This window comes from Chiloscyllium punctatum, chromosome 3 (assembly GCF_047496795.1).
Source record: "Chiloscyllium punctatum isolate Juve2018m chromosome 3, sChiPun1.3, whole genome shotgun sequence".
Classification (NCBI taxonomy): Eukaryota; Metazoa; Chordata; class Chondrichthyes; order Orectolobiformes; family Hemiscylliidae; genus Chiloscyllium; species Chiloscyllium punctatum.
In genome coordinates, this window is record NC_092741.1 from 148011751 (window position 1) to 148300108 (window position 288358).

Consider the following 288358-nt stretch of genomic DNA (forward strand, 5'->3'; position numbering starts at 1 on the left):
TAATTTGGCTACAATAAATATAGGAGAAAGTGAGGACTGCAGATGCTGGAGATCAGAGCTGATAAAGTGTTGCTGGAAAAGCGCAGCAGGTCAGGCAGCATCCAAGGAGCAGGAGAATCGATGTTTCGGGCATGAGCCCTTCTTCAGGAATGAGGAAAATGTGCCAAGCAGGCTAAGATAAAAGGTAGGGAGGAGGGACTTGGGGGAGGGGCGTTGGAAATGCGATAGTTGGAAGGAGGTTAAGGTGAGGGTGATAGGCCGGAGTGGGGGTGGGGGCAGAGAGGTCAGGAAGAAGTTTGCAGGTTAGGTAGGTGGTGCATTATTATTCTTTAAACATCTTGTTACAATGTTGAGTTACTGCTGTTTTAAAAATGGATTCTAACATTTTCACAGAAACATTTATTATACCAACTAGCCTATAATTTCCTACTTTGTGTCTCCCTCATTTGTTAAATAAATTTGACTGCAGTTTTCCAGTCGACTCTAGTTCAGCTTTACATTGAGGAGGCCAAATGGAGAATGAGACATCATTTTACTAAACACTTCACTAAACTTTGCCCCAAGCTTCTGATATCCTGTCATTTCAATTCTCCACCTTGCCCACATACAGACCTCTCTGACCACAATCCCCTACAGTTCCCACAAAAGCCAACAATTGAGGAACACCAGCTCATCCTCTCATGGGACTCTTCATAGCCCTCCAGACTCAATGAGGAATTCAGCAAATTCAGATCATGATATGTGTTCCCTATTTTGTTTTATTTTAGTTTGCAGGCTTCAACTATATTTCCATTTTACTCTTTTTGCTTTCATTTAGCAGGGACTCATTGCTATGCCAAACACACTTCTACCAGACAGTGCTTTTGTTTCTTGTCCCATTACGACCTCCTCTTAGTCAGTAGCCAGCACCATCATCTCTCATTACTTCATGTCTCCCTACCTCAGAGCTTCATTCTGGTTTCTTTGCACCCCCAAACCCATTTGACTTGCCTATTACCTATTGGATATCCAACTTTTACCTGTTTTAATCAAAGGTCATTGATTTGAAATGTTAAATATCTTTCTTGCTTCACAGATGCTGTCTGACCAGCTGAAGATTTCCTCCATAACAAACAATATTGTCAAAGGCAATAAGCGAACAATGAAGTTGGCTGCAGGGGAGAAATAAATTTGATTCAATGAATTCAGTCTTAAAATATTAGTGAAGCAAATCTTATAGGAATAACTTACTGAGGTGAAAAGTACTTCATTAATATATAATAAATTGAACAGCACATAGGATCTGGGTTAAAAACACGAAGTGGTTTTCTCTAGAGGTTTGATCACCCATGCAAGTGGGTAATTCAGAACATAAAAAACACAAACTCATCCCTCCACCTCTTCAGTATTACAGATACCAAAACCTTTGAATTAATTTCAAAACAGAATTATTTATTTCAATTATATTGAAAATTTACAATTAAGCAAGAACTGAACATTTCACCACTAATATTAACTACATATGTACAGCGTGGCATAAGTGAAGCAAAATGCAACTGTTCACATTAACTGTTGGTTAATGAACTGTTGGTTGCAACTCTTTAAAAAAAAAGCATGAGCAATATAGTCTAAAGACAAGAACATGAATTCCACTATTGATAAATTTCTGTTACAAGTCAAAGTGAACATGAAACACAGATGAAAACACTGGTAAAATTCTAGTTCACATAGTCAGGACATTTAAATTCCAATCAGGCCTTCCAAGTACATATTTCTTAAATTATATTTTATATAAATATATTTACATCTGTAATTTGAATAATTTTGTTAGTTTATGGCAGAAATGAAATCCAGTTGATGGGTATGCTGATCTTTGTGGTCAGCAGCAAAGAAATAGCGATAATCATTCATTATGATTAAACTTATCTTTATACACTGTGGGCTTTTGCACTGACTTAGGATAATGAGGTACTAAAAAATCACACATTCTTCTAAAGGGGGTTTGGTATCTGTTTGAACAAGGCAAGCAAAAGTGCCTCTTTTTATTAATCAACAAATCGAAAAGTCAGTATTGAAATATTAATCCAGGAAATGTAAATTTAAAAATGTAATTCAACACAAAATTATGTACAGAAAGTGAAATAAAGAAAAGGAAGAAAAAAATGGAATTACACAAAAGATAAAGTAGACAGAAAGAAAAATGTATTTTTTTAAAATTCAAAAATGATTAAAATAGTTGTTTGCTAATGAAATGAGTATTGCTGAATGATTTTGGCAAAGCATACCATCTTATACTCATCAGGGCAATTGGAAATAATTACCACAATAAAGAGAAAACAATATTTATATTATGTAATAGAAGAGTGCTGATTGCTCAGTAAGAAGTCTCAGATTGGTAAAGGCATTGGCATGGAGAATACACCAACCACCATCCTCTTCTCATATATTATAAATGTTGTTTTCCCTTTACTTTAGTACTTTTTGCAAATTGTCCTGATAAATGCATGACAAAATTTTTGACTATAAGTTTTCAATAATGCTCAATAACACATATAAAAGTAAACTTTCAGTATCAGAAATGATGCTTGGTGGTAATTAAACTACGAAAACGCATTTAGACTTGAATGGAAAACCTTAACTGTTTCTGGCATGTTAACTGCATATCAATCACATCATTTTTCAAATTCATAACATTCTATGAATTTGAATTCCAAATTCTAGATGAGATACCAGTATAAGGAGGTTTCTGAAGGAAATGGGCATCTCCAGCAACAATTTCCTAATTTCCATATTTAACTGCGCATGTGCAGATGTCAGAGGTTGCAATCTGATGTATTCCTTAATAATGGTGAGGTTAATACAATGAGTACTGATAGCCTCAGCACTGCAATGTCTGGGCCAATGTCTATTTTTAACCAAGCCAGTAGGAACTATGTTGTATACAGCACAAAATTTGTCACTGCTGCAACCCAACTTTAATTTATTTTTTCTACAGACGATGGTGAATATTTTAATAACTGCAAATCAGTCAAACAACACTATAAAATAAATACAAAATAGCTAAAGGATACATGCTGAGAAACCAATTGTGAAGAAATGTTACATGTTTTTATTTCGAACATTCTTCCCTCATCATCTAGAGAAGCTGATCTTTGCTTTCTCCACCTGGGAGAATCTAGATTAGATGGGCCCCAGACTTCTCCATGAACATCAAAACTGACATGCTGTTGGTTGAAATGAACTGTGATTCAGCCAACCTGGAAAAATTCTCACAGTCAAGAGTGGTCAGATGGACTGATCTAAGAATCAACATCAGGAATTTTATCAGCTGTACTGGGAAGCAAATATTCTGCTGGCCTTAATAACCATATTAATGTCAAGATACAATTAGGAAAGGCAATCAGTCAAATAAATGAGTAATACGAACTTATAAATTATTGGATAATACTAACAAAACAACACTTATTTGTAATACTCAGTGTCCAACATTCTAAACAACATTCAATTCATCTTAAATATGGATGTAGATGTTTCGTTTTGATCCTTTTAGACAAACCAATCCTTATGGGACGAGAACATGTTTTAAGAGGTTCTATTCTCAGTAATCCATTTGACAAATATGATCCTGAACATGAAACAAAAGGAATATAATCATAATTGTTTCAGAAAACAAAACAAGATGTAAAATCCTGTATAATGTACGCTGTATATCTCTATGTAAATGAACAATCAACGGTCAGATTATATTCAGCAACCAATCATAAGATAGGAAAGCTTTGGGCGAATTTGGACAAAAGTACGACATCACTGTGCTAGTCAGAAACTTGACTGCCCTGGAGCATAAATATACTGAGGCAGCCTTAGTTGAATCAGATTTGGACTTGTGCCTTCCACTTGAAGGAAGATCTACTTCAGAGAAATGATAGTCAATATGTAGGTCGAGCAGTGCCAAAATTGAGCAATGGCTATGAAGAGGAAGGGCAATTGATCTCAAATCCCAGGTAAGTCAGGGATTTCGCAGATGGGATAAAGGTGAAAAATGATAAAGGGGAGTATAATTATGGAGACTGTGCCCTGTTGGCCTCAGGAACAGCCTAAAGAAGATACACACTCTTTCTAGCTGACAGTTGCTCATGCAGTGAAAGTTGGTGGGCTGCTTATCTTGCCTCTGCCTTCTGCAGTCACAGACACAGTTAAAGCAAAGGTAGAACGAGGTCCTTAACTTACCCTCAATACACCCAAGGATGGATTAGTTGCCTGATGTATTGATTGCCCACACAACATGGAAGACAGGAGTTGGTGAATGGGAAGGTGGTGGGAGGCCACATTTTATTTCATGAACTCTCCACCTTCAAATAAGTCAATTTGGAGACCATATACATCATCCCAAGAAGCCAAGTAATGTAGCAAAATATCAAACGTTAGTCAGACAAGTGGTACAATAGGAGAGAAATTTCAAATAACTTTGCTCAGTCTTTTGGATGCAAATAGGCTGCGTTCTCTCACATCTGATCTTCCCTGGATATTTTTCAACTGGCAAGTTTAAGGCTGGTGAATTTTGGTATCAAGGTGCTTATCTGAAATGAATTAAGTCAGATAACACTTCTATACTATGAAATTAAATATCAACCTTTATTATTGTACAAGAACATGCATTGCAGTGTTAATAATGTGAATTGTTACCTGTTTGACTGTGCATACTATCAGTTACAGACTTTTCATAGATTGTTTTGAAATTAAATGCTGATGACCAGGTATTAGTTTCTCTGGATTCATTGCTTCTGCATTCTGTGAAAATTATAAAGTATGTTTCTCATGAAAATAACAATGAAGAGAAATAAAATAGTAGCTTTAATTGTCTCTGTCGAAATTAAATGTAAATATTGTTAGATGATGCACTATTAAGCTTCCCTTCAAGTAGTCATTATAGAGGACTCTTTATATTAGTCTCATTATAGAGGACATCTTGAAGGAAAGATTTGAAAAAGTCAAAAGAAAAGTTGTCGGATTAATATCAATTCGGATTGGGAGTCAGCAACACCAAACAAAAGTCCACTTTACATGTGCAACAATTTGAACTCTATCGCAATAGTCCATAGATATTGCCAGTGATTGAAACTATAAACATATTCCAAGTTTTAGATTAAAGCTGCCCAAGAACCTTTCTGGTTAAACAGAGCAGGAATAATTATAAATGAGTTTGAAGAATACAGCTATGTGGCTCTTAGCAGTACAAACAGTGGAAATACATCCAGAAATGATGTATAGTGAAGGTATTTTAATCTTGATGAATGGGTGGTTAAGGAGTGGGAGATTTAGTTTTTGTTTTTCATAAGTAGAGCACAACTCTGTTCAACAAGACTGTCTACATTTAAGATTTAATGAGAGCGCGTTTGAATGCAGGCAAGAAATCTGTATGCTGAAGACAGGGAGGAGAAAGTGAGGACTTCAGATGCTGGAGATCAGAGTCGAGAGTGTGGTGCTGGAAAAGCACAGCAGGTCAGGCAGTATCTGAGCAGCAGGAGAGTCAGTGTTGCGGGCATTAGCCTTTCATCAGGAATTTGCTGTCACAAACAAAATGGAAGCAAAGGCAGAATGAGGGACTTAATTATTGCATGTATGTGGGCACTTAGTACCACAATTAAAGTCCTTAAAACAGGTTAGTGAAGTGTTTTCAAATAGTTTTTAACTTGTTTCCAAATTTATATTTGTGAAGCATGGATTTTCCAGTGCTTGGAAAACTGACCAAGGAAACAGAGGCAACAGTTCAAGTGAATATTTAAAACTTGTTATTGTCTGATCTGAATAAAGCTCAGTAAGGTGCCTCATTTTCCTCTGGTAAACATGTAGCAGAGTTCTTGTATATATTCACCCTGCAGTTATTTAAAATTACATCAGGATGAGAGACAACCAGACATGGTTGACAGCAAATCAGAAAAGGAAGTCCATCATTATACAACCACGATGTCGCAAAATCAAAGAGAAGTGCCTAAAAACAAAGTCCATATATGGAATGTGTACAAGGAGAGGTGAATAAGATAGTGGTCCACTGGGGGAAAGGGATATCAGGGAGAGGTGATGGGAGAATTGGCAGACATCACAGCAGATCTTCAAAATGTTCTCTCCAGCAAGCACTGAAGCTTTCAGGTCCTTGATGAGCTCACCTCCATGCTTAGTTCTCAACAAGGTGGGCCCTTGAATGCTTGAGGCATAGAAAGTCTTGACAGCCTAAAGAAACTGTGCATATTCTTGGTGTCTACAAATGTATGTATCTCTTATTCTCATTCCACCTACCTTTTGCTCTTTGTTATAGATTTAATGCTGTGCCACTGTCATCAGCCTGTAAGACGTTTGCCTTTCTCTAGAGCTATGGGTAAGTTTGCAGTCACTTAAAGCTTTTCATTTATGATGAGTTAGGAACTGTACATTTAATCTTTTTGACCAAATCAATCACATTGTTTACTGGAGATATCAAAGACCTCTTCACACGTGCTTGAACTTTAGGCTTGACCAAGCACCACGAGCGCATTGTGGTTCCTGGTGAAACCTGAAACACTGGACTGTGACCACTTTCCAAAGATTCGGATCCAAGTTGATTGCAATCAGAACTGAACATCTTCCATCAGTCCACAGCTATTGGCAACTTGATTTTGTTCACAAGAAACCCAGTGGACCATGAGAAATCAATACATTTGAGTTCAGACCCTTGATCCACATGGGAGTTCATATATAAAAAAACAAGTCTGCAGATATTTTTTTTGTAAGTGTGACAGTGTGTCGGTGTTTTGGATTAAGGGGATATAAGTTTAATTCTGAATTTCAGTTAGATGTTAACCAATGTTTGCTATTTATTTAGACTAAAATTCACATTACAGTAAATTGATTATATGAGTTCATTACAGAAGCCTGTTGAAGATTTCTATCATTCTGCATAGCTGCACAAAAAAGAAGTCATGGAATTTTTTTTTAGATTTAGATTTTAAGATTTAGGTTTTATTGACACGTGTTCTTAAGTACGGGGTGCAAGAGTGCAGTGAAAAGTGTAGAATGTTGCCACACAACACACATTTTAGGTGCGAAATACCTAAGTACAGGTACAAGATCCTTTATCCGAACATCCAAAAACTGAAGAACTTTGAAATCCAAAGGGTTTTTTGTGAAGTTTTTTTCTCATTAACAAGGTTGTTTGGCAAGCAAACAGTTAACCCAAGTCAACACCCACTCGATGTGTGTCACTAAGATGCAACTTGGGGGGCACGGCCAAGCATTGACAGGCCTGAGGTTTCTTAGTGAACGCCCTCCAGTCGACACCCACTCGATGTGCATCACTCAGATGTGACATGGGGGGCGTGGCCAAGCACCGACAGGCCTGGAATTTCTCTGTGAATGCCCCCAAGTCAACATCCACTCCATGTGTGTCACTCTGATGCAATGTGGGTGGGGGGGGGGGGGGGCGCATGTCCAACCACATTCATAGTTTGAAGTCTGCTTCTCTGGTAAGATTTTTTCAAAATTCACCAAAATTCACATCCTCAAATCCAAAAAATTCCGAATTCCAAAAAACAGCTGGTCCCAAGTATTTCAGATAATGGATCTTGTATCTGTACAAAATTTTAGTTATAGAAATAGAGAAATAAAGATATAAGTTAAAAAGTTCAGCAAACGTTGAATATTTTGGTGATAGAATCAATACATTCATATTAATGGTGAAACTGTTGGAATAGTGGTGCTCCCATCACAGTCATAGCATATAAAAATGCTCTTCCGAAATCAGTTGGGTCCAGTAATTTACAAGGAGTAGTTCCTCGTTGAGATCTGGTTGAATGATGTCAGTGGCAAGTTGATTGTGTTTTTGACTTTGAACATGGGTCTTTCTGTTATAATGCAACAGTTATGTTCTTCTGCAACTTCGCACTTTAGAAAATCGTGTTATGGAAAACTGTCATTGAAAATTGCACAGCAGAAGATCACTAATAGAAAATCACTATACCCATTCAGCAGAAAGTTTATGTTATTCAAACAATGTGCACAATTCGTCAATCACATTATTGCCAATTCGTCTGCAGAAACATTGTTCTTTCAGCCTGAGATGTTTCAGGCATGACTGGGGGTAATTTATGAGATCAGCAGCAGAGGGGGTAATGCAGGAAACATTTGAATGAACTTCTTAGATCTGGCAAGGTGAATCCCAAAGACAAACCCAGATGTCATGCCTCTTGGTCAGCGGTCCTAACAATGCAAAAGAGAAGGGCAACCTAATGACAAACATACATAGCTGAGATATGAGACCAGCACATTTAATTACCATAAATGTAGTTCATATCCTTGGCACCACATTACAGTAGAATTGTGAATACTATATCTTATATGAATGAAAAACAGAGAGTGGTGAGACAGAGGCACTATGTTAAATTCCTTCACCATCTAAGTCCACCAGGAGAACAACACCAAGTAAGAGAGCATGTTGGAAGCAAGCTACAGGGTGTTTGAAGACAAAAAACAAGATTCTAACATACACAGAGTGAAAAGATCTCCAGATTTTAGGGTATGCATGGCAATTCTCACTGAACAATGACTATCAAAGCAAGTTCTCATGATCATCTCTTATGTCTCCTGAAGGGTCAGCTTCAAACAAGGAGGAATTGATGCACCAATATATTATAAAGGAATCAGAAAAAGAAGAATAATTACAGGCTGCACCATTACGTCTTTCTTGCTCACTCCACCCACCACCTTGGATACTCATCGCTCAGTACATCCTCGCATGCTCTTAAGAATGGTGGACCAGAATATAGTACACGTCACTTCAGAGCAGAAAGAGGCAAAAAAGTCTGAGGGTAGTCCCCTCAGTGGGGGTCAGTTTAGCCCAGTTGGCTGGACAGTTGATTTGTTAAGCAGTTTGATGCCAATGCTGTGGTTTCAATTCCTATCACCAGCTGAGGTTACCGTGAAGGGTTATCCTTCTCAACCTTTCCCTCACCAGAGGTATAGTGGCCCTCAGGTTAAATCACCACCATCATCTCTCTCTAATGAGAGAGCACCCCTATGGTCTGTTAAGACTATGGCAACACAACACTAAGTCCCCGCAGATGATGGAGGACAGGAGCCATTCCAAACAGCAGTGTATATATGAACCCAGGGAGTCACAAAACAAGTAGCTCCACTTGGGAGCCCATCTGTGGGATTCACCTTACCAGATGTAAGAAGTTGTTTCCTATAAAATGAGCTCCCCAGACATCAGAGTTATCTGAGGCACTGAAAGGTGACAAGATGAGACTAGAGTGCCCCACAACAACTCAATTCTTTAAGCATGTAAGCTTCTCTATTTAGAGATCAGCCAGCTTCATGGACAGCTAAATGCAGCATGACTGAAAATGGATGCAACGAATTGTGCACCAAAATGCACACAACATATGCCACAGTCTGTGGTTCTGACCAGTTACTTTAGCAAATAGTACAAACAATATGAAGTGGATGTTAGCTGTCCTTCAGTTAACGATCCCCTCGAGTGATTTAGCAATAGATGTTAATAAGGCCACTCTTCACAGGGCTTCATCATCATTATCTACTTTCATGATCCCTTGAAGGAGGAAGCATCTGCTTTTGGAGGTGTCTACTAAACCTTCTGCTTAAGGGAATTACCTTCATTACTTTCCTTCCCCTTATTCCTCAGCCATGCACCATTTTGCCCAGGATTTGCCTCTGCATCTGGCCTTCATCGTTAGGTGATTCTACCTTGGAACTGCTTCACTCCATTTCCTGTTATGTCCCTCCTTCCAAGTGGAATTGGAGTCTTGCTGAAACCCCACTGTGAGGCCTCAATATGTAAAAGGACCCACACACAAAATAGCCTTGTTGAGAGTGAAGAGACATTACAGATAATTATCCTGATACTGTGTAACATCTCTGAGCCTTCCCTGTTCAATTGTACCTTGTGCTGCTGTTCTGCCACCTCATTTGCTACAGACATACCTTTCTTCCTCCTAGTTGTCGTTGGGACTCTGCATGGACTCCATGTCATAAAAATACAATTTTATTAGGCTCATAATGAGCTGATAACAATTTTAAGGTGAGCCTTGACTCACAATTTATTCACTTTTTAAAGTCATAATATTTAGGTCAGGAAATGGGTACACTAAGCCAAGGAGTGGGCTTAAGCAACTGCTCATCTTCAATCTACCCTTGTATTTAAGTAGGAAACCCACCCCCTATTTGAGCATCAGTTTCCAATCTCTTTATTGCTTGCTTTATTGCAAAATATTTTAAACATTCAATGTTTTAAAAATCAGAGTGGAACAATAAAAGTTTTAAATCCTAAATGTTAACTTTCTACACCAAATGTAGGATTTCTTCACAGGTCATACTGAATATAGTCATACAAACTTGCTAACCTGAGATTCTTTGTGGAGTATACATCGATTCCTCTCTTTCTGTTTCTGATTCATCAACTTCCATTGGTACTTCTTGTTCTCCTTTATTGAATGATACCCTCTTGGCAAACACAGGAGATGCATAATGTGAAACATCTTCGCCTATCAAATAGTCATGATCTTTATGACTTAAAGCCGTTTTCTCATGTGGAAAAACAACATGTTGTAAGTTGTTATGCATTGGACACATGCTTATATTATTAATTTGATCAAGTCCATCTGGCAACTCATCCAAACGTTTTGTGTCATTGGTTATTTCAATTTTATTTTCTCCAGTCACTCCATCAGGTACGTCTGATTCTCTACTGATTTCATGAAACAGACAAAGCTCCTCCAGCACAGCATTAAACTGCTCCTTCATTTCAAAATTTGAAATATCATTCTTTAAATGTATAAACTGTTTCTTCGGTTGTCTCACTTCAATGTTAAGCATTACTGATCCAGTATTAGAATTAATTTGTTCAAAGTAATCATTTGTTCCAAGAGGAATTGTTTTGCCACAATTCTGCTTTTTGTGATCTAAAGAGACTGATGAGATTAAGCAAGTAGAAATCTCATTATCATTAGATTCCTTCATATAAGAATTCATTGATTTTATCGGACAAGGTAAATGACCTTGAGTTACTGTTATGGAATTATCTTGCTCAAATTGTTGCTCGGAATGAGTAATTTTCAGCACAAGAGGTTTCTTATCTTCTTTTTTCTTATGTTTATATACAGCAAGGAAACCATTTGTAAGGAGTGGATCTACACTCAGCCTAGCCAATGTATTAGCTTTTTCACTGCCTTTCTGCTTTTGTCCTTTATGATCCATTTCAAGCAATCCTGGATTTGCACAAAAAAACGTATCTAAAGGTAACATTGACTCCTCCTTATGAGTATCATACAATGATGCCATATCATTTTGAATAGCATTACCTATGTCACAGGACAATTGCTTATTTTCTCCCATTATTTCCCACACAGTGGATTCTGTATCGACTTGCTTCAATTGATCTGCTGTTGGAGCCATTTTACAATCCACGAGTGGCTGAGAAGTTTGAACATAGCATAAACTGTTTTCTTCCTTATTTTGCAATATATCAGGTAATCTTAAATAAGAATATTCTTTTTCATATTTTTCAATGGCAATTACACTCTTCGACTCGTCAGAATTATTCATGTCACTTTGATGATCTTTGACCAGACTGGATGTGAAGCTTGACAGTTGAGGTAACAAGATCTTGTTTAATTTGTTGTTATCATTATAATAAATTAACTGTTTTGTTAAGTTCCCATTTTTATTATACATTTCCTTGTCACTGCAATTAAAATCTGTCAGTGTAATAGTTTCTACTTCTTCAATATCAGTATCGAGGGTAATCTTTTCAAAATTGTCAAAAGCAGATCCATCTGATGAAGTGGTTTCACAAAAGGTTTTAATTGTTATCTCTGGCTGTTTACTTTTTCCTTCTTTTCCTGCTGTAACTGCTTCTTTACTGCTTTCAATTTTTAATACAACCTTTTCTTTCACAGTAGTGTCAGTATTAAATGTAACAGCAGCTGGTTTATTGCTACTGCATCCTGCCTGTACTTCTTTCAGTTCACAGTGTGTTGAGCTATTAATGGTGCTATTCAAGCCTGAACAGTCTTTCAGCGAATTACAAATATTGGAATAATGTACTGTTTTATCAGTACACTTAATCTGAGCCATATGCCTATTGCTTGCCTCAGACTGATGAGTTTCATGAAATACATTGACTAAATGTATAGGCACATCATTTCTGCCATTTATAAAACAACTAGGATCATTCACAGGTTCATCACAATTTTCTGACAAGTCACTTATAGTACCATCCTCAATCATTTCAGATTTGATGAATTTTTGAATATTTGCATATGTTGAAGCACGAGTTCTGTTTTCTTCAACATTACCCTCAGCATTTAATACAGGCCTACCCTCACGTTCTTTCAGTATTTCATTATCATGACTAAACAGTGAAGTGTTTACAGGGCTATGAAATGTCACAGCATCTTTGTTTGAATTGTTGAAAGAAGATTGTGCTAGTCTGTATGAATAATCAGAATGAAATATATGTGTATGTTCAGTATCATAATGTGGAAATACATGTAACATATTTATTTTTACATAAGGATCATTATCTGAGTTTCTAATATAATCACAGCCACTTGTGTATTTCTGCAGATGCCCCATTTCTCTTTTGGAAATGTGACTTCTTCCAGTTTTTGTATAACTAAGCAAAGTTGTTTTTTGTCTGTCTAAATTTCCTGTAAAAACAATTTCAGTCTCTTCTGAACTATTCTTAGCACTAAACATAACAGTTGGGGAGATGTTATGTTCATCCAGTAGCTTATTTTGATGATATATTAATATATTTGCAGTGCACATCAATGAGGTGTTATCTTTTATCAAATTACAAACACTAGAAAATTGTATTGTTTCAGTCATGTGCCTAATTGCAGATTCTTTCTCACCATCATCCTCTAACGAAGGGACTGGGTGTAACATAGTGACTGGTACAGTACCCACAATTTTGCGAGTGCTTTTAAGCCACTCAGAGTTGATCAGACATTTAAAGTGGTATTTTGCTTTATTTTCTGAAGAAGTATTTACTTCAGCATCCTGACTCACATCACAAGCACCTGATGTTTGAACACTTCCATTTTCTGAAATGCCAGTTGTGTTCTCATTGTCAATGCTATTCTCTTTTCTAACTGAAACATTGAATATTTTATTGCAGTTATGCTCATTCAATGCTTCTTTTCTTTGACTGAAATGTGCAGCAGTTTGAGGCAAACTCAATACTGAATGCTTTTCTGCACCAAAAATGGAAAATTGGGTTAATTGGTCTGACCATTCTGACTGTGAGTCATGAGCATTGTCAGTATCAAAGTGAGAAATTCCATATATACTTAGTTCTTTGTGATCATTACTACTTGTGTATTTCACACAACTTGATCTACTCGCATATTTTTGCTGACATGGTCCTTCTCTTCTAGAAATGTTCACTTCAGTCTTTTTCACACTTTCCAAGGATGTCTTTTTGTTTATATTCTCTGAAGAAACAATGGTTTCTTCTGTTTCATTCTCACTTTTAAGTACAGTATTTGTACTAGATTGTTGTTCACACATTGCTATACTGGCAGTGCAACTCAACAAGTTATCGTCTGTAAAACTGCAAACTTTACTCCCACATGCAGTTTTGGAACTCTGTCCTTTGTCACTCTGCAAACACAATGTTGTTTGTAATACATTGGCTGTTGCACTGTGAATTTCACTGTCAGCACCTTTGAGGTAATTAGGACCAGCTACATAGTTAAGCTGGTATTTTGCTTCTTGTAATGAAAAGTTATTCACTTCAGAGTTTTTAATCAAATTATATGCAACTGGCCTTTGAACACTTGCATTTTCTGGAACTAAAAGTTTGATCTCATCTTTTGTCTTATTCTCTGTATTGCATTTCCCTCTGCTAGAATGATGTTCTCCGAATATGTCAGGCTTCTGACCAAGGAGCAATGCACTTGTATTGGTTTTCCACTGTAAACTTTCATTCACTGAACCACTAGAAGTAGAAAATTGCCCTAATTTATTTGTACAATCACTCCACATCCTATTGTCAGTACCCCAGCAATGATCTGCCCTTTCCGTATGAAAGTCAGCATCTTCATCTTTCACAAAATGAGGGTTACTCAGATATTTCAGCTGGTTATCAGCTTCTCTTTCAATCCTGATGTCATTTTCTGGAGGCTGTGCTACATTAGAGTCTGATTGTTGTCTGTCTGTGATCTCTGAAATTACTTTGGTTACTCCAGAACCATCCATGGCACTATTTTTACCACTGAATGTAGAAGCAGGAATATCTGTAACATTACTGTCTTCATTATGTGAGATGCCATTCTTATCACTGTCTACACAATAGACCGTCAAATTTTCAGACCTTTCATTTGCAGAAATTATCTCTAACTTTTTATCAAATGCTTCAATAGAATTAATCGGAAGACATCTAGATCGACATTCGTGACTACTTGAATGTATTGCATCCTGAGAAATGAAATTTACTATTGGGCCTGCTGAGAAGTTATCAGTTTCAACATAACTATGACTGCACAAATCTTGTATTGTGTCACCAACTAACCCAGAATTTTTTTCTAAGTATTTTTCTTTAGTCAATGACATAGCTTCCAACATTTCTGACTTCCTCTCTTTTAGAGAATGACCAAGATCTTCATTTTGACTTGAACTATTAGTTTCATAGGAATATCTGTGTTTACTGTTCGAAATTTCTGGTAGCCTTTGCATTAACTCTGCTTGTTTTTTGTCAGATAATTGCAACTGAACTATCAAAGCTACTTCTTCAGCTGACTTTTTATTCAAAAATTGATCATTTCTATCAGGATTTTTAGAAATATCTTCACACTTTGATTCAGTCAATTCTTTGAAGACATCTACATTGCCACATTTGACATTTATAATCCTATTTGTTTCAATAAATTTGTTGATATGCACAGGGATGTCTGTCTCCTGTAACTCATCAGCAGTTACACAAGTAACTTCATTATTATGAAATTGAATTCTAGTGGATTCCACATTAATAGCACCATCTCTATCTCCATGGTAATGCATGTTGACTGGTGCAGTTTTATCATTCTTGTTTATTTCTGAAATCATTTCAATGAAAAGTCTGGAGCTATTTTCAGGACAGGCACATTTTAAAGGTACAATTACTATTTTCTGAGCAGCTGTTTCATTTACAGTTGTATTTGAAGTAGAACAATTAACTGGACATGAACTTTGTACAATATCAACTGGTTGTGTACCACTACCCGAATCACGAACAGGTATATGTGCCTGATTAAATATCCCTGTGCCTTTCTGAATCTCACTGTTCTTTCTTTCAAGTGAAGCTCCCAAAACTGACACTATATGACCCACAGATGGATTTTTGGTACATGCAATTGATACAGAATTAAAACCTGGTTCTTGTTTGCTTTCTATTCCTTCATGTTTTTTGTAGATTATTCTGCCTCTTTCACCCTGTGTTCCATCTAAATTTACAGATTTGATGCACATCTCATCTGCCTCATTTTCTTCTGATTTAACTGATTCACAAGCCATCACTATTTTATGCAAAACCTGTTCATGCTTCATTTTTGTACTGTTTAATGTTTCATCATCACTGATATCGACTTTATAGCCAAGCAACAGCATGTCCGTTTTAGGACCCTCATTGTCAGCAACATCTGGAATTAGTACATCGTCAGAACTGGTATGTTTCCGTTTTTCAATGTTGGTTTTCATTTGCAAAGGGGCAATAAAGTCTGTTATCCCTAAACTGTGATCACCACACTTTGTAGGATAATTTCCAAATCCATTTTTGTTATCTGTTTGTCTTTCCAGTTCAATACTACTATTAATAACATTGTTTTTCTCATCTACAGCTTTTATTTCTGTATCTGACTCAATGTGACACCTTTCTTTTTGTGCAAATTCATTTGTATGCTTTAATAAATCTGTACTAATTGCACTGGACAGATTTTTATCAATCCGTTCTTCAACTGTCTCACAGGGTCCACAGAAAAGTTTTGGTCGCTTTGAAGCTGGACGTTCAATATCATTGTCAGAAACCTTGTTTATGGAAAATATGTTTTGTACATTAATATCCTCCATTTGAAGAACTTTCAATAGAAAACTCAGTTATGGAATAAGCTAAACTGAAAAGCAGAAGACAAGGTTTAGCATTGTAAATGAAATGTTACAGTCATAAAGAAGTTATATTATTCTTTACATTCCATAATCATCAACAAAATATAGTATGTAGTATGTTAAATGTACAGTTCCTGTAATTCACACCAGTCCCATTTATCCTGCGCAACCACTTAAATAGAGCAATAGTGTAACTCCTGATTCTGAACGGCCAGCACATTCATCTGTGGCTTATATAATGTTCATTTATGCATAAATTCTTTCTCCAACCATTAACACTAATGTGTGCCCATTAGCCAGTACCAGTCCAGATTTACACCTGCACGACTGGTGACATCAATTGCTCGTTGTGTCCTGACTGCAGCAGGTTCACTCCCTCCGCCACCTCAAGCCCTCATTGTGCTGTAGTCTGTAGCCACGGAGTTACAGTTTATTGTGCTCTGTCTTGTCCCCACAGTTATTGCCATTTATGCACCATCTTACTTAGTTACAAGTCCATCTGGAAATAATATTCATTATGTCTCCTGTCCCTAGATTCAGGTTTATGGTCTCCCTGGGAGTCTGATGACCAGTTATTTCAGGGTACCATAGATTATTTCAATTCTGAAACATTCACAAATTCAGTGTCTTTCACATCACCAAGGTAGCAGAGCATTCTTCCAGCTCACAATCAGCTTTGGAAAAAGGGACTAATATACTGGCAGAGAGATTTGCTAGAGCAGCTTGGGAGGATTTAAACTAGTAAGGTGGGGGGCTGGGACTCAGGGAGATAATGAGGAAGGAGATCAATCTGAGGCTGGTACAGTTGAGAAAAGAAGTGAGTTAAACAGTCAGGGCAGGTAGGGACAAAGCAGAGAACAAGGTAGGACTGATAAATTAAACTGCATTTATTTCAGTGCAAGAGGCCTAACTGAGAAGGCAGATGAACTCAGGGCGTGATTAGGAACATGGAACTGGGATATCATAGCAATTACTGAAACGTGGCTCAGGGATGGACAGGACTGGCAGTTAATGTTCCAGGATACAAATGCTACAGGAAGGACAGAAAGAGAGGCAAAAGAGGAGGAAGAAGGGCATTTTTGATAAGGGATGGCATTACAGATGTTCTGACGTAGAATATCCCAGAAATACATCCAGGGAAGTTATTTGGGTGGAACTGAGCAATAAGAAAGGGATAATCACCTTATTGGGATTGTATATTGGACCCCCAAAGTATCAGTGGGAAATTGAGAAATCAGTTATGGTAAGGGATTTTAACTTTCCAAACATAGATTAGGACTGCCATAGTGTTAAGGGTTTAGATGGAGAGGAATTTGTTAAATGTGTACAGGAAAATTTTCTGATTCAATATGCAGATGTACCTACTAGAGAAGGTGCAAAACTTGACCTACTCTTGGGAAATAAGGCAAGGCAGGTGACTGAGGTGTCAGTGGGGGAGCACTTTGGGGCCAGCGACCAGAATTCTATTAGTTTTAAAATAGTGATGGAAAAGGATAGCCAGATCTAAAAGTTGAAGTTCTAAATTGGAGGAAGGCTAATTTTGATGGTATCAGGCAAGAACTCTCAAAAGCTGACTGGAAGCAAATGTTTGCAGTAAAGGGACGGCTGGAAAATGGGAAGCCTTCAGAAATGAGATAACGAGAGTGCAGAGACAGTATATTCCAGTGAGGGTAAAAGGCTGGTAGGTGTAAGGAATGCTGGATGACTAGAGAAATTGAGTGTTTGGTTAAGAAAAAGAAGGAAGCATATGTCAGGTGTAGACAGGCGAGATTAAGTGAATCCTTAGAAAAGTATAAAGGCAGTATGAGTATATTTAAGAGGGAATATACTCATAGCTTTGGCAAATAGGGTTAAGGAGACTCCAAACGGTTTTTACAAATATATTAAGGACAAAAGGGTAACTAGGGAAAGAATAAGGCCCCTCAAAGATCAGCAAGGTAGCCTATGTGTGATGCCGCTTGAGATGGGATAGATACAAAACGGGTATTTTGCATCATGGACGATATAGAATGTAGGGAAACATCTTGAAAAGTACTGGATGTCTTGAAATGCATAAAAGTGGATAAATCCTCAGGACCTGATCAGGTGCTCTAGGACTCTGTGGGAAGCTAGGGAAGTGATGCTGGGCCTCTTGCTGAGATATTTGTATCATAGATAGTCACAGGTGAGGTGGTAGAAGACTGGAGGTTGGCTAATGTGCTGCCACTATTTAAAAAAGGTGGTAAGGACTGGCCTGGGAACTATAGACTAGTGAGCCTTACTTCGATGGTGGGCAGGTTGTTGGAGGGAATCTTGAGGGACAGGATGTACATGTATTTGGAAAGGCAAGGATTGATTAGAGACAGTCAGCATGGCTTTGTGTGTGGGAAATCATGTCTCACAAACTTGATTGAGTTTTCTGAAGAAGTAACAAAGAGGATTGATAAGGGCAAAGTGTTGGATGTGATCTTTATGGACTTCAGTAAGGCTTTTGACAAGGTTCCCCATGGGAGACTGGTTAGCAAGGTTAGATATCATGGATTACAGGGAGATCTAGCCATTTGGATACAGAACTGGCTGAAAGGTAGAAGACAGAGGGTGGTGGGGAAGGGATGTTTTTCAGATAGGAGGCCTGTGACCAGTGGAGTGCCACAAGGATTAGTGCTGGGTCCACTACTTTTTGTCATTTATATAAATGATTTGGATATGGACCTAGGAGGTATAGTTAGTAAGTTTGCAGATGACACCAAAATTGGAGGTGTAGTGGACAGTGAAGAAGGTTACATCAGATTACAACAGGATCTTGATCAGATGGGCCAATGGGCTGAGTATCAGATGGAGTTTAATGAAGATAAATGCAAGGTGCTGCATTTTGGGAAAGCAAATCTTAGCAGGACCTATACACCTAATGGCAGTAATGTTGCTGAATAAAGAGACCTTGGAGTCCAGGTTCATAGAGTTGCAGATAGATAGGATAATGAAGAAGGCATTTAATATGCTTTCCTTTATTTGTAAGAGTATTGAGTACAGGAGTTGGAGGTCATGTTGCACTTCTAACAGGACATTGGTTAGGCCACTTTTGGAATATTGCATGCAATTCTGGTCTCCTTCCTATCAGAAAGATGTTGTGAAACTTGAAAGGGCTCAGAAAAGATTTACAAGGATGTTGCCAGCATTGAAGGATTTGAGCTAGAGGAAGAGGTTGAATAGGCTGGGGCTGTTTTTCCTGGAGCGTCAGAGGTATATAAATCATGAGGGACATGGATAGGGTAAATAGATAAGATCTTTTTCCTGGGGTGGGGGAGTCCAGAACTGGAGGGCATAGGTTTAGGGTGAGAGGGCCAACTTTTTCACACAGCGGGTGGGTGCATGTGTGGAATGGGCTGCCAGAGGAAGTGGTGGAGGCCGGTACAATTGCACCATTTAAAAGACATCTGGATGGGTATATGAATAGAAAGAGTTTGGAGGGATATGTGCCGGGTGCTGGCAGGTGGAACTGGATTGTGGTGGGATGTCTGGTCGGCATGGACGAATTGGACCAAAGGGTCAATTTCTGTGCTGTACTTCTCTATGACTCTAATTAAACAGCTAAATGCAGAAGAAGTTCCTTAAATATTTGCATCCTCGATTATTGGCAGCAAAAGACAAGGCTGAAGCACTTATAACCCATCCTATCTATATCAGCCTCCTCTTGATGCCTCCACCATCATAACTGTCAGTTCCAGTCAATTTAATTCCATCCTCATGATATCAAGTGACATGTGAAAGTGCTGAACACTGTGAAAGCCATGGAGGCCTCTAACAGTCTGGCAATAGCACTGAATATATATGCTCCAGAACTAGCCATGCCCGTAGCCAAGCTGTTCTAGTATAGCTATAAGATCTGCATTTACCTGATAATGCATTTAACAGATGTGGCCTGTCTACAAAAAGTAGAACAAACCCAAAACAGCTATCTATGGCCCCATCAATTAGTCTTGATCTTCTGCAAAGTGATAGAAGGTGTTGTCGAATGCTATCAAGTGGCTTTTATGCAGTAGTAACTTACCCACTGATGACCAGGTTGATTTCTGCCAGTTCCTAATCTCATTAAAGCCTTGGTCCAAATACAGACAAAAGATCAAATTCAAGAAATCATGTGAGACTGATGGTCTTTGACATAAAATCAACATTTGGCTGTGCATGATATTAAGTAGCAAAATGAAGTCTACGTGAATCAGGTAAACCTCCCTACTGGTTAGAGGTTCGACTTGTCCTCCAATTAGTACAGTTCCAGGTCAACTCTGTGAGAGTTCCACAGGGTCATGACCAAAGACAACGATTACAACAGTTTCACCAATGCCTTCTTCTGTCATAGGACCAGATGTTGAATGATTGTTGAAGATTGTACAAGATTCAATACCATTCACAACTCATCAGATACTGCTGCAGTCCTTGGCCACATGCACCAAGGGGTGGATATCATTCAGGTTTGGGCTGAGAAGTGATAAATAAAACATCTGTGGCATATAAGTGTCAGGCAGTTATCATCTCCAACAAAAGAAAATCTCACTATCTCCCTTGATTTCAATGTCATTATCATCACTGAATCATAGAATCCCTATTATGTGGAAAGAGGCGATTCTGCCCATCAAGTCTGCATCATATCTCAAAACAGTATCCCACTCATTCCCAGCACTCACCCCCACATTTTACCATGGCTGACCTACCTAGCCTGTACATCCCTGGCCGCTGCCGGGCAATTTTACCATGACCAATCCACCTAACCTGCACACCTTTGGACTGTGGGGGAAACAGGTGTACCCAGAGGAAACCCACACAGATATGGGGAGAATGTGCAAACTCCACACAAACAGTTACCCAAGGCTGAAATCAAACTCAGGTTCCAGGCACCATGAGACAGCAGTGCTAACCACTGACCTAATGGGCAGCCCAGCTAAATGGTAAGTAAATTCCTCACTATCAACATCCTGGAGGGTTACAATTAACCAGAAGCTGAAATGGACCAGCCATAAATTGTGGCAACAAGAGAAAGTGAGTGGCTGGGAATTTTGTGATGGGTAACTTACTTCCTGACTCCCTAAAGTCTCCCTCCATCTACAGGAATACGTCAAGATTGTGACGGAACACTCTCAGAAAGAAATCTCACCACCATCTTTTGTCAGCATAACTTAGAACTTATAATAATCTGTAACCTTGTAAGCACAGCGTATTGACTGCCATTCAGTATGATGTTCCGTGCAATGCATCCTGAGTTGACAAATGTGATATCCATGTTACATATTACAACAATAGCAAAGTCCTGAATTTTAGATTACAGGCTTAAATCAAAGTGCATGAAGTTTGTGACTTTTCAAAGGTTATGGCTATATGTGCTCAATAAATCTGTAAGTTAGTTCGCTGAGCTTGAAGGTCAAATGCTCTTTGTGGAGTTGCCCCTGACCCACTCGAGTCATCATTGAGAAAGTATATGATGTGTAGGTTGTCCTAATTATTATAAAAGGTGAGTGAGCTGGTGGTGTCTGAGCTGCTGGATGTTCGACGTCCCCTGTTGCCTGAAGTGTGAACCATGACAGATGTGTGACGTGCAATATGGGTAGGTGCAGTGGTATCAGAAACACTCACTGGGCATGAGGCATGTAATGGAAATGTCTGTCACCCAAGTGTGTGTGTCCATGGCAGGTTTACTATGGTAAGACAAAGTCATAAGATCAGGAAGGATTTAGTCGATGGTAGCACAAACGTTAGCAGACAACAACAGATCATTTATCCTCTTGTGGTATTGCATCTTATCACACTTCTGGTCGTTTCCATGCAAACCAGTTCAGCTAACTCCACCTGGATTGCCTTCAGCAGGTAGGATGGCCTCACATTGCCATTCATGGGGAACACGTATACCTTGGAAAAGCAAGTCAGAAGAGTTGTGTCTCATTTTGGGTGTAGTCTTTTGCTTCTGCTCTACCATCTCTATGATTGGCTGGTGGCCAAGGCAAAATCCTCAAAGACTCTTAGCTTCGAGAGGGTGAAGTGCTCTCCAGATGTTTTTTTAACAGACAATAGATGCAGGATTAGACCATGCAGCACCACCATTCATTATGATCATGGCTGATCATCCACAATCAGTATCCTGTTCCTGCCTTATCCCCATACCCCTTGATTCCACTATTTCTCAGTGCTTTATCCATCTCTTTCTTCAAAGTATCCAGAGACTTGGCCTCCACTGCCTTCTGGGGCAAATCATTCCATATATCCACTACGCTCTGGGTGAAGAAGTTTCTCCTCAACTCTGCTCTAAATAGCTGACCCCCTATTTTTAAACTGTGTCCTCTGCTTCTGGACTCAATCTTCAATGGAAACATGCTTCCTGCCTCCAGAGTGTCCAATCCTTTAATAATTTTATACATCTCAATCAGATCCTCTCTCATCCTTCTAAACCCAAGAGTATATAAGCCCAGTCGCTCCAAGCTTTCAACATATGATACTCCCGTCATTCCGGGAATTGGCCTTGTGAACCTACGCTGCACTCCCTCAATAGCCAGAATGTCCTTCCTCAAATTTGGAGACCCAAACTGCACACATTAGTCCAGGTGTGGTCTCACCGGGGCCCTGAAAAGCTGCAGAAGGACCTCTTTGCTCCTATACTCAATTCCTCTTGTTATGAAGGCCAGCATGCCATTAGCTTTCTTCACTGCCTGCTGTACCTGCATGCTTGCTTTCATTGACTGATGCTGAAAAATGTGTTGCTGGAAAAGCGCAGCAGGTCAGGCAGCATCCAAGGAGCAGGAGAATCGATGTTTCAGGCATAAGCCCTTGAAAGGCTTATGCCCCAAACATCGATTCTCCTGCTCCTTGGATGCTGCCTGACCTGCTGCGCTTTTCCAGCAACACATTTTTCAGCTCTGATCTCCAGCATCTGCAGTCCTCACTTTCTCCTCCTTCATTGACTGACGTACAAGAACACCTAGATCTCACTGTACTTCCCTTTTACTGAACTTGACTCCATTTAAATAGCAATCTGCCTTCCTATTCTTGCCACCAAAGTGGATAACCACACATTTATCCACATTAAACTGCATGTGCCATGCATCCGTCCACTCACCTAGCCTGTCCAAGTTACCCTGTATTCTCATAACATCCTCCTCGCATTTCACCCTGCCACCCAGCTTTGTATCATCAGCAAATTTGCTAATATTACTTTTAATGCCTTCATCTATATCATTGATGTATATTGTAAACAGCTGCGGTCCCAGCACCGAACCTTGTGGTACCCCACTGGTCACTGCTATTACGAAAAGGACCCGTTTATCACTACTTTTTGCTTCCTGTCAGTCAGCCAATTTTCAATCGAAGTCAGTACCTTGCCCCCAATACCATGTGCCCTAATGTTGCTCACTAATCTCCTATGTGGGATCTTATCAAAGGCTTTCTGAAAGTCTAGGTACACTACATCCAATGGCTCTCCTTTTCCCATTTTCATAGTTACATCCTCAAAAAATTCCAGAAGATTAGTCAAGCATCTTCCCTTCGCATATCCATGCTGACTCTGACCTATCCTGTTACTGCTATCCAAATGAGTAGTAATTTCATCTTTTATAATTGACTCCAGCATCTTTCCCACCTCTTAATAATGGCACTTGGAAGTTGGAGTGCAACAGGTCACAATGGAGGCCAGAACAATCTGTCTGCTGACCTACAGATTTGGTACTTTACTTACATATGCATATGTTACGAGTTTTAAAGAATGTAATTATATGAGAAAACTCAACGCGTCTGAACAGAAGTCCCTCCACTTTTCAGGCCCACCATGATAGCTAACCTCAGACATTCTTATTTGTTTGGTCACAACAAGATCAGCTGCCTTCTTCCTTGTATCTAGATGTTCAAGTATTGCTGGGGCAAAATCCTGGAACTCCCTTCCTAACAGCATTTAAGTGTACCCATACCAAATGGACTGCAACAGTTCAAGAAGGGAGCTCACCACCACAACCTTTTCGAAGATAACTAGGAATATGCAATAATTACTGGCCCAGCCCCCGAATGCTACATCCCATGAATGAATAAAAGTAAAACTTGCACCTTACTTTCAAAATATTTTGACATGGAGCTTCTGTCTCCATGATAACCACGTCACATACGATTGTTTCCAGTGATTTTGTAAGAGATTATACCTGTTTCACACACAGCCATCTTATACAGTCCAGCAATCATAATATAGCCTGCCTGAATAGACAAGTGGATACCTTGAGGGTCTCACTGAACAGTTTCAACATCGTCCCTAATACATAGGAGAACATTGCACAGGATCATCTGCATGGTGCAGTTTCTTCAGCAAAGGCATCCCCTCCCAGGTACACATCATAGTGAAATGACCAGCAGAAAACATGAGTATTGCAAGTCCAACACTGCAAACATCACGTGTGTTTAAAAAGGATTGATTAGTCATCTTCGACCACATTGCACTTGAAAATTTAACTCAATACGTTCCGATTGATGTCAGGGTAATTTTTAAGTACAAAATACATTACAACAACTTACAATCCCCTGAACACCACACTAGCAGTTACCAGATCCCGGAGAAAGTAGGAAATGAAGCTAAAACTGATGAACCGTATGATTCAAAATTTAACAAGTGAGGAGGAATATGTGGAGATGACATGAAAGGAACAGGAAAGAGTTTGTCAAGTTTAGTGCCTACAAGGAAAATCCATCCCACAGGCATGGGTTTGATATCTTATTGAGTCTGTCTTCAGAAAAGAGTTAATACAGAAAAGAATTGCAATCTTCAAGATCCAACAATTCTGCTCTAAGTAATTTTCAGCAGCTAATAGAGAATGTGAAACAATTTATCTCTGATATCACTACATCCCTATCTATACAAGGGATTCTGGATATGTAGTGCTATGTATTGAGTAACAGTTTCACAACTATTTGCACAGCCCCGAGTATAAGGAAATCATGTTTAGAATAAGTCAATCAAAAATGGTTTGAGAACAGTAATTGCAACTTTTATTGAGATGGGAAACATCATAATGACTTGTATTATGGACAGCATTGGTCACCCAGAACTGAAAACGAGGCAGGTAAAGGGTCCAATGAAGCAACTTTTTTTCACGTTTGTCACTTACTCTTGCATTGCAGCCACATCTCTCATAGGGTTAATTAAGTAGCAAATAGTGGCAACCACTGTGTCATTGGACGTTGTTTCAGCTGTTACAGGGGTACTATATATCAAAGTGATTCATGGCCAAAATCATTGCAACAGGAGTGCACCTCCCAAGTACAAAACTACTCTCTCGTAAGTTTTTTTTTAAAAAGCCATGGTTGCTACAGTTCCAATTTTACTTTCGGTTGGAATAAAACTAAGTCACCTCTTCCACACAGAATGGAGTTTATTACAATTAGTCATTTTAGTTTAATTATATGATGGCAACTACTAATGTGTCTCTTAATGTTCAAGGCCTGGAATGACCTGATTTGCTTTATGCAGCAAGGCACCCTGGTAAAATGTGTGAAGACAATTTCAGAGCTTAATAGAACTTTCTATTTATGGCTCTTGATCAATTTGGATAGTAGCAATGATGATTTGTAAGAAGTTATTATTGTAAGTTAAGGAGAAACTTATATACCTTGCTCAAATCTTTATCAAACATTGACTTAATACCTGTTATTCTGAGGTTTTGTATTTTGGTCCATTGATTATGTCCCACTCAGTACTGAAACTGATAAATTCAAATGAGATCTAAGTAGTTTAGTAGTCAATCTTTCTTTCAGTTCAGCTCTTTTTTTGATATATGACATTGCAGTTGTAATAATGTTTTGTGGTGTAAATATAAGGTGTCATTCAGATTACGTGTTCCTTTCTACTCTCACAAATCTTATTTTGGAATTGTTTCCCCATTCATGAAAATATTGAATTCTTCCCTAGGCCCTGCTTTCATTGTTCTTTTTCTGGTCTTCCAACAAGTTCAAGCAGATTTTCTCTCCTGGCAAATCCCCACTTTATCTCAGGACCCCTTTTTAGGTTTTGTGGGGCACAACAATACTTTGGGCATTCTGCCTTCCTTCTTGTGGGAAACTGTATGCCACAACGACCTAGGTCCTCATGACCCAGCATTTCCAACAGTTTATGATTATGATAAAGCCAGAAGGCCAAATGTGGTTTGATGACAAGTGCAGAAGAACATGCTATGAAGAACATTCTTCCATGAGATGTAGCATTGCTCGTAAGGCCAGCATTTGTTCCTAATTGCAATCTGCCTTTGACAGCAGATAAGAATCAAACATTTTGCTGTGAGTCTGAAGTCACATGCAGGTCAGGTCAGTACCGCAGATTACTCAGTCATTAATCAATCAGAACGATTTTTACAACAAGCAATAATACTTTCAGAGTTACTCCAAACTGAGACCAGTTCTCATTCCAGATTTATTGATTTAATATAAATTCCACCTGCTGCCATGCCAAGATGTGAACCTACGTCGCCAGAGCATAGCCTGTATTACTAACCCAACAATACTACCTCTATGCTATAAACTCTTGCTGCATTGAACATACCAAAAAAAAAGCCCAGCCTGGTGAAACTACAACACAGGACTACATACAAGCTAGGCAGCAGAACTGGCGTGGTAAAGAAAGTGCGACACAATCCCATAACCAACAATTAGATCAAAACTCTGTACTCCTGCCCAATGCTGTCATGGATAGTGATGATAACTGAATGATAGGAGAAAGCATGATGCAATAACACACAGTTTTGTGAGACCTCCAACTGGAGACAAAAATAAATGTGGTTTCTAATCCATCATAAGGGATGAATTCTGATTCTGTAAGGCGGTACCAAATTGTGCTGGACATCCAAGTCTCTGGAGGACTTTCTAAAGGGCTTTAGAGTTGATGGAATCAAAGGACTTTGACAGATCAATACAGATCATTGAGGTTATCTTTGCACTATTCTATACAGTTTTCTTGGATTTGTCAAACAACAAAGATCACGTCTGTGATCCTCCTGGATCGCTGGAAATCACAGTGTCACTGGAAAGATATTTCCACAATTAGGCAGAGGAGGCAATGCAGAGAGATTCATGTGAGAATTTTCCCCACAGTGGCCAGAAAAAAGATGCCTCAAGGTTGCTACAGTGTGACTGGGCCAACTATGCTTACTATCTAGGTCATCTTACTCATGGAACAGATTTAGAATCAATCTCCACAAGTGGTCATGATTGGCTTGATGGGAAGCTTGAGTAAAGACCAAGGCTGACTTATAATATGCTAATGACTATACAATTGTGGCCCACACTGCACTTAACATTAGGATGATCTTTATCCTTTTCAACTCTGCATAAAGGCTGATCTCTCACTCAATATCACAAAAACTAAAATCCTCCACCAGTCCTTTCCAGAAGAAGAATCTACTCTTTCGAGCTAATGCTGTTATGGAGTCATAGAGGTTTATAGCATGGAAACAGGCCTTTTGGCCCAAAATGTCCGTGCTGTCTAGTTTTCACAATTAATCGAGTATCTTTTGCCTGCATTTGGTCCATATCCCTCCATATCTGTCCAAGCTATGTATCTGTCAAAATGTTTCTCAAATGACAAAATTGTACTCACCTCTATCACTACCTCTGGTGGCCTGTTCCAGACACTCACCATCCTCTGTGTGAAAAAATTGCTCCTTTGGGCGCTTTTGTTTTTATCTCCTCTCACTTTAAACCTATGCCCTCTAGTTTTAGACTCCCCTACCATTGGAAAAAGATTTTGGCCATCTACCTTTTCCATGCCTCTCATGATTTTATAGATCTCCATAAGGTCACCCCTCAGTCTCCTACACTGCAGGGAAAAAAGTTCCAGCCTATCCAGCCTCTCCTTATAATTCAAACCTTCCAGTCCTGGTAGCATCCTAGTAAATCTTTTCTGCACTCCTTCTAGTTTAGTAACATCCTTTCTATATTAGGGTGACCAGAACTGCACACAGTACTCCAAATGTGGCCTTATTAATGTCTTGCACAGCTGCAAGAAGACATCCCAATTCCTGTACTCATTGCTCTGACTGATGAAAGCAAGCATGCTGAACCTTCTTCACCACCCTGTCCACCTGTGACTCCACTTTCAAGGAGCTATGAACCCGTACCCCTAGATCTCTTTGTTCTATAACTTTGCATTTATCTAAATTAAACTACATCTGCCATTCCTCAGCGCAATGGCCCAGTTGATCAAGATCTTGTTGGATTTCCAGATAACCTTCTTCACTGTCCACTATATCACTAATCTTGGTGTCTGTAAACTTACTAACCATACCTCCTAAATCTCATTCAAATCAATTATGTAAATGATAAATAACAGCAGGCCCAGCACTGATCTCTATGGCACACCCCGGTCACTGGCCTCCAGTTTGCAAAATCCTCTAACACCACCCTATCTCCTACCTTTAAGTCAATTTTGTATCCAACTGACTACCTCTCCTTGGATCCGAATTCTCAACAACACACTATGCAGTACCTTGGCAAAGGCCTTACTAAAGTCCATGTAGACAACGTCTACCACACTGCCCTTATCTACTTTCTTGGTCACCCCTTAAAAAAACTCAAACAATTCATGATACATGAATTCTCACACACAAAGCCATACTGACTGTCCCAAATGAGTCCTTACGTCTCCAAATGCCTGTAGACCCTGTCTCTCAGGATCCCCTCCAACACCTTACCCACCACAGACATTAGGCTCACTGGTCTGTAGTTCCCAGGCATTTCTCTGCAGCCTTTCTTAAATAATGGCATGACATTAGCCACCCTCCAATCTTCAGGCAAGTCACCTATGTCTATGATACAGATATCTCCGCCAACGTCCTCCATCGCCTCCCACAAAGTCCTGGGACATATTTCATGGGGTAATTTCAAAAATTATTGAACGTTTCCAATATCTCAGGCCTACCTTTTTCAAAACCTCACCGTCAAAGAAGAAATCCAGCATAGGATCAGTTACGCCAGCACAAACATCCAAAAATCCACATCTGTGTCTTGTAAAACAGAATTTCTACAACAGAAAGGCTTTAGTCTACAATGCCATTGTTGTCACCAGTCTTCTATATGGCAGTGATACTTGGGTCATTTACAAAGGCACCCTATGTGCTAGAAAATTTCTGCTAGTTACAGGTGAACAAATTCCAACATCCGCACTGAAGCCAATTCCTCCGGTATCAAAACCACAATCACATAATATCAACTTCACTGGTCTGGCCACTACATCTGAATTTCAAGTAAAAGTCTTCTAAAGAAGATCGTCTTCACAAGAAACAGATGACATCCAAGAAATGAAGGCACAGGAAATGTTTAAGAACTTTCTGAACACCTCACAGAAAAGAAGACAAACTGATATCAGTGCATGGGAGGCACCATACCTTTTAGCAAGCCATAAATCAATTAGAAATTGACTACATAAGCCCTGATGCAGAGAAAGGATGAAAGTGAAAGGAGAGCAGAATCATGGTTTCAGAATCACCACTACTTGGGTAATTTTGTCCTCTCTGCCCAAAGGCCTATGGCTCCAGGATTGGCCTGCTAAGTCATGGAGCCTGTAAAACATTATCCTCATTTCGAGCAGTTAACAATGACAATGGCCACATGGGCTTCAATGACTTGAGAAGATGGCGGACTACCACATTTTCAAAGGAAGTTAGCTGGGCAATAAATGTTAGTTCTTCCACTGAATAAAGCTGCCAAAGCTCTATCGTATTGCAATGTTATTTCTACATCTCCAATAATACCGACAAATGAAAGATTAAGATTTATATATGAGGTGGGTGATATGCCACAGACTTTCAGAAGAGTAATTATCAATTTATTTGTTTTTGTTTTCTGATGGCATTTTAAATCCACGGTTGTACCTAAGACTATTCACAGTAGCAATCAGAGTGTCAATTTTATTTCCCCTTAGTGTATCTGGAGGAAGAATAACTAACAGAAAATGTTCAAAAATTGCCTCAGGGCAACTGAAATTTGCCCATTTTTAAAACATTGCACGATATTGATGGTTCTGGTTCAATTTCTGACATTTCTGAATATATCCATCTCTTCAAAACAAACAGCAAATAACCCCGAGGAGGTAAGTAATGAGTCAAGCACTGTGTGTCCATTTCCCTTCTTTACATTCACGCAGTTCTTTAATCAAAATGCCTGCTGTCTTTCTGATCATATTTGTCCCAAATTGATGCAGCCTTGATACATAGATTTTATCTGTTAGCTTTCAATGTTATAAAACCAGATTATCTTTGAATGCCACGGGTTCTTTGTAAGACATCACCTCATCCACTTCCAAAACATCATCTGTCTTTTGAGTCAAGAGCTTTTCTAGCCTTATGAGGAGTGCTCTAGCTTTCCCACGATGAACGCTTTAATAAATCATCAGTTTTGTTCTTCACTGTAGCAATGCGACTGCATTACTCTCTTTCGCGATATGTTCAAGGGACTCAACAGACGAGGTTGGAGTGTTGGCTGTTCTGCATTTGGACATATGTAAGAGGTACAGACCCCTTTATGTCAGCTAGCTATTCTGCTTTGACTTTTGTTTGGTAAGAAAAATGCTTCCATATGTTCGACAGGCTGAATCAGAAAGAAAATACCTGTTCCATTTACATGAAATAACATGCAAATCACCATTTCCTACCCATTTCCCTCACCATCACCTGTTCCTGTCCAAGACAGCTATGTGTGCCTACCCCTTCCTTGGCAGACAGGGCCTAGCAGGTTCCTCAGCAAGGGATGGACTGACCTATCCACTCAGGAAAGAAGAGACAGATCTACTCTTTCTACAATGCTATTGTTGTCACCTGCCTTCTATATGACAGTGATACTTCGCTCATCTACAATGGTTACAAGAACTGATTGCCTGGAACGTATGGTGCCTAGGGATAGGTAGGGACTGACCACATGGCTAAGTGGGAAGTTACCACAGTGGGAAACAGTGACTGACTGCACAGACTATAGACAGAGGTCGAGGCTGACTGCAGAGGGAGGCAGGGACTGACCGCAAGGATGGGTAGGGATTAACCGCAGGGGGAGATAAGAACTGACCACAGGGGGAGGCAGGGACTGACCACAGGGGAAGTGGGAACTGACTGTAGGGGGAGGCAGGGACTGACCACAGGGAAAGGTGGAAACTGACCTCAGGGAGAGACAGGGACTGACCACAGGGGAAGTGGGAACTGACCGTAGGGGTAGGCAAGGACAGACCTCAGGGAGAGGCAGAGACTGACCACAGGGAAAGGTGGAAACTGACCTCAGGGAGAGACAGGGACTGACCACAGGGGAAGTGGGAACTGACCGTAGGGGTAGGCAAGGACAGACCTCAGGGAGAGGCAGGGACTGACCACAGGGGAAGGTGGAAACTGACCTCAGGGAGAGGCGGGGATTGATTGTGGGGGGAGGTGGGGATTGATTGTGGGGGGAGGTGGGGACTGAACCGTAGGGAGACAAGCGCTGAATCCCCACCCCACGGAGACAGAGACCAATCCCTGGGCAGACAAGGGATCGATCTCTGGGGTGAGTCAAGGGCTGACACCCTGAACCCCTCCTGGAGACAAGGACTGAAACCCACCCCTGGAAGACAGAAACCACCCCCCAGTACACCTCCCTGAAACTGGGGCTGTGAACCCTACACCCACCCAGGGAGCGTGTTTACTCAGACAGGGACACACCTCTTCCAGAGGCAGGGACCAACCTCCACACATCTTGTCCCCGCCCCCCTCCTCCTCCTCCTCCATTCCCCACCCTGCCAGACAGATAGTGACCAACCATCTCCACCCCCCGGGGGAGGCTGTTCCAACCGCCCCCCCCACCCCCATTTTCCCGGCGGAGACAGGCTCCCACTCACCGCTGCTCCCGTCTCCTCGCGCCGTGTGGTCGGGGCGGCGGTTGGAGACTTTGGCGCCGGCGTCCCCCGCTCGTGCTGCACTTTCCCGCCGTTTCCTAACGGCTCGCGGGGCCTGGGCTGGGGTGGATTGCTCGCGCGCGGGGCTGGAGCTGGGAGTTGAGGGGGTGCGGTGGATTGCTCGCGCGGGTGGGTGGGTGGGTGTGTGTGGTGGGGGAGGCTGCTCGCGCGCGGGGCTGGAGCTGGATCACCCTGTCCATTGAGCAGCCCAAAATTGTCACTGCTCACAGTCCCACCTTCACAGAGGTACCTAGGTAAGGGAAAGCGTGTTTGAACTGCCATACTGTACATGTGCGATACTATCAGATAAAATCCAGTTCTAGGATTTAAAGCTGCAGGCCTTTTCCTAAACTGTCACCTCTTGACCAAGTGCCAAGAAGCTTGCCAAAGGAAGGGAAGCCAGAACACTCACATGGTTCCTCCAAATCTTGGACTGGAGCTTAGGTCAACTTAGATTTATATTATTTGCTTCCAATAAATTATTGCTTTTTTCCCCTTGATCTTCATGATAATTCTCACTTTTCTATGGATTAGTGTACTTATCCCAACCTGCCCTTCTTGTGTTCAGAGGTGTCTCAAAGACACAAGGAAGATGAATTCCAAAATCATACATTAACCTCAAGGATGTTGCCAATGACAGGGGAGTCCTGAAACAGGGGTCACAATCTCAGGATCCAGGATTGGCCATTTAGGGCCCAACTAAATTAAAATGGCTTTTCCCTAATAGTGTTCAATCTGTGGTATTTGCTGCCACAGAAAACAGCTGAAGTCAAGTCATTGAATACCTTCGAGAAGGAATTAGATATAGTTCTTAGGGCTAATGGGTTCAAGGGATTTGGGGAAGAAATTGGGAACATGATGCCGAGTTAGGTGATCAGTTCGGCCATGATCATATCGAATTCCAGAGCAGGTTGTAACGGCCAATTGACTTACTCCTCCCATTTCCTATGTTTCAAACCATGGTTTTACTAACACTTGTTAGTGTTATCCACATGAGAGATCATCAGCTAATTGGTCCAATGGCCTTGAACACGATGGATTCACTGTTGGGAGAAGACACCCTTGAGTACACATTATCATTCCTTCAGGAACGGCTAATATTTGGCTCGGGGCGGAGTTGGGGGGAGGTTGGATATCAACTGACAGATTTTGCTGCTTCAAATTGAAAATATTTTTCAAATGATATACCTGCATCAGCTATCACCTCTCATTTCCCGAGATCTGAACCAAGTAAACTTGCAGCTTTAAATATCCATAACACACTCTTATTTTGTAGCTGATACCGAGAGTCATCAATGAAGCAAATGTTATTGCAGTCTTCTGTCAAATTGTTCTTCAGGACTTCTTTGACAAAGAACGTCTCTTTTTTATTTTATGTGATTGCTCACATTGGGAGGAAGAACCATCAACAAAGTTGGGTCTCTGGGTTCAAAATAGCTTCAAAGTGATACAACTTACAATGAACTTCAGAACATAATTAACTTTCTTCAAGAGAATTTAATTTTAATCCGATATATCAGCCTCATGGCTGCTAAACCACAAGTAAATTGTTAACTTGGCCAAACAGCAAGGGATGCTGGGTATGGAACATGTCGGTTAAGTCAAGCTCTGCAAATTGCAAACTCAGAAACTAGATAGTGCAGGCACAGCAGCCAGGTGCTAATGACATTAGCTTGGTATGAAAGGACACATCACATTAACAGTTCAACCAAAGAAAGAATGCATATTTTCAACTAAAAACCAGATAGAAAGGCAATCAGGCCCTGCTACACAAGAAACAAACATTAAGAAGCCATTGAAATGATTGACAATGTTTCTAACCATGAAGTGAGTCTCCCTGATTGGCCAGAACCACAGAAAGTTCCAGAAAACCATCTAAAAAGGTATAAAAAAAACAAGGCTTAAATGCAGATCGATCTCTTGGACAAAGAGATGACTGGCATGGCAAAGGCAAAGACCATCCAGCATGAGAAGGAAAGAGGAAAATGATTTTAAAATCCCAACTAAAGTTACAAGAGACACTGGGAAATATTATAATGACTATGTGTTTTGGGCAGGACTTGGAATAGTATTGTTAGGATGAAAGTCTTACTGTTATTTATTCCTTAATAAAGTTGTGACAGTTGGCATCCATTTCAATTTGTATTTGTAGTGATTTAATCATTATGTTATTGTGGTACACCTGGATAAATGCATTTATAAAATATTGGACAAAGTGTTTTGACAGGTCCTAAAGGGCTTGGACAATACTGATATCTGAATCAATTAGCTCTTCAAGAACCCCTGGGCACTGTTTTTAAATGATCAGCCAGTTCTTACCAATAACCTACTCGTTATATAGCCTTATTTACTGTAATATTTAGATCTTCACATATTTTTCTGCAAAAATATTAATGCATTTCCTTCAATTGACAGATCATTTCTCTTTTATCCTCATCATAAAACTTTACATTTTTACCTTAAAGAGGGATTACAATTCCTGGATTATCAGCTGATTTACAAATCAGAATTAGTGCATAATAATCATTATATGAATATTCTTAAGATTTTAGCATCTCATAATGGTCATTCTGAATCATGTTTTCCAGCAGTTGTTTGTTTCATATAGCTAGCCCAATTTAACCAGTATCAAAGCTATGCCTATCCAAGTAAATGTTCAATGCATAATGCACTAATTTCTCTTTTCAGGTAGAAAAATAAATGAAATGGAAGAGATTGTTTATTGTAATATAAAATTTGCTAATTATATGAAACTATGGGGATGAATAACATGAGGGAGATGGACAGCATTCAAAGAGTTTTAAACGAATAATGCAGATGATCTAATGAATAGCAGGTGTTTATTAATGCAAATAATTTGAAGGATATTGAATACTCGATGAAGCAACATGAAAAGTGCACATAATGAAAGGGTGCTCATTCACAATGAAGAAGATTTTGAATGTGAATACTAATTGAGTAGCATATCTAAACATTGAAGACATATTAGCAAAGGATTGAGTAATACATATATTACTAAGTGACTGTAAATCAAAATGGGTCATTTGAACATGTATAAATCACTGGTAAAGTCACCTTTGAAACATTGAATTTTTAGTCACTTTATACTGCATAGGCCAGAAACAAGATACTAAAACTGTAGGCAAGCAAAATAGCAAATTCATCAGCAAGGAAATAGACTCGGAGGGAAATAAATGCATGTTCTTTAAATATTGCTTATTGTATATTTAGCTTTGGCATATTTTGATGAAGTAAGCATTATCTGTTATAATGAAATAAAACATCAGTAAAATAGATCATGTCGTGATCTTGGAAAGAGAAATATTCAAATAACAAGAGCATAAGAAATAAGAGCAGTAATGGACCATATGACCGGTTGAGCCGACTCCATTATTTAGTAAGACCATGGCAGAACCTACACATGAATATCACTTTGCGCCCTTTCTATCCCCCTTTAGATTCCCTCAGTGCCCAGAAATCAACTGATCTTAACCTTAAATATTCTCATCTATTAAGCATCCACAGCCTTGGGGTTATTAACTCTAAAGATTCACCCCTACGTGAAGAAATTTGAACTCATTTTAGCCTCAGATGACTCATTTCTCAGAATGAAAACGTAATCCTTAGTTCTAGACCCTCTATGCTGGGCAACATTTGATCAGCATCCACCCTGTCAGGCTCTCTGAGAATTTAATAGGTTTCAAAACTCCAGTGAATTATTTGTTCACGAGGCGTGGGTATCATTGGCTAGGTCATAAATATTGGCCATTCCTAATTGCGCTCAGAAATATCCTAGTGAGCTGCCTTTTTGAATTGCTATAGTCCTAGGTTCATCACGATGCTGTCATGGAGGAAGTTCCAGGATTTTGACCCAGCAACATTGAAGGAATGGCGATATGTTTCCAAGTCAGGATGATGTGTGGTTTGGAGGGAACTTGCAGGTAGTGGTATTCCCACGCAGCCCTTGTCCTTTTTGATGGCTGAGCTTGTGGGTTTGGAAGGTGCCATCAAAGGAGCCTTTGAGAATTGCAGCAGGGCAATTTGTAGGTGATGCACACCATTATCAACATGCATTGGCCAAAGAAAGAGTGAATATTGAAGGTGATGGATAGGGCACCAATAAAGTGTGCTTCTTAATCCTAAATGGTGTCAGACTTCTTGAGTATTGTTGGCATTGCAGTCATCCATTAAAGTGAAGAGTATTCTATCACAATCCTCACTTCTGTATTGTAGATTATGGAGCAACATTAAAGAGACAGGAGGTGAAGTATTCATCACAGAATGCCCAGCTCTGACCTGATTTCGTAGCCACAATATTTATATGTTTGGTCCAATTTAGTTTTTAATCAATGATTGCCCAAGAATGTTAATAATAAGGAATTCAGCAATGCTAATGCCATCACGCAGGGGGTGGTATGTGTATGGAATGAGCTGCCAGAGGATGTGGTGGAGGCTGGTACAATTGCAACATTTAAGAGGCATTTGGATGAGCATATGAATAGGAAGGGTTTGGAGGGATATGGACCGGGTTCTGGCAGGTGGGACTAGATTGGGTTGGGATATCTGGTCGGCATGGACGGGTTGGACCGAAGGGTCTGTTTCCATGCTATACATCTCTATGACTCTAAAGGAACAATGGCTACATTTTATTTTGTTGGAGATGGTCATGACCTGGCACTTGCCATTTTTCAGCCAAAGCTTGAAGATTGTCCAAGTCTTGCTGTATATAGACATGGACTGCTTCAGTATAAGAGAAACATCTGATCAGCACTCACCCTGCCAAGCCTGCTAAGAATTACTTGCACTACTAGTATACTGAGAGAGATTACATTAGAGAACTCATGCAGTGAGGCAATCTGGATAGAATTTAGGAATAGGAAAGGTGAAATCACAATGCTGGGGGTAAACTAGAGACCTCCCAACAGCCAACAAGAGATAGAGGTGAGAATATGGAGCAAATTTTGGAAGGATGTGAAACCAGCAGGGTTGTTATGGTGGGTGATTTTAACTTCCCCTATATTGACCAGGACACTTTTTGTGCTAGGGGCTTGAATAGGGCAGAATTTGTAAGGACTATTCAGGAGCGTTTCTTGACACAGAACATAAACATTCCAACCAGGGAAGGTGAGTGAAGTTTCAGTGGGGCAACATTTTGGGAATAGTGACCATAATGCCATGAGTTTTAAAATACTTATGACTAGGGCTAACAGCAGTCCTCAGACGAAGGTGTTAAATTGGGGGAAGGTGAACTACAACAATATTAGGCAGGAACTGGAAAATGTTGATTGGAGGCAGCTGTTTTAGGGTAAATCCATATTGGATATGTGGAAGTATTTCAAACGGCAATTGATAAGAGTTCAGAAGCAGCACATTCCTGCGAGAATAAAGGATAAGTATGGCAAATTACATGAACCTTGGATGACCAGGATGTTATGACCTTGGTCAAAAAGAAAAAGGAAGCATACATAAAGTCTCGGAGGATGGGAACTGATGAAGCCTTTGAAGTATATAGAGGAAGTGGAAAAATATCTTCAACAAGGAATTAGAAGGGCTAAAAAGGGTCATGATAGCTTGTTAGCAAACAGGATTAAGGATAATCCTAAGGCTCTTTATACATATATAAAAAGCAAGATGGTAACAGAGAAAGGGTTGGCACAGTCAAGGACAAAGGAGCGAATCTATGTGTGGAGCTGAAAGAGATAGGTGAGGTCCTAAACAAATACTTTGTGTCGGTATTCACCAAAGAGAAGGAATTAGTGGAGAATGATCTCAGGAAGGGAGTGTCAAATTTCTAAGCCAAGTTGCTGTTAAAAAGGAAGAGGTGTTGTGCATCTTAAAAAGTATTAAGGTAACTAAGTCCCTGGGTCCTGATAGTCCTGAGCCCAGAATATTGAGGAAGGCAAGAGAATAAATTGTTGGACATTGACAGACAAACTTGTATCCTCTTTGAGCACAGGTGACGCCCCAGAGGATTGGAGAATAGCCAATGTTGTTCCATTGTTTAAGAAAGGTACCAGAGATACTCCTAGAAATTACAGGCCTGTGAGTCTCAAGTTGGTGGTAGGAAAATTATTGATGAAGGATCTCAGGAGCAAGATCTGTAGAGTTACCAGGTATAGACATCACAGTTTTATGCCTCATTAACTTGATTGAGATTTGAGAAGATGACGAAGATGATAGATGAGGGGAAAGTTGTCTACATGGACTTCAGTAAAGCCTTTTACAAGGTCCCTCAGGCCAGACAAAAGGTTTCAGGAGTGAGCTGGCAAAATGAATGCAGAACTGGCTTAGTCATAGAAAACAGAGGGCAGCAGTGGAAGGATGCTTTTCAAAATGGAGGATTGTGACTAGTGGTGTTCCACACGGATCAGTGTGGGACCTCTGCTGTTCATGATCTACATAAATGATTTGGAGAAAAATAGAGCTGGTCTAATTAGTAAGTTTGCAGATGATACAAAGACTAGTGGAGTTGCAGACAGTGAGGAGGATTGTCAAGAGGATCCAGCAGGATATAGATCAGTTGGAGGCAAGGGCAGAAAAACGGCCAATGGAGTTTAATCTGGACAAATGTGAGATGATGCATTTTGGAAGATCAAGTACAGATGGAAATTATACAGTAAATGGCAGAACCCTTAGCCTTATTGATATGCAGAGAAATCTGGGTGTGCAGTCCACTGAAGGTGAAGTGCAGGTAGATAAGGTAGTAAAGAAGGCCAATGGCATGCTTGCCTTTTTTGGAAGGGGCATTGAGTATAAGGATAGGCAAGTTACGCTGCAACTTTATAAAACTTTTGTTAGGCCACAGTTGGAATATTGCAAACAATTCTGGTATCCACACGACCAGAAGGATTTGAATGCTTTGGAGAAGGTATATAAAAGGTTTACCAGGATGTTGTTTTAATGGGAGATTTTAGCTATGAAGAAAGGTTGGAATAGATTGGTGTGGATAGAGTGAAAAGAATTAGGCTTTTTCCCAGGTGGAGGGATCAATTACTAGGGGACACAGGTTCAAGGTGTGAGGGAGAAACTTTAAAAAAACATGTGCAAGGCAAGTTTTTCACACCAAAGGTGGTGAGTGCCTGGAACACACTGCCAGAGGAGGTGGTGAAAACAGACACAACAGCAGCATTTAAGAAATACCAGGACCAATACATGAATAGAAGGGAATAGTGAGATATGGATCCTGTGAGTGAAGACAGTTTTAGTATGGAAGGGCAAAATGTATCAGAGCAGACTTGGAGGGCCGAAGGGCCTGCCCTGTGCTGTATTTTTCTTTCTTCTTTGAGTTCATCAGCCAGCATCCCAGTCCTCCCACATGATGGCGGGAACATCATTGAAGCATCAGAGGGCAGTTTAGTGTCAACCACATTGCTGTGGTTCTGAAATCATATGAAGGTCAGACTATATTAGGACAGCAGTTTTATTCTCTAAAAGACATTAGTGAACCAGATGTCTTTTTCCTGACAATTGACAATTGTTTCATGATTGTCATTAAACGACTAATTCCAGATATTTATTGAATTTAAATTCCACCATCTGCCATTCAAACCCAGGTCACAAGAACATTACCCAGATCTCTGGTTTAATAGTCTAGTGATAAAACTACCATGCCATCATTTCCCCTTTTCTGGAGCTGAGATGGTTGACTTCCAACAACCACAACCATCTTCCTTTTACTAAGTAGGACTCCAACCAGTACAGAGTTCCCCGATTTCCATTGTCTCCAGTTTTGTCAGGGCTCCTTGATGCCATACTCAGTCAAATGCTGCCTTGATGTCAAGGGCAGCCACTTTCACTTCACCTCTGAGGTTCAGTTCCTTTGTCCATGTTTGGATGAAAGCTATAATGAGATGAAGAGCCAAGTGGCCCTGGTATAATCCAAGCTGAGTGTCAGTGAACGTACAAGTCTATTCTATTCAATGTCTCCTTATAAGGTAGCCCTCTCAGCCCAAGAATTAATCTGGTTTCCCTTTGTTACACACCTTCTCCGAGGCAAATACATCCTTTCTAGGTAATGTTTTACTACTTTAACACCTAAGTATGCTAATAAGCCAATAAATTAATGACATTCACAAAAAAACCATATACATCAGGAAGATTAATGTAAAATGTCCTTACATAAATTGGAAGGCCATAGATGTCCTATTAGAATTTAGGATTGTTAAACAAAGAATGCAACTATGCAGTTAAGACTAAGCTGTTGCAGAAATTGATAAGTATATAGTGAAAATAAAAAAGGTCATTTTTATTGTAGAAAAAAACAACACAGAGTCAACATTTCAGGCTTATCTGACAAGGACTGGAGAGTATGTAAAAATGAACTTTAGAATTCAGTCGAACTGGTTTCTTACAGGCGACAACCACAAGGATCAATGGATTAATTTGTCAGTACATCCCGTGACAAAGGCAAGAACTGTGATTTCTCAGAGGCTGAGTTATCTGAGTAGATAATACAGTTGATCTAATACCCAATGAAGCTTTCCAAAACGACCTCCTGGAGAAAAACAATGAAATTATGTTATAATATTGACACACTACAAAAATATGATAGAAAATTTGAAGCCATTACAGCAGCTACAATATCTGCAAGCAGCATGTGCAGTTACCGTATTGGTTTTGTAGCCAGGATGCAGAAAGCAAGCTGTCTAGGAAGTGTAGCCTGTTGCACCTATTGTGAAGCTATCTTGATTTACAAGATCTTTGCAAGTCATGTGATACAAAAAGATTCTGGGTCACAAATGCAAGAAATCCGGATCCAGAGAAGCAATCACAGGCTTCGTTGTATTAATGTATCAGTACATCAGGATGTAACCAAGCTTAAAGATGTGCAGCAGACTATGGGAAACACTCTTTAATCAGAAAGCCCCTGAACAGTAAATTAAGCGAACCAACCACGATCAGACCAGGAGCTTGAACTTGGTCCATCAACTACTTGGAAAAGAAAGGTCAAGAGGTCTGTCTCACTACAGTCCGAGGAGTGGGTTATAGTCAGTTCTGCAGGTCCAATGCAACCAGTCCAGGAAGTGTGAGTAAGTCAGTTGGGCATTTCGGAGAGATCAGTCAGGAATCTGGTCACACTAGTTGGAGCTAACCATTCATGTTAGGGTTTAGGGGTAATGGGTCATAGTCAGTCCTGAAAGTCAACTCAATGAAAGTCAATGGCTTTTGTCAGGGACCAGTGCTGTGGTAGGGAGGTTTCAGAATACAATGGAGGGGATTCAAGGTAGCATGCTGGGATGTAGATGGTCAATAATTGTGAAAGGGAGAGAAGTAGTGCATAGGAGGACATGAGTTACTGCAGGATTGGTGGGGGTGGGTGCTATCCTCAAAGGGGGAATAACGCAGCACCATGGTTGGCATAACTATGCTAAAGGGACAAGGCAATGTTGATAGATGAATTGGAGATGCCGGTGTTGGACTGGGGTGTACAAAGTTAAAAATCACACAACACCAGGTTATAGTCCAACAGGTTTAATTGGAAGCATACTAGCTTTCGGAGCGACACTCTTTCATCAGGTGCTTCCAATTAAACCTGTTGGACTATTACTTGGTTTGTGTGATTTTTAACTTTGATAGATGAAGGCTTACATAAAAATGGTGTGTGGGAATGTGTGGAAGTTCAATAGTGGTGGACTTGACAGGGAGTGTCAGAAAGAACATGGAGGTTTGGGAGGTAAGGGGGCTTAATTAATAGGCTGAACTTGCAACCCACTGTGCTGAGCATGATCTGCATTGCCTTTCACACTCATATGAATCATAAATGTGTTTTGGAAAAGGTAAATGGCTGCAACCATACTGGAGTTGGTGGTATATGTCTTTTTCTGTCTGAGCATGCAGACACTACTTGTGAGTGATTGGGGTCCTTCAAGGGCCAATTGCATTAACCAGTCAATTTCACAGTACAGGTTGAAGTCATTTGCAATCATAGCATATGAAATGCATGCATTGTACAACAGTGGGGATACAAAATCATGATCACAAGCAATCTTGATCATGCCATTGGTCATTACAGATTGAAACTATGCATGACTGTGAAACAGAAAAAATGATAAGCGACATTAATGTGACACCTGTGGGCCACATTTCACAAAAAGAATCCAAAATCTTATCGACTAAACAAGAGCATGGGACTGATTTCCTCTCACTTTGAATTGTAAGTATTTGCCAATGTCCACTTATATGGTCTTGATACCTTTCTTGATTGATGTAGCAGGAAAAGGACAAGTATCAGTAATTATACAGCATTTACAATTACCTATTATATTTATATGGCATGATTTGTGTTCCAGACATTGGTATGATTTACTGATGTCAGAGTTATATGTCGAGATATTCCATAAGCCTTCTTGTCAGAGTTTCAATGTCTGACTGAATGGAGGAATATGCTAAACCATCATTTGTGAGTGATGCAAATGCTCACTGCTCACTTTACTAAGGACATGTTATTTTTCAATATTCCCCATGCATGTTCATTGAAAGCATGACCAGTAGCTCCTTCCACAGAAGAGGCTATTGACACTGTTGTTGCAGTGCAACAAAGGTGACAAGAAAGTAAAGATCAACAGATGCACCAGCAAGCCCAAGACGAGCGTCAATTTCCAGCAGCCGTCGAACAGCATCCATATGAAGAAATGAGAGGTGAAGATCTCCTCAGGATATATAAGAGATACAAGAGGTCCACAGTTTCATTCTTGATGCCATTTCCTTCAGATGATCAAGGTGCAGTACCACAACAGGCCTGGGACGCCATCACAGAACAATGCCAACTGCTGGAGAGAAACCATAAAGAGGAACCACAAAAAAATCATCCTATCCTGATAGCTGCCAAGGTGACAGCTGCACTAAACTTTAATGCAGCTGGCTACTGGGATCTTAAATGTATTAAAATTGTTACCTATTTGTGCCAAATCACACTGCTTCATCTTATTTCCCTGTGACGGATTCAGTGCTGCAGCCCGGGCAGTACTGTTTGCCAACATAGCTGGTTTCCTTAAGGTGCAGGATATGCTAGACTGTGCACGCATCGCATTGACACTGCCATAAGGCAATGCAGAAAGCTTCATCAATAGAAAATAATTCCATTCCATAAATGAGCAAGTCATCTGTGATCTTCAGAACTACATTTGTCTGTGACAAATACTGGGAGCTGCCATGGTGCCTATTACCTTGAGAACTCTCATGTTTCTGCTCCAATTCAAGGGGTAGATGGCTTAAAAGGATAAGTTCATCATAGGCAAAGGCTACAATCTGACTATAGCTGATAATCCCTAACTGAGGTTGAGTATAAACTACAATGCAGCCCATTCTTCCACCACGGCCATTGTGAAGCATACAATAGATCTCCTGAAGGTAAAGTACTGATAATTAGATTACTCTGGGTTGGAGTGGGGTGAGGTGAGGGGAAGTGCTTACAGTACTGGCAGAGTGTGCTATCTAGTGCTAGCATCCTGTGCTCGGCACAATAAGAGCAGGAAAAGTGTGAATTTTATGGAATTTGAAGAGTTAAGAGAGCAAAAACATGTTCCGAAGGATGAAGAGGATATTGAACAAGATGATCATTGCCAACTGCACGATAGAGCACTGTTGTATCAAGCACAACAATCCAGATAGGACTAATTGACATCAGGTTCCAGTGGACGAGAGCTGGATTCAGTAGTTACTCATCGACTAACTGTAAACTTGCAGCTGTTTGAAAAGCAAGCAGTTCCTGTCTGTTCCCAGAGGCAAATGCAGCATTTGATGCTTTGTTTATTTATTATTCACTTTTGCTGCTGCTGAATAAAAGTGATTTTTGTTAACTATTTGATGGCTTTCCAGTGTGTGATGATTCTACTTCTAACAATAAAATGATTTTGAGTTACACCACTGGGTATTGTGGAAAGAGTAGCACTCCCTTAAATGAGAATAACAAAGGGTAATCTGTGCAGCTTGGTTTTAAATAGCAATTGATTTACAAAAGTGCACTTGTATTTCCAATAAAGTGTCAGCAGTGCCACCTATGTGCCCTTTGATGTGTTTGTTTTTGTTCCCCTCCTACAACATGCACATTGAAGGACAACTGTATTGATGGCAAAGATCAACCACGTATACAGATGGGCTATAAAGATAGTACTGAAACATTTGCATGGGTATTTGGTATCAAAGATTCCACACATACCTGTGGAACAACTTATTGTGAAAATGACCGCACACTATTGGAAATGATTTGGCTCAAAGTGCTGATAAGTGCATCACCTAAACCATAATGAACTCTAGTCAAAGTGCGAGGTTATGACTTTCACATCTGCTACAAGCTTCGTTCCAAATTTGTTACCTCGGAGACACTGAGCAGATTACCAAATCTGAATAAGATTCGAGAAATTTCACTAGGCTTACAGACATTGAGGAGCAAAATATGCTTAAGGTTGGTTTAAACAATTTAGTCAGCACAACTGCAACCAAATTCAGCAAGAAACAGTTAATGATCAATGACTGAAGACATTGAAGAAAGATATAGAAGGATGACTTGACACAATATAACATACTCTGAGATGCAATTAGCCATACAGAAATGCTCTAGTCATTTCTAGAGGCATAGTTTTAAAGGAGAAAAGTGGTGGTACCCATTAGCTCTTCATCAGGATAATTTGTCATAGCTATATCAAGGATATATAGGCATAGAGCAAAAACACACCTGGCACTAAATACTGTATATTGGTCAAGGATCCATAATAGAATGGAAAAGACAATAGGATGTGTGAGGTGTGCCAGAGTCATCAAGCAGAGCAACACAAAGAACCTCTCTGCCTTTACAAGATTCCAGTAGTCTCTTAGACCAAAATTGCAAAATATTTATTTACCATCTATTGTAACAAATTTCTCAGCTACTTTTCCAAATTTCCAATTGTTGGCCAGTCAAAGGACATTTTAGTTGTGCCCATGGCAAACATGAGTTCAATATTTAGTCTATTCAGTACATCTGAAGATTTCAAATATGACAATAGGCCACCCTATTCAGGCAGACCTTTTAAGCTGATGTTTGCAAAATGGGGCATAAAGCATGTTACAGTCTCATCACATTATTCTAGATTGAATAACTTTACCAAGCAAATAGTTTGCACTATTAAAGCACTTATCATGAAGTGCAGGGTGACAGAACAAGATCTTTGTATTGCAGTAACCTCTGGATACCTCTGGATCATGTTTCAAAGGAAAGTTATAACAACCCTGCCAAGCTATCGCCTGTCCAAGTTCTCAGAAATGCAGGACAAACCTCTCAACAGAGAGTGAGAATGAAGTTGGTGCATGAGTTGCCTATTCCATGTATGATAGAAAGTTGGAGTAATATATTCTACCTAAGATACCCACAGTGGCATGTGATATGTGTAGAGACCCTAGTTCCTCCAATGTCACAATATCTAATTAAGCAACAATGAGGAGAAACACAAATCAACTCAGGGAACTGTATAGTATTGCAACTCTGTACAGGTAGTTCTCGTATAAGGAGTATTTCAGCAAAGCGATTTGACGATAATGTCGCTGAAGAATGAGGGAACGGTATTTTCCAGAACGCTTACTTTTATTTACAATTGCACAATTCCAGTGGCGATCACTCTGCATGCTTCATTCTGCACATGTGCTGATGTCAGCTGCTATCAGAGCATGTGAGAGGTACAGCACTATACATTGAGCAGTTTCATCTCAAAAATTAAATTAATGAATATTCATTGCTTTCCCTCTGAGATAAGAGTATTCTTGTACAAATCCTGCGTTAGCCTTTTTTAATCACTGCAGGAGTACATTACTCTTATACATACTATTTGATTTCTAATTTATTCTTGTACCTGCATATCATACAATCTGAACCAACCCCTAAGAAACAGTCAGAAGACAATCAACCACTGCCATCCATTTCTGAAACCACAACTGCACCTGAAAGTAGTGATGATGATGACCCTCTAATGTGATTGTCAAATTGGAGATACTGTTTCTACAACGCAAATTTTTAAAACGTGTTGACTGTAATGCAATTACAATGCCGATATTTTAAGAGCTGTTACTCAAGCGTGATTTTTCCATAATGCGGGGTTGCACAAGAACTCAACCATCACGTTATAGAAGAACTGACTGTATTTGCATTTTCTATTTGCCACTATCTTTCCACCTTTACCAACTGCTACAATTGCCAAAAACAAAATGTTTTCTAAAACCGCCTACATCAACATAGCAAATAAATGTTTTCTTCATCATGATGATTTCAAAATTATCTTCATTTTTACCCACTGCATCTGTCTTCTATCTCAGTTCTTGTTTTATTTCACGTAACATCTGCCATTCATTTCTTGCTTTAATCTTAACATAGGTTCTCTGTAACTTAGCCATTAATTTAAAATGACAGTATAATTATACAGTCCTCTCCCGCCTCTCAACAATTAATTACTGTTCATTTCCTTTTCAATGTTGACCTCTTCAAAATGATGGCTTGCTCCTCTTTCAAAGCTTATAAATTCAAAGGGTGTCAAATTAAAAGAAAAATTACCATATAATCTGTTGCACAGGTACCAACGTTAAGTATTTTTGTGTCATGCAAATTTAGAAATCCAATTTATAATACTAAAGTTCATGTTTTGCCATATATAATTAATGTTTTCCCTGGACAATAACCATTTTAATGGAAGTACTAACTTGGATCAATTCAGATATTGCTACACATAAGAACTTCTGGAAAGCAAACTGATATGCAATCATAAATAATTAAGCAGTAGGCTAACAACTTCCACCCACCCTCCACCTATTCTGAGTAGAACTGGAAGCTGTATTGCCAACTCTGTTTGGAAGTAATCCTATAGCATTCATTACTTCTTCGCTCTAACAACCTTGCCCAGTTAAATAACACTCTCTTTACTTCTTCCACAAATATTACTCCAACTAATAAGTTAAATTCTTTAAATAAAATTTTAAAATACTCTTAATATTTTGAAGATACGATGATAAGTTCATGGAAACTCTCAGTAAATCCTGGAAAGTTGGTTGTGGAAAATTGGAAAGGAACCTTACTTTCCACTGCTACTTTCCTGATTTCTCATGAGTGTTATATCATATCAGAACAAACACTTCTATTCGTGATAACAACTGTTTATACAGAAACTGCCTAGATCTCCCCTGCTAATGAATAGCAAAGCCAATACATGAGAAATATAATTTCTCGTGTTTAATCATGTCCATTAAGAACCACCTAATGCTCAGTTAATAATGTGCATGCAGCAGGCTTTTAAGGTAAAGTTGGTATTGCCCCAATGGCTGGATCTAGAGGCCTGCATTCAAGTCCTATCTGCTCTAGAGGTGTGTCATAACATCCCTTGATAGTATGATTGGAAAATATCAACAATTTGCATGCATGAGAAGTATCACTTTCCCATCAGAATTACCAGATTAAATGAACCCGATTATCAACTAAAATGCATGTAGAAATCCAGAAAGTAAATCTCTCAGTATTACCCTTGGAGTTAAATATAGGAAAGATGGGTGACGAGCACATGGAATCAATAATGAAAACAGTAAATTCATTTCAACCCACAAGTATAAATTATCTGAACAGGATTGTCATTGTGGCAAATAATAAGTGCATTCAATGATAGCTTTCCAGTTTTAGCTACAAAATGTTAAGGTTCTCAATCCTATTCAATGACCATTCATGAGTAGTCACATCAGAATATAAAACATGAACAACACCCTAAGATGTTTTGGTTTATCTCACGTAACATGTGAAGCTACCTAAGTATCTGAAGCATTCACTGCCTTGTATGGAATACCTTAGAAACAGGTCAATATAATTGAGATTAGTGACAATTTTTCAACTCTGGTACAGGGTATTTAGGAATACCCAAATCATGGTTCACATCTATTCAATAGTCATCAAATATTTATATTGTACCAGTACCAGGTTTTACTAAAAGCACCTTACTCAACTGCTGGGTCCCTTTTCTCAAATATGTCTTCAGTCTCCTTTGCAATTTTATGCTGTTGCTATCAATTGTAAAAATGGAAACTGGATGCTGATGGCTAATCACAACACCAATTTCACACATGGGTATCCAGTTGAAAGTCTAGTACTTCAGGTTGATAAGGCAATGTGACAATTTCTGAGTAAATTGTACTGTCATGATGACCATACCCACATTGATCAAATAGACAACAATTCTGTGCTTCCTAGTTTAATCACTAATTTACTATACAAAATAAGTTGATATGCCTAACTTCCTTTCCATTCTGCTGCTTTCATACATTTTAGCACTGCAATGACACAGTTCTCATTCCTGCTCATTTCATGTTCTGTTCTGGCCATCTTTCTTGATTCAGCTTTGCTATTTTAGTCCCAGTCTCCACAGGCCATCCTCCATTCTGACTCTCCATCAGCTATCTCAGATGCACTTGAAAAGTTGATTTCTGAGTTGAAATAGGATCTTTTTCTTGAGTTTGGAGATATGAATGCTCGATTTGCCATGACTTTGAGAAGATTATTCAAAATGCATTTTCGTAGTTTCAACCAGTTTTTTGAAATATAGGGAGAGAATTCCCTGAGAGCACCTAATGTAAACTAGCTGAAAGTGCACCCTATGACCCAAATTCTACTTCCACATACGATCTATAGTTCACAAGTCATGCAGTGTGAATTTGCCAGCCAGACCTGCTACAAGCCAGATTTTTCTTCAGTACAGTACACAACAGAAAATGATGCATTCCCACATCACACCACACCCATCTGTATTTACCTGCTACCCACTAGGTTGGTTGAAACAAGAACAAAAGTAAATACAAAAGGATACTGGATTGACATTTGAGGGAAATAAATCTTTTTCAGGGCTCCTGGAATAGAATGGAGAACTGAAACTGACTAAGTTGCTCCACAGAGAGCTGACATAGGCTAGATGAACTGATGGGTAAAAACAATGACTGCAGATGCTGGAAACCAGATTCTGGATTAGTGATGCTGGAAAAGCACAGCAGTTCAGGCAGCATCCGAGAAGCAATAAAATCGACGTTTCGAGCAAAAGCCCTTCATCAGGAATACAGGCACAGTGCATGAAGGGTGGAGAGATAAACGAGAGGATGGTGGGGGTGGGGAGAAAGTAGCATAGAGTACAATAGGTGAGTTGGGGAGGGGATGAAGGTGATAGGTCAGGGAGGAGGGTGGAGTGGATAGGTGGAAAAGAAGATAGGCAGGTAGGATAAGTCATGGGGACAGTGCTGAGCTGGAAGTTTGGAACTGGGGTGAGGTGGGGGGGGAAGGGGAAATGAGGAAACTGTTGAAGTCCACATTGACGCCCTGGGGTTGAAGTGTTCCGAGACGGAAGATAAGGCATTCTTCCTCCAGGCATCGGGTGGTGAGGGAGCGGTGGTGAAGGAGGCCCAGGACCTCCATGTCCTCGGCAGAGTGGGAGGGGGAGTTAAAATGTTGGGCGACAGGGTGGTGTGGTTGATTGGTGCGGGTGTCCCAGAGATGTTCCCTAAAGCGCTCTGCTAGGAGGCGTCCAGTCTCCCCAGTATAGAGGAGACCGCATCGGGAGCAACGGATACAATAAGTGATATTGGTGGATGTGCAGGTGAAACTTTGATGGATGTGGAAGGCTCCTTTAGGGCCTTGGATAGAGGTGAGGGAGGAAGTGTGGGTGCAGGTTTTACAATTCCTGCAGTGGCAGGGGAAGGTGCCAGGACGGGAGGGTGGGTTGTTTGGGGGCATGGACCTGACCAGATAGTCACGGAGGGAACAGTCTTTGCGGAAGGAGGAAAGGGGTAGGGAGGGAAATGTATCCCTGGTGGTTGGGTCCGTTTGGAGGTGGAGGAAATGTCACTGGATGATTTGGTTTATGCGAAAGTTGGTAGGGTGGAAGGTGAGCACCAGGGGCGTTCTGTCCTTGTTATGGTTGGAGGGGTGGGGTCTGAGGGCAGAAGTGCGGGATTTGGACGAGATGCATTGGAGGGCATCTTTAACCACGTGGGAAGGGAAATTGCGGTCTTTAAAGAAGGAGGCCATCTGGTGTTCTGTGGTGGAACTGATCCTCCTGGGAGCAAATACGGTGGAGGCGGAGGAATTGGGAATACGGGATGGCATTTTTGCAGGAGGTAGGGTGGGAAAAGGTGTAATCCAGGTAGCTGTGGGAGTTGGTGGGTTTGTAAAAAATGTTGGTGTCAAGTCGGTCGTCATTAATGGAGATGGAGAAGTCCATGAAGGGGAGGGAGGTGTCAGAGATGGTCCAGGTAAATTTATGGTCAGGGTGGAATGTGTTGGTGAAGTTGATGAATTGCTCAACCTCCTCACGGGAGCACGAGGTGGCACCAATGCAGTCATCAATGTAGCGGAGGTAGAAGTGGGGAGTGGTGCTGGTGTAATTACAGAAGATGGACTGTTCTACATAGCCAACAAAGAGACAGGCATAACTGGGGCCCATAGGGGTGCCCATGGCTACCCCTTTGGTCTGCAGGAAATGGGAGGATTCAAAGGAGAAATTGTGAGGACCAGTTTGGCCAAACGAATGAGAGTGTCGGTGGAAGGGTACTGTTGGGGACGTTGGGAGAGGAAGGAACGGAGGGCTTGGAGGCCCTGGTCATGGCGGATGGAGGTGTAGAGGGACTTTATATCCATGGTGAAGATGAGGCGTTGGGGGCCAGGGAAACGGAAGTCTTGGAGGAGGTGGAGGTGGAGGTGGAGGATGAGCTGATGGCCTCTTTCTGTGCTGCAAATTAATCCATAGCTCTTAGTAGACTGGCAAGAGACAGGGACAGAATAAAACTTAAAGTACGGGAGAGGAAAGGGAAGCAAAAGGAGAAAATTAAAAGGGGTAAATTATTAGAGAACTAGAAGGCAATTGCAATCAAAATAAGAAGAAAAAAACATTAGAGAGAAAGTTTGGTGAGAAAATTAGTGTGTGCAGTTCCACAATCATTAGATTATGGAATTTTTATGTTATATAATAAGTATTTTGCTCTAGAAATTTGATGGTGATGAGACTATTGCTCATAAAGAAAAGCAGGTGCATAAATTTCCAAAGTGATAGGCTAAGATGCATATGCTCAATACTTGTCGAAAATAAGCTGTATCCTATACTGGTGATAACAGAATAAGAAATGTACAGGATTCATTCCTCAAATGGGTTTTATTATGTTCGTATATAAATATGGGCCATATACACATAATTAGTCCAACTTACATGCAGTTGAAGACAGGATAATTTTGTTTCAGAAAATCTAGTCTACACATGGCTTATCTGGAGACCCTGCAAGTTGCCACCAAAATGATTTCAAAAACAAAAAAATCCTGAATGCAGATTTGAAATGTAGGAGCACAAATTTACAATTTTATTTTCTGATTAGTTGGTTGGAGATGCCAGGCCGATGTTTGCAGTTTGCTAGTCTCATGTAGATGAGCCATGAAGGTGGTCTCATGACACAGGGTAGTGTCCCTACTTCTGTGCAAGGAGGCCTGGGCTTGAATCCCATCTGCTTCAGAAGTATGCAATAATATTTCAGAACAGGTTGATTAGGAAAATAGGTTAAATTTTAAAAAAGCACACCTGAAGGGGCCCTCTTTTGGTGCACTGGTAGTGTCCCTGCACTGGAGGACCAGGTTCAAGTCCCACCTGCTCCAGCAGTGTGTAATAATATCTCTGAACATGCTGATTAGAAAAATAGGTTAAATTTTTTTTAAAAATCAGAAGTGCTAAAAATTAAAGCAGACCCAAATATCCCTAGACCAGGGCACTTAGGTTCAAGTTCCACCTGCTCCAGTGGTGTGTAATAACACCTCTGAACAGGTTGATTAGAAAAATAGATTAAAACTTATTTTAAATTACAGGAGATCTGCCGGTTGTCTTGTGACAATGGTGGTGTCCCTACTTCTGACTAAGGAGGCCTGCGTTCAAATTTCACCTGCTCCAGAGGTGCGCAATAATATCTGTAAATAGGTTGATTAGGAAAATGTCTCGATGAACACTGAGGGTGGTCTTGTGACACAGAGATAGTGTGCCCATCTCTGAGCATAAGGCCTGGGTTTAATTCCCACTTGCTGCAGAGGTGTACCTTAATATCTCTATTGACAGGTTGATTCGGAAAATATCTAGTTAAATATCTAAATATCTCAACAAAATATCTATCTAACGCTATCATCTGAGGTTCAATGTCGGAGTGATGTGATTGGGAAAGAACACAGGGAAGTGGAGAAGGAATTCTGGAGTTTGATGTGATGCAGGGTTCAGCACAGCATAACTGTTCTGAAAGTCTCTTCTTAGAACGTAGAGCATTGCAGTGCAGTACGGGCCCTTTGGCCATCAATGTTGCACCGACCTGTAGAACCAATCTGAAGCCCATCTGACCCACACTATTCCATTCTCATCCATATGCCTATGCAATGACCATTTTAATGCCCTTAAAGTTGGGGAGTCTACTGCTGTTGTAGGCAGTGCATTCCACACCCCTACTACTCTCTGAGTAAAGAAACGACCTCTGACATCTGTCCTATATCTATCACCCTTCAATTTAAAGCTATGTCCTCTTGTGCTAGCCATCGGCATCCAAGGAAAAAGGCTCTCACTGTCCAACCTATCTTACCCTTTGATTATCTTATATGTCTCAATTAAGTCGTCTCTCAACCTTGATCTCTCTAATGAAAACAGCCTCAAGTCCCTTAGCCTTTCCTTGTAAGACCATACCTCCATACCAGGCAGAATCCTAGTAAATATCCTCTGAACCCTTTCCAAAGCTTCCACGTCCTTCTTATAATGCGGTGACCAGGAATGTACACAATACTCCTAGTGTGGCCGCACCAGTTTTTGTACAGCTGCAGCATGACCTCATGGTTCTGAAACTCAGTCCCTCTACCAATAAAAGCTAACACACCGTATGCCTTCTTAACATCCCTATGGTGGCACGGTGGCACAGTGGTTAGCACTGCTGCCTCACAGCGCCAGAGACCTGGGTTCAATTCCCGCCTCAGGCGACTGACTGTGTGGAGTTTGCACATTCTCCCCTTGTCTGTGTGGGTTTGCTCCGGTTTCCTCCCACAGTCCAAAGATGTGCAGGTCAGGTGAATTGGCCATGCTAAATTTCCCGTAGTGTTAGGTAAGGGGTAAATGTAGGGGTATGGGTGGGTTGCGCTTCAGCGGGTCGGTGTGGACTTGTTGGGCCGAAGGGCCTGTTTCCACACTAATCTAATCTAATCTATCAACCTGGGTGGCAACTTTCATGGATCTATGTACCTGGACACCAAAATCTCTCTGCTCATCTACCCTAACAAGAATCTTATCATTAGCCCTGTACTCTGCATTCATGTTATTCCTTCCAAAGTGAATCATTTCACTTTTCTGTGTTAAGCTCCATTTGCCACCTCTCAGCCCCACTCTGCAGCTTATCTATGTCTCTCTGTAACCTACAACATTCTTCGTCAGTATTCACAACTCTACCGACCTTAGTGTCATCCGTACATTTACTAACCCATCCTTCCATGCCCTCAACCAGGTCATTTATACAAATGACAAACAAAAGTGGACCCAAAACAGATCCATGCAGTACCCCATTAGTTACTGAACTCTAGGATGAATATTTCCCATCAACCACCATCCTCTGTCTTCTTTCAGCTAGCCAATTTCTGATCCAAACCACTAAATCATCCTCAATCCCATGCCTCTGTATTTTGTGCTTTAGCGTCCCATGGGGATCTTATCAAAAGCCTTACTGAAATCCATATACACCACATCAACCACTTTACCCTCATCCACCTATTTGATCACTTTCTCAAACCTCAATAAGGTTTGTGAGGCATGACCTACCCTTCCTAAAATTGGGTTTTCCCAGTCCTAATTATATCACTAAACATCATCCATTGCAGGCGTGTTCTCGTGGTTCTGTTGATATTGGCATGTTCATTCACCTCTTGTTACTGATTCTTGCTATTCATAAAAATTTCTACATATTTAAGTAACCCAGGTAAGGTCACAGGAGTACTTCAGTGCTTTAAAAAAAGTTTTTTTTAAAATGGGAATTCTGTAACTAGCAGATGAGGTTAACCTGTGCTGAAAACAAATGATTAATCATTATCCCATTGCTGTTTGTGGGAGTTTGTGGGCAAATTGGCTGCTGCAATTCCTACGCTACAACAGTGACTACACTTCAGATGTTGGAATTGGCCTGATCATTTACTGGAAACTTTACTAGGAGTCAGATCCAAGAGAAGAATTATTCTTAAAGGGACTATCACCCCAACACAAATAATAGGTTATATTTTTGAGCCAGAAACACATGGACCATCATGGCAACACTCCTTAATTTGGTTTTTAGAGTGTCGTACTTATGGCTAGATCAGCATAATCTGTACCCAATTGCCCTCAGTCTAATGTGCCAATTTTGGGATCAGCTGCTACTTCAAAATATAATTCACATTTTTCTCTTTGCTATCTTAGAATCAAATATGTCTTGAAATAAAACCAGCAAATACTCCACAAAGACTGGTGAGAATACAACTGAAGTTGGAATTCACATTGTTTTTCTTTTCCTGCTGAGAAAAGTACTATTAAAAATAAAAATTCATACTTGGGGTGTATACATTTGTTGTCCATCCTTAATTGTCCTTGAGAAGGTAGTGGTCTTGAACAGTTGAAGTGCATATGATATAAGTAGACCCAGAGTGCCATTAGAAAAGGAGTTCAAATACTTTAATAAAGAACACTGAAGGATTAATGATTTGGTTCAGTTCAGGATGGTGCATGGTTTGAAGAAGAACTTGGAGATAGTGGTGTTCTCAGGCTCCTTTGTTGCTCTTTGTGGCAGGGGTCACAGATTTGGAGGATGCTTTCAAAGGAGACTTGAATTGCTGCTAGGCACCTCATAGATGGTAAACGTTACCATTGTGCACCAACAATGGTGGGAGTGAATGTTTAAGGTGCTGGATAAGGTGCCAATAAAGTGGTTTGCTCCATCTTGAATGATGCCGAGCTTGTTGTGTTATTGGAGATGCATTCATCCAGACAATTGGAGAGTATTCCATCATATACCTGACTTCTGCCGGGTAGATGGTGGGTTGGCTTTGTGGAGTCAGAGGATAAGTTACCAACCTGAGCATTCCCAGCTTCTGGCATCTGTAGTATCCAATTACGTTTCTCAACAATGTCAATTCCTCAGGATGTTGATATGAGGACTTTAGTGGTCTTAATGAAGTTGAATGTTGAGGGAAAGTGGTTAGATTGTCTCTCTAGAAATAATAATTGCTTGACAACTATGAGCCATAGATGGTAACCTACCACTTATCAACCCAAGCATGAGTAATATTCAGGTCTTGTTGCAGGTGAACGCAGATGTTTTAGTATCTGAGGAGTTGTAAATGGTATTGAACATTCTCACTAATGATCATATGTTGGAAGGACGGTCATTGATGAAGCAGTTGAAAATGTTTGACCTGGAAAAATAACCTCAGAAACCAGAAATCATGTGGTGCAGTATTAGTGTCCCCAGATCTGAGATCCTGGGGTCCAATTCCCACACCTGCTCCTGAGATGTACAATAACATTGCTGAAAAGGGCAATTAGAAAATATCTATCTGATAAACTCTTACAGCAATGTCCTGGGTTAGGGTCCAGCTATTCTTGTTGCATTTCTAGACCTGGGCAAATAGTCATTACACTATTGCTCCAGAACTTATACCTCTAATGGGCAGACCCACCATCGACAAAGGACATGGAGCTGGATATTAAGTATTTGTCTTACAATCATGTCACACTTCTTTCTTCAACCCCATTAAAAGCCAAGACAATACCCCAAAGTCAAGTCAACCTCAGCCAATACATCTGTCAGTATACAGGGAAAATGTGTATTGAAATACTGTTACTAGATCTTTTGAACTAACAGCAGGATGTCGAAATGTGAGTCATACCTAAAATTAAGAAGGTTAGTCATCTCACTCCCAGGACATTGCTGAAAGAATTTCTCAGGACAGATATCAAATCATTGCTTTAACACAAGGCAATATTTATTTATATCTGATTCAAAATATGTCTTCCATAACAAATGTTTAAAATCTATTCATAATTCATTTTTAAACGAAGTAAGGAAAATTGTTTTCTCCTGTTTTGGATGTTAAATATTGAGAGCATTATTCCAGTAATCTGACAATCTTCAAACAAATAGCTTATGTATTGGCATAACAGCCTTCATGGCCAATCTAAAACTACAGTCTAAATTATTTCCTTGCAAGAATTTATAATCTGACTTTTCATTGACCATCCTGACACAATAATACTGAATGAAATATATGAATACTTAAGTTTGATTGTAGACGATTCATTGTTAGGAAGATTACACAAATATCTGTGAAGTTTGATGTATTTTACTTTCATCAAGAACCACCAATAGACAAAGCATTAGCTAAATCTCTTAAAAGGTAGTCCACTACCTCCATCTTTAATACCAGCCAAAGATTGGACCTCGAATATAAATCTTAAGTTTGATCAATTTTCCATTCTTTGTATGTAATAGGTATTTGTTATATTTGCCTACATTAGACTTCACATCATTAACTATAGCCTTTTGCCATGTTAGAATTTTTACCTACTCAAATTCAGTTCGTCTAATGTTTAAGATAAAAAAAACACTGCAGTTTTTCTTCAATGTTTAGCTGATACATATCTCATTGAATGGTTTTTGTCCCTATTTCTTCCAATGGAGAGTTCTCCCAATGTAGTGGCAATATTCATCCCTTACCTAATGCCAGAAGATGGAGGCTATGTGGTAATTCATTCTTTGCTGTTTTTGGGACTCTGCTGTTCATATGTTGTTTGCCATATTTGTCTACAGAGCATTGCCTACACTTTTGAAATAAGAGTTTGAAGCTTTCAAAGGGTGTAATACAACTATCTAACTGCACATTCTTTCCGGCTGACATTGTAGTGTGGACAACTACTGGCTCCTCTAAATTTTGTCCACCATTGGACAGTAAATTGACATCGAGGTAAAAACAATGACTGCAGATGTTGGAAACCAGATTCTGGATTAGTGGTGCTGGAAGAGTACAGCAGTTCAGGCAGCATCCAAGTAGCTTCGAAATCGACATTTCGGGCAAAAGCCCTTCATCAGGAATAAAGGCAGTGAGCCTGAAGAGTGGAGAGATAAGCTAGAGTAGGGTTGGGGTGGGGAGAAAGTAGCATAGAGTACAATGGGTGAGTGGGGGAGGGGATGAAGGTGATAGGTCACGGAGGAGAGGGTGGAGTGTATAGGTGGAAAAGAAGATAGGCAGGTAGGACAAGTCCGAACAAGTCATGGGGACAGTTACTGAGCTGGAAGTTTAGAACTAGGGTGAGGTGGGGGAAAGGGAAATGAGGAAACTGTTTGGAAGCTACTTGGATGCTGCCTGAACTGCTGTGCTCTTCCAGCACCACTAATCCAGAAGTAAATTGACATCTTCCAGCAACATTCCAAAATATTGTAAATCAACTTATAACATCCAGATGGGGTCTAGGGAGAGTGGCATGATTGAGTAATTTTTGTTAACATTATATCCAAAGTTCAAGTAAAATGTATAACTATAAAATTATCAAATAAAATTTTAAAAGATTTCAAGTTTCTTGCTCTACTAATTTTGTGTCTCATTTCCTCTCGTTGAAGTGAATACGCTGATTGGATAACCTTTCTGTGTGGAACAAAGAGCATTTCTCTAGATGTCATAATTTCAGATCAAATTGGAGATCAAAAGCTTCAATCCATCATATTTCTAGTTATCAGTGACTGGATTATTTTTATAAATCAAACAAGAATTATTGTTATCTCTATATTGATCTGATTGCTATGATGTGGTGAATGACAAGGTTATCCTAATAACTCCTAAAATGGATAATTTCTGCAAAAAGTCTTCAGTTGGACCTTTAAAAGGACAAATTGCAATGGAAAACTATTTGTATTGATCTCAGATCACCAGCCTTGTTATCATTGTCCACTGAAAATCAACTCTTATGACGATAAGAGTATTAGAGATAATCCAAACTTGTACATATGCTACTGGCAGTGGAAATGTCAAATTTTCATTAGTTTTTATTCTAAGTACAGATATGGAAATTTCCACTGATAATATAAGAATTGCGGAAATAATGATTATAAAATGTGAGCTGAAGTATAAATGCATGACTTGGTCTGATAACATTCATTCCACAAACATGCATCACTTTATCTTGACCTCCAGGGAGCAAACGTAACATTTGTTCCAAAAAAGTACCATGCAATGACAAGCTCCAATAAAAGAGAACCATCTCCCTTTGGCATTCGTGGGATTTGTCATTGACCAGAAACTGAACTGAACCAGCCATTTCAATACTATGGCTACAAGCACAGGCGATAGGCTAGGAATCCTGTGCCAATTAACTTGCCACCAGAATCCCCAAAGCACCATCTAGAAGGCACAAGCTAGGAGTGTGATGAAATAAACCTTTTGAAGGTATGAGTGTAGTTCCAACAAAACTCAAAGGTTTGACACCATCCAGCAGAAAGCTGCTGAATTGACAACAATTTACAAACATTTTTTTTCCACCACAGGTATGTGTACTATGTACAATTTGCACTTCAGATATTCACCAAGACTCCTTAGACATATGGGAACATGATGACCTGCTAGTGGTCACTATCCTGACATGAAAATTTATTATCATTGATTCAATGTCACTGGGTCAAAATCTTGGAACTACCCTCCTAACAGCACTGCTCAGATACCTACAACAAGTAAACTGCTGTGGTTCAAGAGGGCAGTTCCCACCACCTTTTCAAGGATAATTAAGGTTGGGAATAAATGCTGACTCATACCCTATGAATTTTTTTTGTTTTAAAATCATTTTTTAAAATATGCTACGGCAGTTCAAAGTGAAGAGGAGGGGTAACCTTACTGATTAAAGATACTATTATGCTAACTATAAGAGAGGATAAATAAGGTAAAGGAATAGCCAAGACTTGTTGCAATGGAGAATTGCAAGGATTTAAAACTGTAACAGAAGTTTGTCTACAGGTCTCCAGTCTTCTCTTCATTCAGATAATACAAAGGTTTAAAACAAAAACAACATTTTTTTAATGGGAGATTTGAATTCTCATATAAATTACGAAAAGTAGAGTAATCCCAATCCATAAAATGTAGTTAGTTTCTTGAGTGCATTCAAGGTAGTTTTTTTGAGTAAACTGTAGCCAAACCAACAAGAGGATAAGTCAAACTGTATTAGTGTGTATGACCTAGCAATAATATAATGGCAAGGAATCATTTGTCTAAAAGTAGCCAGGTGAGGTTTCCATGCTGAGATTGACATTGATATGCAAAGTTAAAAATCACACAACACCAGGTTAGAGTCCAACAGGTTTATTTGGAAGCTCTAGCTTTCGGATCGCTGCTCCTTCATCAGGTGCTTGATATAAAAATTCATAAATCTTTTAATCTTTCAGGGAAGTGAAACTGGTTCCACCAGCTGAGGGAAAGATTATGTTTGTCTGAAACAGCAGACAACTTTCCTTGAAAGTGAAGTCGCAGGATAGTGAAGAAAGTGTTTGGTACATTTGCTTTGGTGCACTTGCTATTGGTCAGTGTATTGAGTATAGGATTTGGGAGGTCATGCTGCAGTTGTATAGGACATTGGTTAGGCCATGTTTGGAATATTGTGTTTAGTTCTTACCTCCCTGCAATAGGAAAGAGGTTTGAAATTTGAAAGGGTTCAGAAAAGATTTATGAGGATGCTGCCAGGGTTTGAGCTGCATGGAGAGTCTGAATAGGCTGGGGCTATTTTCCCTGGAGTATTGGAAGCTGAGGGGTAGCCTTAAAGAGGTTTATAAAATCATGAGGGGCCTGGATAGGATGAATAGCCAAGATCTTCTTCCCAGGTTAGGCAAGTCTAAACTTAAAGAGCATTGGTTTAAGATGAGGGGAAAAATTTAAAAGGGACAACTTTTTCAAACAGAGAGTGGTGTGTGTATGGAATGAGCTGCCAGAGGAGGTGGTGGAGGTTGGTACAATTACAACGTTGAAAACACGGCATCTGATGGATACATGACCAGGATAGGTTAGAGGGATATGGGCCAAATGCTGACAAATTGGACTAAATTACTTAAGGATATCTGGCCAGCATGGATGAGTTGAACCAAAGGGTCTGTTTCTACGCTGCACATCTCTATGACACTGTGGTCATAATATGAGTGAATTTAATGTCAGATATAACAAAAAGGAACTTAACAGACTTACTGAGAATCTAGATTTGGCTAAATTCCAAACTGGGGCAGTTATTTAAATAACAACTGGAAATGGATACTTATTATAGAATCCTTGCAATGTGGAAGCAGGCCACTTGGCCTATTGAGTCCAAACCGACCCTCCGAAGAACATCCCACCCAGACTCACCCCTTTACCATATCCCTACAACTCTGCATTTCTCATGGCTCATCCACCTAGCTTGCACCTCCCTGGACATTACGGGCAATTTATAATGGCCAATCCACCTAACCTGCATCTCTTTGGACTGTGGGAGGAAACTGGAGTACCCCGAGGAAATCCACACAAACACAGGGAGAACGTGTAAACTTCACACAGACAGTTGCCCAAGGATGGAATGAAACCCAGGTCCCTGGCACTGTATGGCAGCAGTTCTAATGACTGAGCCACCGTGCCATCCTTTTTATTAACCATTTCCATCAGGAATCTGGACCCTCCCACTTCAGGATGCCCTATAGCTGCTCAATAATAAGACAGTGATAAGTACTGTATTAATTTATAGCTTACAATTTATTACAGCTTGCAACAATTAAAATAACCATTGATATGATTCAGATTTTTCTATGCAATAAATAAAATGAGGCCAGTTTAAGATATAACAGTGTAGGCTGTGTTGAGCTTACATACAGTAAGACTGTCCCAAACAAACACATCTGCGAATATCTCTAATCTCAGATACCTCTGGCTCACCATCATTAAATTTCAGTGTGAGTTTGTCACACAACGGAAGGGGAGGTTTTTCTGGTCAGACTGATACAGAAAAAAGTCACATCTCAGTGGAAGCCATAGGTACAGAAAAGTGACAGTATGACTGATAGGAATCTGAGTAGCAGAGATTCAAAAAAAAAATTTGAGAAGGCACAGAATCTTAGTTTTGTTTGAGCAACATAGGTTATGGCATGAGTTGTGGTACGTTTGGACAAGAAGATTGGTGAGGCCTATTGAGAACATCTCATGCATCTTTTATACATCTGCCAATTGGTGTGACGAGTTTCTCATTTGACTTTTTTTGCACTTTTCCCCCTCACCTGGACATACTAGACTCATATTACTTCCGGCTTGTCTTGCCATTTACCACCTATGTGATAAAAAAGCTTATCATGTTTGTCAGTAGGTCTCAGTCAAGGGAGACAGCCTTCAGGGGGGCCCAGCACAGTAAGTCAAGGACAGCCTCCAACATCAGGCTTGGACATAGTCAATCAGCTCCTTAGGGTGGCTAAGATCAGTATTCTCTGCACATAAGGGGTGATGAGCTGAATGTAGGGCATCCCATCGCCGTCTTGACTCTTTCTGCCCTGTTGTGAGCTTCTTTCCTCCTGGAATGAGAGAAACGTATTACAGGAATTGACAATGGGTGGCACAGCTGCTACCTTTGGTATGGCTGGGGAGGTGTCCTGAGTGAGTGTGTAGGAGCACAGAAGACATGCAGGGTTTATGCTGTTGTGGTTGGGGGGAGGGGGTGAGCATGAGTGGGACAGAAATTGCAGGCAATAATTATAGTGGTACAGTAAGATCCTTGATGGCAAGTGGATACATTGGCAGTCAGATGGTGAGTGTGAGGTATCAGATAGGAGATGGTAGCACTTAGGCTGGCAGGGTGGAAAGGGTCACTGACTTCCTTCCCACGCTATTTAGATTTTCTCCATGCTGTGGAGATAGCACTGATGTGCATATCTGTCTCAGATCAGGCTGACATGGCCTAGTGTTGTGGCTTCCACTGCAGGTCTTGAGGGAAGAGGACACCTGGGAAAGCACCACCAGTCCAGTAAAGCTTCCAGATCCTTGCTCATAAAGTGAACACTGAATTACCCCTGCCTGTAATGTCTCGGCAAATGTCAGGAGTGTTGCAGAGCAGCTGCAGACACGGTGCTTGTCTAGTGCACAGCAGCCCCCTTTCACAGGTGTCACTGGTGCAAGGAATTCCAGTGTTTTGACAGGTTGTTCCAGGAACAGCAGATGGTAAGTTGGTAAAATCAAGCAAGACAGATCCTAGGGGGTGTGGTTGATTATGGAATTTTGGTAAAATACCCAATGTAACTCATACTAGGATCTAGCCCAGGATCCCACAGATATCGATCCTGTCAAATGGCTACAATGTACTCAATACCTGTGAGGCGAGAGAGGAAAACTGCTCGTTGAATAATCACAATGCAGACAGACCAAGGCACAGTAGGCACACTACTTAGTTAATTGTGGAAGAGATGCAACTGCTGAATAGAAAAGTGTCACTAAAAGGGGGGCTCTATAATTAAAGGGATAAATAGCATTATCTGTCATCAAGAACAAGAATCCTTAAGTGTGTTGCCTAATTACTTCCAGGATGAGGAATATCTCATCAACAGGAGTCAGCAAATCCAATTGTCAAGGTACACATTCGAAGAAACAACATAAGCAGGAGGTCTTGATGAATAAATAACAAGTATTATATTTTAAGTAGAAAAACAGGATTTGGAATGTAATAATCACCAGGTTATTGCCTGTGCCACATACAAATTGGTATAAAAACAATGATCAGGCAAATAGAATCTGGTTCAAGGGCTAGTGTGAGAAAGAGGTGTTCATTTTCAGTTTTGTGACAGCAGGGAACTGCAATGATGTGCTCTGTCTCTACTTGTACAAGAAACAGTGCCTTATTCCAGCAGAAAAGGCAGATGGTAAGGACTTCAAATGATTTTTTTCAAATGAACACTTTGGGGTATGGGGGCGAAGAGTTCTACAAGAAATGTAAGCAATCATAGAGTCATAGAGATGTACAGCATGGAAACAGACCCTTCAGTGCAATTCATCCATAGTGACCAGATATCCTAAATTATTCTAGTCCTATTTGCCAACATTGGGCCCATATGCCTCTAAACCCTTCCTATTCATATACTCATCCAGATATGCCTTAAATGTTGTAATTGTAGCAGCCTCCATTACTTCCTCTGGCATTTCATTCCATACACACATCACCCTCTGTGTGAAAATGTTGCCCCTAATAAATCTTTCCCTCTCACCTTAAATCTATGTCTTCTAATTTTAGACTCCCCCCTAGTGGGGAACAGTTCTGGGCTAGTCATCTATCCATGCCCCTCATGAATTTATAAACCTCAATAAGGTCACCACTCAGCTTCCAACATTCCAGGGAAAATAGCCTCAACCTATTCAAACTCTTTCTGTAGCTCAACCTTCGCAACATTCTTGTAAATCTTTTCTGAACCCTTTAACATTTCAGTAAACCCTTCCTATAGCAGGGAGACCAGTCTGCATGCATTGTTCTAAAAATTGCCTCACCAATGTCCTATACAACTGCAACATGACCTCCCAACTCCTATAGTCAAGATTATTGTGCTGGAAATGCACAGTAGGTCAGGCAGCATCCGAGAAGCAGGAAAACCAACATTTCGGGCAAAAGCCCTTCATCAGGAATGAGGTCTATATTCAATGCTCTGACCAATGAAGGTACCTAATGCCTTCTTCACTATCCTGTCTACATGGGAATCCACTTTCAAGGAATTCTGAACCTGCACTCCAAAGTCTCTTTGTTCAGCACCATTAAGCGTATAAGTCCTGCTTTTCCAAAATGCAGCACCTCATATTTATCTAAACTAAACTTCATCTGCCACTCGTCAATCCATTGGTCCATCTGATCAACGTCCCCTTGGAATCTGAGGTAACCTTCTTTGCTGCAAACTACATCTCCAATTTTTGTGTCATCTGCAAACTTACTAATCATACTTCCTATGTTCACATCCATTTATAAAAATGATGAAAAGCAGTTGACCTAGAACTGATTCCTCTGGCCCACCACTGGTCACAGGCCTCCAGTCTGAAAAGCAACCCTCCACCATCTCTTTCTGTCTTCTACCTTGGAACCTGTTCTGTGTCCAAATAGTTAGTTGTTCCTGTGTTCCACGTGATCTAGCCTTGCAAACCAGTCTACCATGAGGAACCTTGTCAGATGCATCACTGAAGTCCACATAGATTATGTCCACCACTCTGCCCTTATCAATCTTCTTTAAAAAAACTCAGTCAAGTTAGTGAGACATGATTTCTCATGCACAAAGCCGTGTTGACTATCCCCAATCAGTCCTTGCCTTTCCCAAATACATGTACATCCTATCCCTCAAAATTCCCTCCAAGAACTTGCCCACCACCAATGTCAGCCTCACTGGTCATTAGACCTCTGACTTTTCCTTACCATCTTTCTGAAACAGTGGCACCTTGTCTTCTCTCCACGGGTGCTACCACACCTGGGTTTCTCTAGCAATTTCTGTTTTGTTTCAAATTTGCAGAATCTGCTTTTGTTTTATTATTGCTTAATAATTACTTTTCCCCATCTTTACAGTGAAGAGAGGATAATATACCTGATATTCCAAGGAAATTAATAATGCATCAAGGACTGGCACACATTATAGTCAGCACAAGCAAGAAAATAGCGATAAAAATATTATGTCACCAAAGATTGACTAATGCCAAGTACCTAAAGGCAAATTTTTAAAGGAAGTGGGTGATTAAATTGCGAACATGAAAGTTACAACTTTGAAATCTCTTTCAACTCAGGAATTTCCCTTTAACAGGAAAATTGTAATCGTAACTCCAATATTTAAGAAAAATGAGAGAGAATCTAGGAATTTCTGGATCTGCTAATTTAAAGTGACAAAGAACTTGTGCAAAAAAATAAGCTGAGAGCCAACATGAATCTCTCTAACAAACCTAATTGAATGTTTTAATGATGTAAATAAAGTCGTATTGCTCACAATATGGTCTTTTTATTCGAGAGACAAAATGCAGACTGGGCTTTGCAGAATACCTACATTCTGTTCTCAAAAATGAACCTGAGATTCTAGTTTCCTTCCACTTCAACACACCATCATACTCCCCGGTCAACATTTCTGACTCAGGCCTGCTGCAGTGCTCAAATGAGGCTCAATGCAAGCTGGCAGAACAGCATTTAATTTTCTACTTGGGGATCCTGCGACCTTCAGGACTCAACATCAAGTTCAATGATTTTAGGGACTGAGCACCTTCCTCCACATCCTCTATCGACCTCGCCCCACACTCTAGGCCTTGTCATCACATGTCGAGAGTGTGGTGCTGGAAAAGCACAGATGGTCAGGCAACATCTGAGGAGCTGGAGAATCGACACTTCGGGCATAAGCCCTTCATCAAGAATGAGGCTTATGGGCTGGGGTGGGGGTCTTGGGTACTGAGAGGTAAATGGGAGGGGGTGAGACTGAGGGGAAGATGGCTGAGAATGCAATAGACAGATGAAGGTGGAGGAGAAGGTGATAGGTAGGAAAGGAGGGTGGAGTGGATAGATGGGAAGGACAACGGACAGGTCAAGAGGGCATTGAAGGTTTGGACTGGGATAAGGAGGGAGGGGAAATGGGGAAACTGGTGAAATCCATCGACCTTCCCACCTATCCGTTCCACCCTCCTCTCCTACCTATCACTTTCTCTCCCATCTTCATCTACCTATCGCATTCTCAGCTACCTTCCCTCTCCCAACCCCAACCCCTTCCTATTTATCTCTCAGAACCCCCGACCCCCTGGCTCACAAACCTCATTCCTGATGAAGGGCTTATGCCTGAAATGCCTATTTTCCTGCTCATCAGATGCTGCCTGACCTGCTGTACTTTTCCTGCACCACCCTCTTGACTCTGATCTCCAGCACCTGCAGTCTTCACTTTCTTCTTGTCATCACATGGGCAGCTTTCAGCATAGTCACCTTATTTTCACATTTTAGTGGTCCCCATCATCAGCTTTTCTTCTTCCCTGGCTTATCATTATCCATACCCTTTGTTTGCCTAACTGTCTTTCTCTCTCTTTATGCTCGGTCTCCCCCTATTCTCTCACATATTTACCTCCATCCACTGTCTCACATATATACCACCTTTGCCTCGCTACTGGACCTTGGACCCAAAATGTTGACTCTGAATTCACTCCACAGATGCTGCCAGATCTGCATGGGTTTCACCACAACTTCTGGGTCTTGTTACTATGAAGTAAAGTAATAGATGATGGGGTACTTATGGATATAGATGTCCTGAAAGTTTCTGATAAAATTTCACAGAAGAGATGTTTAGATAAAATTCAGCAATAAAAGATTAAGATTAAGAATACTGGATTACACTTCATTTGGAAGGATATAATCACTGGTGTCCCAGAATGATCTGTGTTGCATGTCAACCAGTCAATGTACCCTGTATATAGTAATAGCTTAGATCCTAGTTTGACGATGACAAAATGATTGGTAGATTAAGAAATGTACATGGGATTAATATGTGTACCTATAATGGTATTAGAAATTGTAATATTGCAAAGCAATATTGATTTGTGGAAGAAGGATAGTGAGTTTTGAGAAGATTTGTAGCTCAAGTTGAGGTTCTGGATATAGGTTAGCTTGCTGAGCTGGAAGGTTCGTTTACAGACGTTTCATCATCATACTAGGTAACATCTTCAGCGAGCCTCCGGATGAAGCATTAGTGGTATAGCCCGCTTTCTATTTATATGTTTGGGTTGCCTTGCATATGTGATGTCATATCCTGTGGTGACACAATTTCTGGGGGTGATGTCATTTCCTGTTCTTTTTCTCAGGGGTGACAAATGGGATCCAAGTCAACGTGTTTATTGATAGAGTTCTGGTTGGAATGCCATGCTTCTAGGAACTATCATGTGTGTCTCTGTTTGGCTTGTCCTTGGATCAAAGTGGTGTCCTTCCTCACCCACATATCACTAACTAGCCACAAAACAACATGATCCACTTTCACCATTATTTTTACATTCAGATGAGGAAGGACACCATTTTGACTGGGACAACACATCCATCCTAGGACAAGCCAAACAGAGACACGCACGAGAATCCCTAGAAGCATGGCATTCCAACTGGAACTCTATCAACAAACATATTGACTTGGATCTCATTTACCAATCCCTGAGAAAACTGGAACTGCAAATGATACCTCCATTGGAAATGACATCATCACAGGAAATGACATCACCAACCCAAGGAAACCCAAACATATATATACACCACTAGTGCTTCATCCGACGGCTCATTGATGATGTTACCTAGTATGATGATGAAACATCTGAAAACTAACCTTCCAGCTCAGCAAGCAAACCTACATCCAGCAGAAGAAGGATTTCAATACGGGAAGTGAGATCTTCAACTTTGGACCAATAGAATGGACCTGCAAATTATTTAAAATGGTGAAAATCTAGAAGTAGCAGTCCAAAATGAGTTAATGGGCTGCATACAAAAGTCCCTAAAATGAAATATTTAAAGAAAATCTTGAACTGGTTAATGGTATATTAACCTTTGTAACTAGAGGGTTAGAATACAAAGACATCTTTCTACTATTATTCAAAGCCATGATTGTTCTATATTTGGAATACTGTGAGTAGTTCTGGCCACCACACCTTAAAAGATACATTGATTTTGAAAGAGGTATAGCTCAGATTCACTAGAACATTGCCAAATGTTAGATTATGGGGAAGAATGCATACACTAAATTTAAATTCACTGGAATATAAAGAAGAGAAGTAATTCTTATATTTATTTAGCACCTTTTTATAACTATACACATTTCAAAGTGCTTTTTAGCAAATGAAGTACTGCTGAAGCACAGCCATTGTTGTAATTTTTACACAGCATGCGCCCACATACAGCAATGCAATAGCAAGTTTTGAGAAGATTTGTAGCTCAGGTTGAGGTTCTGGATGTTAGTTTGCTCACTGAGCTGGAAGGTTCATTTCCAGACGTTTTGTCACCATACCAAGTAACGTCATCAGTGAGTCTCTGATGAATCACTGATGTTATGACCTGCTTTCTATTTATGTGTTTAGGTTTCCTTGGGTCAGTGATGTAATTTCCTGTCATTTTTCTCAGACGGTGGTAGATGGTGTCCAAGTCGATGTGTTTGTTGATAGAGTACTGGTGGGAATGCTATGCTTCTGGGAATTCTCATGCATGTCTCTGTTTGACTTGTCCAAGGATAGATGTGTTGTCTCAGTCCCTGACGATGTTACCTAGAATGGTGACAAAATGTCTGAAAACGAACCTTCCAGTTCAGCAAGCAAATCTACATCCAGCAATGTGATAATCATCAGATGTGTTGATTAAAGGGTTAATATTGTCAAAACAACAGGAATAGCTCTCCTCTTCTTCTTTGAAATAGTGCCATGTTGACATCCATTTGAGAAAGCAGACAGACTTTGGTTTAAGGTCATATCTAAAAGCAGCATCTCTAGCAGTGTAGCACTTCTTCAAAACTTCACTACGGTGTCTGTCTTGATTTTTGTGCTCAAGTCCCAGACTATAATTTGAATCCAGAATGTTCTGACTCAGAGGTGAGTGTGCTGCAACTAATAGAAGGAGGATGTAATTTGATAAAGCTTTTACTTTAAGGTAGATAAAGAGAAACTTTATTTTATTAGAATGGGAATGTAGGCATAATCTTAAAATCAGAGCCATCTCATTTCAGAAAAAGGTTAGAAAATCCTTTCAATTATCTAATTGTGGAATTTTTCAAGCTCAAAAAGTTACAGATGCTTTTTTTTTCTTAATGATTAACATGAGGGTTAAGAGTCAAATATATTGTTGTGGGTCTGGAGACACGTGTAGTCCAGACCAGATAAGGATGGCAATTTCTTTCTCAAAAGGGCATCAGTGAACCAGATGGGGTTTTCTACAATAGATTTATGGTCATAATTAGACTCTTAATTCCAGATTTTAACTGAACTTAAATTCTGCCATCTGCTGTGGCAGGATTCAAATCCAGGACCCTCGAACGTTACCAAGGTCTCTGCATTAACAGTCCAGTGATAACAACACTAGGCCATCATCTCCCCAGCTTAACATTTATGTCGGAGATTTATAATTAACTGCTAGTCAAGATTATAAAAGAGATGGAGCCAAGGTGACTGGATGGATTTGAAGCACTGATCAGTAATGATCTCATTGAAAAGTGGAACAGACTAGATGGGCTGACTATCCTAGGTGAAAGTGAGGACTGCAGATGCTGGAGTTCAGAGTCTAGATTAGACTGGTGCTGGAAAAGCACAGCAGGTCAGGCAGCTCCTGAGGAGCAGGAAAACCGAAGTTTCGGGGCAGAAGCTCTTCATCAGGAAGGACCTTTGCCCGAAACGTCGATTTTTCCTGTTCCTCGGATGCTGCCTGACCTGCTGTGCTTTTCCAGCACCACTCTAATTTAGGGATGAGTATCCTGTTCATTTGTTCTAAGGGATTGTCTTAAACACCTTTCAAATTTGGCTTTATGCCACACTGAGGTACAGTCAAACCACATATCATGAAATTGCCTAACTGTGCCAAAAAAAAGTAATCTATCATTCAAAATCAGTGGTCAGAACTCACCGATCTACAACCACTTTCACTTATGTAGCAATCTCACTCTCATTCTTGTGCTCTTTGTGTTAATGTGATGGCTCCCAAGCGAATTGGTAGTGCTAAGTGTGCCCAGTGCAAAAAGACGAAGCTCAGTAAAAGGTGACAGTATTGCAAAATGGTATGTCAGCTAGTGCTGTAGGCCATGTGTTCAGCCTCAATTAGTCTACTGGTCGGTCTATCAAGAGTGGAGAGGTCGAAATAAGAAAAGCTGTGAAGGAATCTGCTCTTCTCAAAGTGCTAAGATGACATCTGTTGTTTTGGATATTCACTATGTAATGATGGAAAAGAGGCTTAATTTGTGGATCGAGGAGATGATGATGGACAGGTATACTGTAGTGTATGGTTATGCCCTGTAGCAGCAAGTGCTGCACATCTATAAGCACCTAACGAAAGACGTGTGGGGTAACAAACCTTTCACAGCGAGTAAGAGGTGGCTAGAAAAGATTTATGAATCACCACGGTCTTCACAACATCAAGCTGAGTGGGGAGGCTGGTTCCATCGACCAGGAGGCTGCCGGTGCTCTCGTACCAATGTTCTTTAAGCTGGTTGAGCAGAAGAGATATAGGAGCAAGCGCTACTTAATGTCAACAAAACCTGCATCTTCTACCAAATGGGGTCCCACATGTACATCATTAAGCAAGTCACCGAAGCACCTGGATTCAAAGATCATGCCATGTTGTTGCTTGCCACCAACACTAAGGGAGACTTCAGGTATAAACCGCTGATGAACTGCAGAGCTGAGAACACTTGCGCCCTCAAAGGGAAGAACAAGAAGTGTATGCCTGTGCATTGAAGGTCTAACAAGAAGGCCAAGATGTCTGCTCAATCCTTCTGGGACTGGGCTAACAACTATTTCAGCCCAGAAATCAAGAAGTACCTCTAATCAAAGAACCCAGCCTTCAAAGTCCTTCTCATCCTCAGTAATGCCACCCACTCATTGTTAGGATCAGATTCAAAGTGTCACCCCAACACCTCATCATTGATTCAGCTACTCAACCAGAGGATCATCAAGGTGTTCAAGAGCCACCACACCACAACCTGTACTGAACTGCCTGCCAAGCCTCGTCTAGAGATGTAAATCTGATGATAATGGACTTCTGGAAGAGCTCAACATCTGTCACATTATCGACTTTGTCTATGCTGCTTGGGAGGCGGTCACAACTTCCAGCATCAACAACTGCTGGAACTGTTGGTCTGACTGTGTGACCAACTTTGAAGGCTTCCCCGTTGTCGATTATGTTGTCAAGATCATCCTATGTCAGGCCAAGGAGATCAGAGGGGAAGGCTTCGAAGACACAAGCAAGGACAAAGTCGAGGACATGCTGACCCAAACGGCTGAGGAACCAACAAACAGGGATTTGAGAAAGATGGCTAACAAGGGGCTCAATAATAGCAACAGTGACAATGATGTTGAATATCTCCTCAAGGTCAAGCCTCTTACTTCAGTGAAGCTGTCATCCCTGCTTAACACCATTGACACCATCTGCAAATTCAAGAGGGCAGTCAAGGCAGCAAGTCTCCCCAACGTTGAGCTCTTCCAAAGGATATCCAGCAGTAGGCACTACAAACAATGTTGAAACGGTTCCTCTGACCTGTTCCATTGGCCGGTTTTTTGCCTCAAACCTCCATGAGCAAGAGCATAGGTGCTTGGGAGAATGAACAGATTTGAAAGGAAAGTCTTGAGAACATCTGCCAGATGAAGATAGAGAAAGAGGTCACATCGTCGGGAAAGAGTAGCTGGTAGGGAGGCATGTCAGCACCATCCTCCCCCTCCCATACCCAGTAACCACCCATAACCCCCTCCCAAACCCCGACCCCCACCCCGCCCCCAAGAGCCCCAGCCTGGTACACAGAACTTTTCAACTTTATTGGTGAACCCCAGAATTGTTTTTAATATTTTATTCTATTGACATTAACTTTTATTTCAGATGTCTTATTAATTAAAAATAAACAAAATAACAGGTGAAATGTCATAATCTTGGGATCCGGGAACCTAATACTATTTTTTATCAAGTTATTAAGCTCCACGCTCATGAATTAATCAGTTACAAGGATTTTCAAGAACGGAACCCCAAATACAGAGTAATATCTATATATTCAAGTATGTAATTCACTAGCAATGTCAGACAACCTCCTTCATGTTTTGGAGATCACCCCAGTCCTTCATGTTGTGTGATAGCATTTTGCGCTGGAACCAGGATATTTTTGTAACATGGTGGAATTTGAATTCAGTAAAGAACATCTGAAATTAATAGTCTAATGATGACTATGAAACCTTTGTCGATCATCACAAAAAACTATCTGGTTCACTAATATCCTCCAGGGAATGAAATTTGCTATCCTTGCCTGGTCTAACCTACATGAGATTTCAGATCTATAGCAAGGTGGTTGACTCTTAACTTCCCTCTGAAATGGTGTAGCAAGCCGGTCAGTTGTATCAATCACTAAAACATCTTAAGAAAAGCAATTAAACTGGACAGACCACTTGGCATTGACTAAGGCACCAAAAAGGAAATTCAGCCCAGTAAATCCTGCAAAGTCCCACTCACTAACATCAAGGAGCTAGTGCCATAATCAGGAGACTTGTCTCACAGACTGGTCAAGCAACAGCCTAACATAGTCATGGTCTTGGAATTATACCTTATAAACAATAGACTAGAATAGAATCCCTACAGTGTGGAAATGGCCCATTTGGCTCAACAAGTCCACATCAACCCTCCAAAGAGTAACCTACCCAAACCCCATTCCTCTATCACTCTACTTTTATCCCTGACTAATGCTCCAAGCATCACTATTGGCAATTCAGCATGGCCAATTCACCTAACTTGCACATCTTTGGATTGTGCAAGGAAACCGGAGAACCTAGAGGAAACCCACACAGACAATTGCCCAAGATTGGAATTGAACCCGGGTACCTGGTGCTGTCAGGTAGCAGTGCTAACCACTGAGCCACCCTGCTGCTGCAATGTCCTAAACACCACCATCATCATCCTTGGTTAGGTTTTGACCCAAGAGCAGGACAGACTTAGCAGATGTGGCAGTACAATAATATAGCAATCAGGAGAGAACTGCCCTCACGGTTTTCAACATTGACTCTGAACGCCATGAAGTCTCATGGCATCAGGTCAAATATGCATAAGGAAGCCTCCTATTGGTTAACACAAACCAATCATGCTTGACTGGTGAGTTAATATTCGTTCAAGTTGAACACCATTCAGAGGAAGCACAAAGTGTGACAACCATAGAATGTAATCTTGGTGGAGGACTTCAATGTCCACCAGCAGCAGTAGCTTGACAGCAACATGACTGATCGATCTGGTCGAGTCCAAAAGGATACAGTGTTAGTTTCAGACTCCAGCAGATGGTGAGGGAACCAACAAGAGGGAATATATACTGACCTCATCTTTACTACTCTGCCTGCCACAGATGCATCTGCCCATGATGGTATCATTAAGAGTGACCACATATTCCTTGTGAAGGCAAAGTTTCATCTTCACCATGCATGGTCTATCACCACACTAAGTGGATAGACATGGAACAAATCTAGCAACTCAAGACTGGGGTATTCATGAGGCACTATAGAACATCAGCAGCAGCAGAATCATATTCCAATACAATCTGCCACCTCAGCACAAAGCATTTGCCCCACTCTACAATTACCATCAAGCCAAGGGATCCACCCTGGTTTAATGAAGAGCTTGCCAAGAGCAAATCAAACAGTACAGCTAAAACACAGACATCTATCTGATAATATGGAAAGTTTCCCAGGTATGCCCTGTCCCTCTACTCAAAAAGCAGGACTAATCCAACCCAACCAATCATTTCCCCATCAATAAAGTGATGGAAGGTGTCATCAACAGTGCTATCTTGTAGCACTTGCTCAGCAAGAATTTAACTAACTATCCTTGACATCCACTGCCGTCAAAGTTACCACTGACCAGAAACTGAAATTGACTCACCAGATCAATTTCTGTGGCAAAAATAGCAGGTCAGAGGCTAGGAGTCCTTTGGCAAGTAACTGCTTCTGATACCCCAAAGCTACAAGGTACATGGAAGGAGTGTGATGGATTACCTGGATGAGTGCCACTCCAGCAACAAGTAGGAAAATTGCTCAGGAAAACACTCCACTTGAGCCAAGAGCAGGACAGACTTAGCAGATGTGGCAGTACAATAATATAGCAATCAGGAGAGAACTGCCCTCACGGTTTTCAACATTGACTCTGAATGCCATGAAGTCTCATGGCATCAGGTCAAATATGCATAAGGAAGCCTCCTATTGGAGGCACCACATACACAAACATTCACTCTATCCACCACCAATGCTCTGTAGCAACAGTGTGCATCAACTACAAAACACACTGCTCCTGAGGTAGCATCTTCCAAAGGTCAGCAGATTCATGGGAACACCTCCAACTACAAGTTCTCTTTCAAGCCATTCACATGCTGACTTGGAAAAATATCGCCATTCCTTTGGCATCACTGGGTTAAAATCCTGGAATTCCCTCCCAAACAGCATTGTGGGTTAACCTACAGCACATTGACTACAGAAGTTGAAGAAGGTAACTCATCACCACATTCTCAAGGGCAACTAGGGATGCACAATAAATACTGACCAGCCAGGAATACCCACACTCCATGAGTGAATTAAGTAAAATGTGAGAACCTTTTCTCTGCACTTTTAATTAACTCCATTTTCCATGTCTGTCTTAACTGGATATTGGGAAGTATTTGGAAGCAGCTTCTCATTAATAGAGGGAAAAATGATTGATGTGGGAAAGGGTTAATGAGTGAAAGGAAATGTTATGTTCGCTCAGTATTTAACGTGAAAACGTTTGTTGGGATTGGTAACTGCGTGTTTTGGTAACCTTCACTGAAAAATAATCCCTGAAACCTTAGACAAATATCCTTTCTGAGTGCTTATGTTATTGCACAATACAAGCTTTATGTTGTAATAAGTAACATAATTGACTCATAAATAATAGTCAATAGAAAAACAAAAGTGAATACGTTTCGAAGTCGAGTGTGAAGTTTTGTCAGAATAAAATTTAGAAAATAAATGCATGAGAACGTCACTGAAAATACAAACAATCCTGTTTGTCCCAATAGTTGTTTGTATAAAACAGCCATTTTTTTCTGCCATTTACTGTGATAGATATGGAAAGAAAACATCATTATTCATCCTGAAAAGCAACACGTTATTACAAATGATATTTTAAACGTCTAAGGTCCCACAAACTTCTTTTTATCCTTTTACTTATTTTAAACCTCATGCCGATATGGAAAAATGATGTGGAAACCGATGTGTTAGAACCAATGATCAGCTCCTTTGCTTCATTTGTAAATGTTGTTGGGAACGTGACATTCGATTTTGCTGATGCTTAATTTTCTAGATAGCAATTTGAAAGCCGAATTATTTGGGTTTTGGAAATTAAATACCTTAATTCCACCATTATCCAACAGTAATTCTGCGACGGTAATCAGACTTGCATTAAGGATATTCTAAATGGCAATTGAATTAAGGACAGTTTCAATGTAATGTTTTGCACCATAATAAAAAAAAGTGTTCCCTTACAGCACAGGCACCGAAGAGCGGCGGGGCAGACGTGACTGGAATGTTCAGCTATTATGCAACATACCAACGGAGCGGTGACTCACACATATCCGATCGAAAAGAGTTCAAGCAACAATTATATTTTTATTTACGGAAACATGGTATGAATGTGAAAATCGCTCTCGCTGCTTCCCCAAATTGTTCGAACCGGATAAAAGAAATCAAGCCTGCTCTCATTCTGGCTTAGGCATCACCGTTCTAAGCAACTCCTCGGCGAATGTTTGATGTCGCTAACGCACAGGATCGGGGAATTCATGTAGCTCTCAAAAGTGTCAGGGTAGTTGCACATGGATGTAATGGTGGAATCCTAGACGTGATGGGGGCTCGATGTTTGTGTCTGGATGATGCCGGCGGAAACGTTTTGAAAGGGAACTTGTGCGGTGATGTTAGCATTGTAAGATGCTTCCCTCCTGCCCGCATCAGGTAGTGAACATTTGGTGTCACACCGAGAGCAGGGAAGTGAGCAGCTTTCTCGCAGCAACATATCCTGCACGGTAGGCGGACTGCTCTTAGTCGCGCAGACTCAGACCATATGACATCAACTAACCACGTTACTACTTCTCAAAGAAAGCAAATATATGGAGTGTATGATGCACGGGGGGCTGGCGCTCAGACTCCTTCCTGCCTTAGCAGCTACCCCCATCAGCCAGAGCTGACGCGAGTCTTGTTGCACATCATACACCCAGCCCGAGTGGATCTGCATCAAACACTGTGATTTACCCGCTTTGAACTCGAATGGTAGGACGCCGCTGATTACGGATCTAGTAAAGAACATTAACTGCAGATTTTGTTTTTTTTTAAACAACAGCTTCACCTTCAAAGGTAAGTGGCTGATGCATTGGATGAAAAAAAATGCACGGTGCGCATGTCGATTGAGATCGCTTGTTTCAGATCGTGCTTTTTATTTTTGTTTTAGAAAATTCTCAGCTTTTCCCCCAAATGTTGCCTAAAGCTACTCTCAGTAAACCGGCATGTGCGTGCAGTATGAAGTGACATTAATGCGGGCTGAAATAACAATTGAAATAGCAATCGTGTGAGGATGTCACTTTCATTTTAAAATCTGGCATCTTAGAGTGAGTGAATGAATGAACCAGAGTACGGTGTCGAACGCAAATATCAGCATGGGTAAATGACCAAGTGGAATGCTCAATGCATGATTGCCCTATCTGGCCATGAAGATGCACCTTGGTTTCCATTGGGAAGCGATTAGCTGGAAGGCAATTAATCGGTGCAAGATGCATGTAATTTTCTACCGTAATTAAGCCGTAGGTTATGATTCGCAGTTGCGTGCCTGCAAAAAAAAAGCATGAGGAAGAACTCTCGAGCAAATAAGCATCCTTCAAATAAACCCAGGATCAGATAATCAGAAGCGCGCCAGTAGAGGTTTAGCAACGCACCAGATGATAAAGCAACGTTTCTCTGCTTTGATAGTCGAAAGAGCAAATAGACCTTTCGTTCCTCGTGGTGAAAAGAGCAAATCCCAGGTTTGTGCATTGACAGAGGTTTAAGTAATAATCTAAAAGCGACACCTTAATGTGGATCTCGTGGCTGAAAACTCAAGACGCGTTCCAACAACCTCCCACCGCTTCCACCAGGTTTACTGCATTTTTAGTAATGTTCATAGTCTCGTCTTTCTAAAATAAAACAAATCGCGCAGCTTTATTTGGAAGTGAAAATGTTTCAAGGGAATGTTTTGTTACACTGACAATGATTATCAGCAATGCCTTAGACTCCAATTTGATATTTTCAAATATTGAATGAACGCAGAAAGTCATCATTTCTGGCGGGCCTCTTTGCTGTATGCTGCAGTGGTAAACGGGTTAAAACAAACATAGATACATGAATTAAAGCGTGAATAATTCAAGCCCCTTAATAGGACTTGGTAAATAACTATAAATTGATGCATTAGTTATTAGGGAAAATAAAGACATGGGGAATTAGGAAACGATATGTACAAAATCTTTCTTGTTAATATTGAGGAGAGATTGTGGAGTAAATTTGATAAAGACTGCATGAAGTAACTGTTAGTCTAATGTGACGATGTACATGGTTAAACAGCTTTCCGAATTATATATGTTAACAGTTCGTAAAACAATGGCTGTTATGATTGACAAGATGTATTCGCTGACAAAACGGGAAGTGTTTTTTTAGACTACATTAGTGGCCACTTACAATCGCGGAGTATTCCCTACGAATATGATCACTTGACATTGTGCATTGGTATGTGAGCAGATTGATTCCTCTGAACGCGTGCAGAATTCCTTTGATACTGTCTTAAAGTGCAACTCCCAGCACAAGGTCAGGATTATTTGTTTTGTGAATTCTGTGTGAAACACAATCCGATGAGACCATTAAAACTCAGTAGCAACAAATTATGGTCAAATGCATATTGCATATCAATGCAGTTCTCCGAATACATCAAATATCGATCGCTCTAAAACCGCACCTGTGTCAAATATAAAAGGTGTGAATACTTATCCTTCAGATGCTTAGTCTTCGGTTTCATGCGCAATTGTTTTTTATTGCGCCTGTGAATGATCCTTGATTTTAGTGTACTAATATAAATGCTACAATAAGAGTGGTAATATCGTCTATACAGTAGAGCCACTAGGCATTTTTACTTGCTGCATCAAACGCCCAAAGGAATTTTCAAAGTGAGGTACGAAAGCTCTTCACCATGAAATGTAGCATTGACAGCACTGGGCTCAAGGGGCCGATCATCCCGGTAACTGGGAGGAGTGCAATACAAGAATAAAATTAGGGGGGATTCACAAATACCAGTTTGAAGATTTAGAGAAAGTGTTAGCTGTCTCTCTAGCTTTTCTGTCTGCATAAGGTACTTGGGACAATTCAAGCATGTTTCCGGATAACCCATCTGCAGCTTATCTGTGATTGTTTGAAACTTTAAAAAAAAATTGGAATATCCAAGCTGCAGTTTTCAAGTCTAACGAGAAATGACATCCGATGCAAAAACAGTTCATAGACAGGTTACTAAGAAACCTTTGTAATTTGTGCTGGAAATGACTTTAACGATATCAGATGCCTCAGTCCATTCTGCCGTCAATAAATTTCAAAACACAAATAGAAAACAAAATATTAAACGATGCATCAAAATAAAATAGAATAACTCCAGCAGTGTTTCTAGCCGGAGAAAGCCGGCTGATTATCCAAAATTCTTTTACATTGCAGATCTCTCTCACATTTGCAAAATGAGTATGCTGTAGTAAAAGTAACGCCACAAAATCATCCATCCATAAGCAATCATGAATGCATAAATGGTGCTCAATTCTAGTGATTGGAATCAATAAGAACCAGAAAATACTATTATTTGTTTTTCAGCGGTGTAGCTGTATTTTTATGTTTTGCGTATTAAGATCACATCATAAACATTTGTCAACCCATGTAATAATCTTTGGTTAATCTTTGAGCTTCTCTTTGGTATTACGATCGTGCTTAAGTATTTGACCGGGTTCAATGTTATTACATTTTCGCTATGTCATTTTTAAAGATCTGTCTATGTGTTTACTAATCATAGACGTTAACGTATTTCCATCTGTTAACAACAGCTCCTGTTGGAATTAGTTGCGTTTAAGAACACAACAGGTGACGTGATCATTGTGACCTTTATTATTATGGCTACAGTGGCGAGTACTTTTTCAGATTTCAATAAATGCTGTGAAACCTGAAGCGAAAATAACATGTTTGTATTATCACCAGGTTTTGACCAGAGGGCGCCACTGATTTATATAGGTGATTCTTGTTGCTATTCATCGAAATAAACAGCGATGTACACACGTTGATCTGGCATCAGTATTTTTTTTGCTACATTACTAGTATTGTGAAGTGACTTTTAAATTGACTTTGTTTCTTTTTATGATAAAGACACTTTGTACGAGTATATAAATCCCCTTCCCTTAGCTAACTGCAGAAGCATCGGTTCTCACTGACTGCTTTACAAATTTCTTAATTGTGCGCCTTTTTTTCCTAATCTCAGTTAAGTTTTACTTCAGGAACTAACTTGCACCACTGTCAAAAGCATCTTCTGGCTTCCATAAATAAGTTTTTTTTAACATGCTGTCTCTTAAATTCATTGGATATGCTACTACCTTTTTGAAGTGTACCCTCAGTTGTTAAATAGACAACCATATTTCAAGATGATGAAAGCACCGATGATTCCTGGCTAATGAGCTATATAATCTGCCAGAAGTAGATTTAAATACAAAATAAATAACTGCAGAGGCTGGAAATCTGAAACAAAAAGACAGAAATTGCTGGAGAAACTCTGTGGAGTAAAAGCAGTGTTAAAGTTCAGTTCAGTCCTTCAGTTTTGAGGAAGGGTCAATGGACCTGAAACATTAACTCTGCTTTCGCTCCACAGATTCTGACAGACCTGCTGTTTCTCCAGCAATTTCTGTTTCTGGACTATTTTTCAGAGTAAACTTTGCCTTGGGGGAAGAAAAATGTAAGAAATGTTCACCAGCTGGAATTGTGAGAGAAGACAGTAGACCTCAGAAAAGAGGTTGTGTAAAATTGGACCAATACGCTGTCTCTGGATAAGGGGGTTGTCATTTTTGGAAGTATTGACCAAAAGAGAAATTCTTTCACTCAAAGAGTTTGAAATCTTTGGAATTCTATGCAGCAGGTAGCTTTGAATGCTCAGGCTTTGAGTATATTTAAGGTTGACATTGATAGACTTATTCTTTTTAAGAGAATCATAACATGGGGATCAGGCAGGAAACTGGCGTTCAAGATGAGCCATAATCATAAATGACAGAGCATGCTCACCGGGCTGTCTGATATTCTCCTCCTCTTACATTTTATATTTTTAACCAAGGTGGGGGAGAAAAGCTTTTGTGCCATCAGGATATCCCAAAGCACCTGACATTCAGCGATTGTTACTTTTGAAGTATTTTGATGTTGGAACCATGACAGCCATTATATACGCAATCTCCCACAGTTAGCAACAAAATAAAAATATAGATGGTCTGGTCTTCGAGGTATTGGTTGAAGGATAAATGTTGGCCAGAATATCAAGAGACCATCTTTTTATTCTTTGATTGGGCAGGCCTTACACAATTAATGGTAAGGCCCTGGGGAGAGTATTCAAACAGAGAGACCTACGGGTTCAGGAACATATTTCCTTGAAAGTGGCTTCATAGGTAGACAGGGTGGTGAAGAAGACATTTGTCACACTTGCTTTCCTTGGTCAGACTATTGAATATAGAAGCTGGAATGTCATGTCATGGTTGTACAGGACATTGGTAAGGCCATTTTTAGAGTACTCTGTACAGTTCTGGTCACCCTGCTATAGGAAGGCTATTGGAATTGAATTGTAAAGGTTGCAGAAAAGGTTTACAAGGATGCTACCGGTACTAGAAGGTTTGAGTTATAAGAAGAGGCTGGGATTTTTTCTCCCCAGGAGCGTAAAAGGTTGAGGAGTGACCTTATAGAGTTTTACAAAATCATGAGGGGCATAGATAAGTTGAATAGCAAAGGTCTTTTCCCTAGGGTAAGAGAATTCAAAGCTAGAGGTCATAGTTTTAAAGTGAGAGGGAAAATATTTAAAAGGAACCTGAGGGGCAATTGTTTTTCCCACAGAGGGTGGTTGGTATATGGAATATACTACAGAGGAAATGGTAGATGCAGTTGCAGTATTTAAAAGACATTTGGTCAGGTACATGGAAAGGAAATGTTTAGAGGGACATGGGCCAAATGCATGCAAATTGGGCTAGTTTAGTTTGGGACCGAAGGGATTGTTTCCGTGCTCTGTGACTCCATGAATAATGTATATTTGAAGCTGAGAATGCAGATGCTGGTGTTCTTTACTGATTGTTTACATTTTATGGGAATTTGAATTGCAAGGAAAATTAGACATTTGAGTAATAAATAGAGGAAGAGCATTCCTTCTTTGCTGTAGATCTAATCAAATTTTAAACACTTTTTTAAAAAGAAATGTGCATGAATGCTTTGGTCATAGCACACAAAGAAAACATCTATTCATAGTGTAGTTGGAAAAACACAATACAGAAATATTTAAGTACTTTTTAAATTTAGGACTATGTTATATAATAAAGCAAATATTAACTGAAGTTTCCAAACTTTAGTCCTCGGGATTATAAGATTTCCTATGTAATGGTTTCAGTCTTTTGGCTATTGTAACTCATTCTCAGTTGCTTATGTAACTTCGCCCCTTATATCAAGGCTGAGAGACGGATTAATGTTAGGTAACTGATGCCAAATTTATTTTCTCAATCTTGTCAATGACCTTGTACCCAGTTTGGAGTTGTGCCATAAGTACTTTGAAAATGGAGGCCAATTTTCCAGTCTGTTCTTAATGGGAGGTTGTAACATTTTTTGGAGGGGGTAGGAATAAAATACTTTTATCTTTTTTACTATTTATTGATTCGAAGTTTACAACTGTACACTCAAGCTTGAGTCTCCAATCGAAGGCAGGAGCCATGGATTTTATGTAGAATATTCTGCAATTGTGGGAAAAACTGTACACTCAAGCTTGAGTCTCCAATCGAAGGCAGGAGCCACGGATTTTATGTAGAATATTCTGCAATTGTGGGAAAAACTTTGTCATTTCTGTTGTAAACAAATGTAGGTACCTTTACCCTGGAATATTTTTGTTGTTCCTAAGAAATTTCTGATTCTTTTCTGTGTGAAAAATTTGGAACCTTTCTTAAGTGAATGTAAGCAACTTTGTTTTTCTCCGACACCTTAGGAAAACATCTATAATTTGATTGTTGTAGTTGGTTTCCCAAGGTCTGATTATGAATTTTACCCAAGCATATGATTGCATGCAGTTGTCTAATCATGGTTATATTTAGAACTTATAATTCTGAGAAAAGGGTTTAATATTTTCAGTGCCAGCTTTTGTAGGATTTTAACATCTACAACAGAAAAACAGGCTTTTTACTTTATCAAGAAACAGGTGGCATGGTTCAAAGATACCCATTTTCTAAAGCAATCCCAATCCTGATGATTAAAATACTGAATTAATGAGACTGGGCATCCAGTTCAAGGACATAGTGTTCAAGGACAGTGATTGATCATCAGTTAGTGTAGCATCTGAAACAAGAACTGAACACATTCTGCTGTGGATTACACAGTGTTGCAGTGGAGGAGGAGGACCATTCTTGCTTGCCAAAATGGACTAGTTTACAATGACATACAGAGAGAAAAGCACACACACTGTGGCTCCTCTTTTATTCTGTGCCATACTAGTTTTTGATAAAAGCCTCACATACAACCAAGTTGACTGTAAAACATGCAATTAATTCTGCTCTAAAAGAGGAATATCGCAAATTTAGATAGCAGACAAGGCAAAGAACTGAATTTTATTTTTGAAAACAATTGATTGTAAGTGGAACTTTCAAAGGGATAAACAATCCAATTCAACCTTTTGAATAACAGTAAACAGTTGTCAACTGTTTTAACTGTTTTTCATAGAGTGATTTACTTAGGACTACACAGTTCTTTATCTTGATGCACTTGGAGTGCAGAGTTCTGACACTGCTCTTGATATAAGTGGATATCAGAGAAAATATTGGCTGCCTAGGTGTAAATATACAGCTGAAAGAATAGAAGAATTGCAGTAAATGATCATGAAAAGAAAAACCTTTTTAAAAATCCAGCACACCATAGCTAATCCTTTTCCTGGCGTGTTGTTGGTCAGGCCAAATGTCCTGTATCATGTTACTGATGTATAACAAAGAATTTGATTCTTTAAAATGCTGAAAGAGAAGAAAATGCAAGAAATGCTTAGAACTAGAATCTACAATTATTTTTGTAGTGAAAGGGTTTCAGTGTACTTAACTATAAGTTTTTTATTTGTGTTTTTATTTGTTCAATCACAGACTTAGTACTGTGTATTGGACAATTTGTGTTTATTTTAATTAAAGCAAGATCACCATTGTGAAACAAAATCCAGGTTGTGTCATTGGTCATTTGGCCCATCATCAGACCAATTTCATGTTCCAGTAGATTTGGAAGACCAAAAGAAATAGGAGCAGCAGCAGATTATATAGTTTCTTGAGCCTGCTCTACTATTTAATATGATCATTATCGATCTTCTGCCTCAATTCCACTTTCGTGCCGACTACCCTGAGAGACCAAAAATCAACATCCACTGAGCCACTATTCTTGTTAATATTGGCAAATTCAATAACATTTATTATTTTTAATAGTGTCAAAATTTCCATACGACATAAAAATCAGTCCGAGAATCTGATTTCAAATGGAACTCATGACTCTCCTGGCATGTAGATCTGGTACGATATACTGAATAGATCCATTGTGGCATCCTAGATTACTACACAAAATGGTGATACACAGAAGAAGGAACATTATTGCTGAATACTTTGTAAACTGTCATAGGTGGTTTATTTTTTTATTATTTGTTCGTGGAGTGTGAGCTGGCTGGGCCAAGTGGTTAATTTATTGTCCATCCCTAATTTTCCTTAAGAAGGTGAGTATGAAATGCTGCATTCCATGTGGTATAAGTACAACCCCAGTGTCGTTAGGACAGGAATTCCAAGATTTGGCCAAGCAGCAGTGAAAGGATAGCGATATAGTTCCAAATCAGGATGGAGGGTAAGTTGGAGGTGAACTTGCAGGTGTCAGTGTTTCCATGCATCTCTTGCCCTTATTGTCATTGTAATGATAGTTGGTGGGTTTGGAAGGTGCTGAGTTGCTGCAGTGCATCTTGTTTGTAGTATACATTTCTGCCACTGTGCATTGGTGGTAGATAGGGGTCCCAGTCAAATAGGCTATTTTTCCCTGGATGGTGTCAAGTCTTTTGCATGTTGTTGGAGCTGCATTCACCCAAGCAAATTGAGAATACTCTTATAACAATCCTAACCTGTGCCATGTAGATAGTGCAGAGGCTTTGGGAAGTCAGGAGTTGAGTTGCTCACTGCAAAATTCCCAGTCACTGACCAGCTCCTTGTAGCTGGGGTTTATGTGATGGATGTTATGTTTAATTTATGACTTTTGCTTGGGTGTTTTGTATTCTGGTGCAAGTAGTGATTGCAAAATTTTGTTCTTAGGTTTATTTGCATTATTCTTCTGTCATTTGCCAAATGTACCTTTTTCTCATTTGTCTTTAGATTTTTCTTTTACTTTTGCCAAAGTGCTGGGTCCTTCCTAATCCTTTCTTAAATAAACAAATTGGGTGTTTGTCTATGATATAGCAACAGAATGCTTAATGTTTGGCTTATGTCTTAAAAACGAAGATAGATGTAATAAATTACCTTTCACATTTATTATAAAATATGTTTGGTCCAGGGGCTTAGTAGACACCAAACACAATGGTACGGTTAGTCTCAGTCTAGTTTTACCACTGTCAACTCACATTCATCCAAGACATTTGCTATGTTAAATCACTGCAAATGTGCACAACGAGACTGATAATATACCATCATGTCAATGGCCTACTAGTAGTAACATTTAACATTGCACCACTGTGAAAAGGAGTGCTTTTTCTCTATTAAAAGTGAACATTTTAAAAGGAATATTAAAATTTTAAAGACAACCCATTAAATCTTTGCCACCTTCCTGACTTTACCTTGTAATCTGTTTGCATTCTTGAAGTATCATGAGAAAAAAAACAGGCATCTATGCTGTTAAATACAGATTAGACTGTTTCTCCTTAGCTAAGTCCAGAATAATGTAGATGGGCATTATAATTTCCTCATGCCAGCTTGCACCACTCAAATGCAAATCTTGGTTTCAAAGCAAAATCTGCACTGTAATTGCAATTATATTGTTAATATACTGCTCTTCAGAGGGTGGATGTGGACTCAATGGACTGAATGGCCTGCTTCTAAACTGTAGGGCTTCTGTGACATATTGCAAATTAAAGCAATAAATTGAGCATTTTGTCTTCAAGCGTTTTGATACACTGTTTATTAGCCATGTCATATAATGAAATTATAAACAAGGAATATTTGACAAATTAAAGTATTTTTAATGTTTAATATTTTCATGTTTTTGAAATGTAAAATACACCCTCAATAAAGATAAGTTAAATAATTAATTTTGTTGGCAATATGATGATTTAATTGCTTTATTAAATGACGCCCAGCATAAGTTGAAAATGGGGTTTCAGCCAATTGTAGTTTTAGGGAGAGTGAAATCTATGAAGTTTTCCCACATCTGTCATTAACAGAGTTACATTTAAAGTGAGGCCCAGTTTTCTAAGGCTTGCCGCAGAACAGTGAAAATCAGAAAACTGGATCTATGGCTGTATATCACCAAGTGACAAATAGGAAACAAAAGCTGCACTGTTGCTTCTAGTATATAACCTCACAAAGGGATTACCTTTTGAAAGCTATCACACTAAATTTCCAGCATGTGAATGAGGCTGCCCTCTCGAGGATGATTTAGATGCAGAAGAAGAATTTCTGAGGGACCAACAAGTACAGATACAAGGATGCCAAAGGTATTTCAATTTAGATGCACTAATTAATGCTGCAGAACCTGGAGTTTGACCCCTTCACATATAGCTGGATTTATCCCTGGTTTAACAAGACAGAATGCCACAGAGATGCTCACCTCTAAAAGCTAAATGCACTAATATCTGGATTCCATGCAAAACACAAATAATTTAGGCCTGTCAACATTACTAACATATTCTGCCAATATTTACAAGTGTAGTTAACAACGTGATAATGACCAGATAATCTATTGGATTTTTTGGTGACATTAATTGAGGGATGGATATTGAGCAGGATACCAGTCTAACTCCCCAATCATCTGCAAAATAGTGCTGTGGATTTTTTTTTCTATCCATATGAACATGCAGACAGGACCTCTTTAATTTGTCGTCTTAAATGAAACCTCCAACAGCACAACACTCTTTCCGTACTGCACTGGGGTGTCAGCCTTGATTTTACATGCTTGAACTCTGTGGGGCTTGAACCTGGAAACTGGTAGTTCAGAATTGAGCGTGTTGCCATTTGAGTTCACAACTGATTTTTGTTACAGGTAAGTTACTTTTTCCAATTTTCCACGTTACACTTGGTACATGAAATTAGTTGGCTGTGCTCCACGAATCTCCAATTCTGTATTTTTCATCTCTGTAAATGATCTGCTACATTATTCATGGTACCTGGTATTTATATCATGCCGTACAAAGACCAAAAACATACTCACTGCTTTGAGGATTTCCATTTTGCTTATTATGTAGATGTAGAAGAGACTTTATGTTGAATCAATGATGCAGACTTTTTAGTTTAATTACATTGCGGTAGGACCTTGATTTAAACCTCTTTGCACGTAACTGGGTTTGTCAAAGGAAATTGGTCCTTGTCTTCACAAGACAAGCTGCCAGAGAGTTGTACCTCCTGCTACACCATGACCTGCAAATAATATCTAAATTATGACGAAATTATGCACTTGACTGCCAAGGCATACAGGCTGTGGGCCAAGTGCAGATAAATGCGATTTGAATAGTTCAGTGCTTGTTTTTTGATAAGTGCAAACTCAGGCCCAAGGGCCTTTTGCTATGCTGTAGACCTGTCTGACTCCGTCTTAACTGGATTTATCAAGCCAGGAAGAAGATGTTTACAGTAAAGTCATGAACATCTATCAAGCAAACGAAAATGCAATATTTTCAAGGAGCAACACTTACATTACTTTTCCTTTTGGAAGGGAAATATCAACTAGCCAGGATATGTTCTTGTGCAACCCCACATTATAGAAAAATCACGCTTTAGAAACAACACTTAAAGTGTTGGCGATATTATTCTGTTACAGCTAACACACGTTTTAAAAGTTTGTCCGATAGAAACAGTCTCCCCAGTTCGGCAATCACGTTACAGCGAATTCACGTTAACAAAACTCACATTACAGCAGAAAAACCTGTACATAGAATTCATTGGATGGTAATGTGTGTTCCACTGCAATGTATTGGGCACGGGACAGATTTGACATTAGTGGTTTTGAAATCAAAAAAGTACTTTGCACATCAATGGGGTTGTCCAGGAAACAACTGTGATATATTCATTGTTTAGTATTCCATGATATCTGCATTATTTGAGAGAGAATAACTATAACTTAATGCAGAAACTATCCCTTCTCCTAAGTGTGTGGCACACAACAGGCTTGCTCATACAGACAATTTCCTTGTTCTTATTTGTCAAAGCTACCCACTACCTCCAGTGTCATTCCTGAACTCTAATGTTGGCTTCTTTTTGTAACTATCAGCCATGTCCTTAAGACATATCATTTAGAGACATATCAGTCTCAAAAAGTGGGAGCAGCTCTTAGTCTTGATTTTATTGACATAAAAAGGGCAGAATTTTAAGACCTGGTCCAAGTGGGAAAGGTTCTATTAAGGTCTTTGCGTGGCCGTTCCAATGTCCGTTTCCCATCGCCAGACATGGCAGCAGTTTTATGGAATGGTTGATGAGGCCCATCATTACTCCAGTTGATTGTTTTACAATATGGAAACAGGCTCTTGGACCAAAATTAGTCTTTCTGCCTCTTGTGTTCACAACACAATAAAATTGAAACTTTCAAAGGCCCTCAAATGTGGCCCCAATCATTCCTAGCCAGACTGTTTGAATGACCATCAGTGAATAATCAATTCTAGACAGTGGTTTGTAGAGTTCTTCAACAATACATTAACTTTAACAGAGCAAAATTAAACAACAAAGTAATCTAATTGATGTCTAAGATTTAAATCCAATAACCTTTGTTTTCAACTCCATTCAGATAAAAGACAGTCAAACAAATAACGAAGGGAAAAATAAAAGAAAATAACAAAACTATCTGGGTTACTTAAGTGGTTTTCATGATCTGTTGTTCCACATTCAAATACAACTGTTTTTTAGTTGATTTTCTGAAACTGTTGATCAGTGTCACTTTTTCAGTTCATTGTGAGGAAGTCAGTTATACTTATAATTTATTTTCTAGTTTGTGAACTTCAACAGCTGATAATGGCAGGTTAGACTGGGAGCTTTCAAGTCGTCATGCTGTAGCATCAAAAGCCAAACACCTTCTAATAGGAAACACAGTCAAAAACCAAACGCAAAATTTTGACCTCTCCCTGTCAGACTGACAGCTAAATAGATGGCTTGTTTTTGCTTTTTTTTAAAAACACAAGCCTAGAATCCAATGGTCACTTTCACTTCTCAGATCATAGCTCTGAAACAAAATTGATGAAAGAATAAAAATAATGAAAATTTCTAACACGGGCCTCAATTGGTTAATTAGACACTGCTGGAGAGTGACGTTCTGCCTAGTTGGTAGAAGGAGCTCAGGGATAAGTGGGTCACCAGTAGGTCAACCCACTTGAGTGGGAGGGTAGCAGCAAATTTCAGGCTGTCTTGTTCATTTGGGTCAAATACCTTTCTTCCCCCATCCTTTTGAAATTTCGCCCCTATGCTTCCTGTCACCCAGTATTTCCCAATCCAAGGTCTTCCTCATGGCTCAACTGAGAAGAGACTGTTTAAGGTATCTGTAGCCTGTGCTCTCACATTGACTATATGATCTGGTGCTATTCTAGCAGTGGGTGGCATGGTGGCACAGTGGTTAGCACTGCTGCCTCACAGCGCTAGAGACCCGGGTTCAATTCCCGCCTCAGGCGACTGACTGTGTGGAGTTTGCACATTCTCCCCATGTCTGCGTGGGTTTCCTCTGGGTGCTCCGGTTTCCTCCCACAGTCCAAAGATGTGCAGGTCAGGTGAATTGGTCATGCTAAATTGCCCGTAGTATTAGGTAAGGGGTAGATGTAGGGGTATGGGTGGGTTGCGCTTCGGCGGGGCGGTGTGGACTTGTTGGGCCGAAGGGCCTGTTTCCACACTGTAAGTAATCTAATCTAGCAGTGTTTCTGTTCCCTTTGGTGTTGCTGGGATGATGAGTTGCCAACGAGTCTCCTCTTATTAACAAATCTGCTGTATGATTTGGAACTTTGTCTCCGGATAGCCTGTTAACTGTGCAGAGTGTAAAGAAATAGTGGCACAACCATCGGATTAGGGGTCTCTGCCACCTGAACATATCTGTCGTGCTATTTCTGCGACAATTCCCCTACTTACATGGAACCAGAATAACAGATACAAGTAATAACATGATTGATTATGTCACTGTGCAATGGAAATATACAGGATTAATGGTGCTGGAAGAGCACAGCAGTTCAGGCAGCATCCAACAAGCAGCGAAATCGACGTTTCGGGCAAAAGCCCTTCATCAGGATTTCACTGCTCGTTGGATGCTGCCTGAACTGCTGTGCTCTTCCAGCACCATTAATCCAGTATTTGCTTTCCAGCATCTGCAGTCATTGTTTTTACCTAATGGAAATATACAGTCTGATGTCAAGGTATTGTCAGAATTGGTAAAGCTATGTTTAATATACATTTCAGTGATTCTATCAGCAATGGAAGTGGGACTTCTCCATATTATCGTTTTGTGTGTTTCTGAAGACCTTCAGCGGAAGTCTTCCAATAATCTACCCATGCTATGTATGTTGTGGCATGTACCCATTTGGTCTTTGGATTCACTGTTCTTCAGCTTCTACAAAAAAAGTTCTTTGTTTCTTTTTGTATATTACTACTCTTAGAAAATCTTCCAATACCAGTTTTCAATATCATTGCATATATTTCCTGCCCTATCCCTCAGACTAACATTACTAAAATTCCATTTTGAATTATACTTCAACCCTATCGCACTGAAGTTTGCAAGTATATGTCAATTATTTTTCAATCCATGAACTCTTGATTTGGCCGGCCTAATCTTCCGCTTTTATTCTGAAATTTGTTCTTTAGGTGTCTGTAATATTAGTGAAGATGTGTTATTACTGATCACCAGTCACCCTGAGAAGGTGGTACTGTGTTTTTTGAAGCATTCTGATTGTGGTGATTATACTTCCCTAACACTGTTGAATTGGATTTTATTGATGAAGGTATGATGGTGCAGTTACAAAGATTCTACTCATCCAGTGGCAAATTACATTTTTCATTGGTCACATTTGTTATTGCTTTTAGTTTCTCTCAGAAATACCTGTTTTCCTCTGGCAGCAGAACTTCAACATTAGTTCAAGAAAAGGTCACTGTTTGTCTTTTTTATCCTTCGGCATTTCCTTTTGCCACAGCTTGCACAACAGTTTCAAAATTGTAAAATTTAGTTTCCTCCAAAATATTTCTGACCTACTGCTGGTGGGACAGATGTCCTTAGCATCCATGGTACCTCTGCACTAGAATAGCTTTAATTGTCATGTGAGCTCAAATGAGTGCAGTGAAATGTTTGTAATGTTGCCTCTAATATGGCAATTAACTAATGGCAAGAATTCTTGGAATTTAAGGAGACACAAAAATTGTTAAGCCTATTCTGATTTTAGTAATCACCTACTTTGGAAAAAAAAACAAAACAAATGGTCAAAATAGATTCTGAAGAAGGGTCATTGTACCTGAAACAGTAACTCTGCTTTCTGTCCACAGATGCTGTTGGACCTGCTGAAATTACACGAGCAATTTCTATTTTTGTTGGGGATAAAAATAGACCTAGAGGTAGAATAACAACACAATATGCACGGAAGTTATTCTTCCTATTTGTCACTGTTGACAAGTTCATAGTTTTGGAAAACTGACATCCAACTCGTCAGTACATTAGCGTACTTCCATGTACCAGCTTACAGAGGACATCCTTATCTCACTCCTTATCTCATGTCTGTACAATTACCAACATTTTTTAGAGAACAGTGGAATTGATGAAGTCAGCTAACAGTATGATGGTTTCACCTTTTCCTTGAGTCATAGAAATGTGTTTGCTCTGTTGGTCCTGTATGAATTATTACTGCAGCAGCACATCCTTTTATTGCACTAGGAAAGCAAGAGCTGCTGTCACAATCTGAATCAAATCAAAATATTTTCATAGATTGCCAGTGAAGCTTCATACTCTGCTACTGCTACTGATGGATATTGTGTTTTTTACCTCAACTTCTGCCTCTTGGAGAGAGAAACATAAAAGCAGAGATAATGATCATTTTCTGAACCACCTGGTGTCTCTACTAGATTCTCCTATCGAAAAATCTGTTGTCTGTCAATAGCAAACATTTTGCTGCCAGAAACTTACAACATCACTTCGTGAAAGAACTGATCTCCAGTGGCATTGCTCACAGTAAGTCAGAGGGGCTGTCACTTTCTTATGTGGTGCCTTGTAGCTCCAATACCATCTGTCTCTTTTCATCTTATTAAAGCAAAAAATGCTCCTACTCTCGGCTGTATCTCGGCTCTAATATTAAATAGTCTGATGCTGCCAATGGCTTTTCTCAAATCTATTTTCAAAAAATCATAGATCTTACAGTGACAACATTTGGAAAGAATTGCCCAATTTGGTTCCAAAATTAGCTTTTGCCTTTAACCCTGAAAGTTTGTCCTCTTCAAAGATTGTCTTTTACAAGCCCTGGGGCATCCTTCTAGCATCTTTCAGGCAGTACATTCAAAATGCTAAAGACTGTCATGTGCAAGTTTCTTCTTGAGTCCCTTCTAGTTCTTTTAAATGGATGACTTCTGGTGACCAACCTCCTCGTCAGACAAACCATTTTTTCATATTTGCTCATAATTTTGGTTACTTTTGTCCAGTATTCCTCCTCCTCTCTTCTGAGAAGAATGGAGAATGTTGACTGGGTATCTCTACATAATTGAAGCCTCACCGTGGGCGGCACGGTGGCACAGTGGTTAGCACTGCTGCCTCACAGCGCCTGAGACCCGGGTTCAATTCCCGCCTTAGGCGACTGACTGTTTGGAGTTTGCACGTTCTCCCCGTGTCTGCGTGGGTTTCCTCCGGGTGCTCCGGTTTCCTCCCACAGTCCAAAGATGTGCAGGTCAGGTGAATTGGCCATGCTACATTGCCCATAGTGTTAGGTAAGGGGTAAATGTAGATGTAGGGGTATGGGTGGGTTACGCTTCGGCGGGGCGGTGTGGACTTGTTGGGCCGAAGGGCCTGTTTCCACACTGTAAGTAATCTAATCTAATCTCTGGGAACCCCCAGTGAAACCCTTTTGTACCCACCCAAGATTTTGCCTGTCTAAACTGTGGTGACCAGAACTGTGTATCATACTCTAGATGATGCTTTATCAATTGTTCTTTTTACACTTTATTTTTTGCTTTTGCTTTAAGTGTATTCCTGAGGATTTCCCTTCAGCTCCCTACTGCCTTTATCGTGATACTTGTGTTTTTCCGTCATCCTGCAGTTAAAATGCCAGTAGGGTTGTTTTGATATCATAGGACTCCAATAATCGTTCATGCAAAAAGATTCTCCCAGTAGGCTCCTCATTCACTAAACCAAATTAAAACAAGAGATTGCTTCTCAGGTAGACCCCTAAACATGGACAGTTAATGACCTTGGCTGCATTTATTTTGCGGGGACTAAGACCACCATAAATTACCGTAGCCACTCACATGCTTCTCTAGTGATAAATACTATTAACTGGTAAAACTAGAGCAACAAAAAGCACTTCTTGTTCTCAGGGTGGAATCTTCTTGTGAAGTTGGGGGTCTTGCCTGTTGGCTGGAGACATATTATGAGGAAGGTCGACTGAAACATCAGTCAAGTAGTTGTAAGGACACTGATAGCCTTTCCCTGGAATCAACATTTGAGGTGGTGGGGGTTACTGGGGGCAGAAACAGTGCCTGCAAAGGGTTGTTAGCCAGTGAGCTCTACCACTCAGCAGTACAACTGAGGAAACTGTGGCTGCTGCCTGCAGGTCATTCTTGGAGTCATGGATTAATCCAGGCAACAGGTAAGTAGTTTGCAGACATTGTTAGGTGGATGGGTCTCATAAGGTGGTGAAGTCAAAAGCAATGGCAGAGTGGTAACTCTTAGCATGCTGTCCATTTCTCAATGTCCACTCTCAATCAGGCACCGATTGCCTTTTCTGTGATTGTATTTATTACACCACTGGAAGATCTCTTGTATGGCTCATTGTAAATCTGAAGACAGATATATTTTGCCATGCAATATTTGTTATGTTGTTCTGCATATTCTAATATTCACCTTTTCCTGAACAACAAGATCTAAGGGTTGATTCTTATCTTAAGTGAGAAAGTGCTAAACACACTTAATAGTCTAAGATCTTAGCAAAAAGACATTTAAAATTCTTTGCCTCATTTAAATATTGCTGGTGCGCTTTTATCTGGTACATGTAGGATGAGGTGCAGGGAATCTTTTGATGGAATCTCAATAGACAATAGGTGCAGGAGTAGGCCATTCTGCCCTTCGAGCCTACACCACCATTCAATATGATCATGGCTGATCATCCTTAATCAGTATCCTGTTCCTGCCTTATCTCCATAACCCTTGATTCCACTATCCTTGAGAGCTCTATCCAACTCTTTCTTAAATGAATCCAGAGACTGGGCCTCCACTGCCCTCTGGGACAGAGCATTCCACACAGCCACCACTCTCTGGGTGAAGAAGTTTCTCCTCATCTCTGTCCTAAATGGTCTACCCTGTATTTTTAAGCTGTGTCCTCTGTCTCCTTGCAGTTCACAGGTAAGTGCCAGACAGGTGGTTTGAGTGGTGATGGCGGTGGGATGTCATCTGGAAGGGGCAGAGAGCTGTCCATAGCCATGGAGACTGTGCTTCCTCCACTTTAAAAGACAATGGTTTTGCTGGGGAGGAATGTGAAGGCTATTCAATTGGGTGCCGACCTGCTTCAACCTGGTGGAAAACAGATTTAGTACGTAAAATGCCATTAGGATCCTATTTGCACAATGTGACTCTTGACTAAAAATGAGTTTCCTGTCTAAGTTCATCGGTCATCTCATTCACTCCAAAACCAGCAACAGTAAAATTGGATATTCAGTAGGAACTTGTCAAGAAATAGTTATTCTATTTTAACTGCTCACTCCTCTTACCTCACCCAAACATGTGAGAATAACTGCTTAGCACCCTAAATCCCTCCCTCTCCCCATACCCCACCCCACACACATTCTGCTGATAAGCATATAGTATTTCATAGCATTCAAGGTCTTCTTTATTATTGCTCTGTCAGGGATCATGCTCCATGATTATGCATTTTATGTGAAAACATACATCGGTGCCTTTATTATAAACATTGCCATCTTTGGTTTTAACATGAATTTAATTTCTTGCAGTTTTTCAGAATTTGTTTCTGTCTTTCCTGATTATTACTTAGCTAGAAAATTCTGTTGTGGTATCACTCACAAAAACTCAAAATGAATTAAAAATTAATTTCTTTCTTTACAACCTTGGATTCACAGTCTAGTGATGAGCAACATGAAACAACAACTGGTCTTAGAAGGAGGAGGTGATTCAGAATTGAATGATGGAATTGTTACAGTGCAGAAGGAGGCTGTTTGGCCCATCGTGTCTGCACCCACTGTCACAGCATCCTGCCTTTTCTCCATAGCTCTGCACATTGTTTTCATTTAAATAATCATGCAAATTCTTGATTGCCTCAATTTGCCATCCATGTATCACACTACCAGGTAATACATTCCAAACTTGGACTACTCACTGTGAAAATCTTTTTTCTTCCAAATTTGGTTGTGCTCTTAATGCAAAACACTTTTAAATTATGCCCTCTGATTCTTGATTCTTTTACAATTTAGCTTTTTATAGTTTTTTGGGATGTGCACATCACGGTCTGGGCCATTATTTGTTGCCCACCCCTCAATGCCCTTTGAGTAGCTGGTTGTAAACTGTATTCTTGATCCACAGCAGTGTATGTACATCTACTGTGCAAGTGAGGTGCATATTTTTAGCCCAATGTCAGTGAAAAACTGGCAATGTAATTCCAAGTCAGAATGACTTGTGGCTTGAAGGAAGTTTCAGGTGTTAGTGCAACACTTGCCAAACATTTTCCCCTGTGACTCCATTCGGGGGATTGGAAGTTGTGACAGCACCAAGTAAGAAGCAGGTTTTAGTATAATATAAAACAGAGTCAAAAAGTGTCACTCTGGAAAAGCCCAGCAGGTCAGGCAGCATCCGAAGAGCAGGAGAGTCGATGTTTCAGGCACAGCCCTTTATTGGAAAGGGCTGATGAAGGGTTAAAATCAACGAAGGGTTATGTCCGAATGAAGGACTTATGCCCGAAACATCTACTCAACTGCTTTTCAGATGCTGTCTGACCTGCTGTGCTTTTCCAGTGTCACACATTTCGACTCTGACCCTTCAGCATCTGCAGTCCTCATATTCTCCATCACTCTCTCATACTCACTCTCAATCAGTCACTCTTCATCAAAATTCTCTCTTCATCACACTCTGTCTCTCTCTGACATGCTGACTCACATTTTACCACAAATTCTCACAGTCTCTTTCACTCAATCAGCCACACATCTGCTCTCACACCCTGTCATCAGTACTGTCACACACCTCCTAACTCTTTCACACACACTTACTCTCCATTTCTGGCAAATGGCCCTTCCAGGTGGCAGAACGTGTGCATGCGCAGGAACGCAGCACCCAGCTGACATCACTGATGCTACCTGTGCATGTACCAGTGACTTTTAATGGTGACAGTGAGGGATGGGCAGCACGTGGCAGTTGGGGGGTAATATGTGGGTCAGAACAGGTGCAGATACTCACACTTTCTTTCGCAGTCACCCACTCAAAGTCTGTCACACATACTCCCTCCATCTCACTCTCTGTCATACTCACAGGGTCAAGGAACCATTTACAACCAAGCAACATGAAGGATTGGACACCAGACATCAAGGATGAGGGGAGGAAAGCAATTTAAAGGCAGACTGAATAGGGGAGCAGAGATCAGGGTTCAGAGTCAAGGTGTAGAAGAGCCATTGAATCAGCCATGATAAACTCACTGGATAGAGCAGACTCCTCCATTCCCTGACAAATGTCCAAAACACAAAGAAAGCAGACAAAAAAGAGAGAAGGAGCATCCCTGATTCTGGTATCTCTTATTGCTGTTGTTCAGACTGACAGCAATTGTTGGCTGAAGTGCCTGTCAATGCTGATGGCCTGCACCAGATTGGCTGTTCTGGGTACCGATCATCTCAACTTAGCCAATTAACCTAGCATTGATGATTAGCATTTCCAAAATCACTCTCCTGGGCCCTACTACACTCAGTAGCTGCCATTACAGGTTTGGGAGTCATAGTCACCAGATTTTATCAGCCAACCCCACTGGGAAACCACACAGTTTGGGAAAACTTGTTAGCTTTTCCAAGGAGTTGCTGCCCTTCTCCTCTGTTGTGGGTTTGGAGGGAGCTGATAAAGTAAGTTTGAGATGCTTTGTGCATCTTTTATATGCTGCCATTTTGTGCCAGTAGTGAGGGAAGCCAATGTTTATGGTGGTGGATGGACTAATGATGAAGATATTTCGTTGCCTTGTATGGTATAGAACCTCTTGATTGTTGTCGGAGCTAAACTCATCCAGGCAAGGGAAGAATATTCCATCACCACTCCTGCCTTATGCCTTGCAGATGATGATCAGACAGGAAGGTCATGAGTTGTGTGTCACCAGCTCTGCAGAATTCATAACTTGTCGCTTACTCTTGTAGCTACAATCTTATAGAGATGGCTGTTTTGCAAAGATTTGCGATTAGTGAACATTGATAACTTTATGGAGTGGATTTGGCAGATTCGAGCAGAAATAAGGGGGTCAGTAACATTGGGACGTGGAATTTTGAGTATGGCTAGCTTTTTACAGGGTCAGGAATTTATTGATGTTGTGGCAAGTAATTGGATGTAGAAGGGAAAATTGAGGTGGTACTGGACCTTGGAGTCCCCAGGAGGTGAAAGGGTAGGGGAAATACCTTAATCCAAGGCACAAGGTGCCAAGATATTATCAAAACTGCGAGAATCCCAGAATCCGAAGGAATAGGAAACAGTGCTTTTCCATTAATGTTGTTCGTTGTAAATATATCTATGATGTGCAGTAACTTAGTCTGCTCAGATGGATCCATGTTTAGGATGAGCTGCCCATTTAAGGCCACAGTTGTAATACTGTATGTCTGGAGGTGAGTTTGAGGCTAGTTGCTGTTTTTGCAGGAGATCTGATGATTATCATTAACTTCTTTACTTCTGGCTTCAAATCCAAAGAAAGCGACACTAAATCATCAGCGTTTTTTCCTTTCACATTTTGAAGTGCAAATTAGACACATAAATTTATCTTGATTCTTCCACTATTTTTACCTATTTCTTGTAGCATTTAACTCACGTGACACTTTCTCTCCCATGTTTTTCTGTTTGAGGCAGATCTTCTTTTTGTGCCTTGATGTGTTGGATTTTCTGAGCACAGTGCATAAAGGAAAACCTCGGAAGGATTGTACACTCAGAGTGGAACTCAACCAATTCTTCTCCATGTGCTGCGTCCAGGTAATCCAATATGCTCAGGCACAATAACAAGAAGCTCTTTCTCTCCTTCTTGGTGTTGTTTTTCTCCCTGTTAATTTTTCTCTCTCTTTTCCTGCTGCAGTGGTTAACTCTGCCTCGGTGTATTTTTCTCTTCTCCATTTAGCTTGTGCTGTTGCTTCAGCTTCTTCATGCTTTGATGCCACAGTGCTGAGGGACACTTGCCATTTCCTTCTGAAACTAAAATGAAATAAGCAGGCTCATGGAGTCACCTTTCCCTTCGATTCTGTCAGCAGCAAGACTCCTCTTCCAATCTGAGCATGCCCTTTCCTGCATTTGGTTCTGATCAATAAATGATCGCACGAGCAAACTTTGGGGGGAATGGGTAGCAGCTGCAAAATGTATGGGCTCCTGCACACTTGTATTTTCTTTTGTTTTATGTCATAGCTTTTGACATTGGAATGCAGAAGAGTCAACTGGCAAGATAGTAATTACGACATTAGAAGCTGGTGTACTAAGAGTCCAGGATGTCCAGATGTCTGAATGAAGTGCTGGAGCCTCAAGATTCTGACTGGAGCCTGAATGATTTTGAGATTCGACCTGTGTTTTCTATCCCAAACTTATACAGAGGGAGTCATGAGTGAATATTCTGTCCACTTTGTGTTAAGTGGATGTGTGTGGACATTTGTAGAGTTACTGTGGGCTCTTGAAACTCAAACCAACTGAGACCTAAGATCTGTAAAAGCTCTGCTTGAGAAAACTAATCAATCACACAAGGGCTAAACTGCGCTATTACTCCATCTGAGGTATAACAGTAGGGACAACATTCCTGCAGAATTTTCTATCTGTGGCAAATTGCGTGGGCATTACTTTGACAGTCAACATTGGTTTGAGTGAGCAATGTCAAAAAGTGAGGTGTTGGTGCAATGCCAATTCAAATCATCCCATCAGAGACAGTTCAGTAAATTTCTCCTGCCTGAGTCTAGGGTGTGTCAGTGTTCTGCATCATTTGGGTATGTGGAACAGATCATTCACTGTACCATGTTTCCCCCAAATTCCCCAAATCTGCCCAACCAATGCAAGTGCATGCTCACACCCAGAAGAATTTCAGGACTTGAGGGTTAACTAGCAACAGTGACACTTTTTCAGAAAGTAGAAAAAACATAAACAACATTGCACTAAGAAGATCTATTCACTGTTTTGTTAAACTGAGGAAAACATCAGGAACAAAGCATTCTACTGTATGGGCTCAGAAATAGCTGCTAATGATATCCAAATTTAAAATGATCATTCGCTTAAACAGCAGAAATAATATCCCAGCTGTGAGCTGATAAGAACAAGGCTTTTATATGAATGCATCATGTTTACATTTCAATGGTACTATTCTGCTGCCTCTGAACTCTTGTTCTTTATTCATTCAGATGATGTGGGTGTCGCTGGCTGGGCAAGCATCTTATTGCACTTCCTTTGTTGTCCTTGAGAAGGCGGTAGTGAGCTGCCACCTTGAATTGCTGCAGTACATTCTTGAACAGCCATTGTTGAAGCCATTTGGGTCACAATTTGGGAACAATCTGCATATTATATATGTGAAAAATTCTTGAAAATATTATAATTTATTTTTTAAAATCTGATTTTAAAGTTGCATTCCTTTATTTCCTAGACATAGGATAGGATATGCTGGTTGTTATTTATAATTTTGGTGATATGGTTCTCTTCTATGTGATTGTGAACTTGAATCAATAGCTGCAAACATTGAAATCCTGGAAAATAATTACTCACACCACGGTATGTTTGTTCCAGCTGGAATTTCGTCAGAGCTCTGCCACCCTAATCTGGCTGATTTTTAAAATTTATTTAAGGGACATGGATGTTGCCGGAGGGCCAGCATTTATTGCCCATCCCTGTTTGCCCTTGAGAAGGTGGTGGTGAGCTGCCTTCCTGAACTGTTGCAGTGTATGTAATATAGATAGACACACAATGCTGTTGGGGAGAGAATTCCAGGGCTTTGACCTAATAAAATTGAAGGAACAATGATATACCTCCAAGTCAAAATGGCATATGGCTTGGAGAGGAACATGATATTGTTCCCATGTATCTGCTGCCTTGGTCTTTCTAAATGGTAGTGGTCATGGGTTGGGAAGGTTTTGTCAAAGGAGCCTTTGGTTGTTTCTGCAGTGGATCTTGTAGATCGGAAAATACTCCTGCTCCTGAGCTTCGGTGATGTGGATGTGGTACCAGTCAAGTAGGTTGCTTTGTCCTGGATGGCGTCATTCCTGTTGGAGCTGCATTCATCCAGGCAAATGGATAATACTCCAAAACACTCCTGACTTGTGCCTTGTAGATAATGGATAGGCTTTGGGGACTCAGGAGATAAGTTACTTGCTGCAGGCTTTCTAGCTCTGAAAGCCACTATATGTAAAAGGCTAGTTCAGTTTATGGTCACTGGTAACACCAGGATTCTGATAATAGGGAATTCAGTGAAGGTAGTGCTGTTGATGGTTAGATTCTATTTTATTGTTGGAAATGGTCATTGCTTGCTACTTGTGTAGTGTAAATATTACTTGCCATTTGTCAGTCCAAACCTGGATATTGTACATGTCTTTCTGCTTTTGGATGTCGGCTGCTCCAGCATTGGAGATATAGGTGAAACAACAGTTTGTTGGTGATCGGGTGAAATTGTGGGTCAAATGTTTTTTCCATGTATTATTTCTGGATATTAGTTCTAATTGAGCTTCCACAAATTCTCAAGCAATGAATTATATAGACTAAATCACGTTTGATAGTAATGTTATTTGTCACTTAAATGTGAGCAATAACATTAGTCACAAATCCAATGCTAGATGTAACTTTCAATTAGATATCAGTAGAATCTTGAGTAAGCACAAGTTAAACTTTACGTGAGGATTTCCTGATGTCCCAGTAGCTTTGATGGAAATCCCGTTCCTCTATTTAAAGAAGAAATTTTATTTTATTTAGATCTCATATTGACTGGGAAATAACTTTATCAGGTGGAATTTCTTCTGTAACAGTTTTTAAGAGAAAAGAGTTAGTCTGATTTTCAGAAGAAATTTGGTGCTTAATACTGAAGCCTCTAATCATCATCATAGGAAGAATGCCATTCCCAGGAAATTAAGTGGTTACTTAATGCAAAATGCTCCAGTGTAAAATATCTGCAAGAAGCTGCAAGAGACATGAATTCTTCAAATGTTTTGCTTTCACCGACCCTATAAAAAAGACGGCTGATGTAGCTTTTAATTGATGCATTCTTATCTACACCTGCACTCAGAGAATGGGAGTTGACAAGATGAGAACTCAAAGGTAAAATGTCATGTCATATAATTTTATGATAAATTGTGGTAACATGACCAGGCTATGATGTCCCATTCTTTGATGTGGAGGTGCTGGTGTTGAATTGGGGTGGACAAAGTTAGAAATCACACAACACCAGGTTACAATCCAACAGGTTTATTTGGAAGCACTAGCTTCTAGAGCACTGCTCCTCCATCAGGTAGCTGTAGAGCAGCATCACAAGACACAGAATTTATAGCAAAAGATTACAGTGTCATGCAACTGTAAGAATATATTGAACAAACCTAGATTGCTGTTAAGTCTTTCATCTTTTAGAATGGGTTATAGGTTTTGGTTCATTAATACGTAAATCCCAGAAGTTCTTTTAAGTCACATTCTTGAGATAATTTAAGGTTTTATTTAAAAAGGTGACATCTCAGCTCAGACAATGTATTAAAGGTGTGAGGCTAGAGTCAGTCCTTATCCTATCCCAATCTTAAGTCAAACTGGTTCTGTTTCCAAAGTAGGAATTTATAAAATGTTACATGGATTGACTGCGTGCATTGGCTGCCTACAGATTGTATGGTTTTTGAGTAAAGTAGAATGTGTCTGCAAATACAGTTCTCCAAAAGTAAATTCACCCTATAGACTTATATGTATGCGTGCGGGTATGAGAGAGATTGTGTGTGTGTGCACATGAGTGTGTGCGTATGAGTGTGATTTTTGACAGTGTAGTGATGTTTACAGCTTACTGAATCTGTCTATGCAATTAATAATATTAGCAATATTTTGAAAAACGTCCTGTGCTTTGTCCTTGTCCTTGTCCTACTTCTAATGGGAAACAAACTTTTGAAATTGTGGCCTAAGGGTCCTTTTAAGCATAAGGACACATTAATTCAAATTGATACCAGTATGTGAAATTCAATGTCAATAAACAGAATCCAGTTAATTGTTATAGAAGCTTTATTTGTTCCTTTCTATAATATATATTTTGTTTTGGAACATTCACATATGAAACACTTCCCTTTGATAGTGTCTTGATGCACTATGCGCAATATTTGCCAAGAACCATCAATACAAGTTTGCATCGTCTGTCAGCTTATCATTTCTGCGATTTCAGAGATGGCAAACTTTATATTCCCCAAGCTCTTCTGAGGTCACTCCATGAGCCTGAATAGCTCTATCCTGCAAAAACTGATAGCTGAGTATTTAGCTGTCTGCATTTGACAAGGGAACTTAGTCCATGTAAAGAGAGAGGAAGAGCGAGCTGTGTGGACATTTGACTGAACTCTAACTGCATCAAAACCTTTTCCTGGCCATCTGATCTTGGACAAAATCAAAAGGATTTATGTATGTAATGGAATGACATTGATAATACTGTAGTTGTCTTTATCAGCCTAGGAAGTAGCAAGATGGCAGTTTCCATTGCTCCTTCACAATTTACTCCCTCCTGGATTAATTTTGCTTATTTGAGTTATTTGAGTTGTTTTCTTGTCTCCACTGTTGCTATCCTTGGTACCCAATTTTAAGTGCCATAATTTAGTTCAGTACTAGGCAAAACATGATACTGCCTCTTTTAATTTATTGAGCGTGATTGGACAGGTTTTGCCATCTCCTCCCCTTATCTCTGTGCACATGTGTGTGCATGTATATCCACGTTCTCCAGCACTACATTGCTACAGGTCTGGAGATCCATAGACAAGGTATCTGTGTCTTTTATTTGTTATTATTCCTTGGCTCACTCCATTGAATTTGTCCAAACTGATGAGCCCTGTCAAAACCTTTCTATCGCTGCTTTGTTGTAACTTATCAATATTGTTGCAGTTCCTCCTTTGTTAAGTTGCCTTCAACAAATCTGTGTTGGCCAATGTTAATTAACTCATGTTTTTACAAATAATTTGCAAAAAAAAATCATGTTCCCATACAGGCAATAAGCTGTCTCGTCGTTACGTATCACTGCCTCTAACCAACTCAGAGCCAAGTGACTGTATGCATAGATGTTTACATGGCTCTGGGCCATCAAAATCAACCTCAACATGCATGCCATATTCTGCCACATACCAACACAATGTGCTACCAGTTATTATTTTCCAAAGTTTACTAATTCCTTAATTTGCCATTTGGTTTAGTAATAAGGTGTGGATAAATAATTTAACGCTTTGTTATCTGCTACTTGCTTTGTTGGGATTTTTCTTTGGAACATTGAATGAATTACGAAATATCAATGCATAAAACAGTATGCTTACTAATGAAATTGTGGTAAGTTGAACAAAATAATGGTTATGCTACTAGTCTGGCAACCTGAGAAGTTCTCATTGTGGTGGATTATGGAATTTAATTGAGTTCAACATATTCCCAAAATAAGTTTTTGTGAATGTGTGGTCTAGTACAAAAAAATAAGATGTCTGTGTTCGGTTCTGCCCTACCTCTATGACCACTCCTTAGCTATGCAAATAATCACAATGTAGCACAAACATTTTATGTCATTGTGAGAAAATAAATGCATTGCTTATGCCTTGACAGAGAATTTACCAGAAACTAAGCATTTAGCTTCACAAAATAAACTTAATATAGTGTGAAACATAGTATGCAAATACTTAATTTCTGAAGTACTGAACTATGGGACATATAAGTTTGAATACTAAAATCCCTGTTTACTCCACATTTTTTCTGAATTTTGAGAATATTTATTTGAGTAATTCTATTCATTCTGAAGCCTATTAATAGTAATTTCATTAGTATCTTTCCTTAGTAGAGACTTATATTTAATAATCTTTCATTGAAAATAACCATTGGGAACAACATGAGATACCTTTAATTGCAAACACTTCAGGAAAAATATTTTGTTTTTGACTAAGGAAATGGTGATTGTACTAAATCTGACTTTTTAATGATATTAAAATATAAGATGCATAAAGTGTTTCATTGTGTTTACTGTAATTCCATCTCATCAAAATATGATCAGGCAACAGTGAATGTAGTCAGCAACCTTAGCTGTTTAATGACCATCATACTCTATTTAGTGCCTAAATCATTCCTGTTATGCATTAGTCATCATGAGTAATATTCTGATCTTTGTATTAATTATTGCCATTAATAATATCTTGAATCATTCAATGTTAGCTCATAACATCTTCTGACAATATGTAATCTATAGTCATTAGTGTACAAACTGCCAGGTAATTTACAATGATAACGATCACTAAAAGTACCAAATAATTTGATTTGAACTAAGTCAGCAACATGCTCAGCTGCAGAAAGGGATGATGCGTGTATGACTATTTTAGCCTTGAGCTCTGCACATATGGGCCTGTACTAATTTGATTGATTAAATCCACTATCCATCCAGATGTATTATATTTTCCCTCAGCCACTGAACCCAAAGAATAGCAATGATGAATTGTACCAAACTTAAAATCTTCAGTCCAGGAATATCCTGTAACAGGATTATGCTAAACTATTCCTGTTGTTGTAAATCTATCTCAAGTTCCCAAATTCCAAACTGAGGAGAGGGCAGCGATGGCTGCTGTCACTCACCTACATGGACACTCTCAAAACACTAAGCCCTTGGGTTGCCAAATGGTTGAACACATCGATTAGCTGGCTGGCTGACCAATTGTGTTGTTGGAGACCTGATAAATTTTGATGACTGAATCGTAGTGAAATGTCAGTAGAGTATGAGTACCTCATTGCTACTCAGTATAGTTGATGCTAGCACAATATTGTTCGAGCCCAGAGGAATAATCCACTTTAACCTTGGCTCACAAAATAATAGTTAACATTTAGATTTTAGGGCCTTTTCTGTTGTACTATCACCACTACTTTGCAGGTAGGAAGTTAAAGTTACATCGGAACTAAGACCAAGGACCTAGATTTGCAGAGATTAAGGAGGCTCATTCCCAATGCAGGTGGGCATCTCATTCGATCAGTAGAAGTCTCCACTCAAATCGTGTTAGAAGGCCACATTACTATCCATTTATTCCAGGTGAATGAGTTAAATTCTTCATTCGATTTAAGCTAACATAGTATGTGGGAAGTAAGAGAGAATATTAGGCAAGAATATCAGGGTTCTGAAGTATCTAGAGAGTCAGATACCACTGGCATACAAAGTAATAAGTTAGCAGGTCAAATTGGAGTAAGGGAGAATGTAATTAAGTTAAAATCAAGGTTACAGTATCCTATGCATTGTAAATAAGAATAGGAAGTTACAGGTGCAGATTGAATTGTTATTACTGCAACATATTTCCACAAGGAGCCAAATGCTAACCAGACTATGGTGACAGAGAAGGAATCCCTGTCACCATAAGGATTCAAAATAAATAAGGAGGAAGTGTTGCGTAGACCTTTGATGCTCAAAGTTGACATGGCTCCAGAACCAGGTGTGTTGCATTCAAGGTTATTGAAAGAAATGAGAGTGGAAATTGCAGGGACATTGGCCGTAATCTTTCAGTCTTCCACAGACTCTGGAGCTACCGAAGACCAGATCATTGCAAAAATGATGCCCTTGACGGAAAAAAAAAGGTCGTAAGGATAAGGCAAGCAATTGTAGATCAGTCAACATAACTTCAATCGTGAGGAAGCTTCTGTGAACAGTAATTCAGGATAGAGTTAGTCATCACAGGGAAAGGAACAGGTTGATTGGAAGAAACCAGCATGAATATCTACAAAAGAAATTGTGTTCAGCCAACTTGCTGAAGTTTTTTGAAAACACAAAGGGCCAATGAGGGTCATAATGCTTGATATGTTGTAAATGAACTTTCTGGCTAGGTGGAGGGGGTGGAGTGTGATGTATCCAAATTTGCTGCTGATAGAAAAAATAAGTGGGTGGACATATTGTGTTGGGGATATAAACAATCAGCAAGGAGAATATAGTTAGGTTGAATAAGTGGATAAAAGCTTGGCAGATGGAGTTTAAGGTAATGTAGTGTGAGGTCATGCACTTTGCTGGAAGAATCAAAAGGCAGACTAGTATTTTAAAGTTGAGAGACTCCAAAAAGTGCAACACGGAGAGAATTAGGTATTCTTTGAATGTAACACAGAAGTTATCATGTAGGTGCAGCAAGTAATTAAGAAGGCAAATTAATTTTTGTCTGTTATTGCTAGGGGGTTGAAGTTCAAAAATGGGGAAGTCTTGTAATAACTGTACAGGGTGTTGTTGAGGTTGCAGTGGAGTGTTGTGTACACTTTTAGTTCCTGTATTTAAGAAAGGATTATCTTGACATTAGAGGCAATCCAAAGAAATTTCCTGGGATGAAGAGATTGACTTATTAAGAAAGGCTGAACAGGTTCGGCCTTTATTTATTGGCTGTTAGAAGAATGAGGGGTGAACTTATTGAAACATACAAGATTCTGAGAGCGCTTGGCAGGTTAGATGTTGAGAAGATATTTCCACTAATATTAGAACCTCAAACTGTGGAGCTTGATCACAGAATAAGGGAACAGTTATTTAAAATGCAAATGCAAAATAATTTATTCTTTTGGAGCACAGTGAGTGTCTAAAATTCTCTGACCCAGCAGGTTATAGAGACTTGATCGCTGCAAGTATTTAAAGAGATAGATAGATTTCTGAAAAAATTGATTTGAGGGCTACGGAAAGCTGGACTGAAAAAGAAGCTGCAGCCTGGGAGAAATCAGCCATGATCTTATAGAATGCCAGGACAGGCTTTAGAGGCTGACGGGCCTACTCCTGCTTCTATTTCTTTACATTATTATATCCTTTAGAAGATGACTGATACAGTACACATAACATTCTGTTGAGTAAAACTTATAGCTCATGAAATAATCAGAATAGTAACAACTTGGACACAAAGTTGGCTGATTGATCGGAATGGAGAGTAATGATTAATGGATATTTTTCAGCCTGGAAGAATCTTTGTAGTGGCATTCTCCAGGGGTGAATATTGCCTTTCCCGATATCCGTAATAACGATGTAGATCTTGGTGTTCAAGAGAAAATTTTAAATTTTGTGGATGATACAAATCTTGTAAACTGTGAGAAAGGCAGTGTAGAACTTCAAATGAACATACAAAATTGGTGGGGTGAGTAGATAGGTCGCAGATGAAGTTCAATGTAGAGAAATATGAGGTGATATATTTTGGTTGGAAGACCATGGACAGATTATATAAAATAAGCAGTATAATAGTTAAGGTGGGATGCAGGAGCAGAGTGAACTGGGTATATGTGTGCACATCTCATTGAAGGTGACAAGATGGTAGAAAGAGTAGTTAATAAAGTATACAGTATCCTGGGCTTTATTAATAAGGGTGCAGGAGTTCATGAATAGCTATAATATTAAGTATTATGTTATTAGTACCATGTTATTGGAAGGATGTGAATGCTTTGGAAAATTTGCATAAGCAGTTTACAAGAATGGTTCCAGGGCTGAGAAACTTCAGTTCTGAGGAAACAGTGGATAAATTGGGACTGTTCCTCTTGGAGAGAAGAAGGCTTCAAGGTAATCCAATAGAAGTTTCAAAATTGTGAAGGGAGATTGAATAGGTGGGGAGAAAATGTTTCTGCTCATAAAAGGATCAGGAATGAAAGGACATAGGCTTAAATTGACTTGTGAAAGAAGTGAACGCGATATGAGAATAAAAATGTACATATATGGTTAGAGTCTGGAATGCACTGCCTTGAAATATAGTGGAAGCGTAATCAAATGAACCATTCAAGCAGGCAGTGGAAACATGGGGAAAAGGCAGGAGAATGGTATTAAATCATGATGCTCATTTGGAGAGCTGGTGCAGACACAATGGGCCAAATGGCCTCCTTCTGCACTGTAACATTTCTCTAATTTGATACATGCTAGAAGTCTGCAAGAGATCATTTATACTTATAAAAAGGAAATGCAGTTGGAGATTTGCTTATTGCACTGCCTTTTGACCTTTGTTCGGTATCTTAATTTCCAGGTTCTAAAAGTTTGTTCTCTTTAAAATCAGTGCTTGTAATCACAAAACGTATCCACCTGTTATAACGTTATAATGGAAAGAATATTTGAGGCCTGAAGTTTTTGATAGTCGACTCCAATAATATAAGCGTTGGGAATAAAACCCCTGTCCACCCTATTCTTGAATGGGAAATTTCATCCCAAATGCAGAGACAGTCATTTCAATAGCTGCACCAGAATGGCTCATTCTTGTCTTTTTGTATAAATTAATTCAGTTTATTTTTTTAAAAAGTCCATAATAAGAATATGCTGAAATATGGTGCACATAACTATAGCAATCACAATAAAGGAGATTGATAGGAAATTTAGAGAATTTGGAAGTTATTATATACTTGAGTTCTCTTGTTAATGTTCATGCTATTGACATGATGTTTCAATGAGATTGCTGAATTGGAACTTCTCCTGGCTTTCATTGTTCTCTGGAACCTTGAAATTACATTGTGCACTGTTAGTAAAGGAAGATGTACACATTCAAATACAATTCCTTTTCCTGCTATCTTAATATTGGTGTTAAATTATTTTCACTAGTTACTAATAATGTCCAATGCAAAGTCTTTGTAATGGAATTATTAACTGAATGTGGTATATAGGGCTTCAGAGGGATAATATAAATTCATAAAACTCCTACATTTTACATAATGAGTAACCTATAAATAAAATGGAATGTATTTAAGTATGTTTTTTCGTATGAGTACACATGTGATTTCTAAATATGAAAAGCAATATTAGACCAGATTTTTGCAATGGAAATGGGTAGCTTGCATTTGGATATCTCCTGACTTGGCTGACCCACCTCGATTTTACTCATTTATTGCTCCTGGGCAGCAGCTGAGGGATGAAGTCTGACCCACCAACCCTCAAAATAAATCCTAGAAGGCCAATGGAGCAGAATAGTGCTAAGGCTGATTGCATTGATTTTGTGGGACTTTATCCCATTTGTAATAAAAGTAGTTAAGGTCTTCAGCCTTAAAAACCTCACTCCCTTATGCCAACCCGACTCACATCGCTGCTTTCCCTCCCTTGGCCCCTCACACCAACTATGCCAACTGAATGCCAACTTATCTAGTATATGCAGTAGACAGACCTCAGGAGACGTGGAGATGAAATGAATCAAAAACATACAAACATGAGAGCATTCTGGTGTTTTTCACTTTAGCATGAAAAGTCTCCCAAACATGAAGCTCATCCAAATATTTTAAGTATCAACTAGTGCATCTCTTATTAGGAGATATAAACTCTGTTCATTCTTTACATCAAAAACAGTCCACCCCTTAAACTAGAAGGAAGTGAGGTCTGCAGATGGTGGAGATCAGAGTCGAGAGTGTGTTGCTGGAAAAGCACAGCAAGTCAGGCAGCATCCAAGTAGCAAGAGAATCAACGTCTTGGGCCAGAGCCCTTCATCGATGAGTTGAGCCCTTCATCCTGATGAAGGGCCCCAGCCCAAAACGACAATTCCCCTGCTCCTCAGATGTTGCCTGACACTGCCCCTTAAACTGTCAATCAAACTGTGACCTCAGAACCCAAGTGGAGATAAGAGTAGGTTTAGAAACACAGCCAGGTTTTCATAATATAATAAAATTTTTTAAGGGATAGGTCAACGAATGCTGCACAAGCAGATGTTATACCTACTGACCTGTCAACCAAAGCAATCTTATAAATTTTGAACAATCATTGTGGTTGTCAGCCAGTGTTTTTCTCCAGCTTTAAGAGTGGGAGTTTTTAAAAAAACTTCACAACATGACAATTAATCAGACCTTATTATTCTTTTGAGATGCATTTATGTCTGCTGCAAATATTGTTGACTCCCATGGTGAATGTTAAAAACCTTGCAACAGCCATAATGATGAAATAATTATGTTTGATTTTCAAAGAAGGCTTGGTGAAACAAATATTGAACAGCGACCAGTCCATAACTGTGTATTTAACTACAGTATTGATAAGTACTTTTCCTGAGTACCTCATTATAGAGTACCACATAATGGCACACGCTAAGCTGTTTTTAAGTTTACATTTATTGACTAAAGCATAAAGAAAATGATTTTGTGCAGCAAACTGCTTAGAGCTATTGAAATGTACTAGCTTTAAACAATTGAGTAAAATTAAGTGGTGAACAGAAGTTGAGTTGCCCAATCATCATCAGTTTCCCTTTAATATCAAAGGTGGCCAACTCTAGAATGGAGTGTGTAGAGTCATCTGTTGCACGTTTTAACAGGACTGTGGAGCCTAATTGCAGACTTGTGTGGTTTTCTAGACAAGGAAGAACTGCCAGATTTTGTTGGCATGATTTGGAGATGCCGGTGTTGGACTGGGGTGTACAAAGTTAAAAATCACACAACACCAGGTTATAGTCCAACAGGTTTAATTGGAAGCACACTAGCTTTCGGAGCGATGCTCCTTCATCAGGTGATAGTGGAGGGCTCGATCGTAACTCAGAATTTATAGCAAAAATTTGCAGTGTGATGTAACTGAAATTATACATTGAAAATTGATTGTCTGGTAAGCCTTTCATCTGTTAGAATACAGTGATAGTTTCACTTCTTTCATGTGTAAATCACAAAACCCTTTTTTTAAAAGTTGCATTCTCGGGTTAGCTGTTAACAATGGTGATAGCTAGACAATATGTTGAAGGTGTTAGCCCCCTGTGTTCTCTGTCTATGACCTGATGTTTAGATTGATTCTAATCTAAAAAGTGAGATAACAGAGTTCTACATGAATTTATGCAGTTTTTGAGCAAAGTGCAATGTAACTCTGCAAGTACAAATTCACCACACAAAATATATGTGTGCATGTGGGTCTTTGCCTGTCTGTGGATGTCTGGGGTGGTGTGTGTGTGTACACGCAATGGTGATCACCTGCAATGTGACATGAACCCTTATCTATCAGCCTCTGCTCAGCCACTTTCCTCTGCTGCCTGTCCCGAAGTCCACCTTGGAGGATGGTCACCCGAAGGTCCGAGGCTGAATGTCCTGGACCACTGAAGTGTTCCCCAACTGGGAGGGAACCCTCCTGTCCGTTGATTGTTGTGTGGTGCCCATTTATCCGTTGTCGTAGCCTTTGCTCGGTTTCCCCAATGTACCATGCCTCCGGGCATCCTTGTCTGCAACGTATAAGATAGACAACGTTGGCTGGGCCACATGAGTACCTGCCATGTACAAGGTGGGAGGTGTTCCCATACGTAATAGTGGTATCTATGTCCACAATCTGACATGTCTTGCAGCGTCCACTGTGACAGGGTTGTATGGAGTTGTCCTGAGAGTCGGGCAGTTTGCTACGAACAATGATCTGTTTGAGGTTTAGTGGTTGTTTAAAGGCAAGTAGTGGAGGTGTGGGGAAGGTCTTGGTGAGGTGCTCATCCTCATTGATAATGTGTTGCAGGTCACGAAGAACATGGCGTAATTTTTCAGCCCCTGAGAAGTACTGAACAACGAAGGGTACCCTGTCAGTTGCAGCCCATGTCTGTCTCCTGAGGAGATCATTACGGTTCCTTGCTGTGGCCCGTCGGAACTGGCAGACGAGGAGTTGAGAATCGTACCCCATTCTTGTGAGGACATCCTTGAGTACTTCCAGGTGTCCGTCACATTCCTCCTCATCTGAGCAGATCTGGTGTATGCGCAGGGCTTCTCCATAGGGAATGGCTGTTTTAATATGTTTTGGGTGGAAGCTGGAGAAGTGTAGCATTGTGAGGTTGTCTGTGGGTTTGCGGTAGATTGTGGTGCTGAGGTGTCCATCCTTGATGGAGACGCACGTGTCCAAGAATGAGACAGATAGTCGAGAGTAGTCCATGGTGAGTTTGATGGTGGGATGAAACTTGTTGATGTCACTGTATAGGTCTATCAGTGACTCCTCGCCATGGGTCCAGAGGAAGAAAATGTCATCAATGTACCTGGTGTACAATGTTGGTTGGAGATCCTGCATAGAGAAGAAATCTTGTTCAATCTAAACATCAGGTCATAGACAGAGAACACAGGGGGCTAACACCTTCAACATATTGTCTAGCTATCACCATTGTTAACGGCTAACCCAAGAATGCAACTTTTAAAAAAAGGGTTTTGTGATTTACACATGAAAGAAGTGAAACTATCACTGTATTCTAACAGATGAAAGGCTTAACAGACAATCAATTTTTCAATGTATAATTTCAGTTACATCACACTGCTAATTTTTGCTATAAATTCTGTGTTTCGATCGAGCCCTCCACAATCACCTGATGAAGGAGCATCCCTCCGAAAGCTAGTGTGCTTCCAATTAAACCTGTCGGACTATAACCTGGTGTTGTGCGATTTTTAGATTTTGTTGGAGCTGCCTAGTGCTTCTAGCTTGCCTTTCATCTTTAGTTGCTTGGGTTTCTTGCTGTTCAAAGGAAAAAAAGTGTCATTGTTTAAGTTTGTTCCATAGGTCATTCTTTCTTGTATATTTTCTCAAGTCACTAGTGGACATGTGGCATTTCTTGAGATTTATCTTCAAGGCGTCTTGTAGACAAGCATAAGAATGAAAGCAGAAGTAGCTGTTCAGTCCCTTGAGCCTGCTCCACCATTCAATTGGTTCATGGCTGACCTAATTGTAATCTCAAATCCACATTCCTGCCTACACCTAAAATCCTTTTACCCCTTGCTTCAAAATAATCTTCTTTCCTCTGCACTAAAACTATTCAACGACTAGAATTTTCTTTTTTAGTATGTAGGTGTACCAACTAGAGAAAGAGCAAAACTTGACTGTGGGAAATACGGCAGGGCAAATGATTGAATTGTGGGGGAGTACTTTGGGATGAGTGATCATAATTTTATTAGCTTTAAAACAGTTATGGAAAAGGATAGACCAGATCTAAAAGTTAACGTTCTAAATTGGAGAAGGATCCATTTTGACAGTATTAGACGAGAACTTTCAAAAGCTGATTGGGAGAGACTATTGACAGGTAAAGGGACTGTGGAAAGAGACTGTTATCTTGTCTCTGGATAACAAGATTCCAGAGACAGTATGTTTCTATTAATGCAAAGGTCAAGGCTGGTAGGTATAGGGAATGCAGGATGACTAGTGAAATTGAGACTCTGCACAAGAAAAAGACACAGATAGCTGAGATCGAGTGAGTCCCAGAGGAGTATAAGGGTAATAAGAGCATACTTAACAGGGAACTCATAAGGCCAAAAACGGGAGATGGGAGACCTTTAGTGAGTAGGGTTAAAGAGAATCCATAAAGATTCTACAAATACCTTGAGGAAAAAGAGTAACTAGGGAGAGAATGAGACCCCTTAAAGATCAACAAGGCATCTATATCTGGAATCACAGGAGATGGGTGAGATACGAAACGAGCATTTCATGTCAGTATTTACTATGGAGAAGGATATCAAAGCTAAAGAACTTGGGGAAGTTAATAGTGCTGTCTCGAACAGTGTCCATATTACAGAAGAGGAGATGCAGGATGTCTTAAAATGCACAAAGGTAGATAAATCCCTGGAACCTGATAGGGTACATTCCAGAACTTTGTGCGAAGCTGGGGTAGAAATTACTGGGCCAATTGCTGAGATATTTGTATCATTAGCAGAACCAGAAGACTGGAGATTGGCTACTGTAATGCCATTATTTAGGAAAGGTGGTAAGAAAAAGCCAGGGAACTACAGATGAGTGTGCCTGATGTCAGTGGTGGGTATCTTGTTGGAAGGGATTCTGGAGGACAGCACTTATATGTGTTTGTAAAGGCAAGGACTGATTGGGGAGAATCAGTGTGACTTTGTGTGGTCTCACTAACTTGATTGAGTTTTTGAAGAAGTGACAGGAAGACTGATGAAGGTCGAGTGGTAGACAGAGTATATGGACGTCAGCAAGGTATTCAACAAAACTCTGCATGGTGGACTGGTTAGTAATTTTAGATCACATGGAATCAAGGGGAGCTACCCAATTGGATACAAAATTGGTTTGAAAGTAAGAGACAGAAGTTGATGGTGGAGGGTGTTTTTCAGACTGGAAGCCTGTTACTCGTGGTGTGTCACAAGAGTCGGTGCTCAGTCCACTGTTTTATTATTTATATAAATGACTTGGATGTGATTGTAGGAGGTATGGTTAGTAAGTTTGCAGATGACAACAAAATTGTTAGTGGACAGTGATGAAGGTTATCTCAGTGTACAACGGAACCTTGATCAGATGGGCTAATGGGCTGAGGAATGGCAGGTGGAGTTTAATTTAGATAAATGTGAGGCGTTGCATTTTGCTAAGGCAAATTAGGGCAAAACTTCTATAGCTAATGGTAAGGCCCTGGGAGTATTGTTGAACAAAGGAATCTAGGGGTACAGATGTATAGTTTCTTGAAAATAGAGTCTTAGGTATGAGGAGAGTGGTGAAGAAAGTATTTGGCATGCTTGCCTTCATTGGTCAGTACTCTGAGTATAGGAATAGGGATGATGTGCTGTACAGGAAATTAGTTAAGCCATTCTTAGAATATTGCTATCCAGAATCAACTGTGGTCTCCCTGCTTGAGAAAGATGTTCTTAAACTTGAAAGGGTTCAGGAAAGATTTGCAGGGATTTTGCTAGGATTGAAGGATTTGCGGTATAGGGAGAAGCTGAATAGTCTAGGGTTTTTTTCCCTGCAGCGTTGAAGGCTGAGGGGTGACCTTGTAGAGACTTATAAAATCATGAAGGGTATGGACAGGGGGAATAGCCATGGTCTTTTTCCCAGGGTAGGGAGGTCCAAAACTAGGGAGCATAATTTTAAAGTGAGAGGGGAAAGATTTGAAGGGGCCCTGAGGTGCAATGTTTTCATGCAGAGGGTGGTGCATGAATGGAACAAGCTGCCAGGCAAAGTGGTGGAGGCAGGTACAATTACAATGTCTAAAAGGCATCCCAATGGTTATATGGATAGGAAGGGTTTAGAGGAATATGGGCTAGATGCTGGAATATGGGCTAAATGCTGGAAAATGGGACTTGACTAATTTAGGATATCTCATCGGCATGGTTGAGTTGGTCTGAAGGATCTGATTCCATGCTTATCACTCTTTGAAGCTATAACTCTCCTTCCACCCTTTGTCAAGAGTTTGGTGCTGGAAAAGCACAGCAGGTCAGGCAGCATCCGAGGAGCAGGAGAATCGATGTTTCAGGCATTAGCTCTTCATCAGAAAACCACACTCACAACTCTGATCTCCAACATATGCAGTCCTCACTTTCTCCTAGTTGATTTCAACCCTACTGCAAAGCCTCTTTCAAGTTCTCCTTCTCTCTCTACAAGGATCTCAGTGAGTACCTCTCTCACGGTATCCCCAGGTCGTCTCCTCTGCCCTGATTTCCTGATGAGGTGCTAATGCCTGAAACGTCATTTCTCCTGCTCCTCGGATGCTGCCTGACCTGTTGTGCTTTTCCAGCACCACACTCTTGACTCTGACCTCCAGCATCTGCAGTACCCACTTTCTCCTTGCTGTGACCCTTAGGCCTAACTTCACTCATAAGAGGCAACATCCTCTCCATAACTACCTCGTCAAAACCCTCAAGGTTTTTTTATATTTCAATCAAGTCACCTCTTACTTTTCTCAACTTATAAATCACCCATGTTTTTCAATTGACTAATTAATATGCAAAGCCCATCCAGCAGTATTATCACACATAACCATTTTTTTTTTATCCATCACAAAATGACCATGACTTTTTTTTTGTTTTTAACTACAAACCACCATTAGTAAATCACTCATGAGGTCAATTGGATATTAATGTACAAAGTCTGTAATGGGCCCAACTTAGTTTTCTCCCTTATTTTCTTTCTAATCAGCCTGTTCAGAAATGTTATTACACATCTCTGGAGCAGGTGGGACTTGAACTCGGGCCTCCCAATCCAGGATAGGGACACTACCACTGCACCACAAGAGATCAATTTAGTTTCAAATTCAGCAAATTAAATCTCTCCACCTGTATTTTATTGTCAGTCAGAAGTGGATAATATTAATCACAAACATGAAAGAAATTCTCTTGGCTAGCATTTCTGAAGGAAACGGGGGAAGATGGTGCCTGCTTATTGTTTATTTCTTTCTCTCCTCATTCTTGTATTTCTGAAAAACATGTTGGAAGCAAGACACACCCATTGATTAATGCATTAAGATGTCAAGAAGGGATGGATACATTTCAATGTTATATTTGCTTTTTTCCCTTTCATCATCTGCCTTAAGGAAATAATGGATGCATGAAAAGCTGATGGCAACTGACAAAAGATGATGGGGAGGGGAGATTAAGGGACTGGGTAGGTAGTTCAAAGCTGAATTGCTTTATTGCAATATTTATCTGGTCTAAAGTAGAAAAACTAATGTGAAGGTGGAAAGCATGCTCACGAGGGCGAAATGACAGGAAAGTAGTATTTTGCGATTCAGGGAGAAAAAAGCTGAGAAGGAACCTTGTAAAAGAGTTGGCCAGGTTTCCATAGTGGAGGCAAGTATGATGAGACAGGACTAATCCTGCAGTCGTGATTCTGCTGCTGCAGGCAGGAGCTTGAGTAGGGCAGAATCCAAAAGGGGCAAGGTTAACCACCTTACCTCCTTTCCCAAAATGCTTCAGCCTAACACCAGGCATAATACACCATTGAATCACTTGACCACTTCAGAAACATTTCTCATCCTCATCTCTTTCACGTAATATCCATTTTATGAACAAACTCGCAACCCCTATTATGTTGAAAGCCATTGAGCAGTACATAAAACCCTGGGTAAACAAACAGATTCTTCAAAGCAGCTACACAAACAATATGATGCACTTACAAAAGGATCAGACCATTGGATTTCAGCCAGGAGACCATAAAACTCCCTATGTAAACAACCACACTTCAGAATCGCTATTTCAACTGAGTGCCAAACTGAATGAATAAAAGCAATAGGAAAAGATGTAACAGTTTAATTTAAATTTGGGGCTGGATTCTCATCCTAGAAGTAGAGTCGTGAGAGTTGTGCAGATTATGATTGGACTCAATCGTGTCTCACCTAAAAAGTGCTGGGAGGCAGCCATATGGTCTGCTGGATGCCAAGAGGATGGGGGCATTGGTTAAAAGACCCACTTAGGTGTTCGAGTTGTAGTGACAGTTGAGAATGTGGTGCTGGAAAAGCCAGTCAAAAAAAAACTGCCCTCTAGCCTTTGCATCCCTTCACTACCCACACATTTTCCATTCCCCACCCATACCAACTTGTATCACTTCATGCTGCCACCTATCTCCTAAGGCCCCCATATCGTCATAGGTGCCTCAACTCAATTCACTGCACTTCCCCCTCCCCAAACCCGATTCCTTATTCCCTCCATTCCAATCTATAGAACTGACAAGCCTATTACAACTGTTTACAGAACTAACGAATGCAGTAGTTAGAATAATGTGTGTGGGAAAGCATTTTTGAAAAAGAAAATCATACACTCATCACATCTTGAAAAATCTGATTTCTCAACAGGCTCATAAAATTTTCAATCATTTAGACATTATCAGTAGCAGACTCTATTAGTTTTTTACTTCAATTTAACTTGTAGAAATAAACATTTTGCAATTGATAGAATTGATCAAAGGGAAAAAGCTGCTAAGCAACGTTCTCTAGTAGGTACAGCTGCATGAACAGACTACCGGATTTCTGACCTCTCAACCAGTCTCATTATCTATTTAAAATAAAATTTCCTTTGCATTTTTTTCCAAGTTTTAACATCCATTAGAGGGTTTCATCACACAGTCTGTGCTTCATATGTGGAAATGTTGCACAATAAATATTAAAGGATCCAGATTTATATTTTTGAATAATCAGTCCTAAATGGAACCTTCTCATTTGGCAGCCATTATATAAACAAAAACTGTTGTAGGCCTTGCAAAATAAGAATGCTAAAAATAACTAGCTTATTTTCTGAGAAAGGGCAGCATTTCATCAACTCATTTCACAACATGCTGGCTGACAGTGTACTGCAATAAGTAAACTGCAACTGACAACAATTTGATTTAGTTCCATTAAGCTTGAGCAAAGGTACTCTGCAGTGAATCTGAGGCTGTTTGTAGCCAGAGATTGTGCAACAGTAATCGAGATCAATCACAGTTATGGACATGCAGTACAGCATGATGCAGTTTGTTTGGCCGTCCTCTGTAATCATTCAAACTAAATTCTCCCGTGGCAGCCTGAATAAGTCTCGATACACATGGAATTTTCTGGGGAATTAAGTTGGTCCACGTGTATCTGTAAAATCTGGCTGTGCATTTCCCAATCTACTTTGCTGGAAATCAAAGTATATTGAGTGAATTTTGACTGTCCCCAAGCTCACTACTTTTCTTCTGTGAATAGTGACAAGATGATTCTGTTCGTGGATCAGCTGCATATCTATATTGGTATCTTAATTCAAAATTGCATCTGAATTGCACTTTTGCTTTTTGTAACCAGCTATTCCGTCTTGTGCAGGAAATCTTAACGATCAACATATCTAAAAATAATGAGAAATATTGAATTTCCCTTTAACCTTCTACAAACTCATTTATATTGAGTAAAGAGACACATTTTGAATAGGCTACGATAAAAAGTAATCTTGCATCATACTCTTGTAGCATAAAATAAAATTCTAATTTATTGGAAGAAGTAGAACTTAAATTGAACATTTAATTATTGAAATCAATTACCTTGATCGTGGCTGTATGTAAACAATTACATATATCAGTTATATAAACAACAAAAGCATGAGATTTGGCAAGCCAAGTCAGTGGAAGTCCAGGCTGATAAACAGCAGCAATACCATTTTTCCAGATTTGAACATGTTGGGTTGGGTTGGATGTTATGAATTTTTCTCAATACTTTCCTACCTGCCACATGTTAGAGCTGATATAAAGACTGACACCACTTTTCCAATCACAGCTTGCTTTCCATATTACAGTGAGCCATGAAGTTGACAGGCAGGTGACTGCCCTTAAGCCTTTTGAGACCCATAAATTAACAATTATTGACCATTGAAGAGCATCCTTAAGGGCTGCATTATGTGACAGGGTAAGCTGGAGGCAGATTTCACTGAGAGGGCTACATTTGGGCAAGAAAGACCCCTGTGCCTATCAAAGTTGATATTCTATTAGTTACAACATCCCCCCATCTTTAATTCTGCTTGTTCAAACTGAACTCTAGACTCCTCTCATCGTCTGTGGGATCTACCAACCAAATGTGCCTATTAATCTGGTCTGCAATAGCCTATTCCTCGGGGACTGCATTTAATCCCAGCAGTAACCATAGTTTAATCCTAGCATGGCTGGGCCTATAGAGCTGTCAGCCAATCAGATTACTTAGCTGATTTGTAGGGCAGGACGACTTCCAAGATAGGACTGGAAATCCCACTCTGAAACAATTAAAGCAGACACTAAAGTAGCTGGGTTTCTAGTGAGCAGGGTGAGCATTTCCATCACATGGGTGGATGGGGCCAATACAATTCAGTCCAGTGTTCAGGAAATGTCAGGGAAAAAAAAATGCATTCCTACCCATGAACAACTAGCAAAATTGCTTTTTACTGTCAAGCATTCAAGCTCTGCCATAAATGAAATGAATGGAAAATAATTACTTTTGGTGCCATTTTCACTATAGTTCCTCAAGTACTGAATATGCCATGTATTGTTATAATATTTGTACATTATTTTATCACTTTGTCTCTCCATCATATTACTGATTATCATTTATATCATAACAAATAAAACTAATCATTTGCCATTGGAAAATTGAAAACTTGCATCTAGCACTTGAGAATCCAGAATTAAAATGGCGATTAGTTACCTTTTAAAGTGCCGTACCTTGTCTTTTTCAGGGACAATGGGGAAACAGAACAGCAAACTTGCCCCTGAGGTCATGGAAGATCTGGTGAAGAACACAGAATTTAATGAACACGAACTCAAACAATGGTACAAAGGATTTCTTAAAGACTGTCCTAGTGGCAGACTGAACCTGGATGAATTCCAGCAACTGTATGTAAAGGTATGTTTATTTTTTATTATAAATCAAGTTTGTTCGCTGACATTATTCCATTGGTCAAAATAAACAAGCTGATATTACATATGTTTCCTATTGGTAAAAATGTCAGGGGAAGTTTTATACTCTGTTAAATATTGTATAGTGATTCATAATACAGTTCTTTGTGTTTTTTTTAATTCACTGGTGGGATGTGGGCATTGCTGGCTGGGTCAGCATTCATTGCCTGTCCTTAGTTGCCATTGAGAAGGTGGGAGTAGGCTGCCTTCTTGAACTGCTACAGACAGTATATTGTAGGTAGACCTATAATGCCATTAGGGATGGAATTTCAGAATTTAAATCCAGCAACACTTAAGGAATGGTGATATATAGGAAGTTGCAGGTGACAGTGGTGTTCCTGGCATTGGCGTTTGTAAATTAACTACACTTAGCTCACAGTCAATCTGATCCAATGCCATTGTTTAAATTGAGTAAAAGAAAATTGAGAGTTAAATTGTCTGACAAGAACTGGATTTTTATTCTTCAAGGTGGATGCTAAGAATCAAAATTTCTCACCTCTACCATTGATCCACCCTACAAATAAAATGTCCACAAGGCAGCATTTTCATTGTTGAGAATGAAGAGTTTTGGAGTTGGGCCCACTGCCCCAAAAAGAGTTCTGTGACAGCTTTAGGAACTGCTGGCTGCTGAAGCATGCAGTTTAAAAAGACCTGCCTCAGAGCTCTGGATCTCATCCCAGTTGTACAAAAGTAATGCGACAGAAAACAATCCTGAATTTTACCCCTTTGCATAGAATCACACCATTCTCCTTTCATGACAAACTATGCTTCCCCCCCACCCTCAATGGCCCCTAATGCTCTCCACGTCAAGATATGTACCACTATCCTCTCCCATAACCCCACATATCTTCATGCCAAGCTGTGCCTCTTCAAAGACTTCCCATAGCTTCTCATACGTTCCATGGCAACCCTTCCACGTAACCCCACAGCTCTGCATAGCCTCCATGCCAAACTGTGCTGTCTACCCATTCCTATGGCCTGTCTCACCCATCATCGCAACTATGCCTTGTAGCCATTCCACCATGGTTCTTCATATTCTCTGTGCCAAGCTTTACATTTTCTACCCACTCTTCGCAACCCATCCACAAAGCACCAAACTGATTTATGTTCGCCCCAACTTCCCCATCACCCTCTATGCAAATCTAGGCCCTTCCATGCCTATGCCCGCAGTATACATAAAATAAACATTTACTCACCTTTCCATAATAAACAACTTTTAGAGACCTAAAAGAGTGTCAATCAACCAGCCCTCCTCCCTCACCTCTATCCAAGGCCCTAAAGGAGCCTTCCACATCCATCAAAGTTTTACCTGCACATCCACTAATATCATTTATTGTATCCGTTGCTCCCGATGTGGTCTCCTCTACATTGGGGAGACTGGGCGCCTCTTAGCAGAGCGCTTTAGGGAACATCTCCGAGACACCCGCACCAATCAACCAAACCGCCCCGTGGCCCAACATTTCAACTCCCCCTCCCACTCTGCCGAGGACATGGAGGTCCTGGGCCTCCTTCATCGCCGCTCCCTCACCACCAGACGCCTGGAGGAAGAACGCCTCATCTTCCGTCTCGGAACACTTCAACCCCAGGGCATCAATGTGGACTTCAACAGCTTCCTCATTTCCCCTTCCCCCACCTCATCCTAGTTTCAAACTTCCAGCTCAGCACACTCTCCTTGACTGGTCCGGACTTGTCGAACCTGCCTATCTTCTTTTCCACCTATCCACTCCACCCTCTCCTCCTTGACCTATCACCTTTATCCCCTCCCCCACTCACCCATTGTACTCTATGCTACTCTCTCCCCACCCCCACCCTCCTCTAGCTTATCTCTCCATGCTTCAGGCTCAGTGCCTTTATTCCTGATGAAGGGCTTTTGCCTGAAACGTCAATTTCGCTGCTCGTTGGATGCTGCCTGAACTGCTGTGCTCTTCCAGCACCACTAATCCAGTATTTGCTTTCCAGCATCTGCAGTCATTGTTTTTACCTCTCAGATATTTAAAGAACCAATAGCAGAAACTGCAAGCATGTGACACCTGTTTATCTCATGTAAGTAATCATTAAGCAATTGAAAAATAGTTCTATGAGAAAAGTTAATCTGGTTCCATGAAAATAACACTGGGAAGAAGTGCCTATTTCCACAGCAAAGCCATTGATGTTGGGAATTCAGATCTTGCAATCTGCCACGCTGGTCATCCTTATCCCTTTTTGCACATAATTAAGTATGCTGAAAACAGCCTTGGGAATCCCCAAAACCCTTCTGGTTGACATTTTTCAACTCTGTGGAAATCTATCCCTTAGTATTACTGGAGCTAAAAATTGTGCTGTGTTATTATCATTTCTTTGCTGTTACTCCTCATGACCCCATTCCCATATCCCATTATTCACAGAAAGTCCAAACTTGTGCATCTCCCAGTCTGTTGTGAGACTGATGAAACTGCGACCCTAATAAATATTCAATGGCCTTTCTCAAATGCACTATATTTGATGACTGCTGAATGTAGTGATTGTGAATTACAGCTGTTGCTATAAGTGAAATTAATTTTCAATGAAGTATGTGAACGCATTGCATTTGTGATGCTCAAATGAGATTGCTCTAGAGGTGTTTTTTTTTTGTGCATATGCATTATCAAGACATTACCAAAGAAATTGCCAAAATTGCTATGAATCAGGGATAATTTTCATGTCAAAGTAGCTGTCGGTTTCAAGCTGTTACTGATTTCTACATAAGAAATTAACTGAATATTGAAACAGTAATGATTCTTTCGTATGTTGTGCTACAAAGCGTAAACTTTTAATAAGCAGAGGTATATTGGATTTTTGTAAAATCTTAGGCTGCTGTTGATGTGTTGTGTACAAGTTTCAACATGCCATTATAGAAATAATTTAAAAGCAATGGAAAGGTACAATGCACATTCAATGTTACCTTTCCGGGGTTAACACGTTGTAGTAATGAAGAAAAGCTTTCAGATTTTGGGGCTTATTTTACTCAAGATGAAAGGATTAGAAAATGTTTTGTATTGGTGTTTTATATTAGAAGGTGGCCGAATGGAAATCTTGAAGATTTACAAGAAACTAATAAGTAGGGCAAACAAATGATTGGTATGATTGTAGCAAGAATCCACATTAAAAGTCAGAGTCATCGAGATGTACAGCACGGAAACAGACCCTTTGGTCCAACTCGTCCATGCCGACCAGATATCCCAACCCAATCTAGTCCCACCTGCCAGCACCCGGCCCATATTCCTCAAAATTCATATACTTATCCAAATGCCTTTTAAATGCTGCAATTGTACCAGCCTCCACCATTTTCTCTGCCAGCTCATTCCATACATGTACCACCATCTGCGTGAAAAAGTTGCCCCTTAAGTCTCTTTTGTATCTTTCCCCCCCTCACCCTAAACCTATACCCTCTAGTTCTGGACTCCTCGACCCCAGAGAAAAGACTTTGCCTATTTACCCTATCCATGCCCCTCATAATTTTGTAAACCTCCTCAGCCTCCGATGCTCCAGGGAAAACAGCCCCAGTCTGTTCAGCCTCTCCCTATGGCTCAAATCCTCCAAACCTGGCAACATCCTTGTAAATCTTTTCTGAACCTTTTCAAGTTTCACAACATCTTTCCGATAGGAAGGAGACCAGAATTGCACGCAATATTCCAACAGTGGCCTACCACATCTTGAAAATAATCAAAGCATTACAGGAATGTTGGAAATAAAGATCACCCAGAAGGGTATTTCAAAATCTGGAATTTTCTGCCTTAAGCATTGCTGAATTAAAGTTCAAACAGTGGAAATTTCACAGTATAAGAACTCATGGAGGTTAGACTAGATGACAAACAGTTTTGATCGGGACAATGGCTTGTTTCTGTGCTGTGGTTTTCAACGATTCTATGGGTTGGAATTTCATCATGCATATGTAAACATGGCTGCAGGTGTGTTACATACATAGTAATGCTATGCCAAAATATCATTGCTGTTTTATATTAATCTGTTGATCCTTAAGTTGGAATCCACCTCAGTTTATTATTATGTCTCCACCCCTCGGCAGTGTGAGGCTCCCGCATGGATGCTGGTTCATACTGGATTAAAATGGAGCATTGACTCAGAAAACAGCAAGTGTTTCATTTATTATGCTTTGTTTGCATTTTTTTAAAGCATTAATTTATCATTTCTAGGATTTGTGTTGTGTTTCTTAGTATTTCTTTGACTGTATTTCGGTCACATTTATTTCAATTGCTGAAAAAATTGAAAAGCTTCAAGTTTGCATTCTCCTAAATATGTGAGAATAGGTTTGGACTTTGAGGGTATAATGTGGATGTTAGTAAATTTGTTATTTTGTACCTTCGTGAAATTTTATTCTGGCTAAAGGTACTGGGAGAAGCTCAATCATTGTTTAGCAGAAAGCCTGGATGGTTTTCCTGCTGCTAAATCCTGCAAAGTTGTATTGTTTGCCATTACTTCCAATTATGTGGTTTCTAAATTCTAAGAAATCTGCTCCATTTAATCAGCTGCAAATTATTAAATCAGGCAATACACAATGTTTTCACTCTCATTAGCAGTGAATATCGTGCAAGTAAAAATTCTACATTTACCAATGGAATTTACCATTCTTAAGCTGTCTCAATCACCAACCACTCACTCAAGCTCAAGAAAAAGCAATGACCTTGCAGGTTGTCAAGGTAGAAGGTACTGCCTTTTCTGGTAGTTTAAGGAAAATTAAACATATTAGCCAGGTTGTCTTGGAAAGATTTATGAATCAGGGAAGAAAGAACTGAAGATAATTATTAGAATTAATGAAATCTTTAGAATTCTACATCACCACCCCATTCCCATGGAAAATCAGGAAAGATATATCAACTGATTTATATCATTGTTGTAGTTATTTTGATCAACCTGCTCCAACATCTTATGAACAGACGGGATTTGAACCTAGACCTCAGGCCCAGAGGTAGAGACACTATCATTGCCCTGCAAAAGTCTAGTTAGATGTGATTGTGGATCACGGTGGTGTGCTTATTCATGAAATAGATTTTGATGGCATTGCAGATCAAATGTTGTTAACTGTTCACATCACTAAATTTTTTTAAATTCATTGTTGAAATGTGATTTGACTTCATCCAGGATGTGCTTGACCTATCTTGTTTTAAAGTAAAACATAACTGTAATATTGTTTTGTGACAAATCTGTGATTGTAATCCTTTCAGGTTTCTAGATGGACATCTGTTACAGAATTCAACATGAACATTTCACAGTGAAAATAAATCAATAGCTCAAAGCATAAATGTAGTAGATTGTCTGTATCCCTCAGTGTAAACGAAAAGAAATTGCCAGGCCAAATCGGGAAGCTTCCATTCTGGTGGGACCTGGGTGGGCTGTGCCTGAAACAACTTGTGAAAAACCAATGTTCCCATTGTTGGTTTTAAATCAGGCCTTAATTGAGTAAGTAGGACTCTGATGCCAGTTTAGAATTCAACAAGTCAGATTATGTGGTCCAGCAAAGGAGGGCTTTCAACGCAATAATTAGAAATTGGTTGCAATAATGCAGCACTCCCTGGACATTCAGTGCCAGCAATCCTGTTGGTCCATGTTGATGATGTTCATCCTTAAAAATGGACCATTGCAGTATCAGCGAGCCAGCTAAGATCAGAAGTATAAGTGAAATAAACTATTGTTTTCAGCAATGCTTTTATTGCATGCACTCTTAGCTTCAAAGTTGCTTTGATGGTGCCTTAGAGAGCTTGTAGTATGAAGAAATTTATATAATGATGTGAACTAGTTAAAAACTCATTGGCAAAGTTTGGTCCATTGTATGCGTATACAGTAACTGATATTCCATTTGTTGCAATGATTTCCTTCATGATGTAATCACTGCTTCAGACATGTGACCTTGCAGTTACTTGGCTGGATTCCTAGTTTACTGCAATCATTAATGTTTCCTCTGCATTTGAAGAAGCCCATCCCAATATATTTCCACGGGAAGAAAGACAGCATCGACAGGTCTAGCACAAGAGCTTGAAATAATTTCTTCTCATGGTTTTCTCAAGACCTCGTCACCAAACTGAATATCCTGCTCTGGCTGGACATGTCGTGAAACCCAGAATTCTATGATGCAATTGTTGCACGAGATAAAATCTTGGGACTCTCAGAATGACCAATCCCTCATGACAAAATTATGAATTATTTGCAAATGCTTTGATTCTGTGCATTTATGATAGTCTGATCATTCAATATCTTGAGTTGTTCCTACAGAGTTGTGGTGGTTTTCAGTATAAAGGTTTCAACACTACAGCAAAACCATGTCTATTTGTTCAGGCCTTGTCATGGGGATATGGAATAAAGCATCCACTATGCTCTGTTTTCCCAGGACATATTTGTCATTCTTGGTCTGAATCATTGTTAACATGCGGAGGTGCATTTGCAAGTTGCTCAGAAGTTAAACATGTCATCTAGGCTTCATGATCTGTCCCCATCTTGATTGGGAGATCAAGAACATAATTGGCAAGCTCTTTGCAAGACCGTATAACAGCTAATGTTTCTTTCTCTATCATCTGTATTTTTGAGTAGCCTCCATCTAAGACAGCATGCCTGGTAGACTGATCTTTCCATCTGCCTATAACTGAAAGAGTACTATTCTCAGTCCTAGAGAAGACACAATCTGCAGCATTGATAATAGGTAGCTCTGGGTTATAAATGATGAAAATATTGGGTGATATCAGCATCTCTTTGATTTTTCTCTAGCAGCCTCTGTTGTACTTTCTCCCAACATAGGGGCACGGATAGGATAAATAGACTAAGTCTTTTTCCTGGGGTCGGGGGGTCCAGAACTAGAGGGCATAGGTTTAGGGTGAGAGGGTAAAGATATAAAAGAGACCTAAGGGGCAACGTTTTCACATAGAGGGTGGTACGTGTATGGAATGAGCTGCCAGAGGAAGTGATGGAGGCTGGTACAATTGCAGCATTTAAAAGGCATTTGGATGGGTATATGATTAGGAAGAGTTTGGAGGGATATGGACTAGGTGCTGGCAGGTGGGACTAGATTGGGTTGGGATATCTGGTCAGCATGGACGGGTTGGACCGAAGGGTCTGTTTCCGTGCTGTATATCTCTATGACTCTATGGCTTGTTATAACAGCTGGCACATTGGGTTTTAAACCTTGAGAGCTTAGTCATTTTCTAAGGGGCTCTGAAATCTTATTCCTTTTTTTTTGGGATGTAGGCATCACTGGCAAGATTAGCATTTATAGGCAATCTATTTTTTTTATTTGCTCCTGGGATATGGAGGCCATTGGTCAGGCCAGTATTTATTGCTCAGCCCTAATTGACTTGGAATTGAGTGGCTTGCTGGGTCTTTTTGGAGGATGGTTAAGAGTTGATCAGATTACTGTGTGTCAGGAGTAACATGTAAGGACCAGTTAAGGATTGCTGGTTTAAATGGGGCGAGAAACACCCATAGCGCTATTAGGAAAGGAGTTCCTGAATTTTGACCCAATGACCGTGAACGAATGATGATAGATTTCCAAATCAGGCTGGTGTGTGTCTTGAAGGGGAACATGTAGGTGGTGATACTCCCATATATCTGCTGATCTTGTTCATCTAGGTAGCACAAATTACAGGTTCAGAGGTACTGTTGAAGGAGGAGTACTGGTCCAGTAGTTGAGGAGGAACATTAATTAGTGAAAAGGAAAAGGCTTCCTTGCCCATATTTGTCCTGATGTCATGAGACTTCAGTTCTCTTCTGCAATGGGGTATGACCCTTCCAGAGATGCTGATGGTGGTGTATGGGGCATTGTCTATAACATAGGATTTGGAGAGTATGATTATGTCAAGCTGCTACTTGAAATCGTTTGTGGGACAGCTCTCCCAGTTCATACACATGCCCACAGATATTAGAAGAGAGGGCTTTGCAGGTTTGAGAGGGTTTGATTTGCCTTTGCCTTTTGCAGTGCCTAGGCTGATGGTGGTAGTCTGTCAGGCTTCGTTATGAAGGAGCAGCGCTCCAAAAAGCTAATGCTTCCAAACAAATGTGTTGGTTTAACCTGGTGTTGTGTGATTTTTAACTTTATAATGGTCTGTGTAACTATGTTGCTTGCCATTACCATTTGAAAGGACATTTACAAATCAATCACTTGGCTGTCACAGTGAAGTCACATGTGGACCAGTCCAACCAAATACTGCCAGACCAAGTAAGTACAACAGATTTCCTTTCTAAAAAAACTTGAAAATACATCTTGTTTCCCACGACTAGTATACACAGCTGCTGTAGCTTCGGATTGGTTTGTTGATTTTGCAAAAGAATATTTTCTGGTTTATGGATCTTGCCATCCTGTAGGGAATCTCTTTTGACTGATTCTGTCCAGGTGTATTGCAACGACGCAAACTTCGGAAATAGCCCTTCCAATGGCAGGAATGGCATTTAGCCTCATTGGTGCAGCATATTTTGTGTGTGTGTGTGTGTGTGTGTGTGTATTTTCCCACTACACTTTTCACATTTATCCACGGCAGTTGCTGTGCATTCCTGCTGACTCCCCTGTACTAATACAACCTTTTGCTGTTAAACTTAACATATTCTCCACCCTACCTCTTGCAAAAATGCCATCCCGTATTCCCATTTCCTCCGCCTCCGCCAGATCAACTCCCAGGAGGACCAGTTCCACCACAGAACACACCAGATGGCCTCCTTCTTTAGAGACCGCAATTTCCCTTCCCACGTGGTTAAAGATGCCCTCCAACGCATCTCGTCTACATCCCGCACCTCCGCCCTCAGACCCCACCCCTCCAACTGTAACAAGGACAGAATGCCTCTGGTGCTCACCTTCCACCCTACCAACCTTCGCATAAACCAAATCATCCGCCGACATTTCCGCCACCTCCAAACAGACCCCACCACCAGGGATATATTTCCCTCCCCACCCCTTTCCGCCTTCCGCAAAGACCGTTCCCTCTGCGACTACCTGGTCAGGTCCACGCCCCCAAACAACCCACCCTCCAATCCTGGCACTTTCCCCTGCCACCGCAGGAACTGCAAAACCTGCGCCCACACCTCCTCCCTCACCTCTATCCAAGGCCCTAAAGGAGCCTTCCACATCCATCAAAGTTTTACTTGCACATCCACTAATATCATTTATTGTATCCGTTGCTCCCGATGTGGTCTCCTCTACATTGGGGAGACCGGGCGCTTCCTAGCAGAGCGCTTTAGGGAACATCTCCGGGACACCCGCACCAATCAACCACACCGCCCCGTGGCCCAACATTTCAACTCCCCCTCCCACACTGCCGAGGACATGGAGGTCCTGGGCCTCCTTCACCGCCGCTCCCTCACCACCAGTTGCCTGGAGGAAGAACGCCTCATCTTCCACCTCGGAACACTTCAACCCCAGGGCATCAATGTGGACTTCAACAGTTTCCTCATTTCCCCTTCCCCCACCTCACCCTAGTTCTAAACTTCCAGCTCAGTAACTGTCCCCATAACTTGTCTGGACTTGTCCTACCCGCCTATCTTCTTTTCCACCAATCCACTCCACCCTCTCCTCCTTGACCTATCACCTTCATCCCCTCCCCCACTCACCCATTGTACTCTATGCTACTTTCTCCCCACCCCCACCCCCACCGTCCTCTAGTGTATCTCTCCACGCTTCAGGCTCACTGCCTTTATTCCCGATGAAGGGCTTTTGCCCGAAACATCAATTTCGAAGCTACTTGGATGCTGCCTGAACTGCTGTGCTCTTCCAGCACCACTAATCCAGAATCCATATTCTACTGAATTGGTCAATATTAGGATTGGTTCTTCTGGTTACCCCGATTCAGTTACTGATTTTTGCACCCTGTTATGGGCCAGACCACTCTAAACATATCAACGAGATAACTTAGACCCTATTTTTATCTTACTTAAAGGCACGTGTAAGGCATTGCCATTCCAGATGTGATTTAATTGGTCAAAATATTAGGCTTTAAACAAAACACACTTATTCCCACATTGTATTTAAAATACAAGCAAAAAAAAATTGGTATAAATTTAACTTTACCAAAATACTTCACAAAATAATATTATTTGAGTACTCCTCATTAACTGTTCCAATATAGCAGCTTCCCATAAAGACACCCTTTGCAAAGGCAAATTCAGTAAAACAGATTTCCCTCACTTGCTATCTTCTCCAGTCCAGGAGAAGGAACATGGACAGAGGAATCTAGCAGCAGAGAGAGAGAGAGAGAGAGAGAGAGAGAGAGAGAAAGAACTCAAGCTTTTGCAGCAGAGAGAGAGAGAGAGAGAGAGAGAACTCAAGCTTTTGCAGCAGAGAGAGAGCTGTATCTGGCAACTTCAACTCCAAAACCCCAACTTCAACAACTGAAAGCAAAATTAAAACTCTGGGTCTGTTGTGAGCGTGACATCACCCACCCATGCTATTTCTGTCTGATTTTTTGAAAACCAAAACTGTTTACTTTGCTTGGCACCAGGTTTATAGAATCCCTCTAAAGACGCATTTTGTCACAACCCTGATCTCAGTTTATCTGTTCCGATATTTGTTATTGTTTAATATTAAGCAATCCCTTGACTGCAAGTGGTCAGATAATGACCAACTACAACAGAAGAGAGTCTGATCATTGCTCCTTGACATTCGATGTCATACCCTTCACTGAAACTCCACTATTGACATTTTGGGAATTACTATTAATCCAAAACTGAATTGGACTATGACTCAGGTGGAAATGTGTTGCTGGAAAAGCGCAGCAGGTCAGGCAGCATCCAAGGAACAGGAGAATCGACGTTTCGGGCATCAGCCCTTCTTCAGGAATGAGGAAAGTGTGTCCAGCAGGCTAAGATAAAAGGTAGGGAGGAGGGACTTGGGGGAGGGGCGTTGGGAATGCGATAGGTGGATGGAGGTCAAGGTGATAGGCTGGAGAGACAAGGTGGATGGAGGGGAAATGAGGAAACTGGAGAAATCTGAGTTCATCCCTTGTGGTTGGAAGGTTCCCAGGCGGAAGATGAGGCGTTCTTCCTGCAACCGTCGTGTTGCCATGGTCTGCCGATGGAGGAGTCCAAGGACCTGCATGTCCTTGGTGGAGTGGGAGGGGGAGTTGAAGTGTTGGGCTATGGGTTGGTTGGTCCGGGTGTCCGAGAGGTATTCTCTGAAACGTTCCGCAAGTAGGCGGCCTGTCTCCCCAATATAGAGGAGGCCGAGACAATGTGGGGGGAGGGAAAATGAGGAAACAGACAAGGTGGGGTAGGGGAAATGAGTCAGGTGGGTCAGAATTCTGTGGTGAATAATGTACCTTCAGACTCTCCAATGCCTGACAACAATGTACAAAGCACAAGTTAGAAATATGAGAGAAACTCACCCACACCTTCAACATAAGCTTCCTTCACCACTGACTATGTGTACCATCTATATGATGCACTGCAGTATATCACCTAAGGCTTCTCTGACAGCACTTTCCAAAGCTGTGATCTCTACCATCTCAAAGGATAAGAGTAGCAGATGGTTGGGAACAAGTCACATACATTCATCATGAATTGGAAATACATTGCCATTCCTTCACTGTCACTGGGTCAAAATCCTGGAACTCATTTCTTAATAGTCCTATGGTGTCCCTGCAAGACCAAAGACTGCAGTGGTTCAAGTTGATATCTCACCACCACCTTCTAAAAGGCAATTGGGGATAAGCAATAAAATCCGAGCTTAGACAGTGAAGCCCACGAACAAATGAAAAACAAATGCTTCAACTAAGATTCTGATTAATTTTTCATTTAAGCGGCCCTACTCAGTTCTATGCAAGTCTGTATAATTGATAAAAGTGTCACTGTTTCCCTGATCATTAAATAGGTTCATTAAATTTAGCTTGCTCGACAATGGAGTTTCGTTTGCAGACTGAAGTATCTATCAAGACTATTTTTACTTCCTTGTATGTAGCTTTTTGTTCAGTGCCCCATGCCTTACTACAATATCATCTACACAGCAATGCATTGTACACAATAATGGACTGAGATGCACGCTGTTTGGTTCCACAGTGAGGCTGGATACAGTGTGATAACTCTTATAGCTTTGGCATCAATTGAGCCATGCTTCTGCTTGTTTGGAGCCTGCAATTTTCAGCTATGGCAGATACTTTTCCATAATGTTCTTTCATTGATTGCTTCCAGATCATCATTTTGATGCTGAGGAATCTTCATGGAATCCTCCGAATAAGGAAAATGTTAACTTTATTTAAGAAGCATCTGAATGTAGCTGCAATGAACTGCAAGATCATGTGGCATTGTATTATTTCCTGTGGTGTATGTAATGGGCTAAATTTTATCAGAAATTGGTTGTCAGGTTTTATAGAGAGTTTCTCTCAGCAAGCCATAACAACTTTCTCACACTAACTTCTCAAACTCACCTCATTGTCTTTGCTTCAGGTCCCTTATTATGCTCTGCTCATTGTATTCTCCTACTTGCCAGAGGTAGAAATACTGGGCACTGCCAGGTTTTTCTAGGATTCTCTGTCTTTAAAGCCCAACTCACCTCCTGGTCAAATAATGACCATCCACAGTTGCTGTCAATTATCCACTAATGTCAGACAGAGGGAAATTCCCACCCTGATTTGCTGACCATGTCCTGGGGATTCTAGGGGACAGAGGATGTGCTGTAGTCACTGCCCGTGGAGTACGTCCTGGTTTGAAAATGAGACTCTTTCTCAATGATCTCTCACAACTTTCACTAATGACCATGTTGTTCAGTGGTTGGACAAATTCCTCCCTGTATCTCTTTAAGCATGCCACACAGTTGAACTTAACCCCAAGTGCAATACTGACCAAACACCTGCAGGCTGTTAGAACTCTTCTGTGAGTTTGTTTACAATAGACAGTAAGGAAATAAGGTCCTATAATTAAATTTAACTGGCTCTTGGACTGTGACACTTATTACATGAGGTATCAGAAGCTGCCAGAGCAAATGGAACTTCACATGTACATTTTTTTAAAAAGTTACTGGATATATTTTGAGTACTTAAGGGAGTGGATTCAATTGAATGGAAAATTATAAAATCAACGGTAAAAGAGAAGGTAGGATTGCAGCTTAGTGATGGAGTTGATTGTTACCAGAGGAAGGAAAACACAGAATGTGTCAATGTCATATTGTAGCAAGGAACGATAAAAGTGTAAAAGAAAACAAAAAGTTGATAATAAAACAAGCTTAAAGGTTTTGAATCTCAATGCATGAAGTATTCAGAATAAAGTAGATATAAAGACGGTGCAAATCGAGGTAAATGAATATGATCTCACAGCTGTTACAGAAACATGCAAGGAGATCTATTACACTGCTGCTATCCCCTTGACCTATCCACTCTACTTGTAACAGCTAGTCCTAATCTCTGAGGTTTCTGCTCATTCTCCAAGTCATGCTGTAGTCCAAGTGGAAGGCTACTAATACACTTTGTATATGTCTTATTTGTACTTTAGATCTTGTATTGCACTGCCTGGAAATGTGATGGAGACAGTTCCAGTTGAGATATCCAAGAGGGCTTTAGGTAGTTATTTTGATATAAATAGTGTGCAGGGTGAAAAGGCAAGAGATCAGCACGAGGAAATAGAACTGTTGCAGGAACAATTGACCTAATGACCTCTTTTTGCGCTGTACTAACTCTCTGGTTCTATAGTAGAAACAGATACGTTGTCAAGTGGAAATTGTACAGAATGTCCCAACATTGTGCAGAAACATTAAAAAGAATAAGCATTTCAGTATTAAAATATTTATGAAAAACTCATCATGTCTTAGAAAACCAAAGAGCTATTCAGGATGTATCATGACATAAGTCAAGCTCAAAGAACTACAAGGACTTCTTTTCCAAACAAAGGAAATTAACTCCGATGTGTTAGAATTGGAAAGCCACTGACAGACACAACCTGTATGAAGCTGTATATGATTAAAGTTTGCACTTGTATTTTGAGTATTATCAACAAGTGTCACAGTCCAAGAGCCAGTTAAATTTAATATGTGAAATTAATATACAGTGACTCCTAGAAAAAGTAAAATAGTGTTTACTGATGACTTCTGAAACCAGAGAGCTTTACCACCACTGATCTTTCATATGTGGTTTGTAAAGGCAAAGAGTGTTCAGGTGGGAAAATATAGGAAGAAAGTCATTTTTACCCAGAAGAATGCCTAAAAGAAGATTAAAGTGAAGAGTTGGAATTGTAGGATTTGAAGAAGAGAAGAAAGTGAGGGAAGGGGAAAAGGGTTTGGCAAAGCAGCTGTGATATGGTACAGTATGACTACATTAGTGTTTCAAATAGATTGCAAAATCCAGTATTTTCTGCACTGAAACCTGCATATGTTGTAATTATTAACCTCACTTAAACAGGCGTGTCCAAAAAATAAAGTTGTTAGAAGATGCTTAGCTGGAAAGGTATCATTAAAAAGTAATCATGAGCAGTTTTAAATAGCTTGAATTTGTTTTCAAAGATTAAATGATGATAAGTGAAAATTGACCGTGTATTAGAGAGCATTCCGTATCCATTCAACCTCTACTGTACAGAATGGAAAATTACTGCCACAGTTTCAGAAAGGGCATTTCATTTTAAATTGTCAGTTAGAAGCTTGTCATCTTGTAAATGCCAGCTTAGTGATCCATCCTTAACTGGAGCTAATTGAGACATTGATACTTAGTACCAGCTGGCTGATGGACTTTTGTACTTCTCATTGAATGTAAACACTGTTTGATGAGTCTCATCGTAAAACAATAGCTCCCAGACATGAATACATGAGTGAACCTTTCTCTTGGACTGCAGCATGACTGGGAGAATAAGCAGAGACTTCACCGAGCTGCTGGAAATAGAGTAGGTAGATTTTAGGGGGTAGTGGTGGTGGTGGCAGAGACAGAGGGAGTTGAAGGGCTGTCAATGGGAAGCCAGATCCACCTATGATGTTTGGAGAGCAATCCTCTCATCTGAACCTAAATGAAAAACAATGCTTGATGTCTGTGCTACAATAAAGAAGCCCTCACTGAAATCTGCTACCTGCTGGACCTATACTTCACCTGGAGATCGACAACCTTCCTGCCAGTGGCTGTGGTGTTAAATGTGTTAAAGAATCTTTTGAGTCTGGCTCCTACTACCTCACAGTTTTTCACCCATTTTTGCATGAGTGAGGTCACTGAATTTGATATTCAGAAAAGCAAGTACACTTCATTCTCCCCTGCTAGATAATAAACAGGTAGATCAATCACTAAATGTTGCAAGAACTGCTCTGAATCCCTGTGTTTAAGGCTACTGTTGATTGCAGATATTCTGTAATCATCACATGTCAACTTTGCCATGTAGTGGAACTTAAAGGACCTTCAATCCTTCAGTGTCCAGCTTAGGTGTGCACACACACACACACACACATCATGCAAAATACCTGGCAGAAGTCACAATGTCAATGTTCTGTGACAGTCCATTGTGCCAGAACCACTGCAGTAAATCGAAGAGCAGCCGCTGGTTCACAATTGATTACATTGGCTGCTAGGTCTATCACTAGGAGAAATTGAGGACTGCAGTTGCTGGAAATCAGAGTCAAGAATGTGGTTCTAGAAAAGCACAGCTGGTCAGGCAGCATCCAAGGAGCAGCAGCCCACACCCCACTCCTGGCACCTTTCCCTGCCACTGCAGGAAGTGCAAAACCTGCACCCATACCACTCCTCTCACCTCCGTCCAAAGCTCCAAGGGATGCTTCTGTTTTATACAATTTAACACAAGGAGCAACGTTAACTTTTTTTAAGGAGCGATTTTGTTAGCTCTCATATCAAGAGATGCCCCGCTTTAGGAAGCTGCCAAAGAAGAAGATTAGCTGCAGTTCTGTTACTTGAAGCAGCACCAGCTGGGAGTGGACTGTAGGCAATGCCACCAGACTGAGGACAATCTGGGGTGGGGGCTTTCAGCAAAGAATCTGCAGGGGTTGCTATCAAGAGGTTGTGGAGGAGGGTTAAGCACAGGGAAGGTCTTCAAACTGATGGTGAACCCACGAACCTGCAAAAAGGGCTTCCTAACCCTGCCCAACACCAACTCCTCCAGCTAAAACTGCCTTAATGAGTTCAAGTATCACCATGGCAACTTGAGAATTTGAATTCAGTTTAAAAGTTTGAGACACTCCTTTAGAAACCTGATTAGTGCACCAATGTCTTTTCTTAAAGAAAAGATACTTAGTTTAACTGGAAACAGGAACATTCAACCTATGATGGAAGTAGGTTTCACCACATCCAATCTGCCATTGTCCAAGATGATTTTCTGCTTTTCACTTTATTAATTACGCAACCAAGCTTATGAATGTGTTTCTTGGGCAATTGTGTTAACAAGGAGGCAGAAGTGTTCACCCCTGGTGAATAGTTCTGACTTCCACACCTCTAGCTTTAAACCCAACTACATACCACTCCAGACACTGAAAGCAATGGATTGTCTCTCAAACTGAGAGGCTGAGGCCTGACAATGTCTGAGGAAAGATAAGCTGGCTCCCACCTTCCAGGATAGGAATCTCAAAGTGCTGTTCGAGCAGGTTTGTGGACAAAATATTGACTGTCACAGGAGACCACATCGACAATCCTAAAGATCCAGAACAGAAATCAGCAGTCAGCACTGTATCTCAAATCAGCGGGGACACCCACAATGCCACAAGAAGGTCAGTGATCTTCTGCATTCCTCAATGAAAAGTGTCACCATCTTCTCTCTGCTAGCTCAGACTCACAAGGTTGAACACTCACTCGCACTTTGCTACTACACTTGCATCCCACCAAGACTCATGGACCACAACTTTCAGTATTGTGCATTCAAGGATTCACACTTACCTCATCCTCCCATATAATTAACTTTTCATACCCTTTGCACTTACACGTCATGAATACTTATGCCCATGAATGACCACTAACTGCTCTTGTATCTACTTCCATCCTACTCATCTCTCCCTTAATCTCATTGCAGGAAGAAAACTGGTCCACTCCATGGACTGATATCCCAACAATACTCTGACTAGCCTAGATGTAAACCCTGGACTGCTTGCACTTGACCATCAAAAAACCATGGCCAATCTTTGTCATGTTATTGGATGACCCCCATTGACTGTAGCCAAACACCTTGATTAAATTTAGTCCCATTTCACCCAACTAAGGACTCTTCCCTTTTGACGTTAACATATTGCCATTTGCGTGAAGCACATGCAGTGTGTTTTCCATATCAGCTGTTAGAACATGCTGCAGCTCTGACTTTGATATAGCACCATACTTTACAGTGATATGTCTGATTGTTGATTGTTTGGTGGTCCCCACCACTACAAGCTCTCTCCCTACCCTAAAAACAAGCTAAACCACAGAGGCTAGCAGTCTGTAACTCAGTATTAAAATCAGCATGTGCTAAGAAGGCAATATGAGGCAGTTACGGAATCACAAATATATATAGCATGGACACAAACCCTTCTGTCCAACTTATCCAGACAGACCAGATATCCCAAATTAATCTATTCCCATTTGTCAGCATTTGGTCCATATCCTTCTCGACTCTTCCTATTCATATATACATCCAGATGCCTTTTGAATGTAATAATTGTATACCTCTACCACTTCCCCTGGCAGCTCATTCCATATAGGCACCACCCTCTGAATGAAAACATTTCCCCTTGGGTCCTTTTTAAATCTTTCTCCTCTCACCTTAAATCTAATCTCTCTAGCTTTGGACTCCCCTATCTCTGGGAAAAGAACTTGTCTATTTACCCTATCCATGCCCCTCATGATTTTATGAACCTTGACAAGATCACGCCTCAACCTCTGACGCTCCAGGGAAAATAGCCCTAGCCTATTCAGCTTCTCCCCATAGCTCAAGTCCTCCAGCCCTAGCAACATCCTTGTAAATCTTTTCTGAACCCTTTCAAGTTTCACAACACCAGATCAGAATTGCACACAATATTCCAAATGTGGCCTAACCAATGTCTTGTACAGGGTCAACATGACCTCTCAACTCCTATACTCAGTGCACTGACCAATAAATGCAAGCATACCAAAAGCCTTCTTAATTCTCCTAGCTCCACTCTATTCAGCATCTCCCTGTAGCTCAAACCCTCCAGCCCTGGCTAACAGCTTTCAATTTAACACTAAAGTGAGTAAATGCTAAGAAAACAAGTGAAGACTGTGTTCATGTCAACACGAATTCATTCAGTGCAAATGTACGCAATGCATGGCTATCCCTGCATGCAATATAATCTGGCAGAAGCATGCGTGTCATAGATGTTCATCATCTGACTGTGTTGTAGTTGTGACTGAGTGGGTCCAGGAACAGGTATAATAATGTGATGAGACTGGAGGTTTAGTTAATGTAGAGTTGTGTGGATGAAAGTTGGAGGCGTTCATGGGCATTGCAGAGACATGTGCAGAAAAAGCAGTGCCATTATGGCTGGGGCAGGCAGTTTCTCTTCAAGTGTGGGAGAAGAACTGATGGCATTGATGGTTGCCTGTTTCACAAGAGCCAACATAAAAGTATTTATTCTAGGTTTTCTTAAAAGACTATCTCAATTGGAAATATTGAGAAAAAGTGATCTAATCAGCCTGAGATCTGCAAGGCTGAGGTTTTTAAAGAATGTTGTCCCCTTGTTCAAGAAGGGGAGTAGAGATGACCCTGGTAATTATAGACCAAAGAGCCTTACTTCGGCTGTGTGTAAAGTGTTGGAAAAGGTTATTAGAGATAGGATTTATAATCATCTAGAGAGGAATAAGTTGGTTAGGAATAGTCAACACAGTTTTGTGAAGGGTAGATCATGCCTCACAAACCTTACTGAGTTCTTTGAGATGGTGACCAAACAGGTAGTTGAGGGTAAAGCAGTTGATGTGGTGTATATGGATTTCAGTAAGGCATTTGATAAGGTTCCCCACGGTAGGCTATTGCCCAAAATATGGAAGCATGGAATTGAGGGGGATTTAGCATTTGAATCTGAAGTTAGCTAGATGAAGGAAGACAGAGGGTGGTGGTTGATGGGAACTATTCATACTAGAATTCAGTTACCAGTGGTGTACTACAAGGATCTGTTTTGGAGCCACTATTGTTTGTCATTTTTATAAATGACCTAGATGAAGGCATAGAACGATGGATTAGTAAATTTACGGATGACACTAAGGTCGGTAGAGTTGTGGACAGTGCTGAAGGATGTTGCAGGTTACAGAGGGACATAGCTAAGCTGCAGAACTGGGCTGAGAGGTGGCAAATGGAGTTTAATGTGGAAAAGTGTGAGGTGATTCACTTTGGAAGGTGCAACAGGAATAAAGAGTACAGGGCTAGTGGTAAGATTCTCGGTAGTGTAGATGAACAGAGAGATCTCGTTGTCCATGTACATAGATCCATGAAAATTGCACCCAGGCTGATAGGGTTGTTAAGAAGGCATATGATGTGTTAGCTTTTCTTGGTAGAGGAATTGAGTTTTAGAGCCATGAGGTCATGCTGCAGCTGTACGAAACACTGGTGTGACCGCACTTGGGAGTATTCCGTACAGCTCTGGTCACCGCATTAGAGGAAGGGTGTGTAAGTTTTGGAGAAGGTTCAGAGGGGATTTACTTGGATGTTGGTATGGAGGGAAGGTCATATGGGGAAAGGCTGAGGGACTTGAGGCTGTTTTCATTACAGAGAAGAAGGTTGAGAGGTGACTTAATTGAGAGCTTTAAATTGACGAGATGATAGAGAAAGGACAGATGTCAGCGGTAGTTTCTTTACTCAGAGTAGTAGGGGTATGGAACATAGCAGACTTCCAACTTTAAGGGCATTTAAATGGTCATTGGATTGACATTTGGATGAAAGTGGAATAGAGTCAGATAGATGGGCTTTTGTTGTGTCGACCTGTCGAACCAATCTTCGAGGGCTGCAGGACCTGTACTGCACTGCACTGTAATGTTCTATGTTCAAAGTAATTTGTCTGATAAATATATATCAATATATATTATATGTCTGGCAAGCTTTAATTTCCTTCGGATTCAGAGATATTTAAATGTATTTCAGTTGGATGCTGTGATGACTCATTTTCACAGGAACATAATTTTGGCAGGGAATGTAACATATAATCTGAAGTATGATGTGCAGGGATAAACATGGTAATAATGCTACAGAAAGACTTGCTATTTATTTGCCAAAAACAACATACTATTTTCTTTTGTCATGGAAGTTGGACTGGCTAATAATCCATTTGATACACAGTGGCTTGTGTGCAAGATCGGTATATCAAAAAAATTATTTATTCCACAGAGGTTAAAAGCATATGGAATTTGCAAGACACACTTAACCCCTACCCACTCATTGTGCTACAAATAAAGCTACAGTCCCAAAACATCATAAATTTTTAAAATTCATAATTGTAGCACTTGGAAACATTTTGAGACTGTTTTCAAATCAGTTCTTTTGGGACAATAAATCAGACCTTCAAAGCTTGGATGCATATTACATCCTTTCTTTTCATATGTTTCTTGAAATGGAATTGGCCTCTTTAGTATATGAGAGGTTGCTGACCTGCATGGTGAAGAGGTAAACCATCCTCAGTACTTGAATTTTAGTGACCAGTGTGGAGACCTATTTAAGGATAATGTTGGCCTGAATGTTAATGATGTGATAAGTCGGTTGATCCTATCTTAAGTTTATTACGACCTTGTTAATATCAATTTTACTTAATTCAGATGAGCTTTGTAAAGTTCCCAAGAGACCTCATGAATTGAACATACAATCCCTACAAAGCCATATCGAGTCCACACCGACCCTCCGAAGAGCATCCCATTCCCTACCTATCCCTGTAACACTGCAGAATTTAACATGACCAATCCATCTAACCTACATGTCTTTGACTGGGGGAGGAAACCGGAACACCCAGAGGAAACGTACACAGACAAAGGGAGAATGTGCAAACTCCCCACAGACACTTGTCTGAGAATGAGATCAAACCCAGATCTCTAGCACCGTGAGGCAGCAGTGCTAACCACTGAGCCACTATGCCACCCCCATTCTCTGAGATGTTCTGAGATACTGAATCGTAACCTTATTCTCCATCAGTGTGTGTTTATGAAAGAATCTCATAACTACCGTTGCCAAGGCATTAGACTGTCAACCCTCCTAATTTTATAACAATTCTTATTCGATATTATTTTACATTGACTCAAAATAATAAAATAATGCCATTTTGTTTTGATGATCAAATATTAATCCATAAAGAGTATTTATTTTTACTGTAAATTAGAGCAATACAGTGGGCGGCACGGTGGCACCGTGGTTAGCACTGTTGCTTCACAGCACCAGAGACCTGGGTTCAATTCCCACCTTGGGCGACTGTCTGTGTGGAGTTTGCTCATTCTCCCTGTGTCTGCGTGGGTTTCCTTTGGATGCTCCGGTTTCCTCCCACAGTCCAAAAGATGTGCAGGTTAGGTGAATTGGCCATGCTAAATTGCCCATAGTGTTAGGTGTAGGGGAATGGGTCTGGGTGGGTTGCTCTTTGGAGGGTCGGTGTGGACTTGTTGGGCCGAAGGGCCTGTTTCCACACTGTAATCCAATCTAATCTAAACATAACATTTTTCAGAATGCAATTCCTTTACAACACAATAATCTATCCAGAAATTGTTGAATGGATATTCTATACTTTACGACCATAATTTAGGTTGAATACGTAATTCCTGAATGATGGAGTTGCAATTGAATAATGATCTGGGTCGAAAAATGACAAAAATGTCACCATTGCATCATTCATGTAAATCTTTTGTGACTTCATTAGTTGAAGAAAATTTAAAAATCCTATCTGATCTGCAACAGCTTCTGAGGTGAAAACAAATTTTTATTTCCAGAGATCTGGAACTGCAAGCTTAGCTCCACAAAGCAGCCCCTAACTATGATTATATGGCATGACATTGTTTACTGTGTCCTCACTGATTGAAACAATATGAGATACATCTTTTTGTGAGCACCTTTTTTAACCACAGTAAACTGAATATGAACTTGCATTAGGTTCACAGTAAACTTCAATGTAACCAGTGCTGGTGTGTTGGGAAAAAAGGGAAAAACAGCTGAGACTAAACAGAAACTGCTATCTCTAGGTCAGCAGCTTCTGAGCACTGCAGTCTTCAGATTTATTCACTGACAGTGTAAACTGCTCCCCCAGTCCAGAAATCAAATCAAACCCTGCAAGACATTTAGCTAGTATAAAATACTGAAAATAGGGTCTGTTAACAAAAATACACATGAACACAAAATATTGACTTGGTCACATGGCTGTAAGGTGAGTTCCTTTGATTGCCAGATCTTTACTAGTACCAGACTGTCATTCCATCTGTGCGCTGTGAAATGACAAACAGGTGAAAATGTCTACCACATTGAGTTTAAACATAACTTGAATCGAATTTGTTAAATTAATAGAAAATGACCTGTAAGCTTCACCTTGCTAGAATGTGTTTTTGACATAATTCCAAAAATTAATATGGTGAAAGATGACATTGCTACAAATGTTTTAACAATATGCTTTTCTAATGTTTATTTCTCAGTATTGTCCTCCATACGTTGCAGTACCTTTTTAACGTAAGTTGAAAGAAGTACTTGCATATATATTTACAAAACCTGAAGAGTTCAAACATGAAATAAATATTCTCTTTTTTTCTTTAACATCGGGATGGATTCCAATCCATTTGCTAAAATGGCGGATATATACTTTGATCTGGTGTGCAATTAAGATGGGGCTAACATGAAATTATGTTTAGCGTGAGAGGCGATGCTGAACATATTTGGCTGTAGGCTGCTGCAGCTGAAAGGACAAATGGAAATCCTGCCAAATTTCCACATCACTCCTTTATAGTGGATGTTTTCGTATTGCAGTTTAATTTTAACGCAGATAGAGAGAAGTGTTCCATAATGTAAACAGTACAAAAGAAGATGCCAATGGGGAATGTAGTGTACTTTGAAAAGAGGTAAACAAGATACTTAGGAATGCAAAGAGGAAATATTAAATAAAAGAATTTTATAAATCAAAAGAAAGAGTAGGGTATTTGAGTGGCTATCTGAGCAAGAAGAGGAAAATTAAAATGTTGGTACGGCCAAAACAGGTAGCTATTCTTAGCAAAGAAGGTACAATAAATTAAGTATTCTGCAGGGTTTGTTGGTGCTGTTCTGTAGTGGGATAAAGTGATTCCTTGGCACACTATTAGCTAATGAATACTTAAGAGAAAACATTTTCTCAATTATTAAAATGGTTTCAAGCCTTTATATCTAAAAATAACAAAATGAACAGATGAGCACCTTTTATGTAAGGTTGAGATGGTTCTGCCACTTCGGTGCTCTGCCTTTGCGAAGTTGATTAGCCATGCAGTACTTTTAGTACAGCTTTTCACTGACTTTTCCACCTTTGACATATGTAGCTAATGGAGTGCTACAAGTGCTGAGGCTACAATTATTTACAATATATATTAATGACTTGGACGAGGGAAATGAATGCATTATCACCAAATTTGCAAATGACACAAAAAGAGGTGTAAAGTTAAGTGGTGAGGGCGTCTACGGACAGATATAGACTGGTTAAGTGAGTGAGCAAAAACATGACAGGTGTAATGTAATGTGGTAAAATGTGAATTTTTCAATTTCACAGAAAAAATAGAGGGGATGAAAAGTTCCTAAATGGAGAAAGACTGCAGAAAACTGCACACCAAGGCATTTTGGGGTCCTCCTGCATGAATCACCGAAAACTAACATCCAAATTCAGCAGATAGTAGGGAAAGCAGATGAAATATTGGCCTTTATTTAAAAAGGAATGGACTTAAAAAAACAGAGAAGTCTTGTTAAAACCTTACAAGGCATGAGTCAGAGCACATCTGGAAGTGTGAATAATTTTGATCCCTTTATCTAAGGAAATTTACCATTGAAGGCAGACCAGAGAAGGTTCATTAGGTTAACCACAGATATAGAGGGATTTTCTTAAAAGGAGAGGTTGAGGAGGTTGGCCCTGTACTCATGGGACTTTAGAACAATGAGACGTGACCTTTTTGGAACATATAACATTATTAGAGAACTTGGCAAGGTAAATGCTGAGGTTGCTTCCCCTGGTGGGAGAGACTTTTAGTTGTAAAACACTTTGGGGCATAATCTCAGAACAAGCAGTCACCCATTTAACATGGCAATTAGAAGGAATTACTTCTTTCAGAGGTTAGTAAATCTATGGAATTATTTACTGGAGAGAGTTGTTGAAACTGGGTTGTTAAGAATATTCAAGGCTGAGATAGACTTAATTAGTAAAGAAATCAAGGATTACAGGAAAAAAACAGGAAAAGTGAAGTTATGGATTATCAGATCAACCATGATCTCATTGATTGCCCAAGTAATGCCCATTGATGGGCTGAATGGCCTACTTCTGATCTTAAATCTTATGGCATTATGAACCGTGAATCTACTGTTTAGTTATTGGTTGTCTTTTTTTAAAAAAGGAAAAGCATATTACCTCGAGTAAAAAGTGTATATGTAAGTACTCACTGCACTGTCCGTTACTGAGGAATCGTTGTTTGTAGCAGTCTCTGGGAACACATTCCCCATGAACAGTAGGACTTTATGGTTCATCATTAGTTGTAAAACACTTTGGGGCACCCTGAAGTTTTGAAAAGTGCTCCATAGATGCAGGTTCTTTTCCTGTTCTTTTATCGGTTAAGAACAATTGTGTATAATTAGTCTTATTAAATTTCAGTGCTTCATTTTGATGTGTCGATGGGTAGAAAACATATGTAAATAAATAAACTGTTCACTTTAGCATGTAGATCTTTCGCTTTATATTAGATATATTCATCTTTCCAACAAAAGATTCATACAGCAAAATTCTGCTTTGATGTGCTGGCTGAACTTATCTCAATAATGATAATGGGTCAGGTAGGAAACTTGGGATCTATTCTCTGCTCGTTCCTATTTGTAACCGTACAAATTCCTATTTGCTAGGTGAGGAAGCAGTAGCCAGGTGCAGATGCAATATCAATCACAAGAGGAAAATTGGAAATTGAGGTGTTAAGATAGCTATGGGTTCCTTTTGCTATTATTCTACCTAATTGCAGGCAATACTTGCTCCAGAAATGATGGCAGAAATATTAGAATGGAGGAGGAGTAAAACAAACAGCCCTCCTAGAGCCAGCTTCACCAGTCACCACACTTTCATGGCTCATCTTTGGTTTCCACTTTGCTTTTCCACCCACTTTCCATATGCTCCTTATTCTCTGAGAGGAAAGTTTTTCCGTATCAACCTTAAATATATTCAATGATGGAGCAACCCATGAATCTCCGAGGTAGAGAATTTCAAAGATTCATGGTCGTATGAGGAAATAAATTGTTCCTTGTGCGTTAAAAGTGTGTTGCTTGACATTTTCCCATGGTTAGCAACCATTGTTTTACATCACTGTCTACATTTAGTTGAATGAGATCACTTTCAGTTGAAAAAGTGGTGAAATGACTCCCAGCAGATTGTCAAGCAACCCTCCAAATCCATTGCAAATCCTATGAGATTCAGCAGAACATGGAGAAGGAACGCCACCCCCACCTCCAGTAAGTTGAAGAATTAGAATTTGCTTCACCATTTCTATATACAAGAACTCATTACAATAGCATTCATTTGGCACGGATTTATGAATGTTGCTAGTTAAGTTCCATTCCTGCACTTTATACCTCAAGGCTGACTAATTTAAAATAGGAAAGCAAGGAAAGCAAGCATTTAATGTCATAATCCTGCCAATGGCCATAGACTAGCCACATGTAGATTGTGTTGAAACCCTTATTGTTCATAGTTAAAAATCACGCAACACCAGGTTATAGTCCAACAGATTTAATTGGAAGCATACTAGCTTTCGGAGCGACGCTCCTTCATCAGGTGATTATGGAGGGCTCGATCGTAACACAGAATTTATAGCAAAAATTTGCAGTGTGATGTAACTGAAATTATATATTGAAAAATTGATTGTCTGTTAAGCCTTTCATCTGTTAGGGTACAGTGATAGTTTCACTTCTTTCATGTGTAAATCACAAAACCCTTTTTTTAAAGTTGCATTCTAGGGTTAGCTGTTAACAATGGTGATAGCTAGACAATATGTTGAAGGTGTTCGCCCCCTGTGTTCTCTGTCTATGACCTGATGTTTAGATTGATTCTGATCTAAAAAGTGAGATAACAGAGTTATCACTTTTTAGATGAGAATCAATCTAAACATCAGGTCATAGACAGAGAACACAGGGGGCGAACACCTTCAACATATTGTCTAGCTATCACCATTGTTAACAGCTAACCCGAGAATGCAACTTTTTTTAAAAAAGGGTTTCGTGATTTACACATGAAAGAAGTGAAACTATCACTGTATTCTAACAGATGAAAGGCTTAACAGACAATCAATTTTTCAATGTATAATTTCAGTTACATCACACTGCAAATTTTTGTTATAAATTCTGTGTTACGATCGAGCCCTCCACAATCACCTGATGAAGGAGCGTCGCTCCGAAAGCTAGTGTGCTCCCAATTAAACCTGTTGGACTATAACCTGGTGTTGTGTGATTTTTAACTTTGTACACCCCAGTCTAACACCGGCATCTCCAAATCATGACTCTTATTGTTCATGGCATACAGCAATTTTAGGCAGGTATATATATATATAAATGTGGATGTACAGTGAAATTATATGTGATCTGGATGAAACCAAAACCATCTAAGTTCAGAGCTGTATGTATTGGTGATGGGATGATTGCTCTCATGGCTGGCTGCTGTCATAATCCAAATTGCAATTTAAGAATGGATATATTGGCCAAAGAAAGAGTCCAGTGAAGATTCGGCAGAATGTTACCAAGATTCTCAGGATTAAATTATGAGGAGACATTACGTATAGTAGAGTTGAATTCAGTTAGATGTAGAATGTTAAGACATAATGTGATTGAGCTTTTTAAGATTTACAAGAGAATTAGTAAGTTAGATTTAAAACAGTTGACCAATGGTGGGAAATTCACAATCTGGGGGGGCATAGGCTTCAAATCAGAGCCAGACCTTTCAGGAAAGAAAATATGATACCGTCCTCCATTCAAATTGTAGTAAAAGCAGGGAATCTTACCCACTGAATGTGATCTAGTTGAATCACTTTCAACCTGAGATAACCAGATGCTGCTACCCAGTGGAATTAAAGGATATATGGAGTTAAGATGGATGAATTAAGTTTGAATACGGATGTGTGTGATCTTCTCAAAAAGCACAGCAAGAAAACTGGTATTCTTCAGTTCCTAACTTTGTCACTATCTATCTGTAACTTTCATACAATTTTCATACATTTCCTTATTCCTTCCAAATACCTAATCTACCTCAAAGTTTTACTTGCTGTAAGACTGTAGAGTAACATTTCATGTCGAGATTTATTAAAAAACGTTCTGGAGATCCATTTGAGTTCTAAGGTCCACCAGGAAAATCACAATCAAAAATATTAAAAGAGGTTCATTATGTTGATCTTACACTTTCTGAAACCTTATGGCATGTTCTGTGTGCCTGCGTGATTTGATTGTGAGAGATCAAAGAAATGCTTGGATTGTTTTACTGAGAAGAAGGTGAATGGTGTTTATGCTTAGGGATAATGATAACAGTCTGAATTTACAATATGTAGACTCTGACCCTCTCAGTCCTAGAAAGCAGCTGTTGCTGTCAGGTTGTAAACCATGGTGCTATAAACTAACCATTTACTTCGAAGATGAAAGGGAGTTGGAATTAAGAATAGCATATTTTAAAGAGACACAACATTGATGTATTTGACATTCCCAAGGGGAGATGGGTAGAGAAAACTATTTTGATATCAGGTTACATACTTTCCTACGGTGAATAACAATCAGGAAACAGTTTTTATAGTTAGTAGAGAGGAGATCCCCTTGGATCAGTGAGCACCCACAGATGTGGGAAGGAGACAGCCTGTAGACAAAGAGAAATATCCTGCAACAATTTTGAGGACTCTGGGTGATTGATCCTTGCATGGCTATGGGAAGAAGAATCAGCGATCAGGTTCTACTGCTGAGGGTGGATTTAAAAAACACTCCAAAGACTAAGAACTGCTTGGGGACAGTCACTTGAAGTTACTATGAGCAAGTCAGGACACAGGAACCCAAAGGAAGCTGGGAGTAACTGTGGGCTGTTTGTTGTAAGGATTGTAATTCTATGGGGAAGTGTAAAGAGAAATGTTCTTGTCTGTATTGTAAAGTATATCTTGGCTACCAAAGGAATAGTATTTAGTCAATTGTGATTTCTTTGGTCATTTGTTACAATAACAGTTTTACAGTGTGGTATCATGTGTCTTTCTTTCAAATAGTAATGGGAAGTCGGAATCTCTTTTTATCAGTTGTAAGTCTTTATGGAAATTGTTACATTAATCATTGACTCCATCAAAGCGACTATCAACACTATTTGGATTATTTTCTCAAACTGACTTTGTAGCCTTCGCAAGGTGTCACGAGTCCACGGAGATTTTTTTTGATTTTAGACTCCTTGAAGCTAGTCAGGAGTTTACTGAAAATATAACAAGGCCAAATGTAGAACCTCTTGTGATGGATATGGTTTGCTGCATGTCAGTCAAATTACAATCTGGCAGCAGGGCCATGAAATTGTAACTCTGCTTCTCTCTCCTCAAATACAGCCAGACCTGCTGAGATTCTTCAGCACTTTGCTTTTTTTTTCAATTTAAGATTTCCAGCATCTGCAGTATTTTGTCTTTTGCACTCCAGGAAAAGTAGTGTCTTCTGAGAAAAGGCATCAGGAACTTAGGCGAACATTCTCCAGGATTTTCAATGGATGAATATTGGTCAATGAAGGTAGCAAAATAACTTTGCGTACTGCCTTCTCCAATTAATTTCTATCGGAATCAGTTTTTGTTAGGTTGACCTTTTCTTGGAGCTGAAAATATGGTGCTGGAAAAGCGCAGCAGGTCAGGCAGCATCCAAGGAACAAGAGAATCGACGTTTCGGGCATAAGCCCTTCTTCAGGAATCTGACCTTTTCTTGACCTTTTCTAGGAGGCAACTGTGCTATGGTCAGAGTGAAATAGTCACGTGGGCACAAATTGGTTTTTGCTGTCCTTGGGCTGACAAGACCTAAACAATGGAGAAAGTGAGGACTGCAGATGCTGGAGATCAGAGTCAAGAGTGTGATGCAAGAGAAGCACAGTAGATCAGGCAGCATCCAAGGAGCAGGAGAATCGATGTTTTGGGCATAAGCCCATCATCGGGAATTAAGGGGTCCTCCAACCACGTGGGATTATTGTGGATTTCACCAGTTTCCTCATTTCCCCTCCCCCCACCTTATCCCAGTTCTGACCTTCCAGCTCAGCACCATCCTCATGACCTGTTCTACCTGTCCATTTTCCTTCCCACCTATCCTCTCCACCTTCCTCTCCGACCAATCACCTTCATCCCAACCTTCATCTACCTATCGCACTCTCAGCTATCTTCCCCCAGCCCCACCCCCCTCTCATTTATCTCTCTAACCCCTTGGCTCACAAGCCTCATTCTCCTGCTCCTCGGATGCTGCCTGACCTGCTGCGTTTTTCCAGGGCCTAAACAATGGCAGCCCAAGTACAGTTAAGGGTAAGAGTAGAACTGTGATCTGAAAGTATTCTTTAAAAGATCATAGCAATTAGTCATGTTTCCCTGAATTTGCTTTCATAGAATTTGACAGCAAATCACTCAGTATTGAGCAGTGCAGCAAAATACACTTCTTGGAGTTTTACTGCAGCACAACACTGATTGCCACAAAAGTGAGACTGCTATTTAAAAGCATAATAAAGTCATCCATATCATCCCTTTCTTATCTTGTCATGACTGCCTTATCAGTTCCAAGGCCATAACTATTTACTTTATCTCTATTATCACAATAGTCAGACGAGTCGACAGCAATTAAATCCATTTGAGAAGTAAGACTTGTACTCATTTATCATTGGATTATTCACATATCTAATCCCCAACTGGGAGAATATCATAATGTACCACATTATGCACTACTTCATTTTTTTAAAATCTGCAAATCATTATCAGAAAACATCCACAAACATAAAAATTAAGATGTTGACTAACCTAGTAAGAGATAACGGAAAACAGACCTGACATTCTCAGCTTCTGGTGGACGTAAAATGTTTTCATGAGTCAGTTTTTCTTTTCAATCTATGCAACAAATATGTGGCTGTTACTGTTGCACCTTCACACTGTTTGCTCAGAGAAAGGTGTAAAGTATTCAAGTTAGCTATAACCATCAGAGTGGGAGAGTTTTTAGGGTTCCCATAATTTACACCATGAGATCTCACTCCTTCACCCATTGGACCCAAGCTTGTGTTGAATGTCAAGTCAATATTCAGAGCTGGAGCAAGATTTTCAGCCTTATGATTTGCTGGAACCATCCTGCCCCTCAAGCTTTCTTTTTCCCATTGGTGGAGTTGGCAGTGAAAAACCACAGGTAAAGGATAGTTTATTAAAGATAAATATTATCCCTTGTCTATGACTGGGTGGATTGAGGTTTGAGCCCTACAGCCACTGGTTTGGCAGTAGACCATAAGAAATAAGAGCAAACATAGGCCATTCGGCCCATTGAGTCTGTTCTACCATTCAGTGAGATCATGATTGATCTGACAAGTCACAACTCCACCTCCCTGCCATGTTCCATAACCCTTGCTTCCCTTATTGATTAAAAAGTTTGTCTATTTCAGCCTTGAGTATACTAAACTGAGCCTCAGGTGAGGAAGGGAAGAAATTCCTCCTCACCTCTGTCTTAAATGTGCAATCTTTTTACTCGGAGAGATCTTTGCATTGCATTCAGCAGCTTTGATCACCTCCAATGGAACCTTTTTCATGGTTTTATTCTTCTCCTTTTACTAGTTTACAACACTATCAACTGCAAAGGACTACTCCATATGTTGTATAATCGTTTGGAGGAAGACAATTCCTTTGTGAACGTGTGGAATAACTTAGTAAAGGTATAAGTTTTATCAACACATGGGAAAGGGTTACAGAAGTGTGCTCCAGGAGTGTCATAAAGATTAAAAGGCTGTTCACTGGGACCCTGAGATTGCAGTGCTACCAGTACTAGACGAATACTAGGGCAAGTCTACATAGCACCATCACATAGGGACTGTTTATTGCCTCAGTGATTTGTTTATCTTCCTTTCTTCACATCTGCCTGAATATTGCCACGAAAATAACCAACTACATTCAGGTCTTTATCAATTTAATTCCTGTTCCAACAACAAGAGGTGTTCAATCCCATCTCGAGAAACAATTCTTAATGAGTAGGAAGTGCAAAATATGTTATGGAGTCTGTTCCAATTACATACCATCATAACATTCTCTTGAGGTGATTAATAAAAAATGTTATAGCAGCATCAGAGATTGTTTAGGTGTTAAAGAACTTCCAAGGTAGCCAAGGCAAGGTTTTAGGATGAAACTCACTTTTACCTTCATATTAAATGCAATTTTGGAAAAGGGGTTCAAGCCCGAAGCTTGTTAAATATCTGATTGTCAGTTAAATTGCCAGCTAAAAAGGCTCCTTGGCATTTTGGTGGCTAGTACATCTGCTAATACCCTTTTCTAACAGCGAACAGCTGTTTGGAAGTAAGTATGTATTGATGTTGGTTTCAAGTGCTCTTTAAAGGGATACTCACCATATTATGCTCATTGCTGCTGAAGCTGCACACAAGAAATATAATGGTAGGTTTTCTGGAAGACTTTATCAATATTTCACCAATGTTTTTGCATCATGTTTTCTGAAATTCCTCAGAGAACTTCACCCAAAAAGTCCAAGTGCTGTACGACTTAGTCTTGCTGGACCCCTAAACTAATGTGTAAAATTAAAGCACATGGAATTGGGGGTAGTATATTGAGATGGATACAAATTAGTTAGCAGACAGAAAACAAAGAGTAGGAAATATGGGTCTTTTTCTGAATGGTAGGTAAATATCAGTAGTAGGACCCCATCTATTCACTACAAATGTTAAAGGTTTAGATGAGGGATCTAAATATCTCAAAATTAGCAGATGACACAAAGCTGGTGGGAGGATGAGCTGTGAGGAGAATGCAGAGATGTTGCAGTGTGATTTGGATAGGCCGAGTGAGTGAGCAAATGCATGGCAGATGTGTTACAGTATGGGGAGATGTGAGATTATCCACTTTGGTAGCAAAATTCAGATGGCTAATTATTATTTGAATGGCTATGAATTGAGAGAGGGCAATGTACAATGAGACTGGGGTGTTTCGTACACCAGTAGCTGAAAGTAACCATGCATGCACAGCAGGCAGTAAAGAACACAAACTGTTTTGGCATTCATAGCAAAAGGATTTGAGTACAGGAACAATTGTCTTGCTGCAATTACACAGAGCATTAATGAGGCCACCCTGGAACATTGTGTGTAGTTTTGGTCTCCTTATCTGAGGAACGATGCTCTTGTTCTCGATGAAGTGGAGTGAAGTTTCGCCAAATTGATTCTTGGGATGGCAGGACTGATGTATAAGGAGAGATTGCATCAGTTGGGATTGTATTCTCTGGAGTTTAAAAGAATGAGGGGATCTCTTATCAACTATAAAATTATACGAGGACACATAGGTTAGATGCAGGAAGTATGTTTCCGTTGGTGGGAGTGACCAGAATGGGGGAGTTACAGTTTAAGAATTGGAGGTAAACCTTTTAGGACTGAGATGAGGTGAAATTTCTTCACCTAGAGTGGTGAGCATGTGGAATGTGGAATTCACTTCCAGAGAAAGTGGCTGAGGTCAAATCATTGTGTTTCAAGAGAGGTAGCTTTAGCCCTTGTGGTTAATGGCATCAAGGGATATGAGGGAAGGATGGCACTGGGGTATTGAGCTCTATGATCAGCCATGATCAAATTGAATGGTGGACCAGGATCGAGGGGTTGAATGGTTTACTTCTGCTCCTATCTTCTATGTTTCTTCCAAAAGTCACCAAGAAAAGAGGGTGCTTGATTATGGGCAGCTTTCTGGAGAAGTCTCTTGGTTTGAATAAGAATTAGGAGGTGGAGACTTGCCTTGGCAGGGCAGCACCTGCTGGTGTTTGGAGAGAGGGCCAACAAGGTGAACTTGCATCCTTACCTACCCATGAAAACACACTCGTCCTTTCATTTTCTTGCCTATATCCTTGAATGTGCATCTGAAAACTGTGCTGGTAACATGACATACTGCAACATGCCAGGCAAAGCACTGCACACCTGCAGTGGATATTTGTGTGAGGAACACATGTATACTGTTCATGCAAATGGTGTCTAATCAGCACTTGGGTACTCAACATGAAGGTTTCTAGCTTAACACCTCCAGGAAAGTTCAAATTATGGTACTTGACAATTGAGACCAAAATTGTGATCTTAAATCTAGGCTTTTAAACAGGCTGGTCTTCTTTGTATCAGTTTAATGCATGTTTCCCGTTGGCTAAGATAATACTTGTTGTGACTCTAACACGATCTTATTGAAAATATGTGTCCAAAGACTTCAAGAAAACGTGATGTAAATATCAGCTTGTTAAATACTGACAATAACCAACTTCTCTTACATAACCCAATTTGACAAAATGTAAATGATTTTACATGAGGGATATCAAACAATTTTTACATTTCTTACCTAATTCTTAAAAAAAGATGCAAACTTTAAGTATATTGTTACAGAGTCGAAAGAGTGTATGCTCTCTTTAAGGAAGAAAGTGTTTTCTGAATTTTAAAATAAACTTAAAGTATAGCCACAGCTGCCTGAACAGAACAGCTAAGAGACAAGCTGTTCCAAAATAGATACATGTAACAATTGGCTGTTAAATGGATACCTGAGTTTTGGATGCTATTTTGACAACCATTCAAATTTAATCAATTAATTTAAATTATGTTCAGGATACTAAAACCCAACTGAGTTTGAATTTATTGGATTGACAACATCCAGATCAATAAGAGGCAACAATGTTGGAGGGCATGATACAAGGGCATTTTGAAATTTAGTCAGAGCAACTGCCCCTCAACAGCAAAGCAACTGCCAACGGTGGCACAGTGGTTAGCACTGCTGCCTCACAGCGCCAGAGACCCGGGTTCAATTCCTGCCTCAGGCAACTGACTGTGTGGAGTTTGCACATTCTCCCCGTGTCTGCGTGGGTTTCCTCCGTGTGCTCCGGTTTCCTCCCACAGTCCAAAGATGTGCAGGTCAGGTGAATTGGCCATGCTAAATTACCCGTAGTGTTAGGTAAGGGGTAAATGTAGGGGTATGGGTGGGTTTCACTTCGGCGGGTCGGTGTGGACTTGTTGGGCCGAAGGGCCTGTTTCCACACTGTAATCTAATCTAATCTAATCTAACTGTCCTTCTAATATCTCGCTCTCAAATAAATTTCAGAAGGCACTATCTATAAAAAGCAGTAAAAAGAAGGAAGGCAACCCAGGGAGAAGACATCAGAGTTGGGAAGATGAGGAAGGAAGGCTTAAGGGAGAGAAGAAGACCATCTGTATGGACTTTGAGAAATTATTGTAATGTTTCATAATTTGTGTTATTGGAAGAGCATTTTTATAGAGTTGGGGTCAGATAGTAATTAGTTGAAAGAAAATGGGGCTTGGATTTGTTCATAGTTTTGTTTATTGTTCATTATTGAATTTGAAAAATAAATTATTAATTTTCTTTAAATAGTGGAAATTAGGAGTTCTCTTTGACTCACTCACACTTTTAATAGATTACGAGGCATGGTGAGCTTTTCTGGGTGTTTTGGTTTTAATTACCAGAGGACATCAACCTCCACATCGTAGCGATGTTTTACTTAGATTGCTACTTGCAGGTGAGATATAATCTGCCTTAACTGGTTAAGAAATCCTCAGACTCAACAAACAGATGGTGCAGTGCTAAAGATCCTTTTGGCTTCCACCCAACCAAATGCTTAAAATTCTCTGTGTGTTTCCTTCCTCAGTGAACTATATTGGTAGATAACCACAGGAAATGTGTCCAGCGAGAATATGGATTTTATTCCAGTACCAACTGCCAGATTGTCATGATGAGAGAAGAGCCCACATGGGGACTGTTCATCATCTACAATATTTTACTTGACGGAGATCTGTTTTATCTTCATGGTGGTCATATTTTTGAAACTTAAAATAAACTTCTTTTCACTTTCTGTGTTCAGCAGTGTTAGTACTGATACTGCTAAAATGATCTCAAGCATACCATGTTACAGACATGTCAAAGAACCTTGTGTGAACGCATTGGGAGTTGAGCATATTGCAGTTTCTTATGATCTTTCAGTCGATACATTTAGAGAAAAGTATGAAGTCTGTCATTATTAGCTAACTTGGGCTTTCAGTTCTGTAGTGATACAATCTTCTAGAAATTCAGAAAACTGTCTTTCATAAACAAATATTTGAGATTGGGAACAGAGTCTGTCCAGATCTTCCTTCATCTACCACAAGGAATCCGGTACTGCCTTGAGCTATTAAGCTGTAGAACAGGTAACTCGCATTAATGCTTGAGAAGGATGTGATTGCACTCAAGGTTGAAGGAAACTTCTCCGGAATGTTCCCGGGGCTAGATGAATTCAGCTATGAAGAGAGAATAGAGAGGCTAGGTTGCTTTTGTTAGAACAGAAAAGACTGAGGAGGGGACCTGATTTTGGTGTAAAAAGTTTGGAAGACATAGTTAGGGAGCAAAGTTTCCCCATGCAGAAAGTGAATAACTAGGGGACACTGTTTTAAGATAAGGAGCAAGTCATTTAGTGGGGGTCTGAGGACAGTTTTCTCCTCACCCAGAGGGGGTGGTGAGGAAATGCCATAGCATGCTATGGTCCAAGTGCTGGAAAATGGCAGATAGATGTTTGATGACCAGCATGGATAGGATGGGCTGAAGAGCCTTTTTTCCTTGATATTAAAAACACATATGTCTCAATAATCTCTTTGCTGAACTTTCTGATGTTGCAGTTTTAAAAATATATTGATCGAAATGTAATGTAACTGTTATCTTAAGGAGCAGAAAAGAAATATGTTCATGATTAGAACATGAGGGTCAACTTTAAGGATAATAGCATCTAATTTGAGATCTTTGTTTTTTTTTCATAATAAACCAATAAAGAGGCTATGTGGATTTACAGTTGCAGTCGGGGATAAGACTTGAAAATAAACATTTTCATTTTATTTTTCAACTCGTAGATTAACATTGGATGAAATAGTTATCCCTTTAATTAACTTGCAGAGAAAATGCATGGTTTTATTGGGCAGGATTTTGTAGCAGAGAAGAGGACTTGCCTACTATCTTGGCCCGTGAGACTCACATTGTCTCCTCTGGGGGAAAAACTGCTGAACCACAAGGCAGTCAGATTGGGGAGAGGCCAGCAGTGGAACTTTCCCTGGCTTAGGACCCTGGGAACGGAGGTTCCCAACTACCAAAAGGTGCCAGCACTCCAATTGGCAGGAAGTGCCGTGACTGCTACAGGAAAGACATTCCCTGGAGGCCCTGGAAACAACTCTCGTGACAGGTAAGTAATGGCTAGAAGAGACAGCCTGTGACTGGAGGAGTATGTCAGACATAAAGTCTCTAAATGGAGAAGCAGCTGTCACAGATTCTGTCTCTCACACATATAGAGATGACCTTGGTCTGGTTGGATACACCTGAGGGGGTGTTGCTGGCTGAGTGTGGATCTCCACAATGGTACAGTGTTCCAGTGGTTTGCCACGCTTGCAATCCCACTTCCTTTTCCCTGCCCTACCATTCCAGGAGACCATAGGCAACACAGGCTTGCATGTTGCGCCTGCCTAAGACTGTCTTAAATTTTATTTTTCTATTTTTCGAATCAACCTATGCAGAAATGTTATTACACACCTGTGGGGCAGTTGGGATTTGAACCTGGGCCTAATGGTCCTGGGACATTATCACTGCACCACAAGCAAGTCCCTTCTGAGTCTGATGTAATACCAGCAGCAAGATAAAACCTTTGTGTAGTTATCAATTGTCCATTTGTGGGCTTGAGCCAATAACAGAGTGGAAATGGACCATGACCTTTCCCCCTCAGGACTTAATTGGAATGAAACGCTAAGCAGTCACCATCTTGACCACCAGAATAATCTCCTCACCTCTAATTATGTCACGAACAAGGGCAGAAATTTCCTTCGCCATATTAAACATAGCTACTCAAGTTTTGAAACATACACAGCTAAGTTTATTCTCTCCTGAATTCAGGTTTGCAAAACTATACACTCTCCTGAGGGAAAAAAACAAATGTCCTGCATTCAGACCTTTGCCATTCTATAATTGCAAATGTTACTTGTGAAAAAACGCACCACGTGACTTGTCATCTTAATTTCACTCCCTCTGGTGCTGTATTACTGAATGTTGTGAAAAATCACACTACACCAGGTTATAGTCTAACAGGTTGAACTATAACCTGATGCTGTGTGATTTTTAACTTTGTCCACCCCGGTCCAACACTGGCACCTCCACTGAATGTTATCTTTATGTTTGCCAAAACCTTTTCTAGATACATAAAGCAGTCTCATTGCATAAGAATTATTCCATACATTGAAAGTTAAGAATTATCTTTAGCCATGTTTTTGGATCAATACATTGTCTGCACTTCCATGCACCACCATGTACAACAATCAACTATTTACATTAGTGGCTACATGCAACATAGTTTGTTCTGAATGCGGTGCTATAATAAAGTACACTGCTGTGATTAACTTAGCACTCACAGGAACCACCTGGTACAGTAGAGCAATTGCAGCTTCCTGAACGTGTTGATTTACAATGTCTGTTTATAATAATTGCAGACAGAGAAGGGAGCAGAGACCATGAAAAAGCAACTTCTTCAAAGTAATCCCCCTCAAAAAAAGATTTTTACTTTGGTCCTTATAGGTTAAGAATCAGAACACTTATTTTCAGCTGAAATACAGTAATGCCGTTAATGATCATTTTGTTATTGCAATCATGATTTTCATTGAACCATGTAGAACTTCTTTTGTGTTGATTTCTCCATATAAATTAATCAATGCCTTCCATGTCATTTTTGTGATATAAACTTTTTGTGGTAACCACTATCAGTTCTTTATCTTTTTACCTAAATACCAGTTTGAAATATGAAATGGTGTTAATTTTGTTCTGTGTTTATTTGAGTAATCATTGGGAGGTAAGCTGAAATAATTCAAGTGCAATCAGAAATGAGCCACTTATAAATAAGTGAACTTCTAGAATTCTAGTGGTAAAGAATGGTAAATGTTACTGTGTAAACAAAACTGTACATTTTGGTACATTTTCCTTCATGGCAATTACAAGATTAAAGTAAATATTGGTTTCCAATCTTTTAGGAATGCAAAGAGTATGTTAATTGTCTGGTACAATCTGGCTTGGCAATGCATATATAAATGATAATGATACTCTTTGATGAGGAAAAGGTACAGATTGGCAGGTCATCTGAGCACTATTAGGCAACACCTCCCAGACGTTCATATATGTAGAGCTGAGTTAAAAAAATCACACAACACCAGGTTATAGTCCAACTGGTTTAATTGGAAGCAATAGCTTTCAGAGCACTGCTCCTTCATCAGGTGGATGATGAAGGAGCAGTGCTATGAAAGCTAGTGCTTCCAATTAAACCTGTTGGACTATAACCTGGCGTTGTGTGATCTTTAACTTTGTCCACCCCAGTCCAACACTGGCATCTCCAAATCATGTAGAGCTAGTTGAGAACAGATCAGGCTCTACTGAGGTTTGTACACAGTGGAATTAAATGTTGATACTATCAAAATACGAATGTAAACAACCAACACTTGAGTAATGTATCAGAGGACATGAGCCCTTTGGAACGAGGAATGTTGAAAGAGGTTCAGGTTGATGCAAATGTTATAAATAATCAAGGAAAGATAAGGCAAACACAAGCAGATTATTTCCATGGTAAGTCAAAGACAATAAGGTCATCTCAAGACGTATGTTTTAAATAAAGAATGTGAAATTGTTTACGTCAAATTGCGGTCAAAGGTAAATTAATTACAACATTCAAAAAGTTACTGAATATTAATATAAAATTATCAGGGTAAAAGTTGGAAAATGGGATCAGTTTGGAGAGGAAGTGGTATTGGGAATGGATTTCAATGTATGAAGGAAGAGCTGAATGATGTTTGTTTCTATTCAGTAATCAGTGCTTTTCGAGTTTGTATTGGAAATTTTGCACCACACTTATCTCCTGCTATTTCGTATTGTATTGTGTGTTTATTCATGGCTGTAATTGTGCAGTCAGGAAAGAAACAGGACCGTTTAAGTTCTGCCTGTCACATCTGATGTTTGATCAGTCCTTGTCATCCCAAGCCACCTTTATTTTTTTTCATAACTTCTGTAAGTTCTTTATTTGAGCTGTGAAGTATCACTTTGTCCCACTCTTAATCTAGTATTTCCTTACCATTGTCCTTACTCATCTCATTTTCATTCCCCATTTTAAATCTCAGCGATGTTATTAAATGTCATCCATTTGGTCTAATTGGTTAAATGATTAATATCAAGGTAAGATTTTATGTCTAATGAGGTGAGGTGATACTTGGTGGCAGAAGTAGGTATATTTCCTGGACACACACAGCCCCAGGGTCCTTACTTTAATATCTGCAAGGACATTAATGGCGTTGAGGTGAGATTTCCACTCCGGGACAGTGGTCACCACTGGGACTACAATCAGTCCCCAACTACAGTTTATCATTACAACCAGATGTCAGGGTGTGATTATAGCTTGGGCCAGGCTGTCAGGCCCTGCTGAGGATAGCAAGGAGGTAATCTGGGGCCAGGTTGGAGAAGGCAGAGGAGAGGGGGAAACATACAAGTTGGGGGGAGTCTCCAATTGAAACGTAGGCACCCCTGTCCCTCACCTGAGATGAGCCGGTAGGTACATGGCACCCAAAAAAGGTGTCCACATCATTTTATAGGCCCCCATCTTACTTCAATTTGCCTGCAGGGGAGCAGACTGTTCTGCCCTACTTTCATACCTGTTGCATACACAGAAAGAGCTTGATCAAACCGGTTGGTTTACTTAATGACTGTCAACCAACTGATAAGATCAAGGCTATTTTAAGTCACATAAAATTTCCAATCGATATGAAGTGACTGTTCCTGAAAAGGGCATTGACACAAAAATATGGGACAATAAATGAGCAGTAGTAAATCATTTCCTTTTTTTATGGATGTTAGTAATGCAGTTAACATTTTTTGAACTATAGCAAGTGGAAAAGCTATTGTTGGCAGTTCTGCAGTCACAATTCAACCAAACTAAACCAAAACTGATTCAAAACCAACAAGCGTTTAAAATTTACAAGGTTATAATTAGAAGTTAATCATGTTGACCTGGGCAGTTTGTTTCAGGCAAATACCATTGGCACAAGCTTAAAAAAAGTTAAAAATATAAAGAAGCATCAATCAGAACTTGCTTGTGGAAACATCAATAAACTTGATGTTTACATTGGGAAGTGCTTGAAAAGGCCACTGAAGCAAATGCTGCAAATAGATTTCGGTAGCAAAGTTACACCTTATTGAAGAGGGAAGGAGTTGAGGAATATCTTGTGGTGTGAATAAATGGTGGTTGAGTTCAAACGAAAAGTATGTGTCTGATAGGTCTATTTCCCTCCTCCTGTTCCTAAAACCTTAAATGCTGTGATCAAAAGGGATAATATTCCAATTTGGACTAAAATTTAGTGCTTATTGTTGCTACCTTGCTTGCTGCCTACCTACCTCGCTTGGAAGAATCAAGTTTAAATTCCTTCGAACCGATGTGTTGGTGACCTGAAAATGATGTCAGGTCACATACCACCTTCATATCAGTGCTGCTGTCACACCAGCTATTTTGGAGACAATCCTGAAATGTGCAGATAGAGTATCTGCCTGATTCAGATGTGAGGTTATCTAGAAAATGAAATCAGAATTCTGTGATGCACTGAGGACAATGACACAATTTTGAGGTTAAAATGGGCAGAGTGCAAACCATTCATTGCACTCCTCCTCCCCACACCTCCCAACTACACTGTTTTTTGTCTGTGATTAATAGAATCCAGTGAGTTCTTGCATTTTTATTGGGAAAAGCTTGAAAATACCTGGTCTCAAAAGTTCAGCATGTGTAAAAGCATTTCATTTTGCTCAACATTTTAATTTCACAATGAGGACTGGTGATTTCCTTGTAGCAATGACTTGTATGACTAAACAAAATCCAGTGAGAAAATTGATTCAGTGGACAAAACACAAACTATTTAATTTTGACTGTATTTGTTAATTTGTATCCTCCTCCTAACAGCATCATACTGTCAGACCCAACACTTTTTCTCTAACTAGCTCGTCTGCCTCAGTGTTCAACTTAAAATATTACAAATCTAAATAGTTAAGAAATAAACCAAAATCTTGATGATGCTCAACCTTCCATATTAATTACCCCCTTTATAAATGCATTTGCAAAGTGCAAGGTTCTAAATTAACACATTTATAAGGTGCAATGTACTCTTGTCACAGGGAGTTCTTGATGCATTTTCATCTTGTTGTTGTGTCTTGTGAATAGATTGTGGTTTCTGATGATTTAGTTATAGGACCTCCTAGATGCCTCTCCGAAGTGTCCACCACTGGGGTTGAAGTTTCATCATAATGTTTGTTAGGATTGATAAATCCATGTCAATATTCAATATATTACAAATATTTTACAATGCATTGGCAATGACCGTGCAAATTAATTTTTTTCACAGTAACACAGTACATAAAAAAATGTAATTTTTTTTTTAAAGAAACAGGCATGTTAAAAGCAAATGGGCTACAATTCATCCAGATCTCCAGAGCATTTCTAAATGGCTATGGTGTTAGTCTGCAGGCTTTGGAGGCAGATGATTCAGTTGTATACTTATCAAAATTGGGCATGGTAATGTTAATGAGCTGCCACATTAATCAAGTGGGCAAACAATTGATGATCTGTTTCATGGACAGAAACTGGTAAGTGAAGAGTAGACTAAGGAGGAGTTGAGGTGCACCTTTGAGCTGCACAGGAATACTATGGTGCATCCTCCCCTGAATTCCTCCCCATCACACCACATAACTAGAGCCAAGCATTACCTGGCCTTTGCCTACTGCCAATCACTTTGCACTTGTTGTTTGAGTGTTAATGTTCAGATTACTTTGCCTCCACCACTTCTGCTGATGTCACGCACAATCTCTGGAGTTTATGTGAATACATTACTTTGTACTGCCACTTCCTGAATAGTGTTGACTCCTTCATGAGAAAACGAATGGGATGGGCCCTTACAGCTACAATGTTGATGGTCCAGCTTTGAAGTCGTCTTGTTGGGAATCTGTTTGCAAATACAGGTGCACAATCCTTTATCTGATATGCTCGGGACCAGCTGGAATTCAGAATGTTTTGAATTTCACAACAAGTGACCGTTTAATGGCAAAATTTTTAAAAATCTTACCAAACAACAGACGCACTGTGAGTAAAATGGGTCCTGAAACAGAATTGAGGCCTGCCAGTTCTGGGCCACATCACCACACGTCGCATCTGAGTGACATATATCGAGTGGGTGTGGAGTTGGGTTAACTGTTTGCACACCAAACAACCTTGTTAATGAGAGAAACACTTCACAAGAAAACCTTCAGATTTCGGAGTTTTTCGGATTTTGGGATTTTGGATAAAAGGTTGTCTACCAGTAATAATTATTTCTGTGTGATATACTCAGCAGCCGATGGTTGCCTTTAACTATTTATGGAGATGTAAGGAATATAGGGTCGACTACTGACAACTTCTGGAAAATAAACTTAAATAACAAAGAATACATAATTCATAAGCTATTCCATTAATACCAGCCACATTGTAAGTGAATTAGGTTTTCAAATCAACACTATAAACTGTACATATCCTACCCAAGGAAAATTAATTTGTTGAAAACAGACCTTTAGATTTTAATTTAATTTTCACCATTTTTGCTCATTTCACCTCATCATTCGGTTAACATAGTTACAGAATGATTTGTTTCATGTAAGAAGCATAAGATTGCTGAAAAAGTGGAATTGAAGTACTCTCTATTTTGTAAAGTAAATTGTACCACAGTGGATGGCTTTAAAAAGTAGAATGCATGTTTTAATGAAGTGTTGTATGAATGGAATAATTCCTTGCATCTTTGGGTTGAAGCAAAGTTGAGTTTTGTAAAGGTTTAATTTATTATCACATGAGTATTGAAACTTTGTAAAACAATAACTTATTTTGTATCCTTGCAATTTTTATATATCAATATTTTGATAAGTAGCTGTAAAACTAATGCTAAACATCTATAACATTAAATATTCCAGGTAGAACTTAACAAGATATTTGGATATAAAGAATATCATGACTCTTAACATTATACAAATGAGTATCCTTTTATTAAGTAGCGACTTTCCTTCTATATCACTTTGTTGTCACTGCACTTCTTAAGTAAACTAATTCTGTGAGCTTTTGAAGAGCAGAACTCTTTGGTGCAGGTAAGGTACCATTTGGGATTGTGAAAGCGTGTTCTTGTGCATAAAAAAAAGTGTATCAACTCATTATGGAAAGAGGTGTGGAATTAAGAAAGTGTGCTAGGTATTTCAAAGTGCTTTTTCACATAAAATCAGCTTAGAATCTGCACTACTTGAATAATTTCTCAAACTATCATTTTCACAATTGGAGTGCTATGATGTGACCATTTTGATGAACAGCTCCAACTGCTGATTGAATGAAAATGTTTGCTTTCATAAGGGATTAAGTGCTTAGCTGAAATATTTATTTTCATAAGGGATTAGTTAAAGGCATATTTCAATTTATTGACTCATTTTTCTTCAATGGTGGCATCTACAACAGACCCCGTCAGCAAGCCTCCTAATGTTTGTCCTTGGTAGGTGCTAAGTGAGTTGACTGGAGAGGGAAAGTCAACAGGTGAGGGGTAAAGAAAACATAAAATGTCAAGAGGATAATGGGGGTGTGTAGGGTGAGACAAGGCTAATGAGGGGCTGTTGGAGATGGGTAAATGAACATCAGGTGGCAAAGGGATAGTAATGGGTGTTGAGCAATTTCTAAATAGGTGGAGGATGCACCGGCATATGATGTTATGGCAGTGGTATCACAAGTGTATGGGGGATGGGTGGGAGAATGAGCAAGAGGCAGCCAGTTTTGTGTTGCAACCTTTCACTTTTTAAGCTTTGACCATGAGTGCATGAGCCTCAAGACAGACTGACTTGGAACTGCCAGCCTCGTAATAGTTCCTGGGTCACCCAGCCTGACCCCCACTTCCACAGTCTGCAGATTGGTTGTGTGGACAGCCCTGTTTAAAGGTCAGGTTTGCAGAGTCAGGATTTCTCTATCTCTGCACATGCTATCCAGGAATGAAAATTGGGGCCATAATCATCCGTTCTTGCTGGTCAGGCCTGTCCACTTGGTGCATTAAATTAATTCCATCCTAAGTCACTCAATAGTTGAACACAGTCCACAAGGTAGTCATTCTGCCCATCATGCTGCTGCCAACAAGCACAGCATCGCCTGCTCAGGACTGCTATACTCTTTTCCTTATACACCTGCAAATCCAGCAGCTTTATCATTTTCTCTGTAAATCTTAATGCATTTTCTCTACTCCGCTGAGGTTTTCCTAACAGGGATATAGACTAATGAGTGCTTGTCACCAAAAAAGTAAGGTTTTAAAAAGTTATTTTTCTTTGATGTAAGCTCAGCAGGAGTATGCCTTCTAGCTGTACAGCATACCAATACTGGCTGTGGTTGCTGTGTTGCCTGCTGTTTTCTTTTTTTAATTCCCTAGAACAGTTACCCAGGGCATATACAGGATTCCTTCCTGCAGAAGGATGAGCTGTCTGTGATTAAGTGGTTTACTGATAATGTTCAGTGCACGGTATAATTTTTTGATCTGTGCTTTTGGCAGTGAGACTCACTGTTGGAATGCAAATCTGTACAATTACAACATAGAGACTCAATTGAGATCAGCTCCCAACCAACCAATGGATAATTCTTAAACAAGCTTCAAGGTCCATTATTAAGGAACTAAATCTGTTTCTAAACTAGAATCCAATATAACTACTATTGAGCCAATTTATAATCTGCAGGCTTGTAATTCAGCAATGAGTTAATTTGACAAATCAAATTTAGAGCAGCAGTCTTCATATTTCCAGATGCTACTATCTGTCAGAAGCTCTTAAGCTTTATGGAGCTTTGAAGATTCATAAGAAGATGCAAATCAAAACTAATAACTATATAAATTGCCAAGTCATAATACTATACAAATTTAGTAACGATTCACATTTGTCGATAGCATCAAGAAATGCAGTATTCTCCTTCCTGATGGTTTGATCTTCAGTGCTCTGTTAATCTCAGCTATTGCAGACTTAATGCCTTCCGGCTTAGAAATTTTTATAACTATGTTTCTGGTGCTTGTTCTTGAGCAGCCAGTTAAATAGAATTGAGAAGCCTGGAGACAAGGTATGTCTGATGTAAATCGAAACTTGGAATTTCATTTTAGCTGTGTTACAAGATTGTACACCTTGTGGGCCTCATGCCTCACATTCCCTCAATCCCTATCTCCAGCATTGCCATTCAAATCCTATGTCACCCTACATTCACTCTGGAGTTGCCTCAAGCCATTCTGGAGGTTAAATAAAAGTTTTAAAAATCTGATACAAATTTCATGATCAAGAATTGGTAAAAGGAATCTATTCATAAAAACCCATCCAATATAACATAGAACATAGAAAAATAAAGCGCAGTACAGGCCCTTCGGCCCTTGATGTTGCACCGACCGAAGCCTACCTATCCTACACTAGCCCAATAACCTCCATATGCTTGTCCAATGCCCGCTTAAATGACCATAAAGAGGGAGAATCCACCACTGCTACTGGCAGGGCATTCCATGAACTCACAACCCGCTGAGTAAAAAATCTACCCCTAACATCTGTCCTATACCTACCACCCCTTAACATAAAGCTGTGTCCCCTAGTAACAGCTGACTTCATTAGCGGAAAAAGGTTCTCACTGTCAACCCCATCTAAACCCCTAATCATCTTGTACACCTCTATCAAATCTCCCCTAAACCTTCTTTTCTCCAATGAGAAAAGCCCCAAGTGCCTCAGCCTTTCCTCATACGATATTCCTACCATGCCAGGCAACATCCTGGTAAACCTCCTCTGCACTCGTTCCAATGCCTCCACATCCTTCCTATAGTATGGCGACCAAAACTGCACACAATACTCCAGCCGCACTAGAGTCTTATACAACTGCAACATGACCTCAGGACTCCGGAACTCAATTCCTCTACCAATAAAGCCCAGTACACCATATGCCTCCTTCACAGCACTATTTACCTGGGTGGCAACTTTCAAAGATCTGTGTACATGGACACCAAGATCCCTCTGCTCATCCACACTACCAAGTAGTCTACCATTAGCCCAGTAATCCATCTTCTTGTTACTCCTACCAAAGTGAATGACTTCACACTTAGCTACATTGAATTCCATTTGCCACCTTACTGCCCAGCTCTGCAACTTATCTATATCCCGCTGTAACCTGCCACATCCTTCTTCGCTGTCCACAACTCCACCGACTTTTGTGTCATCCGCAAACTTGCTCACCCAGCCTTCAAGCCCCTCCTCCAGGTCATTTATTAAAATGACAAACAGCAATGGTCCCAAAACAGATCCTTGTGGAACACCGCTAGTAACTGCGCTCCAAGATGAACCTATACCATCAACTACTACCCTCTGTCTCCTTCCAGCCAGCCAACTCCTAATCCAAACCTCTAATGCACCCTCAATGCCATACCTCCGTAGTTTTTGCATTAGCCTGCCATGGGGTACCTTATCGAACGCCTTGCTAAAATCCATATACACCACATCTACTGCTTTACCCTCGTCCACTTCCTTGGTCACCTTCTCAAAAAATTCAATAAGGTTTGTGAGGCACGACCTGCCCTTCACAAAACCATGCTGACTATCCTTGATCACATTATTCTTAAATGCTTAATCACCCACAAAAGGAAACTTACTTAAATCCCAAATAAAGGAAGGGAAACTATTAATATCCTCTTGAAACATTAAATGGAGAACTGAGAATCCTGCTGTTGAGATAATTGTAGCTTTTGGAAATCAGCCAGGTATTCGTTAAGAGCCACTGGGGAAATATTAACAAACTGCAAGAAGAATTTTGTTTTGATACTCACTAATGTCTAGTTTTTTTTTTCTAATTTTTACAAGGCTAGGGATTTAATAGTTCTGCATCATGATAGTTATACAGCCTTTGCCACCTTTCAAAACCATTCCCATAAATTCTTGACTGACATGCTATAGACTGGCATTGAGTTTGTTTGGGTTAAGACTGGGCTTTCCCCAGGTATGAGTCAACATTTTATTTCTGGAAGAAATTGCTTGTTGGAATTGGGCATTGGCTGGTTCCTGGCTGTCATTTTGAAGCCCTGCAAAGTCTTCATAACTCTGGAAAAATCTTGAGCCTTACTTACGAGACTTAAATGTTAGAGATAGAATATTCTTTAGAAACTGTCCTAAATATCTTCATATTATTTGTAACCAAACTTTAATTCTGAATGCGAATTATTCTGCTATTTGATGGTTAGTATTTGGGAAGTCACATGACACCAGGTCATAGTCCAACAGGTTTATTTAAAGTCTCAAGCTTTTGGAGCATTGCTTCTTTGTCTCACATAACAAAGAAGCAGGGCTCTGAAAGCTTGTAATTTCATATAAACTGTTGGGCTATGACCTGGTGTCATGCAACTTATGACTTTGTCTACCCCTGTCCAACACCAGTATCTCCACATCATAGTATTCGGGACACAGAATAACAAAAATAGGAATAAGTGCAAGCAATATGGCCCTAAGAACCTGCTTTGATATTGAGTAATATCACATCTACCTCAATTCCACCTTCTCATACTATTCTCAAATTCTTAATTCCCTTTGCACGCAAAAATCTATAGAACTCTCTCCTGAATATACTTGATGTGGGGGTGCCAGTGTTGGACTGAGGTGGACAAAGTCAGAAGTCACACGACACCAGTTATAGGTCCAACAGGTTAATTTGAAATAACAAGCATTCTGAATGGTGCTCCTTCGTCAGGTGAAGTCTGACCTTCACTTCACCTGATGAAGGAGCAATGCTCCAAAAGCTTGTGATCTCAAACAAACCTGCTGGGACTATAACCTGGTGTTATGTGACTTCTGACTGAATATAGTGAAGAAGGTGGTCAATTACCTCAGTTGGCTGGACAATTGGCTTGCGATGCTGAATAACACCACCAACATGGGTTCGATTTCCCACACTAGCTGAGGCCACCATGAAGGTCACACCTTCTTGACCTCGCTCCTTGCCTGAGGCATAATGACCCTCAGGTTAAGCCACCACCAGATATCTCTCTCAAATGAAAGAACAGACCTATGGTGACTTTTACATTTTACTTATCAGCTGAACATCCATAACACTCTGAGGTAGATAATATCAAAGAATCATAACCTTTTGAATCAACAAGTTTAATTAACAAAGCCTTAATCTGTGGAACCACATGTTCTCCGTGTCCAGAGCAGGCGAAACCTTTTCTTAGTGTCAGTCCTATCAAACCCCTTAGGAAGTTTGTATATTTCAAAGAGGTCACCTCTCATTCTGCTCATCTCCTGTCTTAACATCAGGCTAAATAGGCTGGGGCTGTTTCCCCTGGAGCATCAAAGGCTGAGGGGTGACCTTATAGAGGTTTATAAAATCGTGAGGGTCTTGGATGGGGTAAATAGACAAGGTCTTTTCCCTGCGTTGAGGGAGTCCAGAACTAGAGGGCATAAATTTAGGATGAGAGGAAAGATCTAAAAGGGACCTAAGGGGCAACGTTTTCACGCAGAGGGTGGTGCGTGTATGGAATCAGCTGCTAGAAGAAGTGGTGGAGGCTGGTACAGTTACAACATTTAAAAGGTATCAGGATGGACATATGAATAGGAAGGATTTAGAGGGATATGGGCCAAGTGCTGGTAAATGGGATTAGATTAATATAGGATATTTGGTGGGCATGGATGAGTTAGGCTGATAAGAGTCATAGAGATGTATAAACCCTATCTTTTATTTCCTCAACTCAGGAAACGTTTTGTTGTACTTCCTTCAGGACAAGTATATCCTTCTTTAAGTAAAAAGGCCAAAATTGCATGCAGTACTCTAGGTCTCCTCTACAAGTACAGCGAGACATCTTTACTCTCCATTACATTTGTAATATAGGCTAACATGTTATTCAGGAGAAAGTGAGGACTGCAGATGCTGGAGATCAGAGTTGAAAAATGTGTTGCTGGAAAAGCGCAGCAGGTCGGGCAGCATCCAAGGAGCAGGAGAATCGATGTTTCCGGCATAAGCCCTTCTTCAAGAATGAGGAAGGGCTTATGCCCGAAACGTCGATTCTCTTGCTCCTTGGATGCTGCCTGACCTGCTGCGCTTTTCCAGCACCACATTTTTCAGCTCTAACATGTTATTCACCTTTCTATTGCTTGCTGTACCGTTTCCATGTTACTATTTGGTGATTCATGAACAACAGCACTCATATCCCTCTGAGTGCCCACTTTTCCCAGTTTTTAGATTATCAATATCCTGGTTTAACTTTTATTCCCCTACCAGAATGACTGGATTCACACTTTAAAGCATTGTATTTTTTCCCGTGACCTACCTTGCTGGACACACTTTATCAACCACATATGCGCGCACACACACACTCTTCTAACTCTCTCTCTCTCTGTCACTCTCACTCTCCCCCACGCACACACACACATGTAAGTCTGTAGGGTGAATTTGCATTTGTAAATATATTCTATTTTATTCAAAAAGCACACAATCTGTAGGTTAAGGACACTTCGCCTCAGATCTTCGGGTGACCGTCCTCCAAGGTGGACTTTGGGATACGTAGCAATGCAGAGTCACTGAGCAGAGGTTGATAGCCAGGTTTGGTGCCCATGAGGATGACCTCAACCTGAATCTTAAGTTCACGTCACACTACAGGTGACTCCACTAACTATACACTCTCATACACGCACTCTTACACACGATTACACTCACAAGACCCCCTCTCTCTCTCACACACACACACGCATGCATACACATGTAAGTCTATGGGGTGAATTTGTATTTGCAGATACTAGAGTGATTTTTGTTTAAAAAGCACACAATCTGTAAGCAGTCAGTGCACGTAACATTTTATAAATTCCTCTTTTGGGAATAGAAGCAGTCTGACTCAAGGTTGAGATACCAACAGACTCTAACGTCATACCTTTAATGCATTGTTTGAGCTGAGATATCACTTTTTTTTTACACTTATAAACCTTAAGTTATCTCAGGACTGTGACTTGAAAGAAATTCTAGGATTTACGTATTAATGAATTGAGGAGGAGAAAGTGAAGACTGCAGATGCTGGAGTACCAGAGTTGAAAGATGTGGTGTTGGAAAAACACAGCAGGCCAGGCAGCATCCAAGGAGCAGGAGAATCGACGTTTCGGGCATAAGCCCTTCTTCAGGAATCAATTCCTGAAGAAGGGCTTATGCCCGAAACATCGATTCTCCTGCTCCTCGGATGCTACCTGGCCTGCTGTGTTTTTCCAGCACCACATTTTTCAAAACAATATTAATGAATTGAAACTTGCATCCCCATTCCAAAGTGATTAAAGACTTAACAGCAATCTAGGTTTATTCAATATTTCGCATCAGTTGTATGACATTTTGATCTTTTACTATAAATTCTGTGTCCAATGATCCTGCCCCACTAGCTACCTGATGAAGGAGCTGCATTCTGAAAGCTTGTACTTTGAAATAAACCTGTTGGACTATAACCTGGTGTTGTGTGATCTTTAACTTTGTCCATTCCAAGTCTGACACCAGCACCTCCACATCATGGCTGGAAAGATACTAGTTCTTGTGGGTCTGTCTCTGGAAAACAGCACTACTTGGTTCATATTTTAGAACATGTCAACATCACCCATTTCCATTGACTATGCTAGCACTAAATTACTCTCCAGAACAATTTTGCATTGATTTTATTTGCTACTGGAAAGAACGCGTTTAACTAATAAGATGAAATGCTTCAAGAACTCTTGTCTGAAACTTTCACTGAATACTTATTCTGCATATTCTAGTAAGCTCTAGTAATTTTTGGTATGTTCCATTATATACATGGCTATTCATTCATCAAATAAAATTGTTTACATAATTCTATGAAGTACCTTGGCACATTTGTCTTCGTTAGGGGTGCTGTGAAATGTCTGGGCACTAAACAATGCTCTCTAATGGTAATAGTAAAGTAGGAAATCCAAAATACAAAAGTATATTAAAGATGGAATTTTCTTGCTACAGCAAACATTTATTGACATAACCATAATTGTGTAGCCAAGAGCATAGATTTCAGGTGAGAGGGGAAACATTTATAAAGGACCCGAGGAGTAACTCTTTTTCGCGTAGAGGGTGGTGCACGTATGGAGTGAGCTGCTACAGAAAGTATTGGAAGCTGGTTTAAAAAAAAAGTATTGGATAGGCATATGAATAGGGAGGGTTTGGAGTGAAATGGGCCAAATGCTGGCAAATGGGACTTGGTCAGGTTGGGATATCTGGTTGGCGCAGACTAGTTGAACTGAAGGGTATGTTTCCATGCTGTGTGACTCTTTAAATAATCAAGCTTTCCGATTCCTATTTCGATGTTTACAACGCTATTATTAGACCTGAGTTTTGTTTTCATCATGACAGTTTCCACATCTGAAACAGCAATACAGTCTTGGGCTGTTCCCTTAACAACTGCAATGTTTACACGATATTTATGAAATCTATGAGTGCTTACAGTTGACAGTTGAACAAATGTTTCTTTGTGAAAATCAAATATAGTTTACCCACATCACAGGCCCATCCATTTATGAAGAAGGTAGGCATTTTCCTTCTAAAAATCAGCTTGGAAAATGGATAATTTACCTTGACAGACTCAAGATTGTCAGGTGACCTGATTTTCCAATGTCTATACAGACAGGGATTAACTCATGTTCTGGGGATGTCTCTGGGAAGTTAATTAAAATGCAAACTACCTTGTGAGGTGCTGATAACTCTCCCTCTCCATTCCAATTAAAGTGATTCAAAATAACAATATCTGATGGGACTAAACAGTCTCAAGGAAATGGAAATGCAAATAAAGGTATTTAGAGACTATTCATAACTGTACCGTTGATGGGAATATTAAACATTCTGTAGTGTGTGACAACTGCCTAGTCCATCCGAGTATTTGTGTGGACAATGGATACACTAATCCTGTAGACACATGACAAGGATTTGTGATAGGTAATGCTTTCTTAATTCAAAAGGACAGCCCAGGATGGATAGCCTGCCATACACAGCTTAAAGAAGGAAGACTTTACACTCAACAAAAGGAAAAACCGTGGCCTGAAGTTTAAGTACAGGCAGAGATGTTGGTTCACTTTCTTCATTACAGAGGCTTGACCATATCTTCAACTAGAAATAAAACAAAAAGCCTGTTGTTGCCTGGAGTAAGGAACTGAGACTTAATCACTAGAAACTTGCATTGTCTTCATGGAACTGAGAAGGAATCCTCTGGCCCACATTGTTTCCTCCTCAAAGACTTGTAATAGAAGTGACATTTTGATACTTTAATATATATGTACATGTGCCACATCTCTTCCACTGTGGATATGTTTTGCATGAATGAGTAGATGCTGAGAAAATAAACATTTAGCATTTCTTTTAAGTTAAACCTGCAAAGAACCTTGTCAATTGTCCTTTATCTTTGAATGGGATGTGGGTGTTGCTGACAAGGGAAGCTCTTTTTGCTTACCCCTAACTGCCCTTGAACTGATTGTCTCCCTGGGCAATTTCAGAGGGCACTTAGGAGTCGATCACTTTGCAGTGAGTCCAGAATCACAATGTAGGTCAGACTAGGTAAAGAAAATGATGAACCAGATATGTTTTTCACAGCCGTAAATGGTATCCATTACTGAGAGTAGCTCCACATTTCAGATGTATGAATTTCATTTAAATTCCACCAGCTACCACTTCTTTAAGATAAAATCTCGTTGAAGTCAGTTGAAAGGTGGGAAAGGGGGGAAATTGAGTCACATCATTTCTGCATCTGTAACATAATTAAGTGCTGTATATGTTGCCAGTGGTGGACTGTGTCTTCCAATCCATTTCAACTTCTCTGCAACCTTTGCCCCTTTTGACTGCATAGTCACCTCCTCCATGTTTCTTCCATTGGTGAATTCAGTGCCACTGGCCTAACTTATTTGAACTTTCCCCTATCCAGTCATAACTACAGTGGTCCATTTCATACACAAACCACTCTCTCTGTGTAAAAACGTTGCTCCTCATGACCTTTGTAAAACTTTTAAACATTTAAAAATATGACCCCTAGTTTTGAACTCCTCGGTGGTAGGAAAAATAACTTGGCTATTCACCTTTTTCTGTGCTCCTCATAATTTTATAAATCTCTATGACACCACCCCTCAAACTCCTATGCTCCAGTGAAAGAAGTCCCAGCCTCACCTTATAACTCTATTCCTCGCGTCATCCTGGTAAATCTTTTACTATCATTCCGATAACAGGGTGACCAGAACTGCACACAGCACTCCAGAAGAGGCCTCACCAACATCCTGTAGAACCTGAACATGACGTCCCAGTTCCTATACTCAAAGGTCTAAGCAATGAAGGCAAGCATGATAAATGGCTTCTTAACCACTTTGTCTACCAGTGATAGGGGTTCAGGTGCACGATTTTTTGAAATTCTCTAAGTCTCTGTTCTACAGCACTACTCAGGATCCTACCATTAATTGTATAAGTTCTTCCCTTGTTTGTTTTACCAAAATGCAATAGCTCACATTTATCTAAATTAAACTTTATCTGCCACTCCTCAGCCCATTGAGCCAATTGATCAAGATCTCTGTAATCTTAGGTAACCTTCTGCACTATCTATGAGACTACCAATTTTGGTGTCATCCTCAAACTTACTAACCCTGCCTCCGATATTCTCATCCAAATCATTTCTATAAATGACAAACAAACGTGGACCCAGCACCAATCCCTGTGAAATACTGCTAGTCACAGGCCTCCAGTCCAAAAAACGGCCATCCACCACTATACTCTGTCCTCTACCGTCTCACCAGTTTTGTATCATATTGGCAAGCTCACCCTGAATTCCATGTGATCTAACTTTACTAACTAGTCTACTGTGCAAAACCTTGTCAAAAGCTTTTCTAAAGTCCATGTAAATATTTAACACTCATTGGCCTTCAACTTAAAATATCCAGCATCATTTTTAGGTGTATCCTGAAATCAAGGGTACTGTAGATAGACAGAAATTCCCAATGGCAATTAATTTGCCCTGAGGCAGGGTTTATTTTTCATGCAGTATTTTTATAATTAATGGAAAATGTGTTAGAAATTTGACTTGCACTGAATGGAATGGACAGTTAAAACTTAAAAAAATTTTGCAATACATGCACTGTTGCAAAAAAGGGGCATAATTGAAGCAGAGCCCCAGGTCCATGTGCTTATGCACTTCGGATGCCATCTAGTGTTCAGTTAACAACATGCAAGTACTATATATGTTTTACATCTCAGGATACAAGGTGGAGTGGTAGTGTCCCAATCTCTGGGCTAGAAGACCTGGGTTCATGCCCCACCTGCTCTAGAGGTGTGCCATAACACAGCTTAAGATGCTTTTAATCAAATATGTTCAGACATATTAATACACACCTCTACAGCAGCTGAGACTTGAACGCAGACCTTCTGGCGCAGAGGTCGGGGCATTACCACTGAACCACAACAACCTTCACATGACACATCTGAATAGGTTGTTTTAAAATATCTACATGGTAAAATTAATTATCTCTTGGAATGAGCCTGATTAACAACTGAAAAGTATCAAGGAAATTCAGCAGCTAATCTTACAATAAGGCTGTCAGAAAAGGAATTACTCTTACTCTCTACCAGTAATATATGGGCTGTTGGGTTATCCCAACACAAAAATCATAATGAAATTCCCACACTTAAGTCCATCTTCAAGTCCAAATACTTGGGAGGTATCCTTTTACATCACAACTAGTGAAATAAAACGGATAACTGGATGGTATTTTCTCAGTTCAGCTTTATTTTTTATAGTTTACAAGTAATCTCAGCATAAGTATTTCACTGGTATTTGTTTTTTTTAATAAATAATTCTTCATGAATACAAATCAAAAGCCACAACTTATGTTTATATAGAATTTTGAACATGGATGGAAGTTAGTCCAATATTTTGTTAACAAAGGTATACAATTTTCATTGTTCTTTTCTCAAATTTCATTATTTAAACAAATAATTGAAATTATGTAGTAATAACTAACTGCTTTTATTTGTGCATCTTCTGGAAGAACCTGATATTAATAGGAAAATATACGACAAATGTCATTGCTGTATACATTCTGCTAAGTTAGAGGTGTTATTTAAGTGCACATTGCTATACTTATTCATTTTTTAAGATATCTATGCCACATGGACATCCTGGTTAGACTTCTCTTGTGTCTCATCAGAGCATTTTTCAGGTACTTCTAACAATTTTCTTTGTTTTTTTTCTACTAAACACAGATCTATATCCATGAAGCAAGTTTCTTTTAAAGTTATTTTTAATTTTCAATCATGTCTATAAGTTGAAGAATATTAATATTTCTGCATCACCCTTTTTTCTTGTCCTCTGTACCTTTTCTTGATCTATTAATTTCCAACAGGATTAGGTACTTCAGTATCAGGACCAGTGGAAGCTCCAAATCCCCACTTGCCAAGAGCCAGATTGGGGAGCCATGTTCCCAGAAGTGGACACCTAATTGGCCATACCTATGCTCACCATCTGTAGTGCTCTCTATACTGCAGGCAATAATGGCAGGGCTGACAGCTCTAGAGCTTCAGCAGTCCCAGTGAGAAAAGTAAGAGCCCTTGAGGGTATCTATTTGAAACACCTCAAAATGCAGGCCCCTGGAGGGATAAAATTATTATCTGGGAGTGGATGAGGCATTAGGCTCCTCATTAAGGCAAGTATGACCTTTGTTGTTGGTGGCCCCCTTTTTGGGCAATGGCATTCCTGTTTGTCTCAGTTATTTAAATTGGTTTGTTACTTAAACCTTTATTCAGTGAGCAGCCAATCCATTTCCCAGCCAAATATAAGAAGCCCCCTTGGTATGGGAATATCTTGGGAAGTTGTCCTGATGCACTGCCCTACTATTTTGACACATCCCTAAATCCAAGCCCACCACTCTGCATTCAGCAAGATTCTACCCATTGTTCCTCAGCATTACAGATGTACAGAAAGCACTTAGAGCAACAGATATCATTCTAAACATAGTAGACTATTGGTGAGCACAAGTCTTAAAGAACCGCATTCACTTTACAAACAAAAAGAAGATTGAGAAGATTATCGTCACACCTGCCCAGTTCAGACTTAAGTTTGTTATTTCTTTTATCTTTGATGATAGAATGATCAAATACAAAATAAATGATCAAGTAAAATTAAGGTCATAAGTTTGTTTTATCCACTGAATTCTAATATATTCATAAATTCCCAGCTAATATTGACTGTTAACACCTGTATAAAGATAGACACATCACTATTTTTAAATATTAAGTAATATTGAAAGTTAGAGGAATAAATATTCTTCAGAGCACAATGGTTCCTGTGCTAATGTGACTCAAGGCTCACCATCTGGGTTAAGTTGTCAGAATTGACTAATGCAAGCTGTAAAAGTTTAATCTGGTATGCCATTTTATATGCAGTACTAACATTCACTTGATAAAATTATATTTTACAACAGCTGTTAACTCATCTCTGCTGTGGAAATATTTTAAATAAATGCAATATACATTCACATATATTAACACATTAATTTTGGAATCTCAGAACCTATGGATTTGAGACTCAGTTCTAAAATCATGCGTCATTTTCTGGAGAAATGTGGCCAAATTCCACAGCTCCGTTTACAAGTTTGCTGATGACACCATCATTGTAGGTCATATCTCAAACAGCAACAAGACAGAATACAGGAAAGACATTGAGTGCTTAGCGGCATGGTGTAAAGACAGCAATCACTCTATCAACGTCAGCAAAATAAAGGAGCTGGTCACTGATTTCAGGAAGCAGAGTGGACTACACACCCCTGTCTGCATCAATAATGCTGAGGTGGAGATGATTGAGAGCATCAAGTGGTGACCACCAACAATATGTCCTGGTCTACTCACATCAACACAATGGTCAAGAAAGCACGACAATGTCGCTGCTTCCTCAGGAGGCTAAGGAAATTTTGCATGTCCACATGGACTCCTAGCAATTTTTACAGATGCAGCATAGAAAGCATCCTACCTGGATGCATCACAGTGTTGTTTGGCAACTGCTCTTCTCAAGACCACAAGAAACTACAGAGAGTCATGAACATAGCCCAGTCCATCACGCAAATCAGCACCCCATCCATTGACTTCATCTATACTTGCCGCTGCTCCAGGAAAGCAGCCAACATAATCAAAGACCTCTCCCACGTCTCTTAGACTTTCATTCATCCTCTTCTGTTGGGCAGAAGATATAAAAGTTTGAATACACATTTGAGTAGATTCAAGAACAGCTTCTTCCCCGCTGTTATCAGACTTTTGAATGGACCTCTTCAATGTTAATTCTGTTCTCTCTCTCTCTGTCTCTCTCTCTCTGCACCTTCTCTACGGCTGTAACATTGCATTCTGCATTCTGTTCTACTACCCTGATGCACTTCGTGTGGTTTAATCTGCTTGTGTAGCATGGAAAACAACACTTTTCACTGTATTTCGGTACATGTGAAAACAATAAATCAATCAATCAAATATTAGTGCAGCAAGCACCATCAACAGTTGCCTTCTGAAAAAGTGGTAAAACTCTGATGGCATTCAAATTGTTGATGTTATGCACAGTATATTACAATCTACACCCATCAATATACACCCATCTTGACTTCTAAATAATTGGTATGATGGAAAGTGTTCAGTCTCAAGAACTTGTGTTCTTGCATAAGCCCTGTGCCAGTAGTATCCTAACTCATGTTCTTCAGAAGTTATTTTGCATGGGAGTAGTAAATTCTGTGATTAGGACCACAATGAATTCTGAGTTTTGGAAGTGAAATCAATTCTATTGTTAGGGCAATGATGAATTCTGACCTTATATTTTTCATGAATTCTGTGCTTGAGTCTATCATAAATGTTATGGTTATGATTATAATGATATCTGTGGTTAGGACTTTTATTCTTTCCTGTGATGTGATTATCACTGTCAAGGATGTAGTTGCTGCTCATCCCTCCTCGCACATGAAACAATGGTAGTGAGCCACATTTGTGAACTAATACATTCCACTGGTTACTGCATTGCATGATTAGGATTATAATGGCCTTTATAGTTGAATTCGTAAAGAGCTCTATGGTTAGATTTATAACTAATTAGATGGGTATGAAGAGGAATAATTTGTAATGGTAGTGTAATTTGGCCAAACTTTTAATTATTTTATATAACTATCATAGTTATATAAAAGTCTGAGAAGTACATTGACACAAGTTATTTTTTAGATCAAACACATACTAAACTGTTGTTAATGATTTGCCTGGTTTGAATTTAATCAGTTAACTGAGACAATTCCTGCTGCGTCTCCATGCCAACCATAGTCAAACAAATCAACACTGATGTGTGAATTATTCTTTCTTTTCTCAAGTTAGTTTTCTTGCATTACTGTCCCGATGACTGTAAGATCAAGAGCTTTCATTGCAATTTTCTTTTTAGCAACGCTTAGGTTTTGTACTATCAAGCAATAATTGGACTGTGTGTTTCCAGGTATCGAAGAAGCAATTTTAACCCCCAGTTGAGTTAGATTGAGAGGCTATGGTGTTAAAAACCTGAGCGCTGACCATATCGGCCCATTTCCAATTTTACCAGAAGCATGATGAGAAGGTGGAAAATCAACTCAATTCAATGAGGTGGATTGGCACTTTGAATAAAATAGCGAAGCTTCAAATAATGGCCCAGATTTTCTGATGACTAGATAATAATTTTCCTGTGTAGATGGGAGTTATGCATCAAGAATTTATGGAATCCCCAATGTTATCTTACACTCATCGGGACAGTATTGATCAGGATATTGAAAATTCCAATGACCAACACTTGGAACCCTCCAAAAGTATCAAGTTACATTGGAGAATTGAGAGGATTCCACTGCAGCTAGTTGCCCAAGAAAAGTTAGAAGATTAAGTACCCAGTCTAACTTCTGGATAACAATTTGACTGACGCCACAGCTCACCTTTCACCTGTCAAATACATTTTTATAGGCAATATGATTTAGCATCATAGAAAACCTTTTGTTGTGAAAGGATAACTTGTTAACAATCATAATTCTGCATAAAATAAAACTACCTTATTGAGATCCTAGGTGATGCAGAAATAGAATGTATAATATGATCCACATCTTAGTTGTCCTGGTGTTCAAAACATTATTCAGCGTTTTCAAGAGTGTTTGTGCTGAATATTTACTTCAGTTCACAAGTCCTACCACTGTACTGAAGTTTGAAAGGATGTGTGGGAGTGTAATGCTGTTATAAAACTGGACGTGCAAATAAAAGTTGCAAATTTAAGAATCCTACAATGGGGGAGAGATTCTGGAAAAAGGTAAATATTTCTGCTGTAAGTCTGATCACTTGTTGACTGCAGTTTTACAACTTGAGAATATGCATCCTAAGGAGATTCATCTTTAAATATTGTGGTTGAGTGATCAAAGACAGAATCTGTTTCACAGAATCGCAAAAATGTAATAGCACTGATGGAGGCCATTTGGCCCATCATGCTTGCACCAGCTCATTAATTGAGCGTCGTTCCGAGTGGAAATCTTCTGCTTTTTTTCCCCATATCCTTTATCCAGATAATCATCCATGCCTTCTTGACTGCCTGAATTGAAGCTGCCTCTGCTATACCTCCAGGCGGCCCATTCCATACCCTAACTAATGAGTGAAAAAAAGTTTCCTCACTTCCCCTTTGTTTCTTCTGCAGACTATTTTAATTTGGTGTTTTCTTGTTCTTATTCCTTTTACAACAAGAACAGCTTCTCCCTGTTTACTCTATCCAAACCACTCATAATTTTGAAAAGCTCTACTGGATCTTCTATTTGCCTTTTTCTGTCCAAGGAGAACAGTCCAATTTCTTCAATCTATTTGGTTAAGTTTAGGAAATACTCAAGGGGCTACCATATGACTTTGTTTTAATTTTTGTTCATACTGGGAATAGAGGAACAAATGGTGTAAACTTTACAGCCAAATTAATGAACTTCAGAAGACGGGGATGGTGTGAGGACAAAGGGAAGACAGAATTCTTGAAAGAGTGTACAAGAGGACTTTCTAGATCAGTGTGTTTCTAATAGAGTCATACAGCACAGAAACAGACCCTTTGGTCTAACCAGTCCATGCCGACCATAATCCCAAAGTAAACTAGTCCCACCTACCAGCTCTTGGCCAATATCCCTGCAAACATTCCTTATTCATGAGGGAGGAAATAGTTTTGGAGCCAGTTCAGGAGAATGATAGATGAAAGTGGAAGGTGCTTAAGTCTGGAAGTGTCTGGGAAACAATGATCGTAATGCCATCAGGTCAAGAATATCAGTGGAGAAGCACAAGGAATAATCAAAGAGGTCTAACTTCAGCAACTTGCGAAGGGTTCTGCCTAAGTATTATAGTATGTATTAATGACCTAAACCTGGATATCCATGGCATAATTTCAAAACTTGCAGTTGACACAAAATATAGAATAGAAGCAAACTGTAAAGAGAATAGTAGCAGATGCCGGGAGATAGATGTAATGATAAAAGGCAGATGAAATTTAACCCGAGGAAATGTAAAGTGATACTTTATGTTACGAAGAATGAGTAGAAGTGATATGAACAATTTCAAAATGGGCACAGGAGCATAGAAATTTGGACATGTACTTATAGGCATTGAAGGGAGCAAGGCACATTTAGCAATATATTGAAATGGCACATGCAACCCTAGCTTTATGAATACAAGTATACAAAAGTGGAAATTATGCTTAAGCCTTTTACATCAATGATTAGAGCTCACCGAGAATATTGTGGCCAGCTGGGAACCAGACTTATGGAAGTATATCAAAAACAGGGAGAGGGTGCAGAAAAACATTATCAACCCAGTTGAAAGGATAAAAGACTTTTGGTGACATGGAAGGACTAGAACAACTCAGTTTACTTTTTTCAAAGCCGAAAGGTTAAGGGAAGATTCAAAATCATGCGCCAAAACCATGAAATGTTTTGATAACAGTAAATAAGGAGAAAATGTTTCCAAGGCAGAAATGTTGGTAATGAATGGACTCAGATTTTAGCGAAGGAATTAGACGTGACAAGAGCAGGGAAGGTAATATTACACAGGAAGTTGTTGGTCTCTGGAATGTTGTTGCTGAAGCAGGTAGAAGCAGATTCAGACTTGAGTAAATACTTGAAGGGAAAATCTTAGAGACTATAAAAGAGCAAGAGAATGAGGTTAATTGAACACCTCTGATTTTACATCTGCAGTCATTTTCTGGCTGCAACAGTATTCTTTTAAAAATGTGTATTTTGGAGTTAGAAGTTAACATGGGCCACCTTCTCATTCAGTCACTATTGAGTAAAGGAGTAGAAGCTCACACTTGGGTGAACAATATGGGATGATGATCTGAAATTTCCTAAGATAATTATCATCAACTTTTATAGTGAATCAAATCTATTGTACATTAAGCATAACTGAAAATGAATCCTGTTTTGAATTCTTTATTAATGCACACATACACTTTCTCTACAGTTTTTCCCATATGGAGATGCATCCAAGTTTGCTCAACATGCCTTCAGAACCTTTGATAAAAACGGCGATGGGACGATCGACTTCAGAGAGTTTATTTGCGCCCTCTCTATCACTTCAAGAGGCAGCTTTGAACAGAAGCTAAATTGGGCTTTCAACATGTATGACTTAGATGGTGATGGTAAAATTACAAGAGTTGAAATGTTGGAGATCATAGAGGTAAGAAAATATTCCACAAAGTTCTTGAAATAACTTCATGAAGTCAGGTAGCCTGTCACTAAGTCACTATTATTCACCGTGCATTGTAAGTGACACTGATGCAGACATCTCAGAGGCAGCTTCTAGAGTGAGCAGAGACCCTGACACAACTGTTTGTTTTCTTTTTCTTTTTTTTTCTTTTTTTTAAACTCCCACACTACCACCTAAGTGCGGTAGTGCTTATTTTTTCCCCAGCACCCCTGGTGTGTGTGTGCAGGTGTGAGACACAGTGAGACACAAAAAGTGCACGAATCTTTATTCACTTTCCACCACCAGGAAGATATGAAAAACACCCAGGTGGCCAGTGACAAGTACTGCCCTTCACATCAAAGGGCAATGCTGTGTGATCAAACAGTGAAGGGGAGGGTAGGGAGACACTACTGTTTGTATCTGTCAGCCAGGGCAGCCTGATTGGACCAAGTTAACAGCCCCAATCAGGGAACTCATTCTATTTTCTCCACCTGGTTGACCTCGTACAAATCTCTACAGTTCTGTTCTTCAATATCCACTAACTTGTATTTATTTATTTATTGTATCTCACTGTTTTAGGTCAAATACAAAGCAGTTAGGCTTGCCATTTTCCCCTGAAATTTAAGTACAAACATATCTATGATAAACACCATGACCCATAGAATCATACACCTTTGGCCAACTATGTCTTTGCCAATATTAAATGAAAAGGCAAAAACCAAACACCAAACTACACTTATCTCCTGTTCCTGCACTTGGTCCATAGCCTGCTATGCCCTGGCATTTTAAATACTCATCAAGATGCTTCTTAAATCTAACAAAAGCATTTACCTCCACCATCGTCTCAGGTAGCACATTCTATATATAGGAGTGATTTTTTGTTTTCCCCTCAGATCTCTTTTAAATCATTTAACTTAAACTTGTACCCTCTGGTCTTAGACACACTGGCCATGGGGAATATGTTCTGACCCATCTAATCTGTCTATGTATGTCATAATTCTGCATATCTCAACCAGATCCCCCCTCAGCCTCCTCTACTCCAAGGAAAACAAACCCAGCCTATCCAAGACGTTTATTTGGAGACACTAGCTTTTGGAATGCCGCTTCTTCATCAGGTAGTTGTGGAGGTTAAGATCATACTCACAGAATTTACAGCTAAAGGGGTCCAGTGTCATGGAGATGTGATGCAGTAAACAATCTTAGATTATGAGATATGCTGATTCTGTTCTTTGATATGGAAATCCCAGAATTTATTTTAAATTAATTCTCAAATTAGCTCAGATTTTTAAACAATAAGTATGAAGTTTGTCTGTATCTCAATGCTATGTCAGACTGACAAATCCTCAGCTATAAATTCTGTGAGCATGACCTTAGCCTCCACAACCACCTGATAAAGGAGCAGCACTCCAAAAGCTAGTGCTTCCAAATAAACCTGTTAGACTATAACCTGGTGTTGTGTGATTTTTAACTTTGTCCAGCCCAGTCCAACACTGGCACCTCCAAACTATGCCAGTCTATCCAGTCTCCCTTCATAACTGAGACTTTACATCCCAGACAATACACTGGTGAATCTCCTGTGCACTGTCTCCAATGTAATCATGTCCTTCTGATTGTGTAGCAACCAGAAATGCACACAGCATTTCATCTGTCACTTAACCAATATTAAGACCTTACAAAGCGCATCATCTCACAATAGTCGGGATTAAATTCCATCTGCCATACTTCTGTCCAATTTACCAGCTGATTGGTATCAGAGTGTAAACTGAGTTCATTCTCTTCACTGTCGACAATACCACAAAATTTTCTGCCATCTGCAAAATTACGAGTTATACGTTCTACATTCACATCCAAGTCATTAATGCACATAACAAACAGAAAGGTTCCAGTTCCAATCCCTGCGATACACTGCTGGTCACAGGCTTCCAATTACAAAATAACCTTCCACCATCAGCCTTTGCCTCCTGTTTGCAAACAAATTTTCCATCCAGTTTGCCAACTTGACTTGGATCCCTGTACTATCAATCAGTCTCTAAAGTTGGTTCCCAATCAGGCAATCCTTTTTACCCTTTGTCATTTTTTAGCCCTGGTATCATCTGAGGAGCTTTGCCTCTGCATTTAGGTTTGTTCCACTCGGTCCTGCTGCTGCTCTGAGTAAACTCAAAGTATTATTTTTCCACTTGGTTTCAATGGTTAATGTTCAGAGAAGAGACAAAATAAAAACCGCTGAATTCCAAAGTAGACAGGCAGGAGGCTGTAAGAACATCTGAAGAAGGGCTTATGCCCGAAACGTCGATTCTCCTGCTCCTTGGATGCTGCCTGACCTGCTGCGCTTTTCTAGCAACACATTTTCAGCTCTGATCCCCAGCATCTGCAGACCTCCCTTTCTCCTGTAAGAACACAGCAAGTCAGCCAGCATCAGGACATGGAGAAGTCGACACTTCAGGTATAACCCTTCTTCAGGACTGGGGATGAGGGTAAGGAGAGCTGCAGATAAATGGGGGTGGGTGGGGGGTGGGGGAGGGTTTTAGGTGGTTTGAGGGGCAGAGTGGTGAAGTGATAGGTGAACACTGGTAGAGGCCTCAACGTTGAGTTCTCCAATTTCAAATAACTTCCCTCCCCATCCCCCGTCACCCTTTCCAACCCTTCCTCCTCCCGTCCATTCCACTTACTGACCTTTCTTTCCAGCCAGCAAACTGATTGATTAATTCCTCCTATTGACTAGATACTGAAGGGAAAGTGTAGGCAGGGAGCAGAGGATGAGCACAGAGGGACAGGTGGTCTGAGGTGCATTTGTTTTAATGCAAGAAGTATAATAGGTAAGGCAGATGAACTGAGGGCTTGAATTAGTACCTGGGAGTATGATGTTATTGCTATTACTGAGACTTGGTTGAGGGAAGGGCATGATTGGCAACTAAATATCCCAGGATATCGATGCTTCAGGTGGGATAGAGAACAAGGTAAAAGAGGTGGAGGGGTTGCATTACTGGTCAAAGAAGATATCACAGCTGTGCTGAAGGAGGGCATTGTGGAAGAATTGAGCAGTGAGGCAATATGGGCAGAGCTCAGAAATAGGAAGGGTGTGGTAACAATGTTGGGGCTGTACTACAGGCCTCCCAACAGTGATTGTGAGATAGAGGTACAAATATATAGAGAGATCATAGAAAGAAGGAGGAACAACAGGGTGATGGTGATAGAAGATTTTAATTTTCCCAACATTGACTGGGATTCACTTAGTGTTAGAGGATTGGATGGAGCAGAATTTGTAAGGAGCAGCCAGGAGGATTTTCGAGAGCAGTTTGTAAATTGTCCATCTCGGGAAGGGGCCATACTGGACCTGGTGTTGGGAAATGAGCCCAGCCAGGTGATTAAAGTTTCAGTACAGGATTACTTTGGGAATAGTGATCACAATTCCATAAGTTTTAGGATACTCCTGGACAAAGACAAGAGTGGTCCTAAAGGAAGAGTACTAAATTGGGGGAAGGCCAACTATACCAAAATTTGGCAGGAGCTGGGGAATGTAGAGAAGCTGTTTGCAGGGAAATCCCATTTAATATATGGGAGGCTTTTATAGAGAGTTTGATTAGACATCAGGAGAGATATGCTCCTGTGAAAATGAGGGATACAAATGGCAAGGTGAGGGAACCATGGATGACAGGTGAAGTTGTGAGACTAACGAAGAGGAAAAAGGATCCGTACATAAGGCCTAGGTGACTGAAGACAGACAAAACTTTGGAAAAAGAATTTAAAATTATACAATAAATGGAAAGGTCCTGGGGAAAATTGATGTACAGAGAGACCTGGGTGTTCAGGTCCATTGTTCCCTGAAGATGGCAATACAGGTCAGTAGAGTGGTCAAAAAGGCATACAGCATGCTTTCCTTCATTGGACAGGGTATTGAGTACAAGAGTTGGTAGGTCATGTTATAGTTGTGTAAGACTTTGGTTCGGCCACTCTGGAATACTGCGTACAGTTCTGGTTGCTGCATTACCAAAAGGATGTAGATACTTTGGAGAGGGTGCAGAGGAGGTTCACCAGGATATTGCCTGGAATGGAGGGTGCTATGTATGAGAGGTTGTGTAGATTGGGATTATCTTCATTGGAAAGAAGGAGGTTGAGGGGGAACCTGATTGAAATCTACAAAATCATGAGAGGTATAGACAGGGTGGATAGCAAGAAACTTTTTCCCCAGAGTGGGGGACTCAATTACTAGGGGTCACGAGTTCAAAGTGAGAGGGGAAAAGTTTAGGGGAGATATGTGTCGAAAGTTCTTTACATAGAGGGTGGTGGGTGCTCAGAATGCATTGCCAGTGGAGGTGGTAGGGGCAGGAACGATAGCATCATTTAAGATGTATCTAGACAGATTAATGAATGGGCAGGGAGCAAATGTATACAGATCCTTAGAAAATAGGCAGCAGGTTTAGATAGAGGATATGGATCAGTGCAGGCTTGAAGGACCGAAGGGCCTGTTCCTGTGCTGTAATGTTCTTTTGTTCTTTGACTAATCAACTTGCACCCTTTACCTGTGTTCACCTATCACTACCTCACCACTCTGCCCCTCTCCCCACCCAAAAGCCTTCCCCACCTCCCCATCCCCTTTACCTGTGTTCACCTATCACTACTTCACCACTCTGCCCCTCTCTTCACCCAAAAGCCTTCCCCACCTCCCCATCCCCTTAGCTGCAGCTCCCCTCACCCCTACCCCCAGTCCTGAAGAAGGTTTATACCCAAAATGTTGACTTCTCCACCTCCTGATGCTACCTGGCTCGGTGTGTTCTCTCCCGGCCTCCTGCATCTCTACTTAGTGTTCAAAAAACCACTTAAAAAAAATAGGAAAACCATCGTATTGATCTCTTTGATATTGATTGCTTCATCAACCTTGTGGAAAATTGAAGAAATGAACTTTCAAACCCTGACAATGTGCCCAGTATTGATATTGCTATGTATTTCCACTCATGTGTAAATGCTGAGTTATTATTGACACAATGTTTTGGTTGTGTGCTGCACACCAGTTGCACATATGGGAAATTCATTTGGGCTGGTCATGTGGTCAAATAAATCATGGATAGTTTGGCCCAAAAGCACGTAGAGCTGATGGTAGATGTAGATTCATGATGCATCCCCTGTTACCTACTTCAACATACACTCCAACAGCCCCAAAGTCATTAAATGATCTCTTTGTAGAATTAGGATCATGAGTCAAAGAAGCTGCCAGTGATGTCAATGCAACTCATTCATTGTATGAACCTTTACAGGACAGTCTTCCAACCAGTGTACCTCATTATTGCATCCTGTGACTAATTAGGATTGTGAACCAGATAGATCATGGTCTATTTTTCATCTGTTGTTGCCTGTGTTCCTAAGGTAGATCATTTCAGTTGTTTACAGTAAAGAAAGGGTTAAAGTTTGAAACTGCATTAAACTCCACCCACTCTGATGTGTAATTCTGGCTTGGATGAGGATACTGCAAAACATCTTAGGATCTATGGAATGTAGATCTAGATGTATAGATTTCATTGTCTTCTTAACAATGTCTCATAATTTCATGTACTTGCACTGGATAGTTATCATGGTGTCAGCTCAGTGATTCCCACCACCATTATAAGCCCATTAGTTGCCTTGACCTGGTCAAAGGAAAGAGGTTTGGTGCAACAATCCTCTACCTACAAATACAACACTTCTTGGCTCACAGATCGTATATTGTGTCTCCACATTGGGATTACTTTTATCTGACTGGGTGATTTGTAAGATGTGCCTAAAATGGCAATAAAGTTGTGGATAGTGTGGTTGAAATCTCAAATATTTAATAAATATAGTAAATTGGTCTTTTGTACAGCATGACAACAATTCAGGTGATAGAAGAATATGAAGTGAGTAATCCAGATCATGCGGTCTGTGGACCATGTAAAATTGGATGTCTCCCAACACTCGCCCCCCCCCAACATCCACCCACCAAAGTTACACATTAGTACCTCCAAAAAGTCCCACTTCATCAATTCTGTGGGAATTCGATGGGAAGTTATACTTATTACGAGCAATTTCCCAGCTCCTTGGGCCATGTGTGAATTTCTTCAACTCTGACTTACTGAGGAGAAATATGCCTAACATCAGACAAATTAAAACCATGCTTAACTCCTGCAACTGAAATGTGTCTCCAACGCATTGCATCTACCCCACACCACTTTTTAATCCAGCCTCTATCCCCCCCGACCAAACCGCTGACACCCTCCTTACCATCTGACTCCCACGTTCCCCCACCCCCACCCAAATCCAGCATACCGATCATGGCATCGACCTCCATTTCCAGAGGACACTTTATGTACGGACCTCAGACGCCTTCTAAGCCAGAAAGAAATTTGGAGGAAATGCTGCCCACCATTCCAAATCCTTGACCCATCTTCACCATGCTACCTCAATACCACCCTATCCCACTGCCAGTCTACCACACCGCTATTCCAAACAGCTGCCCTAGCAGACTGCCACGAATCACTGCCACCTTCTAGGATGGCAGTTTCCCAGCTACTCCACTCACACTCATTTACGAATACACCACAAATGTTTAAATGCCCCAAAGACTTACAGTTGGTTCATTAATGAAGACTTAACCGAATAGAGTAGTTTGTGTAATAAGAAAGTGGTTGACCTAGCTTCGCAGGACAATCCTGCATTACGAAGAAACACCCCAATGGCACACCTGAGTTTGAAGAGCCTGAGTTTGGAAGTCCACTCTAGAATGCAGAGCCAGGGTATAGTGTAGAAATTTAGGGACAGGAGCAGCAATCAGCAACTCCTTTAAAATCCAGGTTTCTGTTTCTCTTTGTTTTTCACTCAGTATGAGACATAGCCCATTATAGAGAAATTGGAATGTGGTTTTGTCAATGGTGGTTGAAATTCACTAGCTAAACAATGTAATAGAGTGAGTCATCCTGTCTTTTCTCTCACCCTCCCCCCACCCTGGGAAAGAGATTGGCTTTAACTTAATAGTTCCCTTTTTGAAAGGAAGAAGGTTATGTGTGAAGGGAAAGCAGGTGTGAACTTAAATTGCACCAATTTGCATCACAGGAAATTAATGCTGCACTATGCAAGCTCTATATAAAACTAAAGTGTGAACATTTAAGATAATCCAGTCCGATATCCTGTTGAAATTTATAAACATGTCAAATATTGCTGTCAGATATCAAGTGTTATACATTAATAACCCCCTTACAGCATGTGTTATTCTGTTCTTTAATTCACTTAACGTCTCAAGTTTAATAAGAGTGAAAGCCTGAGTCATTGCCGACATTTACATAAAACTGAGAGCACAGAAACAAATTGTTCAACGCAGCAATACAATGATGGTGCTTATGCTGTTTGTGAACCTCAGTCCATCCTGCCTGATCTGACCCTATCAACATAAATTTGTTTCTGTCACCTTCCCTCATTTATTTGGCTTCTCCTTAAAAGCTATGAACTTCACTTTGATTGCTCCAGATGTGTTCTATATACTTGAAGCATGTGGTTAGAGCACACATTTCAAAACAGTACAAAATGCATGTTTTGCTTTGATTTTCACTTTAAATTAAATATTTTTTTGCGTGTGTTCTATGAAGGCTATATATAAAATGGTGGGAACTGTCATAATGATGAAAATGAATGAAGACGGTTTGACGCCAGAACAACGTGTTGACAAGATTTTCAGTAAGATGGATAAGAACAATGATGACCAGATTACACTGGATGAATTCAAAGAAGCAGCAAAGAGTGATCCTTCGATTGTGTTACTCCTGCAATGTGACATTCAGAAATGAGCCATCAGTAATGCATATAATGGACTGCACAAAATTCAGATGTTTCATTCAGTTTGCAGCTACATCCACACACACAGACACACAAAAACACACACACACACACACACAAAAACAAAGTGCTTGGACTATCTTTAAATGGACTTGCTTCTTGTGTTGAAACACTTGTGTGCATGAGAATGTCATATGCAAAAAAAGGTTTAAATTAATATGAAAACTGCCAAAAGTGAAGTGTGCGCAATTTCATTACCATCTTAAGTTCATTCTTTGGAGGCCTGTTTATCAGTATCGTGTTGCATTAAAATAAGCTATTATTGTTCATGCTCCACTGGAGCTTGCAATGTGTTTCACCTATTGGGAATGAAACTAAAATCCCATGTCAAAGAACCTGTTTATAATAAACTATTTCTTTTCCTCTAATCATTGTATCAGATCTGAAACATTAATTCTTGGCAATATTGGTGATGGAATATATGATCAGAGAACAGTTAGCATTGCAAACTTACTTGCTTCACAAAAATAAATGCTATTAGTGTCCAGTGAAGTTTTTTCCCTCAGTTCTTTGAATCTTGAAATGTCATTGAGAAAAGACTAAATACCTCTGAAAACTGCAGCAATGTTTAGCAGAAAATGGATTCAACATCTATAATTAGCGAGTTACTCAAACGTGGCGCTCAACAAATTCTTCAACAGACAAGACGATTTTTAGGAACAGGCAATTAAGGATATCCATTGGTAAGTGTCTCTGGCCTCAGCTTAGCTTCTTCCTGCAATACCTAAAGTAGCAACTCCACTTTACAAATTGTCACCAGCTATGAAAAAATGTGATAGCGAATTTTTAAACTGTTTTTACAGCTTTTCCACTTGCACCTTATTGGCAATTGAGATTTTTATTCATAAAAATACAATAAACATTTTAATTGATGTCATTTAATGAATGTCATTCAGGAGAGAGAAGAAAAATGTCAAACTGCATCAGTAGGTTTTAAGTCACAAAACATACTATCCTTTTTAAAAGGGGAGAAATAAAGCCTTGTTTTGTTTACTACTTCCATGAAATGTGGTATTTAAGAAATCTTGCTTTTGATCTAATGTCAATGCTAAAATAACTGTACCATAATTTGTAACTCACTTGAAAACAGTTGGAGTCATTCTTGATAATGCTGTTTCCCAACATTCTCCCTTGCATTGCTAAACTGGTTTAACAGGGAAGTATACTCTACACAGTGGTCCCATACCATACAAGAAAATGCACCAGCATTCATTTTTATTTCAGCCACCCGGTCATGATGATTTTTAGCCATTTAAATGATTTTAATTGTGAAATAATGCCACAGTATGAGATGTGTTCAAACAAGAGTTTGCATCATTACTGAAGCGAGGCATGATGTTTCTAATATGACTAATTCTATTCCACATCAGAAATTCTACCTCAGCATATCTGCTGCTGAAACACTCATTCAAACTTCTGTTACTTACACACTTAACCATTCCAACGCATACTTAGCTGGCCTCCAATATTTTTACCATTGGGAAAGTTGAGCAGTACTTAAGTTACATGTCTCCTTATTTAAACTATGTCCGGGGGACATAGTTTACCCATCTTTCCTTTGTATGCTGGCTTACACTGGAGCCCAGTTATGCAACATCTCGATTTTAAAATTCTAATCCTGTCATAATTCCCATGTCTTCAACTGTTCCCGCCTCTCAGTTCTCTTCCAGCCACAAAACCTCCAAATAAATTTGTGTTTCAACTCTAGCCTTTTCTGCATCCCAATTTCAATTCCTCTATCAAGCCCTAAACTCTGGAAGACGTTGCCTAAGATTCTATAACATTCTTTGAAAACATACCTTTTTGCCAATGTTTTTAGCCATCTTTCCTCATGTCTTCTTCAATGGATCACTGTAACATTTCTCTGAAGTACTTTGGGATATGCTATTACATTAACAACACAGTATAAATTGGGGGCTGAAGTTCTGCTCTTGTACAACAATGACATAAATGTTTTCTAGGGTTGTTTTAACTGGTCTTTTAATCTCATTTTTCTTAAAAAAAACTTTTGTCTTAGTAATATCTATTCAAGGGAATTTTACCACAATATTCAAAAGTCAGAACTGGTCAGATGGCGAGTTCTTTCACAATTTCTCTTGCCCTCACAAGTTAGAGGACAGCAAGCATTTTCAGAGGATGTATTCATTTTATGTAAGATTGTGTAAATCACCCAGATTCACTGACCACATGCATACTCAAGTAGCTCAACCTAAGTACCTTGGGAATTTCAATAAATGTGTGCATTTTTGGTGAGTCTTCGGCCAAGCAGGCACCTCTGCATCTTCAGGATTACACTTTCACAGTAGCGTCTGGTTGCAAGGTCATCATTGGTGCTCATACACAATGGCCAACTGGTACACAGCTATAACCCAATTTGGGTTTCAGTAACTGACTAGGAGTTTTGTAGATTTGTTTATTCCTAAACCAAGATATATGGCCTTGAGAAATGAGAGTCTGGCAATATTTATGATTCTACTTTGTATCTACAAGTTAGAGGTATATGCATGAGATGCAACCAAAAGTAACCTGTAAAGTTGACATTAAAACTTAGTTTGGTGAGACGTTTGTATGAAAATGCAAAGTACTTTGTAGCAAGGAATCATTGGGACATGCACAACTCATATGGTGCTGCTGGTTGTGCTTTCTTCATAATCTCTGTTAAGTGTTTCTTTCAGCTGTGTACTTTGTATTCAACATGCTTACCACCTGCTGGCAAACTAGTATGCTGCTGTTCTCTGGAAATGGTGCCTTTCAGCATGAAATTGGAGACCTTTCTTTGTGCAATTGCACATGTAGTTTAGACATCTGTTAAACAGGGAGGGGAATATATCAACTGCGCTACTATGTTCACAGAACCTTATTTGTATCATCAAACTTTTCTTCTCTTATTTTCTGCCTAATCCTTCTCCTTCCGTCGGTCATGGAGAGGCTTGAAAAATACTTGAACTTCACCCAAATAAATGGTTGTTCCACTATCCAGGCATTTGCTTTAAAAGCATCATTTTGGAGATGCCGGTGTTGGACTGGGGTGTACAAGGTTAAAAATCACACAACACCAGGTTATTGTCCAACAGGTTTAATTGGAAGCACTAGCTTTTGGAGCGCCGCTCCTTCATCAGGTGGTTGTGCGATACCACAACCACCTGATGAAGGAACGTCGCTCTGAAAGCTAGTGCTTCCAATTAAACCTGTTGGACTATAACCTGGTGTTGTGTGATTTTTAACTTTAAAAGCATACATCTCTTTATAATATGGTACTGCTGACTGCATTGTCCCATTGGTTTAACTCCTGTTAGAAAGCGAAGCTACCTTGGCAGCTGTGAATAGATATTCGAATATACCAATGAGAAATAAATTCAAAGCAGTCAGTTTACTGCTGTATTGGCATATGTGGATCCAGGAATGCAGCATAAAAAGCTCAAACCCAGTGAAGACAAAGTTTCACACAATTCTTGGTTCCAGATTGTACAATAGCAATTGTAGGTCAACAGTATATAGATATAAACATTCTTACATTTAGAACTATGGAGACATTTTTAGAATATACTTCCCTTTAATAGATCAATTGGTAATCTAGAGTTTAGAATGCAAATCTTGACGATGTTAAAGACACAGAAATTATGACATTAAAAATAATAAGTCACCTTTAATCCAGTAGGAGCGCAAAGCAGAAAAGTGCGATTGGTCTGCACAAAATTTCGATATGGACTCTCAGCGGGTAAGACTGTGAACTGACAGTGTGTAATTGGAAAACTACCCTTTTTAGGGTTTGAACCTGTAAAGTTATGTTTTTACTTAACCAGACAGGATTTATCTATTCTGACAAAGATAATGAATAAAGCTTACCAAACCTTACCCTTTTATGTATGCAATGTGAACAAAATGTTGGTAAAAGTGTTCGGTGCAGTACCTATATGTTTGTTATGGCTTTTATAAATGTCATGAATCGATACATAAATCATTAATATATCTTCTAAATGAAATTGTGCAGAAAACAAAACCCAGAACTGTTAAAATGAAATTGTGCTACTATGTGAAACAAATAAACAGTGGCATGGACATACTTTACCATGAAAACCATATTTGTCATTTCTTTTGGTTAATTTACATGGATTTAGATGGTGTGAAAATCTCACTTTATAATTAAAAGCATTGTGTCATGTACAGATAACAGTAGTGGTGTCACATCTTTTAAAGATAATGCATTTACCAGATATCACATTGTATCGTTCATCTATTGGCAAAAGAAGGTAAGCTCGAACAGCTAACATGTTAAATTACTATTTGTGTATCCATGCATGAATCAAAACAACTATCCACCTTGCAGGTAGCAAAAGGTAACAATGAGGTGTGAGTAAGTTGCAGAACACCAATCTATTCATGATCCAGCAAATACCATGAGGCCGATCAATCAAAACACTTTAATAGTCCTTCCAATTTATCCTGGGTACATTGAACTAGATTCATATTTTTGCAGCAAGATAGTAATGGAGTGTACATATTCTGACTAATATAACTCATTTTCTTGGGTCAAAGGTTAGACTGGTTAAATGCTGCAGACCAACCATATGTTTGTAATAGAATAGAATCCCTATGGTGTGGAAACAGACCATTTGGCCTACCTAGTCACCTCCACCCCTCTAAAGAGCATCCCACCCAGACCCAGCCCTATCTTCGCCATGGCTAATCCCCTTAGTATCCCTGGACATTATGGGCCTGTACATGTACTGTACATATACCGAGCCTGTACATCTTTGGAAACTGAAGCACCCAGAGAAAGCCCACACAGACACACGGAGAATGTGCAAACTCCACACAGGCAGTTGCCCAAGGCTGGATCCAAACCTGGGTTCTTGGTGTTGTGAGGCAACAGTGCCAATCATTGAGCCACCATGCCATTACAGCCAGCAATTGCAGAACAGGAAAATTCAGGCAGTGATTAGATTAGATTACTTACAGTGTGGAAACAGGCCCTTCGGCCCAACAAGTCCACACCGCCCCGCCGAAGCGTAACCCACCCATACCCCCTACATCTACATCTACCCCTTACCTAACACTACGGGCAATTTTTTTAGCAATGGCCAATTCACCTGACCTGCACATCTTTTGGACTGTGGGAGGAAACCGGAGCACCCGGAGGAAACCCACGCAGACACGGGGAGAACGTGCAAACTCCACACAGTCAGTCGCCTGAGGCGGGAATTGAACCCGGGTCTCTGGCGCTGTGAGGCAGCAGTGCTAGCCACTGTGCCACCGTGCCGCCCACATGACCAAACATCTAGAAAAGATGCGGTTTGGATGATTGTGGAGAGAGGAGGTGACTTTTACACCTAGAATAATTTTGGAACTTCCAGACCTACCGCCACCCTTTCCTGGAAAGTGACTGTAGGTGGCAATAAGGGGTTTCTGTCCAGAACTATGGACAGTCCTGGGGTAAATAATGGGCAAGTGGCCAGCAGCCTTTGCAGTTATAACAAGGATGAAAAACACAGGTTTCACCACAAAATCATGTCCCCTTATCCACCGTTATCACACAATGAAGAAAAATGAGTCCCATGATTTCATCATCACACTGACTATACACAAAGTACGGAGCAATGACTAAGATTACAATTTGCAAAATTCCTTTTTTTAACCAATAAGTACAAAAGTGGCATCGAAGGCAGTTTTATGAGTTGGGTAGCAGGGAATGTTATCTATTTCTAGCACATTGCAAAAATTGCATATGTGCTATTTCTGTAATGCCTAAGCATCAAAATATAGTTGTAAAACTACCCCGTTTGTCTTCCCAGTATGTGTCCACTTCTTATGAATACAATGCACTTGTGACCTTTAGTTCTTCTGCTATTTCTCTGTCTCTATACGTCAAGTGGGCATAGCACTCATCTGAAACACTACACAATTGTTTTCCTGCCAAACTGATTTTGTTGAATCAATGCAGCAGGCATGTCAGTGGGCTCCTTGGAAGGGGATTATCACAGCAAAAAGAAGTGTGATAGATACTAAATAATTTGACTTAGAATTATTTCCATGTATTCTGCATGTTACTGATGCACAAAGTCTATGCAAATAGTGATAACTTACAGAAGAAAGGAATAATGTGGAAATGATTTACAATTGTTAATTAAGCAAATTGTTACATTTCTTCTATAGACAAAAACAAAAGGAAACATATTTGTTCAATACTTCTCTTCTCTGTTAGGGGGTCTACTCTTGATATAAATGAGTCAAAACCAAGATTTTATCCAAAGCAACAATATTTTATTATTTGATTTGATTTGATTTATTATTTTTACGCGAACTGAAATACAGTGAAAGTATTATTTTGCGTGCTATCCAGACAAATCATACCTTCCATAAGTACATCAGGGTAGTAGAACAGAATGCAGAATGTAATGTTGCAGCAACTGATTTCTGCCATCCCTTTCAGCAAATTGTTCAATAATGTTGACACCATTGAATGCCTACTCCATGCTTTAGTTGCTCAATTTCTCTAAAACAGTCAGGATTGGTCAATCTGTCCGCCTTTCAGATGGTTGTCCAGGCTGTCACCCTTCCATGTCCAGCCGCAGCAATGCACCGTGCTGAAATAGACCCTGCTATCCTGCCTTGGCTAGTACACAGTTTCTAACTGGCTCATTTCTCTGATTGTGCAATCCGTGATTGGGTCATTTCTCAAATAGCAACAATCTATGCTTGGTCCCTCCCTAAAGCAGAAAACTCCGAATAGAAACTGGCCAACTTCCTTCGAGACCGCTGGACTTGAAATGTTGACTCGACTTTGTCTCCACAGATGCTGCCAGACCTGCTGCGTTTCTCCAGCATTGTGTGCTTGTTTAAGATATCCAGCATTCGCAGGTTTTTTAAATTCCTTCTATTCCCTTTTTGTGGAAACTGGGCTCTGGTCTGGTGTGTGTGTGAAGATTTGTACCTGGTTCTTGGATAGGTTGGGTGGGTGATGGCAGGGGAATCTTACTGTCTTTTGGTTTCACCAAGCAACTGTTTTGATAAGTTTCAGGCAAAATGACATAAAACTGTGAGAAAGCTGCACAAATACATTCACATTGGACAAAAGAATCATTTGTTATTTAACCTTTGCTCAGATGTATTTCTAATATAATAAACATAGCATTAATGTTCACTGTTAATATTGGCGAATGTTAAGCAATACTGTGTACTTGGTCATGATTTGGTGGTTGTCTACACCAATGGTTCACACTCAACTCATTTCTAAGCTCATCACTTGGCAATTCTAGGTAAAGCATCCCCAGGACATCTGCGTTTAGCCATGTTAGCCTTAAAAGTGTACCCAAACAATGTTGGACCTCAAACAACTTTGCATCAGCTCTAAGAAGACACCACTAAATCTGTATATAATGCCAGAAAATAACAATTGAAAGCCTAGCTTTCCCAGGATTCATATGAAAGCTTCTTCAATGCACTACATTATTTTCAGAATGCAACCCTCCAACTGTGCAGCCTGTCACTCCCCACAAATCTCTGCGACTCTGCCAAAGTCTTCCAATGTCCATTTACCCCACTTCAACAAAAAACAAAAGTTCACAATTATAAAAGTCAATGTTTATTTAATCATCTGAGTCTTCAGGTTCATCTGGAGAAGCAAAGGGTAGTGTTGTCTGCCCTCTTTCATGATCATGCAGATGAAAGGTTCTGATTTGGTCACCTTTAGGCAAGAAACTAAAAATGGAAACAGTTCAGAATTACTCAAAATCAAACAATTTTTTTAGATGTGAAACAATGTCAGGATTCAAACAATTTCATTGATCTAATGCACAATTTGGAATTTGCTATTTACCTAAAGTAGGCCTCACTCCATACTTCCCCCAGAAGCACAAACAAATTTGGACTGCACAACACAAATGATTCGAACGCTTTATATTTTGTACAAAACCATACATCAGATATAAAATTGAAGCCACTGCATAGTTAATTCTGAACACCTACATCAGAATATTTTGTCCTTCATTTCTGTTTGTCGGACCCAGCTGTGTGCTACATTCCAACAGTGAATACAGTTTGAAAATTATCCAGACATAGTCTGGGACACTTGTGTATGGATCAGCAAGGAGCAAATATTCCTCAGTTGCATGCAGGAGAACTTCCTCCAGTAGTATGTGTCCAGTCAACAATAAAGGGTGCATTCTTGGAAATGAGGTGGGGAACATTAAAGAGACAGTGATCATTGCAGTGTAAGGAATGGGATGTTGGTGAAGAACATTTTTTAGTTCAGTAATGGGATGAGGGTTTCACTGGCAAGATCAGCATTATTACCCATCCCAGAGACAGTTACCATGGGTCTGGAGTCACACATAAGGATGGCAGTTCATGCCTTAAAGGGCATTAGTGAAGCAGATGGGTTTTTCCCAAAATTGGCAACAGTTCCATGGTCATTATTGGACTTGTCATTCCAGATTTTTATTGAATTCAATTTCCATCATCTGCTGTGGTTAGAGTCAAACCTGGGTCCGCAGGCAATTCCCTGGCCATTACTACACCATTGCCTCTTCTATCTCTGATGATAATATTCAGTCTGACTGAATATTTGCTAGACGCGTCCATTCCAATGACCTGACTCACAACCTTCATTGTCGATAATGGTCAGCTCAACCACAAGTCTGCTGATAGAATCCTGCTCACTACCCCCACCATGTCCTCAGACCTTGCTGACCAATGACTCGCACCTGCTTTATTCTCTCAGCTCAGAATATCTTAAAGTACTATCTTATATAAAGGAGAAGGGAAGTTCTCTCTAATGTCCTGCTCAACATTTATCTCCTTTAACCAATTACACAAAGGCTGTTTATCTGATCATTGTCACAATTATGACATGCAACAAACCAGTGACAGCAAAATCAATTAACACAACACAGGGGGGATGGGGGGGATGGAGCTGGGCAAGATTGACTGGCTCAACAGGTTGACAGAAAGAAGATTAACCGAACAACCGAACAAAGAGGAGGTTGTTTGGGTAAAGTCAAAGTATATGCCCTCAAATGGGAAAGGTAGAGCAAACATATCAAGTGCTCCTAAATGGAAAAAGAGATAGAAATTAAGAGAAGGTTTACCAGGATGTTGTCTGGTTTGGAAGGTAGTAGCTACTAGGAGAAATTAGTCATAGGTGGCTCATTTCACTTGAACATTGGAGGCTGAGGGGCAACCTGATAGGGGTTTCATAAAATTATGTAAGACATGGATAGAAAGGACAGTTGGAGTCTTTTTCCAAGGGTAGAAATGTCAGTTACTAGAGAACATAGGTTTAAGGTAAAAGGGGGGACTTTTAAACGAGATGTGAGGGGCAGAGAGTGGTAAGTTCTGGAATGAGCTGCTAGAGGATGTGGTCAAAGCAGATACAGTTGTAGCGTTTAAGAAGCATCTCAACAGATATGTGAATAGGCAGAGAATAAAGGGATATGAACCATGTACAGGCAAAAGATTTTTGGTTTAGAAAAGCATCATGTGTCAGCGCAGGCTTGGTGGGCCGAAGGGCCTGTTCCTGTACTGTACTGTTCTTTGTTCTTTTCAAGAAGAAAAGTATAGCAAGTGACAGATAAGACAATCAAAATTGAAAATGAAGAGTGATATTGATGGTTCAGTGGGGGTTGGGGGGTTGGGTTGAAAAGGCAAATAAGAGAAACCAAGAGGACTTAGGAGAAAAGACTGGCAACCATCATAAAGAAGTGGTTCAAAATCCTCTATGGCCTTATAAATAATACGGTTGGTAAATGAAAGAGTAGGGCCAATTAGGAACAAAAAAAGGAGATTTATACTTAGAAAGAGGGGCATGGCTGAGGTATTTGATACCTGTATCCATCTTCATCAAAAACAGAGATGCTGCTCAAACCATGGTGACAATGGAGGAACTCAGTTATGAGAGTGGTTCAAACTGATATGGTAGAAGTGTTGGATCAAGTGTTAATACTTAAAATTGACAAGGCACCACGTTAGAAGGAGATGCATCAAAAGATATTGAATGAGTGCACTGGCCAGAATCTCACGGTCTTCCTTAGACTTGGGAGAGGTGCGAGAAGACTGGGAAACTGAGAACATTATGGTTTTGATCAAGAAAGGCTGTGAGGATAATCCTAGCAATTACAGATCAGTCAATTTAATTTTGGTGGTGGGAAAACTTCTGGAAACAATTATTTGGATGGAGTTGGTAGTTACATGGGAAAGGGTGTGTTGATTAAAGAGTCAGTATGGATTTCTAAATGGTTAACTAACGTGCTGGAAGGTTTTAAAAAGGTAATAGAGAGATTCAATGAGGGGAATGCTGTTGATGTTGTGTACGTTGATTTTTAGAAGGAATTTAATAGAATGCCACATAATAGACTTGTGAGGAAAGTTACAGTTCATTGAATAAAAGGGTCAGTAGCAACATGGATCCAAAATTGATTGAGTGATGGGAAAGAGAAAGTAGCGGTCAATGGATATTTTTCTGGCTGGAGGAAGTTCACTTTTCCTGATATTCATTAATGATCTAGAGCTGGGTGTCCAGTGGGTAAATTCAAAGTTTGCAGATAATGTAAAACTTGGAAGTATTGTAAACTGTGAGGAAGATGATGTAGGAACTTTAGAAGGACATGGACAAGTTGATCACAGGCAAATAAGTTTCAATACAGAGACGTGTGAGGTTATGCTTTTGGTAAGAAGAATATTGGCAGACAATATACAATAGAGGGTACATTTCTAAGAGGGGGTACAGGAGTAGGGGTAACCTGGATGTACATATGCACATATCATTGAAAGTGACAGGATGGTTAGAGAGTACAATAAGTAAAACATACAGTATCCTCAAGTTTATTACCAGGGGCATAGAGTATAAAAGCAAGGAGGAGATGTTGAACATATTAGACCTAAGCTAAATTAGCATATATAGTTCTGGGCACTATACAATGCAAGAATATTCCAGAGATAAGGAACTCCAGTTATGAAATCATACAATCCCTACAGTGCAGATAGAGACCATTTGGCCCATCAAGTCCACACAAACATTCTGAAGAGCATCCCACCCAGACCATCAAAGCCTCGTTTCTATAACCCCACTTTTAGCATTGCCAATCCACCTAACCTGGACAGCTTTGGACTGCAGGAGGAAACCAGAGCACCTGGAGGGAACTCATACAGACAACATGCAAACCGCACGCAAACAGGAGCCCGAGGTTAGAATTGAACCCACATCCCTGGTGTTGTGAGGCAACATGGTAACGACTGTGCCACCATGTCACCCTTGAGGGTAGATTGAAGAAAGTGGGACTGTTCTCCTCAGAGTGAAGAAGGCTAACAGGAGATCTGATGGAGGTTTTCAAAATCATGAGTGTACAGAATAGAGTAGATCAGGAGAAGCTGTTGCTACTCATAAACAGAACAAGAATGAGAGGGCATAGATTTAAAGTGATCTGCAAAAGAATTAAGGGTGAAGTGAGGAAAAACCTTTTCACTTAGCGAGTAAACAGGGTACGGAAATCACAGCCTTGAAGTGCGGTGGAAGCAGGTTCAATTAGGCATTCAAGTCAAAATTGGATGATTATTTGGATAAAAGTAATGTGCAGGGGTCCAGGGAAAAGCAGGAGATTGGCATGAGGTAATGATCCCCAATGAACAAGCACAAAGGGCCAAATAGCCTCCTTCTATTCCATAGTATAGAATAGATCATAGAATCCTTACAGTGTGGAAACAAGCCATTTGGTCCAACAAGTCCATACTGATCCTCTGAAGAGTAACCCACCCAGACCCATTCCCCTATATTTACCCTTAACTAATGCACCTAATCTACACATCCCTGAATACTATGTGCAATTTAGCATGGTCAATTCACCTAACCTGCACATCTTGGATTGTGGGAGGAAACCAGAGCATCTGGAGGACACCCACATAGACATAGGGAGAATGTACAAACATCACACAAACAGTTGCTGGAGGCTGGAATTGAACCCTGGTCCCTGGCGCTGTGAGGCAGCAGTGCTAACCACTGAGTCACTGTAACACTTTGCTAATGCTTTTCACTTTCTGTTTGACAACATATTGTGCACTTCCCATTCTTACATCCTCTGCTGATTCATAGCCTGAGCTTCCCCTTGATAGAGGATAGATTGAACTTTTTGAAGATGAGGAGAATTACATGATAGTAAGCGTCTCATTGACCTCGATAGGAGTAAAAGTAAAGTTGACTGGTGTTCTTGGAGTAGGAGTTAATGATACTAAATCCAAGTGAGCTACTTGTGCAGTACCCAAGAACTTAATAGGAAGCTGAAACATCAGAAGCTAAGGTTCAGACCTGGTATCATCTGATCTGTTTGTATCATAATGTCAAAGAATGCATTGAACCCCAACTAAACCATTGGGAGAGTGCAAATAATATCTGCCTTTAAATCACAGAGTTAACTCCATCAACAAACCTAAATTCAGAAAAACTTTAAAATTATGTTGCAGTAGAAAGCATTTCCGCAACATTGGACTGCCCTCCCCACCAAACTACTGCAAATGATTTTTTTGGTTGGTATCCCACTGAACTGATGCCACCTGCACACAGATCACTGCTTGATACAGATCTTCCCAAATAAAAGGAAGGATATATGTGCTGGGTGCTGGCAGGTGGGACTAGATTGAGTTGGGATATCTTGTCGGCACGGACGAGTTGGATTGTGCAGTCTTTTTCAGTGCTGGATATCTCAGTGACTTTATGACTCTAAAAGGTGGTATCCTTCCATTTTCTGAGCAAATCCAAAATTGGAGAGATTGGAGGAGGGTAACTCTGAGCCGGTCAGAATGTGAAAATCCACCGGATCTTCTGGCAGTTGGGCTTTCAACCAGTATCTGAGCCAGGAAATATGAACCAAGAGCTTCCATCCAATCAGAGGCTGCAGCCAGTAACATTGCCCTCAGGACTCCCAGGATGGGGGATAGACTGTGCAAACGTTCAGTGGTGTTTTGTCAGAATCATGGGGAGAGGTAGACCGTGGGGATTGGAAGCAACAGCAGGAGATTGGCTCTCCTGCCCTACTCCATTGCAGTCATGCACTGATCAAGGGAATTGCCCCATCCCTTGACAGACTGCCTGCCTGCCTGCCGTGGTTAACTGGTCACATAGGCTATCTCTCTCTGAAATAATTGTAGCCCAGGTGGGTATGTTGAGCTTGGACCTTCCCTCACAGATTTAATTTGGCTGAGGCACGCCACCATCCTGCCTAATTAAGCTTCCTTCGTTCCTCCAACTAAAGGTTTTGACCTCTGGGAATATACATAACCAGGAAAACAAGTTGCAGTGGCACAGCATTCAGCACGGCTGCCTCATACAGCCAGAGACCTAGGTTCGATTCCAGCTTGCGGCAACTGCCTGTGTGAAGATTGCATTTTCTCCCTGTGTCAGTGTGGGCTTCCTCTGGGTCTCTAGTTTCCTCCCACAGTTCAAAGATGTGCAGGTTAGGTGGATTGGCCATGCTAAATTGCTCCATAGTGTGCAGGCAAAGTGGGTTAGCCATGGGAAATTCAGGATAGAGTATAAGGGTGGGACACTGTTCAGAGGGTCAGTGAGACTTGATGGGCTGAACGGCCCTCTTCCACACTGTAGGGATTCTATTGGAAATCTAAAATTTAATGCATTACTGGGAGGGCACTGTTCTCCAGAATATGGCCCATAAAAGAGCACAACTTTGAGAGTTAATAATGCAAAAAACATATTTGACATTCATTCATTCAACAAAAGGCCATATATCAATTCATCAACCGGTCTTCCTGTACCTTGTCGTCAGTGGAGTGAAAAAGAAGAACTGGTCACACTGTATAGATTCTGCCACCCGCAATATCAGGTCGATGGAAATCCTGCGATTAACCATATCCTAGGGTTGAACAAGCATAGAATTACATAAAACAAAGAACTGCGGTTGCTGGAGATCTGAAACAAAAACAGAAATTGCTGGAGCTGAAAATGTGTTGCTGGAAAAGTGCAGCAGGTCAGGCAACATCCAAGGAGCAGGAGAATCGACGTTTCGGGCATGAGCCCTTCTTCAGGAATGAGAAAAGTGTGTCCAGCAGGCTAAGATAAAAGGTAGGGAGGAGGGACTTGGGGGAGGGGTGTTGGAAATGCGATAGGTGGAAGGAGGTCAAGGTGAGGGTGATAGGCCGGAGTGGGGGTGGGGGCGGAGAGGTCAGGAAGAAGATTGCAGGTTAGGAAGGTGGGGCTGAGTTCAAGGGTTGGGACTGAGACAAGGTGGGGGGAGGGGAAATGAGGAAACTGGAGAAATCTGAGTTCATCCCTTGTGGTTGGAGGTTTCCTAGGCAGAAGATGAGGCGCTCTTCCTCCAACCATCGTGTTGCTATGGTCTGGCAATGGAGGAGTCCAAGGACCTGCATGTCCTTGGTGGAGTGGGAGGGGGAGTTGAAGTGTTGAGCCACAGGGTGGTTGGGTTGGTTGGTCTGTGTGTCCCAAAGGTGTACTCTGAAGCAAGTAGGCGATCTGTCTCCCCAATATAGAGAAGGCCACATTGGGTGCAGTGGATGCAATAAATGATGTGTGTGGAGGTGCAAGTGAATTTGTGGTGGATATGGAAGGATCCCTTGGGGCCTTGGAGGGAAGTAAGGGGGAAGGTGTGGCCGCAAGTTTTGCATTTCTTGTGGTTGCAGGGGAAGATGCCGGAAGTGGAGGTTGGGTTGGTGGGGGGTGTGGACCTGATGAGGGAGTCACAGAGGGAGTGGTCTTTTCGGAATGCTGATAGGGGAGGGGAGGGAAATATATCCCTGGTGGTGGGGTCCATTTGGAGGTGGCGGAAATGACGACGATTATACGATGTATATGGAGGTTGGTGGGGTGGTAAGTGAGGACCAGTGGGGTTCTGTCCTGGTGGTGATTGGAGGGGCGGGGCTCAAGGGCGGAGGAGCGGGAAGTGGAGGAGATGCGGTGGAGGGCATCGTCAATCACATCTGGGGGAAATTGCGGTCTTTGAAGAAGGAAGCCATCTGGGTTGTACGATATTGGAACTTGTCCTCCTGGGAGCAGATGCAGCGGAGATGAGGGAATTGGGAATATGAGATGGCGTTTTCACAGGGGGCAGGGTGGGAGGAGGTGTAGTCTAGGTAGCTATGGGAGTCGGTCGGTTTATAGTAAATGTCCGTGTTGATTCGGTCGCCCGAGATAGAAATGGAAAGGTTTAGGAAGGGGAGGGAGGAGTCTGAGACGGTCCAGGTGAATTTGAGGTCGGGGTGGAAGGTGTTGGTAAAGTGGATGAACTGTTCAACCTCTGCCCCTCCAATCGTCATCTGCTCCACTTCCCGCTTCAATATTTTAATTCCCTTTGCTTCCACAGGTTTCTGGGACAAAGACATTGTCGATTTACATTTACCCGTTCAACTTGAATTCTCAGATTTCATCAACTTAATTCAGAAGTAATCATACAAGGTGAATCACGTATCTTGGGAGAAGCAATGAGAGTTAGGAGAGCTTTAGAAATAAATTATCGGCTACAAGAAAGAAAATGAGATTTTCTCTTTAAGCTCAGTCACAAACACCAGTCTAAAGTCAAAATGGTGACACGGACATATATAAAAATGTCATGATTTGGAGGAGCCAGTGTTGGACTGGGGTGGACAAAGTTAAAAAATCACACAACATCAGGTTACAGTCCAACAGGTTTATTTGGAAGCACTAACTTACACATTAAAGAACCGAAACTAACATATCCCATTCTAAAAGATGAAAGACCTAATCTAAATTTGCTTAATATATCATTACAGGTCCATGACACTGTAACCCTTTTGCTGTAAATTCTGTGTCTTATGATCCCACTCCACAGCTACCTAATGAAGAGATAACTCCTTGTAAGCTAGTGCTTCCAAATAAATCTGTTGGACTATAACCTGGTGTTGTGTGGTTTTTAACTATGTAAAAATATGATGGGGTTGATCTGCCTTTGCCGAAAATGTGTTGCTGGAAAAGCACAGCAGGTCAGGCATCATCCAAGGAGCAGGAGAATCGACGTTTCGGGCATGAGCCCTTCTTCAGGAATCTGCCTTTGATTCACCTCCCTAAATGGAGTGTGATGACCTTCCTGAAGGTTAAATACAGTAGCTCACTTATCATTAAATTCTCTTGATTTTGAAATTAAGACTTTCTCCATTTGTAAACAGTAATCACGGAAAATAAAAACCGGAAGTTTGGCTTTCTAACCTTTGCAGCTAAATCCCTTGCAAGCAATTGCCAGAATTTGCAGCTTACAATTTCTAGGAGCCTTCGTTATTCTTGACAGTTGCTTGATATACATTGTGAATGATGTGCTATTGTTTGGCTGTATTATACAAATTAAGAAAGCTCCTGTAACCTTACAAACGTTGATGAGCACATTCCTCAGTGAATGCAATTGTCAGCAAATTCATAAGGTACAACTAATAATTCACATTAGCATGCATTTGAGGAAAACTGCTTGAGCCGAAACACCCTGAGAAATGACACATTAAGCAACCGATTTTCCAAACATTTTTAAAGCTTATCATGAAGCTACATATCTTTCACTTGGAGAAAATATTGTCTAGAAATGGACTCAACGTTTCATGTCTCTACATGAGGGATCACTTATGGATTACAATAAATGTTGCTACTTTTACCTTTAGCAACTAGGAGATTAATTAGCTTTAGACATAAACGTACCATGTAAACATCAAACTCATCCAGACAACAGAAAGGAGACTCTATGCTATCCCACAGCGAAAGAATGAAGCAAACAGTTGAGAATGAGCGTTCACCTCCAGAAAGGGATCTCATATCTTCTTGTCCTGTCTTCATTCCTTCTCCACGCTCAACCTTCAATCAGAGATTGCCAACAGCATGAAAAGAAAGACTTGCATTTATAAAACACCTTTTCTGACCCGCTTACATCTTGAAGCATTTGTTCAGCCAGTGAAGGACTTTTGAAACATAGTCACTCTTCTAACGCAGAAAAGGAAGCAGTTAATTTGCAAACTAGAAGTTCCCCACAAACAGCAATGTGATGTCAACCAGACAACCTGTGTTTTTATAATCTCCATTGCAGGATAAACATTAGTCAGGCACTGGCTATAACTTCCTTGCTATTCTTCACAAGTGCATTATGAAATCCTTAATAGCTAGTTGAAAGAACAATGACATCCTGATTTAACATTTTGTCAAAACACAGCACCTCTCACAGTGTTGCCCTCTCTCAGCACTGTTCTAATATATCCTTCCTGGGATTATCCTGTCTAGTCCTGTTTGAATTTCAACGGATTCTATGAGATTCCTCCTCATTCTTCTAACAACACTCTTTGTTCTGCCCAAAACTTGTTGGTCTTCCAGAGCAAGGAGCTGACCCTGACCGAGTGTTGCAGACTGGCACATTCAAAGGTCCAGGACTACGTGCTGAGAGATGCACTAAAGCTTAGGGCAGCTGCTGCCAAGGCACAGTGAGGAAAGACCACTGTCCGACATCTTCCTGCTGAAGTTAAACAGGGGTTTGCTCAGTTTTTGAACTCTCCTCATGCCTCAAATGCATGTATATATAATCTGGTTCACATATGAGATGCCTTTGGTTTGATCGAGTCAAACTTCAACGCTTGTTTGTTTCCTTGATGTGCTACTGTACAGAACTGAACTGAATTTGTGACTACATATATAAATATCGTTCAATTTTTATGAGTAAAGTATATTTTGAGACCAAAACTTATTCCTCCTTATTCCTCTAAACTCCAGTTAATATACTTGTAACTGATCTAAAGAGACCTTGGAGTGCAGGTTCATAGCTCCTTGAAAGTGGAGTCTCAGGTAGATAGGATAGTGAAGAAGGCGTTTGGTATGCTTTCCTTTATTGGTCAGAGTATTGAGTACAGGAGTTGGGAGGTCATGTTGCGGCAATACAGGACATTGGTTAGGCCACTGTTGGAATATTGCGTGCAATTCTGGTCTCCTTCCTATCGGAAAGATGTTGTGAAACTTGAAAGGGTTCAGAAAAGATTTACAAGGACGTTGCCAGAGTTGGAGGATCTGAGCTAAAGGGAGAGGCTGAACAGTCTGGGGCTGTTTTCCCTGGAGCGTTGGAGGCTGAGAGGTGACCTTATAGAGGTTTACAAAATTATGAGGGGCATGGATAGGTTAAATAGACAAAGTCTTTTCCCTGTGGTTGGGGAGTCCAGAACTAGAGGGCATAGGTTTAGGGTGAGAGGGGAAAGATATAAGAGACCAAAGGGGCAACTTTTTCACGCAGAGGATGGTGCATGTATGGAATAAGCTGCCAGAGGATGTGGTGGAGGCTGGTACAATTGCAACATCTAAGAGGCATTTGGATGGGTATATGAATAGGAAGGGTTTGGAGGGATATGGGCCGGGTGCTGGCAGGTGGGACTAGATTGGGTTGGGACATTTGGTCAGCATGGACGGGTTGGACCAAAGGGTCTGTTTCCATGCTGTATATCTCTATGACTCTATGACTCTAAGTGTGGCACTGGAAAAGCACAGCGGGTCCGGGCAACATCCGAGAAGCAAGAGAGTCAATCTTTCAGACTTAACCCTTCATCAGGTCAAGAGAGTTTTAAACTAAATTGTAGGGGGAATGGTTTATATGAGACAAGGTATGGTAAAGGCGAAAGAGCAAGGCAGCAGTTTGGGTAATAATGACTAGAGTGTGACAGAAAGGAACAGAACATAAAATTGCAAGCAGTTTGTAAAAGGGCAAAATAAAAGCATTTTAAAGACAGTGTATTTTGATGCATGAGGCATTCGAAACATAGGAGATGCGGATAAAGATGTATGACTGGATTCCCATTACAGACACATAGATGAAAGGTTATCAAGGCTGGGGCCTGAATGTGGAAGGGTGAAATATTACAAATGCTGGAAAAATGGTGGGGTTGCTCTGTTAATTAAAGACTATGTCTAATCAGTACTGAAAGATTACCTTAATTTGAAAGTACAGATGTAGGATCAGTTTGGATAGAGATAGGAAATAGTAAAAGCAAGAGGTTCCTGTGGGAGTAGGTTATAGGTCCCCATAGTAGTAGTTACACTGTAGGACAGAGAATAATAGAAAGACAGAAATGAGGCATGTGAGAAATGTACTACACTGAGCGTGAGTGACTTGCATGTATAGATTGTGAAAATCAGATTTTCAAAGATAGCTTAGAAAATGAGTTCATAGAGTGGGCAGAAAATAATGGGGACGGGGACAGCTTGTGAGCTCCCAAGTTGATTACACAAATAATTTATTACATTACTTGGTATTACATGGAAATAAAAACCAATAGCTCAAGAACTCTCCACTTTACATGTCACTACTTCCAAATTTGGAAACAGCCCAATGGAATCTTCATTTACTAATTACCTCTCCATTTTTTTTTAAACTTAAAATGGTTTAAAATGTACATAGAGCTCTGTAAAATCAAAGGACTGAATGGTATCTTTATGGATAAATTCTTGTTGGTTAGTAAATTGACAAGGTCCAGGGCATGAGTTTAAATTATCTCAAAGTAGGATAGCGTCTTCTTTCTCATGTGAGTGGTGTGGGGGATGTTGACTTTGTCTGTATTTCAAGAGAGAAATACATTTTTTTCTCGATGGGAGCAGAGATTGTATTATATCAAAGGAAAGTATCTATTTTGATAACACTTAGTCTTCAATATCTCATAGCAAATGTGACCCATACCACCCACTTGTACTGTACCTCTTTCATATGCTTCCTGTTCACTTAAGCTTCTCTTGAATTCCCCACTTAACTTTAATTCCCTCATGTAGGCACCTTTAAATTTACTTAGCACGGGATCTACAGTGTAACTCTTCTATCTTTCAATTTTATGAGACTATTATCATTGGTGGGTAATACCAGCTAGTTTGTCAACATTGACTAACTCTGCATATAGGCATTTGCACTTGACAACATGCTAATTATCTGGTCCCTATAGCAGACATGCTGAAGGAAGTCTAATCATGATTAATTAATTAATTCTTACCAAAGGTCATGCCCACAGCTGCTATCTGGCCTGTTGAGTATTTCCAGACATTTATCTGTCTTTCTTTTAATAAACAGCTTTCCAAAATCTGCAATATTTTCCTTCTTGTATCAATGTTTCTTTTAACTGTATGGTTACAGTATTTTGACCTTTTTCTGTTTTAGTGTAATATTTTCCTCAAAATAGGTTTTCAAATAAATTGAGAGTAACTCACCGTGATTGAAAGATCTCTGCTCTTATGGTCGAATTTGATCATTCCATAATAATGTTGCTTAGACATCAAAATACTGAAGTTAAGTTTGCAGCGAATTGACATGGACCTATTTAATTCAAACAGAGAGAGAAAATATCATCATGATTAAAACAATAATATATTTTGTAGATTATACTGGACATTTTTCATAGGAGAAAGAATGATAAAAAATACAAAACGTTTTTTGGGCAGGGAGAGTACAGGGAGAACATGCTTGATACATCTGTTTCGCGTGGGCCAATATGCAATCCAATCTACACTGCTCCAACAACTTACTGACTAGTAGAATACCTGATTAGTGGTGCTGGAAGAACACAGCAGTTCAGGCAGCATCCAATGAGCAGCGAAATCCTGATGAAGGGCTTTTGCACGAAACGTTGATTTCGCTGCTCGTTGGATGCTGCCTGAACTGCTGTGCTCTTCCAGCACCACTAATCCAGTATTTGATTTTCAGCATCTGCAGTCATTGTTTTTACCTAGTAGAATATCTGGACAATTGCTCCACAGTTTGCATTTATAAAGCACCATTCATATGTTCCCAAGAGAGCTCACAGGAGAAGGAGATCATCCAGGAAAGCAACGGTCAGTAAATTACAGACAGTTGATTATAACAAAATGGTTGTTTCTTGGTGTTGGAGAAAGTGAGAACTGCAGATGCTGGAGATCAGAGTCGAAGAGTGTGGTGCTGGAAAAGCACAGTCAGTCAGGCAGCGTCCGAGGAGCAGGAGAGTCGATGTTTCGAGCATAAGCCCTTCATCAGGAATGTGCACATTGAAATGTCGACTCTCCTGCTCCTCAGATGCTACCTGACTGGTTGTGCTTTTCCAGCACCACACTTTTTGACTCTGTTTCTTAGCGTTGTCCATTTAACTAAATAAAACCTAAAATCAAACCTGTTATCCCATCAATTAAGACCATGAACATTCAAATGGATTTCCTTGCCAATATCAAGGACAAGCCATGTAGCTATGGGTCTAATTGAGGGAGATGTGCTCATCTATTGCCTCCTGCTCTAGTTTAGAGTGCTGGAAAACCTCGGCAGCATCCGAGGTGCAGGAAAATCAACGTTTCGGGCAAAAGCCCTTCATCAGGAGCCTCCTGCTCCTGACTAATTTCAAGGTGCAGGCATTGCACCTCTGCAGAAAGCGTGCATTACAGAGGAGGACCTACTGCAACATTCCCACCAGCAGCATCAAGATTCAGTGTTTCAGATTTGTCCTGAGTGTGCGAGTAGCTAGGTTTGATTGAAGCTACAAATAAACTTCTGGTATAAAGGTTAAGCTTAGCAGTTTTAAAATTGTTCAGGCAATAGTCTTTCATTATCTTGTATATTAAGGAGAATGGGAAAGCATACAGTACACTCTTTCATACCATTACGTGTTACTCATTTACATTAAATCTCCGGTCTCAGTCTGACAAAACCTAGCATGGCCCTATAATACTGCTGGGTGAACTGAAGCAAGGCACCGTTATCACCTCAGTCACACCCAACACACTTACAAAGACATGAATGAATATTTTCACAGAGAAGCAAAGTAGAAAAGAACTTTGAATTACAGTTCAAAAATGCAAGCATATTTACTGAATAAACTGTGACAATTACTTCAGAAAGCTTTCATATGCTTTGTGCCTTTCTTTCATTATTTCATCGATCAACTGCATAAACATCTTCAGGCTCTTCACCTCACTTTGGATGTTCTTTTGCAATTTCAAAATTTCGAAGTACTGCCTGTCCAAAAACATTAGAAGTTATCAATGTCAGACATACCAGTGGCTTTAACATTTAAAATCGATTGAAGTCAGTACACAAAACATCTCAGGGATTTCGAGTTGCAGAGGTTGGGGAATTGGGGGTGGTGGTGTGTAGGAATAGTGAGGAGAAATAGAAACCGCTGAAATGGGTTTTATTTTGGGTTGAAAAATAAAGAAGCTAAAACACAGAAGTACACAAGCAAACTGCCTCAAACCTACCCATTTCGAGTATTAGCAGAGGGGAGGTAGCCTATCTTCGCACAAGAAATAGGCTGATCATTTTGAATATTATACTGAGTCTGTGTGGCTTCACTTTGAGTCATTAAATTCCCCTAACCTTGGTCACGCAAAAAACTGATAGGAGAATAGAAAAGGTTGAATCCATGAGGCAAGTACCTTTCCAGCATAGCTTGCAGTTGACAGAGAGTGAAGACCTAGCAACCACTCTCCAAATGCAAGGAACTAGATTTATGTTGAAGAGGTGAGAAATTTATGTGAGGGAACCGCTTGACTGGACATACCTATGTGGTGGTGTGGTGGCTCAGTGGTTAGCACGCTGCCTCACAGCACCAGGAGCCTGGGTTTAATTCCAACTGTGGACGACAATGTGGAGTTTGCACATTCTCCCCGTGCCTGCATGGATTTCCTCTCATAGTCTAACAGTCTAAAGATGTGCAAGTTAGGATGGATTGGCCATGCTAAATTGCCCATACTTGTCCATGAATCTGTGGGCTAGGTGGATTAGCCATGAGAAACATAGGGTTGCAGGGATTGTGTAGGTCTGAATGGAATGCTCTTCAGATGGTCGGTGTGGATTCAAGTGGCCTGCTTTCTCACGTTAGGGATTCTATGAGTTTAAAAGAGCCTTCACTTATCACCCTTCCATCCTGGGGATGAGAAAATGGGATGGATTTGGATCTGTCCTTATGACCACACATTATAGTTGCCAGGTAAGGCAGGCTGGTTAGAAGCCCATTCGTAGCTCTCTGGGGCTTTAGCACAGCTGTATTAAGGGTTGTTGTGTCCTCTAACCTTCACACCCTCTCCACCTGATCCATTTGCCATTTTCCCTCATAACCCCACGTCACCTCACATCCCCCATTCTCCTTCCATACTTCCTCATATTCCCATTGCCACCCTTGTGTCATCTCTATGTTTCCACATGCCATACATCCATTGGCACTTTGTCTTCATTACTGGTAGACCTCAGGATTTATGGAGATATGGAACAAATAAACTTTAACAATCCGGTGGAGTTCCACTCAAGCACACTTGATACTTAAAATAAATCTCATTCATGAAACCTATTCATACAGGTAAATCCCTCAATTTGTTGTAAAAGCAAGCATCTGTTTCCCTAACTGTATTAAAGATAGTTAATCCTATAATAAGCTCTTAAAACCATCAATCGAAATGTTGACATTGTCACCTGATGAGATGAGTGGTTTTGAATATTTTGCAACTCAGCCTAGTATTGATAATGGGCTCAGAAGAAATGACAAACCTTTCAAGTATAAACAATAGATTATTAACTACTCAAATTACAAAAATGCACTCTGTAGTGAGTGACTTTTCTTACTCTAACTGAAAACTACAAACTGTTTATCTCACTTCAAAGCGCTGGTAATTTAAATGCCTCCAGATCACTACACTGAAACAAATGTTAAATGTGCCCTCCACAAATATTTGCACCTCCTCTATAAACAGGTTTTCCCACACTGCAGGTTCAGGCCATTACAGAGTAGAACAGGTATCTGAATTACTTTTGTTAGGTTGATTTAAGTTATGTGCAGAATTAGAGGAAAGCTCTTCACAACTAAAAGGCAACAGTATGTTACTTATTGGATAAGCAGTGTGCACGACAACTACCTTGTAGTTTCTTCCTTGTTCCCATGGACTTCTTGTGCCTTATTGATAATTTCCCTCAAGCAATTGATCTCCTCATCAATACTCTTGGGATCTCGAGTGACTTCTAATCGCTGCACACAAATCTGCCTGGCTTTCGCAATATCTCGCTGGAATAAACAAGAATATAAGAAATGGGCAAAAGAGCAAGTGACACTTGGAACATTTAGCTGAGTGCTACTTTAGGTAACCCACTGTAATTTACTAATAATTTCATATCAGTTGGGGAATGTATGAGTCTTTGTGAGTAAGAGTAGACAGTTTGAGTTGTGTTCTTCTCTCAGGATTTTTTCTTAGCTGAACAACTATTAAAATATTGATGAATCCACACTGACAACTTCCTGTTTCACCAGCACCGGTATTAATTCCATTTTCAACGTCCATCTAAGCTCCCATTGATCAAAATCAGTCAAGACTGAGGGGATTATATTAACTGCTAGGACATTGGCAGGTTTGAGTTGGCTGCCAATTTTATACTGACCGTACCTTTAGTCTCCACTGAAGTCAAGTGGGTATATAGAAGAAGGCACCTGACCTTATCCAACCCAACTCCCACTTCGTGCTTCAGGGAAAGTTATATCTGGAAACCAGTGGCACCAGCTACAATAGGCATCAGGAGGGTGGGTTACCATTTCGGCATTTTTTAGATCAGAGTGGTGCTGGAAAAGCACAGCAAGTCAGGCAGCATCCGAGGAGCAGGAAAATCGACGTTTCGGGCAAAAGCCCTTCATCAGGAATTTCGGCATCCCTGTTGTGGAAGAAAGGGACACCACCTAATGGATATGCTCTGAATCACACTGATTACCTTTGCATTGTTGATCCACATCTGATAGAAAGGTGATGGATTTTATACTGAGTGCCAGTCATGTTCAGTAACCCAATTTGTACAGCAGCTGTGATTAGATTAGATTACTTACAGTGTGGAAACAGGCCCTTCGGCCCAACAAGTCCACACTGCCCCACCGAAGCGCAACCCACCCATACCCCTACATCTACATCTACCCCTTACCTAACACTATGGGCAATTTAGCATGGCCAATTCACCTGACCTGCACACCTTTGGACTGTGGGAGGAAACCGGAGCACCCGGAGGAAACCCACGCAGACACGGGGAGAATGTGCAAACTCCACACAGTCAGTCGCCTGAGGCAGGAATTGAACCCGGATCTCTGGCGCTGTGAGTCAGCAGTGCTAACCACTGTGCCACCGTGCCGCCGGTGATGAGTACAGATGACCCAGAGTTCATACCACAGCCCGTTTACTATGACCTAGCTTTGCTGAGTGCAAGGCTATTGCCTGTAAATGAGTATTTGAAACAGAAGTGCAGCTGCTGCCTGCAAACCACAACCACTTTCTGGGTTTATGGCCCAGAAGCAGCATCCAAATAAATCTCTGTACTGTGGTCTGAAGAAAGCACGAGTGTAGCCAAGTACCAGTTTTATCAGGAAGCCCTGTGCCTGGGCATACCATAAAATTTTCTACAATGTCCTGATAAATTTTGGGATGCTGGTTTTAGAACCACTCAGAAGTGAAAAGCGCCCTTCCACATCCATCCTGCAAAACTCTTTTATTGTCTTCACTGTTACCTTGAGCCTGCTTCACAATTCATTAAGATCATGCTTACCCCGATAGATAGCCTTTCGACCCCTGACTTATCGAGAATCTATCCACCTCTGCTTTAAGAATATCCCAAGGTGCTTCTAACACTTTTCGAGGAAGAGACATTCAAAGACTCTCACCCCTCAGTGAAAAACAAAATCACATCTTCCTTCTAGAAAAAACGCTTTGAGAAAAAGGCTGAATTATAAAATCTGCTACCACATTAGGCAGTGGCTTAGTTGGAACTTGGGTACCTTTGATGGTGAGTAGGACAAAGCCTGGTTCAGTAAATAATTTGAAGGTGCCGGTGTTGGACTGGTGTATGCAAAGTTAAAAATCACGCACAATCACCTGATGAAGGAGCAGCACTCCAAAAGCTCGTACTTCCAAATAAACCTATAACCTTCTGTTATGTGAATTTTAACTTGGTTGAGTAAAGACTGCAAAAGAGCAAAACAGGAGCAGATCTCATCAGTTCCTATAAATGAAGCACTGATCTGGTGAAGCTCTCATGCAAGACCGCGAGCAGAAAAGAAATTGCCACAGATGGAGGTATGCAATCCCACAGCCAACTCGGAAATCAAAGTTCTGTTGGCCCATTCTATTCATTCAGTTTGAAGGATGATGAACAGTTAAACATCTTTAAAAAACAGGAGAAGTAGCCTCCATGAACATCCCTGTCCTCAAACAAAAACAGAAATTGCTGGAGAATCTCAGCAGGTCTGGCAGCATCTATCGAGAGAAAACAGAGTAAATCTCCAGTTCTGAACCTTCTGTTCTGAAGGGTCACCCAACTCAAATCATTAACCTTGTTTTCTCTCCACAGACGCTGACAGACCTGCTGACATTTGCTAGCACTTTATGCTTTTGTGTGTTTCAGATTTCCAGCATCCACAGTTTTTTGTTTTATTTTATATCCCAGCCCTCAATGTTGACAGAGGCCAGCATGTCAGTGCAAGAGACAATTATGAAGCTTTTCCAACCATCTTCAACCACCTGTGCTGGGAAAATGGTCCATCTCAGTCTCTTTCTGAGCTCCCTCATCGTTGCAGATGCCAGTCTTCAGCTGATTTGATTCACTGCATATGATATTAAGAAGCAACTAAACACATTGAGTATAGAAAAGGCTATGAGCCCTGACAAGATCCCAGATGTGGTGCTAACGATATGTTTCATAACTAGCCATCCACCTAAGCTGTTCCAGTAAAACCTCAATAACTAGCATTTAACCAACAAAATACAGGTACATTCTGTAATGAGAAGCAGAGATAAATCCAATTTAGCCATTGACGAACATATCAATCTATTCTCAGTGACAAATGGTGTCATGTATGATGCTGCGGGTCAAAAGTGCGGTGCTGGAAAAGCACAGCAGATCAGGCAGCATCCAAGGAGCAGGAGAATTGACATTTTGGACATAAGCCTTTTATCAGGACTGATGAAGGGCTTATGCCCGAAATGTCGATTCTCCTGCTTCTGGGATACTGCCTGACTGGCTGTGCTTTTCCAGCACCACACTCTCGAGTCTGATCTCCAACATCTGCAGTCCTCATTTTCTCCTCATGTATAATGCTTTTAAACAGCAATTAGTCACAAATTCTCAGTTTGAAAGACTATTCAAGTCCACAGATCATTATGGCTTTGACCCAAACATAGGCATAAGAGCTCATTGCAGAAGGTGACAGTGATAGTGAGCCAGCATTAGATCAAGCTTTCCATCAATAACTCCCATTGAAATTGAAATTAATGGAAATCAGAAGAAAAGTTCTCCTTTAGCTGGAGTCATACCCAGCACCAGCCAGCTGATTGTGGTTTTCAAAAGGCACTCATCTCATCCCCAGGGTATTGCTGTAGCCATTTCTCCCATTAGTGTCTAGATCCAAGCATTTTCAGGTGCTTCCAACATGAAATCAGAAACAGGTTGATGAATAATGTTCAGTTATTTTGCAATTTCTAACTGATGAAGGAAGCCCTGTCTGCATGCAACAGGATCTGGACAGTCCTCAGGCCTGGGATATTTAGTGGCAATTTACATTTGCATCAGAAAAAGTGCCAGGAAAAAAACCATCTCCAACAAGACAGCATCTAACCATGTCCCTTTGCCACTATCACTGAAAGCCTCACCAATGAGATCTCATGAGTTAACACAACCAGACTGGACCTTCCATGTAAATACTCTGTCATTGACTGGAAGTTCTGCAACTCCCAGAACCTCTCCACTATCTACAAGGACAGGTCAGGATTGCAATGGAATACTCGACATTTGCTGAATGAGTACAGCTTCAACAACAGAGATGATGACTGAGATGAGAGGAGAGCACTGTGTCTCTCCCCCCACCTCCATTACTGCACAGGTCACAACACAAATTTAATTATTTTTCCCAGTTCCCAAAATGGCTAATCATACGCTTTCACTATATTAGACTTAGAATAAAAAGATCCATCAACCATTTTTCTTTATTAACAGAAAACTATTCATTTATAATGAAATATGATTCATTCACTGAATATGCAAAACTGATTAACACATGCAGTTTGTAATATGAATGTATTATTATGACTCACAGGGTACAGTGCTGGAAGTTAAGCCTAGCTATTTCTGCAGTTATCACAAAAGTTAAAGATTTTAAATTAAGAACACAAAATTATCCAATTCCTCTGTTTTTGAGATGTATGCAGGTAGAAAGCACAGACCAGGTTACTGTACTTAAAAAGAATTACTGCTTATTACAAGTAATTAGATTCAAGCTACAGGTAAACATTTATAAACCATTAGAGCCCTTTGTGTTCTTTTTATTTTATTATTTTACCAATTTTTGGTTTGGACCTGTGAACTGTGAGCTAAAAACTTCTGAGCTATAGGTAACCTCTTCTACTAAAAGGAAAATCAATCAAAAAGAGTTTATTTATTTGGGGCCAGGTTTGGAAGTAAATTGTAGGTTGGTTCCTGAACAAGGTTCTGCAGTTACTTTGTCACCAAAGAAGAGCATAATGTTAAAACAAACAGTGGAAGATGGCTACTAATGATGGCTATCAACAATGGCTACTAATGATGGCTATTAAGAATAGCTATCAATGATGGCTATCAATGGTGGCTATCAATGATGGCTATATATGCCAGCAGCTAGCAGGTATGCAATTGAGATCTTTTGGAAGAGACAATCAGTCTGTCTCGGAATGGTCAGACTTTGAATTAGGTTTTAGACTGCGTTTTCGGTGAAGAAGGAAGTCTCACTATTGCTACAGGTGATTTGGAAGCTTCCTACTTAACCTCACTGATCAGCTAATGGAAGCTCAAAGAACACAAAGCCAAGGTTTATTGCCTTTATCCGAGTGAACTGAAAAGGTGACCCAGACCAACACCTTCAGAAAATCAACCAAGAAACTATCATCTCTGCCTGTGGAACATTGTGAAAACCACTTAAACAATCTGACCAGTTTTGTTATTTTCTTTTATTTATCCCTGAACTGTTTGCTTGTCTGTCTTTTGTGTGATTGGTGCTGAAGACAAAGGTTTTGGGATTACAGCATAGAACAATTACAATACTTTGTAGTTTAATTTTTGCTCTGCTAGAGTTACATCTTTTTCATTGTACTGTTAATAAATTATCATATCTTTTGCTGGGGTAAAAACCACATCTGGAATTGATTATTCACAGAGTCAAGGATGAGTTATTTGAAAGTCTGGTTGGGATCCAATGGGGCCAATTTTGAGAGACTTTGAAGGTTTTAATTCTACAGTGTTGTGAATACAGGGTTGGAAAAGCTGATTTGCCTGTCTCTGTGTTGTAACACACTACAAATGAAAACTCTAATCCCGTTATAAACTCACTCTCTCTCTCACTCACTCCCTCACACACACAATATATATATACACATGGGTTGAGGAAAACTGGGAGGCAGATCAGTGGTTCCTAGTCACACATTGCTGTGACAATCCTCACACCGGTCAGAATGCTACTTCAGAGTTGTCTTCCTATCAAGAGACACAAGGCAGCCGGATCACTTACACAACTTTTAACTTGTCAGTTAAAAGTTACAGCTTACAACTGCTAAAGAAAGGATAAACTGGTTTTCCTCAAGTTTAAAGTGAGCTTTGATTGCAGAGAGACAGCTTCTGTGCTGGTCAAGATCAAAATACTACTCTCAGTCATGCTCCCAGCCCAAAGCTCTTCCTGAGAGCCAATCACATGATTGTTGACAGGCAAAAGACTTTTAACATCACTGGTCTACAGACCAATCAGCTTCTTGTTACCATCCAGCTGCATCTGTACACAACCGCCCAGCTCCTGTTTACCTGCAACTACTTCAATTGCTGCTTGCTCAATGTTTTCCAAGAGTGTCAAAGTGCTTGCTTTACAAAACATGCAGCCATCCTTTAAAATACCAGTTCTAAAACAGCTCTTTCTCATCTCAGTCCACAATGTGACAGTAAAAACATTTACCCCTTTAAATAGCTCACACACACTTAGACATACACACATGCACGCACACACATTCAAATACACAAGCTTGCCTGCACACATTTACACACATACACATTCAAATACACACATACCTATGCACTTGCATATATACACACACATACACAAACATATGCACACACACATACACACTCAGATACACATACCCGTACACACACTCAAATACACACAACTGCAATGCACACATGTACACACATGTGCGCACAAACACACACAAATACATACACACATGCACACACGTACACATGCATGCACACATATGCATAAACACAACACACTTGCATACACACATATGCGTGAACTTTATACACACATGTGCACGCATGCACGCACACACACACACGCTAACACAAACATCTCAAGTGAAGTGGGTAAAATGGATTTTCTCTGCATGGGTTCACATTGTAAAATATCACTTTAGACTAATAACAGTTAGTCCTTTAATGAACAACAGACAAGTTGGGGACATGTTCAGAAGGCAATTGATCTGCTGTTCTAGCACAGAGACAGGTCACTGGGAAGATATAGTTGTCTCTGGAGTCTTGGCAGACACAGCTTCCTCAGGAAACACATTCCAAGAAGACTTCCAGATTCTCTTGAAGTGGACAATCAGATCTGACATTTGACTCATAACCAGGGTGTTTCAGAAAGGCAAAGAAATAAGCTGGATTTTCGCCAACTGAAAAGCAAGCAAACTCTACTCAAATAAAACTTTGTTCAAACAGAAACTAATTTTCTGTCAGGCAGGTGATCTCAAAAAACAAATTCAGAATTCACTGAAACTATGTGGTTTCCAAGACATGCCTTGTCAAAAGGAACATATTCCAATGTCCAAAGAGACCTTCCAGACAAAAAATAATCCAGGCATCAACAGAACTTAAAATAACTCAATTTTACCACAAAACGCAAGTCCTCAGAAAAAAAATTAGATATGTGGCCTTCGTAAAGCTCAACACAATCCAGGATAAAGCAGCCTGCTTGAGAAACTTGACTTGAATATGTATTGTTCTAATTCTAATTCTAATTATTACCGCCATCATTAGTGACAATGTGTACCATTGACAAGATACACTACAGTAATGCATCAAGGCTTCTTTAACATTAAATCCCAAACCTGTGACTTTCATCATCCAGAAGACCATGGGCAGCAGACAAAAGGAACACTACAACCTGCAGTTCCCTTTAAAGTCACATACCATTCTGAAATGGAAGTATATCATCAGTCTTTCATCACCAACCCTGTTAAAGTTCTTGCATTCCCTGTTAACAGTCCAACAGGTGCAGTCTCAGCTATCTTGCTCCCCAACTCCACCCCCCCCTCCCCAATTCATATCTCTATCCCCTTGGCTCACAAGCCTCATTCCTGATGAAGGGCTTATGCCTGAAACGTCAATTCTCCTGCTGCTTTTCCAGCACCACACTCTTGATTCTGATCTCCAGCATCTGCAGTCCTCACTTTCTCCTCCATAGTTTCACCACACTGACTGGAGTGGTTCAAGAAATTGGGTCACCCTCATCTTCCTAAGAGTGATAAGGGATTTCGACTAAATGCCAGCTCATGTCAATGATGCTCCCTTGTGAATGAAGAAATGTGAAAACAGATCCTGCCCTCGCTCTCCCAAAGGCCAGGTTCACACCCATAATACAATAGCAAATGAAAAGCACTACCCAAAGACATCAGCTTTAGCTGTTTAAATGTTCACAGAACTGAAAGCAATAGTTTGATTCATTAGTTAATGCCAAATACATTGAAATAATTCTAAGGGAGCTCCCCATTTTGGTAAAATGAGGTCAAAGAAATCAAGCAAAACAAGCAGTTAGAGAACAACATGTCTCTATCATGCCAGTGGTGCAAATATTAGTCATATTTTAACATAATTTTTTGCATCCTGTAAATGACAGCTAGAAATAACAGGCTGTAACCTGTAACTCAGTGTGTGCCTTGTAATTAGTAGTACATAATCTAATGAATAATCAATGCTAATAATGCAGTATTTTTATCACAGACATCAAACAAACTATTCACACTCCTGCAGACAGACTATCAAACCCAATGCAGGATAGGGACACCTCAGTGAGTCTCTGCAAAGGCTACTGCTGTGCTGTTGCAACCAGAGCTTTCATCAAGTGCTTTCTCTGGGTGTGTGTGTGGAAAGGTTTTCAGATGGTGAGAGAAATGTAAGAAATGAGAAAAGATGTTATCAGGATTGTTGACACACTTTACCAGATCCAGATGTCAAAGGAGAATTTCTTCTGTGGCAGTAGAATGAAACCCCTCTGCACGCAGCAATAGGTTCTAACCCAAAGCCGATTTAGGCTGCCTTTGCTTTTTCAAATGATTGCTGCTGTTTTGAGTGCTTTCTATCTCCTAGACCTCCATGATGAGGCATCCCTGTGCATGAATATTATGTAGCACTGTTGGAACCTTTGACAATGCTGCAGAGTACAACCAGAGGAATCCAGACACCTGACACATATCTTCATTGTGCTGTGGTCCTTCACTAGCACCGGCCAACTGGAGTGCTGTGAAAGTGTTCCAGTCAGACCTGTGTCAGATATCTTCACAATAACCTGAACATATCTTTTTGAGGTTCAATAACTGAATCACACCAAAAAACGGCATTACGTAACTTGTAGGAATGTTGATATTCACTTGTACGATCGTGTGGAAAATCAGAGAAACGAATCAGTTCCCATCGATGTAGGTAGTAGGATTGATGAAGGGAATATGCATAGCCAAGTGGAAACAATCCATCAATCTGTGCACCTTCAGGGATTCTGTCACAATATAAAACTGCAGCTTTCAGTCATGCTGCTACTGTGGCTTATTGCAGTGAAGTGGATGAAATGACTTAGACTAGCAAATGATGCATCAACGAGCCGCTTAATACTTCTGTGCACAGCTACATGGCTAACATTTCAGATTCCTATAGCGGGGATTGTCTGTTAGTCAGGTTTCAGCATACAAGACATACTGTTAGACATTTCCTTTACAAAGTTCAGGGTCCACAAACTCTGAGGATATTAACAACAGGCGCATGATCATACAGATGCCATGTTCCTCTCCTGCTGCTTGATCAGGCTTGCCTCCCACCCCCATTACTCCTTCCCTTCTTCCTTGAAATATGTTCACAAAGTATCAAATCCATAACCTAATTCATATTCCATCCACGTAGGGTGTAAAACGTAGGTTAGTCATTCAGGGTCACGATTTTTACTTCAATGCTCAAGATCAATTTCACCCTCATTATATACACTTTTTAAAATGAGTGGAGTCTCACAGCAAGAGATGAAAAGGGAGGTGGCAACAGAGAAAGCAAAATGACCAACATGCATCAAGAATTAAGAATTCTCTGAATTGTCTCTTATACCTTTAAATCAATTTCTATCTTTTCAGTGATGGTTCACATTCTGAATGCCTGTTTTATATATTGTGAACATCATGAGCACAGAGGGGAAATATATCATCACTATATCATGACTATTTCATTCAATTGCTCCTTCTCGGCTGAGGATTTCTAATCATCTGTCGGAAATGGTAGAGAAAAATGTTACCATTTCTAAAGCTAATCTAGTATAATGCATTCCTGCCCTATTTCCTCTTGTAGAGCTCAACAGTACTCAAAGGAAAATTCAGGTTTAATTCTTTAAGTATGCCTGGCAATATAAGATTCAAATCTTCAACTAGCAATAGTGCTGAAAGAAATCTTGGCAGAGCTGCATATGTGCACAGATAGGTAAGCACTCAACCAGAAACTGGCCATCATCCAAACTCAGATAATTCAACAGGAGCCCTCTGGGAGTACAAATCAGTCAGTATAAGTCAGGAACCTTGTGGGAGTACAAACCAGTCAGCAGCATTTCCTGTTGTGCACTGTTCCCATTAGCAAAGACCATATCCAAATTTTGACCTGTAATGGTTGATGACTGTTCTTCAATAGATTATTATTTGAAATGCTTTGAGAAACGTCAATATTATAGTACTTTATATATATGTATATCGATTATGTTATTAAGGCTAATTCCACCATTTCATTTCACATTGCTATAAGTATCTGCTTATTAGATGAATAGCTTTAATCACGACTTTAAGTTAATATATCATGCCTGGTTAGTGAAAGCTGCACTTACCTCTAAAATACATTCTTTACTTTCCAACCTCCTTTTTAGTTCATTTATTCTCTCCAAATGTTTATTTCTTTCCCCTTTGCAATGCTTTTCCTTCTGTTTATATGTATCGATCTCTGTGTCCACTTTACTTAGCTCTTCCTGTTGTAATAATTCATTTCTTTAAATATTATTCAAAAACATTTCTAAATCTGATAACAGTTTGGATAATTAGTCTGATAATTAGAATGCACCTTTCTTGAATCTATTTCTTCTGCCAGCGAATGTTCCTTCCCTTGTATTTCTTTGTATTTCTTTTCATCCTCTTCCAATAACTTTCGATGTACATCCAAATCCATTCTTGCCTGCTCCAAGTTATTTTGGGCCGACTCAATTCTGTGGCAGATGTCTTGGGCTTCTTTTCTCTAGTGTAAGGAATAGAAGGAATCAGTTACCACCCAACCCCATATAACTGATTGTTATTCATGGCATGATTGACTCAAGTCTATGAAAATATTCAATGATGAGTAAAAGAAGAATTAACCATTGAAGATTCTGTGCAGCATTCAAAACTTACGTTACATAGGGAGGGAAACACAAGTAAGTCACAATTAATTTTAACACTTACTAATGTAGGAATATGAAATGGCTGGGGGTCCTCAATGTTTTCTAAATCTCCAATTTCTAGCTTAATTTTAGTTATTCTTTCCTGAAAAACACAGGAGATAAATTCTTAGGTTTATTCCATCATGATTAATTATTTAAAATGAAAAGAACTGAATTAGTCATACTTTTCTTTGGTCTTTTAAACACTGACCTGGATTTGTCTCCTTTTCTTTTGTGTATTGCTGATATTGGTGTAAAATAACTTTATTTCATCCTTTATTGAATTTGATCGCTGTTGACAGTGTGATAACTGGGATTTCTTATCATTTAGTTCCACCTCCAGTTCCCTGTTATGCAAAGGATTTCAGTGACACAATTTGTTAATTTTTTTAAAAAACAAAGTCCATAATTAGGCACAATCTAGGCCTTTAGCAATAACAATACTTCGCACAGTTAAACCAAGAGTTTCTTCAACACAATGGCCTTAAGTTTGCAGTCAGCAACAACATTGCAGAGCTCATCACTAAATGCAGAAAGTAATATAAGCCAATCTGATTCACATACTTCAGTTGAGAACTTACACTTCTTCTGCAGTTATGTCCAATGTTGAAAGCATCAATGAGACTGAGCAGTGTGATACATTACTGGAGAACCTATGCCTCCTAGTCACAAGCTGAGGGTGCATCCTTTAACGTCAGTTTTCAACTTAATTGGCAAGTTCTGCAGTCTTCTTACCAGATGAACTGAACTTCTGAACTAACATTGTTTTTTGAAGAATGAAATCTCACTTGTAATGTTCATAACTGTCAAAATGCTATTGATCATTAGAACTTGAAAAAATATATAACAGTTCAAAAGCATATTATATGAGAAAGTTACAAATCACACAACATCAGGTTAAATAGTCCAACAGGTTTAGTTGGAAGCACTAGCTTTCGGAGCACTGCTCCTTCATTAGATCGCTGTGGAGGGCACAATTATAAGACACAGAATTTATAGCAAAAGTTTACAGTGTGATGTAACTGAAAATATACATTGAAAAATACCTTGATTGTTTGTTAAGTCTCTCATCTGTTAGAATGACCATGTTAGTTTCACTGTCATTTGTAAATCTCAAAACTTTTTTAAAAAGTTACGTTGTCAGTGCAGATAAGGTGTTGAGATGTTGAAGGTGTTAGCCCCCCATGTTCCCTGTCTGTGCCATAATGTTTAGACTGATTCTAATCTAAAAAGTGAGTTAACAGAATCCATGTAAGACTCTGTTAACTCACTTTTTAGATTAGAATCAGTCCAAACATTATGGCACAGATAGGGAACACAGGGAGCTAACACCTTCAACATCTTGTCTGTGCTGACACCAATTATTACAGTTAGCCTGAGAATGTAACTTTTAAAAAAAGTTTTGTGATTTACACATGAAAAAAGTGAAACTAACATGGTCATTCTAACAGATGAGAGATTTAACAAACAATCAAGGTATTTTTCAATGTATAATTTCAGTTACATCACACGATAAACATTTGCTATAAATTCTGTGTCTTACAATTCTGTCCTCCACCAGCACCTGATGAAGGAGCGGTGCTCCGAAAGCTAGAGCTTCCAATTAAACTTGTTGGACTATAACCTGGTGTTGTGTGATTTGTAACTTTGCACACCCCAGTCCAACACCGGCATCTCCAAATCATGATGTGAGAAAGTGGAATTTAAAATCAAGTAATAGATCTAGAAAATAAATCTGATCTCAGTGGCCATGACAATTCTTACCAATTATTGCAAAAGACCATGTAGTTCACTGTTGTCCTTCTGGAAAGGAAATTTGCCACATAATATGACACGTAAGAAATATGTGCTTAAAGGGAAGCAAGTTCCTCAGAATGCCCACTTTTCTCAATCTTGCCACCCTGGATGAAGTGGCAAAATTAGATCAAATATAAATCATCACTGTTAAACGGTGAAATGGAGCACACTTCTATTGAGGATTACTATTTGGCCCAAGTCAGTTTTTGGCCTGGGTAGATAAATATTGGTTAGGAAACCTGCTTCTCTATTTTGCAGATTTGATGGCGTTAACTAATCTCCAACAAAACACTAATACTCAACATGTTGATTCCCGATTAAACCAAATTTTGATTTGTAACATTGAAGTAGGTCCTCATTTACAATTTGAACATCATGAACATACCCCAACTTATTGTTTTGATTGTCAACAAAGTGAAACAAAACATACCTTGTGATTAGAATGATCTGGAGTCATAAACATTTTAGGCGATTAAAACGATTTTTGAAGTTTCAGAATATTCCAAAATATTTGTACTAAAGACATATTTTTAATTCATATGATTGAGAGAATAAATAAAAAGCTGAAATAAAATGGTATCTGTGTGAAATAGTATTTTTCAGATTTGTTTGGTATATAAAATTGCTTGGATATAATGACGGCAAATTTCTTTCTCAGAAGGCCATCAATGAACTACATGGGTTTTTGCAACAATTGGACAGAGTTGCCGTGGCCACTGAACTAGATTTGTATTCCAGATCTATTACTGTACTTGAGTTTAAATTCCATTGTCTAACAATGGTGGGATTTGAAACTGATTCCCCCCCTCCCCCCGCCCCCCGATAATTAGCCTGAATCTCTGTATTGCTAGTCTAATGATAATGCCTCTTACTGCTATAATGTAAAATGTGCACATGAAAATACTTTCAATCATTTCAAGCAATAATTAACAAGCTTATCACTTAAAATCCTGAACCATAATTAAACATTTACCAAGCTCGAGGGAAAGACTTGAGGGTTGCACTGAAGGAGAAAGAACAGGACTGTACTGAAGCATCTGGTTAATAACTTGTTGTGGTCCAGCCTGCACATTTCTGAGAGATTGTAATAGTTGATACCAAACTTTACTAACCTGATTTTGGATTCCACATCACCACCCAAGTATCTTGCCCTGTCTGTTTCCGAGGAGTAGTAGCGGTTGGGAAAGACGTGGTCACCTGCTGCAGTAAAAGCTTCTCTGCAGTTTGCAGGTGGTCTTTGCTGCTGCATAATTTCACGAGCTCTGCTGTTACTCTAGGAAGGAGGATTGCTATTTCAAAACTTGCTAGAGGAAACTGGTTTGAACAATAGTTTCATACAAAAGCAGATGATCTGAGAGACAAACTGGTGATGAACAACAAGCAAATATGCCATAAAGGATGACTACAATGGTAGTATTCATTTTCCCTCATGTATTTTTACAGGTGATGGAGTTCTAAGGAACGATATGGGCAATATTACAGTACTGGGTGTATTCTATAGGGTTCCAATTAGTGAGAAAGATTTGGAAAAAATAAATTTGCATGGAAAAACTGCATAAAGGTGCAAAACCTATAGTGTGGTGATAGTGGGAGCTTCTTCAATGTTATAAAGACAAGGAAAATACTGCTTAGTTATGCCTCACTGAGATGGCTTCCTGGAAATCAAAACCCATTACTCCTGGAGTTGTTGCAACTTAATATGTTTCCTCACAAAATATGTGATCCACAAACAATAAAACACAAGACTTACAATCCTTCCCTCGTCCTTATTGAATCTTGGCATTTCTACAACCTTTAACTTATTCCAACATTTTATATTCAGGCTAATGCAATTACATCATTTATTCCAGCAATGTGAATAATATTTATAATAAAATGGGTGCATCAAAAGACTTCACATGAATAATCTCATATTTCAAGTTGTAAAGTTTTCAGTGAAGGCCAGTGGATTACCATCAGCATAAATTAGCATTTCCATTTTACCTGTTAGACACTGACTTCAACATGTTAAGGAGTCAACAATTATCCCAAAGTCTGGCTATTTTAATAGTAGGTTACTTCCGTTGATACTGGTTTAGTTTATAAGTGAAGTACCCCACTTCTCTGCTTGCAACTTATCATCCTGCAACAAGACTGCAGCTACCCTCATGTTACCAGAATCAATAACTATTTTGAAAGGTTTGGAAAAATCAGGGGAAGCCAACACTGGTTCATTTTATTAAGATTATAATATACCGACCACACCTTAATGCCCATGATATGGGCAAATACACAGGTTCTGTGCTTCACTTTTGAAGTTCAGGAAAACAACTCACCAACACCTTTCAAGAGAAACTAGGGAAGGGCAATAAATGTTGGCCCATCCAGCGACACCCACATCTCACAAGAGAATAAAAGAAAATTAAGACATGACACTGGAAATGGTAAATGATTTCCTGCAGGTGGCAGAATTGTCCCTCACAGCCTTAAAGGAACTTTCAAAGACAAGATTGATTATTTGGTGGGTAAACTGGGGATAGCATTGCCTGACAGAGCTGCAAAGTCAGAGACAAATTGAAGTACTAGCACTTGGGTTTAAAGGAAATACAAGAAGGACCAGGTATTCTGGGTAGTGAACCTTTGGAATTGGGCGGCATTCAATTATGTGTAACATGAGAAAAGGACAAAACTAGAGATGAGAGAAAAAAAAGACAGGAGAGGAAGCAGAAAAGGGAAATGAAATTGAAAAGAACATGAGAAAACTAGACTTAGAATTGCAAGAGAAAGTGAAAGAATACAAATTATCAGCTTAAAAGAATTCAGCTGAAACAGGAGATGTCATGGTTGGGCAGTGATGTGGGGTGTCTCATAGTTATAAAAATTTGTTAACTAATTGCAAGTCTTTCATTTACATGTATTCCCTCCCAATATAATAGGCATCATTGCACTTATATTTAACAACTCATAACATTATAAAGATAAATAAATATATATATAATACATATATATACACACACAAAATGCTACTGCTACTCAAGAAACAAAACCACTTCTTTCATTGCAGCAAAGTTAACACCAGCCAACAAATTGACATGTGCAACGTTTGGTATTTAAGTGATCATTTTCCCCCTAAGCAGTGTGTGTGAAACCATGCCCAGGTACAGACCATACCTGGAAACAATACAAGGAGGATCACCTGATAGAGCTTTACAAAGCTCTGAGGGTCATCGATGGGGTAGATCGGCAGAAACATTTTCCCTTAATGGGGGGGGGGGGGGGGGGGGGGTTAAAAACCAGGGGGCACAGTTTAAAGGTAAGGAGCTGGAGGTTTAGAGAGACTTGTAGAAAAACATTTTTCACTTAGAAGGTTAGGGGTATCTGGAACTCACGGCATGAAAGGAAGCAGAAACCTTCAAAACATTTAAAATCTACATAGCTGACCACCTGGAGGGTATGGGCCAAGTGTTGGAAAATGGGTTTAGAATTGCTGAATTATTAATGATCAGTATGGGCACAGGCCAAAGGGCCTCGTTTCATGCTGTTAAAAACTCTGTGACTCTAACCTTAATTTACAGAATTGCTCTGTAATAGAAAATGGCCTTCCTGTGTCCCTTTCTCACATATTCCCACATTATTTCTATTTATAATGTATACTCTTCAGGAAATCTTCATTAACCATCAGAATGTTTTTTTTAATATAGGTAAATCCTCAGTTTATCTATTGCAGTTCATCAAAATACTCTTGCCCCCTTGAACTTTGAGAACGTGAGGATTGCAGATGCTGGAGTTCAGAACCAAAAGGTGTGGTGCTGGAAAAATATAGCCAGTCAGGCAGCATCCGAGAAAAAGGAGAGTCAATGTTTTGAGCATAAGCCGTTAAAAAAGATGAAGAGCTTGTGCTGCCTGACAGGCTGTGCTTTTCCAGTCCCCTTGAATTTTAAAGAGGATAAATTTTACAAATTTGAGTTTTGCTGAAGAAGGACACACTTTTTGAAAGCTTTACATTTTACATTCATCAGGACAATATGACAAAAATAACCAAGTCAAGGGGAGGAGGGGCAAAGTTTATACATCATAAAAAAGAGAGTACTGCCCAGTGGTAGCTCTCTTCTCTGATAGCACAAAGCTTTTGCTTCTGTTGGAAGTAGAACATAGAACATAGAACATACAGAACAGTACAGCACAGAACTAGCCCTTCGGCCCACGATGTTGTGCCTAACATTTATCCTAACTTAAGCACCCATCCATGTACCTATCCAATTGCCGCTTAAAGGTCACCAATGATTCTGACTCTGCCACTCCCACAGGTAGCGCATTCCATGCCCCACCACTCTCTCGGTAAAGAACCTACCCCTGACATTCCCCCCTATACCTTCCACCCTTCACCTTAAATTTATGTCCCCTTGTAACACTCAGTTGTACCCGGGGAAAAAAGTCTCTGACTGTCTACTCTATCTATTCCCCTAATCATCTTATAAACCTCTATCAAGTCACCCCTCTTCCTTCGCCGTTCCAATGAGAAAAGGCTTAGCACTCTCAACCTATCCTCGTACGACCTATTCTCCATTCCAGGCAACATCCTGGTAAATCTCCTCTGCACCCTCTCCAAAGCTTCCACATCTTTTTTCCTAAAATGAGGCGACCAGAACTGCACACAGTACTCCAAATGTGGCCTAACCAAGGTCCTGTACAGCTGCAACATCACCTCACGACTCTTGAATTCAATCCCTCTGCTAATGAACTCTAATACACCATAGGCCTTCTTACAAGCTCTATCCACCTGAGCCTGATCCACCAACTTTCAAAGATCTATGAACATAGACCCCAAGATCCCTCTGCTCCTCCATCTTACGAAGAACCCTACCGTTAACCCTGTATTCCGAGTACATCCAAGATTGTGAAGACCAAGATATCTTTTGTTGGGGGATGAGGGGAGAGCAATTTTTGTTGTTGGGGTCACAGGGAGAAGGAGGAATGAGAAGAAGAATGAAAGGGGAGGCTGGGTTGGTTCTGAGCAACTTAGGTTGAATCCATCAACATATACAGTTTGACACAGAAAAAGGGTTAATTAATTGTGTGCATCATAAAGTCAGAGAGCAAAAAAAGCTTTGCAGTCTAACGTGTCAGTGCTGACCAGATATCCTAATCTAATCTAGTCCCATCTGCCAGGACTTGCCCCATATCTCTCTAAACCCTTCCTATTTATATACCCATCCAGATGCCTTTTAAATGTTGTAATTGTACTAGCCTCCACCACTTCCTCTGGCAGCTCATTCCATATACGCACCACCCCCTGTGTGAAAACATTGCCCCTTAGGTCCGTTTTATATCTTTCCCCTCTCACCCTAAACCTATGCCCTCTAGTTGTACCCTTGTCTATTTCCCCCATCCATCCCCCTCATGATTTAATAAACCACTACAAGGTCACCCCTCAGCCTCCGATGCTCCAGGGAAAACAGTCCTAGCCTATTCAGCCTGTCTCTATAGCTCAAATCCTCCAACCCTGGCAACATCCTTGTAAATGTTTTCTCAACTCTTTCAAGTTTTACAACTTTCTTCCAATACAATACAACAGATTCTCAAATGAAAAAGGTACACAATTCTCTTTAACCATAAGTTCTTTCTTCAAAATTAAATTACCCAACTTACCAGTGCAGAAAAAAAGGATAGCAACTTTTACATCTTTGGAATGTTCCTAAGCTTTTGAATTATTTTGAAATGTAGTCACTGTCATTACTTTGGTAAGCATTATGCACATCAGAAGTTAGGTAAACAGCAGTGAGGTACAGAAAATGAGTAGCTGTCCCATTTTCATTTGTTTTGGCTGAAGGAAGAATATTTTCCATGACATTGGGAAAAGTTCTACTCTGAAACAATACCATGAGATATTTCATGTTTGGCAAATGAAACGGCAAATAAGGCTTTGCTTTAACATCTCTCTCAGAAATGCTCCAGTAAATCAGTACTACCTCACCAACGGCTTTGCCCAGTTTGGATGCTCACATCTAAGTGACAATGCGACACAATTAGTCTTGAGAATAAAATAGTTGAAAGTTAGTTCAAAGAGCTCTCGGCTTCTTCCTCGACCAGAAGCCCGAACAATCCCCATCCACCATCACTCTCCTTTGCCTGGCTGAACTTGTCCTCTCACAGTTATGCTGCCTCTTTATGGAGTAAGTGGAACAATCCTTGTTCCAGTCCTACAAAGGCTCCCTCCCACAACTCTTGGTACATCAACAACTGCTTTAGTGCTACTTCGTGCTCTTATCAGGACTCCCACCCCTCTATAACTTTCACATCGCTGATTTCCAACACTTCCCTTCCTTTCCTTGACCTCTCTGTCTCCATTTCAGGAGATAACTCATTCACTGCCATCCATTACAAAGCTACTGACCCACATAGCTATCTTCATGACAGCTCATCACACCCCACATCCCACAAGGACTCCATCTCATTCTCCCAGTTCCTTCACCTATGTCGTATCTGTTTGGATAATGCCTCTTCCCGAAACAGTGTTGCTGCCATGGCTTCCTTCTTCCATGACCAAGGTTTCCCATCCATTGTGGTTGACAGGGCCCTGACCTATCACCCATATTTCCGTTCTTGCCCCTTCCCGTCACTCACAATGGTGTGAACAGATTCCCCTTTGTCCTCACTTTTCATCCCACCAGCCTCCGCATTCAAAGGATCATTCTTTGCCGCTTCAGACAACTCCAGCAGAACACCACCACGAAGTACATCTTCCCCTCACTCGCCCATCTGCATTTCTCAGGAATCGTTCCCTCCAGGACACCCTAGTACGTTCCACAACCACCAACGCCACCCCTTCCCATGGCACCTTTCCATGTGACCACAGAAGGTGCAACACCTGCCCCTTCACTTCCTCCCTGCTCACCATCCAAGGGCTAAAACAGGCTTTCCACGTGAAGCAGCATTTCACCTGGACCTCCTCCAATCCTGTGCATTGTATTTGCTGCACCCAACGTGACCTACTCTACATTCCAAATGCAGACTGGGTGACCGTTTTGCAGAACACCTCCACAAGCAGGACCCCGTCCTTCTCGCAGCCAATATTTTTAATGCAGCATCCTGTTCACACACCTACATGTCTGTCCTCCGAATGCTGCAGTGTTCAGTGAATCGCAGCAAAAACTGGAGGAACAACATCTCACCTTCAGACAAGGTATTTCACAGCCTTTTTTGACTTAATATTGAGTTCAACACCTTCAAATTGTGAACAAGTTCTTTCCTTTATTTTAGTTTGTTATCATGCCCTTCCCCAGTGTCTGTCCTTTCAAGTCTGGCAGGAGACACACTATCGTTCTGCTATTCTCATGTTCTGTTCACTTAATCTGAACGATCAACATCATTTCTTCACCAGCACCCTGCACCCCCTACCCCCACACACCCTTCCCAAATATTACATAAATGCTGCCCCCTCCATACTTCACCTCAGCTCAGATGAAGAGTCGTCTCAACTCAAAATGTTAACTTGCTCACTCCATTGATGCTGCCTGACCTGCTGTGATCGCCAGCATTTATTGTTTTCAGTTGTTCAAAGTTAACCTTGCTCCACCACACTAATCACCATGAATGTATAACTTTGTTCATCTCAAACATTATCCCTATTATAAGCATTGTCAAACAAAAAACGGAATTCTGCAGAATGAAAATTGCAAAATTGGCCTACTTTGATTATCAGGATTCTTTCAATGTTCCTCAAATCGATGAAGCAGTTTGCCACCACTGGGTTGCTTATTTCTAAGGATTCAAAAACTGTTGGGAATTCTGGATGGTAAACAGCTCTTTAGAGAGAAAAAATACAAAGTTATTTTGGATTTTGTTTAGTCTGTGTATTGAAGCTTCACGAACAATGTAGGGTTTGTATCAAGATCAGGGCCAATGACTCAGTAGTCATCTTGATATATTCCTATGATGAAACATCCAATCAGCTTGGATCCTGTGATGTAATTGACTTCAGTTGTTAGTATCACCTTGAATACCATCAAGATCAAAGCTTTTTCCCTGCAGGTCATTAAGTTGAGTAACAGTTTAAACATTTCGCTGGTACGTTGCTTGGAATCAGAAGCGATGTACAATGTTTTAGATTACATTACAGTATGGAAACAGGCCCTTCGGCCCAACAAGTCCACACCGACCCGCCGAAGCGCAACCCACCCATACCCCTACATTTACCCCTTACTAACACTACAGGCAATTTAGCATGGCCAATTCACCTGACCTGCACATCTTTGGACTGTGGGAGGAAACCGGAGCACCCGGAGGAAACCCACGCAGACACGGGGAGAACGTGCAAACTCCACACAGTCAGTCGCCTGAGGCGGGAATTGAACCCGGGTCTCTGGCGCTGTGAGGCAGCAGTGCTAACCACTGTGCCACCGTGTTGCCCATGAGACTGGATTGTCGCATGCTTGACTCAAATGCCAAACAATTATGAGTAGGTATGCACACCTGATAGTACATGACTATAATGTCACATGCACAACAGCACAACCCTTTGCTAACCCCTGTAGATGAGTGAATACAAGCAATTGTACAGCTACCTTAATTGGTAATGTGTAATGAGACAGATTAATTAGGGAGCATAAGGTGAAGGAACCTTTAAGGGGCAGTGACTATAATATGTTAGAATTCACTCTGCAGCTTGAGAGGGAGAAGCTGGAATCAGGTGTAATGGTATTACAGTTGGGTCAAGGCCAGAGTTCATTGTCAGGGAAGCCTAGGAGAAAAGATGATAGAGTTTCTGGAAGCAATTTGAGAAGTACAGGAAGGAAGATGAAGCATACTATAACGGGGGGGGGATAAGACAAGGGAAATGAGGGAAAACATAAAAGCAAAATGAAAATCGTACAATGGAGGGAAGATGAGTGGAAAACCAAGGGATTGGAAAGCCTTTAAAAAGTGGCAGAAGATAACTAAAAAAGCAATAAGGGAGGGTGAAGATGAAATATGAAAATAAGAAAGCCAGTAATTTAAAAGAAAATTGCTACAGGTTTTTTAGATATTAAAAAAAGGTAAAAGAGAAGCAAGAATGGACATTAGACCTCGGGAAAATTAGGCTAGAGAAATAGTAATGGGAAAAGAAAAGTGGCAGAGGAACTGAATAGGTACTTTGCATCAGTTCTCACAGTGGAAGACACCAGTTCCAAAACTTCAAAAGAGTCGGGGTGAGGGGGGTGGGGGTTCAGAGGTGAGTGTAATGGCCATCACTAGGGAGAAGGTGTTGGGGAAGCTGAAAGATATAAAAGTGAATAAATCAGTCAGAGCTGATGGATTACACAGCAGAGTTCTGAAGGAGATGGCTGAGGAGATTGTACAGGCATTAGTGGTAATCTTTCAGGAATCACTAAAGTTGGGAAAGGTCCCTAAGGACTGAAAAATGGTTAATGGAACACTCCTATTTAAGAAGGGAGGGAGAGAGGAGGCAGAAACCTATAGGTTGGTTAGCCTGACCTCAATTGTTGGTAAGATTTTAGAGTCCATTATTAAGAATGAGATTGTGAAGTACTTGGAAGTGCATGATAAAATAGGGCTGAGTCAGCACAGCCTTACCAAGGGGAGGTCATGCCTGACAAATCTGTTAGAATCCTTCAGGGAAGTATTGAGTAAATTAAACAAAGGAGACCCAGTGAACAGAATCCATCTTGATTTCCAGAAGGCCTTTGATAAGGTGCCACAGAGGAGGCTATTAAATAAGGTAAGAGCTCATGGTGTTCGGGAACAAGGTACGGGCATGGATAAAGCATTGGCTGACTGGCAGAAGGTAGAGAGCAGGGTTAAAGGGGACTTTTTCAGAATGGCATCCGGTGACTTGTGGAGTTCCGCAAAAGTCCATGTTGGGACCACAACTATTCACATTAACAATACGGATGAAGGAACTGAGGGCTTTGTTGCTAAGTTTGTAGGTGACACAAAGATAGTTGTTAAGGAAGCAGGGAGGCTGCGAAGAACTTGGACAGTCTAGGAGAATGGGCAAAGAAGTGACAGATGGAATACAATGTGGAACCTGTGAAGCTATGCACTTTGGTAAGAAGAATAGGGGTGCAGACTATTTTCTAAATGAGGAAAGGCTTCAAGAATCTGAAGCAAAAGGGGACTTGTGAGTTCTAGATCAGGATTCTCTTAAGATGCAAGTTCAATTGGAAGTTAGGAAGGCAAATGTAATGTTGGCATTTATTTCAAGAGGGCGAGAATACAAGAGCAGAGATGTACTCTGAGGCTGTCTAAGGCTCTGGTCAGACTTCATTAAAATATTGTGAGCAGTTTTGGGCCCCCTATCCGAGGAAGATGTGCAGGTCTTTGAAGGGGACCAGAGAGGTTTTCAAAGCTGATCCCGGGGATGAAGGGTTTATTATATGAAGAAATGTTGAGGACTCTGGGTCTGTCTCAATGTGGTTTAGAAGTTGAAGGAGGATCTCTTTGAAGCTTATGGAATACTGAGAAGCCTGAATAAAGTGGGCACGGAGAAGATGTTTCCATTACTGGGAGAGACTTACAGCCAAGAAGACATGGATGTAGGTTTGCTCGCTGAGCTGCAAGGTTTATTTCCAGATGTTTTGTTACCCTTCTAGGTAATACCTTCAGTAGACCTCAGGTGAAGCAATGCTGAAAATTCCTGCTTTCTATTTATATGTTTGGGTTTCTTTGGGTTGGTGATGTCATTTCCTGTGGTGAAGTTCCTTTTCTCAGGGGTGGTAGTTGGGGGTCTAACTCAATGTGCTTGTTGATAGAGTTCCGGTTGGAATACCATGCTTCTAGGAATTCTCGTGCGTGTCTTTGTTTGGCTTGTCCTAGGATGGATGTGTTGTCCCAGTCGAAGTGGTGTCCTTCCTCATCCGTATGTGAGCATAATAGTGAGAGAGAGTCATGTTTTTTTGTGGCTAGTTAGTGTTCATGTATCCTGGTGGCTAGTTTTCTGCCTGTTTGTCCAATGTTGTGTTTGTTACAGTCCTTGCACAGTATTTTGTAAATGACGCTAGTTTTGCTTATTGTCTGTATAGGGTCTTTCAAGTTCATTAGCTGCTGTTTTAGTGTGTTGATGGGCTTGTGGGTTACCATGATGCCAAGGGGTCTGTAGTCTGGCAGTCATTTCTGAGATGTCTCTGACATAGGGGAGAGTGGCTAGGGTTTCTGGATGTGTTTTGTCTGCTTATTTGGGTTTGTTGCTGAGAAATCGGCAGACTGTGTTCATTGGGTACCCATTCTCGCTAAGCCAAGAGGACAGTCTTAGAGTGAAGAGACCAACCCTTTAGAACTGAGATGAGGATGAATTTCTTCAGCCAGAGGCTGGGGAATCTGTGGAACATGCTGCTGCAGAAGATTGTGAAGTCTAAGTCATTGGGTGTATTTAACATGGAGGTTGCTAGTTTTTTGATTAGTATGGGGATCAAAGGTTACAGAGAGAAAGCTGGAGAATGGGGATGAAAAACATATTAACTATGATCAAATGTACAGCAGAATCGATGGGCTGAATGGCTTAATTCTGTTCCTACGTCTTATAGTCTTATATTATCTAATTTATACTATTTATGCAATGTCTTATTTTGTAATCGTTTTGCTCGAGAAAATTTCAAAGCAGAGTAAAATATTTAAGAATTAAGCATCTTGAAACACACCTGTTTTTTATGTTGTACACTTGATTTGAAAACTCACACACATTAATTTGGGGTCGTTTTCTTGGATTGAAATATTGTGACATCAAACTCTGTAGCACCTGCTCATCTCTGTAGTTATCACAGCAAAATGAATGCAGGAGATTTCTCAAACAATTTTCAACTGCCAAAGCCAATTCAGGATATTTCAACTTGAAGCAAGCACCTAAAATAAAACAATGTCTTGGTATTAAAATTAGTGCTCAGTATTCCTGAATACACATTACATAATGCATATATTACCTTAAATGCATAGGTTTAAGCTCACTGCTGCCAAGTTTATTACACACGTGCTGATACACAAACCCTTCACATGAAAGAAAAACAGGAGATTTCACACCAAACATCCGAATGGCATATTGATCGACTTCCAGTCAGTTAAGTTAATGTATTTATTTCCTTTCCTTTTTATTTTCTAGCTTCACCTCTATCCATGTCCTTTTATCCATTTTCATATTATCTACTTCAATTTTTCTGACTTTTGTACTTTAAGTCCTAACTTGATTGTTGTTCCCATTCCAGAAAAATATGACTTTAAGTGTAGCTTACTTTATGTGATTTCTCGGTTCCCATAGAAGTCAAGACTAAAACTATAGGTTGGTTCAAGTAGACATTTTTCACTCAGAAAATGTGATGTATCAATTGAAATCCTGTACCATGCATGTGAGTAGCTGAAATAAGTTGCAAATTTAATTAATCACTCAATATAAAAGAAATACTATGTTGTTGGACACTTCAGGACAGTTCTCAGCAGAAAATGACTTTGACATTCAGCTGAAATCGTACATGCTACTGATGAAGGGCTTATGTCTGAAACGTCAATTTTCCTGTTCCTCCGATGCTGCCTGACCAGCTGTGCTTTTCCATTGACACACATTTTGACTCTGACTCTCCAGCTTCTGCTCCTCCTCTACGTTCCCAAAATGCCAAATCCAGGAACAAAATATGGTGACATGGTGGCTTTTGTGAAGTTTGCACATTCTCCCTCTGTCTGTGTGGGTTTCCTCCTGGTATTCCGGTTTCCTCCCCAGTCCAAAAATATGCAGACTGGGTGGATTAACCATGGGAAATGTAGGGTTATGGAGAAAGGGTAGGGGAGTGGGTCTGGGTGTAATGCCCTTCAGAGGTTCAATGTGGACTTGATGGGCCAAATGGTCTGCTTTATGCTGTAGGAATTCTATGAAAATTATCTTCCAAATAAAAGAAATCTAAAAATATAAAAGCAATGCAACATAAATATAAATGCTAAAAATACATTTGGCTCATGGAGTTTTAATTGACCAGGCTCGGAGTTTGCACATCCTCCCCGTGTCTGCATGGGTTTCCTCCGGGTGCTCCGGTTTCCTCCCACAATCCAAAGATGTGCAGGTGAGGTGAATTGGCCATGCTAAATTGCCCATAGTGTTAGGTGCATTAGTCAGGGATGAATGTAAGGGAATGGGTCTGGGTGGGTTGTTTTTCGGAGGGTCAGTGTGGACTTGTTGGGACGAAGAGCCTGGAGAGAATCTAATCTAATCTAACTCATGGCAGAAGCTGGATGGTGAGGTTGAAGTCTCGAACCAATGGCACCAACCAACTTCTGTAACTAGGTGGGGCTCAGAACCTCGGTGCAAGTTCAAAGCAGGAGCCAGGAGAGCACAGACCCAGAGATACTTTAAAGTGAATACCAGAGGGCAGAAATGGAATCCAGAGAATGAGGGAGGAGAAGTGAGAGAGACTGAGGCCTGGGGCAGGAACAGGAAGGGGCAACTACAGGACTGAGTGTGGGAGCAGAAGCAAGACATTTTCCACCTTGACACATCAACTAACAGCCTCTTTTAAAGATGCACAACTGACCTTTCAGCTTGTTATCCACAGTAATACATTTTAAAAGGTTAGTTGTTGGTTGACAGCTATGGGCTAATGCTGAGTTTGTAAAATGCTCTGAGTCGTTTATTACTGTCCATAAATCTGCAAGGAGTGGGGCTGCATCTGGAGAAGACCATGCTTCATGCTTCTGAATTCAAGGGTTTTGGTCAACCTGTGTTTTACCCCCCAGCATGAGCACTGCCATTTCCCTATTGCTTCATTTGCTACATGAATGGGAAAAGGGAAAAGGTGCAGGGGCAAGGCAGAGAGAATAAGCTCCTCGGAGGGAGATTCTTCTTACCATTCTTGCCAGCAGGCACTATCAGCCCAGTTCAGAAGAAGGTCACTCGATCTGAAATGTTCACTCTGATTTCTCTGCGCGGATGCTGCCAGACCTGCTGAATTTCTGTTTTTGTTTCTGATTTACAGCATCCACAGTTCTTTCAGTTTTGATTTAGTATTCAACCCAGAGTCTGTGGAGAGCAATTTTCTAACCTCAACGCAAATCATAAACAGTGCGCACATTGTATCGATTTTTCCAATGGGCATGATCAGAGATATGTACTCTCTCTCTTGCCTCACAGAGGGTGTGAATGGAACTGCCAATGATGATAAAAACATGCTGGGCCACAAATCTCTTTGCTTCAGAGTCCTTGTATTTGTTCATTGATCTCTGGCTATCTGAACCACTATATCAAATCACAGAGTGTTTGCGAAGCAACAGGAACTATCCACTGACCGGCTGGCACATGGCTCCAGCAGACAATGCAACCCTTTGGGGACAACAGGGAGAAAATGAGAGCCATTTTGTCTTGTGAGCAACATCATTGAGCTGAGGGCCTCAAGTAATTCTCCTGCTACTAGGACCTGGGTGGAGGAACCCTGCACCGTCCGCCACAATTTATTACAGTTTCTTGCATTTTGCATTTTTAAAAAAATACATTATTCATGGGACATGGCAACATTTACTGCCGATTCGAAGTTGGCCTCAAGAAAGTGGAGATAAGCTGGTGTCTTGAATGACTGCAGTTCCATTTCATGAACATAGGCCCACAATTCCATTTGGGAGCACTCCGCTTACGTGAGTTGAGGACTGCAAATGCTGGAGGTTAGAGTTGAGAGTGTGGTGCTGGAAAAGCACAGCAGGTCAGGCAGCATCCGAGGAGCAGGAGAATCAACATTTTGTGCAAATACCTTCATCAGGAGCGAGGCTTTGAGCCGAGAGGGTAGTGAGATAATATGGGAGGGGGGATGGCACTGGGGGGGAGATAGCTGAGAGTGCGATAGGTTGGTGGAGGTGGGGGTAATGGTGATAAGTCAGAGAGGTGGGTGGTTACGTGGGACAGTCCATCTTCTGGAGTTACACTGGCACCATTCCCTACCTTTTCCTCCGCTACATTGATGATTGTGTCAGTGCCACTCATTATCCTACAAGGAGGTTGAACAACCAACACATTCCACCCTGACCTTAAATTCACCTGGATCATCTTAGACACCTCCCTCCCCTTCCAGTATGCCTCCATCTCCATCAACGGTGACTGACTCAACACTGATATCTTCCACAAACTCACTGACCCCCACAGCTACCTGGACTACACCTCCTTCCCACCCTGCCTCCTGTAAAAACGCTATCCCTTATTCCCAATTCCTCCACCTTCGCCGCATCTGCTCCCAGGAGGACCAGTTCCACCACAGAACACACCAAATGGCGTCCTTCTTTAAAGATTGCAATTCCCCATCCCATGTGGTTGACAATGCACCCCAGCACATCTCACCCACTTCTTGTACCTCCATCCTTGAACCACACCCCTCCAACTGCAACAAGGACAGAACCTCCCTGATCTTCGCCTTCCACCCACCAACCTCCATATACACTGCATCATCCTCCACCATTTCCGTCACCTACAAATGGACCTCACTGCCAGAGATATAATTCTGTCCCCATCTCCATCCACTTTCCGTAAAGGTCATTACCTCCGCGACTCCCTCGTCAAGTCCACGCACCCCACCAACCCACCATCTCCTCCTGGCACCTTCCCCTGCCACCAAAGGAATTGCAAAACTTGTGCCCACACCTCCCCCCTCACCTCCGTCCAAGGCCACAAAGGTGCCTTCTACATCCATCAAAGTTTTACCTGCACTTCCACACACATCATTTACTGTATCTGTTGCTCCCAATGCGGTCTCCTTTACATTGAGGAGACAAGATTCCTACTTGCAAAGCGCTTCAAAGAACATCTCCGGAAAACTCACACCAACCAACCCCACTGTCCTGTGACCGAACACTTCAATTCTGCCTCCCACTCCACTGAGGACATGCAGGTCCTGGGCCTTCGCCATCACCACTCCCTAACCACCCAATGCCTGGAGAAAGAATGCCTCATCTTCAGACTCTGGACCCTCCTACCCCACGGCATCAATGTGGATTTCACCAGTTTCCTCATTTCCCTTCTCCACCCCCCCCACCTTCTCCCAGTTCCAACCTTCCAACGGCACCAACCTCATGACCGATCCTACCTGTCCAACTTCCTTCCACCCTCCGCTTCCATTCGCTCCACCCTCCCCTCCAACCTATCACCATTACCCCCACCTCAATCCACCTATTGCACTTTCAGCTCCCATCCCCGCAGCCATCCACCCCCGCCCCCCCCCCCCCCTCCAATTTATCTCTCTATCCCCTCGGCTCACAGCCTCATTCCTGATGAAGGGCTTGTGACCAAAGCATCAATTCTCCTGCTCCTTGGATGCTGCCTGACCTGCTGTGCTTTTCCAGCATCACACTCTCAACTCCTTCTTGGTTCACCCAAGCCGATTTCAGACCAGGCCATGGATTCCAGAGTCATAAGTTTGCTGATCTATAATGCCTGGAACCATTATTCTAAAAGTAATAGTAGGTAAGGAGAAAGTGAGGACTGCAGATGCTGGAGATCAGAGCTGAAAATGTGTTGCTGGAAAAGCGCAGCATGTCAGGCAGCATCCAAGGAGCAGGAGAATCGACGTTTCGGGCATGAGCCCTTCATCAGGAAAGGGCCCTCATTCCTGAAGAAGGGCTCATGCCCGATATGTCGATTCTCCTGCTCCTTGGATACTGCCTGACCTGCTGCACTTTTCCAGCAACACATTTTCAGCTCTATTGGTAGATAGGCCATGGTCAATAAGCCCCTGAACTTCTGAAACATGGTCCAAATGAGTCAGGAGATAATCATTTCTAGTCACCAAGTTAAAGTCAGTTACCTTAAGCTTATCATGGTGTGAGAAACAGATTTTCTCTGTGGTCTGATTATGAAACAGGAGGTGATTTTGGGTACTATGCAAGGAACATTTTTGTTTTGGAAGTTGTAAATGTTTTGGGATTGTCAGATTATACTTTTACTGTGTGCTTGAAAATATTTGAATTTTTTGTTTTCAGTAAATAGTTTGGTTTCTTATATTTTATCTTCACTTTTTTTGATTAGCAAGATTTAGTTTTATTGTTAATGATGTGTTAATGTTTCAGTGAGAGATTACGTAATTAAAAGTGAAACAAACAAAGTGTGATCTACCAAGTTCAGTCTCAATCTGGGTACTGACTCGTCCTGTCATAACATCAGCTAGGGTCACAACAATAGCCCCAGAGTTAAAAATCACACAACACCAGGTTATAGTCCATCAGGTTTAATTGGAAGCACTAGCTTTCAGAGCACTGCTCCTTCGGCTCCTTCATCAAGTGGTTGTGATGAAGGAGCGGTGCTCCAAAAGCTAGTGCTTCCAATTAAACCTGTTGGACTATAGCCTGGTGTTGTGATTTTAAACTTTGTACACCCCAGTCCAACACCGACATTCCAAATCATAGCCCCAGAGTTTGGGTACAGGGATGACATTGTGTTAGTGCTCTGTGTTTGTTCAAAGTTGTGTAGACAGCATATACAAGCTGTCCTTGCTGTTTGATCATTGCAATGATTATGATATACTGCCTTGTGCTGGGCCCACTGCCAAGAGACAGGACATCTCAGCACAGGCTCCAAGTTCATGGCCAGCTTGCAACACTTAAAGCCAGTGTGCACCTCTTAAATCTGAGTTGAATTCTGGCTGCAGCAAGGCCTGACAGTGTTGGAACAAGCTCTATCAATGAGGAGCGAGCAACAGAAATGACACAACCAACTGGGCATCATGACACAGGTTTCTCAGATGGTGAGCTGGAGGCCTTGCTGCAAGGAGCTAGAAAGGAGGACGGGTTCCTCTGACCTGATGGTCCAGAAGGGCCTTTAAGCAATCCTGGGAAGGTCAAAGGGCAAAATGGCATAGCCCCAAACACCTGAATGCAATATTAAAAGAAGTTTAATGACCTCACACAAGCGGTTAAGGTGAGCACAAGCATACACCCTGCTTCATTCACCACGCTCCTTTATTGAGCCTGGCAATAGTTTGCAAACCACAAACCTCAAGGTCAGTGTTATCAGAAGCCAATGGTACATTCCCACAATGCATCTCCAATGTCACTTCAGCCATTTCCCACAATCTGTCTGCATTCCAAGTCCCACTGCTTTCGCCCAAACCCTACTTCCCTCAGTCCAATCCATCCTTCGTGCACATAAGCTTCCAGGACTTTTCGCCTGGCCTGCCTCTTGTCCCAGAGGGAGAGAAGACCAAGAGAAATAAACAATATTAAGTGATCTGACAAGTATCTCTAACATTGTCATCACACAAACTTTCAGGGTAACAAACTCATGGAGTATGTCACTGGGAGTGAGTTGTTGTGCTGAAGACAGCGTGTTGATAAAGCTGATTGGTGCACGACTAATGCATCATATCTGATGCCCGAGATAGTGAGCATTTCCAAGCATGATTCATTTGCGTTCCTCATGAAGGGCTTTTGCCCGAAATGTTGATTTTACTGCTCCTCCGATGCTGCCTGAACTGCTGTGTTTTTCCAGCACCACTCTAATCTAGACTCTGATTTCCAGCAGCTGCAGTCATTGTTTTTACCTGCATTTGTGTAGGCACACACCAACTGCATATTGAGTGATTGGTACCCTTTTGCAATCTTGGCTCATACACTATTGAGATATAGGATCAAGAAAACCACATGTGTGCTGTTGATGCTTCCCTATATCGCAGGAATTCCCACTCTACTGGCAAAGTCATTTTTTTTCAGTTTCACTCTGTTTAGAAAGAAGAGAATGAAGCTTCCCTTGTGCTGGTGCCACCTTTTCCTGCGAGAGAGAGAAGTGTGTCAGGGATTGAGGAGTGATCCATTTGGGTGACGTGACAGCCATGGTGGAATCTTTATCAATGAGAGCTTATATCTCTCATTTATAGCCTCATCTCAACCTCACATATTTAGTAAGTCTCATAACCAGCAAGATATGAGGCTTGCTAAATGTGAGGTTGAGGTGAGGCTATAAATGTGAGATATAAGCTCTCATTGATAAAGTCCATTAGAAAGTATATGTTATGTCTATGATGCATTTAACAGAATAAGGCATGTTGTGTAGTTGATGCAAGGTAGTGATTAAGGTTAGATTCAGTGACCTTAGCCACTCTGTGAGAACATTGAACTTTCTGCACCACTGCATCCTCTTGTCTTGAATCCTGGCATTGATCTCCAGAGAGCATCTTACACCTTATGAATAGAGCACACCCCTCTATCTCAACCAAAATCTTCAGGCTAGTGCTGGAAAACCTTGAAGCCTGCTCCTTCTCTTGCTGTGCCATTATTGCAATTTCTTCCACAGAGTCATAGAGGTATACAGCATGGAAACATGCTGTTTGGCCCAACTTATCCATACCAATATAGTTTCCTAAACTGAACTGGACCAAACTGTCTGCATTTGGTCCATATCCATCCACACCTTTCCTATCAATTACCTGTCCAAATGTCTTTAAATGATGTCAGAAGTAATATCACAATGACCTCCTCCACTCACAATGTACAATGCTTTTGCCTTTTAAGAGGCAAAGACAGAAATTGCTGGAAAATCTCAGTACAGTTCTGAGGAAGGGTCACTCGACTGGAAATGTTAACTCTCCACAGCCGCTGCCAGATGGGCTGAGCTTTTCCAGCAATTTCTGTTTTTGTTTCTAATTTACGGCATCCGCAGTTCTTTAGCTTTTTTTGTCCCCTTTAAAGTTGCAGGCTAGAGTTAAACATTGCTCGCCTCTCAGTTCCTAAGGCTTTCCAAATTAATATTTCTAATCATATCTATATTTTATGGAGAAAGAAACAACTGTGTTCAAGTTTAATGATGGATTTTATAAATGATTTTCTTTTGGACTTCAGTTTGCAATATACTGGACCTTTACACATTGTGGTTATTGCCAAGAAAGTCAAAAGCAATCAATCAATCATTCTGTCACTGCTTTAGATAAGTACATTTTGTAAAATGCTGAGACTTACCTAAAGGGCCAATTGGTTTCTTCCTGAAACGGCCTTGTTTATGGGCTTCCTCTACTTTACGGAGAAATGCAGGCATATTCTCATTGAAACGTTTCAACCAGTCCATCCCACTGGCCTTCAGTTTATTCAGCTCACTTTCCTTGGACTGAACCATATTCTTCAAACTTTGTTCCTCATGTCTGTAGGGATATAATAGTTAACACTACAACAACTGTGTAAATAATCTTTGCCTTTTTGTAGAAGATTCTATGATTTAAACCTCCTGCTCACTTCTTATAAAAATAACAGAATTTACCATGCATGATTGTCTTTATAATATAGCCTTAAAATTAATGTTCGCAACTTATGACTGATGCACAACCTTTAAACACATTCAACTGGTGTTTCTCTTCATTTATTATTTAATGCCTTGGGGTGCAGGTTCAAAGTTCATTGAAACTGGAGTCACATGTAGACAGGTAGTGAAGTAATCATTTGGTATCCTTGCCTTTATTGGTCAGTGCACCGAGTGTAGGAGTTGGGAGGTCATGTTACCACTTTACAGGACATTAGCAAGGCCACTTTTGGAATCCTGCGTGCAGTTTTGGTCTCTATGCAATAGGAAAGATGTTGTGAAGTTTGAAAGGGTTCAGCAAAGATATACAGGATGTTGCCAGGGTTGGAGGGTTTGATCTATAAGGAGGTGCTGTATAGGCTGGGGCTGTTTTCTCTGAAGCGTCGGAGGCTGAGGGGTGACCTTATAAAGGTTTATAAAATCATGAGGGGCATGGAAAGGGAAATAGTCAAGGTCTTTTTCGCAGGGTAGGGGAGTCCAAAACTAGATGGCAACAGTTTAAGGTGAGAGGGGAGAGATTTAAAAGGGACCTAAGGGGGGTAGCATCTTCACATAGAGGTGGAATGGTACGTGTATGGAATGAATTGCCAGAGGAAATGGTGGAGGCTGGTACAATTACAACATTTAAAAGGCATCTGGATGGGTTCATGAATGGGAAGGATTCAGAGGAATATGGGCCAAATGCTGGCAAATAGATTACTTTAGGATATCTGGTTGGCATGGACAGGTTGGACTGAAGGGTCTGTTTCTGTGCTGTACATCTCTATGGATCTCTCTTAACCTGATTTTTTTAAAAAATGAGTTAAAATTTATGTTAAAAAGGCAGGCAGGGAATGTTATATGGATAAACATATTAAGCCTTTGAGAATTTATATCCAAGTAACAACTTCTAATGGCCATATTAGACTTTAAAATAGCTTCTTAATCCCAATTTAACTCAGATTGAAAGATCAATGTTGACCCTACAGGAGCTCAAATCACCAATGTAAGGTTTGGGCCATTTTAGCTCATACAAAGTAGGAGGCTGACGAGGCTATTCAGCCCCACAATCCTGCCCTGCTGTTCAGTACGACCATGGCTGATACTTTACTTCAACTCCACCTTCCAGAATTAGTCCCAAATCCTTACTACCCTTGATACTCCAAAAACTATCAAACTTTGATCTTGAATGTACTCAAACAGTGAGATTCCACAGTCCTCCAGGGGAGAGAATTCCAAAGATTGACATCTACCCTGTCAACCCTGTTAAGGATCTTATTTGGCTCACCTCAATCACCTCCCATTCTTCTAAACACCAGGGAATACTAGCCTGATCTACTTAATCTCTCCTCATAGGATAATCCCCTCAACCCAGGAAGTAATTCAATCAATCTTTGCTGCAGTCCCTCTAATATGTCCTTCTGTATGGAAACTAAAATTGCCCATGGTACTCCAGGTGTGACCTCACTAATGCAACTTACCATTGTTGGAAATCTCCCATGTTCCCTCTAACTTCTGAAATTAGTACTCAATTAGTTTGTTGTACTGTACAGTGCCATGACATTTGCTGTTCAGCTGCCCAAGTATACGGTGGGGTGGCACGGTGGCTCATTGGTTAGCACGGCTGCCTCACAGTGCCGGGGACCCAGGTTTGACTCCACCCTCGGACGACTGTCTGTATGGAGTTTACACATTCTCCCTGTGTCTGTGTGGGTTTCCTCCAGGTGCTCTGGCTTCCTCCCACAGTCCAAAGATGTGCAGATTAGGTGAATTGGCCATGCTAAATGCTCATAGTGTTCAGAGATGTGCAGGTTAGGCGTGTTAGTCAGGGGAAATATAGAGTAGGGGAATGGGTCTAGGTGAGATACTCTTCAGAGAGTTGGTGTGAATTTGTTGGGCCTGTTTTCACATTGTAGGTATTCTATTCTATTCTACTCTTTAAAGGAAATGTATGGTTTCTGCATGTGGCACTTTCCGATTGTTGCAAAGACACAAAGCCACCCAGTTTTGGGGGGAGATCACACCAAGCTGTTGGCTACATTAGCCTTCCCATTTTCTTGCTGTACCTGCATGTCATCTTTCTATCATTCACATACAAGGTTTGTTTGAATGAAAACATTTCTCAGTCTCTTCTTCAAATAATGTTGATTTATTTTTTATTTTTCCTTTCAAAGTCAATAAATTCACACTTTGTCACTTTGCATTCCATCTGTTCTCGCCCACTCGCCCAATCTGTCTGCATCCCTCTGTAGCCTCCTCGCATCCTTACTGTTTCCTTTCCCAGCTGACTTTGTATTGTCAGTAAACATAGATGTGCTGCACTCAGCCCTACAAGTCATTAATATTGTTTGTGAATGGCTGTGGTCCAAATACTGATCCTGCGAGTTTGAGCATGCCAAGCTGAAAATGTTGTGTTACACTCTGTCCTCTTTCTATTAACCCCATCCTTAAAACTGGCCACAGTAATGTATAAATCTCAGGAAGCCTAATTTTCTATACTGAGTTTTGGATGTTCTCTCACTCACTGCTGGCTTTTGAAAATTCAAATGTACTACCTTCATTTGTTCACCTCTATCTACCTTACTGCTTATAGACCCCTCATAAATCCTTGCTGACACAGCGTAAGTATATTAAGTCCCTAATAAAAGATTTGACTACTATAATGTTGTACGTACTGGTCTATAGATCCCCATTTTCTTTCTTCTCCTGTTCTTAAAAAGCTGACTTTAATACGCTGGTAGTGGGAGGCGGCTGATCAGGTCCAACACATTAGGCTACCTAATGATATAAGAGTCCATGGTTTTGGAGGTGGTGCATCAGGATGGAGAAAGGATTGGCTAACCAATAGAAAACAAAGATTTGGGATGAGGCTGTGAATTTTCAGGATGTAGCCTGTAACTAGTAGAGTGCCACAGTGATCAATGCTGGGGCCACAATTATTTACACTGTAGGAAAGTTGTTATAAAACTGGAAAGGGTACAAAAAGGGATGTTACTGAGACTGGGTGGTTTGAATTATAAGGAGAGATTGGATAGGCTGGGACTTTGTTCCCTGGAGCATAGGAGGTTGAATGGTGACTTTAGAAAATTGAGAGGCATAGATAAGTTGAAACCAAGGTCTTGTCCCGAGGGTAGGGGAGTCCAAAACTAGGGGCCATAGGTTTCAGGTGAGCGGAGAATGATTTTACAGGGACCTGAGAGGCAATGTTTTCACATAAAGGGTGGTGCATTTTTTGGAACAAGCTGCCACACAAAGTGGGTGAGGTGGGTGCAATTACAACATTTAAACGACATTTGGACAGTTGCATAAATAGGATAGGTTTAGAGGGACATAGGCCAAACACAGGAAAATGGCAGTTTAGGAAACCTAGTCAGCATGGACAAGTTGGGCCGAAGGGCCTATTTCCGTACTGTATAAGTCTATCATTCTATGACTTCAATGAGGAAAATGAATGTACTATCACCATGTTTGTGGATGATACACAAAATAGGTGGAAGGCGAATGGTGAGGCTGGTAAAAAGAGTCTGCCCAGGGATACAGACAGGTTACGCGAATGAGTGAAACTTGTTCAGTGGAATATAATGTTTGGGAAAATGTGAGGTTGTGCACCTTGGCAGGAAAAATAGAAGAGTTGAATTTTATATCAATGGAAAATCTACAGAAATGAGTGATTTGAGAATCATCACCCATGAATCAGAAAAAAATAACATCCAAATTCAGTGGGCAATAAGGAAGGCAAATGGAATGTTGGCTTTTACTTCAATGGGAATTGAAAATAAAAGTATTGAGGTTTTTCTAAAAATATACAAGGCACTGGTGAGACAACAGTTGGAATACCATGGGCAGTTTTATTTAAGGAAAGGTATACTGGTATTGGAGGCATGTTATCTAGGCTCATAACTGACATGGAGGTAATGTCTTATGGGGAGAGGTTTAGTAGGTTGTGCCAGTATTCATTGGAACTTAGAAGAAAGTGAGGTGACCTTATTGTAACATACAAGACTCTTAGGGAACTTGAAAGTGTAGATGAGGAAAAGTTGTTCTCATTGATGGTGGAGAAGACTTGATGGGCTGAGTGGCCTACTCCAGCTCCAAGATCTTATGGGTTTTAGGTCTTTGAGCTTGGCTCTCTCCTGAAATTGCTGACAATGATGTGGAGATCACGAGCTGGGAAGCAGGGTGGAAGCGACAGGAAGTAGCTGCAGGGGTCCTACAGGGAGGGTCTCTGCCATAAAAAGAAACCGAATCGAGGAGGGGAGCGCAGGCCTGATTGAAGTGGGTAGAAAAGCCTACAGCAGGAGAGATGAATGATTGTGATCCCCTGAAGGAAAGCACTTTGAGGTCTGCTATTTCTGAATACTCAGTGTGCCTGGTGAGGCTGCTACAGGTCTCATCAAGGTCAAACAGTTCCTTTATCAAATTGCCAGCAGAACGAGAGGAGTATTTTATGCAACTAAAGACATGGGTCCTTGATTCACACAACATTGGTCCTTGGATTTTAAGCATAGATATTCAGAGAAAGCAGCAGCTTGCCTAGCAGTAGCATGTATTTTCCAGCCATTCACATTAGTATCTTTGGTAGCACAGTTAATAGGAAAGATTATTGTAACAGGCGCTAGGCTCCACAGCATATGCATCTTAGTCCTGGGCACCAGAAAAATTATCTGACCAATTCCATGCTTCATAAATCATTGAGGTAGTGCAGGATGGTGCAAACTGAAATTTGTCCCTTTTATACCTGTTTTACAGGTGGGAACCAGTTTATTACATAGTTTGGGAATGAAGGTTATTCAGCCAAAGGACAGCAGACACGCTAGGGAGTAGATTCGGGAAACTTGATGACTGAACAAGTTGTGTTTCTGGTTGGCAGATGCATGTTAGGGATAAATAAATCACTATACTGACAATATGAAACATTTAAATTACTAATGTTTTGACTTCACCATCATTGAGATTTGGAGAGATCCAGGAAACTGTGTAGAGAACCCACCCAGTGGCCAGGGATAGAACTACAGATAGATCCAAACCTCATTCTGTGAGGCTTATATACCTGAAAAATGTGATAATATTTTTACCTGCCTGTGACTTTTTCAGGTAACAGGAGATCGACACTCTTTATGTGAAAATCCCACAGGGAACATTGATAGGTAAGAATACATAGTAATTTCAATAATATATAAGAGAAGATTGTCACAACACCAACCAAAGCTTCAATCCATCAAGTTTTTCTATTGTTTAATCTGCTATATGAGAAAAAAATATAGTAGATAATTCTCAACATAATAAAGCTGTTGATCTTCTGCCTCTGCCTCTGCCTCTGCTTCTGCTTCAAATATTATTGAAAAACAACCAAGTTGATTTGTTTTGGGACTAAGATGGAAGCAGTTCATCATTTGTCAAGCTAATTATCACTAATGAGTCCTTCACATGTTCAGAAGCAGCACTACTGATTGAGCTGGATGATTCCTCAAGTGATTGGGTTTCTGGAATATGATGTAGAAGCCTCACATCACCTGAGGTAAAACAGTTTGCTCAATTGCCACCATGTGCACAACCCTTTGCTCCCTCCACCACCGATGGACATTAGCAGGAGACACATGGGAACACTACCACCTGGAACTCCTTCTGAAAGCCACTCACCATCATTTCAGTATTACTGGGGTCAAAACCCTGGAAGTCCCTCGCTAATAATATTATGGGTGAACCTACACCAAATGGACTGCAGCATTTCAAGAAGGCAGCTCACCTCCACCATCTCAAGGGCAGGTTGCAAAGACCCAATTAGTGGAGTACCAGGGGCAATCAGTCCTAGGGCCTCAATTACTTACTTACTATATTAATGATTTGGAGAAGGTGGTAACTGTAATGTAATACAAATTTACTGATGATGCAAAATTAGATGGAAGCCATGTTGTAATAAGGACATAAGGCCAGGAACCCTGAGGGGTAACTTTTTCACACAGAGGGTAGTGCATGTAGATTGAGTGAGTGGGCAAAAAAAATGGCAAATGGAGTTTAACATAGTAATGTGAGGTCATGCACTTCAATAGAATGAATCAAAGGGCAGACTATTATGTGGAGTGAGTCCAAAACAGTGCAGCACAGCGGTTAGCATGCAGGTGCAAGGAGTAATTAGGAAATTAAATTAAATGGTGAACTTTATAGTTTTGCATTAGAGTTTAAAAACGGGGAAGTCTTGTTACAACTACATTGGTTGCTGGTGAGGTGGCACCCAGAGCAGTGTATACAGTTTTGGCCGCCTTATTTAAGAAAGGATTTACTGGCATTGGAGGCAGTTCATAGGAGATTGAGTCTTATTCCTGGGAGCAAGAGGTTAACTTATCAATAACAGCTAAACACATTAGGCCTTTATTCATAAGAATTTAGAAGAATAAAGGGGAATCTGATTGAAACATACAAGATTCTGAAGATGCTAATAGGATAGATGCTGAGAAAATGTTTCCACTTGTAAGGGATATCTTAGCAAAATGATATAATTACAGAATACGGTTATACTCCTTTTAAAATTGAGATGAAAAGAGTTTCTTTCCCAGAGATTAGTCAATATCTGAAATTCTCTACCCGAGAGAGTTGGGGAGGCTAGATCACTGAAGGTATTTGAAGATAGATTTTTGAAATATTGGAACCTTGAGGGCTAATGATGAGGTAGAATCATAGGGAAGTGGAATCCTGGGGCAGATGAGCCATGAGTTTACAGGATAAGTACCGGAAGCATAGGCTTGAAGGGCTGAATGGCCTACTCCTGCTTATTTTCTTAATGTTCTTAAGTTGATCATTTACATTTTATGCAAGGTTTCCAATTTGCTGTTAGATCTGCCCTGTTCACAGGAGTTGGTGAAAGAATATATTTTAAGTATTATGGATATTATAAGACATCATTTGAAAGAAATTCTTGTCATTGTGTTCACTCCTTACTTACCTACCTACCCTTAGATAGAAAAATAAGACTGTGGTGGAGCTACCAGAAAGAGTTGAAAAGATGGCTCTAGAGTGGCACCCAGTGTGCAACAGCAACTATAACAATTAACTGAGTAAAACTGATTGAGAAACATGGACACATAATAGAAATTAACAGTATAAATTAAGCTGTTGCATATGGGACACATTCAAAACCTGAATTGTTTTGAGTAGGATGAACAAAAAAAACTCCTGAGAAAATCCTATTTCATAAATAGTCTGCCCATTTGATGTTGCAGTAATAACCTGATGAATCTGTCTGCATTATAGAATACAAGCAAATGTTTTAATTATTGTGAGTGTAAAAAACATTGGTGCATTACTAAGTAACCGTGTTGGCAGATGCTCAAGTACTAAAGTTAGGCCTATAAATTTTTGACAGCCCTATGTTGAAGTAGAAAGCTGAAGTGATTTCCTTTTTCTCACCAGGGACAACCTAAATGTCTGCCCTGTTATTCCAAAAATAGCATTGTCATCTTCAATTAGTATGAACACCATTTTCATCCATTGTTACCAATCGCTGAAAATATTCTAAAATTGCCTTCATTGTAAACTTTTTATATCTCACATTGCTTTTAAAAAAAAACCATCATTCATGATAGAAAAAGCAGAAATTGCTGGAGAAACTCAGCAGATCTGTCAGCATCTGTGGATGAAGAAAAGAAACACTTAACTCTGCTTTCTTTCCACAGGTTTAGAGATGCTGGATTGGCATGTACAAAGTTAAAAATCACACAACACCAGGTTATAGTCCAACAGGTTTAATTGGAAGCACTAGCTTGTGGAGTGCCGCTGCACAACCACCTGATGAAGGAGCAGCGCTTCAAAAGCTAGTGCTTCCAATTAAACCTGTTGGACTATAACCTGATGTTGTATGATTTTTAACTTTTCACAGATGTTGCCAGACCTGCTGGGTTTCTCCAGAAACTTCTCTATTGTTTCAGAGTTCCAACATCTGCAATTCTACTTTTTTTTAAGCTGTAATTTTTGACAATGTTCTGCGAATTTGATTTTGGCAGTTTGTCCAGACAGATCAACATGATATTAGCAGATGTTGTCAGATAGTCCTCACCAATCTTCACCTCTTGATTACTAACCTCAGATTATCCTCCTCATCTTTCAAGTTGCTGATTGCATTGTAACAGTTTTCGATTTGCTGTAAGGTTGTGGCTTCCTCTTCCTTTAGTGGTTTCAGTTGCTGTTGAAGGTTGTTAATTCCATTCTTTGATTCAGTGAGGTTAGTTTGTGAACTTTGATCTCCCCTTTCAAAGTAAATTTGAAGAAAAGGAGTGGAAATGTGTTGCAGTTAGAAATGTGAACAATATGAGCTGCACTTACACCTCCAGAGTTTTACTAACACAAGGGCAACTCCATCCCCATCCTAGGTTTCCTGTAAGGATCTACTAGCATATTGCAGCTATGCTCACATTCTATTTTTTTTCTTCTTTTTGGGCAATGCTGTGTGATCTCCTGTTTTTTTTTCTTTTTTTTAATATAATTTTAACCCCCACACTACCGCCTAATCGCGGTAGTGCTTATTTTTTTCCCCAGCACCCATGGTGTGTGTGTGCAGGTGTGAGACACACTGAAAGACACAAAGTGCATGAATCTTTATCCAATTTCCACCACCAGGAAGATAGGAAAAACACCCGAGTGGCCAGTGACAAGCAGTGCCCTTCAAACCAAAGGGCGATGCTGTGTGATCAAAACAGTGAAGGGGAGGGTAAGGACTAAATCAAAATGGGGAAATAATGCACTCCACTCCCTGCGGCGCCTACCTCTCCCTAACGACCCCCTCCACGGCCCACTGCCTGGACCTGTTGATGGCCAGTTTGGCCAGGCCCAGGAGCAGACCCACGAGGAGGTCTTCAGACCTGCCCGCCCTCCTCCGTACCAGGTGCCCGAAGATCAGGAGCGTGGGACTGAAGTGCAACCAAATGCTCACATTCTATTTTGTTTGACTTGTTTGAAGTACAGAGATTGGATATGGGATTTCATGTGCAAACCTTAGAAATTTTTTTTAGAATCCTTACAGTGTGGAAACATGCCATTTTGCCCAACAAGTCCACAGTGACCCTCAGAATATCTCATCCAAATCCATGCCCCGTTACTTTACTTATACCCCTAACCTACACATCATTGAACACTATGGGAAATTTAGCGCAGCCAATTCACCTAACCTGCACATCTTTGGATTGTGGGAGGAAACCCAGGCAGACATAGGGAAGATATGCAAACTCCACACAGTCATCCAAGGCTGGAATTGAACCCAGGTCCTTGGCGCTGTGAGGCAGCTGTGCTAACCACTGAGCCACCATGTTCACTTATTATAAATTATAACTTAAGACTGTCCCTAGACTTTCTGTTCCTGGAGAAAAGTTTCTCTCCATCTGGAATTGCTTTTAAAAATTAGCAAGAAGTTTGTTAACAGGATGTAATGATCCAACTCGAGCAATCTGTCAGAGCAGCACAGTCCAGTAACCCACACAGACAGCACAGAGCTGGGTAAACTCAGAAACAACTCCTTCGGCAGTAAGTGTTGCAGTCTTTGATTTAAGTCTCCTTTAACCATTTCAACAGCTAGTGAGAGAAAGCCAGTGCATAACGAAAGTGATGGGGTAAGGGTGGCATAGACTGACAGATAGATGAGAGCATATGATACCAGGATGGGGTATGGTGTCAGGTAGATGAGGGACAAGCAGCCAAGTAGGTGAAGGTCGTAGGCAGCCAGATTGGTGAGGGATATGTTGTGAAGTGGATGAGGGTGTAGGGTGCCAGATGGGTCGGGGTAGAGTGGCAGATTAAGTGCTTGAGGGTTTAGGGTGGGATCTGGTGGGGTTCCGAGGGTTGAGTTGTTGGAGTGGGGAGAAAAGTTTGATCAGTGTCTGTCTGGAGTCGGGGGAATGAAAGATGTGGTTGGCTGGGGGGTTAGAGGTGGGGGGATGGAAGTGGTCAGGGGCATGCCCTTGGAGAGAGATCCCTAGCTACCATCAGTTCTGAGGAAGGATCATCAGACTCAAAATGTTAACTCTGATTTCATAGATGCTGCCAGACCTGCTGAGCTTTTCCAGCAAATTCTGTTGTTGTTTGTGAGGGGGCTCTGTGGTCAGGTTGGTGGGGGGAGGGAAATGTCTTCATGTATTTGTTGGGTTCAGGGAGGCAGGGCTGTGATTGGGGGAGTTCATTATTAGGAGGCAGAAGGGAATCCGATGTCCATAGGGGTGTGGGGTCTGCAGGTTTATGGGGAGTCACTGCTGAGTTGGAGAGTGGTGGGAGAGCCTGTACTATAATTGAATAGGAATTAAAGCAGGTTTTAATCCTTCAATGTTTCCTGAGTAATTATTAAACTTAAATCAGTCAGAATTCTCGGAATTCGCTGACTATAACTCAAGAGTTGGGAACCTCATTAGAGGGTAGCAGACACCAGCTGATTACTCTTTAGATGTTCAACTCCCCAGGCAAATTCCATCCAGTCAATTGCTTTGGAACTTTCACATGGTCCTGACATGCATCTCCTGAATTACAGAGAGCTGTGAACAACTTAGTCTATCACGAAAACCAGTCTTCCGTCCATTGACTCTGACTGTACTTCCCACTGCCTTGGGAAAGCAACCAACATAATCAAAGATTCCTCCTACACTGGTTATATTCTCTTTCATCCCCTTCCATTGGGCAGAAGATACAAAAGTTTGACAACGGTACCAACAGATTCAAGAACAGCTTCTTCTCTGCTGTTAACAGACTTATGAACGGACCTCTCATATATTAGAGTTGATCTTTCTCTGCACCTTCTCTGTAACACTATATTCTGCATTCTGTTCTATTACCCTGATGTACTTACATAAGGTATGATTTATCTGGATAGCATGCAAAACAATACTTTTCATTGTATGTCAGTCACATGTGACAATAATAAATCAATCAAATCAATAACTATTTCGCTATAAGAAGATCTGGGTCATTCACTCATTCTCTCTCCACAGGTTTTGCAAGAACTACTGAGTAATTCTAGCATCTCATATTACAGGATATGAATTACGTCAAACCTGAGATAAAAATTGAGGGTGAAGGAAATGTTGATGGTAGAAGCAACAACCATATCCTTCTGTAATGTTTCCAGAGTACAAGTAATGAAGCTAGTGAAAATATTCTTTTCCAAGACTGTATTAGTAACTTTCTAACCTACTCAGTTCTTCAAGTTGCCTCTGTAATCGATCATGATCTTTCTCAAGTTGCTCCAGCTGTGACTTGCAGAGGTGGAATGTAGCCTAGAAATCAAAGGAATAGAAATAATTCCAGATAGCTCTAAGTCTTGCACGTGTTTGCCATGTCACAGATTTTAAATCTAACTTATGGCAACGGATACCAAACGTAGATTGGCACAAGTTCATTGCCTCACACCATCACTGATCTGGGACATGATTAATCAAATATGAAATTAACTTTTCATATCATTGAGTAGGCTGTGCAAACCTGTGCAATGAATCACCTTTCTTAATTCACAGCTACCAGGCAGTGCCAAAAGCTAACTTAAGATCAACTTTAAAAATATCTTGGCAATGCTTTTTGATGCCATTCATCAAGACATACAGTACAGAGGAGATGCTTGGAACCATCGAGCCCGTGCCAATCTATCCACACAAACCCCACTTTCCAGCATTAGGCCCAATAATCTTTAATATGATGACATTTTAAATGTACTTTTTCAAGATTGTGAGGTTTCCAGCCTCTACTAACCCCCCCAGGTATAGATTTCCAGATTTCAACTGTCCTCTGGATGAAAACATTTTTCCTCAAATCCCCTCTGCCCTCTGACTTAAAATTACATTGCCTCATTATCGTCCCTTCAACTAAGGTGAATAGCTGCATTCTATCCACTCCGTCCTTGCCTCTCACAATCTTATATACCTCAATCAGGTCCCCCTTCAGCTTTCTCTGCTCTAAAGAAACAACCTAAGCTTATTTGGTTGCTCTTCAAAGCTAAAATGCTCCAACCCAGGCAACATCCGGGTGGATCTCCTCTGCATGCAATTCATCTTCATTCAAATTATTCACACTTAGAGGTAGAGTTACTTCAAGCATAGACACGCAAAAATGGAAAGAAGATAGAAATTGGTTCATTAATGCCGTAACTGTCTGTATAAAATCTTCCTAAGACAGTCCGTCCACCTGTAGAAATTTCACCTGGCCTATGTATTATTTTATTATTTAACCAGCAATTCTTATTAAAGATGTCATTCAGTGAGAGAGATATCATTGGAGTTAAGTGTAGATAGCATGGCCCTTGGGTTGGGCATGTCATAGCCAGCATTTTGAGAGATGCATGAACACAGTGATTTGGGGCAACAGTTTCATGCAAGACAGTGGAGTGTAAACAGAAGTGTAAACAATGTTCATTGGCATATCAGTCGCCATAATTGATGACAGACTTTCCACTCAAAGGACTGTTGAGGTCCTTAAGTGACTAACTAAGGGCCACTGAAGAGTTCCATTCTGCCACCAGGATGGTGGGAGGATTCTGCAACCCGGGAAATGGCTGCCTACAAAAATACCTTCATTGTTGGCACACAATGGTGCATGGAGAGCGGTCCTGCCCTTGGCAACAACCAGCCTCTCCTTACCAATGCCTCAATGAACTGGTCCTGGAAAGCCTGGTCTGCTCACCTCAAATCCAGGGCCTCCTTCATCACGGTTGGGCCTGGTAGGCAGCATTACTAGCAATGGCTACCAGTCCGAGTGGCACTGCTGGGACGGAGGAGTTTCCAGTTCTTCGGTTGACTGAAAGCACTTGGAGGTTGGATATCTGCCTTTAAAGGGACAGGAGTCTCGACACAGAAGTGTTAATTGCCTGATGGGTATCAGGGAAATTCATGTTGAGATTGCTCACAGGCTGCCAACCCATCATCAGAAGCACTGCTGCCACTATGAACTTCTGATCAAGCTGTGTCGTATTGGGATTTGCAAAGAAATCTGGGAAATCACCAACTTGGGACCCCACATCCAATCCCCTCCTTTCCATTGGCAGGCTCAATGCAGTGCCACTGACCTGAGGCCTAACCTTGAAAAACTTCTGTGCTACCTTTCCGACATCCACGTAACAGAAATGTATCTCCAATCCACTGAGCTAATGGCCATCTGCAACTAAAACATTCTTCTGACCATACAAACCAAATAATGCCTCAGTACATCTGAACAATTAATTAAAATTATGTCACTTACAGATTACCAGAAAGATGTTCATGTGTTATATTTTATTTCTACATTTCCTGAAACCCTTTACAAAGAACTAAAATCTTTCTTCCACCTTCTGCCACAGCCCTTATGCTTTCCCACCCATTTAGGGTTCAAACTGGGCAGATTGCTTCGACAGTATACAAAAATTCACCCACTATAATGTGTCTCAAGGCTGAAAAACTGGTATATCACATAACTTCACCTGAATACCTTAAACACACTCACCTCATACACACATTGTGGATTGCTTTACCTGGCATCTTTACAGCATCTGCAAGCAATTATATTTCATCTCACCTAATTGTACTAACCTCACTTTCTTTACATGCTTTCTTCTTTTTTTGCATGCTTTCCTTCAGAGTAAAGAGCTGTCTTCGTGACTGTACTTTCACATCTGTAATTTTCTGCAACTGATCCTGAGCTGCTTTAAGCTTTAGTTCTGCAAAGTTCACCTTGCCCTAATAGAAGAGGGAAAATAATTCCGATAGGTTCTCTTTAATCTTTCCAGAAAATGCATCCACTTATATTGCACTTCTAAGGTAGAAAAGTGATTATGAAATGAATGTAATGATCATCTTAAAATGGACATCCATTCAAATATATAAAAACGTAAATTAATCAAAAACAGAAAACTTTCCATTCATATAGACAATTAAATTAACTATTGTAAGGATGATTGAAAAATAATTCAAGATTATTCAGCGCCAGAGACCCGGGTTCATTTCCCACCTCAGGCGGCTGTCTGTGTGGAGTTTGCACTTCTCCCTGTGTCTGCGTGGGTTTGCTCTGGGTGCTCCGGTTTCCCCCCACAGTCCAAAGATGTGCAGGTTAGGTGAATTGGCCATGCTAAATTGCCCATAGTGTTAGGTGAAGGGGTAAATGTAGGGGAATGAGTATGGATGGGTGCGCTTCGGCGGGTCGGTGTGGACTTGTTGGGCCGAAGGGCCTGTTTCCATACTGTAAATAATCTAATCTAATTATTCAAGATCGTAAAAGTCAAGATTATGAATGAAGAATTCAAAAGATGAACTCACCTGCCATTCTTCTAGTTCTTGATTATATGTAATCTCATTTATTTGTTCTCTGTTAAGACAATCTTTTATTGACTCCAACTCCTTTTCAATCTCAATGACCTACAGTACAAATGAATATATTTATTTTCTTTACTGGTTAAAATTCCAAATAAGATTTTGTGGGATGTATTTTCCAAAGCATACAGAACTTTAAAGTTCCATGTGCATGATTTCCAATTAAAAATCTATGGTTCGAAACAGATAGCAGTCTGTTCTTTTGTAGATTTCTTAGTAGATATATTTACTGATTGGTCTTTATTTGGCTAATGGCATATGAACATCTGTGTCAAAACCAACTGCATGAATTCTTTCATACTTCACATACTATAGAGAGCCTGAGAAAGTATGATATCAATTTGGAAGAGAATGGGTGTCGAAAATACTTCAACATAGGTTCTGACTTCCAAAGGCCAATTTTTAAACTAAACTGCTTCCTTGTCCAGATACAGCCATAAGATGTAGGAATAAGAGCAGGCCATTCGACCCATCAAGTCTGCTTGGCCATTCAATGAAACCATGACTGATCTGATGATCCTTAATTCCACATTCCTGCATTTTCCCCAAACATTTTGATTTATTTACTGATTAAAAATCTATCTCAACCTTGACTATACTTAATGATCCAGTCTCAGCTGCCCTCTTCAGTAAAATAACTTCACAGATTCACTACATTCAAAGGTGAAATTCTTTCTCATCTTTTTCTTAAATGTGCATCCTACTTTGAGATGATGCTCTCCAGTTCTAGACTCTCCAACATGGTGAAACAACCTCTCAGCATCTACCCAGTCAAGTCCCCTCAGAATCTTGTCTGTTTCAATAAGGTCACCTCTCATTCCTCTAAACTCCAGTGCCTCTAAACTACAAGCCCAATAGACTCAAACTCTCCACTTAGGATCCCTCCATATGCAGGATCAATTGAATCTCCTCTGTTCTGCCTCCAATGTCAGTATATCTTCCGTTAGATAAGGGGCACAATATTGTTCACATTATTCTAGCTATGGCTTTTCATTGATTTAGCAAGACCTGCCTATTTTGATATTCCATTTTCTTTGAAACAAAGACCACCATTCTCTTTGAATTCCCCACTACCTGAATGCTAGCTTTTTATGATTAATGCAACAGGGCACCCTGCAAAATTCCTCTGTGCTGCATTTTTCTGCAGTCTTTCTCCATTTAAATAATCTTCAGTTCCTCTATTCTTCCTGCCAAAGGCATAACCTCACAATTTCCAAAATTATATTCTACATGCTAAGTTTTTGCTCACTCACTTAACCTATCTAAAATCTTCTGCAAACTCTTTGTGTCACTCTCACCACTTGCCTTCCCATCTATTTGTGTGTCATCTGTAAATGTGGTGATAGTACATTCTCTTTCCTTATCCAAGTTATGAATCTTTACTGTAAATAATTATGGCACCAGCAATGATCCCTGTGGCATTCCAATAGTTATAGGTTGTTAATTTGAAAATGTTATAATCCCCTTTTTCTCACACCTCTGTCTTCCACGGCATGGTGGCTCAGTGGTTGGCACTGTTGCCTTATAGCGCCAAGGACCCAGGTTCGATTCCAACCTCGGGCAACTGTCTGTATGGAATTTGAACACTTTCCCCATGTCTGCATGGGTTTCCTCCGGGTGCTCTGATTTCCTCCCACAATCCAAAAGATGTGCAGGTGAGGTGAATTGGCCGTGCTAAATTGCCCATAGTGTTAAGTGCACTAGTCAGGATTTAAATATAGGGTAGAGAAATGGATGAGGTAAAAACAATGACTGCAGATGCTGAAAACCAAATACTGGATTAGTGGTGCTGGAAGAGCACAGCAGTTCAGGCAGCATCCAACAAGCAGCGAAATCGACATTTCGGGCAAAAGCCCCTCATCAGGAATGAAGGCAGTGAGCCTGAAGCATGGAGAGATAAGCTAGAGGAGGGTGGGGGTGGGGAGAGAGTAGCATAGAGTACAATGGGTGGGTGGGGGAGGAGATGAAGGTGATAGGTCAAGGAGGAGAGGGTGGAGTGGATAGGTGGAAAAGAAGATAGGCAGGTCGGACAAGTCCGGACAAGTCAAGGAGACAGTTACTGAGCTGGAAGTTTGAAACTAGGATGAGGTGGGGGAAGGGGAAATGAGGAAGCTGTTGAAGTCCACATTGATGCCCTGGGGTAGAGAAATGGATGGGTCACTCTTCGGAGGAGCAGTGTGGACTTGTTGGGCTGAAGGTCCTGTTTGCATACTATGGGGAATCTAATCTAATCTATTAGTTAAACAATATTCTACCGATGTTAATATATTGCCCTTAACACCATGAGCTCTTTTCTTATTGTGGCCATTGTGAAGTATCTCATTGAATGCCCATTGGAAATCTAAATATATTCCATCTACTGGCTCCTCTTTAATAATCCTGTGTGTTACCTCTTCAAAGGTTTATAATGAATATCAGGCATGATTTCCCCTTAACGAAGCCACGCTGATTCTGCCTGGTTATAGTGTACATTTCTAAATGTTCTACTGTTACACCAGTCATATAGATTTTTAACATTTTCCCAATGGCAGATATTAAGCTAACTGATCTGTTTTATTGTCTCCTTTTGTTTGAATAAGGGTGCTACATCAGCAGTTTTTCAATCCTTTGAGAGTTTTCCAGACTCTGAAGATATACAGAAAATTATCACCAGGTAATCCATTATCACTGTGGTTATATCCTTTAATATCAGATTGGAAGAATCTGACCTGTAGCCCCATTAGTTTCCCTAATACTTTCTCTCATGATATTAATGGTATTTATCTCTTCTACCCCTTTCATCCTTTCTTTATTTAGCATCTGTTAATGTTTACCAAAATGACCAATGCAATGTATTTATCGTTAGTCTGCTACTTACTGATTCCCAGTTTCGTTCTTTAAGAGGTCTATGTTCACTTTGACCTCTCTTTTTCTTTTATATATATATATATATATAAAGAAGCTCTAGCTGTTTGTTTTGATATTACTTGCTAGTTTAGCCTCAAAGTTTATTTTCTCCCTCTTCCTTTTTATTTGGTCACATTTGATTAGTTTATAAAACTTGCCAATCCTCTGGCTTGCCACCAATATGTGCTGGATTTTACATTTTACCTTTCCATTAGATACTATCCTCAGTATCCTTGGTTAATGATGATTAGATTATCCCTTTCCTAGAATCTTTCTTCTTCATTAGAATATCTCTTTGTTGTGAGTCATGAAGTTTTTTTAAACATCTGCCATTGTTCCTTAATTATCTTTTTCATCAAGTCTACTTCAGTTAACTCTGCCCTCATTCCTTCCAAATTACCTTTATTTAATTTTAGTTTAATTGTTCTGACTGAAGTTACTCATTCTCAAACTGAATGCCAAATTATGCCATATTATGGTAATTGATTCCCAGATAATTCTTATCCTGAGATCATTTATTAGGCTGCCCCATTACCAGATCGAAGATAATCTGAGGTCTGATTCAATCCACTTTTGTTGGTCTGGAAAATTACCCTGAATACACTGCATGAAATAATCCTCATGGCTTCTTCAGCCAAGTTGATTATCCCAATCTACTAGAAGATTTAAGCCACCAATGATTAATGTTTATCTTGTGATATGTGTCCTCATTATCTCCTTCTTTGTTCTCTCTCCCACTATAAAGCTACTGTTAGAGGGGTTATAGACTATTCCCATTGGTGAGTTCTTCCCCTTGTTATTTCTTACCTACACCCCTATGGATTCCACATCTTCCAATCCAGCTATCGTACATAATCTCACACTCGCCTAGCTACCCCACCACCCTTTCCTTCCTGCTGTCCCTTTTGAGAAATCACATGCCTTTGAATATCTGGTTCCCAGCTTTGGTTGTCTTTATCCTGTGTCTAACTAACCTGTCTGTCACCTTACCATGTATGATACATTTAGACATGTCAGTCAGAGCAGTCTAAACTAGCAAAACTAGTGGGACTGGAAACCATGTGGAGAAGTTAGATTAGCGCATATCAGCAAGACCAGTAGAGTGTAAGAAGTGTTGAGAAGGGAGGCAAATGTTCAATTAGAGCAGCCTGAATCAGTGGAACTAACCAGATTGTCAACTGTTATCAGTCAGAAAGAAAGTATTAGTATTGTAGGGAAACATATTGGTAATTGGTTGGTTAACTATTACAGTTAGCTCGGCACAACATTGAGAGCTGAGGGCCTGTTCAGCGCTGTATTGTTCGATGTTTAGGATCTGCTTATCAGCATTTTGCAGATTAAAAACAAACAAAAAATTAAGGAACAAGAGAGCAACTGCTGAGTTTTTTTCTAAATAGTTTTATTTGAGTGAGTAAATTGTGCTGATTATTAATATTTAATCAGTAACCTGTAAGGTTTCATTAGCAGCTGTAAGGTATTCTAGTATTGGTTAGACTTCTTTTTTAATCAAGAGGAAAGGGTCAACGTACAAAATAATGGCAAGGTTGCTTCTGTTTTGACATGTTCTGTGTTATGTCATGGAGGACACGTTCAGTCTCCTGGATAACTATTTATCCAGGAAATGTCATCAGTTACTGTTACTTCAACTCCAAGCTTTGGAACTTCAGCAGCAACTGCTGTCACTGGGAGACACCCGTGAGTGTGCCAGTTACTTAGAGCATTTATAGACATGGTCATCCTGTAGCTTAACAGTTCGCAAGGGGAGAAGGAGTGGGTGACAACTAGACAGTGAAAAAGGGATGTAGCAAGTAGTGCAGGAGTCCTCTGAACACATCTCATCTTCCAACTAGTATTCAACTCTGAATACTGATGTGAGCGATGGCTCATCTGGAAGTGCAGTCAGGAGCAAGTCCACAGAACCACTGGTGGTTCAGTTGCAGAGGGTGGTACAAGGAAGACTTGAAGAGCCAAAATGATGGATGATTCAGTAGTGAGGATAGCAGGCAAGTTTTCTGCAGCTTTTGAGATTTCAAGATGGTGCATTACCTGTCTGGTGCCAAGTGTGAAGGACATCACTGATTGGCTGCAAAAGCACACTGACAGGGTAGGGTGAACAACCAGCAGTCCTGGTCAATGTTGGAACTAGCGAGGTAGGTAGAAGGAGGGATGTCATTCTGCAAACAGAATTCGGGGAGCTGTGTAGAAAATTGGCAAGCAAAATCTTCGAAGTAGTAATCTCCAGTTTACGCCCAGTGTCATGCACAAGTGAACCATAGAAATAGGAGGATAAGACAAATGAATACATGACTGGAATGTTGGTGTAGGAGGGAGGACTTTCGATCGCTGGATCATTACAATTGGCTTGGAGCAAAAACCTGTACAGACTGGCTGGTTTACAGTTGGACAGAGCTGGGGTTCAGTTCCTTCAGGATGTTTTGCTACTCCCATTGGGAAGGATTTAAACTAACCAGGCAAAAATGTGAAAAGCAGATGATAATATCAGAGAGGAATACCAAGATGCACAAAGTACTGGGAGAGATATGCAGCACTAGAATAGAGGATTGTACAAAATTGGCTGGGATCAGATTGAGTTAGGAAGTAATAAAGACTAAATCAGCGTGTATGGGAATGCATAGTGTGTGGCTGAGAAAAAGTGATTGATGGGTTACGTGGTCAGATTGCCATGTTCCTGCTGACGTGTGAATCCTTTAGACATGACAAAAATGAAAGAATTGCAACCATATAAATTCTTATCATTTGAGATCTTTTAAAGAATTATACAAACAAAATTTCTATTTGTTTACCAATGCCCAGGCCATCTGATTCTTGAGCTGCTCTAGTTTCTCCTGCAGATCATTCAAACATTCAAGGTTTTTATAGCGTCTTTCCATTTCCTTGACTTTCTTCTTTAGTTCTGCAAGGTACTTGGGAAAAATTGAATTATCAATTGCTTCAATGTTTTTTATTATGAATTTATCTTAGCTGCACAACAGCATTGCACAGAGAGATGTAATAATAAAAATCACTTTTAATATAAATTAAGGTCTTTAACTCTGTACATGCCACCACATGTGTCATTCCTAATGCATTGAAGGTTAAAAATTAAAGTTTAAGCCAACTAACAAAATAAAGAAAATTATTGAGTTTTCATTTGACCACGGTAACTTTATATTATTTTAGAGTTTCTTGTTGTTAGGACGGCCCATTGCTGAACGTAACATAAAATGGTCGCCAAGGATTTTCGAGTCCTAGAGACATACAGCATGGAAACAGACCCCTTCAGTCCAACTTGTCCATGCTGACCAGGTTTCCCAAACTAAACTAGTCCCACTAGACTGTATTTGGCTGCTATCCCTCCAAACTTTTCCTAGTCATGTACTTGTCTTTTAAATCTTGTAAGTACACCTGCATCTACCACTTCATCTGGCAGTTCATTCCACATACAAACCATCTTCTGTGTGGAAAGGTCACCCCTCGGGTCCCTTTTAAGTCATTCTCCTCCCACTCCCTAGTTTTGAACTCATCAACCCTAATGAGCATTACACATTACGTAATAGGTTGCTAGTGCTGGGTCCTGAAATTTTAGCAGGATTCTCCTGATCTCCTCTCGTAGCTTTAGTGAAAATCTTGACATTCCTTTTAGTTGATATGAAATGTCTGAAGAAGTTTGTTAGCTGAGACAGTAACTTACACTGTCAGAATCATAACCTTTGTACCCATGGCAACCAGATGAGATAGGTATAATGAAATTATGAATGCAGCGAACAAACTAATATTGAGGGACACATTAGTTCCTTTTAACTGAATTCCTTTAAACAAATAGCTGTGGGTAGCAGAGAGAGATCCCTACCCTGCCAGCAGGGAGGATTGACTAACAGATGGAGAAAACAGGGAACCGCATCAACCTTATCTTGGGAAATAATGCAGGGCAAATGATTGAAGTGTTAGTGGGGGAGCACTTTGGGACCAGTGATCATAATTCTATTTTAAAATAGTTAGGGAGAAGGATAAGCCTTGTATAAAAGTTAAGGTTCTTAACTGGAGTAAGGGCAATTTTGGTGGTATGAGACAGGAATTCTCAAAGGTTGATTGGAATAGACTATTCATCAGTAAAGGGATGACTGGCAACTGGGAGGCTTTCAAATCTCATAAACCAAGTATTGAAGAGCAAATAACATTGTAGGGGGATAAAGGCAATTTATGATTAGGGAAACATTACTGCTGTACTTAAAGTGGATATTTCTGAGGGATCGTCCATTGAAGCTATATGGGTGGAGCTCAGAAATAAGAAAGGGATGATCACCTTATTGGGGTAGTCAGTGGGAAACTGCGAAGCAAATATGTAGAAAGATTTCAGATACATACAAGAACAAAATGGCAATGATACTAGGGGATTTAAACTTTCCAAACATGGATTGGAACTGCCATAATTTAAAGGGCTTGGATGGGAAGGAATTTGTTTAATGGGTTCAAGAAAATTTCATAAATATGTAGATGTACCTACTGGGGAAGGAGCAAAATTTGACCTTCTTTCAGGAAATAAGGCAGGGCAAGTGACTGAAGTGTTAGAGGGGGAGCACTTTGGGACCATTATTCATAATTCCGTGAGTTTTAAAATAGTTAGGAAAAAGGATAGGCCTTGTATAAAAGCCAAAGTTATTAATTGGAGAAGGGCCAATTTTGATAGTATGAGACCAGGAACTCTTAAAATTTGATTGGAATAGACTGTTTGTAGGAAAAGGGACAACTGAAAATTGAGATGCTTTCAAAAGTGTGATAACGAGAGTTCAGAGGCAACATGTTCCTGTTGGATTGAAGGGTAAGGATGGTAGGAGTAGGGAACAAGGGATGAATTAAAAATATTGAGGCTCTAAACAAGAATAAGAAGGAAGCATATGTTAGGTATAGACAAGTGAATTCAACTGAATCTCTTGAAGAGCATAAGGGGTGTAGGAAAATTCTTAAGAGGAAATCAGAAGGGCAAAAGGGGGATATGAAATAGCCTTGTCAGATAAGGGTAAAGATAATCCAAAGAGATTCTACAGGTACATTAAGACCAAAAGAGCAACTAGGGAGCAAATAGGACCCCTTAAAGATCAACAAGATCATCTATGTGTGGAACCATCAGAGTTGGGAAAGATATTAAACGAAGACTTTGGGTCAGTATTTACTATGGAGAAAGACATAGAGGTTAGGGACCGCAGGAGAATAGATACTGATGTCTTGAAAACAGCCCATGAGACAGAAGGTGCTGGAGGCCTTAAAAAGCATTAAGTTAGATAATTATCCAGGATCCCTGATCAAGTACATCCCAGGATGTTGTGGGAGGCTGGAGAAGAAAGTGTGGAGCCCTTAGCAGAGATACATGTAACATCAATAGCTGGGTGAGGTGCAGGAGAACTGGAGGATGGCTAATGTTGTGCCTTTACGTAAGAAAGCATATAAGAAGAAGACTGGGAACTGTAGATTGGTGAGTCTGACATCAGTGGTGGGTATGTTGTTGGACAGATTCTGAGAAATAGAATTTATATACATTTCAAGTAGCAAGGACTGATTAGATTCAGTCAGCATGGCTTCGTGCATGTGAAATTGTGTCTCATAAATATGATTGAGTTTCCTAAGGACATGACCAAGAAGGTGGATGAGGGCAGAGTAGTAGATGCTGTCTACAAGCACTTTCAGAAAGCCTTTGACCAGGTATGGTATGAAAGACACCTGCATGGTAGACTAGTTAGTGAAGTTAGATCACATGGGATTCAGGGACAGCTTGCTGATTGGTTACAAATTGGCTTGATGGTGGGAGACAAAGAGTGGTGATGGAGGGTTGCTTTTCGGACTGAGACCTGTGTTTTGCATCAATCAGTGCTGGGTCCACAGATATTTGTTATCTATATAAGAGATTTGGATGAGAATTTAGGAGGCATATTTAGTAGGTTTGCAGATGACACCAGTATAGTTGACAGTGAAAAAGGTTATCTAAGATTACAGAAGGATCTTGATCAATTAGGCCAATGGGCTGAGGAGTGGCAGAATGAGTTTCATTTAGATAAATGCAAGGCATTTTGATAACATGAACAAGGGCAGGACTTTTACAGTTAATGATAGAGCCCTGGGTAGTGTTGTTGAACAGAGAGACCTAGGAGTTCAGGTGCATAGTTCTTTGAAAGTTATGGCACAGGTAGACAGGGTGTTTAAGAAGGCATTTAGCATACTTGTTCATTGTTCAGATCTTTGAGTATAGGAGTTGGGACGTCATGTTGAGATTGTACAGGACGTTGGCAAGACTTTTGAAGTAAGGGGCGGCACGTTGGCTCAGTGGTTAGCACTGCTGCCTCACAGCGCCAGGAACCCGGGTTACAATTCCAGCCTCAGGTGATTGTCTGTGTGGAGTTTGCACATTTTCCCCGTTTCTGTGTGGGTTTCCTCCCGGTGCTCCGGTTTCCTCCCACACTCCAAAGATGTGCAGGTCAGGAGAATTAGCCATGCTCAGTTGTCCAAAGTGTTAGGTGTATTAGTCAGAGGGAAATGGGTCTGGGTGTGTTACTCTTCGGAGGGTTGGTATGGACTTGTTGGGCCGAAAGGCCTGTTTCCATACTGTAGGGAATCTCATCTATTGTGTACTGTTCTGATCACCCTGCTATAAGAAGGACATTATTAAATTAGAGAGGGTACAGAAAAGATTTATAAGGATGTTGCCGGACTGGAGGGTTTGAATTATAAGGAGAGTCTGGAAAGGCTAGGACCTTTTTCTTTGGAGTGAAGGAGATTGAGAGGTGACATTATGGAGGTTTATAAAATATGAAGGCATGGATAAAGTTAAAAATCACACAACGCTAGGTTATAGTCCAACAGGTTTAATTGGAAGCACTGGCTTTCGGAGCGACGCTCCTTCATCAGGTGGTTGTGCAGGAGCAGCGCTCCGAAAGCTTGTGCTTCCAATTAAACCTGTTGGACTATAACCTGGTGTTGTGTGATTTTTAACTTTGTACACCCCAGTCCAACACCGGCATCTCCAAATGGATTAAGTGAATAGCAAAGGTTTTTTCTGTAGGGTAGGGGACTTCATAACTAGAGGGAATATTTTTAAAATGAGAGGGGAAAGATTTACGACTTTATGACAGTTTAATTGTGAAATATCACATAGTCATCATGATTTCAAGAAAATACACAAATTAACTCAAAATTAACTTAATCAGTCTCTGACAAATATTTGGGCAGGAGCATGACAGTCTGAGGCAATGTAGCAAATAGTGACATTAATGTTGCATATAACCATAGTAACGTGAATTGTATAAATACTCTGGACTTGGTCTGGGAGTGCAGAGTGTCTCAGAGATTTCCTCTCTGACCTCTCCCACACTGCGTTGGTAAAGAGCTCTGAGTAAAGATCAAGTTGTCCTTCCGAACTCAGGACTCAAGCCTCCTCTTTGACAAATACCCCCTACACTTATATTAATTACTTTCAAGCTAACAGTTCAAACCCTTATATCTTTCAATAGGCCTGATCTTGCGGTTCACATTTATGCAGAGCTAACTCCCTCGGAGCAAAATATGGTTAGTGTTAATTTCATAAGAAATAGGAGCAGGAATAGACCTTTAAGCCTTTCGAGCCCATCCCTCCATTCAATGAGATACCAGCAATTCCTGTACTCCAACACCATTTCCTATACTATGCCTTTTTCCTTGATATTTTCAATATGTAAAAATAGATCAATCTCAGTCTTGAACATAGTCAGTGATCAGGCCTACACAGCCCCCGGGGTAGACAATTCCAAAGATTCATTACTGTCTGAGTGAAGTGATTCCTCCTCATCCCCAGTTTTAATTAGCCTGCCCCTTAGTTTGGAATTCTGTTGCCTGGTTCCATACTCTCCAGCTAGGATTTCCCAGGATTCATTGGTGGGATGGGGAAAACATGAGTATTTTAAAATTGTATTTTTCATATAACATGGTTAACCTCATGTTGAAAGTTTCTTCAATGGGGCAGTCCTCTTTGTAGACATACTTCTTGCCATTGTGGATTTTCATCAACCAACTGAGTTAATCAAATAATGTGCAAAGAATGTTTGAATAGAGGAATCCTACCAGTAATCCAGCATCTAATTGCAGTTATAATTATCTGTGTTTCCTCAACAATTGTATAGTATCAAAAATCTGGGTGTGTAAAGACACACTCTAATTTGTAGACAACAAAGATTCATTTACAGAGGTTGCCTTTGATTGGGAGTTAGAAAGAAACATTTGGTAAAGTATTACTTGTTCGTACTAATGCTTCACAATGTCTTTCTGTGCTTATGTTTAGTGGCGAAATGCAACCAAGACCAAAACTTATACTGAATTAGTTCATGTGGATTGCACTTGAGATGGAGTTACATGAACATCAACTCAACTTACTTCATCCTGCTCTGCAATCTTCTCCCTTGTTGTTGTCTTGGTCTGCAGTATTTGAGAATAATCTTCTTGCATTTGTTCTAGTCGAGTAGCTTTCATGAAAAACTTCAAAAATATGCATGTTTTAAAGCAGCAACGTTTCTTATTTATTTGCTATAATTTTGCTTTTGGGGAACATTGAGACAAAGTTATTAAATCTCTGCTTAAATAAATATAGCTATTTAGTAGCAGGCATCCTAAAAACCACAAAGCTCACATCATCAACAACTCTGATTACAATTCAGTGTGTGAATGAGTTAAAATTAACTAGGAGAAAGTGAGGACTGCAGATGCTGGGGATCAGAGCTTAAAAATGTGTTGCTGGAAAAGCGCAGCAGGTCAGGCAGCATCAAAGGAGCAGGAAAATCGACGTTTCCGGCATAAGCCCTTCTTAGTCCTGAAGCAGGGCTTATGCCCGAAACGTCGATTCTCCTGCTCCTTTGATGCTGCCTGACCTGCTGCGCTTTTCCAGCAACACATTTTTAAGCTCTGAGTTAAAATTAAGTTAATTCTGATTAATCAAGCAGTTAAGTTGTGACAGTACTGGTCTTATCATTTCCAGTTAAAGAAAAGGCAACTTGGGGTCTAGTTCCACAATACTTTCCAGCAATCCCTGCAGTAAATGTGCAGGTGTGTATACAAGTTAAGAACAGCATTCTGATCGACTGTGATGTTTCTCCCCTCAATGTGACCGAACAGTCTGCCAGTCTGGGTAATGTCTATTGAACTGAGAGTCCAAAGAGTGACTGAGGCCTCGAGAAAAGTAGCTCAGAAAGAAACTAGTCGCTTCAGATCAGCATGAGAGGATTTTGGCAGATTGATAAGAAAAGTAATTGTTGTTCTGTACTATATTTGCAAATTTTCATTGCATGTAACAGCATATAGAAAACTATAACTGATGTCCTGTGGTACAGATCATATGTGCAAAACAGAAGCTTTTTCAATTCTCAAATGAGAATGCATTTAAAATATCAGCTTATATTATAATAGGCAATTATTTTAATAGTTGCCAATAAAAATGCAATTCAACTAAGAGTATTGTTCAATTCACTACAAATTAATTGGTGTCTCTTATCAAAACAGAACTAAATAATATTATACTTTCTTCATTGAAAATGAAATTACACAAATTAAGTCAAACATATTGATGCAGTAATGAGTATAAGATTGAATAATGTTTACTGCACTGAACTTTTAAAAGAAAGGTTGCCTTTTCACATAAATATGTACAACACAGTTTACCTTATATTTTTCTGTTCCACTTTTTGATTTTAACAGAAGTTTACTCATTTCTTGATTTAAAATGGAGACTGGGTTATCCACCTGTATAGCAATAAAATTGCATTATGATCTGGCATGCAATTTTATCTGTCCAATGTATAGACAAGGAATGACAGTACTGAGGGGTCATAATAAATAACTTTTACAGCATACTAACTATTGGAATACACCGTACGTTGTGACGAGTCTCCCTCTCTTTACAAGAACAAGTTAAAGTTAGACTTTACTGAGATGATGCACAGACTTGAAACTGACAATTTATTTAAATAAGACATTTATTGGATGATTATTTGACTGGAAATTATGTGCAAGAGTATGGAGAAAATGCAGAAAATTAGCTCATTTAACAAGACAGTGTAGACATGATTACCTAAATGGACCCCTTATGCACTGTAACATGTCCATGATTAGTTTATATCAATGAATCATACATAGTTCTGATAGCCTGAATATATTATACATGTGTATTTCCTTGCAGTCCTGTATTTACGAAAACAAAAATGAAATGTGATGTTTCTCTCTGAACACAAACATTATAACACATGCCTTCAAACCCACCTTCAACCGCTTGGATCAAGTAGGCTCAAGGTCTTCCCTGTTCAACTGGTTGTGAAGTTATAAACTTTAGAGAGTTCAAACCAATTAAAGATCTGCCTCTTTCTCCAAAAGCCTCAGTAATAGCTGAAAATCAGAGTGACTGCTTCGAGCTGAAAGGGCTTGCCAGGGATGACCAGGTGGCTTTGATGAAGCTCTAACAACAGTAGCTCATCTTCTCATTCGCCACTTTAGAGCTTCTGTATTCAACACTGAGTTTTCAACATCAGTAGAGCATTCTAATGACTTAATGGAGATGTCAAGAGAAGTTGTGGTTAGGTAAATTTGCTAGGGTTCAGTATACATGTGAAAACTCACCTTAAACCTATACCCTCTGGTTTCGGACTCCCGTACCTGGGAAAAGACCTTGTCTATTTACCGTATCAGTGCCCTTCACTTTTCTATAAACCTCCATTAGGCCACCCCTCAGCCTCCGACACTCCATTTACTCATAACGGATTCAAAATGTCAAGTCTTGCCCACAGATTCTGCATTTGTCCAGCATTCTGTGTGATTGTTTCAGAGTTCCCTCACCCGTGGCTTTCTGTTTTCATCCTTGCATTTATTGTTGGAGCTACGGATGTAGAAAATGCAGGAGAATATTTTAAAAGATGGTTTATGGTAAAGACCATCTGCTCCAAACCTAGTTTGGAGCCAGTAGCTGATGGGGGACATACACCCTTCTTCATAGAAGCATTGAATCAGTGACAACCACTTATTTGGTTGTCATGGCTAAAATATGGCCCCAAATCCCGTAGCCTGTAGAAATATTGTGGACCTGATCATCCCCTAAACCCTGCCTCTGGAAAATTCCAGCTACTTATTCAGTTTTTTCCTTCACAGATGCTTCCTGAAATGAACACTGAAATTGCTGGAAAACCTCCACAGCATCTGTGGAGAGAAAGCAGAGTTAGTGTTTTGGGTCCAGCGACCTTTCTTCAGATGCTTCCTGGTGTATTAAGCTCTGTGTTGAATTGAACAGAACGATAGCTGTGCCAACATCTCTACCAGAGTTATAAACTTTTTGGAATTCACAGTGTACTCCCAATGCACAATACCATTACAGATGACCATCAGGAGTTTTTTATCCGAATGCAGTGTGGCCAGCATGCCCCTGTGAGGTGCCAGAGTGTGAGTCCTCCAGCAGGGGTCTGATCAGTCATTCACAAAGGTTCTGCATAACTTCCCAGCTTCAGATTGTAAGCCCCTTTCTGGTTTCTAACTCAGGATGGGATCTGGAATTTCAAACCAGCGCATTGCTACTCAATAAAGTGTTCACTGACTGGGTGCATGATCATGGGACAATTCAATTTGTACTATTTTAAAAATCTGTTAATTTGTGGATTAGAAAGCATCATAAATTCCAGATTGGAATTGAAACAGTCGGCCATGTCTAGAAGGTTCCATGGTTGATGGGCTCTAAACTCACATTCTTCAAAGAAATATTCTAATTCTGCGCTGTGTGCATCTAGCTCCATCAAGTGGCAGTTGTTGGCCTTAGAGCCTTTTCGAAATGGTAACAACAGGGTCGTTCTGTTATAACATGCGTTTCATCAATGCAAATTAGCTTTAACGCAATTGATGAATTGGGGATGCTGTTTCTAAAGTGCAAACTTTTAAAACATGTTGGCTGTAACACAATTACAGCACCAACACTTTAAGCGCTGTTTCTAAAGTACAATTTTTCTATAATGTGGAGCTGTACAAGAATATAACCATTGCGTTATAGAAGAGCTTGACCGTATTTTTCATGAACTCATACAAATTCACTCCTTGAGGAAGTCCTAACATACAGGCAGATTGGTTCAGGTGAAGGACATGCTGCTAAGAACTTTTGTGTGAAACCATAGGCATTCACCTCTTCCACACTGAATCTAGCATTAGTAGAGAATGAGTTAAAAAGTTCAATATAAGACAAAAACTCAATTTGATCCAAGGCATTATCATGCTCTACTGCTGTGAGACTATGTAAAGGTTGGCACTGTACAGACTATGTTGAACTGAAAAGCACCCTATCCAAATGATACCTTATAATCTGGCATTCTACCCTGTTAATCATCTCACACTGTATCCTTCCCAGTATCCTTAGTTCACACTTAACATTTTGCAGTTACCATTTACAGCAACTGTCAAAGTGGACCTTTAATTTTCAGAATGCAGCAGCTGACTGCTGTGAAAGGAGAATGTAGTTTGTCTTTCTCTGACAGTCCTTTGCTCTGAAATAAATATGAGAATAGAAGTATCGCTCCACATTTCTGAAGGAACCCTGATTGGCAAAAAGATTCTGACCATCTAAAAGTCTCATTGTACTCCGAACACCCACAGCCTTTCACCATATAATTAAAAATTATTTTTAAATAACATTGTCAAAACCCAAACCTGCTAAATTCAAATTCTTTTTTCTAATTACACAATAACCAAGTTGAAACATCCGTTAACATGGAGGTCAGTGGAATTTGATAAGATCTTGTGAAATTATTGACTGTTCGTTGCAGGCTAATTTAAATTTTGACAAGGATCATGAATTGAAAAACAAACCATACCTGTATATTGAATTGTTCTAATATCATGTTGAGTTCTTCCTTCTTTCTAGAAATTACATGCTCTGGGAAACAATGAACCTTGAATTACTAAAGGATCTTGCATAACAGGCAGTTTTCATCAAAGATCTGCATTGTATAAATCATTGATTATATGTTTTATTGTGATCGGTCTCTTGATTAACTTTTAAAAATATAAACCATAAGTATTAAGTTAGCCTGAAGCAGTGTTTTTTAGAGCAATTTTCTGTATCTATAGGATTGTGAAGGAGCAAAGATGGCCTTCAGTAGAGTGATGCGCTGTTCCTGTTGGATGTGGGAGATTAGGGATAGTTTCCATATTCTTGATCGTTATGTCTGCAGGAAGTATCTTTGGTTGTGAATCCTTTCAGATCTCAAGGTTGGAGCGGCAGTGAGAAATTTACAGGAGTTGGGGATGTGATGGATGGCAGTTATAGGAAGGGAAAAAAAAGCCACAGATACAGTCAGGTAGATGGGTTAACTCCAGGAAAGGTAGGAGAGAGAGGCAGGTAGTGCAAGAGTCTCCTGTGGCTATCTCCATTTCAAACAAGTGGAGCTGTTTTGGAAAATGTAGGGGTGATGGGCACTCAGGGGAATGTAGAATGTACAGCCACGTTTCTGGTACTGAGAATGGCTCAAATATAATGAGGGGCACATCAGGTTCCAAGTGATCGATTGTGTTAGGGGACTCTCCAGTCAGAGTCACAGACAGACATTTCTGCAGCCAGCAGTAAAAAATCAGAATGGTGTGTTGCCTCTCTGGTGCCAGGATCAAGGATACCTCCGAGAGAGTGTACAATGTTCTCAAAGGGGGGAGGGACCAACAGGAGGTCATTGTACGCATTGGAACTGATAACACTAGAAGTGAAAAGGATAAGATTCTGAAGGTAGAATATAGAAAATTAGGCAGGAATTTAAAAAGGAGTTCTCAAGGGTAGTAATATCTTGATTACTCCCGGTACCATGAGCTAGTGAAGGTAGCAATAGGAGGATAGTGCAGATGAATGCATGGCTGAGGAGCTGGTGTACGGGAGAAGGATTCACATTTTTGGATCATTGGAATCTCTTCTGGGGTAGTTGTGACCTGTACAAAAAGGATGGACCACACCTGAATTGGAAGGGACTAATATACTGGCAGGGCGATTTGCTTGAGCTGCTCAGGAGGATTTAAATTAGTAAGGTGGAGGGTGGGACCCCAGGAGACAGTGAGGAAAGAGATCAATCTGAGACGGGTACAGTTAGGAAAAGGAGTGAGTCAAACAGTCAGGGCAGGAAGGGACAAAGCAGAGAATGAGGTCAGACTGATAAATTAAACTGCATTTACTTCAATGCAAGAGGCCTAACAGGGAAGGCAGATGAACTCAGGGCATGGTTAGGAACATGGGACGGGGATATCATAGCAATTACAGAAACACGGCTCAGGGATGGACAGGACTGGCAGCTTATTGTGCCAGGATACAAATGCTATATGAAGGACAGAAAAGGGGGCAAGAGAGAAGGGGGAGTGGCATTTTTGACGGGATAGCATTACAGCTGTACTTAGGGAGGATATTCCTGTGAATACATCCAAGGAAGTTATTTGTGTATAACTGAGAAATAAAAAAGGGATGATTTCCTTATTGGGATTGTATGATGGACCACCCCCCCCACCACTAATAGTCAATGGAAAATTGAGAAACAAATTTGTAAGGAAATCTCAGTTATCTGTTAGAGTAATAGGATGGAAATGGTAGAGGATTTAAACTTTCCAAACATAGATTGGGACTCCTATAGTTTTAAGGCTTTAGATGGAGAGGAATTTGTTAAGAAAACTTTCTGATTCAGTATGTGGATGTACCTACTAAAGAAGGTGCAAAACTTGACCTATTCTTGGGAAATAAGGCAGGGCAGATGACTGTGGTGTCAGAAGGGGATCATTCAGTGCCCAAAATTCTCCTAATTTTAAAATAATGATGGAAAAGAATAGACCAGATCTAAAATTTAAAGTTCTAAATTGGAGGAAGGTCAATTTTATTGGTATTAGGCAAGAACTTTCAAAAGTTCATTGGGGGCAGATGTTTGATGATAAATGGATGGTTGGAAAATGGGAAGCCTTCAAAAATAAGATAATAAGGGTCCAGAGACAGTATATTCCTGTTAGGGTGAAAGGCAAGGCTGGTAGGTGTTGGGAATGCTGGATGACTAGAGAAATTGAGGTTTTGGTTAAGAAGAAGAAGGAAGCACATGTCAGGTATAGACAGGAGAGATCGAGTGAATCCTTAGAAGAGTATAAAGGCAGTAGGTGTATACTTCAGAGGGAAATCAGGAGGGCAAAAGGGGATATGAGATTGCTTTGGCAAATAGGGTTAAGGAGAATCCAAAGTGTCTCTATAAACACAATAAGGACAAAAGGGAATGAAGGAGAGAATAGTGTCCCTCAAAGATCAGCAAGGCAGCCTATGTGTGGAACCACAGGAGATGGGTGAGATACTAAATGAGTACTTATTAAATGAGCATGAGTGTTTACTGTGGAGAAGGACATGGAAGATATAGAATGTGGGGAAATAGATGGTGACATCTTGAAAAATGCCCATATTACAGAGGAGGAAGTGCTGGATGTCTTAAAATGCAAAAGGTGGATAAATCCACAGGATCTGATCAGTTGTACCCTAGAATTCTGTGGGAAGCTAGGGAAGTGATTGCTGGGCTCCTTGCTGAGATAGTTGTATCATTGATAGTCACAGGGGAGGTGCTGGAAGACTGGAGGTTGGCTAATGTGGTGCCACTGTTTAAGGAAGGTGGTAAGGAAACGGAGAGTATGAAATGGACTGGTAAGCTAGAGGAGATACTTGTTAGGAAGGAAGATGTGTTAGGCATTTTGAAAAACTTGAGGATAGACAAGTCGCCCAGGCCTCACGGGATATATCCTAGGATTATGTGGGAAGCAAGAGAGGAAATTGCAGAACCGTTGGCAATGACCTTTTCATCTTCACTGTCAATGGGGGTGGTGCCAGGGGACTGGAGAGTGGCGAATGTTGTGCCCCTGTTCAAAAAAGGGAAAGGGATAACCCCGGGAATTACAGGCCAGTTAGTCTTACTTCGGTGGCAGGCAAAGTAATGGAAAGGGTACTGAGGGATAGGATTTATGAGTATCTGGAAAGACACTGCTTGATTAGGGACAGTCAGCACGGATTTGTGAGGGGTAGGTCTTGCCTTACAAGTCTTATTGAATTCTTTGAGGAGGTGACCAAGCATGTGGTTGAGGGTAGAGCAGTGGATGTAGTGTATGTGGATTTTAGTAAGGCATTTGATAAGGTAGGCTTATGCGGAAAGTCAGGAGGCATGGGATAGTGGGAAGTTTGGCCAGTTGGATAGAGAACTGCCTAACCGGTCGAAGTCAGAGAGTGATGGTAGATGGTAAATATTCAGCCTGGAGCCCAGTTACAGGTGGAGTTCTGCAGGGATCAGTTCTGGGTCCTCTGCTGTTTGTAATTTTTATTAATGACTTGGAAGAGGGAGTCAAACGGTGGGTCAATAAATTTGCAGATGATACGCAGATTGGTGGAGTTGTGGATAGTGAGGAGGGCTGTTGTCGGCTGCAAAGGGACTTAGATATGATGCAGAGCTGGGCTGAGGAGTGGCAGATGGAGTTCAACCCTGTCAAGTGTGATGTTGCCCATTTTGGAAGGACAAATAAGAATGTGAATACAGGGTTAACGGTAGGGTTCTTAGTAAGGTGGAGGAGCAAAGGGATCTTGGGGTCTATGTTCATAGATCTTTGAAAGTTGCCACTCAGGTGGATAGAGCTTGTAAGAAGGCCTTTGGTGTATTAGCGTTCATTAGCAGAGGGATTGAATTCAAGAATCGTGAGGTGATGTTGCAGCTGTATAGGACCTTGGTAAGGCCACATTTGGAGTACTGTGTGCAGTTCTGGTCGCCTCATTTTAGGAAAGATGTGGAAGCTTTGGAGAGGGTGCAGAGGAGATTTACCAGGATGTTGCCTGGAATGGAGAATAGGTCGTACGAGGATAGGTTGAGAGTGCTAGGCCTTTTCCCATTGGAATGGCAAAGGATGAGGGGTGACTTGATAGAGGTTTATAAGATGATCAGGGGAATAGATAGAGTAGACAGTCAAGAGACTTTTTTCCCCGGGTACAACAGAGTGTTACAAGGGGACATAAATTTAAGGTGAAGGGTGGAAGGTATAGGGAGATGTCAGGGGTAGGTTTTTTACCCAGAGAGTGGTGGGGGCATGGAATGCGTTGCCTGTGGGAGTGGCAGAGTCAGAGTCATCGGTGACCTTTAAGCGGCAATTTGATAGGTACATGGATAGGTGCTTAAGCTAGGACAAATGATCGGCATAACATCGTGGGCTGAAGGGCCTGTTCTGTGCTGTATTGTTCTATGTTCTATGAAAAGGCAGGGAACTATAGACCGGTAAGCCTGACAACGGCGGTGGGCAGGTTGTTGGAGGGAATCCTGAAGGACAGGATTTACATGTATTTGGAAAGGCATGGACTGATGAGAGATAGTCAGCTTGGATTTGTGCATGGGAAATCATGTCTCACAAACTTGATTGAGTTTATTGAAAAAGTAACAAAGAGGATTGATGAGGATAGAGTGGTGGATGTGATCTATGTGGACTTCAGTAATGTGGTTGACAAGGTTCCTCATGGTAGACCGATTAGCAAGGTTAGATCTCATGGAATACAGGGAGAACTAGCCATTTGGATACAGAACTGGCTCAAAGGTAGAAGACAGAGAGTGGTGGAGGAGGATTGCCTTTCAGACTGGAGGCCTGTGACCAGTGGAGTATGACAAGGATCAGTGCTGGATCCACTACTTTTTATCATTTATATAAATGATTTGGATGTGAACATAGGAGGTATAATTAGCAAGTTTGCAGATGAAACCAAAATTGGAGGTATAATGTACAGCGAAGGTTACCTCAGAGTACAATGGGATCTTGATCAGATGGGCTAATGGGCTGAGGAGTGGCAGATAGAGTTTAATTTAGATAAAGGGAAGGTGCTGCATTTTGGAAAGGCAAATCAGACCAGGACTTATATACTTAATGATAAAGTCCTAGGGAGTGTTGCTGAACAAAGAGACCTTGGAGTGCAGGGTCATAGTTCTTTGAAAGTGGAGTCGTAGGTAGATATGATAGTGAAGAAGGCGTTTAGTATGCTTTCCTTTATTGGTCAGAGTATTGAGTACAGGAGTTGGGAGGTCATGTTATGGCTGTACAGGACATTGGTTAGGACATTGCGTGCAACTCTGGTCTCCCTGCTATAGGAAGGATGTTGTGAAACTTGAAAGGGTTCAGAAAAGATTTACAAGTATGTTGCCAGGGTTGGAGGATTTGAGCTATAGGGAGAGGCTGAACAGGCTGGGGCTGTTTTCCCTGGAGCATCAGAGACTGAGGGATGACCTTATAGAGGTTTATAAAATCATGAAGGGCATGGATAGGATAAATAGCAAGGTCTTTTCCCTGGGGTAGGGGAGTCCAGAATTAGAGAGCATAGGTTTTGGTTAAGAGGGGAAAGATTGAAAAGGGATAAGGGGCAACTTTTTCACAGAGGGTTGTGCGTGTATGGATTGAACTGTAAGAGGAAGTGGTGGAGGCTGTCACAATTACAGCATTTAAAAGGCAGCTGGATGGGTATATGAATAGAAAGCGTTTAGAGGGATATGGGCCAGGTGCTGGCAAATGGGACTAGATTAGGTTAGAATATCTGGTCAGAATGGACAAGTTGGACCGAAGGGTCTGTTTCCAAGCTGTACATCTCTATAATTCTATGACTTTATTTGTAGGCTAAGTATGGACCTCAAATATTTATTTTCATTTAGTTGACAGATGAGTTATGTATTGATATATTATGCATACTAATTTAGAGAACCTGTGCTCTCACATCAATTTGTATCACATTTTCTACAACATGTGCACTAAATTTCAAGTTATGGCATTTGCTGCAACACAAAGGTCGAAGAATTTTATGTAATAATGTATCACATAACATTGTAAATGTGTTTACTGTTTTCTATTCCATCCTGCATCAAAACTGGCACATAATTTAATGACAAAACAGTCTCAGAGTTGTAACAGGGTTTGTCACATTGTAAAGAGAGTTAAGATGTTATGGTTTTCCTCACTGGAGTTGAGAAAATTGTCGAATGATCAAGACTTCAGAGATTATGCCACATTATGATAAACTAAGTGCAGGCAGTACTGGGTTGTGAACAAGTCCTGTTCTCAAGTCTATTAGCAAGTTGATTTGTATGCAAGACAGAAAACAATGCAGAATAATACAAAATAGCCAATCATAAGTACAGCAAATATTTATGAGTCAGATCTTTAAAATTATACCTCTATACGTGAGCTCATTTGTAAGTATGAACATTCATAGATCAGACGTTTGGGGACTTGCTATAGTAATTTTTCTTTTTCTGGTTGACAAGATAGCAATGAAAAGGGTCAAATTGAAGGTAATAGCAAAATAAACTAAAGGGAAGGTTAAACGTATATACAGAGAGTGCAGTTAAAATATGGCACTATGTCAGAAAGTATAATTAAGAAGGGTCTTTTGTTTTGAAAAGGTAAGAACTTGTTTATTAAAAAGGTGATTATTGAAATAAATGAGTCTGTGAGTGGGATTAGACCCAAGTGGTGAAAAGACACAATTTGGTTTTAATGAGACAAATGATTATCTACTTTCCCCCTCTTCCCTGGTTAGTGTACTTGGATGGTTGATCCCCTACCCATCTTTATCATATGGAACAAAGTATTGAATTAGTAAAGGAAATTATGATGCATTAAGAAAAAATGCTGTCATATTCAAAATGTCTTCATGTAATTTACGTAAAAATGTAATCGTGTTGTATTTTGTATTAAAAACAAAACTGTTTCTCCCAAACAGCAAAAAAGCTATTGGTTTAAAAGAATTGTCTTTTACCTGATTCACTCTTTAATCTGTACTGTCTTGTTCCCTGTGTAGAAATAATTTGTTCCACAATGATAGTTTTGCCATATAATTCAGGTTTAAAAGCATCAGGTCCCTGGTTTCTCAAGGCTATTGAAATGCATGCAGAACTGTAAAATACAGAATGTTAAGATTTTTACTTTAAATAAAATCATTCCTTCTCTCAAACACTCCATTTAAATTCGGGTTACCTCCACCATTTATGGCAATGGAGGGCTTGTGGTGAATAGAAACAGGGCTTTTATAATATCTATACTTTGCGCACTAAGAGGCGTCCAATAAAGCCAAAATAGCATCTGTGCTGCACGTGCACATTGCCAATAAAAAGTGCAATCTGTATAAAGGGCTATGTTTTCATGTGAGAATTCACTTTTTGTTTAGTTTTCATCACAGTTGTTTGAAAGGTACATGAAGAAAGAAAAGTTTAAAAAGACAGTTGTAATTTATTTCTTACGTCTTCTTTCTTTTGAAAACACGCACAATTTTATTGCTCTGGGCTTCAAGATGTGAGAATGAAGAATGCACAGTTCTCTCTGTGAAAATTTTCAATGGCATGTGTGTGTATAATTAGGCATTTGTATAGATGATAGTTGAATGCTCCAAATGTTAATGTGTTTATCTTCCTGAAATTGTGATTTTTTAAAAATGGGATATGGACATTGCTAGCTAGCATGCAGTTATTTCCCTTCCCTATTTGCCCTTGAACTGAGTGGCTTTGCTAGGGTATTTCAGAGGGCAGTTGAGAGTCAACCACACTACTGTGGGTCTGGAGTCACGTGTAGGTCAGACCAAATGAGGATGGCAGATTTCTCTCCTTGAAGGACATTAGTGAACCAGATGGATTTTTCTGATAATCAGCAACGGGTTTTATGATTGTTGATAGATTCTTACTTCCAGATTTTTTTTAAATTGAATTCAAATTTCATGATCTCTCATGATTCAAACCGGAACATTAGCTGAGTTTCCGCAATTAATAATCTAGTGATAATGTCATTAGATTATCATCGCCCCATATCTGGAATTGTACATTCAACACTTTAAGTTCAAATGAAAACCAATAAGAGTTGCAAGCTGAATGAAAAGGGAAATAAAATAAAGGGAAATAAAATAAAGGGCAAGATTTTTCAAGGAGTAGCAATCTCTGCCCCTTCTATTTTCCAAAAGGAGGGAGGTTACCACAGTTTTTGTTCACTGGTAGGATGTGGACTGTCGCTGGCTGGGCAAGCATTTATTACCCGTCTCTAGTTGTCCTTGAGAAGGTGGTGCTGAGCGGCCATCTTGAACCACTGCAGTCAATGAGCTGTGACTTGACCCACAATACCCTTAGGGAGGGCATTCTGGGATTTTTACCAAGTGACAGGGAAGGAATGGCAAAATATTTCCAAGTCAGAATGGCTTAGGGTGGAACTTGGTGGTTGTTCCCATGTATCTGCTGCCCTTATCCTTCTAAATTGTAGTGGTCATGGATTTGGAAGGTGCTGTCTAAGGAGCTTTAATGAATTTCTGCAGTGCATCTTGTAGATTGGAACACAGTGCTGCTACTGAGCGTCAGCAGTGCAGCGAGTGGGTGCTTGTGGATGTGATACCAATCAAGTGGGCTGTTTTAACCTGGATGGTGTCAAGCTTCTTGAGTATTGTTAGAGCTGCACCCATCAAGGCAAGTGGAAAGGTTTCCAACACACTCCTGACTTGTGTCTTGTAGATGATGAGCATGTTTTGGGGAATCAGGAGGTGAGTTACTTGCCACAGTGTTCCTAGTCTTTGACCTACTCTTGTAGCCATTGTGTTTACATTGTGAGTCCAGTTGAGTTTCTGGTTAATGGTAACCCCCAGAATGTTGATAGTGGGGGATTCAATAATGGTAACACCATTGAATGTCAAGGGGAATTGGTTAGATTGTTGCTAACTGGTAATGGTCATAGCCTGGTACTTGTGTGGGGAGAACATCATGGATCTGATAGAGATGTAGTTGCAGGTGTGAGAGTTACATATGGCATCAGTTGAATAGTTACTCAGGGGTTAGATGATATATTTAATGGTACAACTTTTTCAACATATCTATCTGGCTAATTTAATCAGAACTCTCTGAATTTTCCACTTTAAGTGGATACTTTGTTCTGGTAGCAGAATCACCCAGCAGCAATTTTAATTTTCTGGGCAATTTCTTCACAGTCTGCTACAATGAGGATTCCGTAAGGTCCACATGTGCAACTTTCATATATACTGGAATAGTAGTCAGCATAGTTCCACTGGACCATAGACCTACTTGCTCATTAGAGAGAAATGACTGGTGTTGCCTTAACCTGAGGGTCACCATTGCCTCCAGTAAGGGGAGATGTTGAGAAGGTGAATCCTTCATGGTAACCTCAGCCAGCGCCGAAATTGAACCCAGATTCTTTATCACAAGCTAACCACCCAATCAACTGAACCAAAGCAGAAAATCAGGACGAAAGCACATGCTTTTGATTATTCAAGATGATTGTGATAGCTGGTCACAATTACTGCTGAAATATACACCAACATTTGAGAACTTTATTCCTGATATGATTCTGACAGAGTAAAGAATGTTTAAAATTGGATTAATTAGAATTATAATGTGAAAATTTGAGGAAGACACACACACACACACACACATTCAAATTGACCATAAGGAAGGGAAAAGTAGAGAATTTGGAAGGAAAAGAGTCCACATTTGGAAAGGCACTACTAAGTTTTTTCTTCAATCTTTTGGTCTTTTTAAGCACGCTCATTTTGACAGAATGTTACTTTGTAATTATTTGAACAAATGGTTCTTATGCTCGGTTTTTTAAAAAATATTGACAATTCATTTTGCACATCTGAAAAATTTCCTCTGCCTTTTTATAATCTGGCAGAGAGTTCACCCCTTTTGCTAGCACCTTTGCATACCTTGTAATCTCTAGTTCACTGAATGAAAATGTGAAAATGTTGGACATTACAAAATTTTAAAATTTGCTAAATTGAATATACCTAGAAGAATTAATTCAATTGCCTTTGAGCTAAATTGATTCTGCATTTATAGTTTTGCCAAACGGGTGGTCTACATGGTCACAGATAGCAATCAAATCCAGCAGCTTCATGGATTTAAGAACATCTTTCACAGCCTGGTGATAATTGGGACTGAAGGCATTGCCTTTTTAAGAGGAGTTAGTCATTACTCACTCAGACCACTTGTGACCATTTGTTATACCTCAGAGTGTTAGCAATTAGTTGCAAACAATTTCCATAACAACTATACATGAAATAGCTCTTGTTCCAGGTGAAATAAATGAATCTGAGTTACAATTCTTGTTGTGTTATGTTCCATTGTTAGTATATCAATATATTTTTAAGAGGTATGTTCATGATATCATCACTATATCATAGCATATGACCTGTTATGGAATAGGCCAGACCACTCAAAACATTCTGAAACAGCCTAGACCATAATTTTGCAATGTGTTTCGGTAAGTGTACAGTGAATATTACCCAAAGTAAGTTAGATTAGATTAGATTACTTACAGTGTGGAAACAGGCCCCTTGGCCCAACAAGTCCACACTGCCCCGCCGAAGCACTACCCACACCATACCCCTACATTTGCCCCTTACCTAACACCATGGGCAATTTAGCATGGCCAATTCACCTGACCTGCACATCTTTGGACTGTGGGAGGAAACCAGAGCACCCAGAGGAAACTCACACAGACACAGGGAGAACGTCAGTCGCCTGTGGCGGGAATTGAACCCGGGTCTCTGGCGCTGTGAGGCAGCAGTGCTAACCACTGTGCCACCATGCCGCCCACCAGACTACCAGATTTTGAAACAGACAAACATTTAATCACAAAATTACACAATGAAATGCAAGAACAGAATAAAGAACCCCTAAAGAACTCAGTCTATCCAAACGAGACTTAAGTATGCTGTTCCAAATATACACAATATAACCCCAATAAGCACATTCCCTTTAAAACCCAATATAAATAAAACACATGCTTATAGGTTGAAGTTGAAGGGCAGAAAGAGAGAGAGTTACCACACAGCTGACTGTTGCACTCCCAACTAGTTCAGGACTGAACTTTACTGCTCAGCTCAGCTAGAGAGCTGACCGCTTTCCTTTCATTATACAAGTCACTTCTAAAACATGACCACTTTGGCCTGAAGTCTCATCTATTTACATATAAACAAAAGGCCTCTCAAAATCCTTTTAATCTCTTTACCAAACCAGTCTGATTGGAGCCCGGCCTGGTTTATTACCCTGTTGAAAAAAATCAAGAACATCGTATCCTTGAGCCAAGGACAGCTTTTAGAAAAAAAGGGATTAGCTTTATGACACCTCCCATTAAAAAAAATCAAGACAAAAAGATGGTTTCATTTTTAACCCTTCAAAACCTTGGTTAATAGTCTAAACACACTATGCTAACTGTAAACATGCAGAACCACATGCAAATTCAGGCTGCAGTACACCCAACAATGAACACCTCCATATCTCATTTGAGTCTCAATAACGCATCGGCAATCACGTTTTCGCGACCTGCCACCTGCACAATTGTCAAATTGAATGGCTGCAACAACAAGCTCCATCTAAACAGTCTGGCATTTTTGTCCTTAAATTTTCCAACAAATGTCAATGGGTTATGATCAGTGTATACGATTGTCTCAGATGCATTGCTGGTAATATAAACACTGAAATGTTGTAATGCCAACACCAAGCTTAAAGCCTCTTTCTCCACCGTTGAATATTTCTGTTGATGGATGTTCAACTTCCTGGAAAAATACCCAATGGGTCTTTCTATCCCTTCGTCATCCTCCTGCAGGAGCACCACACCAACACCCACATCACTGACACCGATAGACATCTTGAAAGGCTTTGTGTAATCCGATCTGGCTAGTACTGCGGCAGTGGCGAACACAGGTTTTAGGCTGTCAAATGCCTTTTGACAGTCCACTGTTCACTGAAACTTCTCGCCCTTTTTTAACAATTTGGTGAATGGAGCAGCTGCATTGCTAAAGTTCGGCACAAACTTTCAGTAAAATCCACTCAACCCCAGGAACTGTAGTATCGCTTTTTTATCAACGGTG

The 288358-nt window shown here is 40.3% G+C and overlaps 2 protein-coding genes across 6 annotated transcripts in view; one reads left to right on the plus strand and one right to left on the minus strand.

Annotated features, from left to right (window-relative positions):
- The first annotated feature begins 75821 nt into the window (after nt 1-75821).
- vsnl1a (visinin-like 1a) lies at nt 75822-189986 on the plus strand. 2 transcript variants are annotated; one of them, XM_072561974.1, is made up of 4 exons: nt 75822-76085; nt 119538-119704; nt 181558-181773; nt 189372-189986. In XM_072561974.1, exons 2-4 carry the CDS (start codon nt 119543-119545, stop codon nt 189567-189569), a joined length of 576 nt encoding a protein of 191 aa, XP_072418075.1. In that variant the 5' UTR covers nt 75822-76085; nt 119538-119542; the 3' UTR covers nt 189570-189986. The 2 variants fall into 2 exon arrangements, with proteins under 2 accessions (XP_072418075.1, XP_072418076.1); XM_072561975.1 differs by lacking the exon at nt 75822-76085 and adding an exon at nt 76629-76747.
- Nucleotides 189987-195903: 5917 nt separating this feature from the next.
- Nucleotides 195904-288358, minus strand: part of LOC140466507 (structural maintenance of chromosomes protein 6-like) — a 127468-nt gene continuing 35013 nt past the window's right edge. For 2 of the 4 annotated variants that reach the window (XM_072561992.1, XM_072561997.1), the window contains exons 5-27: nt 283256-283392; nt 276306-276367; nt 273130-273210; nt 271852-271953; nt 266262-266381; nt 260518-260616; nt 259795-259941; nt 257432-257517; nt 254347-254511; nt 245959-246137; nt 237699-237900; nt 233753-233867; nt 227196-227356; nt 224498-224633; nt 224309-224389; nt 223935-224105; nt 223705-223842; nt 213455-213600; nt 211437-211562; nt 209795-209900; nt 206276-206428; nt 203377-203474; nt 195904-197316 (exon numbers count right to left, since the gene is read on the minus strand). In XM_072561992.1, coding sequence (XP_072418093.1) covers nt 197205-197316; nt 203377-203474; nt 206276-206428; nt 209795-209900; nt 211437-211562; nt 213455-213600; nt 223705-223842; nt 223935-224105; nt 224309-224389; nt 224498-224633; nt 227196-227356; nt 233753-233867; nt 237699-237900; nt 245959-246137; nt 254347-254511; nt 257432-257517; nt 259795-259941; nt 260518-260616; nt 266262-266381; nt 271852-271953; nt 273130-273210; nt 276306-276367; nt 283256-283392 — 2923 coding nt within the window. In that variant the 3' untranslated portion in view covers nt 195904-197204. Of the gene's footprint in view, nt 197317-203376; nt 203475-206275; nt 206429-209794; nt 209901-211436; nt 211563-213454; nt 213601-223704; nt 223843-223934; nt 224106-224308; nt 224390-224497; nt 224634-227195; nt 227357-233752; nt 233868-237698; nt 237901-245958; nt 246138-254346; nt 254512-257431; nt 257518-259794; nt 259942-260517; nt 260617-266261; nt 266382-271851; nt 271954-273129; nt 273211-273726; nt 276216-276305; nt 276368-283255; nt 283393-288358 lie in introns of those variants that run through there. The other 2 variants (XR_011955225.1, XM_072562004.1) reach the window with 2 other exon arrangements.

Bases quoted from the DNA above. Each gene is read 5' to 3' on its own strand.
- vsnl1a (XM_072561974.1), top strand. From the start codon at position 119,543: ATGGGGAAACAGAACAGCAAACTTGCCCCTGAGGTCATGGAAGATCTG. The intron at 119,705-181,557 runs GTATGTTTATTT...CTTTCTCTACAG, and splicing joins TCCAGCAACTGTATGTAAAG to TTTTTCCCATATGGAGATGC. The intron at 181,774-189,371 runs GTAAGAAAATAT...TGTTCTATGAAG, and splicing joins AAATGTTGGAGATCATAGAG to GCTATATATAAAATGGTGGG.